Raw genomic sequence first — 288358 nt, forward strand, 5'->3', positions numbered from 1 at the left:
TTAGCTGAATAGTTTGTTCCTCTTAAAGGGTAATCATGAAGCGTCCAGTAAGAATCTTTAGTGATTTCACTGTGTTAGGAACACTATCATCAAGATGAATTAGGAAGAATCATTTCTAAAGCTGAGAATCAGACTTTCTTTTTTTATTCTGGGAGAGCTATCTGCTCAGAGTTTCATATCCTTACAAATATATTTCAAACTCTATTCTAAAAATGTTTATTAATCACAAAGGGAAATTAAATATTGCAACTCATGTCATCTAAATATCTTCAAAGAGTATTTGTGAATGGGTAGGAGGAATTCCTGGTAGCAGTTAGCCTCGCAACAAGACTAAACAGGCCTCTGACTGAAGAATGCTTCTGTACGAGCTGTTAGCATGATTGGAATGACATGCTAACAGCTCAATAACCAGGAAGCCAAGCAAAAGACGGCTAATCCACCTCATTTGCTTTTGCCTCTTCTCTCTATCTTTGTCCATCTCTGTCTGGCTGTATGATTGGAAAGTCGAGAGTCGTTGGAGTCTGTGACATCGTCCTTCACAATGACGTTCGATGGAAGGGATAGTTTTAACTTCTTCCTCTCTCTCTGCACTTTGCATGTGTGAAGCATGAATCCTCCTTTTCAACTCCTCTGGGATTTGAGGTCGTAGTTCAGGTATTATGTGAGCTTTTGAGATGCTAATAAGCTGCTCTCAGTTGTAAAAAAAAAAAATCCAAATACCTTGTTACCATAGTTACATGTCCAAAAGCACTAAAAGTAACAGCAAAAATCCTCCCGGCTGCACAGCGTGCAGAACCAGAGGGATTGATTTTCCCAAACATGTAACAACCGAAAAAAAGGATGAACAGACGTCTGTAAAAACACCAAATCAGAACTTGCATAACAGAGCGACTCCAACATGAGCCATGTTATTGGATTTTTAATACAATGAGACGAGGACAGTTTCAGACACAAAGCAATTTGTTTTATGTGTATGAGCCGCGGTTGTTTTTAGCTTAATGGCTACAGTGACGTGATATATTTAGAACCAACAACACATTCCCAAACTGACTCATTTGTTATTCTAATGTTGTTCTGAACTCTTGGATTTGGGAACATTTTTGCTTGCTATTTTTTTTGTTTTTTGTTTTGTTTTGGAGAAATTTGAAGATGGATTTTCCTTTCTTGACATTATGAGCACATACTCATTCAGTAGCAGTCTGCTGCATTATAAAGGCACAGCGGTCACTTAGAAAACAGTACACACTGGAACTAGAACACCTGAATGTACTGTAGTGATTTCTAATGTTATCAGTCACATCACTTGGCATTAAGTGTCCGCCATGAAAAACGTCTCTCTCTCTTTGCCCTGGTTCGGCTTAATGAGCTCATTTTTTTGTTTGTTTTTTGCTGTCTTCTATTTTTGTGCTTTTCAGCTTCAGTGAAATCACAAATTAAATTCCAGAGAGAGAGAGATGATTTTTTAATCCCCCCCCCACACTCAAAGCTGTTTCCCTTGTTTTTCAGCTGTAAGGAGCTCTCTAGTTTCATTTCTGCATTATGTAGGTCACATACTTAAAACCTAAAACGTATGTTTTTTTTTTGTTTAAAAAAAAACAAAACAAAAAAGCTAATGTGCAGTGGAAACATGTTGAGAGCACAACACTGACATCATCTAATGAGGTGAAGTTGTTGAACACCATGTGCTTCAAAACACATCCTGGCCCTCTGCTAAAAGTTTATGAGGGAAAGAGCTGCTAAGTTCTGAACCGGTCTGCAGCCATGCTTTTTCCGACAATCAGACGCATGGCACGGCTCGTATTGCTGTAGCCTCTTTAGTAAATATCAAGCTACAGTAAACACGAAATTAGGAACGTTCACATTTAAAGTTCGGTTCATAACTCGGTTTTAAAGTCAGTTTGGTGTGTTTCCATTACGGTTCAATCAGGGATAAAAAATATTGACATATTTTGATTTTATTCAGGGGTGAACATATATACATACATACATACATACATACATACATACATACATACATACATACATACATACATACATACATACATACATACATACATACATACATACATACATACATACATACATACATACATACACTTTTTTAATTTCTGAAAAGAATGTATTTTATCAAGCTTTAGAACTATAAATAATGGCTATTAAAGAACTGACTGGAGGTTTGGGTTGATTATTTTTAATGAATTAAGGATAATCCGGTATCAGCAATACCTTGGTAACTTGTGCAACATTAAAGCCACCTAAAATTAGCCAGAACTGAAATTCAGGAATGCTTGGATTTACATTGATACTTAAAAAAAATAATAAAAAAACAAAACAATGTTTACATAATTTTGAGGTTGTATCTGGGTCAGGATTTGTCAATGAATTCATTTAACATCAACTCTCAGCAGCTCCCCTGTTGAAGAAAAGCATCCCCACAGCATGATGCTGCCATGGCCATTTTTACTCTAAATAACCTCAGTGGCCTTTAAAGAACAGCTTGATTTATGCTACAACTGAATTACACACAGGTGGGTACAATTTACTAAATGGCTGTCTCTTGGAGGCAAGTACTAGCAGTGAAATTTATTTAGGGGTCTTACAGTAAAGGGGACCTTCTGATTTTTTTTCTTTGAAAAAGTTTGGAAATCAGGAGTTAGTTGTATATTCAGATAAAACAAGTTTGAAATTGTGATGTAACAAAGAATAATAATAAAAACATCAAAAACATGTATGATTATATTTGCAAGTCATTATAGAATAATAATAAATATAATATATAATGTAATACTAATAAAAAAAACATTTGTGATACTTGCAATTGATTTAAAATTCAAAATATCAGCAATTTTAAAAACTTACACTTACTTACTTTTGCTAAGAGAAAGTATTTCTGACGCCGGCTTTGTCAGAAATACTTACTTTCTGACAAAGAAAGTAAGTATTTCTTTCGTTGTGACCCCTCAGTGTCGGTGGTGATTGAGCTCCTTTTCTTTCAAGGTGATGGAGGCGTTTTGTGCTTACAGATGGTGCCTGAGGCCCACAACCAGCTCACATTATCCCCCACCAGTCATCCCCCTGTTTCACTGTCCTCAGACAGGCCTCATGCTGTCGGCATGAATTTATGTGACCCTTTTTCCGCTTGCAGTTTATTTGCTCTTCCGTCGTCTAGCAACAGAAACAACACTCTTAACTTTTCCTCCTGCCACCTCCCCTCCCCCCCACGGCCCCCTTCCTCATCGTGTTAGCGGTAGCCGAACCCCTCCGGAACAAAGCCGCAGCTGCTGTAAATACAGTGACTTGCAGAAGTATTTATACCCTTGAACCTTTTCACATCCTGTCATGTTATAATACAAAAAAAAAAAAAATTTTTTTTTTTTTTTTTGCTGGCCAACTCAAACTAAGGCATGTCCGTGAACATGAAGCCCTCAGTCAACGTCAATTCAACCAGTTGCCTTCAGAAGTCCGTAATTAATAAATAAGTCCATCTACGAGAAATCCAGATGTTCTGTGAAGGCCTCTGAGGTTTTGTTAGAGGACACGAGCGAACACACAGCATCATGGAGACCAAGGAAAACAGCAGACAGGCCAGAGAGAAAAAAATGGGATTTACAAGCTTAGAAGCAGGATTAGATCATAAAACAATATCTAAGGCTTTGAATTTGCCCCTCTTCATGTATGGAGCAAGTGAAAATGTGCAGAACATGATTGCCTCAGTCAGACGGGAACAAAATGGAACTTTCTGGCCTACATGCAAAATACTGTGTGTGGTACGTCTATGGGCAACACAAAACACAAAATCATTTTTACATGTCTTAGTTCTGCCTATTTTTGGGGACTCTTGCAACTTTAAGTTCAAATTAGCTGCTCCTGGCCACGCCCCTCTAGCCCCAACTCAATGTTTACACTCGCATATGAAAATGGCTGCAAACAGATGCGCAATTATGCAACCATACATCTTTGAAAAGCAGAAGCAGAGCCTTCTGCACAACCAACAAGATTGCAGCAAGTGGTTCCTGGATGGTAAGTCACCAGCAAAACACTCTTCTTTTCCAGCAGCCGTTGTACAGCGCATACAAAACCAGCTGACCAACCGTGCTGGAGCTCAGCTTGATGGGTCGGTCTTCACTAGGGTTGCTAGGGAACCATGGTGAAGGGTTAGCTAGGTAACAGGCTACCTGGGTAAAGCTGCCCATTACCTAGCTAGTATGCCTTCTAGGTAAAGCTAGGTATTTTCCAAAAGTTGAACATTTTTGTCTTTCTGAGCTCATAACATTTTCAACTTTTTTCCTAGAAAATATGTTAAGTTCTTTTGGAGCTTTTGTTGCTGTTTTTTTTCTAGAAAACTTTTGAAATCAATCTCAAAATTCAGAGTTTTTTTTGGTGGAAATGGGTTCCTCCTTTTGTATTTTTCAATCTACAGTGACCCTAATCATGATATATATTGTTGTAGGTTTATTTCCCAACCATCACCTGAACACACCATCCCAAAGTGAGACATATTAGTGTTAGCACATTAGCTTTAGAAGGTAGGGAGAGGCTCGTCAGAGTATGTGCTACGGTAGAGGAAACAAACGTTCAGGGCAGTACGCCGTGTAGAAGCTGGAATGGTCCAGTCAAATAAACCAAGAACATGTGGTATCACTAGAAAGCTGATGTTCACAGGTGCTCTCCATCCAATCTGATTGGCTTGCTGCTCAGGATGCTCATGTACCACTGGTAGTTCAGCGGTGGAAAATGACCGTGTAACCGCTGTATTCCAGGGGTTGTGCATTCTTCCAGACGGTGACCCCGTTTGGAGGCCAGTGACTCAGACAGACCACTCCACTAATCAGAGGGCAGCTTGTCTTGATTCAAAGCATTGCTCATCCACCCTGTTGTCTGGGAACTTATCAGCGCTCAGCTCTTCCGCCCCTTGTGCTCCCTCATCTCAGCTGAATGTTTTCTGGAGAGGAACAGTGGGATAAAAAGCCCAGTGCCTCCGGTCTGCCATTACATCATCCCAGCACACATCTGGAAACGCTGGAACCAAAGTGTGAGTGAGTGAGAGAAAAAGTGAGAGAAAGAGAGAGAGCTTGTGTGTGTGGGTGGGTGTGTGCATGTGTGTGTGTGAGAGAAAGAGAGAGAGGATGGGGAAACTGCAAGGGGCGAGTAGGGGGGCTGTGACACATCAGCAACATAGAGAAAAGGAGAGGGGGGACAAAAGCGAGCAAAATATATTATAAACATAAATCACTCTTGAGATATGAAACTAGTAATACAGACTGTAATTTAACAGTAAATATTGTGTATTTACATAAGCACAAGGCCAAAATGAGGATTAGAGTGCTAATAAAAGGACATTTCACAACAATCCAGCATATTTAACTAGTACTCAAATTTATTTATTTGAAAAGTTTCTTCTTTTTTTAAAATCTCTTTTGAAAAAAAAGTTTGAAAACATAAAAAAAAGCAAATCAGTGAAACAAGTCATGAAGCAAGACGTAGTTTCTCAGTCTCGCCACTAGAGGGAAACGGTTCACCTACAGTCTGCTCCTGTTCCACTCAGTCATTAGAGATGAGATGAGTGACAGCTTAGCAAAGCACTTCATCAAAAGCCTCTAATTGCTGTTTTTAATATGTTTTGAAGAATGAACAGCACTAATCATAAGCTGCTGCCATATTATGTTTACGGTACAATGCATACGTCAAACGAGGAGTAATCTGTTGCACATGGAGCGAGATTACATTTGCATTCGTTTCGATTTGAGAAGTCACACAGAAAAAACAAAACAAAACAAAAACTAAAATAAAGGCAAATAAAAAGAGAAACAAGCACATTGGTCAGGGCGAAGGCGTTTGCCAGATGTTTGCTCCAACATGCCTCTCGCAAACCAAAATTTGAGCCTAAACTCCAGTTTACAATTTTATGATCCACTTCCACATTTACTTGAAGAAAATTACACACCATGTGCTAAAACTTCATTCATTTATTTAAAAGAAAAAAAACAAACAAACAAATCATCTCTATTCAGCTTTTTCATCTGCCGCTCTGAGCCAGGCTCATGGCTGACTGTGGTGCCGGAAGGTTACCAGGTTGGACTTAGTGGATAGAGGAGTTATGGATTATTCATGTGGAGTGAAACTTAAGGAAACCTTTATATATATTTTTTTACTTTATTGTGCCACGACACGCTCTCTCTTCCAGCCGTGGCAGTGCAGTGTTCTCCAGCGGGTCCTGCAGAGCACAGCGGACCACAGCAAAGCAATGCTTTCCAGAGCTCTGATCCTGAACTCTGCTGCGTTAGGATACATTACCACCAAAGCCACAGTCACTGCTCCCTCAAGATCCATGTCTGTCCCCACTCTAGACCCCTCCTCCTCATCTTCTTCTTCTTCTCATGTCCCCTCCTCTTTCTTCTTCCTTTTCTTTTTTTTTGAGGGGGTATCACCGCAGCAGATCACCGCCTGACCTATGACATCAACAACAGCGGTATTTTACCCTTTGATACTCCCATTCTTTTTCGTGACCATCACCCACCTCACATGGTCACGATGCTCTCCTCAGGGAGAGAAGATGCTGGAGTAGATGTGTGTGTATGTGTGAAGGGGTTGTGGGGTATTGTGGTAAAACCAGCCAATTTCCAACCCTGAATCTGTCAAAACTAGGCCTCCACCCCCAAGGGCTTATGTTTTTTTTCTGTCTGGAAAAGTGGAAAAATTATCTGACTCACTGTGTGATAAATTCCTTTCCTATGTTGGAGGTTTCCCCAAGGAAACCATTACAGCTATGAGTTAGTGTGAGTTGCCAGCTAAATAATCGGCGAGTACGCTCTAGTAATATCAGAATATTTTTGCGATCTGCTCGACGGGGAAGAAGTTTTGTTCTGTAGCTGCTGATAGAGATTTTATTTTCTGCGCTGTTATTTAAAAAAAAAAAAAAAAAAAGAATCCATCTGAAGTTTTAGTGCAGCGGGCTTTGACACATCCCAGGTCATGCTTGGCTCCTGCTGAAGCGCTTCACCATTGTGTCATGCTGAGTTATTTTATGTTTCTTGGCTGAAAATGCATTTCATTGAATGGCACACATTGAATCACTAATGCAAAGCAAATAAGATTGGGCTATTTTTTATGTCACTTTTTTAAGCCCCACAAAAGGAATATTTTCAAGATGACACGACAAAGTCTATCGTATAGGAATCACAACAACAAGCGCGTTCTAGACACTGTTTATAACCAGCTGCGAGTTTATAAATCAACTCTGAATATCCGTAAAGACGGAGGAACAAAATAACTCCCAGCTGCAGGCTTGAGTCAGACTTGCCTTCATCTATCCTCGAAACGTCATGGTAATAAGGACCAGCAAGCTGCTTTTAATCAAACAACACAGTCTGTACCTTTGCCTTTCTACCATTCCTTGCCGTTTTTTCCACTCCTACACTCACATGGATCAAACGCAAGAAAAGAGAGAGAGAGAAAAAAATGTTTTCAAAAGATGAGGGAGACATACCCAGAGCCTTTGTGGAGTTATGTTTGATAAATGCCAAGAGCTGAACAGGACAGAGTGGTCTCCTAACACTTGTGAGCTTATGCAATCAGGTTTGGCACAAAGGCAACCATAAACCACAGTGGCGGATTTCCTGAATATTAAATAATTAGACATGCAGTTGTTATGCTTCTCCGTCAAAAACAGAAAACAAATTTTAGTCTATGAAAAAAATGGCACCAAGAGGAGCTAAATCATTTGATTTCCATTGCACGATGCTAAATTAGCAGCTAAGGCTAGCTGCTAACCCCAGCTGCTAAATAGATTTAGACACAAAAACTACTCAGTTGGTTTTGGGAAATTGTTGGCACTCTTACTGCTCAGTTGCAGCGTAATGAAAGAAGAATCTGTGACCCCTTCTGTTTGGGTCATCTCTCCATGTCTTCCAGTCGCCTCATGCATTCTCTGGCTCACATCGCAGGTTTTCTTTTGGACGTAGCTGTGTGCATTGTGATGGACATGGATGAATGTTGGATTGGCCATATGTTGGAGATCCCTTTCTCGTTGAATGAGCAACCGATCACCCACGTACAGGTTTCCGGCAAAGACAGACAGAATTTTATTCAGTGTTCCAGTGCTTCAAATGGTTCGTCATAAAAATGTGCTCTAATGATGCCTTGCCGGTATTTTCAACAAATGCGCTAAAGGCAGAATATTTTCAGATTATAAAGCCAAAAGTAAAATCGTCCAATCAGCAATGCCTCAGGTTTCTCATTGCGACCTACCTCTTTCGTTTTGTTAATATTGTTGAATGTTTGTTGTAGCTGTGCCTAGTTAATGTTGGTTGCTGTGTTTTTCAATTTGTCGTGATTTGTGGATGTGGTTTGCACTTCTGGGCCACCGTAAGGAAGATAATGAAAAAATATAATCTTGGCCTTTTTGATATATCGTTTTTTCAACAACAGCAGTACGTCAGACATTTTAGACAAGTTAGACAGTGTTTAAGTCTATGGTCTTCAACAGTGTCAACGCAAATCATATGAAATACAGAATTCAAACATTCTCACTGCGGCTCAAGAAGCTGTTGTGCAAGAAAACCTCCTCTGGTTACACGTCATATTCTGGGAAGAAGAAGAAATGAATCGATACTGCGACTCTTATGTTGCTACAGGAGAAAGCCACTGCTGCAGCTGGGTCCACTTTATAAAAATTTAGGATCTTTATTAAATAACAGTTTCAACATTGTTTGCTTTGTCTCAGCAGATATGGCTTTGCTTACAGAAAGGTAAAAGGGTCACTGGAACATCTGTTCCAGTGAACCGTTTATAGTTTAGATGTTCTCACCGCACACGCCGATCACCTTTCTTAAACGCTGCGTAGAAAATCAGGAGGCAGTCGTTATCCATCAGCACACATTCGAAGGGAACAGAATCCGTAGATTTTTATAAAATTCCGCCCCCTCTTTCAGGGACTTTTGTTTTTCCTTCACCGAACTTCTGTACTGCGCCTCCACAGATCAGTGGGACCTCTCACATCTGACCCACTCTGAGCGGCACTTTGACCGGGCCCCTCATGTGCATCACCTGCGCTGCTGGAAATTGTTGAGCGGGGAGGTGGGGGCGCATTTGGGCCGCATTTCTCGTTTCATTGGCAAAACCATGTGCTGGAAGCACATTGGTTAAACCATGAGTCAAACAGTCACTGGGACTGCCTACTATATATTCCATTGAGGGACATTAACTTTAACATTACATACACCTTTCTGAACAGGCGAGGGCGCACTTTCTCCGTCTGTAATCAGACAATAAAGCGACTTGAAACCATTCCTCCCTCCAGACCCAGGCCCCCATGGGCACGCATCTGGGCCCGGGCCCCCCATAGCTCCATGCCTGAGTCAGACGTGAGATGTGCTTCAATCGCCAGATATGCGTTGTTACGGCGAATGAAGTACGTGTACGTGTTTGCTTGACTGGGTTTACGTCTCAGAAAGACATAAAAATGGTTTGGTTCTAACAAGATACAAGGCAGTGAAAGGATTCTCTCATAACCTGCTGGTTTGGGTAAATGCCTTTCACCTCTCACACCCTCATAACCACAATGACTACTTTACTCTCAACAACCCCTTTTTCACTTGACAGCACAGACCCCATGACCCATCACTGTCCAGGATCTCACGTAAAAATACCCAAAACAAAACAAATGAGCTCTTCTCTCTTCTCTTTTTTTGATGCTCTTAGGTTTAAGTCACGGGATATCTTACTCCAGATGGCAATCTTTACAGTACTACACCTCAAATCTCTGATTCCAAGAAAACCCACTAACTCTACACACCCCTGGAGTGTGATCACCAACACATGTTCTTCTCTTGTCCTTGACAAACCCAATCAATTCTTAGCCCTATCACTGTGTAAATATATCCCCTTGTCACTGCTGTTAGCTTTTTGGTGTTTGTTTCCATTTTGTATCAGTATTCTTAACCGTTGCATTCTTGATTCCCTTTGTATTATTTTTAATGGAGATCAGTTTCTTGTTCAGATACAGTTTCCAAAGATTGTATACTCCGGTTTATGTTTCTCATCTCCCAATTAGTTCAGTTTTTAATGAGCTGAGAGAACCAAACCAAATTAACTCTGATCACCCTCCTGCAGGTTCGTAATACTTCGTGGGGTTACATCACCTCTTCTCTCTTCAGTGGCCTGTGGATAGATTATAGAACACTAATCAGTTGTCAAAGCAGGTATAATTTGGTTGACATCTTTGCACTTTTTTTTGCAAAGGGTCGCATCCAAACTCCGTGGAAAAGAACCCGAGGAAGGAACTCAGGATCTTCTTGCTGTGACGCAACAACAGGACCGACATGCAGCCGGAGCAAAACACCCAGAAGTAAATGTCTCCTTTTTGTGCCTGAAAATGTTATGAAACAAACCAAACATCAAAGCTGAGAAATGACAATAGGAGCAAAAGGGCAAGCACACTCTTTGTTATTGCCTGTATTGCCTGGGATGTTAATAATAGATCGTTTTATTCTGTAGTGAAATAAAGGTTCAGGAGAAAAGGACAAACCATTAAAACACAACAGCAACAAGCCAGTGAGACATTTCAGAAACACCATTAAAAAAATTATGCAAAACATAAAAAAAAAGTTACATCAGAAAAACAAAAACTATAACTACTTTCGGTTTAAATTATTATTTTTAGTTTTGTTATTGTGATGATTGTCTGCTTTTATTCTACACTTACATAGTCATTTAATATTGTAATTTTTTATGCTTGTGTCAGACAGCTGTTGCCTTTGTTTCTGTGAAAATATTGTGCTACTTTTTGTGTAAAATATTAAGCAGCATTGGTCCACAACATAAGTCAAAAATCACATCATGACGCTGAAAGTTAGATGGCTAAAAAAGTCTCAATATAATTTTCATTTTTCTTGTTGGTCATTTGAATGCTGGGAGTTTTTTGCAGCCATTTTCTGATTCATGAAGATGCTATTCTAAAACAGTTTGTTCTCCTGCCTTTTCTATTTAGAATAGTGGCTTAGAAGAGTGATGTCATGCTAACAGGATAAATAACAGAAAATCATAGCTTGAAGTTTCTGAAGTCTTTGAAAGATAAAGGTAAATTTTATTTTATTGGGATTTTTGGGGGTGCCAGTATACACTATATTAGTATTCACACATCCATCTGAACTCCATTCTCATTTTTTGACCACATGTTGTGAAAAGCTGCACCTTGGCGTGCGGACTGCTTCTGCAAACATCTGCAAAAGAATAGGGTTGTAGAATCGACAAATTTTATTAAATTTGTCGATTCTAAATATTCCAAAGTCAGCTGTAAGTGCAATTATAACAAAGTGGAGGTGATTGGAAATGACTACTGGGGTCAGCAGCTGCTGATGTGCAAAATGCGCCGAGGTCCCCGACTTTCAAACCCTCTAAACTTTAATTTTCCTTTCCAGATTAGCTGAAGACCAGTGTGTAGAGAGCTTGACAGAATCATCCAAGGCTTACATCACCGAGTGCAACGCAAAGAATGGGATGCAGTGGGGCAAAGTACAGTGCCAGTGGACTCTAGAGCAGAGGAGACATGTTCTCTGGGGTGACGGATCATGCCTCTCTCTATTTGGCAATCCAGCAGGGACTAGTCTCGGATTGGAATTTGCCCGGAGAGCAAGACTTGAGTGTCTGCATTGTGTTAAGTGTAGAGTTTGTTGCGAAGGTGGGATGTGGGATTGTTTTTTCAAGTCATCCATACTGCCTTAAATTCTGCCAAACGTCCCCCTTTTGACTCATTGCGTTGCTCTTCTTGCCTGTATCACGATCAGTTTCTCCAAGGTTGATCCTTCAGGTTCTGCACACTGTGTTCATCATGATTCCTTGCTACGCCTCGTCTTTTGAGAGGTACGGTCAACCGCTTTCTGAAAATGAAACGAGACGGACCCGTGGGACGCAGGGGAGAAAACGTCCTTTCCAGTAGGATTAGAGGCGCAACGGCGATCAGACTTCATCTGCATTACAGCTGTTAGTTCACCTTTAGTCAGGATTACTCAGTGTCTGTGCTTGGTGATTACTCGTGGGGTGGTGGTGGTGGTGGGGGGGGTTGGTAGACTGTTAAAACCCACAATGAGGGAAATTACTCAGTAAGCACTCTGTGACTCAGTCCTGTAGGAATTGACTTCGGTCTTGTCGTACAGTGTGCTCTCTGTTCGCTGCCCGTCTCATGACGATTCTGCAGAATCTCCAGTCTAGTGCGGAGGCGCAGAGATGTCCTACCACTAGTAAAACAAACAAGCCAGCTGCACAGACTCTGCAGATGTTTAAAGACGACAACAACAGGAGACAGCGTCCAAACCGGCCGGGCGTCTTGGTAACTGCTCAGCTGGGAGAGGAACTGCGAGCGTTCTTCAGTTTTTGGTTGGTGGGTTGGTGGGGGTGGGGGGAAGCTGGCATTTCACAAGAGCCCCTCCGTCTTCTCCTCAGCCTTTCCAGACTGACCACATCCATCTCTTTATCCTGTGTCATGTGTTTTAGTTGGCAGACATAGCTCAACTGTCTGGAATGGAAATGCTCACGTTACCGGAGTGCCACATATGTTGATATTTAAAGTCATTTCCTCGATTTTTTTGTGTGTATTTAACTATTTTTAAAGAGAAATAACCTAAAAACACACACACGCACACACACACACACACACACACGCACACACACACACACACACACACACACACACACACACACACACACACACACACACACACACACACACACACACACACGAGCTGGAAACTGTGATTCAACTGAAAATGGTCAACCCCCTCTCTTCCCAGTGCACCTCTGGAGCTCCCACTCCAAACAGCTTAGCAGAGTCAGATCAGCGTAATAAGCAGGAGAAGAAAGGGGTTAAAGGGGGGGATGAGGAACAGAAGAGGAGGTATGGTTTTTCTTGACCCGTGAGGCCGACAGAGGTGGAAAGAATGTGCTGTCCAGCCGGTGAACACGTTAACGCGAAGAGGGGAAAAAACTTCCTACAAGCAGCTTTCCCACCATCCCAAACCCCCTCACCCACAGCATACACACGGAGGGAGGGAGGGAGGGGGAGAAGAGACGGATGGAAGGAGGGCTAGAGAAAATGCAAACTGCAGAGGAACGGGAAAGCCACAGAATACGCTTGTGGTCAACCATACAAAAGAGAGAAAACATCTTCAGGATGCAATTTAAACTGAACAGACACAGGAACAGATGGAAAACAATGGCGGGTAAACAACGAAGAAATGTGGCGGAGTCAGTGGGACCTGCAGCCAGGTATATGTGCACAGCAAGCATCCTGGATGCAGCCCTTTGCCAGGATTCAAGGAGTTGTCACAATTAACAAAAAAAAAAAACAGTCCTACTTGTGACAAAGCATCTAGTCATATTTTTATGTGCAAATAAAAAAAAAATTGCTCTTCAATAAAGTTTATCATCATTCTGTAAGAAGTTTTATTCTCTTCAGCAACTAACAGATATTTTTAGAAAAAAATTGCTCGACGTAGCTGTTTGTGAAGGATGAGCAACGTTTTTGTGTAACTGTGCGCCACTTTGTATTCTCTCTCTTAAGCCGTTTTTGCACTGCAAGGAACGGAACGGAACGGTTCCACCCGTACTGCAGCCCTGTTGTGTTTGCATATACACTGAGGGCGCCATCGTAGCTGTACCTGACGCCATTATTTTTGAAACAACAATGGTTTGGATGTAGCGGCCGAAGCCTTTTCCTCAGAGATGCGGCAGAAAACTTTCTCTTTCTTCATTGACCGATCTAGCTCATTCTGTACTCGTTCATCAGCGACTAAGCGGAGGAAAAAATTTACCTCATCATTAGACCAGGTGATTGCACTATATTGAGACGAATCCATTGCTAATTAAAACTAATAATAAAAATATTGAAAAGAGCAGTCTTTACAAAATACAGTTTAGTGAGAGCCAGCTGTCAACGGAAAATCAATGTCCGACTCCATAACAACCAGCGGCCAATCAGCTACTGATTCTAAGCAGAACCGCTTGGCTGGCCCGATTGGAACCACAGCTCTTATGGTTCCAAGCATAGACATAATATAAGAGTAGACCCCGCATTGGCTGCTCCGGCGCAGGAAATACGGCGGCCATCTTGGAGCGGTACTCCCTCCTACTTTGCTCAACCAAAACAGCAGAAGATGCCTCAGCACTGAGGGATATTGTTGTTTGGATCGATGGACTATTGATGTGAGGGCTCCACAGACAACATTTCACAAGTAAGATGGACATAATATCGTGTATATTTTGTGATTAGAATATTACTTTACTGTATTTATGTCCACCTGCGAGATACCAGCTAATAATAGCTACAGTGCTTTGTGTAATACCCCCGCTATGAAGGCTAACTGAGATTCCGTAAATCTAAAAAAATTAATTATTCTCTAACATTGACTTAGATTATCTGACACAAGAGCCTACATTAGAAATGAAACAATGTAACATATATTATAGAACTTAAATTATGTGTTATAACATTCACTAGCAAAGTTTACACAGGTGGTAAAGACTATACGTAATTCTTTCACTGTCAAAAGTAAAATACCTCCCAAATCTTCTGTTATTGTTTTGAAGGTTTCCCAAAGACACGATGTGAGGAAGAAGAGGGAGATATCTTAAAAGAGAGACGGATTCACTGCAACACGGATGAATCTCACATAGGATTTTGGACTCAATCTCAGCTGCTGAATCTCTCTGAAGCTAGAACTCGTCGGCTGGAAAACATATACATATATCTATATGTATGTATGTATATACAACATGTATCCAATATATATTATTCAGTATTAATCATTTATTTGTGTCATTATTAATCATTATTTGTTTGTGTTTGTATAGTTATATAAATATGTATTGATATTACTAATTAATTTATTAAATAAATTATGAACGGCTGTGGGCTTCTTAATATGCTCATCATACATCAATATCAGAATATTCCATTCCTATTCTATTGTTATAGCCACTAAGCATATTTAAATATGCTGAACTATGTATTAAAAACATACTTAAATAATACAATTGTTTATAAATGTAGCTTTGATAGATGTTTGAATATGGTTTCCAGTAACAAAAAAGCGTGTTATGATCGATTAAATGCGCTGATACGTCATTGTGCCTGCTAAACACATAACGCTGAGTGGAGTGGTGAACGGCTCCAAGATGGCCGCCCTAAATCTTGTCAGCGACAATTGGCGAGAGCGGTCCATGAGGCGTCTATGCTTATATTATGTCTATGGTTCCAAGGGGCCGGGTGGAACCGGTCGGAAGTTCTAATGCAAACACGGTCGGCCCTACTTTGAAACCGTTCCGTTCCTTGCAGTGCGAAAACGGCTTAAAATTACAAAAAAGACATTAAAAAAATAATAATCAGAGAAAGTTTTAATCTGTAGTATTGTTCTAAACAGCAACAGAAAGTAAATTTTTTCTAGTGTCCTCTAGTAATCAGCCTAATATAAGATCCAACAGAGGAATTTTGCAATTTTTCCTAATTTAACTGCCTGCTTCTGCTTCAACACGTCTGTTGGATATTATCAGAACTTTGATTCAGCAACTTCGGGATTTTACTCTTTTTTTTAAATCACTTTTTAATAATGTTTTCAAAGTCTGATTACGCATAACTGGCATGCAAAGGCCCCCATTCTCCCTTTAGCCTAGCTTGTGTTAAACCTGATCACATGAGGCTTCCTGTAGCTTCTTCAGCCCATTGAGCTAAATCTTGACCGCCAGGTGCCTGCCATAAGCTCCTCTCATATTTGGTTTCTCTTAATCCATTGACATATCGGTCAATCGTTGTTTCTTCTGTGTGGAAAACCCTGTTTACTAAAAAGCAACCTTTACTTGCATCCTACTTGCACCAAGTCCCTTGACAAATCTTTGGGTCCCTAACAAGTAGTGATGGGTCCAGCAACACCGATGCGTCGGAGCATTTGTCAAGCCCATAGACCAAAACCTGTGTCGGTGCGCATATTGGTTTCAGCAAGTCACGTGACCAATACAGGAACTGTTTCGAAATGACATCAACACGCCAAACTGTGTTTATAAGGAAGCGAATCTGTCAATCTGTTAAATGCATTTGCGAAACGAATTCTTGGTCTTTTACAGCGTCAACTATGGAGCAGCCTCAAAGGAAAGGTTTCCGCAGTGTGGGACCATTTTGATCTTAGATTAGAAAATAAATTTTTCATTTTTGTTGTTTCATCCGGTTCTTGTCAGTTTCTACTTGATCTATCTGAATCCAAATTCAGCTGAAATTGACTCTTAGTTTACCGCATGATTGGTAAAAACAGTCTCCGCCTTTCTTCTCTACCCGAGTGCCAATAAAGTTACGGTTAATACGGCCAATAAAGTTACAATGAAGTTATTTAATACAGATTGGCCATTCAGGAGATGGAAACTGAAATTTTGAAAGCCAGCTGGAAAAAAACTGTGGCCAGAGGCTCGCTTGACGAGATCCATCGCTCTGCCATAGATACGTGAATCTCGCGGGGCAGGTTGGAGGAGACGCTTTAATGACATAACTCTGGATCACATTAATGCCCGATTGATGCACACGCACATGTGCTGATCTGAAAACAGGCTTTCTTCTTTGGTTTCAATGTAGAGTATTTAATTATGCTGTTTAATAATTGTTAAAACTAAAGGTAACTACTTCACAGATTTTGCTTATCGCGGGTTATTTTCGGAACGCAACCCCTAAGAAAAACAAGGGTTCGCTGTAAACGTGTTTACTTATTTTTTTCTACAGCAGGAGAAGTTTTGTCAAAAAAGTGTAACAGCCTAAATTTCAAAATGTTGTAAAACCTTTTTTTTTAAATAAAAATTTGTGGGAAAAAAAACAGTCCATGCATCCTCATTCCAAAGACATTCACTTAAATTTTCACTTTATGGTACATGTTCACATTATTTATTGACTGTACATAAAATATATTTTAAATTTAACTGAAGATATGACATAACACAATATATAGTATTTAATAAAATACAAAGACTTAAATCTTATTGTATAGACTTGGTCATCAAATCACTACGTTGCCTGAAGGAATTTTTAATGTCCAGCAGGTGTCAGTATTGAGTGACACAGTATCGACACAGTTTTGCTATGTGTTGAAATGATACATGACACCTCATCTACCCATCACTGCTAACAAGGATCCATTTGTTCCACAATTTTTAATAACACATCTTGATATGTGCTGATGCAATCCAAACTCTCAAGTAAATGATTTATATCCCCTTTTAAACTTGAAACAGTGGGTCATATTTACTACAAAATAAAACTTAACTGACTTTAATGGCCAAAAAGTTTTGTTGTATTGTTGTATTGCTTGGACAGACAGAAGTTAAGGTTGGTTTGTTGGCTAGTTGGTTGGTTTGTTGGCTAGTTGGTTGGTTGGTTGGAGGCAGTTTACATGGAACAAGCCCACACATGTTTCCCTCCTTCCTGGTTCTGGCCTTGTCCAGTACCTTTCATCACCTCCATTTGGAACTTTGGGTTCCTAATGGAGCCAACATTCTCCCTTCTTTCCATAATTTGGGACGACTTCCCAGTAGAGCTCGGATCCAACATGTCTGCCAGGAGTTCTGTTGGAAGCATGGTGTTCAACAGAGGCCGAAGGGAGGAAGCCCAGGGAGGCTCTGGGGAGGGGTCAGAAGGGTCCAGCCTGCCCATGATACGGCTTCTTTTGCCTGGGATGACTCAATTCCAAAGTATCTCTTCTTAGGAAAACATTCATATCAGTGCTCTCCCTGAGACTTCCTTGATTTGAACGCATTCGCTCCTAACCATGTTTCTACTGGTCGTTATGTTTCTGAATCCCGTTAACATGTTCCCCCCATTAGTGTGTGAGAGCATTAACTTGAGTTGACGTGTTTTAATGTTCTTAGGTGTGTTGATAGCAGAGGGGAGAGTGTTGTAATATCTTTAGCAGATTGTGGACTCTGTAAACAGAGCCTCTCAGCCCTCTGTGTTGCCAACACCAGAACCTCACACCACACAGCTCCCCATCCCCCCCGGTGACTCCCACCACAACCATCCCCACCTCCTCATTTACAATCCATCTTTTTTCTTATTTCCAGTCTGCTGGCGGAAAATCTGAACTTCAGAACTGCGGAGGTCTTCCACAGTAATTTACACTGAACGTTATTGTACAAATAAGGTTCTGTGTACCTTGCAAAACCACTCATTCCTATTGAACTCAGATTTTGGTCTAGTTATTTTTATGTCATGTACGAACACAAATTAGTGCAGATTTTTAACAGCAAAGGAAAAGTACATAAAGGTTTTTAAAATTTTGTCCAATAAGAAAGTCCTGCTCTTTTAATCTGATACCAATAAATAAAAAGTGGTGTCCCCAAATGGACTTCAGAAGTCACCTAGAAAAACGACACGGGGAACACCTGTGTGTAACGTAATCAATATAAATACAGCTGTTTCCTGTATTTATATTGATTACGTACAGTTCATTAGGGAACATAAGTGAACAGCAGATGAAGTCGGACAACCAAACCCAACATTTCATTTGACACTGTTGTTCAGTTCATCTTCTAAGATTTGAAAGTGTGGAATACTTGTAAACTTACCAAGACGTGAATCTCCGTCTACAGTAAAAGCAACAAGCATCAGTCAGAAAATATGCAAAGAAACTCACACTCTGGAGGAACTGCCCAGGTAGGAGCATCTACTCCAGTTCCACTTTACGACAAGCCAAGAGACAGAAAACATGTGAACACACCGACCCTTTTCTTAAACTGGACAAAAATCCCATTAGGGGTTGAAAACAACTTAACACTTGGGTAGACCCTCAGCTTCTAGCTAGATGATAACAGTAAACTTAAAGCTATAGCTGCAAAGGCTCCATCAAAGTTCAGATCTAAATCGAGTCGGTAATCTCTGGTAAGACTCGCTGTTGATGATTGCAGATGTTCATAATGTAATTCGTACCGAACTTGACCTTCTTTGCCAAATAATATCGGGCAACGATTTCAGTCTCTACACGACCAAAGCTGGTAGAGATATGCACCTAAAGACTTGCAGATAAGACTTCCATATAAAGTCACTTGCAGACGGCGACGCAAAAGTGCCCCTACAAAATATTGACTCCAGGGCTTGCAATGCATGTTGGAACATCATAAAAAGCACAACGCATAAAACAGCGGTTTCGTTCCGATGCCTAGACAGCTACCGCATCCAAAACCTTGTTCCGAAACCCAAAGTTTATTTTGATTTTCTATGGAAGAAAGCAGAATATTTTCTTACGTTGACCCATAATGCGGATCTGTTTTCTTTCCATTCCTTTTAGCGGAGCACAAGAAATATTGACATTGGCTTGCTTGCCCTTTCTGTCTTTGAGGTAATTAGCTGTTCTCCCTTTTAATAATATCCCGACATGAAGTGTGGCCTCCACTGTGAACAGCTTACTAAGCTTTTATGGGAGGCTCTTTGCACACTCTGTTAATTTATGACAAGTGCTCAGTGGAATAACAGAGTCCAAGACGAGCTGACATTTCTCCCGCTACAGAGTCCGGCATCGAGCCCAAACATTGAGATAAATACTGGCTCAGTTGCACCGATAGGAGTCCAGCCGTACAGGGATTGTCAGAAGAGTTCTTCCCTTCAAGCTTGCAAATAGTTATGGCCATTTTCTGCCGTGCGCTAAACCGGTGCTGACATAAATAAGCAATAAAAATCCTGTTCTCACTGTGATTGGTTGAAGAGAGGAGACCCGACCCAGGAAGCTGTGATAGACAGGCATAGATGTGGACGTATTTTTACACGCTTTTGCAACTCTGAAAGGTCGTTTTCTTCATCACAGTGATAGATGTGATCGGGGAAGCCGAAACAGTACATCCGAGTTCTAAAATAATCCCTGCTCTCAATCACTTGGTTTGGCCTCTGCCAAGTGGTTTTTTTGATAATGTAGCCCCGAATCAGCGTCAGTGGAATTTTGATGTAATAACATTTATTAAATCAGTTCCTGCTTTTGTGTGTGGGAGGACAAAGTGGATATTAACTTAACTCTGCCTTAAGGCTACTTCAGAAATAGAGGATTTAATATTTTTTTAAATGTCTGCTCACTGATCTGATGGAACAGATATGTTTTTTTTGTGTTTTGTTTTAGCTGCTGTGCAGCTGTCTAAAGTTAACTACAACATGAAATAAGTTACGTGTGGGTTCTGCTTTACTTTTATTTTACCTGTGCAACAGCAATAACTCTGTTCATGAATGGATCTGAGGCATCCACTATAATCACATATAGTGTTTTGTAAAATTATTTTCTTTGCAAAATTATGTTCTCTGATTTTATTGATATTTAGTTAATGCACAACCACAAACCTGATAACTAAAAATGCTTGGTGTGTCATAGTGAACCTCTCATTTCCCTCTTTCCATATAAAGTCATAACAATATACTCAGGTTTGGCTAAATATAACCAAGTTTTGATACAAAATAGCATTTTTATGATGTGGAATATGTGTATTTGCATGTTTAATACATGCTAGATAGATCAATTTTACACAGCAAATTTCTATTCATATCAGCCACTATGTTAGATTGACATTCATCCATTCACACTCAGTAATCTACACACATCTTTGGAGTTGTGTAAAGCTGGCAAAGACTTCCCCAGACAAAGGGCATGCGGTGGCTGAAGAGAAAATTTGAGTTTATTACACAAGATTGACTTTTTACTGTTCTTCAAACAGCCTGGCGTAGTTTCTCCAACCTATACTTTTCCCAGTCTTTGTAACTTTTATATCATAAATGCAATGCACACAGTCTTGGCACTGCCACGGAAGCTCACATCTATGGTCTTCTTTATATCTGCCGCTTGAGGGAAAAGCTGGGAAAATTAATGGCGTTCCTGATTTGACTGCTTTGGAAAGTCCATCCAGTAGCCGGTTCAGTAGCATTCGGTCCAGGTGTTTCAGCCTACCGAGCTGCATTTATTTTCTTTCAAATATTTTAAATCGACGTTAAAAATTCTGAAAATAGGTGAATTTACAAGTGCTGTATTTTATTGTAGCTCTCTTCCCCAACGTCAAATTGTTTGCATTTTCTAGCTGGTATTCTTGTCTTTTTTTAATTTATTTTTTTATTTTGCAAGGCTTCATCTATTTTTTCACCAACTTTGCTCAACAACTGCCCTCAACATGATGCTGTTCCCACCGTGTTTCACACAGAGATAAGCATGTTCAATAGGTCCTAATTAAATCATTAAATTGCAGTGGCCTCTTACTGCAATTAAATGTCACTACAAATCAAGGTTTGTAGTGAACTGCATGCAGACCTTCTTTCAAAAACGTTTTTCTCGTCAAAGGTTCTGGTCCTGGCCTGTTGACCTTTGTTGTGTGTCTTCCTCTGTCTCTCACAACACACTTTTGTGTTCACGAAAGCCACTTGTGTAAAAAAAATAAAAAAAATAAAAAAATCTTCAACTTAGCTTCCAGTTAACATTAACATATTTGTACCTGAGGGTTGCTCCTCCTCTGAAGTAAGTCCAGGAATCTTGTCATCTCTGATTAATGATTTCCTTAATTTTCCAACTGTATTCCTACTGAGATTAGATTACACAAAGAAATGCAAACCTTTCTACTTCTGTATATTACAATGATTTGGTTTCACCAGGTTTTAACAAGGCTTGTCAGAGTTAAGTTGGTGGGATACAGATGCATATTTCCAATGATAATTTAAACTACTTTGCCTTTTGTTGATCATAAAAGTTCTGGAAATGTCATGAAGGTTTGCATTTATTCTAGAAATACACAATATATCGGCAACGACATTGGTATCGGATGGCATGTTAACATGTTAATATTGGTCTGATAAATAAAACTGAAGTGATAACTACCGATTTATTCCCATTTTGTTGCCATTTGCTCAATATCGTATATCGGCACAAATTTATTCAGCAACAAAATCTGTAAACATTCTAGGGGTGCAAATACTTTTGCAAGGCCCTGGAGCTCCATCTCTACAACAAGAGCCTAACTAATCAGAGCTAAAGATCATTTCCTGGAGCTGGGAAAAGTTGAGGGTGAGGGCACAACATGCCCGGAACTACCCACATCACACAAATATGAAACCACAATATACACCACACGTCGTTAGATGGGCAAATTAGATCTAAAGGGAATTTCAGATTTTTGCCAGCTTCAGTAAACAGGAATGAACTTTGGGATTCCACCCAAACATCCACGTCAGCGCAGCGTGAATCCTCCGCCACATTAAAATTACACTCATTCCAAGACATCTTTTAATAGCACTCGTGAAGAGCCGCTCACATCATTTTCTCAACGCTCGGTCGGACCCACCTTGAGAGAAAACCGGGGTTTCCATAAATCAAGCTTAATTTGATATCACCTGACACCTAAATTGAGCGTGAGCCATCTCGAGACGCTGTTCCAAGCGAAAACAGGCAGCGTCCTGGCCGCATTCATTCTGCAAGGACCACAGCTCCAAGACGGTGTTAAAGGAGAGCAAACACCAGAGCGATGATTGAGAGTCTTGCTTGATTCTAGGTGCTAAAAGTAGTTCAGTCAACCTCACACAATGACAGCGGTTGGTCATCATTTGCACAAAAAAAAAAAAAAAAACTCTCACGGCAGGGTTATGTCAGGCTCAAACTGTGGTGTCTGGCAAAAGTAATTGTGAAGCAGTTTTCAAGTTTTTTATTTCATGTTTCTCAAGCTTTTCTTTTGTGAAAGAATTAAATATCTGAAGCCCCACAAGTACAATTCTTCTGCAGTTTGTCTCTTCCAGCTTCATGTAGTAATGTGTATTTTGATGGCGGATCCAAATGAAGAGAGGCAGCAGCAGTTGAAAAAAAGAAAGAAAAAAGATGAACAAAAACTATCACAGGGAATAACAGGGATCCAGAGCAGATCAAAAACAGGAATACAGGTGCAAAATGTAAGAGGACTCTCAACGGGACAGTAAACAGGATATAATGGGATTTGAGAGGAACCAGCAAAGAGTGTGAGTAGGTGAAGGGTTTAAATACTTTTAGATGAATGCTGGAACAAAAGACCTATACTGATTAGTTGAAAGTGTGAGGAGACAGAAAGTATCACAGGGGGTGAGGGAGTAACAAGGATAAACTACACACAAGGAACAAATCAACATAATAAACTAGAATCACTAAAAAGAACTAAGAAGCACCTTTTTCCCGAATATGTGATCAAAATGTACGTCTTTGCTCAACAACAGAGTAAAATTATCACTTAAAGTATCACTATAAACATTTCTCAATCACTGTTTAATCAAGTACAATTATTAGCCCCCAATAATCTTAGCATTTCCCATGATTCAGGATGTTCAGTGTGTTATTAGATGTGAAAAATTCTATTATTTTCAGCCGTAGTAGTACTTTTTTTATTGGAGGAATTCTTGAGAAAATCACGACAAACCCTGTGAAATACAGATGTTTACATTTCTCCCTGGGACGGATGCGTCTGTTTTCTATCCCACAGACAAGAGTCGTCCTCCTTTTTTGGCAAAAACCCACCCAGTCAGACTGTATATTTAGGAGACCAACCTTAAACCTCAGTCAGACTTTATCAGACATTTTGATTGAATATATCAACCTTTATATATCATATCCCCTCACGTTCCCCTAATCACCCCTTTGCTGTGATTGGTTTAAACGATGCTGACTGTAAGGTTTTGCATCATGGTCAGCTTAAATGACAATGCTGACATCCAAGATGGAAGGGAAACCAGCCTCCTCGATGGGAGGGGAGAGAAGGCAGGAGCAGAGCTATTACAAAACAGAGGTGAGAAAAAGGAGGAAGGGGAATATGTTTTAGTGGTGGTGGTGGTGGGGGACCGGGGTACATGGAGGAGCATGAGGGAGTGAGGGAGCGGAGGACGAAGAAAAAAAAAGAGAGACAGAAGGTTAAGATTTGGGAACTGTGAGAAAGTGAGCAGGCGGAGCAGAGTGATGCAAAAGGGTGGGATGGAATTTGCTCAAAAGTAGGAGCCAAGGCAAATGTGCAGCTGTCAAGGACTTTTGTTCTCTTTAAAAAACATATTCCTGTCTGCGCCGAGCTTGTTTCAGTACACAAGAATAAGAGCTGTAGGTGTAAACATGCGAGAAAAACCGTTTCTTCTTTAGAATGCTGCGAGACCAGAGCTAAACCAGACGCAGGGAACATAAGGGAAGATCAGCGCGTTTTTGGTCACACATGGAACAAACTAGTGGTGGAGAGAAACAGAGAAGGGTGGGGGGGAACGAAGGGGGTTTGCGGGGAGATTTATGCACTCAGTCAAAAGTGAAGAGATCCACACAACAGAGGAGAAAACGACAGGAAAAAACAGGAAGAATTGATCGTTTTTTCCTCAGTGCACCATGTATCCCTCAGCCTCCCTGTGGACCCGCAGCTGAGCGCATGTCAGCGCACCAGAGCGCATATGTTTCTACTATTACATGATAGGCTGTGGGGAAATATAGGAAAACCGTATGTGTGTGTGCATTGGGAGGGGAAAAAGGGGAGGAGTAATATTGCCTTTTCCAACAATCAGCTCCACCTTCCTTTGCCTGGAGATTTGCAGCCGGAGCTCAGGGATCTCGCCTCGAACTCACCTTACCTTCCCCGCTCTCTGCTACCTCTTTTCGCCTAAAGCAACGACAAGACCCCGGAATTAGCCAGACCCGAACGGGAGCAACTCCCCCCTCTTCATGCTTAGGATAACAACGGCTTTCTTTTCTCAAATTAACTTTCTTTTTTTTTTGTAAGATTCAAAATAGGCTTGAACACTTACTAAACCGTGTTTCTTTTTTTTCCTTCTTCTTCTTCTTTTTTAGCCAAAAGCTGTTTAACTAAGAATACTTTGAACACAAGAAAGTACTGTTGGTAACCAATTAAAAGAGAATTTGTTAAAGTTAACCTATCCATCCCATGTCTTTCACATATCCCATAACGGGTTGTAAAGTTGAAAGTTTTTGAAGGGAAATCCCTGAGTCCCCGTGCTCAGTGACACTCTCCAGCTGCTCATGAGGAAATTCAAGTTGTTCCCAGGCCAGAAGCAATATACGAGTGGGGGGAACTTCTTTTTGAGCAGGGAAACATGCAAGTTCCACACAAACAAAGGACGCTGCCTCTTATTCAAACTAGTTGAATAAGAGGCAGCGTACGATTCTTGAATTTCTGCAATCGACTCTCTTGTCGATGCAGGAAAAGCGTTTCTACAAACAGGTCCCACAGGAGCTAAAGTCCTAAAAGCAGTCTTATGTTGTGACTCATAACTTGAGCTTTGGTTTTATAATTTGATCTATTAGTTGCCATGAAACCATTCAATGTTTGACAACATTCGACTTTGTTACGAGAAAACTAGACAGAATACTAGAGCGAAGACACCGATGTAAGAAAAGCATTGTCTGCAGGTGAAAAAATAAAGTCAACATAATCTCACTCACTTTAAAATAACATTACATCAATTTCTAGGTTGCCCGGACGATGGTCACCCTTCTCCATTTGCGCACAGCATGTTTGTGGAGAACGTGGTGCTAAATGATCTGCAGATGACTTGATTATCAGGTTGGTAGGTAGACAGGTGAGTCAAACTTTATTAACAAACCAGCGTTCTGACAACTATCCTAGCATGCACCGCGCGCTTCTTCTTCTACTGGCGAAAATGAAGTTGGCGGCTGCTTACTGTAGTTGCTAGACCTGTTGTGGCCGCACTGTTGGCTTTTGAGGAAATACTGTACTTTGTGGTAACACGACACCAAAATTTGAATAATTTGACTTTTTTTTTTTTGTCGCCCAAGCACATCTCAGCTGTTGTTATACTTAAAGCTTGAAATGAACAAAAAGTTAACATAATTAACCTTGGGGGATGAAGCTCGTATTTTACCTGTTGACTGATTGAGTCAAGCGCCAGGACGCCATGATACGGTAGATTACCTTTTGCGACTCTATCGCTAATTCTTAAAAAAAAGACATCCTCAGCATTCTCAGCTGTTTACCTTTCTCATGGTTTCTGTGGGCAAAATCATTAGCAGCAGCTGATTTTGTTCCCGAGCTTCATCTTAACATGCTTTCATGCTTCAGTGGCTCAGAGGCATGGAAGAGGGAAACATGTTGTTACATCAGCTAAAAGGCTTGTCAAGAAAACTCTGTGTGGGAATGAATGGAGATAAGAAAAAGGATAAAGTTGAAAATTGTGAGAGAGGGTGGTGGAAATCTGTAGGTTTAGTAATTATTTGGGAACTGGAGTTTATTAGTGCATCCATGAGTATAAAATTTTGGTATTAGAAATGTCGTTAGATCAAAACATAAGGAAACTCCTCAGGTATTTATTTGTGGCGACAAGGCTTTTAGTAAATCTCGAACATTTATATCCCTTCATATGGTGCCGTGTCTATAAGAAAACTGCATTTGTGGTTTGAGCTGCGGAGTTGAGTATGTGGGTTGTACCCATTTAAAAAAAAAAAAAAACCTTGCATAATCTTCTCTGCCAATGTCAAATAGCTTTACTTGGCTTTGACTCTTGTTTTGTGTCTTCAAAGGATTGGATGTTTGAGGTTAAAGGGTTTTATTTAAGGAACCGGGGGAATGAGTGGGAAAATCGTACACAAACACAACAGCCTGGTACTTCTTCCTCGTGCCGGCTACGAGCTTGGTCAGACTCTGCTCAGGGACGCTTCGCATCCGTCAACCAGCGTTTTATTAGAAGTCAGTCAATGAGGTTATTTTGGACACTCCGGCACAAACAGTACAGCAAAGCTAATACTATAAGTGTTCAGTGTGGTTGAGGTCAGAACTCCAGGCGGGTTTTTCCGTTTTATAGAGGTCATCTCTCCCTCTGTGGGTCGGACATCGATGTCCTGGACGACGGAGTTGGGTTTTTAGGAGTGGAGATGTGGGATTACTTCTGGCTGACGATGGTGATGAGCCTTGTTTTTCCAGTGAAGGAGATTTCACATGACATCAACACACTGCCTCCACCAAAAGCTATTTGGCATTAACACCGAGGATTAGTGACAGAATAACATCTAAAAGCCAAGAAGCAGCGCAGCGAAGCTGGATAAAAATGCAGAAATGTTCTTTGTGTTGTGTTTCTGAGGGTAGTATTGGCAGATACTAGGAAGACAAAGTAAGAGGACACTTTGAGGCACTTAGTTGACTCATTGCGGCGTGATATCATGAGTTCCAGCTCCTCGCCTCCATCTCCATTTGGTTTGCAAAAGAGCTGCGTTGCTTTATCAAAGTCTGCAACTCATTGAAAGTCTATGGAATGAAATTAAGGACAAAACTAGGCTGGTAGAAAGTTATCCAGTGTGGATACATCAGTGACTAGCAAAGTTGTGGGTGTCTTCAGATTATGGTTGCATGCGCCCCCCCCTTTTTTTTCTTTTACCATAAACTACCCCCTGATAAGAGCAAACGAAGATGATTGGTGTTTGTTATTTGGTAAAACAAGGTATAAGATTGACACTTAACTCATCTTCAAACAAGCTAGTTGTCAATGAAACAGTCGCAGTTGCAGTCATTCCCTGGTTTCTGCCAGCTTGCAATTGTGCATGGAAGTAGGGAAAGTAGAATGGCCCAGTCAAAGTCCTGCATTTAGTTGAGAATGCATGGGAAATTACTTAAACGTGTGGAGCAGACGTACAGATGTAAATCGATTCAAGCGGTGATGAATTAGCCTCATTGCTATGCTAAAAGCCAGCCAGAGAGCTAGCACTAAAGATGCACATCTGTTTCCCTAATGTCTATCGAAACAAGTTTGCTGCTCTTCTTTATACCAGCATTGGTAAGAGCATTCCTGATCATTTGCCACATTTTTATGGCATTGAGCTGTAAATCCAGCAGAGGCTGTGACTATCACATATGCTGTTCCGACTACACTCGCACTGATCACTTACTCTGTGTCAGAGAGATAAATTTGGAATCAATTTTTTAGAGTTGGGTTACGTCCGATTGAGACAGGTCATCTGGCAGAGGCAAAAGGTCTGCCCAAAGTTACCTCATGAGATTTACAAGCTAATAATAACGGGGGAGGGAGGTAAAAAAAATCCTTCTCTTGAGGATTCTCTCTCTCTCAGTTTCTCTTTCTGTATGGTTAGGGAAGCACGGGGCAGAAAACGGGGAGGATATGATCCATGACCATTATGATGGATGTAGGAAATGATTCAAACTCCCCTCTTCTCTCTGTGCTCTTTAGTTCTGTTCTGCATCCAGGAAGCCTCCTTTAAAATTCCTCTGGAATTTGGGGTCATGGTTCAGGTATTATTTGAGCTTCTCAGATGCTAATTGGCTTCTCCCGGTTGCAAAAAACGACACCCTGTTGCCTTGGTTGCGCATCACCTTTAATACTGTAGAATACATAATTTGATGTCCAGCTCAGACAAATAGTTTGAACACAGTGAAAGATTATTTTTGATTTGATTTTGTTGACAAGTTATAAAAACGCATTAACTGTGGGAAGTGAAAGTTATGTTTTGGTAAGTGTTTGAGTCTAGATCTTTGGTTGTAGATCTAGGAAGACAAAAAAAAAGTAGGAATGAAGGTGATTATGATGAACATTTATAATCTTTCAAAGTTTCAGTCAGGGGATGCTGCGTAAATAAACAGCTTTTATTAAACCAATCGAAATTAAAATGCTTTAAAAGTGAGGGCAAATGAAAACGTCCTTCAACTGGGATCCATTAACCATCGCAGTTTTCAATTAGATTTTGCTTTCCTTTGTGGCACTAAGGCAGGAAGAGAGTTATTGAGAGCAGCTTTTAGTGGGATATCGAGAATAGGAAAGAAGTCGCTGTTGTTCTTAAGCTGCGAGAAAGAAAGAACATCAACTTTCTTTCTGCACGCATCTTAAATTTGTTTGATTTAAGATGTATGCATGCACAAAGGTTTTGGGTTCAACTTCAACATTTACTGGTCATTTTCTTAAAAAGACAACTCATTTAGCTTGGTTGTTTATACATGTTTTACAAAATGCTCTGTATTTGTGAAATAGATGTTAATAATAGATAGAAGGAGCACTCAATAATTTACACCACGCTGTTATTGAATTCAATATTTACTGAGTTTGAAATTAAGTATGAAAAAAGGAAGTAATCTTTATTGTACTAAGACAGTAGTTTGGTTGGGTTATGACTGTGAAAAAGCTGTTTTTGGATTTAAAAACAAAACTAAGCTTTTATTCTTAAAACCTTGAACGGGAATACCAAATGTTGGAATATCTGTGATGCTTAATAGGAATTTTGTTTTACTCCTCATTAACACAACAAAACTTTCTTTCCATTTTGTGAAAATGACAGATTCACAGCCTCAGAGGAGGGTGTGAAACTTACCAAAGTTTAAGTTGTTCTTAAACTTCATGACAGGTAGCAACACAGTAAATACAATGGTTTCTACATTCAACCATCTAGACTTGAATTTTAAACCATTCATATCTCAATAGAACTCGAATTCCAGTTTTCTGTCATGTAAAGAAAATACAAAAAAGCATCCATAAGAAGTCTTGGATATGTTTTTTGTTGTTGTTTTACTCAGTGGTTGAAATTCCCAAATTTGAATTTGGAACAATTATAAGAAACCTCCCAAGAAATCAGCAATCAGAGATTTCCGACCAGCTCTGGCCTCAAAATTCAGATTTGTGCTTAAACAATATTGTGATCATAATGATATGCATTTGTATCCGATTAATTGTTTCAATTAAAGTCTTGTCACTTAGTTTTTTAATTTTGTTTTTGGTGTATAATTCTGTTTTGTTCATGTGACTTTATTACTGAATTCAAATGGAAACAAAAAGTGACTGTTGAGGAAAAAATTAGAAATTTGTTTCAATCGTGTTTTACAAATAATTATACTTAACCTAACATGACATGAATATGAACTTAAAAGCAGGACAGCAACCTTTATAACAGCTTTAGAACATATTAAAGACCTGAAAATACCTTTAAATAACAAAAAATGTGATAAAAGGAGTTTGTTAACATACTGTAGATGATTTATCCAGTAAAAGACAGATCTAGTTTTTGGCTTTCAATCTGCCAGTGTGTTTAACATCCAGTAACCCCACTGCCAAGTTTTCTTGCCTCACTAATCTGAGGTTTGACATGCTGATGAAAAGTTGGACAGGAAGGTTCCTCAGCTGGGTTTAGCCTGGGACTCCTAGAGGTAGTGGTGGAAAAGAAGAATTCAAGAGAACCGAGTGCCACAATAGACTCGGTGACCTCGTTCTTTCTTCTGTCGGTGTAATGAAGATCATCAGGTTCCAGGTTGATTCCACTGAGCATCGCCATGTGTTGCTTGACGGACAGCACATTTGCCGCAAAGCATAACTAGTTTTGTGTCTATTTATAACAAGTCAGGGCCTTGCGGTATTGCAATTAAATGTGCTCTTCTTCCTTTTACCAAGCATGAAGTATCTTTGTTGCTATATTTGAAATAAGGGTATAATGTCTTTGCTTGTAAAATAAAGCAGAAAACCCACTAACATAAAAAGTCGTGGCTTTTTGAATTTATGGATTAAAAAAAAAGCTTTAGATAGAAATGTTGATCCGCACAATCAGTCAAAAGAAAGATCATTTTAGGCACCAACAAATTTGACTTTAACAGGAAACTTTCTTCCAGACATTTCTCATGTCGACATGAGAACTGCCGCCGGTCGCCTTTAAAACTCCTTACAAGTTAAATACTGCTACTGAGATCCCAACTTCGGACCACATTGAGCAAAAGTCTGTTCAGAAACCAAGTCAACACCGACTGCTACACACATTTTGTTCTCGTCTTGGACTCAGTGACTGAAAAGCCATCTTCACATGTAGAGGCAAATAATTTAATTAAGAGCTGATGCACCTTCAAAGCCTAAATCCCAACCCAGCCCAGCATCAGATTAAGTCTGCCCTAAGGTCTCAGTGGACCGTTCCAACACTGCTGGATGCGAAACATCAGCGAAATGTGAACGCAATCAAGACTTTACTGCTCTCTTCTCTGGCCAACGTCTTTGTTGATTCCACGTTTTCTCAAACACACATAAGGGAGGTTTCTTCTTCTTTAGTATCAGTTTTCAGTGTTACTGGCTTTAGCGTTGGGTTGTCAGAACTTGGCCGGAAGAGTAAGAAGGAATCAAGGACAAAGCATCCTCAGGGTCTAAAGCCTTTTTTTTTTTTTCTTTAATTTTTGTTTGTTTTTTAAGGGTTCTGTTCCAAGCATTGAATGCCACTGCTTTTGCTACAGTATCACCCTTTCCTCCTCCTGCTGTCCATCGTCTTCTATTGTCAAGGTTTGTTAATTAAGTCATGCAGCAGACACTTTGGTAGTGAATCAACAATGTTCATCCATTCTGGATGCTACATCATTCTTTTTGCGCCCTGGAAGACCCTCCAGGCCCTGGAGAGACCATCCACATTCCAGTGCAGCTTTACACTGGTGTAAAGGGGATCTAAGTGAATATCAAGATGGCTTCCACAGCTTGATAATGGACGACTTGGCTATTTTCCGTTTAGATTTCCAGTGCCAGAGTGTCTGCTGTTCTTAATCCTTTATAGAATTTTCCAGTTCAATTTGTGACGGTGACTAGGTTCTTTTGCAAAAATCCATCCATTCAGAAGTTTGACATCATGTTAAATCCCCTCAGTCATGTGCCAAACTTACTGCAAGACTGTCCACAGACTAGTCTGCTTGGTTTTTTTTCAATTACTATTATTTTTTAAATTCACTTAGGTTATTATTTCTACTCCTTTTTTCCATAAAACTCACACGCAGCTTGGCTCTGTAGGCTTTAACAAGTTCCTGGGTGTGCATTTTGCTCAGTGGGTTGTGTAGCCTAATAGCTGCCAGCAGCTACTTTTGGTGAAGACTAACTTCCAACCTTCCTGCCTCTGTCCTTCCCTCTGGTCTCCCCACTGTTCTTGTAATTTTTCTCAAGAACGTGGAAAGCATTACCTCACCCTTTCTATAAACACCCCTATCCCTATCCAACCCCCACAAAAAATCTTGAAATGTTTCCAGTGTTTAATTTTTTTAAACAGCAGTGCTGGCAGCAAATGTTGAAAATGCTCACTTTCTTTGTGTGTGTTCATTTACTTGCTTTATTTTAGGTGGAATTGGCTGATTTCAAACTCAGGGCCTTAGGGGAAGGCAGTGTCAGCGCAAGCAATCGACTGCACACACGAGAGACGCAAGCGCACAGAATGTACATACACACAGCCAACATCTGCTTGGAACGTGACGAGGTCCAACCTTGCAACGAGGACGGAAAATGGCATGTGAGAGAGAAGAAAGGGAGGGGGACGATGGGACGGAGGAATATGAATGGAAGGAGGGAGGGAGACTAAGCAGGAGTGCAATGTGACAGGAATGGAGAGCAGAAGCCCGGAGATGATGGTCTGAGAGCATTAGATCCAGAGTAAGGCTCGTCGGAGCGCAGCACACATGCCCTGCGAGTGTAGCACGCATCGCTGATGCTCACTTCAAAGGCCAGAGCTCAAGCAGGCCAGGAACAGTCCAGACACGCTCTTCCCATCGCAAAATTCGGTCCTTCTGTTCGTCCTGACTGCTCTGCATGTCTTTAAAGTTTATTTTTATCTATCAGGTTTATCTCTTTGAACTGCAAAGAGATAAGCAGACTGCATCGTTCCCTCTGGCAGCAATATTCTTTCTTAAGTACATCTGTAGGACCTCTTGATGTTAATGTTGACGCGTTATCTATTTGCAAACACATCTATGCCCTCATATTGGGACTATTTAACTGAAGACTTTTGTTGTCTTATGAGATGTTGAGCTTCAGTTTAAAATTGGTGTTTCTAAGCTATATATCGTGTTATAATGTTATTCTATCATCAAAAACACACTTGGAGTGTTGCCTTGATTCTTTCATGCAGGCATTTAATCTCCCATGGCAACCATTTAGCGGTCTTCCGAGCTTCTGCCTCACAGAGCAGTGCTCCTCTGCGACTTCCCCACTCAGCTCCTTCAGACTAGCCAGCAGCAATTAGCAAACACCTGGTGGAACTGAGCATCTGCTGATCTCATTATATAAACTACTTCTCAATGCAACGCTGGTAAAAAAAAAGCAAACAAACAAAAAAACACTGTTGAAGGATTAATAGATGACTTCCTGAAGGCAGAGTGTCAACAAGAGCAAGTTTCTTAAAGAGACAGAAGCCCAATTTTAAGATGCTAAATTTCAAAGTCAAATTTGTTTTGATACATATTTGATGCACGCAGCTTTTTTTATAACAACTAAAGGTAACATAGTGCTGCAAAAATGGCTTAAAAAATGCATATTGCCCTTTTAATGGCTTTAAACAGAGGTATGTATGAATTGGATGAAGTTTAAAAATACCACTTTAGCATCAAGAACTGCAGGGAGAAACTGCTTTCATCCTCATCCTCACTCGATTAACTCTGTCAGATGGCTGCCTCTTCAACAATCGATCATCTATCTCTGCCTCCATTTAAAGTCGTCTGGTATCTTTATTATACAATCAAAAACAAAACAAAATTATTCCCTTACATCGCAGTGGACGGAGGCCAGCAGGTCTTCACGAGTAAGCTTACACTGGTAATACGTAAACGAGAAATACAAGCACCAAAACTCTTCATATTCCAGCTCATATCACAATAACCATTGTGTTCTGCATAACATTTTCAGATTTACCGTTATTAGCGCTGGAATTTTCCCACAAGCAACACGCTGCCTCCAGTTTGTCATAGTGGCTAAATGAGATCCTACTTTCCATAAAGCATTTTCCCCATAAAACGTTTTTAACTAACTCAACAGTCATAAAAACGTTTTAACGAGACACAACCTCCTACTTCAAAAAACTCTTGTAACATGCTTTTATATTGAATCGGCAAGACGTGGGTTTTTAGAGATGTACAACAGAACTTCAGAAGCATCCAGACACAAACAGCTAAGCTTGAAACGTGCAGTTGACTTTTTGGATTTTCAGAGATCTGCATTTAGATTCTACACACATGTAATAAAAGTAACGTATGTGCCTTATTCAGTGGATTTTAGCTCTACCGAGTTATTGTTTGGAGTAAACATGGCCGCCTTGTAATGACATAGATATAAAAAAAAGATATCGTACACCTTTGGTAGCTTATAACAGAGACAATTTTTCATGTCTTGTATTTTGAGCAATTTGAAATATCTATAAGAAGATTTGACAACCAGTCAAATCAATCTAGTGCCATACTTGAGTTGAGTAGGTTGAATCGTGTTTTCTAACGCAATAGAGCTCAATGTATTAATCTGAGATAATATGAAGCAAGCAGGTATAAATGTATTCAACAAATGCTGAAATGAAATGAAATAAAATAAAACACACATTGCGCCGTTTTCAACAAGGGCTGGATCTGAACTCGGCTGCTAGACGCCAGACAGTAGCCCAATCTTCCACTAAAAACCACAAACACAAACCTGACTCAGGACTGTTCCCATCAAAAAAAAAAAAAAAAAAAACTACATCGAGACTCTTGTGTCTTGTTTATGGAGTAAGTCACCTACTTCTGAGCCAGTCTGTTTAAGTCTGGAGCTGTAATAGGGGAAAATCTTATAGACTCTTCTTCTCAGTGTTGCCTTTTGTGGCGCAGTCGAGGGGGAGTGCGTCATAAGCCACATGAGAAAACGAGGATTTCACATACAAAGCTCTCTTGTGCCACTCAGATTATCACCATCTGCGGCTGTCTGCATGTTCACACCCTTGTTTCTGCTCATCTGTGTTTTTGTAGAGCAAAGATACCCCCCCAAGCTCAGAGCTCCCCCGATTTCTGAGCTCATTCTCTTCCCTTGTCCCCTCCCTCGACTTTCCACTGAGAAGGACCCTCCTCTTTTTTTTCCAAGTCACCAGCAGACATCTGGATTTCAACTGCAGACCATTACATGGTAACAAGCCTGGCTTTTATGGGCTTTGCAAGAGAAGTGGCAAGTAACAGCCATAAAATGACAGACATCCAAAAGGTTGCCATAGTATGACAGACGCATCATGAATGAGACGGTTGTGCCCACGTGTTCCCTTTGAGGAAGCTTTTATTAAAATAATAATAAAAAAAAAAAAAGATGGAGGCTGAAATATGATGTAAAAGAAGATGTGACTGCCATTTCCAGACATCGTGTTATCAAAACCAAGATGCGTTCTGGCACAGCTCGCAGAGTTCGGGTTTTCCATAAGAGCGCCGCCAAACCATACCGAGATGTTTGTGATAAATGTGTCGCATGGAAATCATATCAAACAGGACTCTTCAAGGGGACCATTAAAAAGGATTTAACTGTTGGTATTGTATATGTTTGTGTGCTTGGTTGTGTATTTGAGTGTGGATGTGCAGATAAACAACCATTTTCCCAAGAAGTCTTTTAGCTGGAAACTTGTAGAGCGGAGTCGAGTTTTCTGGGAGTTTGGGCCTGTCTGTGGTCCTCCACCTGGCTGCTTGTGCTTCTTCTTAATGCTTATTCATGCATATTATCGATGTGAAATTCTCTTATGCAACTGAAAAGGGAACTAAGGTGAGCAGGATTGCTCCCTGGGGTTTAAACACTGCAGGCGAATAGTTGGAATGTCTGAGACGGTATGCCTGTGGAATTCAGAAACACATGATTTATGCACAAGACACACATATTTCTTGGACATAAAATAATCTGTACGGAGGTCTTTGATAGACAAGCATGTCCGATTTGACAGCGTTTCTCCAGGTCTCTTCAAGATGCGCTTGCTGAACCATGGGTCTAGCCAAAACAACCTATTTCATATAGGTGGAGTCCCAACATCTCCAAAATGCAAGCATATGGCCTCAACATGTGTCGTACCCCAAAGAATTGTTGTCTGAATGCCTGTCGATGTATGTCAGTTTCTACTCCAGAAGGATTTTATTTTGCTGAATTAGTTGTTGAGCTTTAGTCATGACTTTAAGATAGTGAGTAATGTGTTGAATGTAAACTTGTTCTTTTATTTAGTGCAGTTATTACATGTTTTTATAAAAATGTTAATCAGAAAATTGGATAGTCATACTTACATTTTTGGCATTATGTAGTGTAGAATAAACTGGGTTCATTTTATTCTTCAACTGTCCAAAGATATATAGCGGCCGTCACCCTAACTCCACTCTGATTGGCTGACCAGCCCCTTGTGATCACTCTTGTCCCAAAAGTACATGCAACTAAGACAACACTTGAACCCAGAGAGATCCAGTAAGAAAGAACCTGAAAATCATCATAGCAACGTGGCTAATGGAGGCAGACCTGGGTCTGATTGGTTTGGATCTTTGTGTTTTACGTTGTAAAGCTGTGCAAAATTTAGATTTTTGCTCCAAACACCTGAAACATGTGCTTGACATAACTTGGTAACTTCCTCTTCGAGTGCCTACTTTAGTATCAACAGCCCTGTTCTAAATCCAAAGTGAGAAACCAAGAAGCCGTCCAATCGTCTAAGCCTGAACCCACAAGCTTGCCAGTCTTAGTGACCGTCTGGTCGAAGTAGCAGCTGCTTGTGCAAAGAAGTCAAGAGAAATTTAACTCAGTTTGGAGCAGTGGGTTTGGGAAGCACATGTACAGAAGCCAGGTCCGTTTTGACAGAAGTCTGGACCAAAGTACGGTACTCAATGTGTTCAGTGCCAGTTTTGGCACATAAAACTAAAATGTGATGGTACACCATCTCTTTTTCTTTCCCTTTTTTCAAATTAGGATATATATTAAAACCAAGTTTAAGCTTCAAACTCCAACTCTTCAGTTCCTGAAGAGCCTACAGATTTCTGTTAAATGTTAAATTTTTAATCAGTTCATACAATATTTTAGAAAATTTGTATAACTTTTCCCTTTTAGCTGTAGGTTGTAGAGTACTGTAAAACCGCAAGATTATATATATATATATATATATATATATATATATATATATATATATATATATATATATATATATAGGAAAATATTGTGGTGAATGTAGCAATACCAAGTGATTACATCAGGAAAAAGGAGCACGAGAAACTGGAGAAATACCAGGGCCTCAGGGAAGAACTGGAAAAGACCTGGAAGGTGAAGACTACAGTGGTGCCTGTGGTCATCGGGGCCCTCGGGGCAGTCACCCCCAAACTGGAGCAGTGGCTAAAACAGATCCCAGGAACAACATCAGACATCTCAGTCCAGAAATGTGCAGTTCTAGGTACAGCCAAGATACTGGAGGAGAACCCTCAAGCTCCCAGGTAGAGGACCAGAGCTCAGAGGATGAGCGAGAGAAAGAGAGAGAGAGAGTGAGAGAGAGAGAGAGAGAGAGAGAAAGAGACCACCCTCGGAGGGTGTAAATAGACACAAACCTCTGTTTGTGTCTATTTACTCAATTAAATCAGTTTGCTTGCTCCCTTTGGCTTTCTTAGGATCTTTAACTCAAAATTGTCTTCTTGTGCCAATGGATAAATATATATATGTGTGGATAAGATAAGAATGAATCCTCCAGACTGTTCTGAGAATGATTTCTATCTAATTTTAAAGTATTTTAAAATAGCTTAATCACGCTAGTCCAATAGTCCAAATGGGTATATTTTTAAGCTTAAATATCCACAAATTATACACACTTGTGGTTTTAAATCTGTTACTCCTATTACTAAGTGAGACCGACATAAAATCCATAGTCTCACTATCAGCAAGTGTTTCCTTTAGTGGAGAGTTTGAATCAGTCCAACTCCAGAGCTTCGGTTTCAGTGCTTTACTCAGAGAAGTAACTGAGCTCAGGGCAGCGTGACCAGGCAAAGGGAAAAATCATGACTGCATGCAGATCATCTCACAGTTTCAGCATTTCCTGAACATCCAGCAGCTCTCATCTGACTGACCATTTCAGATTAAAAAGCCCTTGACTGCGGACTTTTCTGGCAATCGAACAGCTGACATTTCAACAAAGGACGAATCTCCTAAAACTCCAAAATCAGTCTGTGGCTGGTTAGTAATTCTCATAAGTGATGACATTTCCTGGCTTAAATCAGACATATTCAAACATTTAGTAATGATTTATTTATTTTTTTTACAGCACGACTTCTGCTATACAAACAGAAAAACTAACTAATAGAAATGCCGTCGAGTATTACTCAGCTGCCATGTGTGCCTTTGATTAAGAACATTCAGGGGTAGAGAAGAGACACAGCAGCAAACAGCGAAACGAAGCAGAAACACGCAAGAACAACACAAATTCTCTTCCACATCGTTTTTCATGTTTTTAGCTCCGTATTAATCAGATTGGTCTGACATGCCACGGATGTAATTTTTCCTCCTGATTTTCAGTTCATTTGTCACATTGTGAATTTCGACCTCAGAAACACGACAAAAACACCGAAAGTCCATCAATCACCCTGGCGCAGCGAAGCAGAGAGAATGAATAATTAACTAAATGAAAAATAGAAAAAGTGGGATATTTTTGTGTACAGGAGCAAAATGGGCCTTTTCTGAATAAGAATATCAATATTAGAATATGACCTGGAAGTTTTATGGGAAATTGGGACAAAAGACAACAGTTTTATACAATCCCAGACTTTTAAAAAAAAAGTTTCAAGTCTTAAATTTTATACCTATTTTGATCCCCAAAAACAGTTTCCACCAAGTCCAAGTATTTTTTAGGATCTATTCTAAACAAAACAATATATTGAGATTAAGCTGGATTTTGCCACTTTCGTAAAATTTTTGTCAAAAGATGATTTAGGCATTACGACATTATTTTAGGAAGGTCACCATCGTTTTTTTAGTCATATGGTACAAAAACAAACAAACAAAAAATAACTATATTATTAGTGCTCAGCTCTACATTCTTCAACAAGATGCAGTTGATGAAATTCCACGTTTGTCATTTAGTGACCAATAAAAGGTCCTACTTGCCACAAAGCTTAAATCATCCTAACGTGGCTTTTAAGACATGACAGACTTCATTATGTTCAAATTGTCTCCACAGTCACCAGATTTCAATCCAGTGAAACGACTGGATCTCATCTGACACACAGACTTTATGTGTGTCCACACGACAAATCTGCAGCAAGTGTAATAGTTTGTAATGTCAACATGGACCAAGTTCTCAAAACAGAGAGTGAAGCAGATGGACGTTTTGGCTTCATTTTTGCGCCCCATGAAAAAACTGGAGTTGTTTCAACATGACAGAAATCCACTTTCATATTTGCTCCTATCTAAATCAAAACCAATAATAAAAACAATCTCATTTCATGTTTTTTCATAAAGTTGCAAAGATTATCATTTCCTTCAGAAATATTTTTTTTTTCCTACTGGTCATCACTTATTAATAGAAACCAATTATATCTTTACTTCTGAAGGAAGACCCTCAACAACCAGAGATGTAGAACTTTAAGCACTCAAAAATGTCACGAGTCGTGATTGTGCCTGGGCGAGTATAGCAAAATCAAAGAGAGTTCTTCAAATTGGTTTCCTTCAGACTTTCACACATCTTGAACTTCTTTTGCATCATTACATTCACATGTGTTGTCTGTGATTATCTTAAGAAAAACAGCCGTCTTTATCCTGAGCTGGAAAACAAATAAACCAGGCCACTTTGCCACAAGTTTATGTCTGTAAATTGAAAGCTTTTCCTTCCGAAATATATTGTTACTTAAGTTAACCTTTTGTTCGTCTTTCTGTTTGTTTTGTTTTTATGATTTTTAATTTGCAACCAAAAAAAAGGGGTCAATATTCCAACGCGAATTAGGGGAGCAATTAACCTCTGCCTGTTATTTCAGATTTTGCTTTGGAAACATTTGATGTGAGTTTCCACGTGGACAGAATCAACTCTGGCAGTTTACCCTCTTGTTTTACGGTTTATTTGAACCATGATGATACAGGCGCATGGCTCTCTAGTTTTCTGCTGCTTTTAGCTGAAAATGAGCCACTGCAAATATCGGGAGGGCGGCGAAACCCGCACACAAGCACGGAGCCGCACGTGAGATCCGAACATAAAAGCACGGAACGTGTGTGCAAACTCTGTCTCACACCGTCTTGAAAATCGACAAACCTGCCCTTCTGCCCTTTGTACAGATTCGCACTTGACACGTTGTCATGAACTCACCAACTGCCAGTTTTCAGTTGAGCGCAAAATCCTCGATTGGCAGCGACCCTTGGCTTTTCTTTAGTTCCCAAACACATGAAGCGACCTCATCAATTAAATCCCTTTCGGTATTTTTTTTTCTCTAAATAAAGGCTTCAAAACACATCGGTGCCAATAAATGCTGCATGCTTGGCTTTTCTCTTCATGACTCATGTGTAAGCATTATTCGGGAACTTCATTTTTAAGTAAAAGTTACTTCGCTACTTAAGAAAATCTGTCAAACCCACCAATGATAAAATCTCAACAGTTTATTACTTTTTGACAGTATGGGGATGCACTCGGTTTTACATTCAACTCCGAGATCACAACAAATGGCCTCCTAAATGACGCATGATGCTTGTTAATCTCTCAAGAAATGACTAATTTATGAATTATTAAGTATGTTGTACAGCCTTTGCAGACCAATAATGATGTAGCCCTCACTTAAGCAATGTCAGTAAATAAGTGAGTTTGGGTTCTCTATTTCAGTATACTCTCTTGACTATTTAATTTGAATCTCTCTCTAATACTTTTGGATCGATCAGCATTGGACGTTACAAAAGTAAGTTACACTTCACACCATGTAAAGTAAACCATACAAACCCTCCTTTAATTAGGCAAAAATAATAATAAAATAAAGAAATGGCAGGTTTTGGGTTTCAGGCAAAACAGAAAAAACTGAGTATTACAATGAATCTGCATATACCCCACTGTTGTAAAACCTAAATCTAATGCCTGCAGAAAATGCACCTTACGTTGCAGGCCTGTGTAGATGCTTGAATGTAGGAGTCCCACCGACTCAACAGTCCAGAGCCTCTTCACTCAAAGAGCAAAATATTAAAGTGCAACTCAGTACCTTGGTAATCGTGATTTCCCACAGATGAATTCTTCGTCCTGTGGTCCAAGAAGACCTCTCAGCAGCCTGAAGAAACAGCAGTTCACGAACGATGCAGTTGTGTGGTTTCCATGTGCTCTCCACGTGCTCCACCAGGCCCTCAGTTCCCACGTTGCCAGAGGTACTCTGAGCGACGCGGGCGCTCAGAGTGACTATCTGGAGTCCGAGTCCTCGTTTCCCATGTAGCCAGAGGTACTCTGAGCGACGCGGGCACTCAGAGTGACTATCTGGAGTCGTCTCTCGTTATCCTGTCCGGTAACGATCTTCTGTAGCCCTTTAAGTTTCACTGTAACAGCGAAACAGCAGCTTACAGCAGTCCATATTAGCGAACAGCTAGGTTAGCTTCGCTCTAGCTCTCGAGTACATACAGCGACAAAGAAAACACATTGAAACTCTACTGTGTCCTGCTAACTTGCATACTGTATATTTTAACTTCTCCAGACGACAAGTTTGTGCTTACTCACGTCGAAACCAGCTAACTGCTCCTTCTCTGCTATCTCCTCTCACACCGAACCAAACTCTCACGCTCAACCCAACTCTTCTTCTCCTGTTCTTTCTTTTCTTTTTTTCTCCCTACCTTCACAGACCGTACTCCCGTAGGAAAATACAATTTTCACTGGCAATTCCCCACAAACTAAAGATAACTTATTTTAAATAATGTAAACACATTTTTAATAACTTTATATGAACTTTAAAATGTTAATGGAAATATAAGGACAGAATAAATTAACTTACCCTTACCATTTATTATCTTAGACTTCTCATTTTTTTACTATACGGGTTACAATGAATTGATAAATGTTTTAGTTAAAAGGCAAAAATGGAGATAAAAGCTACAGAGTTCTTGTCAAATATTCACCCACCATCAATAAATAAGAGCCTAATAGCTGCTGTTTAATGGCTTATTAGTTATTAATGAAGTGTTCTCAGCTGTATTACTACCTATTAATAAATATTTAATGATTGGATTTTAGGAGTATAGACAATAGAAAGATGGGACTTTTAGTGTAAAGTGGTACATATTTATCATTTTGTGGATTCCTAGCATTGAGGTTAGACCAAGATAGTTTTAGAACCCGATAAAGATAATTTATCAGGTTCTAAAACAGTGGTCCCAAAACTACGGCCCGCGGGCCGGATCCGGCCTGCCTCCACATTTGGTCCGGCCCCCTGAACAATACCAGACAGCATTTAGATTTTTTTTCATATACCGTATTTTCTGGACTATAAGCCGCTACTTTTTTCCTAAGCTTTGAACCTTGCGGCTTTTATGTGGATTTTTCTTCAACCACCAGGGGGCTCTTTAGCAGGAAGTGAATCTTTGAAAGTCAAAATTGGAAATACAAGAAGAAAGCGCCCATTAAAATGGAATTAGGTTTTAATAGGGAATTGAAATTTAAGAATGTTATTAATCAGTTAAATGGACCTTACCAAGCTCCGCCCAGAAATGCCCCTCGACAGTCCCACGTGACTGCATTGCTCACAAACAAAGCCTCGCGGGACTTAGTTTCTATGTCTAAACATGGCATATTTCATTTCAACTGACTCTCTACGGGGTATTTCTGAATCGATTAGTGTTGGATTTCTGCCGGATTTTCAAAAAATATCAGCCACGGCCCACGACAATGGACAGAGGAACCAACAAGTTCATATCATCTTTTTTGGACGACATCAAGGTGTTTGAGCCACAGAATGCCTCCAACATTGTGCGAGTCACAGCTAAATGCTACAGATCGATGAGGAAAACAGCAGATCCTCACACCCTCAGCATAAATATAGCTGTGGACAAGATCACTGATGCCTACTGTTCTTGTAAGGTAAGTCGAGCATTCATGGTTTAGAGGGTTACTTTTGAAATTACTGATTTCTGTTGTTTGCAAATGTTTCAGTGTGCCTAGACCTGATACTCGGTACTCGGTGCTAGCGTAGCTAACACGATTACAGTTTAGTAAAAAGCCTTTTCAGGTGAAATAAAATCTTTAATGTAGCTAACACGATTACAGTTTAGTAAAAAGCCTTTTCAGGTGAAATAAAATCTTTAATGTATGTCAGATACGGTACATGTTGCAAATTGATCTGTTCAGCTAACGTAAAGCTGTAACAGACAGGCTTCAGGGTGTAGAAGTTGTATCGGTACTGCCATTATGCTGTACTTGGCTAAAAGGTTTTCATAATGGATGTGTTTATTATTGACTTTATTTTTTTCATTCACTAAACACAAAGAAAGCAAAGCAATAATACTTACGCCAGCAGACACTTTGTTCTTATTGACGGTTGAGCTGCAAATGCAGTCGTGCACAAGCGTTAATCCAAGCAAGGCTTTCCGTTTCAGATTTTGGAAATCTGTGAATTTTAGTTCCACAAACACGATCAGGATACCTGACATCGCCTGTACAGATACCCCACTGAGAATCTTTTTTTTTCAAGTCCTGACGCAAAAACGTTTTGTCGGTCTGGTAGTCCACAATGTACATTAGCATGAGTTTGTGAGACGGTAACCCACGTGATAGCTGCGCTGTGACGTCAAATGGGCATTAGCCAATGAAACGCAGACCCTGTGGTAAGGTCCATAGCCCTGAGGGGAAAAGAAGATGTATTTTTTTTTTAATAAAACTGGGATCATTACGAGAATTTGAGGTATAGATGTTAAGATCCAATAGATGGCAGTAGTGCAACAATAATGGATGCAAGCTGCCGTTAAAATCTAAAGAAGAAGAAGAACAGGAAGAAGAAAATGAAAAAGAACGCTTATTTTCATTTAGCACATGCTAGAAGCAGACACGAAGCATCAGCACTTTTACTGTTACAGTTACCGTTCGGAAACTACCATAATCAGTTCAGTTAAATCTAAACTTGGCAACTTTTTATTTTTCTACCGTAATAAATGTGATATTCAATTGACCTGTTATGACTCAAATTTTGGGTGTCCGCCCCCCTCTGCTGCTGCTGCTGCTGCACGGAAAACCTGGAGCGGCAGAGATAACTGCAGCTTATAGCCCGGTGCGGCTTATAGTCCGGAAAATACTGTATTTATTTCATAAATAGTGTTATTTCTTGGATTTTTTCTGTGAATAACCCAGAGAGAGTTATTTGATTGTGCTTTCTGGAAAACAATAAATTTTTACATTTAGGCAGTCCTGCAATTGTCTCACTTTTTCTGTTACAAACTGACTCCGGCCCCCCAGCAGAGAAGGGAAAAGTTATGTGGCCCTCACAGGAAAAAGTTTGGGGACCCCTGTTCTAAAACCTCCTCGATTCTGCCAAGGAGGTGGACAGAGTCCGCCCATCCTTCCCCTGTCTGTACCTACTTACACAGTGTAGGTATATGCAGGAAGACTGGTCATCCTGCATAATGACCACGATAATAGAGAAAAAAACCTGGTCATTAGGCAAGTGTCTTGGTACAACCAGAAGAGTGTACCCCATTCCATCCCAGGACAACAAACCTTAAACCCATGGTGCATCACCTTGCAGTCTGTGTTTGATAGTTGCTGCCGCTGTTGTTTTTAAGGTATTTAAGTTGGGCTCTAAACACTTTTTCTAATGTACGTTTGCATGTCCCACCGTGGGGGATCCTGGTTTCCTAGTGTTTTTGCAAAATGTGAGAACTCTTAAAGAAAATGTGTCATGCGCGCGGCTTCAGAACTGTGTGGCTTTTCAGTTCAGTCTTTTCATCACCTGTCTTTTCGCCTGACATCCAGAGACAGACAAGCGAGGGGGAAGTGAAGGTGTGTCAGGCTCTGTTGACGCGATTCAAAAACAATGACAGAGCAGCACAGAAATCTGTTACAGAGTTGGGAGATGAAAAAGCTAAGGGCCGTTGGTGGGTGGGGGATGGAGATCTGCTTTGGTTGGACCAGGATGCTGAGTTTGTCTCTGAACTAAACTTCTTTCACATAAGCACAAATTCTCAAAGAGTATCATAGGCCCAAGGAGTTGAAAATATGGAGAAGATACATAACCAACCGACACAATTGATTTGGCACCTTTTCCTACAGTCTGTCTACATCCGTTTGCCATCCAAGATGGAGCTGAGAGGAGAGAAAAGGAGGGTGTGTTAGTCACGTGACTGGCAAAGAGCGATACCCCCTTGGAGATATCCAAAATGACTAAAACTATTTAATGTGGCAGTGTTTAAAAGAAAACAAAAACACATTATTCACAAAACATTGAGAATGTTCTCCTTCATTCTCGATGAAATCAAAGAAGAAGCATGTCAAGACACAACGGGAAAGTTTCAAAACCTTTTGTCTGCCAATTTGTTTAAAATATAATGTTCATTAATAGCAATAAGAAGAAAACAGAATATCAAAGCCAATTGTTCTGTGGCCACCCATGAGTTGTCACTTTGCTTCATGTAACTGACCCCATTGACTCTGTTAGCAGCTGGGGAACACCTTGGATCCCTCTCACCCGTGTGCTGACTGTACATTAAGCTCCGCTGCGCTCACATGTGGCACCCAGGCCCTGATTTTGGCCCATGCTGTTTCTGCTGGTTCTCAGACCCACTCTGTTATTTCTATTTTTTCTTTCTTTTTGTACTCGTAGGAGAGCTGATGTCATAAATTAAACATCGCTTGCACGTTGTAATAATTAGAAACCAGCAGGACGTGCTAATCAGAGGCTCAGGATGAGAAGTGAAGTTCAAGGGATGGAGCACATGCCAGCTTATGCATGGGTGGTGTCACCATGTATGAGACAAATCTGTCCATATTGTGGGCCCGAATGAAAATTAAGTGATTTTATTGAGGGAAGAAAGGAGGCGTCACAAAGTTACACTGCAACATCTTACTGTTTACGGTCTCATTTCTAGTGCAAATGCCTTATACTTAGTATACGTAATTTTTACTTTGTTATAAGTGAAAAAAATCTGTCAGTAGAACTAATACTTTTTCCTCAACATTAAATTATTTACTTAAAACAAGTTCCTATATCTTGCCAAGAAGTCACTTGTAAGTCAGCTTTGTGTTAATTCAAGTGTGCTAAGATATTTGCTTTGCAGTCAGTAGCGTGTCAAGTAGCGTCGACCCCAGGTATTTCAGCTTCCTAAGACGCATTTTTAGACATTAATATTTTAGACATCATCTACAGAAAGACATATTGGCTAATTTTCCACAAATTATTAGGCGATACACAGCACAGAAAAATATTGCTTCAATATCCTGAGGTATTTTCATAGTCCACAAATTTTTTAACAAATTTGAGGCCAGATCTTAAGGAAAGCAATTTATTTCTCTTCCTTACTGTCACCATGAGAAGAAAGACATTTAGATACAATTTTCAGCAGCGACTCAGAAATCGAGACTTGAGCATTATGCTGGCCTAGAAACTGCAGGAACACCATTATCACCGTCTACAGCAGTGGTCCCCAAACTACGGCCCGCGGGCCGGATCCTGCCCGCCTTCACATTTGGTCCGACCCCCTGACCAATACCAGAGAATGTTTAGATTTTTTTTCATATACCGTATTTTACGGACTATAAGGTGCTTATATGTGGATTTTTCTTCAACCACCAGGTGGCTCTTTAGCAGGAAGTGAATCTTTGGAAGTCAAAATTGGAAATAAAAGAAGAAAGCGCCCATTAAAACGGAATTAGGTTTTAATAGGGAATTGAAATTTGAGAATGTTGTTGATCAGTTAAATAGCATTGAGGGAAAAAGAAGATTTTTCGTTTTTTTAAAATAATACTGGGATCATTATGAGAATTTGTAGTATAGACATTAGGATCCAGTAGATGGCAGTAGTGCAACAATAATGGGTGCAAGCTGCTGTTGAAATCTAAAGAAGAAGGCGCCTATTTTCATTTAGCACATGCTAGTATCAGACACGAAGGATCAGCACTTTTACTGTTACAGTTACCGTTCGGAAACTACCGTAATCAGTTCAGTTAAATCTAAACTTGGCAACTTTTTATTTTTCAACCCTAATAAATGTGATATTCAATTGACCTGTTATGACTCAAATTTTGGGTGTCCACCCCCCTCTGCTGCATCGTTGTGGAAAACCTGGAGCGGCAGAGATATCTGCGGCTTATATGTGTATGTTTAAAGGTTGTTTTTTTTTAACTTTGGGGATGCGGCTTATAGTCCAGAAAATACAGTATTTATTTTATAAATAGTGTTATTTCCTGGATTTTTTCTGTGAATAACCCAGAGAGGGTTATTTGATTGTGCTTTCTGGAAAACAATAAATTTTTACAGTTAGGCGCTCCTGCAATCGTCACACTTTTTCTGTTACAAACTGACTCCGGCCCATGGATGAGACAAATTAATCCTCCTCAAATAAAAAAATAATGTGTTTGACTTCAAATGCATGTAGAATGTCTGGAGGAGTCTCTGTAAACCTTAAAAACAACAACAACAACAACAACAACAAAAAACACTATATAAACCGTCTAGCATGTGGTGTTACCATTATGCTGCTCCATTGCCAGTAATGCCAGTAGTGTTGGGTTGTAAAAATTAGATGCACTACGGACTGGAGACCTCTTAATCCTTCAACTTCACCTTAAATCTGCAGATATATGATGAAACGTTGGGCTCAGTGTGGTGTTCCAGCTACACAGGACTCCCAAAACACGTCAAAACGCATGTACAACTTCATTATGATATTAACTTACTTTTCTCAGTGGCAGCAAGTCATTCACCTTTTCTCTTTCTTTTTCGTTTTTTTAAAGAATTTTTGGCTCTAGTGGCGCAAAATTTGAAAGTACGAAGACAGAAAGAGAGAGAGGACATGCGACAAAGATCACCAGGCCGGTAAATCCAACCTGCGACAAGGACTAGGGCCTCCTTGCGTGGGGTGTTGCTGAACCCCTGCGGCACCCCAGAACCCCCAGTGAGTCATTCATAACATCCATACCGGATCACAGTGACTACTCTATTAACTATTCCCGTCCTTGATCGCTTCACTCCTCGCTCCTTTATTCTTTCATAGTGAGCGAGCTTCGGCTGTCAGAGAACATTACATTATTATAAGTCTCCTTATACATGGGTAAATAGTGCCTTTGGCAATTAAAGTCGCCACTACAAGCAGCCGACAGGGCGGAGCTGGGCTCGCTGGGGTGGGGAAGGAGACATGGTTAGTTAATATCTTAGATGACAAACACCAGCTTTGGCACCTACTACATATTCTTTCTTCTTTTGCTGAGCGTTTTTATTTCAGGGAGGTTTTTTTTCTTTTTTTCACGAGACTATAAATCCAAATCCGAGGGCTCAGGCTGTGATGCAGTAAATTACACAAAGGGAAAACTCTTGCTTTTAAAGTTTTCTCCCTTAGATTATAATTTTATGGTTACATGTTAAGGTGTAAATTTAGCACCTGAAACGACACTGCTGCTGCTACCGTAGAAACTTTGTCGAGCAATAAATAGCGCGCTTCCCACTAAACGCAGATTGCTCGGCAGCTTCGAGTAATTCACAGCGACATCAAAAGCAAGAGAAACGTCTAGTTCTTTCAAGTGTCTCTTTAATACAAACATGTAAAGGCATGCTTTCTTTTTAATCTCTTTGAAAGTTTAAGAGTTCGCTTTTTACCGTTTCTTTGCAGTTAACCTTTCGCACGTGACGTCTTCGGAGGTCAAAACATTTCAACAACTCTTCACGTTCGAAATCCTCACAAAGCCTAATTTCCTCACAGGTTGTTGTGCTATATGTCTTGTCGAGCCAATTGAGCACACACACACACACGCACGCACGCACCCCCCCCCCCACACACACACACACACACACACAAGCAAACAGAGACTCTACAAAAAAAAATTGCCTGGAGGATTACCGAAGCACTTCTTCTCAATGGTTTCTCCTTGAGCTGTTGTGGTTTCAACTAATCCCGTGTCAGTCAAGTGTCTTCGAGAGCTCTTTCCACAAGTGACCTGGGCCAATTAAAGCCTCATTTAAAAAGGGGCGGGGGGAGAAAAGAAAATCCAATAAGATTTAAGAGGCGAGTTAACTCTTATAAGAAAAAAATATTTTTTTAATTAGTTCAATGTTATTTTGTGGGAGAAATTTTGATATGCACATACAGATTATTTCCTGCAGTACAGTGTCATAACATACAATTTAGCAAAGGTGAGCTGCAGATATTGTGAGTTTATGAACTAAGGTTAAAAAAAATAATAATTGTCTCACAGTAAGCCTGAGGATCAAGCTAATGCCATAGGACGTCCTGTACTTTTGGATAATAAGCATGTATCTAAATTCAAAAGAATAAAAAAATATATATACTTTGTCAAAAACATAATTATTAACTGAATAGTACAATTTGGTTCTAAAATGTGTGCCGTCGTTATCTTTCTATCGCTATTTTATCCAGTGGGGACTCGTACCCACCTGGAGTGGCCATCACATTGCAGGGTCATAATTTGTGAAACTTGATACCAAACTGCCAAAACCGAGAGACACATATTGCCAACAAACAAACCACGATCCAATAACAAAGCCCTGAAGAACTCTGGGGAGGGGGGAAACAAAACTTGTTGAAATCAGCCATTTAGTGGTGTAGAAATTTGTTAACAAGTGGAGGAAATTCAAACAACTGCAAGTATTTACATCTTGTCAACCAAAATAAAAGTCAACCCTGAAAGCAGACAGCAAGATGCTAATAAAGGTCTACGAAAACCCTCTAATGTCGTTATGAGACACACAGCAGGCCTTTGCTGTTATTAATGCGAAAGTAGCAATAGTGGCAGCATATTCAGAATACGACTGCAAAAACATATTTTTTCATAGATCTTCAAGGAGGAAAGTTTGGAGAAAGTGAATGTCACACCAGCTACGAAGCATGGAGCTGGAGGTGTAGTGGTTTGGGAGGTTTTCAGGGATGTTTGAGAAAGTAAATGTAAAAAAAACAACAACAACAACAACAAAACATTAACCCCCAAACCAAGCAGCCCAGATCTTCACCTCATTGAGACGCTGAGGTTTGATTCAAAACTTGGGGCAAACATTCTTGAGATGAACGTGAGAGACAAGTAGATGGCTACCTGAAGTGCATTCAAGCAAATGAGGTCAGTCTAGCTATCAGGTGGCAGGGTGTCCTAACTTTTTTATCACCTAGAAAACACACTGGTATTTATATATCTGTTTCCGGAGTAAAGCAACCTTTATTTTAGTTGCCGAAGTGCAATGAAATCATTTTCTCCAAGGCTGACAGATGAGCTGATGACGCACGAACATTTCTTAGTAAAGCATTTAATGATTTCGCATAAATAAACGCCTTAAAAAACACTTTAACAAACAGCTGTGTGTTATATTAAGTGGTTGTACAAGTCTGTAGAAAATATTTAACATCTTATATTGATAGATATCTCAAACAGCTCTGACATTATTCAGCAGCGGCAACAACATTTCTATAAAAGAGTTACCGTAAATAAAAAATAAAAATAAAAGTAAAACATAAAATGCAATAGCCACAAGCCAAACAGTGACAACTAAACGAATAACACTTGGGAAGTGTGTAAGCAGATGTTCTGCTTTTCTGGAAGAGCACAAGTTGGATCAAGCTCCCAATTGTTTAGAGAGGAAGGCTGCAGCCCCGCTGAGCTCCACGATCATGTCGAACACAAGAGTCTGCCACATGGCGGATTAACTTAACTCCTTCTGCTCTCTGACAAAGTCATGCGGTTTTTTGAAGAATCACAACCAAAGCCCGAGCCTAACCTTTAACCCCCCTCTCCACTCGCTGGCACATACATCGAAGGCGCACAAGGCTGAACATGCACGCATCAGCGTCTTTTTTGGGGGGGGGGTTTAATTTAGCTCATACCCTCTGATTTGCTCATTCTTGGCACCGGCGTTTAGTTGGCCTCTTTTACAAGAGGAAATCTGCGCCTGCAATTTTTTCCAGCGCAGCATGTTCAAGGAGATGAGCAGTAGCTGGAAGCATGTGCGGATAGGTGAGAGTGACTCACCGAGCGTCCTCTCATTGACGGAGGATGCCTTTTGTCAAACCTTTACAGTTAGAAGTAGGTTTGAGGTGTTCACTATTTTTGCTTCGACTTGCAGAAGTTCGCCCCCTTCCCAAAAAAACCCCCAAAAAACAAAAAACACTGGCCAGATATTTGCCGTGATAAAAATCTGGCAGCAGAAAGAGTCACACATTGTGGAATGGAAAAAAATATATATCTGGTCTTGCCACGGTGCGTCATGCCAAACAGGCTTTAACAACGCATAACAACAACAGTCTGCAGATGACGGACAGAGACAGAGTAAAAGAAAAAAAAAATTAATCTCAAGTTGCTTTCAAATAAACAGAATGATATTAAATGCTGTCAAACAACATAAATGTGTTTCTTAATTGTCAAAAATTACATCCATAAACTTTTTTATTGGCATTTTATGTGATGAACAAGAATAAAAGTGTGCACAATAGAGAACTGCAATGACGAGCAAAAACAATGCATCTCATGCATTTGTATTCACTTTGTAGAACCGGACTGGAACTTTTTTGGCTTGTTTTTCCTTACAAAACAGATCAGACTCGACAGTTTTGCTTCTAAACCAAATTGCTACAAACGGAAAAATATCTGGAGTCAGACTTTGATTCGTTCATTAGGTTTCAGAAGCTTGTCTGCTGTATTTAGAAAAAAGAAATCTAACATCTGAGTTCAAACTGTTTTTTTCCCCGTTTGGCTTCCTGCATTCAAATTTCTCTGATCTAGCACCTTGAGCAAAAAACTAAAGTAAAAAAAAAAACATGATTAAAGTGAAGTCCTCCTGCTTTTAACTCTGTTCTATAATTTGTCTCCATCAGAACGTAGAAGAGCAATGTTTTGACAGGAGATCTGTGAAAAATATCGGTTGGATCTGAAAGGAATGAAAACATATAAAGTGGAACTTTGAATACGTGTAATTTGGCTTGTGTAAACTTTAAAAGTTTCTTAACAAACGGAGCAACAGGTTTACATACGGCCACAGATAGAAGATTTTCAGGGAGCTTCATTTATTGTTTTTGCTTGTTCAGACAGTCTGGTTGTCTTTTTCGTTGCCATGACTTTAAACCGCCGTGTTTAAATATAGTTTTATAGTCAGCAAAATGAGCAAATAGAGAATATTTTCAGAAACCTTTATTTATTTGGCAACGCGATGCAGGGAACTTAATGATATGCTCAGCGCTGTGAAATTGCTAACCCTTTAAATTGTTTTGTAATCGTCAAAAATTACAGCCATAAACTTCTTTATTTTCATTTTATGTGATGAACAGAAATAAAAGTGTGCATAATAGAGAACTGCAATGACAAACCTTTTTTTAAATTTTTTTTAATTAATGAAAATCCAAAAATAATGCATCCCATGCATATGTATCCAACCGACACCTTGTAGAACCAGACTGAAACTTTTTTGGCTTGTTTTTCCTTCCAAAACAGATCAGACTTGATCAGATTGAATAGAGATCATATTATGTGAACATTTTTCTAAAAATCTCAATTGGATGTAGGGCTTGACTTTGACTGTGCCACTCTAACGTGAACATGCTATCATTTGTACCATTTGATTGCAGTTCTGCTGTATGTTTAGAGCGACTGCAAGGCAAATTTCCCCCTTAGTCAAGTGTTTTGCTGCCTCTAAAATTGCCTATCATCCAGAATTGATGAGTAGTGTTAGCATTATTCATCATAGCATTGTGTAGCCTGGTCAAAACCAAGTTTATTACTCAATCTCTAATGTTTTTGCCCGTGATGTATGCAATGTGCCAGTTCTACCTTATAAACAACCGTCCTCCACTGCGAAGAGAGACGTGTCGATCCGAACGGGGGCGGCTGATCGTGTCACCTTAGTATTTGGAAGTGTGGCCGACACTCACTGAACAGCTACGTTCACCTTCTGCGTTGCCATTGCTAAAACTATTTGCGGGCAGACTACAATTCTAAAACAGTACAAAAATACAACAAAAATAAATAAAATCACAACATTGTCGTTCACAACTTCTCCTTCTCTTCATCAATTGACCCAGAAGAAATTCTACCAGAGGAATCAAAGTCAATGGGTGAAACCCCAGTGAAGCGAGATTTGACACGAGTGGAATAGCATTGGAAGGCAATGGCTGGGTTAAACGGTTTACACAAGACCAAAAGGTTCAGTTTTAGTCTCATGTAAAACTAGAAATAAAAAATAAAAAAAACATCTTCTGAATGTTTGCTGTCTTTCCAAGAGTGGCTTTCCTCTTGCCAGTCTTACTTAAAGCGTGGCTCACACTGTACGATATAATCAATGCTGCGTCTTTTATTTCTTGATGTGTTTGTTGGACCTTTCAGCGAGTGTGTTCAGCAGTCTAGAACCTTCTATTGTGCAGTTTGTCTGGATTTACTAAATTGAGCTCGGATACTGAGATATGTTCAACTCCTGCACACACACACAAAAAATCTGTCCAAGCTATTAGGGAATCTTGTCAATTCCCTCCCGTTCAGTTCCTCCATTGTTTGCTCATAAAACCTCCATAATGACTACGTAGCATTACACTTTGGCAGCTATCATTTCCATTACAAATACCTTACAAGCTGCTGGCAAACACCAAGGGCTTCAGAGATATTTTATTTGACATCCTGAGAATCACAATGAGTTACTTGAGCATTGGATGACAATATGGGTCATGTTCTGTATTAGATCCTCATATGGCTTTAAATCCAGCACTAACACCTTGTCAGAGTAGATGTGGAGTTACTACATCAGGATCGCTGATCAACAATTTCCTGTTTCAGACACTGGATCCTTTCTTTTTTTCCCTCGTAGGGGCTTTTATTTTATTTTATTTTATTTTTTGATTCATGATTAAAGTCAAAGAGACATGAATTATAGTCATTGTTATTCCAGCATCAGTTTAGTCAGGATGTTTTTGATTAAGTTCAAACAATAGGGAGGGGCTTACAAGTATATTTTTTTCAAACTTTGAAAACAGAACTGTCTAATGTCATTATTATCAATAAGAATGGCAAGTTAGATTTTTTAAGAACTATTGCGTGGATTGATATGTCACAGTCAACGTTTCTCTCAGCTTAAACATAAAATAGCACAAAGTCAATGAGATGAAAATTAGGAGTCAGAAATAAATATGAGTAATTCTAAAAAGTGGGGTCTGTTCTGGGTTTCGGAAAACAACTGCAGACATGTCCAGATCTGGCAATCCATCCTAAAAGCAGACAAGATACTAAATAAAGTCTACAAGAAAACAACAAAAAAAACCCCATAAAATGTAATTTTACCTACAGAAGGCTATTTGCCTATACATAAAGAAAGAGACTGAATACGTAAAACTTCTGAAGGAGAAATATTTCCTGAACAGAACAGTCAGAACTGTGGCAGCGTTTTAGGCAGTGAAGCGGGAAACATGTTGGTGTATTTTCCAATAGATAGAGGAACCTCAAACCAACCGCGAAGCTTAAAAGAATCATGGTTCGAGGATGCTTTGTTGCAGCAGGTCATGGCCACCTCACAATCGTAGAGCCTGTCATGAATTCCACCGATTATCACAAAATTCCTGAAGAAGATGTGAGGACCTCTGTGATTAAGTTAGCCCTGGAGCGGAACATGTTTTCTAAAAAAAAGAAAAAAAAATGTAATCCAAAAATCCAATCTTTTCCATCAGTATTAGAAAAAACTGCAAAAATATCCTTTTGATTGACATTTTTAATCGCTACGCATTGATTAATTGAACATGTTGTGAGATCTTGTTGTGAGGTCATGATCTTTTACTGTTAATGTATGTCCACCTCATTACTGGAGGAGCCATAACAGTTTATGACACACCTGCCCTGCTGGAGCTGGAATGAGATTAAGTCTGTTATGTTTGCAGAAAATCTGCTGAATTTTTTTTTAGATCTCAATTGAAGAAGACATAAGAAAGTAGGCCTGCAGGATCAATTTGTTCTCTCCATATTTCACACTTTATTGTTCACGCTTTCAAATAAAAACACCCACAATATCATTTTTTCCAGCAACTATGCAAAGGTCGCCTTTATAGTGACAACTTTTATCCAGTCAACAAAGGTGTGTTTGTGTGGATCCCACACATCTCCATCTGCAGAGTTTAGGAAAGAGATGAAAACCTTCCGGTAACTCTAACTCCAAACAGAAATGCTAAACCTGCTGTGTAGAAAGTTCAGCTCAAACCATTTGAGAAGACTCTCTGCCTCGAGTCATTTAAGTTTAATAATTTCAGCAAGGATAGAAACCACAGGTTATTTTAAATTGTTTACTGATACTCTCTCATTTGGGTTTTACCGATTTCCTTTTATTCACATGATCTCTAGTTTTAACTTGAGCTAAAAGAAAGTGTACACGTTTCATCTCAGTTCTTTTAATGACATTTGTTCCCCTAACTAGGTCACTATGCCACCACTGAGGACAATGTTTTTAACTATCTAGACCATTTATCCTGACAGTTGGAATTACATGGCATTTCCTTTCATTGTAAAGACACTGAAAACACAACTACTAGCTCTTTCACGCAAGGCGGCCGCTACAGTTGGCAGCTATTCAAAAGCTATTTTCTTCTGTATGTGGGTGTTGGTGGTGTTGTCTCATTTAAGCTATTTCTTTGGACTTTGATGTGCCCCACACAGTGCCACCTACTGGTCAGTCAATGTAAGTGCAAAAAAAAAGGAAATATTTCCAAACCCACAGTCAGCAGATAGCCAGAAAATAACTGGGCTATAAATTTGTTGTCAGTATAAAAAACCCCCAACAATAACAATGTTGGGAACAGTAATGAACAATTAAGGCTGAAGTCCAAGACATGACAACAAAAAGGTAAAATGAGGATTGTGCCATTGATTAGATCTATGGATGTCAATTTTTAGTTATGTTCTAATTTTTTTAGGACTTTTGTTAAATAACTTTTCCCATTTTCTGATTGTAAAATTTTATCAGGGTTCTTAAAAAAACAGCTCCTGAGACAAATTACTCTAAATTAATATTTTATAATGACTGATTATTTTTTGCGACTGCGAGTAAACATGGTCTCAATTTTTTTCTTCGTCTTTAAATCAATCAGTCAATTCAAAGCAAATCAGACAGAATACCAAATGTTACAGAATTAATCAAAGTGTAGGAAATATACATAAAAAAATAAAAAGTTTGTGCCATGAGTTGTGAGTTTGTGCATGAAATAAAATGCAGATAGGAACAGCACGGATCATGCTGAATGTTGAAGAAAAATAAAAAAAACTTACAAAAACCACAGGGAACACAATGAGCCAGAGCCGAACAAAAGCAGGAATCCAAAACAAAAAAAAGCCAGCAGGGTAAACCAGGGGAGTAGAGGAATTAAAAAGGAAATAACAAAATATGATGGGAGAAGCCAGCAAGGAGGAACTGAGAATGAGTTGTGTTGGTGAGGTTGATTACTGAACAAGGAACAGATGGCTGATTAGAAACGGGTTCCAGGTGTGAGGGGAGAGAAAGAAATAGAGAGTGAGAGAGAGAGAGAGAGAGAGTGAGTGAGTGAGTGAGTGAGTGAGAGAGAGAGAGAGAGAGAGAGTGAGTGAGTGAGTGAGTGAGTGAGAGAGAGAGTGAGTGAGTGAGTGAGAGACGGAGAATTGGCATGGTGTGGGAGAGTACAAAAGGAGGAAATTAATCTAATTCTGAAGAATGTCTAGACATAAGGAACATAATAAAACTAGAGTAATAGAATAACTAGACACAAGAAATAAACACAATAAACTAGAATCACTAAGGAGGACTGAGCTAAAGTGAAACAGAAATAAGGCTGATCTAATCAAAGAGACTGAGGAACAAAGAAGAATCTCAAAGAATCTCAAACTGTGGTTCAGAGAGTCTTTGTTCATTGCAGCAAAGGCAAAATTAAAAGTACAGAATTTATATTTTGTATTTTGAACAAGAGGTGATCAAACAGAGTTAACGCTGGTTAGGAAAACAGTAAACTATAGTCCTGGGGTGTAGTGCTAAACCTGATTCTTAAATTAGAAATCATATTCAACATCATTAGCCAGTTGTTTTAAACAGTCCTGTGTGCTTGCAGTTAATCCCCAATTGTTGGGCATCACACTTTACAACAGAAAAAGAGAAAAAGGTAAATGTATGTCCACCCCCTCTGGGCTCATAGAATGGCGCCCTGGGCTGTGAGCCATATGCTCAACTTCAAGCTCACCTGTCACCGAGTCCCCGATATTCACACCGAACATTCAGACTGACAGCAAAATTAAGATTAAATTCCATCCCATTTAGGCTTTCGTCAGTCTCAAATGCAGTTTGGATTTCGCGCTTTAATCTTTCCCTCAGGCAATGAAAAAAGGGAAAAAGAAGAAGAAGAAGGAAAAAAAGAATCCAGTATGTCGGGAGTTGGAGGCGTGAAAGTTTTCCCTTCAACTTTTCCTCCCTCCCCCGGCCAATAACAGGGGCCGGCTGTAATGAGCGGACTCCTCTGATTTGTCCGGGTCTGCTGTCCGGGACGTGAGTGACAGGCCGGGCGGAGGGGCTGGTAGTTTCCCCACCCCACAACCCCATCAGCATTGCCCCCCTCTGACTTTGACGGGACTCTGCGTGACGCGGCTGAAACAAGGGGGCAACACTTGAGCTCCCAGGCGCAGCGGTGCGGGACAGTTCAGAAGAGCAGAGAGGAGAGGAGCAGTGCGGGGAGAGAGAGAGACGGAGCTCACCCGTCAACCAGCTGGAGGAACCCACACTTACAAAACCCCCTTATGGCTGCTTGAGACGTACCGATACGCCCCCCCTCCCCCTTTTTTCTCTCTTTCTCTGGGACTTCTTTGGACTTCTACTTTTTTTTTTTTGTTTTGCTTTTTTTTTTTTTTTTTCTTCTCTCGTCCTGACCAGAAGTTATAGCAAGTCTAATTAAGTTGCTCTTAGTTGAGAAGTGAATCCACTTGCCGTGGACGGCGCAAGGCGGTCATGGATACCCATATAAGATGGAAAGATAAACGGAGAATAAGGGACGCCCAGATCACTTTAGCGGTGATTCTGCTTTTTGTCACGTCGCGTGCAAGTTCAGGTAAGATGCAGCAGATGCGTTTGGGATCCACTTTGGAAAAAAGTTTTCCCCTCAGTGGGTCACTGATGAGCGCCCCTCCTCCTCTATTAGTGCCTTAACTTATTCAGCTTGCAGGGTCAGGAACTTTAGGGGGACTTTTAAAAGTGTGGAACGTTTTTGCAATTTTTGGAAAAGTTTTTTTTTTTTTCTATTAGGAAGGCGCTAATGATGATTTTGTTGTTGCTCATTGCAGTGGCGCCACCAAGGGTGGACCAAAGGGGGCAATGGTTGCCATTACATATTTGCCAGTCCCTTGCATACCCATAATGTTTTTTTTATTTTTTTTTTTACAAACACTAATTAAAGACACGATAGAACAAGCTTTTACTAGTTGTAAAATGTACTTATTGCAAGTGAATAAATTTGTGCATATATAACTTTTTGTTTTACAGTGTACCACTTTCGACTAACCCCCACTCACTACTGTAAATACATAAGCATGCTAAAACACCTTATGTCCTGCCATGACTTAATTTTTGTGTGCCATTCCATCATCCTTATCAGTGGTCACCCTCTTGCCATCCCTTTTAAAACTTTCTGCAGGTTTTCAGTTATTTACAATCCTAATCATTTCTTGGGGGCGGGGGGCACTTTTCGAATGCTTCGTATTTTTGCGAGCCTTTTTGCAAAACTAAGTTCTGCGGTGTACTTCAAGAAACTTCAGTGAGGCGTTTGCTGCTCCAGTTTTTTCTTCTTCTCCCTAAATCGATGGGAAGGATGGGTACAGTTTTCAGAAGATGGGAGGGGCTGAAGCTCCTCTGAAGTGGTAGGGTGGAGTGGTTTGCAGGGCTCCGACGCCAGGGGACACGGCTCTTAAAATGCTGGGGTCCCCTCTTTTCTGTCAGTGATGGTTGTGTAACCGAGTCCACAAATGCATAATGTCAGCATTTCATTCAGATATGACTTAGAGCTCAAATCCTTGATGCACCGTTATATGGAAGGTGACATTTAAGAGGTTTTCTTGTCTCTTGGAGGTCAAGAAGTCAGGCTTGGGTCTGGCCTTTAAGTATTATTAGCAACCTTAAGACAGCCTGACATTGCTGGTGGTCTGCTGCGATGTTCCGACACCAGTCTTTGAGCTGAACAGGTGGCTTCTTCTGTATGTCGTACACAGGAAGTGTCCGAGATTGTGCTGAGCTTGTGAATTTGTAGTCATAATCACCACTTTGGTGTCCGTTTACAGCAGAGAAAAAGATTGTTTGTCCTTTTTAGCTCATAAACATGTGAAGTAGCTATGATTGTCTCTTCAGTTCCTTGTTGCTTGTCCAAACCATATATCTGTGTAATTTTTGGATCTGTCATTGGCTATTTCAGAATATTTGAATTGCTATTGCTTTTAGAGGATCAAAGAGGAGATGGAGCTTAATGCTGATGCTGCAGGCTGAATAAAAAAAAAAAGTCTATCAAAACTTACATCACTCATGTAAAGGATCCTCAGGGCACTGATTTGCTTCTTGAAACTTGAAGCTGACATGTGCCAGTAAAGACTCGATGATTGAGTGGTAGTAACATAGCAGGTACATGAAAAGCCTGTGTAAACTAATTATCTCCTCCGTCAACGTTTTTCAGTTTTACTATCGTGCTCTTTGTCATCGCAAAGTACAGCATTGGTAATCTTAAAACACTGTGACACGTAACGTTTCACCCCCAAGTCAAGAAAGGTTTAACTTTCCTATTATTCAGCTGTAGTAGTCTTTTTTTGCTCATAATTAACAGCCTCCTACCTCCCAAGGCTTAGTTTTAGTGCAGTTCCTTTGAAAGGCTTGCACAGATATACAATAAAAGCATTGCAAGAGGCACAGCTATTGCTATGACTGCTTGAGTATGTTGACATTTGCAATAAACATGTTGAAACACAACATGTTTTTATTATATCCATTCCATAATGATCACAATTCCATGCCTGAATGAGAAGTTACTTGCATTATTACAGCACTTTAATTAAAAACAACAAAGTGGCGATCGATGTTGGTTAACAGTGTTTCGCACACAGCTATGGGAGTTAGCATGTCCTCTCTGCCCATGTAATTAACTTAGATTTTAAAGTTAAATGCTTGGTTTTATGGAAGGAATGAGAGTATGGGACCTCTGCTGGACTGGTGACCTCTTGCTTTAGTCTGCTTTGACCTGAAACAGAACGAAATACATAGAAGGCGAATCGATTCACTTAATAAGAGAGATGTTTTCTTAACAAGAACACACTGTCATTAGAGCACTGAGGTTTGATTTTCAATTTGATTTTTACACAGAATTCAAAACAGGACTTGCTAAGCTAACGATAGCCTCTTGATCTTGATCTAACATCACTGTATAGAACTTTATCTTTTTATATTATTGTGTAATATAGCTTAGCATACATTTTCATATGGGCTGCCATTTAGCTATATCACTTAAAATAAGAAATAGGTGTTGTCAAAATCATCTTTTTACACAGGATAAAGCTCACTAGGTTGTAATTTATCATTACTTAAAACATCTTACTGAATTGCAATGTAAATAGATCACCTTTATCCGACAGCAACTAAACTGAGTTTAATAAGGAAAGTTCAGTTTTCACAGTCTTCTTGCGTTTTTGATACTGGCCAAACATTTACTCATTGCAGCCCAGCAGCCTAAATGACTTTTCAACCACATTTAGACTTCAATAAACATATGCACGTTCACGTCTTTTCACCTGTTTCATTCTACAATTCTATGTTGTGTAGACAGAAAGTTTTCGTTTTCAAGGAAATATTTATTGTTGAGAAAAAAATTATTTCTGAGGTTAGCCCACTGTGCTAACAGACTTAAGCATTTTTTTTTTTTTTACATAAAACCAGATATTTGTAAAAGTAAAGAAAGTAAAAACAAAATGGTATTTGTTGTGGTCCTTCTGGTCTTTATCATTAGCTAGTTTCTGCTGGTGTTCTGACAACAAAATAAGCTATTAAATCAAGCTATAGAGAGATTTGCTAGCAATGTGCAGACTGTTTACATACAGTGTGTCAACATAATGTATGTTGAGTTTTTCATACTCCTGTTGATGGGAACAAAATACCCAGATAATCATCCCACTGAAAGCTAATCAGGCTATGCTAGTGAAAGTTCACGGCTCATTTGGAACGCCATTTTGTTTTACTGTTAGAAAGGAAACTTTAAGACTTAGTAAAAGGTATAACACCAGGCCTGCAAGTCACTGAGACAAAGAAGGAGAAGAAAGGTCAGAGTTCAAAAGTGATTGCTAGATCTTTCATGTTTGTCAAGTTTAGCATTTTATCATCAAAAGAAGGGGGATTCTTTCTCTATGGAGTAGTTTTTTTTGTGCTTGTTTCAATAGATTCCCTTTTGGCTGTGCTGGAGGAAGTGAGACTAAGACGAAAAGTGAGGTTTCATTTAATGAAAAGAAGCTGCACAGTGGGATGTTGAGGAACTTTGAAGTCTATTTTCCAACTTCAATCTAAGGCAAACTATTATTTGCCTTAGATTCAGAATTCAATGAGCGTGTCCAGGTTGTAGCAAGATCATGTTTTTAGATTGCATGCAAGCAGCAATGTTTTCTTTGGATATTAATTCATTTATTTCCATCTACCACAGGTTTTATTTATAAGAAAACCTCATGGAAATGGTTTGTTTCTGACTTTCTCTAAATTTGATTCAATTGATTAATCAAATTTCACTTTCAACGGTTTTTTTTTTTTCCACAGCTGGAAATTCACACAGGAACAGAACCCAGTCATTAGAAATACTGAAAAAACATTCTTTGAATACCTTGCGCAAATGAAAACAAAGCCATATGTTAGCAAAACCCGTAGGTGACATATGGCAGCAGTCGAAGAGCAGTTGTGTTTGGGCAACGTCAACAATATATTTTCAGGAAGTGGGAATTAATGTGATGAACTTATATGTGTTTAAGCCTAATGCAAGTTTAAAAGGGATAAACAGAAGACCTTGCTGTTTCTCTGAGCGCCTCCCCATCTGGATTCGATAAGTTCCATTGTGCTGTCTGCTAAGCCCTCCAAAAAGCCAAAGTAATGTCTTCCAGATGTTTTCCTCCCATTCTTGGTGGAACAGAGGAACCATGAAAAAACAAAAAAAAGAAAAACTCAGTTGCGTTTTCTTTCAAGAGAAAATACGCCATTGTGTGTTGGTTTTAGAAATAATTTCTAATCAAATAACAGTGACACAGTTATAGAGGGGTTTAGGAGTATAATAGCAGCATATGCCTTTTATTTACCTAGTTTTGTACTCGTTACAACCAGGGTCATTAAAAGGTTCTTTTTGTTGATGTGGGCTGACTTTATGGCAGGGTTAAAGGTCTACTGCAGCTGGTTTTCATCTAGAGTTGCCCTGTGTCTGGACAACTCTTCTTCAAAAGGATATTTTATGTATTGGTCATTTCTGCCCTTTGGCTTTGGCTTTTTGATGAAGCTAGTAAATAGCGAAGTTCAGAGAAGTGACCCAATGCCGGCAAGATGAGCTCATAGGGCTTCTTGGCGTTTTATGTGCAATGATAGCAGGTGGTTTTCCTGGAGCGTGTTGCCAAACTGGGCTCATCTGGATTTATGAAATGATGCTGATTAATGTCTCTTACCTTATTAGAGTACAACTTATTGAAAGCTGGATTAAGGATCAGGTTTAGAGAGTCATCTTTCATCCAGTTTAACCACCTTCTCTTATCCAACTCAGACTCATTTGGTGGAATTTGGGTCTGCTGGTTCTTACACGGTGTCTTTTAGCTCTCCTGAGGTCATGTCCGACAATATCAAATATGCGGCCATGAGAGAAAGTGGCTTCTTCTGTGTGCCTATTGCCTTGGTGCAGAGGAAGGAATCTGGGGCTGCATGGAGAGGCAGTGACCCTGTAAGTGCATGTGCCACTTCAAGTCTGTAAATGCAGACTTTGTGGATAAGAGACACTGTAAATCAGCTTTAATGCATGATAACATGGCAAATACAACAAAATATGCAGGACAGATTTTTGACCCGGTGAAGATCCTTTGTTCGACACAATCAGCGTATTATTTGCCATGCATGTTCTGTCGCTGATTATCTTCAAGTCTAATTTAGACTAAGCATTTATCTGTTGTTTTAAAATTGTCATGGTGCAGAGCGCTTGGTTTTCAGAAATTTTTCTGATTTGTTTTTCTCCCTATGTGCGTCTCTTCTCCAAATTAAGGTTTTGGGGATGTGATGCAACCCCAAACACTTGCGTTTGGGATTTATCAGTATGCTTTGTTGCTGTACGTTGTGCACGGCAGCGTGAAACTCTGCATCTGGTCCAGACTTACAAGCTCTGCATTCACTTTAGCTGTAAAACAGTGCTTTTCTCTGTAATGGGTATTATAATCATTGAGCATGGAAAGCAATGTATGACTCATCCTTTCCAACCCTATTCCCCCTTCTCCAGCCAGAGCCTAGCCACAACTTTGGTTGCAGAAAACTGAGTGTAAGCACTTTTTTTCAAAGTGGGAAGAAACAATGGTTTCTGGTCAGTCATGAAACTTTACTGTAGTCATATGCACTCTATTTTAAATTTATTAGGTGATGAAATTAGTTGAAGTTGTAATGAGAGGACATATATAGTAGGACATGGTTTGCCTAGTCAGCGGGATTTTGTTTTTCTCCGGGAAGCTTCATTTTGTCTTGTTGCAACGAGGGACTGAACTGGAGTTTTACTGCACACCGGTTATGTGTTTAAGCAGGATTTAAGGGATCTTTCTGACGGAACAAACCATTGACTATGGACAGAAGTCAATCTTTTGTTTAGTTTAGGATGAAAACAAAAAATCTTTGAGCACATCCTACAAGATGTGACTTAAATGCTGAAGGCTAAGTAATTAAATTGCTAAAGTCCAAAATCATGGTGAAAAGCAGGAAATCAAGGGATAAAACACATGCAAACTTTAAGGAAACAGTGAGTAATGGAAGACCATGAAGGCATAAAAGTTTCATACTACATGTAAATATGGTGTATAATATACAACTTTTCTGTACCCAATTATATAAAAACACGTGATGACACAAAGCAGTTTTCCTTAGATACAATGGCTTTGTGTTTTTATAAGGATGTTCTTGTTTTGACCAATTAGGTTTGTGCATGACACACACACCTCTTCTTGTTGCTATTGTCGGTATGCTTAGTGAGGTCCTCAGTAATCAAGCCCTGGTCACAGCTAGAGTTTAAGCCGTGGGACATCGATTAAGCTGTTCAGAGATAGCAAGTCTCTAGAAATTTTGTGTTTGGGGAAGTTGAAGAACGAGAACAAACTTTTTGACAGTTGAGCTAATCAGACCTGGCCTGGCCTTTCTTGGGAGGTTTGCCTAGGTTCCCAACTCTTGTTCACTCTGTGGGTCTTTCCACTGCAGCTGAGGAAGGTCGTCAGTGCTGTCCACTGGCCACTCATATTTTGTACTCCTTCCCTGCGGCCAACCTTAGCTACTGTGCCAATAAAGGTTGGCCTTTATTCTGCCCAGGTTCTCATCAACAGACAGAGAATCTCTCTTGTCAGGTGGGACACACTTGGGCATGTCCCTTAACCACTTCAACCCAAGTATGCTGTCCAGGAGGGCTGCTTTGAGGGCTTAGTGGGTGCTTGATGCCAGGCAGTGTCTGTGGGTTGGGTATGAGAATGCTGTGGGTGTTTTCCGTGCAATAAAGAGCAGTTTTCAGTGTGGTCCCCTTGCTACCCAGCTGCTATCCCTCTCACTAGTGGTTTCTGTGGTGGAGTGGGCTCTCATGCTGCCTTGTTTCCCGTCATCAGTTGATGGATATCCTTAGTTCACAGTTGATGGAGGTCTTCAGCAGGGTTGGTGGGACACCTTTTGTGACCAGGGAATTTTCTGTTGGGGTGGCTGCTGGGACAATCCTTACAAAGTAGTTTTATTTATTGACTTTATTTCAAGAGATTTGCTGTTGGGCTGCACATGTAGGTTGCATAAAAGCACTATAATTGCTAACTGTATTAAACAAACTACCTAAATGGATAGTGAGTTAGCGGTATGTATTTGGGCAACTGAATTCTTGCAATTACTTCTCAGTAGCAGTCTAGTCAACAGTAATAATGTGATTCTAAAGTATCACAGTAAGAAATGATTGTAACACAGTCCACCACACGGTTACACTGATGTGCTGATTTCGATTATTACAGCACAAACATCTTTTCAACATGTTAGGATGTCATGAATATATCTTCTATATGTTCTCAGACAGATGTTGAGCTAACAAGGTACAGAAATATTCACTGCTAAGGAAAAACATTTTAGGAGATGAAACATGACAAACAGAGAAATCAACACAATTGCTTAATCTTGGTGAGCTACTCATATTGACTCCTATATTAAAATATATGGCAGAAATGAACATTTTGACCACCTCCTGGTAGTTTACTGATCTCTAAAACTATCCATCCATCCATTTTCTTTACACCCTTAGCCTCCTGACTACCAGGAAAAAAAATATTGTCCAATCACCATTTGTTTTAAATCCCACAGTATTTGTAAGGTTTTATGCACTTACTTTGTCTCTTCCCAAAAAATGTGTTATTACTGATAAATGCCATTTTTATGAATTAGAAAAAGGTATGTACAAAAGTCCCACCCCTTCACATGTGGTATCATTGAAAAGCCCTAAATGTCCTCTCCAGATACCAAAAGGTATTAATTCAGTAGAATGCAGGGGGTGGGAGATATTCAAGTTTAGAAATATCCTCTACAGAGGACAAAAATGAACTACTGGTAGTCAGGAGGTTGGTGGGGCCGGGAGGGTTGCTGGTGCCCGTCTCCAGCTAACGTTCTGGGCGAGAGGCGGGGTCACCCTGGACAGGTCACCAGTCTGTCGCAGGGCAACACAGAGACACACAGGACAAACAACCATGCACACACACACGCCTAGGGACAACTTGGAAAGGCCAATTAACCTTACAGTCATGTTTTTGGACTATGGGAGGAAACCGGAGAACCCAGAGAAAACCCACGCATGCACAGGGAGAACATGCAAACTCCATGCAGAAAGACCGGGGCCGGGAATCGAACCCAAAACCTTCTTGCTGCAAGGCAACAGCTCGACCAACTGTGCCACTGAGCAGCCCCATCTCTAAAACTAAAATATCCTTTTACACAAAAGTTGGTGGACTTTGGAGGGAATCATCCTTTTATATTCTTCTATAACTTAAGAATTTGTGAAAACCTAAGATTTGCTCAGCTTTGTTACTGATATACCTATGTGGGCAATTTTTTTTCAACATTTGATTTAATTCTTTTTTTTATGAGCTTAGTAAAACATCACAAATGACCACACACACACTTGCACTAAAGCAATTCTTATGTTATTTACAGTTTTGTTGAGTTACACAGGATATTATCGAGAGGTCAATCTAGGGCAGTAACTCCATTTACTAAATAATACACATTACATAGATTATTTACATATAGACTGACGTTTTCAAGCCTTTAATTCTGTTACATGGGATGATTTTCCCCTTGCAGCTAATAAAAACAACAGTTAATTTTAAATTATCTCACAGAAAAAACAACTTTTTTATATATAAAGATGTGAAGAGCCAGCTATAATATCTGCTTTTGAAAAAGAACTTTTAATTTGACAAATGAGCCTTATGAGAATGCATACTCAAATTGATTGGATATGACTTTGCATAAGTATTCAAAGTGCATAGTCAGCTGTGTTTACACCTTGGGTGGCTTAATTAATATCACTTGAACTCAAGGCTAAAGGTTCAACGCACATCCTGTGTCGTTTATTTCAGCTTTTGCTAGTTTCTTTCTCTACAGTTGTTGTTTGTTCTGTGTGAGCTTCAGCTAACTTGTACTGCCAAGACGTAAAGCACTTGAACTGCTAAAAGAGGAATGCTTTTAAGTAATAGAAATGTGAAAGTAGCATTGAATAACTTCCACTTTTTTCTTTATTTGTGGACTTTCCCTGAAAGTATTTGAGTGGTGTTGGAACAGAAAGTAGGTATCTGGTTTTGGCTGATTTATTGTACGATTCAGGGATAGTAGCAGGATCTTATTTGCACATTGACTTCTGTTCCCCCACAGGGTTGATGTTGCTCAAGTGAGTCACCCGTTAAAATGTCAGTAGCAGATAAATTTATGCTCGACTTGGCTGTCACTTCAACTACTGCGTGTTATTTGGCAAATCCTGACATCGCAAGTTATTTCGCTCCGTTTTGAATTCAAGTGTGTGAAGCGACTCAGTGAAGAATTATTAACAGGCAGTAAATATTCCTTTTTGTTTTTTTGTTTACGTTTCTTAGATTTCAAAAATTATTGATAATACTGTAGTTTAATCTTGAAAAGTATTCTGTCAAATAACTTTGACGTCCAATTAGAAGCATGTAGTCAGCAATCTAATGTTTATCAAATAAATTATTATAATTGATTCAGCTGACTACCCAGTTCTGTGATGTATTTTTAATGCAATTTAATAGTGTCACCAATAGCTGAAGGGAAATTACTCCTATACTAATAAACATAAAATATAATAAACACTGACTTTGTTTTTTGACTTCATCACTCCTTAATGTGAGCTTAACAATCTTTGTCTCTTAATAGACAGAAGCAAAGCAAAATTTTCCCCCAAAACGGAGTAAATGTTTGTTTTTCTTTATCACAATGTTGTCATATAAATTTAAGAATGTATCTGCAAGTCAAAAAAAACAGCAACTGGGAAAATCATGGTAAATCAGTTTTTGAATTTATCTTTCACATGCTAATGTTGAAATGGATTTAGATTTACAGTATTTTATTGTCTTACAGTGATAAACTTAAAGAAGTGATCTGTTTTTTACCAACTTACCACAGAAGCAAATTGATTTGTATGATGTGAAACATGGAAAAAAAAAAAAAAAAAAAAAAAAAAAAAAAAAAAAATATATATATATATATATATATATATATATATATATATATATATATATATATATATATATATATATATATATATGCAACTGCTTCTTTAGAAGCAACTGCTTCTAAAGAAGCAGTTGCATGTTTTACAGTCATCTGAAGTCATCTCGGTGGTTTCCAGGCAGCCATCAATTGCCTCCAAGAATAAGCTAAAGTACCTCTCTTATGGAAGTTGGTCCACATGGGAGGGCGAGCTCACAAAGGTGTAGTGTTTTTATTTTTATATATATATATATATATATATATATATATATATATATATATGTGTGAAATTTGGGGGAATTACTGAGAATTCACAGTGAACCCCACAAAATAGTACAGTGGGCTAGATCTAAGTTTATTTTTTTTGGCCTTTTAGTACTCATTCATAAAGCACAGTTCTAGTTTTTGAATGAGAAATGATGAAAATGAGTGTAGGAGTCCTTGAGAGCACTAATGATGATGAAACTCTTGTTATGTGGGAACACATTCTCTATTTAGATTGATTCCCATCATCCTAACGTCATCAGGAAAAACAAATCACTGGCTTCGCTCATGCAAGTGATAATCAAAAAACAGAAACGTCTCGGTAGAGTGCAGGATTTGTTATAAGTAGATTTCTCCTTATTGTTTCTTTTCAGCGCATTTCTTCTGGAATAATAATCATGTGCTGTGGGCTCTCTTTCGCCATAAATTTCGAAAGTGTCAGCCAGTGGAGCCGTAACTGCAGCTGGAGACGGAAAGCTTCGCAAGTCGCAGATAAAACTGGCAGGCATTAAAATGCATTTGAGGGTGGTTATTGGGGGGGGGGGGAAACAAAAGTTAATGAAACTGAAAGAAGAAACGGCGGAAATAGGATGGGAGAAACACAGATACCATGGCAGAGATAACGGTAATCACATATGTGCCTGAAAATGACTATGTCTGTACTTCTTTTTCTTCCTTTTTTTTTTTGCTGTAAAATTAGCATTCTGAGGTGCACCGTGGAATCTTGAGTCAGTTTTTCCATCTCAGTCTGTGGAGGGAGGCAGACAGTGATTTATCTGCGCTGCTGTGTGCTGCAGCACGGAGACAGTGAAGTAAACCATCTGGTATTCCCACTGTTAAAGAAATAAAAAGGCTGTTCAGTGCACCGAGGCTCGGAGTACACAACAGACACTCTGGGTAGAAAATTGTTTTGTCACATCTGTGTGCATAAAATGCATCAGATACTGTATGCAGGACTCATGGTGATTGTTTTAGTGTCATGTCATCAGAATGTGTCGTCCATAACTAGAAAAGTTGTTGAATTTTGCCACGCACAATGAAAGATGACTAAATACTACCACTGCAGTTTTTTTTGAGTGTTCAGCTCTAAATTAAAGTCACCTAGTCAGCATTTTCATTCAATGATTTGTATTGCATATTTTCAGAAAATATTTGTTAAATTGACCTAGATTACTGTTAGGTGTTGCATATTGATGTTTGCAAGTCTACATTAGCTATAAGCTAAACAAAAGTTTCATCAAAACCAGAATTTTGTTGCGTTTAGCTGAACGTACGCACAAAACTCAAAATTTGTTGGCCATTTGTTTGCATTTATCTAACGAAGACTTTATCAACAGAATCGTAAAGCTGCATTTTAATAAAAACATATTTGCGTCATCTAATGTCACTTAGCCTTATTAATGAAATACAAAGTTTCGATGAGCCCTTCTTCATAATGTAACACAGTTGCTTTGTATTCTCCACGAGAGTTTGAACTTTCAGTCTGTAGCAGATTTGGAAACTGAAGCAATTACAACAAAGATGCAGAATTTAAACAGACGAGGTGTTTGTGCCTCCACCATCGTTTTCAGCCTTAGAGAAGAGAAAACATCATTAGTGTTTTCATAAGTTTATCGCCATCATGAGAGGAATGCAGAGGATGGGATCTACTGAGGGATTCCTCATAACAGTGCAGAACTCAGTGTGAATATCTCAGAAGGTCAGAAGGAATCATTTGCACAAAATCTGTACGTTTTTTTTCGCAGATCTTTCCGAACCAGCCTTGTCAAAATTTGTTTAGTTTTATGTGCCATGTTCTGATTCTTCTGTTTTGACAAATTGTGCTACAAAACCCATAGTTTATGATTTTCCACCTCCACTTTCTCAACACTGGTAATTTTTTTGGGGCTTTTCTCAGACAGTCTGGTAGCTGGCTGTGTTTTCTATTCAAACTGCAGCATGGAAAAAAAAAAAACGTATAACTTTCAAAGGTCACACATAGCTAAGTCTTGGAGGGAGCAATTTGGAGGCGTGTGCGCATACCCCTTTCCGTTTGGTGAAAGCAATGCCTGAGCACAATATGCTGTTCTTGAGCATGGTGAGAGTGGCAGTTACACAGTAATACCCCTCGATTCAAGCTGACTGTGGTCGAAGCCAGACCGGTGGCTAAACACAAGCGAAGGCGCAGTTCAGGAGTGGTACTATAACTTAACTATCGAGCTGCCAGCCTGGTGTGTGGTCATAATGAGGCTGTACCCTTAAAATCAAGCCTGTGTTTTTAGTTAGACTTCAGAAAGGACACAGTGTCACTGGTGCAACCGTCCTCCCCGATGCCCCAACCAGAACGCCATGGTGCCACCAGGATAATAAACCTCCCTGCGGTGGTTTTCACGCCTGCACAAAAGAGTTGGGTAATTTTCAAAAGCTATCACACACAATGGGCACTCTTAATAGACACTAAATGTCCCAGAAGTTTTGCTCGGGCAGCTTTTTAACGTTGTTTTTCTAGTGTAAAGGAGTGCAAGTTGAGGAGGAGTTTTTTTGTGTGTGTGTGTGTTTTATTGGGCGTAATGTGATTGGCTTGAAAAGTTATGCAAGGCGAGACAAGCAGATAGGATTAAATTTGTTTTACTGTGGCTAATTTAGTGTCAGCTAGTTGAGAGAGAATGATCTGAAATAAAGTTGTTTGATTGTTCTGCTTAGACATGCTGACTAAAGATAATTCTAATTCATTTATTTTTTTAATTACATAGCCAGTGTAGAACATTGGTTGGGGCTTTGGGATTCCATCAGAGCCCTCAAATTAGCACATTAGCGCTTCCTTGTAATTTTCATCTGGTCTATTGAACATATCCCGAAATGGTCTGAATATGACTGTAAGTGTTTTGATGTTAAGATTTCACTTGTTCTGTTATGTAATGGATTTAATTTTCTCGTGCGCGCTACCTAGCATAATCATAATTCCTGCTTTATGACTCCCCTGTCTGGTCACACAGTGGGAACAGAAAGGTCGCAGGTGTGTCTGATGTCATTGTTTTTGCTGTCAAATTTTTGACCCAACACCTCAGAGCTCTGGAATGTTGCTCTACATCAGTGGTTCCCTAACGCTTTCTCTTGTGCCCCCCCCCCAGTGGTTTCCAAACATTTTCTGGCCCCCCCCTGTCCCTGTCTTTGTCCCTGTAGCTGAACATAGACAACAACATCGGTAGCCTACAGGCTACTTGTTAAGCTTAAGCTGCTGTATTGATATTAGCTAGCTAGTCATCTTTTAGCTAACATTGCCTGCATCCAGCAGCTTTACTCGACTCAGTCAGTTAGTTTGGGGGGAAAACTGTGAAAAGTTCTTTGCGTTTTGCTGGTTTACTGCCATGATTCTAACACACCTGCGCAGCTCTGCACAGCAGCAGCAGCAGGTCTCCTTTGCTGCTGCACAGGTGTAAACCAAGCATGAGCGTCGTAGCGCTCATGTTTAAAGGCGGCTCGGAAAAACAGGTTACCACATGTTAACAACGGATTAAACAGTTTTAACTGCTGATAAAAGTGAGAGAGGACACAGATATGGGAGGTGTGGAAGCCCCTACTGTATCAAATTGACATAGGAATAATAGAGAGTTGGCCATTCTAAGGTAAAAACTCAGCGCATACAGTGTTCATGTGTTTTTTTTGTTTTTTTCATCAAGACGGCTTCCCGCGCCCTCCTTGCAATGGCACGGCGCCTCCCCTATGGGGCGCGCCCCACAGTTTGGGAACCTCTGCTCTACATGATATGTAAAAAAAAAATGAACATAATTATATGCTTCCTCTTTTTAAGGTCACATAGACCTGCTTTAAACAATTAAAGTAAAGACTGTAATTGTAACCTGGTGTACTCGCAGCAAGGTTCCAACTTTACGACAGTTGGCTTTGGGTTTTATAACAAAATCAGGTGAAAAAAAAACCAAACAAAAAAACCCCCAAGTTTTTCACCCTCCCTGCCGGTGATGCACTCTAGGAGGGGGAAGTCTCTCATCAGGCATTCTTGCTTTCGGCTGTGCTGGCTTCCAGGAGAGGCAGGGTCCTCTTTATGGCTGCTAATTACTCCATGTCCTCAGCCCTAGGTCAAGCATGTGCCTGAGAGTCAGGCCTCACCTCGAGAAGGGCCGACGAAGGAAGAGGACGGCTGGGGAGGCGGTCAGAAAATAAAAAATGTTAATCCCCTCCCACTCCCTCAAAGAAAAAGGTCATCACGCACTGGTTCTGCACAGCTCCTGCTGTCAAATAAAATGGTGCCGTTTGGAGTCACTGAGGGTTGTTAGAGACTGCGAGTGGGTGGGTTTATATGCGTGTCCACGTGCGTGTGTGTGCGCGTGTGGGGGTGTGTGTGTGTGGGGGGTGTGCGTGCGTGTGTGTGTGTGTGTGAAAATTGAGGGGAGATGAATACTTAGGGAGAATGGGATCCACTACAGTCGTGGCACTGAGCCATAACCAGGATTAGGAACCTGGCTTTTTAGCTGCTGTTCACTTACAGACTGAATGAAAGAGGTACACTAAGGTCAGACTGGGAGAGGAAGATATTTATTATTGCAAAATGTAAGCTAGTCTTTCGTCAGCAGGTAGTTTTAATGTGAGATTTGCAGTATTTTTTGATTCATGAATTGATTGACATTTGGTGGTGTCTTTCTCGTGCGCAGACATTTTCTATTTTGCAAAGATACAAAGGATCGATCACTTTTTAACTAAGGCTCTGATCTGTTGATGCAATCAAAATGCAATCATTGGGAACAAATTTCTGATTTGCCTGTAGGCCTGATCCACCCATTCAGATTTTAACCAATTCTTAGATTAGTTTTTTGTTTTAAACACGGCAAAACAGACAAAAATATGTTGCATCTCTTAATATAGTCATTGTTTTGAATCCACCAGAAGATGAAGAATTTGCAATGTTATTGATGCTTTGAACTATGCTTGAACTTTATTAAGTCCACAAAAGCTGCCTCAACCTGCACGGTGTTGACTGATGCATTTTCAAACCTGATCCAGAGGGAGTTTTTAGCTTTAGTGCATTCGATGAATAGGATTACCCCCTCCAACGCCTCCCAGATTTTTCAATATTTGACCTGCCATGCACTGATCAGAGCCAATCAATGACAATCTGGCAAATTGTGGTACACAGTTCGCCATTTTTTTTTTCTGTATTTTTGTGTGAAAGTTGTGTCAAATATGTGGCAGACGGGCAAAGAGCGAATGTACACAAGGCAACGTCGTATAAACACTCTCTGTGTACTTGAGGTGAACCTGCCTCTCGGATATGAGGGTCTGTGTGGTTGAGGTGAAAAAGTATTTTTAGCATCCACTTTCAGTGGTGTTGGTTCCTCAAGGGACCTGGCGCATTAAGTTGGTAAACATCTCAGTTTAACAAGGTGGGATTGAGCGCCATACCTGCGGCTTGGAACGCGGTCAGGAATGCTTCCGCTGCCAGGTCGACCGCCGGGTGACCGAAATCTGTGAATGAAGGAGTCTCTGATAAAGTGTAAATCAGTGAACGGAGTTGAAGTGATAATGTTTGCTTTTGCACATTTCTGAAGTCCCCCACTGGTTTTAGATGTTTTTTTTTTCTTTGAACCATTTCTTGGTGGAAAAAAAGTAGACATCTTCTGTCTCTCGCCGCAGTTTTTGGGAAGTTTTATTTGCACTTGGCCTGCGGACAAGAGCAGCTCTGTCTTTTCTTAGCCTTTCATTGTAGACTAACTAAAGTTGCACAATTAAGGGTTTTGCTGACGAGCAAAACCCATTTACCCTAGAAAGACTGTTAATGTGGCCAGGCACTCCACTAAATGGCTGATACTTCAGTATCTGACCAGTTCACTCCTGACTATTGAGTTTCCTATGTGTCACCTTCAAATATTGTCACATTCAGATCCATAAAAATATAAAACACAACTGACCAAGTTAGGGGTTTTAAAAGGAACTTAAACCATTTGGTGTGGTTAGCTATCTGCATATGGCTGATCAACATACATATCTGAATGTTAAAAGGAGACCTGCTGCTGCTGCTGTGCAGAAAACTGATTTATGTGGTCAGCTTTCTTTCTGTCTTCAAAGATTACGATTGAATATATAAGAACAGCATTCAGAAATATTTTTCTAGCCTTCCTGCCCTCTGGAGCATAGGGACTCCCAACCTGCCATCATGACAAATAATTACATTTCAAAATGTCTGCAGTATGTTATAAAATAACATTTATCACTGTTGACGCTGCATGCCCTTGATAATCTTTACCTTTACTCTGCGTAGGTCCAAAACTGTCAATTTTGAACGAGTAAATAAAGCAACTTAACTGACATACTGAGATTTTAAGACTTGCTCTCATTCGCTGTCTTGCAGCCTGAGTGAACCACAGGCATATGTCAACACTGAAGAGTGTTGTCAGCACAACCCGGTTTCGCTTATGTATAGAATACTCACGGATTGGAAAAAGATTGGATTTCTGAGTTTTCAACCAAAAACAGTGAGACCTAATTCAGCAAAAAAGATTTCAGCTAACAGCTAATTTAGCTATGCATTGCTTGTTTAAAAGCTCCTTCTACTGCTGTTTTGCAGTCCAAATAAACTGTATTCACTTATCAAGTGAGTTATCAGTATTGGTGTTCTGTTACGACCTACAACCCAACAAAAATGGCTTTGAACGTTCTTGGCTGCCGCTGGTTTATGTTTGATCGGTTTCGTTCAAATGCAGACAACTGTAACATTAGAAGAGCATTTTTCAGATATATGACAGTGTAGTTTATTTACATGGAAGGCCATGAAACTCTTGTAAATTAGCGATGAAGAGGAGGCTTTCAACCTCTCAGTGGAGAGGCCTGAAAAAGCCAAACTCAAGTCTGCATCCAAATAAGGAGATGGGGACAGTGTTGGTAACAGAGACGACATGTGAGTATAGGACGAAAACGGAGCCTTTGACCGAATGGTTATATGGACTTTACTTTCAGAGTGGAGTTCTGTAGTTTTGTCTTTAATCTGACCACCCTTAAGCTCCATTACTTAGAGCGATGGTGGTCACTGTGTTAAGTGTAGGCCAGCTCTGTGCAGGCCTTGTAGGGGCCTCGGTACAACTGTAAACCATTGGTTTATCTGTTTGAAGCGAGACACGGTTCTGCTGGATGTTGGCCGGTTACCGAGAGATACTGTTGGATCGAAGCGGACTGCTCTGACATTTATGGAGAGTTTGAAGTGTCTTATTGAGAAGGTTTTAGTTGCTTCTTATAGTGTTCCTATTTTTGAGCTGCAGGCATTTGGTTCCTATAAACTGTGCGCAGCTAATAAAAATCAAACTTAAATCACAATCCAGCGTTGACAACAATAATCTCATAATATTATATAAAGTTATTCTGTTGGCTATGAACCAACTGGAATGTAATTCATTTAGCTCACAAAATGAATGCAAGAAATTGTGATTCTGCATCAGATGCTAGTTAAATATTTGGCCAGCTAGATTGAGTATCAGTCTCTCCTGAAGCCCACAAATGATAGAGATCTTAGTACAATATCACAGTTGCATGTTTTACTAATATTATTATGCCCTATAAGATCGGGTTCCCGAGAAAGCTATTAATATTTCTCCATCTGTTTTAGCAAGTAAACAATCCCTGTGTTTTGTTTTTCACCTATTTTTCATGCTTACCTTGTTCTAAGGTGGCCAAAAAAATGTGTTAAAATGTTTTTGTTTCAAAAATGGACTAAATGGTCCATAAGTGCAGCCTATTTTGAAATAGTTATTCATTGCAACGCTGATAGGAAGCTAGAATGCAGGCGCTACCTTTACGTCATTAACGGCTAACATTTAACCAGTCAGTATTCTCAATATTTACAGATTGTTCGGCTCTTGTGTGTTCCTCTTTTACTTTTTATAATTCTCCCAAATACTGCCAAATATAAGTTCAAAATGGAGGCTGATTAGCCGAGTGTTTTCAGCTGACCTATAGCGTCCTTCTTGGTGACTCCATTAGCACAACAGAGCAACTCCAGAACCACTTCCTTTCTCACTTCAAAATAAGAGTCTCCAACATGGAGAGAGCAAGGTCTAATTTGACTAATCATTAACTATGTATAGTCACATTACAGACAAAGTTCAATTGGGGTGGGCATGCATCAAATCCTTTTTCATGAATATTTTTTATTATAAGAAATTTGATTTATCGTTGGCACAATAAATTCCAATTTATTATGTTTATAAACCCCGGAAATTTTTTTTTTTTTTTTTACCACAGCTTGTTCCATGAGAACATTTATAAATATCAGTAAATTGAGAATATGATTAATAGAGCTACTCTGCTCAGTTTGGTGATAGAAATCACATGTCTTTACATAAGAGGTGTCCTGATGAAGGCTATCTCAGTTTTTCAGGAGCAGTATTTGACATTCAGTCAAAACATACAGTTACCTAAAATTTTTAAAAATCTTTTTCTCTTTTTCATGATCACTTTTATCACAATAGTACCACAAAATATTGTGATAAAATTTTAATTCCATATCGTCCACCCCTGTTTATTTTGGCAGGATTTTGTGTGATGACTACCTATCATGTCTATATTGTGTGTCTGTGTCATTCTTGCGGAGCCTTTATTAAAATGTAGCATCTTTATGCAAGTGATGTTTGGTGATGTTTTTCTGCATTTGTCCCTGCTGGATTGTGGAACCTCAAATGCTCAGAACTTCACAGAAATGCTACATGATGCGTCTGGAACCCAGTCACGCGAATAAGCTTCTAAACAGAAATATTGCACGTGTGCACAAACCGAATAATGATGGATGGATGAGGGAATGTTTCCCATCAGATAACAGTGTAACATGCGCCTTTATTACTGCGCTGCGGAGGTCTGAGAGTTAGTCTCGCTTAATCAGACACCCCTTTCATGGTGGATGATGGACATTTTGTGGCTGCTGGGTGGTTTTCTATCCCTCTGTTCATTGAGAGCTGATGACAGATAAATTGGTCTCTCTGTTTAGACCCTTCTTCTGCTCAAAAGCGGTGTCACTGTGTCGGATTCCCAGACAGGAGTGCGACACCACCTGTCTGTCGCACTCCTTGTGCCTCTAGCAGAGAGGTAGGTGAGCTTTTAAATTGGAGGGTGGGGTGCTTCATTTGGTTAGGTAAGTTGCCATCACAAATGCCTGTTCTTGTGCCTATCATTACCTCCAAAGCATTGTTGGGATCTGATTTAGAAAAATACTTATTAAGTTCAGATCAAATTTTTTTCATTCTGCATTTCTGTTCCCAGCAAAAACGACTTCCCTGATTTTTCAGTTTTGCTGTGTTTTTTGTTTTTGAAGATGTGCATAAAACTCTTCATTTGGTTTGACAGAGTGGAAAACGTGAAAAGGCTTCGGGAGGTGCGTAAAGAAGTTTATTTACGCCACTGCACAGCTGTAGGAAAACATGTGCAGCTTAACTGTTTTTCAATGGAAACCTCTGTTTGAGGATGTTTTTTTAATTGATTTCTGCTGCATGTTAGTCACTCATAACCGCATCCAGCTGGAGGTTGTTACAGGTCTCCCCGGGCGGCTTTGAAGCTCAGCTGAAATGTGCTCGTTCATCATTTGACGTTTTTAGTGGCCTATTTAATTTTAAGTGGTTGTTTCTGTTACAAGTTGACTTTTTGAACAGTTTGTGCCTTTTGCAGTTTCACCTTGTCGGCTAAGATGTCACATTTGAGAAAGTGAAAATAAAACGCTGCGATAACATGGCTGCATACGTTTGCAAACCCGTTTCCAAACTAATACTTTTGTGCGAACTTTACGGCATAATTCCAGCATTCTTGATTTCATATCTAACATCATAGATTTTTTTTTAACCAAAAATGGACATAAACACAGGATGGGAACTAGTCATGGAGGTTTTTAAGAGGACTGGAGTAACACTGAGTTTCCAAAAAGTCCTGGATGTGTTCCTGTTCTATCTGAAGTAAGAAGTAGCAGGACAGAAATATTTAATTCCAAAGGGAAGAAGAACACCATGTCCACTGTGAAACATGGTAGTGGCAACATCATGCAATGGGTTTATTTTTCTTCTGATGGAACTGGGGTATTTGTCAACTTTTGCAAAAATGTTGAGCTGAAGTCCTCTGACAGAAGATGTATTTGATTTGAAGAGGGCAGAGGACAGAAGATGTTCTTAGGGTGTGTTCACACCAGCCCCGTTTAGTCTGCTTTAATCCAACCTTAGCTTGTTTGCCTAGAAAGTTTGATTGATGTGCAATCAAACTCCAAATTGCCAAACTATAAAAGCAGGAAGCAGGGAATTCTGGGTAAATACAACCAAAACAAGAGAGAGGAGTCTAGAGCTGGTAGGAGAAATAAAAGTGAAACCCACACTTGTTCTAGTCTGTTGCCTTTTTTGTTAGCATTTCCTGTAGAAGGAAGTTAAGCTTGTGTCTTCTTTGTCTGGTAATGTGACTATACATAGCTAATGTTTTTGTGCTGTTTCCTTCAGTAGTTCTTGGTGCAGCGCCACCACAGGCGAGATGGGAAAGTTTTATTTTAAGGGGTCGGTTTGTTTGATGCAGGTCAGTGTGAAAGTGAATTACACCTACTGAAAATGTAACAAATGTTGCAACTTTTGCTTCCAATCGAACCAATGCATTACGGTGTGAAGGCATTAAATTGATAGATTTGGAGACCTTTTGCAGGTTAGAATTGGCAAATACTATCAGTTCATGATGTGGAATGGTGATGTGACGCTTTAACAACATTTTCAGTGAAAATTTGCAGGATGAATGTAACGTTAAAGGTGGAAAAACATCCATCTTGGTCTCAAAACAGGTTGCGTGCGCTTTCGAAAGTTAATGTGAATGCTACATTCTTTCGCTTTTGTTTCTGTTTAAGTTTGAATTTGTGGCACAAGTTATCAGAAATCTCTACTTGTCTTCTTTTAAAGATGTTTCTTAACTGTGAGGTTTGTCCTGATGACCTGCACATATCTCTGCTTAGGAAGAAGAAAAACTTGCTATTGGTGTATGTCATCGTGTTGCTTCTGGCTGCACGAACAGCTGTTTGTCCTGGGCGGTTTTGGCACATGACGGTTGCGGTGCAGGGTCAATCTCCATGTCACATTGTTCTGACCCAGCGAACTCCTGCGGTGGCCCGGTCACAGCCAAGGCGACCGGCTCGAGAGTGTGCTAATTGCACGGTTGTGGTCGGATAGAGGCAAGCGGTGGACTTTGCAAGTGAGATGGTTGGAAGCGTGGGTTTTTCTGTGCGGCTTCAACCCATGATCATAGGAATCTATAAATGGGCACATCTCTGCTTTGTGCCTAAATGGGAAAACATAAATTTTCCCAAATGTGAATTGTTCTGCTGAGCAACCAACTCTTGTCTGAGTCAGCGGGACACTGGAAATAAAGAATGGTGAAAGAAATGCATATAATTTAACTTCAGTTTAGATGCAGGTATTTTTGGAACGCATTGACTCTGGTGTCAGTCCAAAGTGTACGCAAACCAAGCAGCTAGCTAGCTTCTTTGCCCCCCTGTATTTGCTTCCAACTCATTTGAAATACTTTGTGGAAAATAAGAAACAGTTTTTTGTGTCGTAAGCTATGCTTGTAATACAAGTGTGAACACATTTAATCGAAAGGAGGTATTAGTTTGCTCAAATTCTGTTTAAGGCCCCATAAAACTACTGCAAGCAATGTGATAAATACTGCATGATAAACCCTTAACATCTTTTTTGTGTGTCTGTTTTCTTCTCCGCAGCGGAACCAGCAGACCTCTTGAAGATTTTAGATTTTCACAATTTACCTGAGGGTGTTACAAAAACAACGGGTTTCTGCTCACATCGGAGGTCGACACAAGGACCCGATGTGGCGTACAAAGTATCCAAAGATGCCCAGCTCAGTGCCCCCACCAAACAGCTTTACCCAGGTGAGTGTCTCAGTCAAAGCACAGCGCACACAGGCAATAATAATAATAATAATAATAATAATAATAATAATAATAATAATAATAGTAATAATAATAATAGTTGCAGCACCTGTATTTCTTTACAAAAACAGACTATAGCTCACTTAACTTTGTTTTTTTGTTGTTGATTTTGGTTCTGTCGATTTTTAAGCAATTCTTTCATTTATTTTGACTGTACAAGAGTCATAAGGCATCTTTCTGTTGAGAAGAATAATTATTTATATTGAGCAAAAATGAGGGCGGAGTCACCTCATTTCATTCAAAAAGAGAGCAGTCGGTGTTACACAGCACTGCAGTTAAACTGGATTTTATAAAATAAAAACAAGACAATTACAGAGCTGACATATTAAACTGACAGTAACATCTTATATTAGTTTGATTACTGCCATAGAGTAGGTGTGGTTAGCAGTACTAGCTGTAAACATCAGTTTTTGTGTGAACTCCTTATAGACTCAGTAGATCCTTACCTCACTGATCAAATGTCTGAAACACAGCCAACATGTCCTGGTCAGTCAGTATGAATCCTGTCACTGATCAGGGCCAGTTAAGCTAGAAATGTTTGCAAGCCACTTCAGTCTACTTTAGGCCAAAACCTTTCTAAAACCTCTCCACCATTGATATAACAATCTGTTATTAGTTTAATTCACTTAAATTTGTCCAGTTAACTTAAATCCTGCATTTGATTGCAAATCCTGCTGCCTTTTTTTATTGGAAAGTAATGATTTCTTTTCCCTAGAAATCTGACAGCACATGAATCGGATCCCGCTCCTTTAATATTCCATGTTGTAGGAGGAGTCCGGACAGTGGGAAAGCAGTGAAAGCAGGGGAGGGCGAGAGGAGAGAGGGAAATGGGTGGGCGGCTGAGGGGAGTGGGGGTTCCACTTTTGCCTTGTTCTGCCGTGCTGACGTGGCTTAGCGCTGGCTGCTGTGGGGCGCTCTGCAGACTTGCTTTCCTTTCTCTCCTCCCTTTTCCCCTTCGCCTGCCTTTTACCCCCTCAAGCATCATAATTTCTCCTCCCTACTTGCGGTGTTTTTTTTTTTTTTTTTCCCCCCTTCTTCTGTTTTTATCTCATTTCCATCTAGTCAGACTTTGCCGAACTCTGAGGAGCCGCTGCGGTTAGGCTGAGCCCAGCTCCGATAAAAGCTTGGACCGCTGGAAGACATCCCCGGTCACGGCTCTGTCAGGGGATAAGCTGGCCCTTTGATTCACAACCGACTCTTTCTCCGGGCTTAACGTTGAGCCACGAGGCTTCTGCGGCATGCGTGCCTTTACATGCTCTCCAATCAAACAAATGCCTTTTTCACTTTGATGCTCTATGACAGTGGAGCCCCTTATGGGTCTTTGTTTAGACACACATTGCTATAATTACACATGTGCTGCTTTGGAAGATCCGAAATAACAGTCCACATAAAACAAACCAAGTGGAGAGGGGTTTTAACCAGGCACCTCATAGTCTTTAGGTGCAAACAGACTAACTAGCTGTCTGTAGCTTGCAGGATTTAAAATCTAGTGTCTGTGTTTGTGATGTGGCCCCTGTCTCGCCTCTTTCTTACGAGAATGTTCGCTAATATATTCCAGAAGGCAGCTAAACTTCTGACATCATTTTATCCATTATTCCCCCCACACCCTCCTTCCTTTGCTAGTTATTACTCTGGCTCGGAGTACTGTTTGCTTTAATAATCTGCATAATATCCTCTCACTCTGAAAGGTTACAAATAAAATTCTGGCAGAAAAAAAAACTAAGAAAATGAAGACATACAAACATCCTGCTTTTGTTCGGATGATAAAATAAAAACCAGCTTTGATTGGGAACACACCAAGCCGTGACCCAGTAACCACAGACAGACTGCAATGATGTGTTGGAAAAGAGCAAGTGCAGACATGCAATCATTAGGCAAACATGTGGAAGAGATGAATCATCTAAAACCACCGAGGCTCTTAAAACACTGGAGACCTTTCTTACCTTTATTACTTCAATCATAAGTGGCAAAAAAAAAAGGAACCGCCTGGAGAGAATGGATGACAGCCAACGAACAGCTGCCTTTGCCTTTTCTTTGAATCAAATGAAGGTTAATTTAGCATGTTCAGATTTGGTCTGAACTATTTTTGAAAGATAGTCCCATAAATCATAAATTAGGACCGAAAACAGTAGGATTGAGTCATCGAATTGTTAGGAATCATAACATGATGCTGCTGGTATCCATTAAATTGATATTTTGGGACAAAATAGTAAATTATAAAGATAAGCTTTGTAACCAGATCAATTCAAAACTTCTTTTTTATAGTTTATCTTGAGTAAGACTGCACAGTATTTGATTTAAATCATTAGGGAAGCACAATGTATTTTATGGAGGGTAGTGGAAGGTTTTGAACAGTGATAGTGGTGCTACACCGGATTTTGAGTGTAGGATGACGTTGGTCATCATTTGAAAAATATATACACTATCAAGAAATATAATTTACTGATCATTATAGGAGTAATTGCATGGATATTCCTCAATTTCCGCAACCTCAGTACTGCAAGGATCTGTTGCAGCTGCACTAAATGTTAGCTAATTATTATACAATTACTATTCTGGCTCTATGGCAGACATATAATTGATTATCCTTTATGTATAATGCAGGAAAATTTCTTAGGAGGACATTAAGATGTGATGCTAAAGGGATTATTAAGAAAATGCAAGTCTTTCATTGCCAAAAGAGAAGATGTCGACAGATGCTGCATTTTCAATAAAACTATGTTGTTGAAATGGAAATAATGACTTTCATTTTTGCCTATTAGGCAAGTTGCTCTCTATTTTGCGCTTAGTTTAGGCCACATTGTCATGGGAAGCATCCTTTAAAACACAGTTCAGTTTTTTTGTGAGCTTCAGGTTCATTTTCATGCAGTCCAAAACTAATTATAATACAAAACCTCAGTCAGTTGACTTCTAGCTCAAACAGGATATTTGGACGATTTGATAATGTGGGATTTTTTACACTACAGTTAGCCAAAGTAGTGTAAAATAAAACGTGTGCCAATCTCAGGTATTGGTACACGTTGAGAACGATCCCCAGGAGCCTCTCATTGTTGTTCTCTAACAGTGTGATTTCAGTTTTGTTTACCTTACTCATCCTCCTCCTCACTATGCATGCTGTCAAGATAAACTTTGGCTCAGGTTGTTTTAACTGATTAAATGATCAATTTGCGTAAAATTAGGTGAGTAGATATTTCCTTTAAGAGTGCTTACAATTCGAGGTCTCTGCTCCAGAACCGGGGGTTGCTGCAAAGCTGATGTGTCTTACATAAAAACAGATTTGTTCACAAGTGAAACTGAATAAACCATTTACAGGACGCAGATCTACCTCATTTACCTGCCTTTATACACACGGGTTTATGGTACGACTCTTAAGGAGACACACCAGGAGATATTCTAGCTGCATTAAGTCCGAGATATTGCTCTTAGTTTTAGCAAGAAAATTAATTTGGTTGTTCCATCGCAGAGAAAATATCAAATTGCTCCTGTGTGAGCGGCTCTTCCTGGGTTTCTGGCCTGGAACAGGCAGCGGTGGTGCCAGTGTAAACTCTGTGGACGTCTGGCACTGTACTACTGCATGTCAGCATACACTGAGCACACATAAAACACACACATGAAATGAGAAGGGAGCAATCTCCAATGCAGTAACTGAAGTAGTCAAATTCCAGAAAGATAAAATAATAATAATAATAAAAAAACCCAGCTTTTAAAAATATTTTTCCATCTGTATCTGGTAACAAGTTTTGTATAGGGACAGTGGCTCTTTTATTCTGCAGTTTTAGTTTTCTGTGCTTCTGGGCTGTCTTGATCCCGTTGGAGGTTGTTTCAGGACATGGGGTACTTAAAAAAATGACAGGATGAGGCATTAGTACAAAACACTCTCAATTTTCACATGAGTCCAAATTAGACCGTTTGGTTTTTGTTACAATTTACTTTTTGTCTCTTTTTTTAAACTCTGGGCTTGAAACAGCGTCATCTTAAAAAAAAAAGGTTCCCATACCATAATCTTAAATCTAAACAACCAAACAGGTGTTCTCTGTAACTTTGAGAAAAACCATCTCCAAGCCAGCTGACAGGCAGTGCGCAGCAGCAATTGTATGACAAGCACACCGGCTTTGATCTAAACTCTAACCTGCTGAGCAAAGCCTTTCTTTTCACATCCTAGGGCTGAGCTGTGACATGCATCCCCTTCACTCTGTTTGAGATCTTTTATCTCATCCTCATCTTCCTCTTTTAAAGCTCCGTCTTTCTCATCCCGGTTCAACGTCTGTCAATTACAGCAGCGGTTCTCATATGATTCCAAGCAGAATTCCTGAGCGAGGACGCCGCCAAGGCATGTGCTGTCCTCATGATGCGATCTGATGCTTAGCATTAATACAGAGACGACGGGAAAAAGGCAGGAAGGCAGACAGACATCCAGCTGCTGACAAAAAGAGGGAGATAATAGAGATAAGGAACAAAGCACGAAGGGTGACCGGTACAAATTTGGCTCTCTGAGCTTTTCTTCTCTTTCTCAGCCTAAGCTGGGCTTTCCACACCCTGCTCTTCCTGTGGCACCTTTTCTTCCACCGTACATAACTATCACTTTAACATTCTTCAAGCCTGTCCTCAGCCTGTAACTGATGGCTTTATAAGAGTCTTTGATGGTGCTACAATAACATCTTTTCCCTTAACCCAGCCTCTCTGTTCTGCTTGCCTGGGAAACCGCAAGAGAGATTGCTAGTGGAGATTGCGTGCCCTCTTTACTTATGTTAAACATACCAGTTATCACTTTAAGCTTTTTTTTTTTTTTTTTTAAGAATAAGCATCTGGAATTTGTAGCAATATAGTACAGTCAATGCACAATACTAGATTGTCGCTAAAAATCCAGAATTTTTTGTTTTTCAAAATTACAGCACTCAAAACTGTCATTAGTGAACAATCCAGTCATGGTTTAATTGGTCAATTTAACTGGTGTTTTTTTTTATGCTTGAGTAATTCCAAAGCTATTCGAACGCCAAAAAAAACTAACAAAAAAAACCTCCTCACGTTTTTACAATTATAATAAAGGTTAAAATGTGTTTTACAGATTCAGTTCAGGCTTAATCAGTCTAAGTGCAGAGGATCAAAAATGTTTATACTTGTTAAAAAGCAAGTAAATATCGTGTTAACTTAATTGGTTACACTATTAGTTGCTTAGTTGTGTTTCTTCTGAACCCAACCAGCTGCTTAAAAACTGTGCAACGTGCATCCAATTCTTTTATGGTGAATTATTCTTTCTTTCTACTATGTCAACACACACAACTCATGAACTGCTTCCTTTTTTACTTCTAAACAAGAGTCTCAAACAGCAGCAAGGTATAAAACATAAGACTTAAACTTTTATGAGATAAACTCATATGACGAGATTGCAACTGGGCATCTGCCACTTCACTCTAATCTTTTTCAAGCTAAAAGATCAGAAGTCTTTCAGCACGAAGCCACATAGTTGAGGCAGTTCTCTCTTCTGAAGGGTTTTTTCATGCGGTCCTGAGTGCACCCTACTAGGAGAGAATTTGTCTGGCAGATGTGGGCCCCATACTTTGGCAGAATTGCGGAAATAGTTGAGCCTCCACAGTGGAACTATGCAGATGGAGGCTAACAGATCGCTTTCATATCTTTCGTGCGATCGCATACCAATAGGCTGTTAGTATTTCCATTTCCAAATAAATGTGTCATTAAGAATCTCTCCTGTAATAATTTGGGGTCTCCGTGTCTGCTGGATGCATCGGCTTGGGGACGGGAGGGAAAAAGTGGGGAGGAGGGAGGAGTTTAAGGGATGGCTTCACAAAGTCTCTCAGGACCAGATGTTTTTGTCATTAGCGCTCTTCGCCCTGCGCTGTACTGGAAGTGATCCACTTTGTATTTCTCTTTCTAACCTTGCACTTTTCCCCCAACCCTCTCTGAATAGACTCTGTTCTGCCAGCCACCACTCTCAGATTAATCCTATCCGGCTGCACTCTTGGCACTCTTGACATCACACTTGTTTCCTTTTGCTGCGCAAAGCCCACCTTAATAGTTTCTCAGTTTCAACCAATCCCTGTTTGTTTAAGTGACAATAACAATATTATTTGTCCTCATAACAATAAATCTGTCTACTGACATAATACTACAATGACTTTTCAACCCAGACGGTGTATCGCATTCCCCTCACGATGATGAATCGTTCCTGCTGCTCGGAACTCTCTGACTCGTCTCTGTTTGTGTCCACCTCACCGCCCGTTCTGTCAGGTGATGCCTTCCCTGAGGATTTCTCCATCTTGGCCACAGTAAAACCCAAGAAGGGCAGCCAGTCCTTCCTGCTGTCCGTGTACAATGAGCAGGGCATCCAGCAGCTCGGACTGGAAGTGGGCCGATCCCCCGTATTCCTCTACGAGGACCAAACAGGCAAACCGAGCCCAGAGGACTACCCGCTCTTCAGAGGAGTCAACCTGGCTGACGGAAAGTAGGTGCATCAGTCAACAAATGTGGGATTTTCTTTTATTATTAGAGATTATTTCTTGCTGCTTTTACTTAAATCATTTGCTTTTATATTCACAAAATTGGTAATAACATACCAAAGCATCAGAATGATACTTTCATATGTACATTTTTGTTGTTGTTAAAACTGAGCAACAGGTTGAACTTTGTGGAATGTGAAATGTTGGTAAAATGATATGGAAAGTTCCTACATTAATCAACATAATGACCATGTTTCTGTGTAACTTAGAAAATATTTCAGACAGTAATTATTCACAAGTTGAGGTTAAATAACTTCTGTGTTTGTTGAAAAGCTTTTTTAGAGCGGTTTCAACAACGTTTTAGCATTGTTAGAACCCTGTTAGCTTCACTAACTGCAGTTTAATAAGCCTATCTGCTGTGACCGGTCACAAATGTTTCATCTTATCAAGCCTTTCGGACATTAATTATTCATGAGCTGAAGGGAAATAACTTTTGTGTTTGTTGAAAAACTTGTTTAAAACCTCTTTCAACAAGTTATATTAGCGGTTAGCATCATTAGCCTAGTTAGACTCACCAACTGCAGCTTATTAATTCTGTGAATGGTCACAAATTATTCCTGAATGGAAGCAAAGAACAGCAGCATAAGGTTGAAGGGTAAGATTTTGTGTACAGCAGTGAAAATATAGGATGGTTACATCAGGTAATCTGATAGATAAAATTTAGTCAATTTCTGTTGTGATACTAGTATTGGAGTCGATCTGCTCCCATTTTTTTGGCTGAATTTGTATGTAATCTGTAGATATGGTAGTCTTTTATTTTTAATTTTCTGCATTTGTTGGATTTTTTTGTAATGACTTGTATCCATCTGAGCCAACATAACAGCATACCTTTGAATTTCAAAGCAGTACAGGCATCTCAGGGCCTCACCATTGGGTTATCCTGCAAGTGTGTGAACTAACACCACCTCTTGTTGCCAGGTGGCATCGAGTGGCAATCAGCGTGCACCAACAGACCATCACCCTCATTCTGGACTGTAAAAAGAAGATCAACCAGAAGCTGCTTCGAAGCCCCGACCCCATCATTGATACCAAAGGAATTATAGTGTTTGGAACTAGAATACTTGATGAAGAAGTCTTCGAGGTAGGCCATACTTTGTCTCTCGTTTCCCACTCTATATGGTGAATGTATTTATAAATTTGTGAGACCAGAAAACAAAAAATGTGCAAGGAGAAGAATGGCTGTATTGTTTGGTGAAGCATGGCTATAAGTGGAGTGTTCTTTATGTAGGTCACTGAAACTTTAGTTGTGCTTTGATTTGACGTCTTTTAGTAAATCAGATAAAAGCGAAGAATGATATCCATTTTAACGTCCATATAGACATTTACAGCTGTGGTCTGAGCAGTGGTCAACCCCAGTGCCCATCCCTCTTTACATGCAGCATAAAATAAGGGATTGTGGTGTCGGCCGCATCCTCTTGAAGATGTGCAGATTTGGCCCACAGAACCCCACCGACCTCTGCCACCCACTCATACTCAGGCGCCCAAAATTACAAATCACACTTAATTTTAGGTTGCCTGATGTTCCACACTGTCCACAAATGAGCTCTGATTCCCGTAATTCTGCTCCGTTCCCAAAACGTGCTGTGTATGTTTGCTGGTTGGATGTCCCTGTCGCTGCTCACACTCTCTTAGCTATCTGCTGGAGTTTTTCCATCTAGACAAGCTGCAGCATTTCTGTCAGAGTTTTTTAACATGCTGAAACACGCTTCTGATTCTTTAACGCTCCTTTTGCTCATATAGAGTCAATAAACAGAATATTGTCGGATTTATTGTATTCTGACTGGTGGACAGAAAGTCTTCTGGCGATTATGTTGACACTGGTGTAACATTATGTGAGTTGAATACTACGGATACTTTCTATAACCAGCTTTTGTGCTGGGTACTTTAGCGTGACCTCTGTGAGAGACGGACTCGCGCAGCGAAAATACAGCGAGTACAAGTGTTGTCTTTGTCCCTTCAGAATTGCGTTTGTCTAAAGGGGGATTAGTCCATGAAGTTCAGGCCCTCGATAATAATTACCAACAGAAACAGATTGATGTGACTGATGCTGAGCCAGCTGACCTTTAACCTCACTGCTGCTCAGCTACTGCAGATAGAACCAAAGAACTATGACATCACCTCCCTCTGCAGTCCCTGGAGTTCATCCGCCAGTCTGCGGCACTGATGTATAGTGGGATGTAAAACCAAAGTCAATATTTCTTTTCTGTTATTCAAAGCTCTGCCATGAAATTTCAGTCTGACGTAGAGCCGGCGGAGATTGTCCGTTAGCGTCCAACTTTAGGTTTTCTCAGACGGACTTTCACTAGATCATTCGAACACTCTGTGCTTTGACCAAAGCCATTCCATTGTTTCTCTGGTTGTATATTTTGGGCCATTATCCTGCCAGAAGGTGAAACCTCGCCTCAGTGTCGAGCTTTCCCCTCATTGTCTTTCTCCATTGTAAAAGCAGCCCACACAGCTGACCTGTACCACACCATTTCTGGGCCTTCTGCTGTTGTAGGTCCACTGGAGCTACTAGAGTCACACAACACTGTCCATTGATTTGAGGGACAGGAAGAAAACATCACCGCGGCTCACAACAAGCACAAAACACGTTTATCATCACATTAGCATGACGTTACCAGTGGAAACGCTTTGCTGAATACACCAGACCTTAAAATAGAGTATGGAACATCAGTAGTGAGGCAAAACATGTTTTCCTGCAGGATTGTGTTTTATTTAGCTCCATCCATATTTCTTTTAACTCCATTAACACCGTCCCTACAAGCGCTCACACCCTGCCAAAATTATAATTTCTCTACTTTGTCACTAGCTTCCCTGCTTCTGCTAGAGAAAAGCATTCTGCTTGCATGAGGCTGTCACAAGCATGTCTCTCTGTGGGGATGGTGCAGTTTCCTGATACCAGTAGTGTTTCTCATTTCAGTCGAGTGACAGTGACACTTTTGGAAAATGTTTTTTACTTTTCAATGGCTGTTAGTTGTTGCCTATCTTCCACATGGGACAGAACTGTAGAATACACAGTTCTCCACATGAGGTGGAGCTCTTCCGGAGTCACCATGTTCATTTTGATTAATGGTTTCCTTGTCCATACTTTGTACATTTTTTAAATATTGGATTAACTTGTGAGATGATTAATGTATGGGAGATATTTTTACTATATAATCATGCTTTAAACTTCTCCACAACTTTCTCTCTAACCTTGTTTCGTCTTCTTGATGTTTGATAAACATAGTTTTGCTAATTGTTTTCATGGAACAATATGGACTTTGGGTGAAAAAGGAAGCATAATCTTTACATTACACAAATACTTTAGGTACTTTTAGGACTATTGAGGCATCAGTTCAGATACAATTGCTGTGTACTTGAGTTGGCTACCGTTTTTCAGTAGCAATTTTCCTCCAGTTTTTTTTGTGTGTGTGTGTGTTTTATTAACTTTTGCTTTGTTGTAGTCTTTGCCAATGATGGCAGTTTTGACTCAAAATCGAAGTTGCACAGAAACAGAGTGTAATCTCAGCCAGCCATCAGCCAGCGCTGCAGTAACAGCTCAGCAGCGACTGTGGGAGCCGGCAGATAGTTTGGGAGAGATGTTTAAAGGACTCCTGCTGTGCGTCTGCCAGTCGGGAGACAGGACAGGCTCCAGTGCGTTCAGAAACTGGAAAATATGCCACATAGTTTCCAAATTGTCCTCAGGCCGCTCTGCCATTTTTTCCCATTACTCCAATTCCCTCTTTGTAGTTTAGTCTGATACCATGTTGATTATTGGCAGAGTACAAAGTCGCTGACATGCAACTGTTTTTGATTTTATGGTATAAATCAAATTAAACGTTAGTTTCCTCAGATAAAAAAAATGAATATTTTTTGCTTTCTTTTAAATATTGTGTCAACCATAAAAATCAAAAAGGGGAGAGGAGATAAAGTCTTCTCTGTCACACCGTTGAGTAACAGTGAGCGGCATGATTTAACTGCTTGTCAAGGTTTTAACTGCAGCCTGTGCTTTTTTCTGATATACAGCAGTCAGGGGATAAGTAGCACTTTTACGCTGAGGTGGTTTGTGGTTTGGTCTCTAACAAGGTTATTATGGCAACAGAAAGACCGTCTATCTGCTGCAAGCACTGTATATTCTCTCCTTTTTTTTCATTTTTTTTTCAGCATCTTACATAAGAATGCTGCGCTTGTGACAGTGCCAGTGGAAGATGATTAAATCGGTGCTAACATGTTTACGGGAGCAGACTGTTATTTCACACTGCAACCGAAAACCTGAATGTGTTTTGCCGGGATTTTATGGGAGAGATAGGCCGACATGATGGCAGCTCGGGAGGAGCAGCAGAGCTCTACAGCTCAGGTGGGAGAATCTTATCGATGCAAATTTGAACCTATAAGAAAGTGAGATTTGCTGTTTTTTGCAAGTCATGTTGGGTGGACACAACATATAAGGATAGCTTTTTCATTTCTGTATAAAAGGCTGCATGTAAAATTTATGAATGAAAACACAATCCGTATTGTGATACAAGGTAGCGGCAGGATTATGGTGTGGTGATGCATTTCCTCAGCATGGATATGCTGGTCAGGATTGATGGACTTAAAACTAGGATAGAAGTTGACCTTCCAACAAGACCGTAACCCGAAACACACAGTCATATCTATCTGGAACAGAATTGGCACAATCATACCCCAAAATACTTTGAGACAAAGTATTGACTCAGATAGCTGAACAAAGAGCACGCTTCCCATCAACGCCATGTCATAACTCTGCTTTAGACTTCTTCACTATTTTACCCCTGACCTGTCTGGTGTGCTATTTTTCTTCATGATGATGTTTGTTCTCTGTAATGTTCTCTAACAAACCTCTGAGGCCTTCATAGAACAGCTATTGGTTTTGTAATTTATTTGTCACTTAAAATGGCACTAAAATGTATTGGTAGTAGCCTGGCAAATTGTGAAAAGGTTTAATGCTGCTGGAGGGCATTGCAAATAAAGTATTTAGGCTCTATAAAAACTGCCAATTGGTGCTTTTGCCTTTATGAAGGTGCAGCATTGAGTATTTAGAAGTATTTTGTAGCCGCGGGGTGAAGATTCAGGCCTAAAAGTGTGTTGTTCTTGTTTGAAAGTGGTCTGTTAGACAGAGTCCATTTAGAAAATGCGTCCACTGATTGCTCTGCTCACTTGTTTCTGAGCGCGTGTGCCTAAGAAAACCTGGGATAATTTCAACGCCCATTACCAGGTCCTCAGTAGAATTCTGAGGAGTAACCGCGTTTACTCCAAGGGGAACGCAAGCGGACCGCTTGACCTCACGTGGAGGTAATCGTCGGGGTAACCCGAACCTGACCGATGTGGAGCTGTGCAGACGCTGCAATTCTCGTTTGGCCTCCGTCCTGAATCTTTGCGAAGCCGTGGGCTATAAGACTGATGCTTGATCAGTAATCGACCTTTGGACTCGTTTAGGAAATTTGAGGTTTCGGATGTCAAGAAAACTGAAGAGAGTGCTCAGGAATGGAAGCAAGGCTGGAACTGTAGATTCAGTTAGAGGAGCCAAAAACCTTGGGTCATACTCTGGAAAGAATGAGGAGGTCTCTCCCCACTGATTTCAGTCTTGAAACGGCGAGCGTACCACATGACATCATCCAGAGGTTTCCTTTGTCTTTTCCGATTGACTGTTTCATGATCTATAAGTGATGTGTTTTAGAAACGTGCTGGAAAAGTGTGTAAGGAATGAGAAGATGAGGTTAAGATGATGGCAGGTTAAAGACTTTGTGTGTGTGAGTCAGATAAAAGCAATATTAAAAGAGCGGGGGAGCAGTCAGTCCAATGTGTAAGCTTCGGGTTGAGGCAACTTGTGGGGTTTTGCAGTGTGACGCGAGCCAGGAAAAAGTAGTAAAAAATGTGCAACACATGAGCTTGATGCTCGTAATAAGTTTTTATATCGCTTCAGCCAGATGAGCCACGCATCCTGTTTCCTCATCTTTACCTCTGGACTTTTCTTCCTTCTTCTGCTAATAACCCCAGTTTTTGCACTTCATATGCTTCAGGTATTCCTATTCAACACCTCTTTGTATCAGGCTTTCTAAGATGAGAGAATAATTTAAGCTTTCTTCGTGTTCTCCTGGCTTATAGTTCTCTTTTTCTTTTTCTTTTCTCTTTTTCTTTTTCTTTTTTAATTTTCAGTTTCGCTTTTTCTGAAGTAAGGCTCCAGATTTATATGGAACTGAGCCTGCTGGGGGTCATTTAGCCTCAGTAACTGTTAGCTCACTGAGTAATGCATGCATAATGGCTTTTCTCCTGGAGCTTCCTGTAGAGACCTGGGAATTTCATTCCCTGACTGAGAGTTCATTTCTAGGTTTGGTGCAAAAATGTGGGCGTTATTTTAGTCCCTGCTTTCATTAAAAGAAAAGGGGGAGGGGGAGAAAGCTGTTTATTTGCAATGCAGATCTACTTTAATGTTTGCATTGCACGTATGCAAGGCATAACATTATGACCATCTGGGTTCCTTTCAGCAAGTTCCCATTTTAAACCAAGACAGTTCTTTCTGCCAGACCCTGACTATTGGTGCTTGCCTCCCACAGAGCATGCCAGAGCTCATTAGATGGATATCTTCACAGTTTGATGGCTTAGTGAAAACCTCTTTTTCTTCTTTGTTGCATACTTTCAGTTATTTCTAAGCATTTTTTGCGTCAGTTAATGTTGGTTTCCTTTGCTATTGGGTTGTTGTTCTTCTGAAATATTGTTGTTATTTGGAGGACAAGGGTGGAGTTGCTGTTATCGTTTGTCTTTCCAGATGTCGTCATGTCTGAAAATGTGCTTTATGTTGGTCCACACACAGATAAATGTAATGTTGTTTCTGAAAGGTTAAGTCCTATCATTCAACATGTGTGTGTCTCTTATGATCCACTTGAGCTTTCTATAGGGTTAGTGTATTTACTTGTAGATTATAAAATTTGCCATGTTACAACAGAGAACATTTTTGTTGTTGTGGTATTATCTTTGTCCCTAGGCCTGTCGCCATAAACGATAAATCAATTAATCGGACGATAAATTAAACCAATCGACCTCATTTTAATTATCGGCTTTATCATTTCTTCCTGCCTTTTTTCTTTCTGCTGATAACACTGAATGAAAAAAGGTTCAACTCCGGTGCTCTCCACTGACCCTCCCTATTTCCTTAGTGTACTGTCCAGTGCACATTACACGAGTTGTCTGCCTATTTCCAAAACCTGAGACACACACTAGCCTACAGAAACCCTAGGTATAACGGTTCGATCGGGTTCAATCGTGCCGTGTGGTGTCCAGTCACATGGGCACAAAATAATGGCTACAAGTCCAGTTAATTCATTTTAAAACCAGGCATTAATCAGTGCTTTACTAGAATCTACCTGTGATGCATGTGGCTAGAGTCAGCGTAAAGTCCTGACTGAATGAAAATCATTGTAACCTATTTATGTCACGTTAACGAAGAACAGCTGAAAACTTAGGGGTTTATCAACTGCGGTAGCAATTTGGCTCCAACTCCTCCCCTTGTCATTTCTATATTTGCACGAAATGTTGAATAAACGTTAATGATACCACATATCATCTCCAATGTCTGCTGGACTTTGTGTTGCGCCGTGTCAGCTGTTTGGGATTCCCCTCCGTAATTTCCCCTCAGAAAGCATGGAGAAGAATCCGCGCTTTCTGATTGGCTACCTGTCACATTCAGCGCTAAGCTCCCAGTCGGGGAAACCCCCTGATTTAGATCGGGGCGGCCACGACTATCTACCGTAACACACAACACACTGCAGGATGATCGGTTAGATCGGCCAAGGATCTAAGATTGGCATAAGGGAAAAATAGGGGCAAATAAATCGTGTAGTATGAACTACTGCATTAGGTAGTCAGATGTGCTCATCTTCTCTATTTAAATCTAGTGATTAGTGAAGGGCAATATAGTGTACAGACTTCATGATCTGCACTCTTTTGGCTGAATGCAGTATTTATTTCCACTTTGGCTTTATGTTGCCTAGTTTTTATTCAAGTACGTTTTTTGTTAATGGAGACTGAGAATCCATTTTATTTTTGTTTTTGGTTGTTTTATTTAGTTTATTTTCCAGTGTTAAGTGCTCTTTGAAAATAAGGTGTATCTATCAGGAAATTGCATGCATTATTAGTCATTTCCATTGAATCAGTGTCAAAAGGTCTTGAAACAATATCGCAATAGCAATAGTTTATCACAATAATTTTTTTGACAATTAATCGTCCAGCAAAATTTGTTATCGTGACAGGGGTATTTGTCACTCTCATTTTTATTTATTTTTTCCTTTTTTAAATACTTAGTTCTCACCTGACCATCCTACAGTTCAGTGCGCTGTACTGTTTTCCTGATACCTCCAAGCAGACAAAAAAATAAATCTGAATCAATCTGAAAATAAAAACTAAAGTATTTGCCAAGCCTAAGTAAGTCCTTCTTCATCAGTGCAGACCGAACGTCTGCATAGCATGGCATGAGGTTAAGTGCTGCTGGTGTCGGGTGATTTCTGCGAAATCTAAATAAAGCCTCTATAAGTCTTTGCAGATGGAGTTCATCCGTACAGCAAACATCTTTAAGTTCTTACACCTTAGTAACAGAATTTTTATGATAAACACCAAAAGTCATTCAGATAATTACCAGGATTCAGGCTTAAAATATAACTAATTGGTTGAACATTTAAAAATATTAAAACAGCAAACATTTGTGTAAGACTGTTGAATAAAACAGCACTTCAGGCACATCTGCTCAGTTCAGGTGTGGTGAATCACAGGACTGAAATGTAAACAGAAAATAAAAGAACACATGTCTGTTGTCAGCTTGTCTTTTTCATCTATGCTGGTTCATTTTTGTCAGAAAATCTTGGCTTGATGAGCAACTTGATATTTTTTTCAGAGGTTTTTGATTCTGATGATCTGTTTGAAGATTTGGGTTCAGTTATGACAGCGTTTTATCTCTGTACTCAGACAGTACAGATATTACTCATATTATCACATCGCATCAATGTTTTGCGAGCCATAGGATGCTCCCAGTGTGTAGTTTTCTCACTGGTAAAGTTCAAACTGTGGTGTAGTGACGTTTTGGGGATAAATTGAAGAAGAGCTCTGCCTCCATGTGAGAACTGCAGCTCGTCCCAGCTGGATGCAGATTTACTGTAATGTTTCTGCTTACAGTCAGACACCAGCCTGGCTAATGACAGATCATGACAAAACTAATTAAAGACTCAAGCTGAGTTAATGCTACACTCGTATGATGTACTGTGTGAGATACTGTGGAGCACATGTGAAGCTATAGATGTCGGTATCCTTTAAAGGTTTTTCACATTCAGTCACATTATTACAACCGCAAACCTTGATGTATTTCAATGGGATTGCATGTGATGGGCCGGCGAAGATTTGTGCATAAGTGGAAGCAAAATCATAAATGATTTTCACTTTTTTTTTTTAAGAATCTGAAAAGTGTGACATGTAAATACATACATCTCCTTTGCTCTCATACCCGTTTCTTAAAATCCCAGTGCCTTCAGGAGTTTCCAAATTACTAAATAAATAGAGTCAGTGGGATTGTTGATAAAGTTGTATCGTTTTTTCTGATGCGCTTAAATAAAATCTAAAAGTAATCTAATTAGTGAATAGTGCAAGCCGCTGTTATTGAACATACCCCGAATGTAACGATTTGTTAGACAGCATCGGTGAACAAACAGCATCTTAATGTTAAAAGAACGCAACAGGCAACTAAATAGTTTAGGCTACATGGAAAACAGTTAATAACTAGCATACCACATCACCAAAGAGCAACATGGTGGTGGCATCATGCATAATGCTGTAATAAAGCTTTCATTAAACTTTATGTAATGCAGAATCAAGGTTTTTACTCTAAGTGTATGTTTGTTTAAATCACACCTGTGCTCTGTGTCTATATTCGCTGTGACTTGCTAGCAGAACACACTGCTTTTCTACGATTGTGCTTCAGCAGTTCCATAAAAAATGGAATTTCCAGCATGGCTAATTAGCAGAATTTCTTTAACCCATGTCAGATGTTTGTCTTTTCAACCCCCCTCCTTTCCTCTCCTTCTTGGATACTCCTTTAAACTGTGTCAGCAAAGGCTAAAGTGTCCCTTCAGCACTTCTCGAGTGGATTTCCATGAATGTCCAAACCAAACAATTAGAACCCACGTCTAACGGGTGGAAGAGGGCCACTCCGATTTCTACAAACCATCCTCGCGACAAAAAAAAAAAAAAAAAAAAAAAAGTATTAGAAGATTCGAAGCGCGGTTGCCCACAGCTCAAAATCTGACGCAGCACAGACTTTTATGGGGGCCGGGACTCGACGTAGAGCGGAGCAGTCTGAGTAGAGAAGATGGTGGCGGCGAGGTGAAGGAACGGTTAAAGAGCTGGGTGGTGGACACGCAGGGTGGCAGGCAGACAGCCCTGTTGCTCTTGGCCCCGTCTCCGGCGCTTACATTTCGCTGCAGTCTGGACGGGTGGAATAGAAAATCTGGTGGAGATTTCAGTCTGAAAGTCCTTTGAACACAAACTTGTGTCAATACGTTTGAATGCTGTTTGAGTTGGTTTGTTTCTTGGGTGACACGTCCAGGTGGCGCATGATTCCAGGCTCAGACGTGACAGGTGTGTGTGTGTGTGTGTGTGTGTGTGTGTGTGTGTGTGTGTGTGTGTGTGTGTGGGTGGAAATACGCTGCTAAAGTAGCTCAAAGCTCCTCTCTCCAAGACTTTTATCCTTCTCCCACTCACCAATTCTCCTCGGAGAACACACAGGCAGAGAATACTGAAAAATAGATGTCAGTTTTTCCACTTTTAGCTTCTTCTTTTTTTTCCCCAGTTCTATATTAGATTTAAAAACTTAAAAGAGACATTATCAGCCATTCTGGGAGCGGAGATAAATAATGAGCACCAATGTGATGCGAGTTGTTTTTGCTAAGGTATGCTGGTCTAAGATTAAGAACGTACAAATATCTTCAAGGTGTGAATCAAGTCGGCAGACATTCCTCAAATAAAAATAAGCTTTTTTTCAAGTCTCACTTCTGATCAGCACGTTCCCCTCGCATTTATGATTAAGAAGTTTTTAAAACTAGTACTCCTCATGGCGCATGAATAAATGTCTTCGTTTTCAGAATTGGGAACACCGTGAACTCAGTCCACTCTGCACATTGTGCCTCAGGTCCAGATGAAAGAAACATATTTGGCTTTGTGTTCTCTCCTGCCCCCATCTGGATACAACCTGAAAGTCCAGCATGAGTTAAAAAGTGCCTGTTGCCAAATGTAAGTTTTTTTCACATGTGAAAAAAAAAAAAAAGTTTCCGATCTTCTTCTTCTTCTTGTTGTTGTTGTTCTTTTTTTTTTTTTTACAAAAAAGTATGTCAGGTAAGGTCATCTTTTTCCAGAGGCAATAATCTTTTGCACCACAGCCCAACAATAGGAGAGCGCCGTGCAGAAGCGGAATCATGTGTCACTAGTGCTCAGGAAGAAGCTTAAGACCTGTTATTGTCTAAAAATTATGTCTTAAGCACCACTCTGATGTGCCACAGAGTAAATAATATCCCTCTGTGTTTTCCCAACTGGATATCTGCTTCCTGCTTCTTTCTGATTTGAGCACTCTTTTAGACATTTAATCGAAACATTAGATTTTTTCTTTTCTGTCAACTGTTTTTTCATGACGGTGCATGTAGAGAAGTTGCATCAGACGTCGTAAAGTCCAGTGTTATCTAAAAGCAGGACATTTCACTCACCCGCCAAGTGGCTGATGAACTAAGTTGACTAATCAACCAAATAGCAATAAAAACACAGCAAAAGATTGGTTTTTAGCTCTGAGTCGGAGTACAGTATGAGAATATCTGTCTTTTTTCACTGCATCTGCAAAACGGCAGCTTATATAAGGCTTTGGCACCGGAGCTGTTTGACTGATGTGTGATGAAAGGTGGAATTTTGACATGAAGACAGGAATTCGGTGGTTGACATGGCGCATCAAGACTTTAACAATAGTTTTCACTGTCAAGTTGTTTGCAAAAGTGCAGCGTCTGAGATTTAGTGGTTTCGAATAATTGTTGTTCAGTGATCGGAAACAGAACGAGAAAAAGAAAAGATTAATTATCTGCACGTGGAGAATTAAAACAAAAATTTCATTTCATGAAAAGCTTCATCCAAGGCTTTGATGATGCTATTAATTGTATTTTAATTTAAATTTTATTTAAAACAGCTTAATTCTGCAAACTCACTTTTTTTTTGCTACAAAACTAAATAATGCTCAGTTTCAATAATCCATATTTCATCTTTTTCTTCCTTTCTTTAAATTACCTTCCCATCACACTCTTTGTGCTCTGGGATCTCCAAATCATCTCCAGCTCTCTTCATAATTAACGCCCCCTCTGGCAAAGATGTGTACTAAATGGTTGCTGTGGAAACATGTTGCTGTTTTGTGAACAGCTACATTTTCAAACTTCTTTTTTCTCCCCTATCATTCTGCTCTCCCTGTGTTGTGGCAAAATAAACTTCTTCATCCAGCGTTGTTTGTCACAGTCCCAGCTGTATTCATTAAACCTTTTTTTTTATTATCCCTCTACCATACCATAGCATATTCATACGCAGGGAAACAGAATGTCATAAAACTGTCTAAACACTGCTTGCTCTTGGAAACATGACTTTAGCTACATTTGTTTTATAGGAATCGCTATGGCTGTCAGAGGACTGGTAATTACAAAAAAAACAAAAGAAAGCCAAAAAAAAAAAATACTTATTATGCTATTTATTTCCAAATGAATAAATGTGATCTAATTAAAACTTTTATTTTTATAAATTTTTTTTGTTTAATGTACTGTATTGCTGATTTTTAGAATTTTATGGTGCCCCTGGTTTTCCTTCAGGCCTGGATACACTGACAAGCTAAAACAAAAGCACTGAAGATATTTTTTATCTTTGCCTTCAAATCAGTTCATTCATTATTTATATTAGGAGCAGAAATCACATCACGAAGCTGTAGAAGAGAAAGCAGTCACTCTAAAACTGGAATTTCCTATTTTTAAACAAATAACTTGTCAATGTAGTTGATATTTTCAACTGCACTCAGCATCTTACATTAGCATTTAGCATAGCTGAAACGGCTGACATTCTAAAACAACGGCTTCCTTTTTGGAAAATCTGGACCGTGTTCTTTGAAATGTTCCTAATCCTTCATGTTTGTCAACAGAACCTTTCCTCCATCAGCCACAACTTCCACTCTGAAGATTGTTGTTTGCTACAGTGCAACCTTGAAGCTCCAAGCTAAAAATTCAGATTTTTTTTTTTTTGCGTTTCCAACCCACCACTCGCTGATTTACACCAAACCAAGATAAAAATGATCGCCAGCCAATTTCTTGGTGGATCTCCTATCCGAAGCAGAGATAACAATATAATATGTGTGGAGGATGCTGTAAACATAAAGGCCAGTGAGGTTATTAAGATGGTTGTGCTCATTACTGAGATGCACAAACATCTCATTTGCCAAATCTTGAATTGTAAAGCAAGCATTGCACATATATATATTGTGAACAGCAATTTGCAATGCCAAATTCATTTTGATTAATGCAGTTATCTTTTTCTCACAGGCTAACTCTGTGCTAACCCTTGGTTTGTCAGCAGAGTCCCTAATTCCCTCAACTTACTTATGCCAAAATACTCTCATATCTGTACTCTTTTCTCCTGCTAATATGCATTTTGGGAGTAGTCGTACTTTTTACCAGACCTTAGTAATACTCCTTTAACAGCACTTTTCTTTCTACTGTAAACTCCCTCTCCCTGTGTCTGTGTACATGCTGCACATCATTAGCCGCTCTCTCCCATGATGCTTTCAGAGCGTTCTTATTAAACCTTTGCTATATGATGAATCATCTCATCTAGCCAAATTTAGGTTCCCACCATTCGGGAGAATCTTACCCTGACATTCCTCTGGCAGTTCTGGGGGATGCAAAAGAAAAAAGAGAAAAAGGAAGAAAGCAGAACAAAGAAAAAGAAGAAGAAGAAGAAGAAAACCACAAGAATGGAATTTGAAGGAAGAAGCGGCGCATCAGACTGCAGGGCTTATTCCTTATTGAATGTGACCTCGTTTTTTTTTTTTTTTTTTGCAAACAGCGAACACCCCCATCAGCTTCTTCAGCGCATCTGCGGCGTTGCAGCTTTAGCAGGATAATAGAGACAGATTGTTGTAGCGATGCATAGCTGAGTCTGAATGGGAGATGTGCTGAAACTGGGCAAACTGGGTTTTAGCTCCAAACCGGATGGGAGAGTCCAGCTGTGTGGGCGATGTCTTACAAGCAGGGCGGATTTAAGAACACGGCAAAATCCAGCTCATTTCTAGAAAATTAGGAGATTTGCAAGCAAAGCAAGGCCGTTAATATTCATGAGGCTGCAGCTTACCAAGACACACAGCTCGTTTTCTGCAGGAGCAAATCATGCTGTTGAAGTATACATTATTTAACAAGAGCTCTTTGGCACCGGGCCTAAAAGTGGTTGTTCATTGACTTTAGTTTGATGAAAACTGCAACATTTGTTGCTTAGAAAGTTAGGTTGAAGAATACTGCAGGCATTACAGAACAAACAGTGAGAAACGAACATCTTTGCAGATTTTCTCAGCAGCCCACTGTCACCACGGCCTGCGAGTTAGCAGTAGACAACATGTAGCACGCAAAATCAAACAATGAAAATATAAGCAAATCTATTTGTCTTTCCGTAATGTTATGCTGCTCTGCTATGACAGAACCTGTGTAAAGTAAACAAAAAAATACAAATAAAATGGGAAGCAAAAATGTAGGTAAACTTGGGATTCAAAATACCCAAGTCAAAAATATCGTATTCGTTCTGCAGTCCTGCAGTAATGCATAGTCCAATATTTACACTTGCTTTACTTTTGATGGATGTTAGCGAAGAACGACACCGTTAATTAAGAAAGATCAATGTTCAAGCTCCTCAGGCGCTAACTGACCACCACACGTCTCATGTGAATGGCGACACATTCTGCTTTACAAAGGGAGGTTCTGTGTTGGATTGATCGTAGGTAGCAGAGAAACAAAATGCTTTTTGTCACCATCAACAAGCTTCATGCAAATTCTCACTGGATATTTGACTACATTTTCATTAGGGTATCATTCACTAGGAAGAGCTCTCTAAAAGCTTAATATTGGCATCAGCACAAGCTTTGATGCATACTTTGAATCATTGCTCCATTCAAACAACCAATTTTGCGCCACTTTCAGCCATCTGACCCACATATTTGCACTCGGATGGAAGTATGTTCAAGAACAACCCAGGAACAACCTGGGTCAGGTGTTTGGGATCGCCATGACAACGGTGTCAAAATAAAAATAAACACCGTGGAGTCGCCACATCATGCTGTGGGTCTGTTTTGTTGTCAGTTGTAATAGTTTGCACTTTACACAACCTGACTGGAATTAATAACTTCTGTAGCCTGAACTCGACCTCAAGTCAAGGGTCAGATGCTTGAAAATTGGTAAAATTTGTTGATCTTACAGGACAACGAACTCAAATGGATATTAAAACTCGTTGGACAGAACAGAATAACGTGCGGCTTGTAGGATGATCCAACTCTGAACCGTATTGAAAATATCTGGTTTATGCTTAAAAGTAGAAAGAAATTAAATAAACTCTACCAATATATCCAACAAGATATATTTGTATCACTTAGTACATTGCTAAATAGATATTCAACGTTTAAAACACACAGGTCTAGAGACTATGTATGAATTATAAAGTCTGATAGCCTCTTTACTTGCTGTGGGGTAAATTAGTTCACTGATGGCTGTAAAAAGTCACAAGCAAGTTCTGCGATTGTGGAAATTTACGCAAAATCAACCGATCCCTGCCTTTTTTTTGGTCCTGCTAATGCATATGTGTATTGCAAATTTTCCACAGAAATGGACTAAAACATTGGGTTTAAGTTACTGCTGACTCCCACCTGCAGATGGCAGTATTTCTTACTTTTTACTATTCCGCTGCCTCAGCCTTACTTGATGTCAAGTTATAGTCCTTCTTGATCGACATGGCGGGTAACAAAAAGTCACTTTGACCGTCATCAGTGTAAATAAAACAATCGCAAAATCCTGGAGGGACAGGTACATGTATTTCTGATTGTTTGTGTAAATTTGACCCAGTTTGGGTGAATGAAAAAACAACAACAAAAAGTCCAAATTTCTGCGCTAGATTCTTTACCGTCGAGTTCTTTAATGTGCAGCTCAAATGAGCTAAAAGCAAAACCTTTTGACGTTTACGCTGCTTCGCGGCTTCTTCTGCCCAGCCTGGACTCATCTGCTCGCATGAACTCGGGGAGAGCAGGAAACCGCTTCTTGTGGGGGTTTGGTGAAGGTTTTGTTAAGGATCTGAGGCAGGCTCTTAAGTGTGGCATGTTTTAGTGAAACACTGGGAGTGGTGCTCCCGAGTGAATTGTCACTGGTTACACCGCAAATACATGCGATTTTTGTTGGCCAGAGGAGAAATCTGTGCACAGTAAATTTCTAGCTGCGAGGACATGGCGAGGGATTCCAAACTCTTGCCTGCGTCTTAATCAAAAACAGTCAGCATCTGTTTTGGTTCATGACTCTTCTGTCCTGTAAGAAAGAAGTAGAAGAAGAAGAATCCTTGTTTCGGCCATGTTGACTCCACATTTGATTGATGTGGAATGACATCACTGGGTTTGGAAGTGTGATTAGGACATGTTTGGATAGATGCAGAACAGAGTTTTAGTGCCATGTGCATTCTTGTGAGAAACATGTGGCTAACACACCCAGCTCCCCATGTAGCCTAGGGATCCTTCCGAGCCTCTGTTTTTCTCTCTTGTTCCCTCTCCCTTGCTCTGTTTTTTTCTATCAATCTTGCCTGCTCTGTCACTGTCTGACTTTTTTCTTTTCAAAATTCCCCTGCCTTCTGCTGCCCTGGATCAGCTGTTTGAGTCTCCAGATTTCCTGTTGTGCACATGCAAAAGCCGAACCGGCCGTCTTCGCGACGGGATCGGAGGCAGAATCCCTCACGTCTCACGCAGATCAGGGCAGAGCTCACATAGTTAGACTCTGTCAAGGCGCCCTCCATGTGTAGCACGTCGCTGTACATTGTCTTGTAACTCCGCACTGCTTGTTTTAAAGCTTTTCCTATCACGACCCGATGCACAACTTGGAGCCGGCGCCACGTTCCTCACGGTTTAGTCACCCTCAGCTTGACCTAGTTTCAGTTCTGCCTGTACTGGAGCAGCACTGTGTCACATGTTCATATACAGATGATTTCATCCCCCTCTCCTCTCTGCCTAAAAAGAAGAGAGAAAAAACAACAAAAGTAACCAATGTTTCTGTATCACGTTTGTTGGTTAAAGCACATGTGTGACCCTCCTGACTTTCTGTTTCTTGTGGTTTCCAGGGAGACATCCAGCAGCTAATGATTGTAGCAGACCACCGGGCTGCCTATGACTACTGTGAGCACTACAGCCCCGATTGTGAAGTGCCAGTGCCCGACCGGCCGCAGAACCAGGACCCCAACACGGAGGATGATGTGAGTTCGGTCTCCCCTCTTCACCTATTCAGTGTTTATTGTGTTTTTTTTCTCCCCCAAACCTTGTTTTGTCTCTAATCCTCTGCTTAAAATGATGATTGGTTCTTGCAAAAGAGCCCCTTGGCCCGCTCTCGAGAACTTATAACGCTGCCAGAGCAAAATGCTGAGGGAGAGGAACAGAGTTATCAGGCTGCACAGTTAGTCAATAAAGCTCAGAAATGATGATGTGCTGCTTGCTTTCCTGAACTGTAGGCTGAGTGGCATTACACTGTGTGCATGCTAATTGCAGAATAGCCAAAGAAACGTTCCAGCGAGAACTCGAGGCTTTTGGCTCCTGATCCTCGAAGCTGCACCAAATTTAATCAGAGCACAGACAGCAGCAGGAAACTTGCCATAACTTCATAAAGTGAGAAAGACCCTGTCCACACTAACGGGAGGATATTCAGCTGTGCTTGTTTATACAGCAACAGTTAACAACAAAGCAGTTTACAATACAAATAGATGCAATTTATATTTAGGTATAAAAAATATGGTATTTAATCAAACCAAGCAGATCCATAAAAGTATGACAGTACAGTCATAGCAATCAGTAATCATTGTGTTCACTGTTTTAAGTGAACAGTGAACACAATGTGAACACAAATTACTGTCAAATTTATTCCCCGTACACACGGGAAGGTCTTTTTCTAAAATGAGTTGTTGGGTTCCAAAACATGTTTTCAGAAATATTTTCCGTTCACATGGAAACACAGGAAACAGCCCAAAACTTTATTTTTTTTTACCCCCCTAGGCCTGTAAGTAACACGGAGTATAGGACTTGCACATAAAGCTTCCCACACACAGTTAGTCATAAACAAATCAAGAAAATGTGAATGATGCTAGGAGAGTCTTTGTATAACTTTTTTGCAGCTGAAGTAAAATCAACAACATCTAAGCTGTGTTCGCTGTTGCTATGTATGAAACATTTGGGTTATAGGTCAGGTTAGAGGTACTAACACATAGGTGTTTTCCCAAAAGATTGTTTCAAGTCTGGAAAACAAAACACAATGCTTAGGGTCCCCTGAAACACACTTTGTGTGTGAACTCAGGGCACAAACAGATAAGTACTTTCTGGTTTTAGAAGAGAAACTTTCCCCTGTGGACGTTGACTTATAGTTCTGGTTAGATAAAGGTTATCTACAAACAGCTGCTCTGCTGATTGCATTCTTTAGGGAAAAAAATGAGACTACTACAAATTGAAAAAAAAAAATTAATTACTCCCAAATTCCTAATAAAAATGTTGCCATTTGATGTATTTTTTTGCACAGGAAATGAAAAATAGCTTTGAAAAAAATGATTGTTTTTCAGGCCATAAATAAATTATTAAAACATGTTTGAACATAAGGACAGAATAGGAATCATTATGTGTGCACTGTGGGTTAACCATAGTTTGCCATGGAATGCTCTCCACCAGTCATGTGTGTTAGGTTCAAGCGATTACCTGACCAGCCCGTCATTAAATAGAAGGATGTCTAGCATCTTGATTGGAATGGCTGTTATATGTGTAGGCATGTTCATTTTAGAAAAAATTAAATAAATAAATAGTGGCCACTTTACTTTTTTCCATGTCTGTAGAGTCAATTCAACTCAAATCAGCCAAATTATTAAGGCAGATTCAGATTCAGTTGCATATTATTCCAATTAGATCATGGTTACGATGTGGTGCGGCCTCATTTGGTTTGGTAAAGCCTGATCAGCTGCACCAACTCACGTATTTTTCAGTATATAAAAAGCATTTCACGATGAGAGCAAGACGTTTTCTAAATTATTGAATATGATGTGCTTTCCGTGCTAGAAATAAAACCATTAACAAAGCTGTTCCCATAAAACTTCAAATCTGAGAGGATATCTGAGAGTAAAAACATAAACTAATTCAAAGAAACAGCAGCTACAACTGTTTTGGCTTCATTTTTGTAATTTCTATCTTAGAAATTACAAAATTTTGTAATTTTGTTATTACAAAATTACATAGCCTTACAAATTACAGGATCTATTTTCAAGTTTGGATGTTATTGTCAGATTGTCACCTTCATACTAAAATCGACAATATTTTCCACAGGAATCCCAAAAAGTAGGGGTGTTGTTTTGTTTTTTTCCCCCCATCAACAGAGAGAAAAGTGTTAATTTAAAAAACATCCTGCGTAGTGAAACTGCAAAATAAATCATTTTCAGTTTATAGCAGGAATGTTTAGTCTGTGTCTGGAGAACTACTTTTTCCATTATTGATTGATGCCGTTATATATATTTGAATGGAAAAGAATCCATCTTATTTCACAATGGCCACGCCGATGTTAGGCAAATTAATGACAGTCCTTCTTTCGTATGATTAACACTTCCTTCAGCTTGTCCAAATGGGTGGAAAACCCCAGGATTTCTTTTGGACATACATTAACTTCTTTCATTTCCTCAGAATAACTGGAAGCACATGTGACAGAAAAACAGGAACGTATGCTGAGTTAGTAAAGAAAAGGGACCTTGAAAGGCAGGTCTGTCAGGGCATGCTTTCTCTCTTTTTTTTTTTAGCTGATGCTGTGGATTTTTTTCACTGTGCAGTGACATTTTTATGCTTTAGAAAAGAGGCTATTAGATTCTTGTACTGACTCTCAGAATATGCTCAATTTAATTTAGTTTATTCCATAAAGTGCCAAGTCCCAACAAATGTCACATCCCTGCACTTTATAGAAGCAACGTGTCCAATTCATATCAAGCTAAAAAGAATCCAAGTTGATCCAAATTCAGGTCTCAGTCAAATTTATTCAATCCAGTCACACAGTTAGACTTGAATCCAACTTTCCGTAGCTTTATCGTCTCTGGTTTTTTGTGACTTTTAAATATTTTTAAAAGTTAAGTGTGAAAATGAGTTGGAGACTTCTTTCAGTCAGCTGACTGGGAGGGCAAAGCAACAAGAGTGGGAGGGGAACGTTGTTCAAAGAGTGATTGACAGCGCTAAAACCCTCCTTTCGGCTGATTGGTTGTTTCTGACTGAGTGGCGTATTTCTGCAGTTGGTACTGGGAACACTGGGAGAAGGCAGAGGAGCTCAATTTTTTTTCACAGATTATCTGTCTTGTCATTATGCCACTGTCATGGCATAATGATTTAACAAATATTTAAAATGTCTAAAACACTCCAGTTTTAAACAGCGTGGATAGTTTATACAACCTTCATATACCTTTAAATTTATTATCGACAACAGGCCCTTATAATAATCCTGCCACTTATATGTACGTATTATCTCTTTCATCCTGCTGATTTCAATATAAAATTGGAAATCTGGCAACTCCGAAGGAACATTTTGAAGATTCTATTTGTTAAGTCGACATTTGCTCCCACCAGCGTGCATCCCAAGTGCAGCTCTGTGAACATATGGCTGCTTCATACACTTCTCGGAGGTAGTTCACATTGATTTTTACATTTAACTGTAAATAATGTTGGACATCTCAGAACCCCAACACCCGGTTAATGTTCTTCTTCTTCTTCCATTTGTTCTCCTAAACCTATAATTGTCTCCTGTGCTCAGTTCAAATCATGATTGGTTCCTGTACTGTGAGGAGGCCCTTGGCCCGTGCTAGAGCACTGCAGTCTGCCAGGGGAAAACGCTGAGTGAGAACAACAGGGTTATCAGACTGTGCGGCTCGTCGATAAAGTTCAGAAATGATGCGGTGCCTGCCTGCCTCAGCCTGCTCTCCCTGCGCTACAGGCTGAAAGGCATCGCTCCGAGTGCATGCTAAACAAAGGAGTCAAAGAAGTGTCAAAACACAAATTGGAAGTTCTGCTCTTGACCCGTTACATACCCTCAGGGTGTGGAAAATTTAATCGTTTTTTACCTCTGCAAAAAACGACAGACTCATTAGGCAAACCGAAGACGTAATTAGTCACCGAGCAAGTTGCAAGTTTCGACAGAGTGATGCAGCAGGACATGTCTGCGAGTGGAAAGCATTTTTGCTGGGTTGCCGATCGATGGCCAGTCAGCCAGGAGGCAACGGAGTTGTAGATCATGTTTGAAAATCAGATTGTTAATCATTGATTGTTATCCTCTCCCTCCCAGTCATTCTTTCACTCATCACCGGTGGAATGTATTTCTCATTCAGGTCGCAGAGGAGGACAACTACTACTATGAATATCCCTATTATGATGACCTTGAAGGCAAGCCATTCGATTCAACTTCCGAAACAGAGACGACCATTAAAGAAGTCAAGGTAATCCACTTAGGAATTTCCTTGGACCGCATCTAGAAGCTTGTATACACGCCTCAAATGGCAACCCTTAACGACCGTGTAACGACACCGAATTGCAGGGGACGGACGGAGGCAGTGTGGTGTCCACAGCTGAGAAAGTCGTCAGGGGCGGTTCGGGCTCCACGTCCGTTTCCACCAGCTCGACTTCCTCAAGCTCATCATCCAGCAGCTCGTCGGCCGGTGCCAGAGGGGAAGACGCCTACGGGGACGTGAACAACTCTTACGACTACGACGGCTACGACGGCACCAATTACTACTACGGCGAGTCCACCGCCACGCCTGACGGCGACACCTCTCGACGCGTCACCGTCACCAGCGTTGGCACCGGGGGCGAATTGGACCTCGGAGCAGTGGGAAGGATCGATCTGGAAGGTGGGGCCGGAGTGGACAGGAAGGTGATCACCAGTGGAGGTGGAACTACAATAACAGTCACACGCAACGTGTCGGTAAGTTGACCGCAAAGCAAAATCAAATCGGATGTTTTTAAATAAGATCGTTGTCATGTGTACACATTGTGCCTTGATAACATATTCGTACTGCTTGATGGGTTTTTTTTTGTTTGGTTTTTCTTTTGCATTTTTCCAGTTAAAACCACAGAACTCAATGTATTTTCCTAGAATTTTAGGTGACAGACCAACACAAAATACTTATTAATCGGAAGTGGTTCAGCTATAGCATATTAATACAGTAAAACTAATGTGTTTTAATTGTGATACAGAAATTATGCAGTCATATTTGCTCTGATAACTGGGAGCTCTCTTGGGTATCGTCCGATTGCAGTTCTTACCTTAAATAATGACTGGAAAGTTGGGTAAAAGTCAGGTAATGGCTAATTGGGTACCTTTGTCTAAATCTAGCTTTAATGTGAAGGCCTCAGAGGTTTATTAAAGAATATGACTGAACAAGTATCACCAGGAAAACCAAGGACCACAGCAAATAGGTTGAGGGATAAAGCTAAGGAGAACTTTGAGGCAGAATAAGCCGAATAAGTATCCCTACTGTTGAATTCACCATCTGAAATGAAAAAGAATATGGATTAAAGGCCAAAATGGCATTAATCAAGGAATCAGCTGAGAACAACAGGCAGCAATTTCATTCTATAAGCTTGCAAAACGATTAAAGACCTTTCATTGCAGTATTTGCATTCTAATTGGATATTACACTCGTTTTTTTTCCCTATGAAATCTCCGTTTGAGGTTGCATAGTGATAAAATTAAGAGGTATGCAAATACCTTTGCATGGCGCTTTCTTTTCTTACCACATCCTGATGCTTGCAACTGTGTTTTAACAGGCCGGAACATCCTACAGTGACTACGGCAATGGCTACGACTACGGCGTCGACAGCTACTACACAGAGGGAGACGTCGGAGGCAGCAGCAGTACAGTTGTCATCGGTGGTGGAGGAGGAAGCAGCAGCAGTAGCACAGTTCTGGGTGGAGGCGACCATGGCAGCAGCAGTACAGTTGTCATTGGTGGTGGAGGAGGAAGCAGCAGCAGTAGCACAGTTCTGGGTGGAGGCAGCCATGGCAGCAGCAGTACAGTTGTAGTCGGTGGTGGTGGAGGCAGCAGCAGCAGTACAGTTGTAGTCGGTGGAGGAGGCAGCAGCAGCAGCTCTACAATCACCATTGGGAGCGGGTCAGCCGGAGGAGGATCCGTATCTGTCAGCGGCGGTTCTGTATCCGTGGGAGGATCTTCGACCTCAGGCGGAGGATCGGCGTCTGCCGGCGCAGCAGCCGGCGGGGCCGCTGGGACCGACCTGACCATCGACGGAGTCGATGACTACACGGATCTTGACAAGTTCAAGGAGGAGGACATCGTCGACTACGGAGATTTAGATAACTACGACGTCTATGGAGACTACACTGACAAAACACTGCCTGCTGAGACCAACGAGTACTTCGGCCAGGTGAAGAACAGTCCAAAGATATGACTCCGCAACTATGATTTCAGACGATGAGGAGGACGTCTCGATAAAACTTCCGTGTGTGTGTGTGCAGGTTGACGGAGCTCGTGGTGAGAAAGGACAGAAGGGAGAACCTGCTGTTATTGAGCCTGTGAGTATCTGTGTTTTAGCAACATACTAGAGCAGCAGATGTAAGGTGCATGTGCACACAGTTGGAAGACGCACTCACATATGTGTGATCCACATGTAAACACGATCCGGCCCTCGCTTCGGAAAGCAAATGCTCAAGCCAAACGTATTTACCATGGACAACTAAATCCTCCTTGCCGAATCCTCATAGCAAGGCCTCACTCATAGGTTCTCAGCATAAACATTTGGAAAAGGGCCATGCAGGGATTGTCAATAATCTCTAAACACAGGGTGAGTGGAGGGGAAACCAAGAGAAGGGAAGGGGAAAAAAAGGAACGCAAGAGAGAACTACTAAACGTGATCCTCTGGGGTCTCTCTGACTCTAAATCAGACTCTGACACACAAGTATCTGTAACGATGACTCATTTTGTAAGTTTGGAAATGTATACACAGACAGAATTAATATGTCTAATGGACCTACAGCTGTTTCGCTTCAAACAAATGCCACAGAGCTGCCCTTAGCAAACACATGACCAAGTGTTTATAAGTGGAAGTAAAAAAAAAAAAGTGTGGGAGCTCTTTGCTTTGGAGTACCGCTTCAGGACCTGTGAAGCGCGACAAAAAATGTAAAACGATGTTTGCTCTCCAAAGATTTTTGCAAACAAATGCGCAACCACCCTGAAGACGCCATCTGCAGAGTGAATGATGGTGGCTTGGCTGCATGGTGCTGTGGGAATGCTTAGAATTGATGGGGAAGTGAATGGAGCTAAGTGCGGGACAAGCCAAGAGATTCCTAAGCCTTCCTCTCCAGAGCATCAGGCCTCGCTTATGGCTGCTTGACACAAACATTTGAAGAAGGGCCATGCAGGAATTACCAGTATTTCCTAAACACACAAATCTCAAGGTTTGAGTATTGTTCATAGAAATGCTGCAAGAACAGTCAGTGTGCTTTCTCTGTTTTACTCATGCAGTTATAAGCACAAGGTAATGATTATGTACAAGTGTAACATAAAAGGATATCAATTCATTCAAACTACAAGACTATTTATACATATGTTTTGTAGAATATTACATGTTAAAGGAGAATTTAGCTTGTGTTTTTCCCCATCAGATTCACATATTAAAGGATCCTCTAAGCTGACTAATTTTAAACAAGCTGTTCAAATGGCTTTACTCTATTGTCATGATCTTATTCATTTCTTTGTGTTTGATGCAACAGCATGCTTTTGCTTCTTCCCATTCGTAAAAACATTTTGTACCCATGTAGCAAAGTTGTTACTTACTGTTTTATTTCTTTTGGTAGTTGAGTATTTTCAATATGTACCTTTGCGCCAAAAACTACCAACCATGAGTCAATTTGCATTTTGCCCATTGTCTTCATAATTAATGAAAATACTTAAATACAGACAGATATAAACATATGTGCCATGGCTGAAATACATGGCTACAAAATATTAGTAGGAAGGGACAATTTAGACCTCCAACATTACAAATTGGGGGTCTAAATTGGCAAAGGGGCATTATGATCCCTTAATCAGACCCCCAAAAAATCTAAACTGACTCTGTTTTATATAACCACATTTACTTGCAGCACTTTCTATCATTTCCAAAGACCAAAACAGTTAGTTAAACAACCAAAACATGTAAATAAAAGGTGAAGAGGTGGAAACACCCACACCCTTAGCAGTGCCCTGTTATTTTCATTGGCCCACTAATCCTGTTCTGAATGATGAAGGATCTCATCAGAAAAATTACAAGACGGCAAAAGCTTGACATCAGACAATGTTTAATAGCCCCTTCTGGTGATGTGTTAAGAGATGAAGTGAGGAAAAATGTCTGAAGGTTTTAATTTCCACAAAGGGTGCTTCAGTAGTCCACCCCGTTTTCACATCAAAACGTGGACAGCGCATAACAAAACGTTAATTACTACTAAATTGTTTTCAGTTTTCGGTGAGAAAGTTCTGGAGGAATATCTCTCCTTACGTCAGCGATACCGTTCCATTTGTTTCCAAGCTGAGACACAGGGACCTGAGGAGCGATTCAAATCTGTGGTCATTTTCCGGTTGAAACAAATGAATTCCTCCCTGACACTCAACACCTTACGTTAGCTTCCGTTTATAGAGGAAAACATCTGGACGTCTTTGCTTTTGATTGCATTAATTCACCCGTTTATTTCGCACCTACTTAATTGGAAGCACATTTGATGGATGGACAGGAGCCAAACGTTGATAGGCAGGTTTGCCGGAGGCATGTTTTTGTTGATGCCAAACTGTTATTACTAAAGCAGTCCACGCTCGTGGCTGCACAGTGGGATGTTGTCGTGCACAGACATATGCTTCATAAACGAGGTCATTAGATTGTTCTATTGACCTTTGCAGTATCTAATAATTTCTCTGTTTGCATGTTTCAGGGTATGCTAATGGAGGGTCCGCCTGGGCCTGAGGGGCCAACAGTAAGTCAGTTTTTTTGTTGTTGTTTTTTTGGTCAAATTCTGTATTTTCTTCCTCATTGTGTTCTGGTCTTTTTCTTTTATCGATACTGATTTATACTGGTTTATGTCACTTGTTGATTGTAGGATAAATGAAAATGAAAGCTAAAATTGGTCAGTAAGACCAGCGTTCGAATGGAAAAGCATTTTTTTTCTCAAAGGATTTACACTTTGGCAAATGTTTAAGAACATTTGGAGAGGCCAGATGCTGCTGACACCCAGCAGATGGTGTCCTCCACAGGCCAGCGAGCCTCACTGACATGATGAGGTATAGTGTAAGCAAATAAAGATGACCAGACAAAAGGATCAACAGCGTGTCCCACCTGCTGTGTGTGGCCACTTTGGGATCTTGTGGCGTAGGACGTGAATATGGAAATCGATTGACATTTCTTTTTCGGTTCATAATAGGGTCTCCCTGGACCCACAGGATCTTCTGGCCCACCAGGCAGTTCTGGAGATCCTGGAGAGAGGGTGAGAAAAAAAATCCCTCGAGATATTTCTTAAAACAACAACAGGAACTCAGCCTGTTTTGGGAGCTCATCACGCAAACTATTCTCTTTAAGGGTCCTCCGGGTCGCCCTGGCCTTCCTGGTGCTGATGGTCTGCCAGGACCCCCTGGAACTGTCCTGATGCTGCCTGTAAGTAAACTCTGGTTGTGTGGGGTTTTTCTTTTTATTATTATCATTTCAAGGGTTGAAACATTTCCTGTGGTTTTGTATCACTCTCTGGTCACATTTACAGCAGTTTTACTAATAACTCTGACACATGTTTCACAATGTGTTCTTGGAGGAAGGGGGTTTCCAATGAATCCAATCGCAAATATGTTAATAGGGATGTGAGGCTTTAGCAGCCTCTTGTGGTGTTAAAGTGGAAGGACTTCCTTGGACTCTTTACAGCATAGATCTACATATTAAACCCAAATTTTTTGACTCAAAACTTAATCTACCAGGCGTCTCTCCAGAAAGTCATATGGTTTTTGATGGGACAGAAAGCAATAAGGCTGACTGACGCTTTTGTAGCCGTTGATCCGACTGCAAGAGTTACGCAACCTTTCCAAATAGCCTCTCTGTTGTCTACCTTCAAGCCTCTCGTTTTCTTGTACTTGGAAGATGCTGTCCAGCCTGATTGCTTGTACAGATGTGAAGCCTTGCGGCTTCGTTGATTCGCGGATCTCTTCTGGCTGAGCCGTGTGGCAAACTTGGTCTGGACAGTGACTCAAGCAGTTCTGGCGTGTCCTGGCTGGCAAACACTGCCGTTTTGAAATCCAGTCCCACAAGCCTAATGAGAAACATGCATATTTGTTTTGCCGTTCTTTCGAGCTGAGAGGACTCTTTTCGGTTCCTTTGTTTGACGCCGAGGAACAAGAGAAAATGGTTAACAACCCTAATCTGTAGCCACGCATTGAATTTTCAAGCTACATTCTCGGTCATGCTAATCAATTCTTGGACTGAGCTGAGTTTTCATGAATTGTTGATGGTCTGCATTAGTCACTAAAGAAATCAATGCAGGGCAAATCTTATAAATAATCAAACCAGGAGACAGTTTTGCTACAAGTAAAGACGTCGATACAAGCAGCTGTGAAGGAAATTTGACAGATTTCCAGATGTGGGGAGTTACGTTGACATTCTGTGCCGTGAGCTACAGCAGGTTTTACTCAAACCTCCAACTGAATCTGATGTTTGTATTATTCCTTCCTGGTTACCAGGATTCTGGAACAACCTTTTACTGCTGTACTTTTGTACATCTGTAAGCCGACAATCAGCCTCTTCAGGACTGCATGTGGTCCAATTCAAAGCATCTCATCCAAAAGAAAAGAAAACAACATCACGAGCCGAGCTGCACATCCAGCTTTTAATTTTCACTCATGCTGTAATGCTGGCGTATGACCACCAGATGGCAGTAGAATTTGATCCTTCTTGGCCAAACGTGGTGACGGTTGAGACGCTCTGTTCAGCATCCGTTTGCTCTGTTAATGTGAAGAACAGTGGAATAAACAAGTGCTGAAAACGCTTTGAAAACAAAAAAAACATTTTTTGTTTTCAAAGTAGTGGATTTTTTTTATTTTTTATTTTTTTTTATTCTTTTGTGAGCTGTTTGTTTTTTTTTTTTTAAAATAATTTAGCGGTTTGTTCTATTCTGCAGTAAAAATATGTACGAAACATTCTTTCCACAGTTCAGATTAAGCGCTGGAGGGGACTCTGGGCAGAAGGGACCAGCTGTTTCAGCACAGGAGGCCCAGATGCAAGCCATCATGCAGCAGGCCAGGGTAACAGATCACAGCTAAACATAATCACGAGCGATAGAGACACTTGTCAGTTTGTATTTATGACACAATGCATGCATTTGCTCTATAAGCGAGTGCGGAGTGCATGTGTATATATAAAGTCAAATGTGCTGTCTGAAGCCAACTCTCTTATGTTGATCTGTTTCATTTTATTTTCCGTCTTTGTCCAGCTGGCGATGCGCGGCCCGACAGGTCCAATGGGTTTGACTGGCCGACCTGGCCCTCTGGTGTGTACTTTGCATCCACCAATCAGGAAACACAGAGAAAATCTATTGGAGTGTTGCCTGTGCCTTTTAATTGACTGAGTCCTTACATAATGTCTCCTTATTTTATCCTTTCTCAGGGTCCACCCGGTGTACCAGGCCTGAAGGGAGAGTCTGGAGAGGCAGGACCTCAGGTACTAAATGTCACACTTTATCCTCAATCATTTTGAGATGAGCTGTGATTGAGATTACTCTCCCTTCTTTTTTTTTTTGGTAAGGAAAAGAAAAAAAGAACAAAAACAAACCAGTATCTGTAATTGACAAATGTTTTGTTTCAGGGGCCGCGTGGACCGTTGGGATCAGCTGGACCCTCTGGAAAGCCTGGCAGACGGGTACACGTTTGAGCAAACTTTCCACAAACTCGAACAAGTTCATTTATATGCCTGCGTTCACATCTCTGAATTAAAAGTGGCTTATATTCCACGCTGCAGCTGTTCAACGATCCTCTGCTCCATCGTCAACCCAGCTAAATACCAATTGTTTATTACAGGGCCGTTCTGGAGCAGATGGCGCCAGAGGAATGCCAGGACAGACTGGGCCAAAGGTATTTTCACTTCCACAATCGACAAACGTTGATTTAAGCGAATTGCACTTTATGAAGAGCAGATTAAAACCAAGAACTTTGGTGTTTGTACAAGATTTCCCATTTTCCGCGTGTTTCACAGGGAGACAGAGGCTTTGACGGCCTAGCTGGACTTCCTGGTGAAAAGGGACACAGAGTAAGAGTTTTTAAGGGTTTATGAAAGTAATTTCAGCTTTGTTTAGATGTGAGGGGAAGGCAAAATGTAATAATGTTTGTTTTTATAGGGAGAATCAGGCCCCTCAGGACCTCCCGGTGCTCCTGGCGAAGATGGAGAGAGGGTATCTTGGAAAATATGATTTCACAGCTTCGGTCTCATTTTACTGTGCTGACGAGTCGTAGAGCTGTTGCGATTGCATCCTCTTTCTGCATGCTGAGATCAATCCATAAGTACTTTCTACAGACACCTCTGGATTCGACATCCCTCCCTGCTCTCACTTTCTGCACATCTTCTACCTCATTACTGACGGTTTACATCACCTGATCTCACACAATTTCCAATATTTCCCAGCCTCAACAACTCCCATACCCTCACCTTATTCTCCATCATGGTTCCCATGTCTGCGCCGCAGCCTGACACTGACTTTATCTTTTTTGCAGGGGGATGATGGAGAGATTGGACCCAGAGGACTTCCTGGTGAACCAGTGAGTAATTGCGTGTTTTTTTTTTTTTCCCCCTCCTTTCATTCATGCTCCTAGATGTTGTGCAATGTGTAGGCGGAGGTGGGGTTGGGTTAGCGCCCGAGGCCTGCTGTCATCGTGTAATTGCGTTAGAGGTGTGTGATGATATCATACATCAACCGCGGGGCCGGCTCGCCTCGCTCACGTCGTTAGACGCTGGGATTTTTTTCCTGCCTCGCACTGAAGCGTTTATTAGGCTTCGCTCGTTCCTCACTCCTGTCTGGAGGTGAGAAAAGCTGGCAGTGCACATCAGGGTTGTTAAAGCCTCCCACTCCCACTCAGGAAGGATGTTCACTACAGAGAGTGGGGTGGGGGGGAGGAAGGCAGGAGGGCACAAGAAAGATGAAAAAAAATCAGCAGAAAGCTCTTGACATATTGTGTTATGATTCATTCTGGCCACCAGGGTGTGCAGATCTTTTCTGCCAGGACAATCAGTCTGGTTAGGTAACTGTGAGACCTTTGAGGCACAGAAGAGAGAGAAATAACAATAATATTCAGTCTGTATTATAATAATAATAATGGCAATGATAATTCTATTATTGTACGACAAGAGCACCTTACATGCGTTAACAAATCAGCAAATTACGGCATTCAGAAAATAACAACACCAAATATATTAAAGTGAAGAGAAAATCAAAGCAACGTTAAAAAGAGAACCGGTTTGACAAATCCGGCGCATTTTTAAAGACGAGGGTTAAGTTGACTGAAAGCTGTGAAGCCTGTGGTAGTCAGGCAAGCAGGTGGTAGACACTGTGTAATAAATAGAGCAGGTGGAGCCCAGAGTTAAGTGATGGAGTGATGCTGCGCAGTAGATCAGAGAGATACGGAGGCTCCTGGTTCTGGAGATGCTTGAAAGAAGAAAAAAAAAACCCTGATAGCAGCACTGCAATTTACAGGATGCCAATTAAGTTGTTAGAGGACTGAAGTAATATGCTCAGAGGAAGGAGTTTTTTTTTTCTTTCTTTTTTTTACCTGTTAAAGTCGGTGCGGCAAACTAGAGAGGACAAAATGACAGCAGTCAGCTTGAAATGTAAGAATAGCATGCCCATGAATAGTAGCGTTGTTTACTAGGAAAATTGAAGTATGTGCATTAACTGTTGTATTCTCTAAAGTAGTGTAAAATAAAAATTTCACCTAAAACTTTTAGCGTGGTTGAAGGGACATTTTCAAGAATTGTCAACGCATAGAATTTACCAGACTTATCGAAAACAACAGAAACACCAGAAGAAATCCTGTTTTCAGTCTGGAAGACTGTAGTCGCACCTGCCTCATCAATCAGCGCCTCCCTCTCTGCAACCTGGACCTATCGGCGCCGGTCCTTGCTCCAGCCAATCATTGTTTGGGCTCCAGGTCAAACGGACCTTCACCCATGGCCTCCTCTGCTCACCAGCTGCGATCAATCCGTTCAGCCGCTCACCACAGCTTCTCAGCCAGCAATCTCAACAGATCCTTTTCTTCGTGATTCCCCGTTTTTCCACCCGTGATCCTGCTGTCATAAGGGCCGCCTAACCGCATGCTCGGCTCTTTCCCCTCAATCGCAAGAGAATTTATCCTGGCCCCGCCTCAATCACTTCAAGCAGCTCCCGGCGCTCTCGCCTGACTGGGATTCACCATTTCCTGCTCCTTCGCCACCTTCACCAGGATCCATCTAAGCAAGCGGACACTTAATCCCACCATCAACATCTCCAGGCCGTCTCTCTTCACCTCAGGCCCTGGCACGAGCCGACCATGTCATCATTTCCTCCCAGCTCATCGTCCATCTTGTCTCCATTTCACCATCGTCTTCCCACCGGTTCCCCGCTCTGAACCAGCCACATCAACAGCTTCTCTCCTACCGCATGGCTTCTGTCAGCCCGCTCTTCAACGCCTCCCCTCGGATCTCTCACGCTACGCCTGCCTCGGGCTATCGAGGTAAGACGTAACCTTGTCATGTCTCATTCATGTTTCTCAATGCTGTAAAGCGCAGGCATTTTAGTCAATCCCCCCCCGAACACGCATGCCCTATTCGCATGCGCCACTCAGGCTATGTTTCTATAGCTCCATGGCTTTTTTCCAAATGAACGAATAAATAGTAGCACCCCCCCAACACACACACACCGGCGAGCGCAGGTAGCTCTCCGGGCTCTTTTACAGCGTCTCGTACACAGTAGCAAATCTCCGTTATTTACCGTTATCAAGCTCTCGATAGCTACTTCTTGAGCTCAATTACGCCCTGCACTGGACTTCCTGCTCCTTTTCCCAGTCCCTTTCAAGTCTAGCGACCGTGCTTATTCACGTCTATCTGTGCAGAGGGATTATTCATAAACGGCAGTCTTTTGTGCTCTGAGCTGTAGAGAGCAGAGCAGCCAGATCATCAAGATTACCGCATTTATCTTTCTGCTTCCATATTCGTTAACTTCGCGACTAATCAACGCTAGTGAATGAAAGCAGGCCAGCAAAAAAAAGCCCTACGCCGGCTCAAGAGAGGTCATCTGCACAGTCTGCGAGTCATAAATTATAAGGCGACATGCGCAGTAAACTGACTGCCGACGGATCGTGTAGTTGGTCAATACTCCCTCCATGGTTCATCTCGGTCGGATCAGTCCAAGTGCTTTCTCTAATCGTTGAACAAGCCAAATTCTTGCTTGTTTTGGCCATTACCCAATTATCGCTTATCATTACATTTTGTTCCATGTCCTATTCACTACTTGCCAAAAGCAACCTTAAATAGTAGCTGGTCAGCCTCAATATAATAAGTACTGACTTCGACTTAGGAATTTTTCCCCGCATCGTGGCTGATCGCTGTTTCATGTCGCTTCCCCACTTCCCATATCGTGTCCTCTGTCAATTTTCACGGTTAACCTGTCTAATTAGTTGTCTTCCGAGCCGCCTTCAATTGCCTTGAGCCCTGAGTCGCTAGCGCTGGGCTTTCCCTGTGCAGCAGCACCAGAGTCCTGCTGCTGCTGTTCTGAGCTCGCAGGAGCTTCATGAATCACGGCAGCAAATCCCAAAGAACTTTGAACAGTTTTTCCCCAAACTAACCGTCTGAGTGGAGTAACGTTGTTGGAAGCAGGCATGTTGTCTAGTGTTGACTAGCAAATATCAATTCAGGACCTAAGCTCGTTAACAATTAGCCTGTCTAAATATGTATGTTTATGTTAAGCTTCATCAATTCATTTTGCCCCCTAAATATAAGTCGATGCCCCCCCTCCACACCTCATGCATTAAACTCATCTGTAGCCGGGGTTGTTTAAGTTGTGTCTCTCGTCTAAGATCGTCCAAAATCTGCATGTTATTATTTCCCAAGCCATCCTGTCACATCCAGGTCGATGCAGCCTACTTTCTAGCTCACCCAGGTTCCACGCTCGAATGCGTTCGTTCCAGTCTCACCTCAGAGCCAATTGCCATTAGCAGTCATTCTCGTGGGCCCATTAGCAACAGTCAATCAGCATTTGCAGCGTCCTGAAGCACACGGCCCATCCGGAGGAACCGAACCTCCAATTTCATTGCCGGGTCCAATGAAGTTCATTTGCAGGGCCCGTTTCAACAAGTTCAAGTCTTAAAAAAAAACAAAAAAAAACTTATCTGTTCCACCTTCAACTTTCATTTCAGCAGCTCAAGTCCCTAGCGTTTTACTAATCCGTTTCATTGCCATAACCTGTTCCCTGAAGGGGAATTTCTGCAAGCGATCCCATGTCGTCGCTTTCCTCATAAGCAGTCGTGTCCCAACTACAGAGCCGAACCTCCACCCATCTGTTTCATGACATCAACCGGCACCAGTCATGTTGGCATCTCTGCTCGTTTTCAACCCTGGTCATTCTAACATCCTTGCTGATAAGCAGCATCTCGCCAATAGCTTCGTCATTTCATCCTAAGCATCCTTTCCTTATAATTATTCATAACTCTTCTCTGTGCTTGCAACTTCCTTCAGTGTCAGTAGCACTGCGCAATTACTGGTGGTGGTTGGTCAACTCATCCAAAGCCCACGCTCTTTTCCAGAAAATGTTATACAAACCATCCCCTTTTTGTCCTTCACCCCTTATAAATTCTTGTCCTGATGTGCAGAGCATTACATGGTCAGGCTCCTGCTTATCTTTGTCAGCTTTTAACTAAATGTTCTGCTGCCCGTGGTATCCGCTCCCAAGTCGGAATCTTTTGGTCGTTCCACGAACACGGTTAAAACTAAGGGGACGGGGCCTTTCAGTCGGTGGCCTTCAGGCTGTGGATCAGTTTGCTTTTACAGCTCCGTTGCTGAGGCTTTTAAAGACGACTACAAACGTTTTTATTTTCCCAGGCTTTAATGCTCCATTTTGTTGTTTCTTCCGTTGGTTTTGTGTATTTTTGTGTAATTCCATTGTACAGTGCCGTGATTATGTCAGGGAAAAGCGCTTAATAAATAAACTTTACTTACTTGCTTATTTTCAGGTTTCATCCAGATTGACCTCATCTCACCCACATTATCTGTCACCCTGTGAGGCTAACATAACTCTAGCACCTCGTCTCCAGAAGCAAGAAGTCGTCTCCTACCTTTCTAACCCATTCCCTCTTTTCATTTTCTCATCATACTAGTAATGCACAGCTGTCCTTTTCCACCTGCTAAATATAATTTCATAGCACCACCCCAGCTGGCCTTCATCTACCAGCACCTCACCTTTTAACGCCCCAGTCACCAGCAGCTGGCCTACATCTACCAGCCTCTCACCAACATACGTTTCGGCGTCCCCCGCTGGCCTTCATCTACCAGCATCCCACCATTTCCCGACTCACGGTGTCCCCTCCTGGCTTTCATCCACCAGCTACCTCTCATTCAACGCCTTGCGGGGTCCCTTTTTGGCCCCCCATCTATCCCACTCATTGTTCCTAGGTAACCTCTTCCTCACATCTCCTGTCACCTTCTCTGTTTCGTCCCCACCTCTATTAAAAAATAAATAAATTCTTCCTGCATTCTCTGTACATGTATCTACTTTCCTTCTCCTCTAGCCCATCACTTCTCTCCCTTCTGCTCCAGCGCAGCACAGTTCAGGCAAAAAACCAGCTGGCCTTTATCTACCAGTGAGTATCCCCTCTTTCGGTGCCTCGCGGCAACCCTGCTGGCCTACATCTCCCAGCAGCCAATCACCATCGCTTTGGGGCGTCCTCTTTGGCCCCTATTCATCTCACTCCTTATCGAGTCCCTAGTCACCTCCTCTTCTATTTCCTCGGTCACCTCCTCCCATCCCTGAGTTCCATCTCGAAACCCCGTATTAGTACCTCTCCTACCTGGGCTTCGGCCCCGGCCTCAGCCCTGCTTTAGGGGTCTACATTCCTCATGTTCATTTTGTCATTGAACTCTTTTAATCGCTTTCTTTCTCCGTTTGAGTCTCTCCAGATTGAAATGGAGTCTTGACAAAAGTTCACTCTGGAAGACTCTAGTCACACCTGCCTCATCAATCAGCACCTCCCTCTCTGCAACCTGGACCTATCAGCGCCGGTCCAAGCCTGGCTGCAGCCAATCATCGTTTGGGCTCCAGTTCAAAAGGACCTTCATCCATGGCCTCCTCTGCTCACCAGCTGCGATCGACCCATCTCCACCTTTTGCTCCTGGCTCTCAGGCCTCATCTTCCTCCGACCGCCGCCACCAGTACAGGCCCCGGGGGGTCTACATTCCTATGCTGCATCAGGAATGTTCATCGAGCTTATCGAAGTTCCAGCTTGACATCCCCGGCCGGGGCCTGAACGCCAAAGGACTTTGTTTATTTTTATGTTCATTTTGTCATTAAACTCTTTTAATTGCTTTCTTTCTCCGTTTGAGTCTCTCCAGATTGAAATAATGATTCAATAACCATAAACAGTCAGAAAGAGAAGAGATTGGAGGAGTAGAATCAAGATTGTAGGTGGATAGATCAGGCTGTCATCAGCGTAATGTATAAATAAAAAATGGGACCAAGAATTATCTTAAACTTTACTGCCAATTCTTTATTTAAAAATAGTTTTAAAACCATTTATGTGAAGCTGATTGTGCTAAGTTTGGTTTCTCTAACATCTGGCTCTTGTTTGGTTTGGCTTCTCTACGGTGGTTTCTTGTAAACTTTTCCAGGACAAACTGTCTTAACTTTCAGTAGTGAAACTCTTCACCGGTATAAATGAAGCTAAATTCTAGACAGCATCATGTTGGATTCAAACCGAAACAGTTTTCTTAAAAGAACTAGCTAACCTTAAATAGTGTTATGTATTTACTCAGTTTTGTATAAATTTTTCTAATTCTCTAACTCTTTAAGTTGCTGAACACCAAGCTAGCATTTAGCAACATTAGTTTAATATAAGATATAAAATATATTGTGTTTGTGACCTACATACTTCTCCCTATACAATAAATAAATAATTAAATACATAGATTAAAATAAACTGAGCTGCACCTGAGAATTTATAATTTTTTTTATTTTGCGGGAAACTCAAATTTTGATTTACAGAAGCAGACAGTGAAACAAGGCTGTGTAGACTTGTGTTTATAGAGAGAGGCGTGTCACTGGCATTTAACAGAAATGTTTTTTTGGCTTTCCTAAAAATATTACCGAGAATTGAAATATTATTCAGAAGTAGGCTGCAGACACAGCCCTGATGAAAACTACACACAACTGGGCAAAACTGGACAAAACACTAAGCACTAAGTGTCTGAAAGTGAAACCATCTGAACGGGCCAGAGTGAGCTGTCACTTGTAGCTATTGTCTTATGGCTAATAAACAGACCAAATTGAACCAACCGTAATTATTTAGATGTCAGCCATCTTGGAACGGGAATATTACAGCTGTTTGGAAAATAGGGAAGAAAGACTGACTCTAGTTAAATAAGTAGGATTTAACCACCTGAGTCGAAAGCAGGCGCAACATTCACAAGGGCGTTTTGTGAACGGCGGGTTATTTTTAGACGTATCATTTTGAAACTGGTTTTAATTATTCATCAGACCTCTCGAAGGTGTAATATCACCCTCAATCTCATTTCTCCCCCCGCCCCTCTAGGGACCTCGTGGTTTGCTGGGACCAAAGGGACCTCAGGGACCTCCTGGACCACCTGTATGTATCACCTCTTCTTCTATTATCTTTTCATATCCTCTGTGTCAGAGCAGATTTGGTATTTACACAACAGAATACATTTCTACCATCTCCTGGGCAGCTACTAAGAGAGCAGACAACACCCACAGGGACCCACCAAGCTCAATATATCTCACAGACTGCACAATAAGCAGCACACTATTGAGTTTAACTTTAATATTATTTGAAATATTTCTATAGCGGAGACAAGACTTGACTATAATATTTATAGATTTAATTTTGCATGAACAATGGGCAATAGATTTTTTTTCTTCTATTATTTTTTTAAAACAGAGACATTTTTCCGAATTTGCCTTCAGCAGTTTAAAAAAATTAAATGCCGTTAAATGGGTTTTCATTTCAGTGGGTTACGGATTTTCTTCTTTCAAGCCTGATTTTCTCTCCCTCATTTCCGTGACAGGGAGTTGCTGGAATGGATGGCCACCCTGGACCCAAAGGAAATATAGTAAGTAAAGATTGAACTGATTAAATTCCTAAATCAGATTAAAAAGATACCACTATCGGAGTGTTAAGAGGCACCAGCTTAATCACTCCGAGTGTATTTAGGCCTCAAAAAGGAGCCCTTTCGCACACATCTATGAGTACGAACACACACTAGCAGCATCAGAGAATACACTCTTGGCTAGTTGTACATTTCTAGCTCAATCTCTGCCAGCGCCCGGCACCCGTAATGAGAGAATATTTTACCGGAGCGGCCTGCTTGGTCTTTTGGGAGTCTTCCAACAAGGTAGAGATGGAAGATCAACAACTGGCCCAGACTCCCGGAATTGATTGCTGGTTATCCTACAGGGGGGAGGGATGGTGTTTTGTGTTTGTGGTTCAGCAGTTTGCGTCATTAGGAAAGTAGGTCTGAGGATGTGCCCCACATACACCTGCACACTTGTCCTTTTGCCTTAAATGCGACTAAATTTCTGAAATCCAGCAACAATATGTACATGTATAGTGTGTTTGAGTTAGAATTGGGTAATACATTACCATTCAGTTGAAACTGATTTAATTTAGATCTATTTTGTGCAACATTTTTACCCTGTTTTCCTCTTGGAAAAATAGCCTCATCGGTGTGTAAGGAGCTCTCTAAATGTTTATTCCAGGGACCTCAGGGAGAGCCAGGCCCCCCCGGACAGCAAGGCAATCCCGGTGCTCAGGTAGGTAATTTGCATTAGATTTCTGTCTCGGCTATCAGAGAAAAGGTTCCAAACAGTTTCTTATCCTCTCTGCAGGGACTCCCAGGGCCGCAAGGAGCAATTGGACCTCCAGGAGAGAAGGTAGCATTTCAGGCCTGCCGAATATGGAATTCCTGCTGGAGAATGAAAAAAAAATAAATAAAAAAAATAACTGCTAGCAAGATAAAATGTTAATACATGCAGACCCAGAATCTGTAAAATTATTGGAATTTGCCTCATTCATTTGCATGAGCAAGAAAGCCAAGCTGCTTTCTTATTCAGGCCCAGATGCTTATCACACAATTATGCAAACACATCCCCGTCCTCGGCACGGAATCCTGCCCCATATACAGCAGAGACCCATTCAAATCCTGATACGTTTTAAGCCAATTACAGCCATATCACATTCGCCGGCTGACATCGTAGATTATTGAACACAGAAAGTTTAAAAATTAATTACATGGGTGGTATGTTTCCCTCTTTTCTTTTTTTTTTCTAAAAGAAAGCTTTGAACAAAACGAGATAAAGACTAAAAACTCGACATTTTCTTTCAGTGTGTTAGCTCAACAAAGTAGTCATCAGCTCAGGATGTTAATCCTATATAGTCTTGAGTTTTACAATAACACATAAACTGACAAAAAAATTATAACTTGAGATTTTTAACTTAGCTGTTACAATCTGCTTAAAAAAAAACGTGACGTATCCTTTTTAGTCTAAGCTATCTTGTTTTCATATCATTAGCATTTATATACCTAGAATTGGCGATGTCAGCTTTATGGTCAGGTTAAATGGACTGATTATGTACATTTTGTTTTAAAGTTGCAGCTTCCCACAGCAAGTGAGAAACTGCTGGGTTTTACAGCATCATACGCATAAATCACCGTTTGGTACTTAAGTTTTGAAGTCATGGTTTGGCATTATTTGGTACAAACACATCAAGAAACGTGAAGCAAAGTGCATTTTTGTCCCCCTAACACAGCCTTAAACCGAATAAAATTGAAGCATGAATTACACCAGATTAGCATATCCAGTTGCTTCTACTTCCTCTTGCTAATGTAAGACTGGTAAAATATTCTGGCTGTAATGCTTATAAGCAAGAATTTTCTCTGAACTCAGCTTCTGTTTAAATCCAGTGTTTTCGGCTACGTCACTACTACAAAGACTCTTTTGGGGTTTGTTGTGGTCTAAATGTCAGCAAACGTCTGTTTTTAATGGTACAGTAACCTGACTTAGCACTTTAGCTTTTCCATTGTTTGACTTAGGGTGATGCCATTTCAAATGAGTAGTTAAGCTCCACATAGAGCGAGTTACTTAAATTTTTTCTGTTAATAAAGACGACCAAAAGATTCATTAAGTGCATCTTACTTTCTGAGTTGTCACCAGAGTATGACGTTTGAAGTTATGAAACAGCAGACTTTAATGATAGTTCGAGGCCCTCAAACTTTTGTCCTTTTCATGTTTTTTTTTTCAATCTGCTGCCTTTTACAAAAGTTGCTTGAGGGAAAGTAGATGTTCTTCATGTGTAAAGGCTTAAAAAGCGACATAAGTGCAGGTCACAAGTGAACTGAACCAAAATGGCACATTTTGAAAATTATCGAATGTGTCTCGTTACACCAATTATTGACCTTTTGTTTTTACTGTAGAGATAACACCCAGTTATGCACAGTTGTTGTCTTTGCTTCATCTTCATTTTAAAAAATGCCTGAGTGTCTCATTTTATGTAACCGGCATCAAATTTGATTGACTTCAACTTCTGAAGTCTGCCATTGTAAGGACTTCATATTGCATTTCTGCAGACTTTTATGAGCTTTTAAAACATATTGACTAACTGTGTGATGTTTGTCAAGGGTCCAACTGGAAAGCCCGGATTGCCGGGAATGCCGGGAGCTGACGGCCCTCCGGTAAGTTTGTATCAAGATATCCAAATTATATCAAATTAGAACTGCAGCAAAGCCTACGAATGATGGATGGATGGATGAGAAACAAACTTCTGTAATTTCATATCGCTTTGCCACATTAGCGCTTCTAAGATATACAGTGCAAACCACCTTGATGGTTATTAGTGTGAAGCATATGGATGATAGAACATCTTCATTTGGCTCTGTAACAGAAGATCATCACACCCACACACAGTACTTTATATGCAAACACCCTCCTTCACATCCCAGGCAGCAGTGACACCTGCACTAATGACAGATGTTTCTGAGAAATCACCAGGTGGCTCCTACCGTAGGAGAGAGGGGGGCCAAGAAAGGCTTTTTGAGGTTTAAGTAACTTCAGGGGCAGGAAAAATAAATAAATAAAATTTGAATTAGAAAGTGAGTGTCTGTTGAAAGATGAGACAAAATGGAGGAGAGCTCACATAATGCGATACTTTGCTTCACAATCCTTCAAAGGTTCCTGTTTCGGATTTGAAATAGCTCACATCCATCCACAGACTTTTTTCTTTTAATTCATTTGTTGTCTGTAACTTCAATTACAACATCCGCAGCCGTAGAGCTTCCTCTCTGCCCCTAATTTCTTTCCTCTTTTGTATCCATTTCGGTCTCTGTGCTAAAAACGCATCAGTGGCTTTGTGAAGCTCCTTTGTCTCACGAGAATCCAATCAATTTTCCTCCAGATGTCTTTTTACTGGACACCCTCGTGCGTGTTCTGTGTGGCGTCGCCGCAAACTCGTCGTTGTGTATTAGTTCACACGGCGTACGCGCGTTCGCATTGTGAGGTCTCAGAGCAGCTTTGGTCTCGGCTTTTAGAGCCCTGTAATAGCTGTGAGTGCATCTGCAACACTGCGCATTAAGGATGGAAAATGAATTCCCAAATGAGATTGGACCCTTGAAAGGTCCACTTTCCCAGTTTCCCAGTCAGATTTGCCCTTCAAGCAGTTTTACAGCCCAATCTTTCAGTTATAGGCATGTTGCACTGTTTATGGTGGTAATTATGCTGAAATGCTATGCTATAATATTCCTCTCAATAATTCACAGGGTCACCCTGGCAAAGAGGGCCCGACTGGGGAGAAAGGACACATGGTGAGTTGTTTTTTTCTTCTTCTTCTTCTCCTCTTCCATCTTAATTTATTGAGATTTCTAATTGGATTTTCTTTTGGATGTTTAGGGTCCTGCCGGACCTCAAGGCCCCATTGGTTATCCTGGACCTCGAGGTGTAAAGGTAAGTTCATCGCTATTAATGTCACTAAAAATGTACATTTTTGGAGTAGCACAATATAGAGCTAATGGCTGTTAGAGGACAAATAATATGTGTTAGAATATTGTTTAGTATTAGCAGTTTATTATTATTTTGCACAACTAATGACGGTACAGATCATGAACTGCTTGTCATGAAAGCACTAACGGCAGTGCACTGCTTTCACTGAGAAAAGGGGATCACTCAACAAGCTTGGTTCAAGAGTTCCTGTCTTAGTTGGCTGAAATCTAGGAGGACGGTCAAGGATTTTATTTATTTATTTATTTTTTGCTCTCGAAACTTTCTATTCTCTGCGGGGAAGATTTTTAGAAGAACGGTGAGTCAGCTACTTCAGAAGTTCTTGCCAGCCTTATTTTAGAAAAACTGTCATCACATTGTGGGTGAATATTTTCACCTGCCAGAGCGAATGTGCCGCCGTTTCTTTCCCCCTCGTTTGCTTCCTGATTGTCGTGTAACGTCCGTCTGATCTCGTGCCGCAGGGAGCTGATGGCGTCCGCGGCCTCAAGGGAACCAAGGGTGAAAAGGTAAGCAGAGGCAGGTGGAAGGTCGACCAAAAATAAATCAGTTATTCAAGTCAAATTTGACATCACCAAAGAGATGATGGTGATTGTGATTAAACTGATGATTGGGGTTGATGGCCTTTGCTTGCTAATGATAATCTCAGAAAACATAATTTTGGTGCTACACAAAAAAAGGGGGGGGGGCTATCAAGTGTTTCTATGGCAACAATGGCTCTTGTCTCATTGCTGCTCTGTCAGACTTGATGTCTGTGTTTGTGTGCGGACCTAATCTGGAGGGAGTAGAGGATATTTGACTAATAAATTTTTTTTTCTCATTAAAGTCTTGTCTGTTGCCTCTCTAACAGTAAGTTTTTATTTATCTCATGTTAGGGGGAGGACGGCTTCCCTGGCTTCAAGGGAGACATGGGCGTAAAGGGAGACAGGGTAAGGGCAGGTTTGACTTGGAAATGTCACATTATTGTGTTTTATTTGTACTTTAGTGTCTGAATGAAATAAATCATTGAATAATTCTGAAGTGGAAGGAAAATTATACATCATTTTTAACATTTGAATCTGTGTTTAGCTCTGTTTATCTCGCTGTCCCCTAAATAAAATAATCTGAGAAGTAGTAAGTGGTAAGTGGCAACTTTGGAGGAGCTGAATGTACCTAGAGCTCAGGTGGGAGAATATGTTGACAGGACGATTCCACTTCCGGTCGACAGGATCACAGCTGTATTCATGCCAGTCTTTAGCCCAGTTGAAAGGTAGTGTTTTACTCAGAGATGTACAGATTTCAATACAACTTCTTAGGCCGCAATAGACACCCAACTCTGTCTACCCAGATAAGGAAAAGTAGAAAAGAACTGGCAAGAAAGCGTAACGTGTATTTTCTCCAGGACAGAGATGCTGATTTTTTGTTTTTGCCTTTGCAGTTCCTGAGAGATGAATTATCCAAATAGGAAAACAGCAAGTCTCCTGGCTCTTGTATTTCTACAACAACAAGCACCAATGTTGTTTTTTTTCTTATTTCTTCAGCTCGTGATTCAACCCCATCATTTTCTTTAAAAGCTGTGTTTGGTGTTAGTGGGACTGTCAAAGTAAAAATCTAACCGGAGAGCATTAGGTGACTCTAGTGGGCAAGTGCAGATGACAAACATTTATATCACACAGGATTTGTAGTCAGGTGAACATCAGACTGGACTATTTGGCCCTTAGGTTTGCTCTGCACAAACAGGGGCTTTCTATCGTGGAAGGAAACCCATACAAAGTTCTGTTTTCAGTTTGCCATAATGTAGAACAAATGAAACATGCAGAAGAAGGTCCTCTGGTCTGACTAGGCCAAAACTAAACCTTTCAGAAACCTACATGTTAAATGCTTTGTGTGACAGTGCTTCTGTACGGTAGACGTGGTTCGATTGGGGACAAAAATTGAAACATTTTCAGTTCTCTTTCTCACTGCACTGTCAAAAGATCCAACCTCTTTGAAAAACCCGTTTACTTCTTTGCCTGTGGTGGAGCTGCACCAAGACCCACTGAAGGAAACGGCATGAAAACCTCAGAAGAAGACACTAAGCACAGCTTCCTTCTTTGCAAAATGTGCACAAAAACAGAGTAGTAGGTTTAAGCAGATAAAGGATTTCTCCTTTGTGTTTGGGGAAAAACAAACAAAAAAAAAGTCAGCTTTCTTTGGTCTGCATAAGGGTTCGTTTAAGCATTCACACCTCTCCAAAGGAATCAGGCTTTCTAGGCAAGCAAACTAGATTTTAATTAAAATGGACAAAACTGGGTTGATGGGAATGAACCCTATGTGTTGCTGAGGGCTGGAAAGCTTGTCAGGTTTAAAGGAAACGTTTTATGGGTCTAAGTACTAAAATATCTTGGATGAAAATTAACATGTTACATGTGGCAAAATTCATATATTAGAGTGGACAAATTAAAATACAGACAACTGAGAATCTGGGAAAACCTTAATTGTAAAAACATTATCTGTCACCTGATTGAGCTTGAGCAGGTTGAACTGGGCACAAATGCCACACATCTGGTAAAGACGTCACAGTGGCAGAGGGTGTGGATATTTTTGCAGGGCAATGTGTTTTTCACTCAAAGCAAATGTAACTTTTCAAATAGTTTGAAGTTTAGCATCGTCCAAGATAACCTACAGTGACCCCTTCTGCGGCAGCCTCCTTCCCTAAAGCCTTTCTGACTGCTGCGGAAGAGAGCGTAATGAGAAAACATGAGGTGTTGTTCATGTTGACAGCTATAATCGTGTAGCAGTTTTCAATTCCTCCTCTGCCTCTTCCAAGTTGATCCTAAACCCACTGCCCGCCCGCTCGCCCCGATGTAGGAGAAAAAGAAGTTTGACACGCTCACTCCGGAGCAGCTCCTCTGAAGTGCATTAGGGATTTACGCTGTCAAGCCGCAGGAAAATATGACTTCCACAGTGAGAAACATAACTCACAGCAGCCCCGTACTTGAAACCTTAAATCCCCCCTATCCCTGAACCGGGGCTGTCTCCAGCTGAAAAAGGAGGGAGAAATCAATGGCACTTTAAACACCACTCCAAGCCCACGAGAGACACGGGCCTTCCACCATGTTTTCCTCTGGAGACGCCGCCGATCCAGATGAAAGCAAAGATTTGAGGGGGCCCACTCTGCTCTGGCGATGCCCGCTGCAAATGACTTGGTTTGAAGCAGGCGTGTGAAAGGTGTGGGAGGGGGAAAGGGGGTTCGCACGCGTGGGTGTGTTTGCATGCGCGCGAGAGCGCTCAATTTAAAGTGTTTTCTTTGATGAGCCTGCGAGCGTAAGTCAAGTACAGTTTGCCTGATGCTGTTTCATGTGTACTTGAGGGGCGTGTGTGCATGTGTGCGTCTGCTTGCTTTGCAACTCTGCACGGACCTTTAACTAGATACCTTTCACACACCAATGGGCCTCGGCAAGCAGCGCCGGGCTGTCAGTGCCAGTTTGTACTCTGTCATTTAGTGTGTGTCCTTTTAAAATGGGAGCGCACTTACAGCGAGAAGCAGTAATAGGATTGCTAACCACTTTTCAACGGGAACAGTATCTAACTGGATCCTTTAAGCAAGTGTTCAGTCCTGTTGAAAGGGCTAACCTGAACTACTCAGAGGACAACAACTGGCTCAAAAGTATAATGGGTGTTCATCTCATCATAGTTATGATTTTCTTTTGTGTGTGCGTGTGTGCACGCGTGTGTGTGTATGTGTGTGTGTGTGTGCTTGTGCGCGTGTGTGTGTGTGACAAAATGTTCTCTACTTGGCTTACATCCTCATTCTTTCTTATGCTATGTGTGGCTAATTTTAATCATTTTACTCACTAGTAAAATGATTAAAATTAGCCACACATAGCAAAACGACCCCGTCAATGTCTATTAATGTTATCCCATTAATAGACAGAAGGTGGCAGTAATGCTGTGCCTGGGAAAAGTATTCACACCCTGTGAACTTTTTCCATATCACAAACTTTAGTGATTGAATCAATATTTGCATTTTAAATACCAACACAAAGTAGTAAACAACTGCAATCAAGATCAGAACTGATGTGTGCAGTAGGTGGTTTGGTTATAGAGCAACTTCAGTTATTTTCAATCCGTCTAGTTTGTGCTAGCTCTACACCATGTAGTGAAGGAAACGTTCACGTTTTGTGGTTCCTCCTGTGCTGTCCAGGGAGAACTTGGACCGGCGGGACCCAGAGGAGAGGACGGCCCAGAAGGGCCAAAGGGTCGCTCAGGGCTCCCTGGAGATCCTGGTCCGCTCGGCCCCTCTGGTGAGAAGGTGAGACGCTTTTTTTTTTCTTTCTTTTTTCCAATGTATATTTCTTCACTATGAGTCATACTTATTCCTCACTGCCTGCCTAAAAGAAAGTAAAAAAAAGATTCATCTTTATTTTCCCATCCTCAGTCATGTTTGCTCTAAGATTAAGGCACAGCCAGGCTTTAAAAGAAAACCATTTTTTTCCCCAATTATCTGATCTGAACAGGGATCAGTTTGCCCACTGCTGCTGCTCTTCAACCAGCATTAAAGGCTTCAATTAAACACTGAGTAGGCTGCTGTGTATATTTCACACAGCCAATGGCAATTCTCAGATGAGTTCATCTTTTTTCTTAACAGAACTGAGGAGTTGATTTATTGTCTTCTGACGCTCGCTGGAAGAAGATTCTTAATTATCTCAATGTTTAACAATCCCTTGAACACATGTATTTGATTTTTATGCCTTAGACACCGATTCACACACTATTGACACTGCTTCTTGTAGTTTTTTTTTTTCAGAATCTGATTTGACCAAATTATTGAGTTGTGGTCAATTTTTCAGTTTACTTATTAAGTCTGCGTTAAATAATGCCGATGCCGTTTCCGTGTATAATTAGAATCGACACTTCGGCTGTAAAATGCGCGGGTATTTATTGAGCTGTGGCGCTTGCACATGTTTAATTTTTGTGTTCATTAACATTAAAAATAATGGGAGGTTTGCTCAGTCTTGTTTTTGTAATGAGATAAGATATTTTTGCACTGAATTCAGTGGAGAACAACAACAAAAAAAGCCTAGATATTTATTGGGATGTAATAGAATAATATAATGATGCGGTCATTTGGTGAAGGCTGCGTTTTCAGTTGCACTGCATCACCAGGTTTTATTGCCCTTCACCCATGGCAATCACAGAGAAGCTCAACAACAATATAGCTCAACAAAGAAAAAATGGGTTCATCCTTTTTTTTTTCTGTTTGCTGCAGTTTATATACTCGGGATGGAAATAAATGTTACCAACTGTTATGATTCCATCAATCAGACGTTTTTATTCTGCAGTGTCTGACACTAGAAATGGTCAAACCGTAATGTAGCTGTGGTGTTATGCTGTCTGTAGAACCTGCAAAAATAAAAATAAAACATTAAGCTGGAGAAAACAGATTTACTTGCAATTCGCCATGGTGGTGCGTGTAACTACTTGAGTATAATTTTTACATTTTACTTCTAACATGAGAAGAATAATATAGAAAAAAAATTCAAAAGTTTTCATTTGTATTGCATTTTTTGCAGATACAAAAAAAGAATGTAACGTGTCAATTTAGCTTTAATTGATCTGAGTCATGCAAACAAAATTAAGCATTTTTCAACATCAAGACCTATGGCAAAAGAAAAAAAACCCGTTAAACCTTTGATGGGCTTTACAAAAGTATAGTAAATTATTTAGTCCCTATACTGGACAACTGTAATATACTACAGTTCAAAGTCTGACTCAATATGTACTGCAGGAGTCTGCAATAGACTTATAGACACTCTTGCTAAAGATATTTTTTACAAGAAGCAGTTTGCTAAACTGCTAGGCTAATGCTAGCGCATTAGCAAACAGGGAATAGATTCCCTTTTTCACTGTGAAGAATAATAAAAGCAGTTTGAAGGAAATATGGCAGTTTGTTTGATCCACAAAATAATAGGTGTTTACCATAATACAGATTTGCATGCCTTGCACAATAAAAAGGTAGAAATATATGTAGAGCATCACAAACAGTACAACACCAATACGTATCGGGTGTTTAGTCCAACCTCTCTGCTGCTGAAATCTGACAACTGATTATCTTTGTTTATTTATGTTGAATGTTAAATTTCGTCGTCATATTGCAACTTTGAGTTTAGCAAAGGTTCTCTTTTAGGCTAATCACAAGCGTTTTATCGAAATGTGTTTTTGTCAACAGGGTAAACTCGGAGTTCCCGGATTGCCAGGCTACCCAGGAAGACAAGGACCAAAGGCAAGTGCTCGGCATATTGCTACCCGAAAGCATTACTCAGTGATAGTCTCTGGCAAATTAAGGTTTAAGATAATATTTTTACCAACATGTTTGATCAAACTGAAAGAGGTAGTGGTGAAGATTTAGCTAGGAGGTCCAGTATTTTCAAGGACTTGGCGATCACCTGTCCAGAAAGCTGGTTAGCAAATAAAAAAAGGATAATGCCAATACAAATGTTTTCATTGGTTAGTAAGAAGGGCATAATTAATGTTTTACATAGTATTGTTTTTTTAACGTAAATGTAAGTTTTACTATTTTTTCAAAACCTTTTACTTTGGTTGCTGTCTTTTGAGAGATCTTTGTCAAATTCCCTTTCTTGGTTAAATAAAAGTTGTTCAAAATCTAAAGTTACCATGAATAAAATTGGACTTAACTGGAGCTCTGAGACATTACACACTTTGCCTGTCTGTATTGTCATAATGCTGCGTTTCTATTTTCATGTCTTCGAATGCTTTCGCAGCTGTTTTTTTTTTTTTTCTCTACCATCAGCACTTCAAGCATTAAGCTCGTTGTAGCAAAGCCTGAGTCGGAAAAGTGGACGTGCTTGAAGCTTCCTGATCAAAGAGATGGAGATGTGAATAAGCAATCCCTGTCAGCCCTCTGCTGCTTATGCGATAACAATAAAACACCGCAGCGCCCTCTCCCACTAGCTACAACGGGCTGGGAGTATTCAAGGGAGTGAAATAAATAAGAAAGAAGTGTTTATCTTTTCTCTCTCAGGTGACTAATTGCTCTCTTTTCTGCCACACAGGGATCTCAGGGCTTCCAAGGCTTCCCGGGCGCCAACGGAGAGAAGGGCTCCCGGGTACGTCGCACAGAGCATTTCCTATTTACATTAGCCCGACAGAGTGTTGGAACACGGACCCTGATCGAGATTGATCAACCCCAGCGGAGGCTGCATGGCTCTGAAACAGATTTGACCAAGCAGAGGAAGAAAGCACCTTTTACACAACTCATTTCAAACCAGCAAAAACATTGTTTATCACCCGGCGGCGCTTTGAGCAATGTTTCACGCGCTCTGTGTGTGTTAGCGACGGGCCATTAGCTCGCCTGGAAGAGTAACAGTTTGTCACCGCGACTGGCTGGAGCGGGGCACATAAAGCTTCTCATCTTTGCAGGACAGTCGGGGAAAGTTTATGGGACTGAGCTGAAAAGGAAGGGAAAAAAATATAGAAAAATAATAAGATTCGCTTCTCTCTCTCGCTTGAAGGCTTAATACCACTCAAAAGATGCGCTTGTTTTCTCATTAAAGTTAAACGAGCCCGTTTTAATTTGGGCCCTGTGATATGACTGTTAAATTGTAATAAAAAAAGTTATTTTCTGTAGCGCTAACTGCTCAAATGTTGGTGATTAGAAGAATTAACGATGACAAAAAAAGCACACACAGGCCGGGACGAGACGTAAAAGCTGATCTCAGAGCAGAGCGACGGCCTGATTCTGTTGAACTCTGTCTGCAGATATGATCCTCTCCTGGCCTTTAGATTAATTCATGTTGAGCATGCAGCCCAATCTCCCTTTAATGATGCGAGTTGCCACTCCTTTGATCACTGCGTGTTCTTAACATCCACAGGGCACAGGAGGAAAGCCAGGCCCACGCGGACAGAGAGGACCAACGGTTAGTCTTACTCAGCACACTTCAGCTTATCTACAGATGGCAAACTTGGCACCTCGGTAAAAGAAGGAAGGGGGGTTGGGGACCCTCGACGTGGCTATACTTGATGGGGAGCCAAGTTGAAACATTAATTAATCTCAGCATTTCCAGGTCATCTGTATCTCTGGCGGAGCCCTCTCTGTGATTCTGATCAAGTCTTTGTTTCCGTCAGGGGCCGAGAGGAGAGAGAGGGCCGAGGGGACCGACGGGGAAAGCTGGACCAAAAGTCTGTGAAATATTTCGCTCTCATCTTATGGGTTCTTTTGGCGAGTGTGTGTGTGTGTGTCGTTTTTTTTTCTTTCTCACAGCTGACCCCTATGCTTTGTTTCCTCAGGGTAACTCAGGAAACGACGGCCCTCCAGGACCTCCCGGAGAGAGGGTATGTAGCATTATTCTCTTATCAAAAGTTGGGTTGTTTGAAAGGAATCTGCTGTTCTGTGAGAGATCAATGATTTCTGACTGGCAGTTATGTATTTTTCTTTTCCTTTTTTTTTCAGGGTTTGCCAGGTCCTCAGGGACCAACAGGTTTTCCAGGACCAAAGGGCCCTCCTGTGAGTCAGATGATCATTAGAAAGCCATCTTGTTTTCTTTTTTGTTTTTTTTTTTGGAGTACGTTTACTTTGAATTTGTGGATTTGTGTGAATTTGTCAGGGACCCCCAGGGAAAGACGGACTGCCTGGACATCCTGGACAGAGAGGAGAGACTGTAAGTAAAGCAGTTTGATCGCTGAGCTCATTTGTAGCCGCCAGACTCTTTGGTGATGGACTGAGTTTTGGTTTCTTCTGTCACATCCAGGGATTCCAAGGCAAGACGGGCCCTCCTGGTCCTCCAGGTGTGGTTGGACCTCAGGTACTCTCCTTGCTTTATTTTTCTTTTCTATTCACCCAGAAACCAGTGTCCCGTGCCAACAACGTACCAGTCACATGTTTAGAAGTTGCACTCTTGTTAGTGTACTTTCTAAAACACGCTGGCATCAAAGCGACGGGAACAGCTAGGAACGCTTTCAGCCGGTCCGGCAACAGCTGATTTATTGTTGCGAGAGCCGAACCTCGGGTGCTGTTTTTCTTTCTATATTAGCTTTGGGCTCTTCATCCATTATGCATGACTCCTTAGCAGACTTACCCTCCAAGCAGTTCTGCTAATGTCAGCTGAGAACATCAACGATAATGGAGGAACACCGAGGCTTTAAGGAGGAGTTGCCCTCCTACTCAGCAAATGCTCAACCTCTCCTTTAGGATTTAAGAAGCGAAAGCGTCTTTTTCCGTCAACATTCCTCACCGAGTACACACATTAGGCCTAACATTATGACTTTATACCTACACTGCTCTGCAGCTATGAAGCCCCATTACTACAAACAGCAATGTCTTGTATGCTGTGATCGTTTTATTGGAACCACCGCTAGCTTATTTAGCAATCTGAGCTTCAGTAGCTTCTCTGTTACAATCAGATTAGACAAGCCATTTTATTATTTTTCCTGCAGGGACCAACAGGTGAGACTGGACCAATGGGAGATCGAGGTCATCCGGGACCCCCAGGTCCACCTGGTGAGCACGGTTTGCCCGGAGCTGCAGGGAAAGAAGGAGCTAAGGTGAAAGTTTGGTCTCTGGACCACTAGTCGCACTTCCCGCATCTGTTCATTATTTGATTCAGGACGTTATTTATTCAAACTAACCACAGGGTGACCCCGGTCCTGCGGGCCCAACTGGTAAAGACGGCCCTCCCGGACAAAGAGGTTTCCCTGGAGAGAGAGGTCTGCCGGGCCCTGTGGTAAGTCGTCTCTCTCTGCTCAGCATTCAAATATACCTTCCAACAAAATCAATATCTCTCGCTCCGTGTCTTATTTCATAATAGTCCAAGGCTATAAGCTATTAAACTGCTGTAGCATTGTGTTAAAGTCAAACAGCTCTGAGTGGGCTCCAAAACAGGAACAGGTTGTTGATTTAACTTTAGGTTGTACTTTTTGCGTCCCTCCCCATTCCACGAGAAAGTTTATTACACTTTCGAAATCACTCGTAATATCAATTCAGTTCCCAACGTTGTGACACGCTGAATTATGCGGTACACACACTGCCTCTCTCTGCGACTACGAAGCAGATTTGCTGCTGTATTGGTAAAGAACTGTTTTCTCCATCTGCTGAACTGCTGCTTTGGGGACTGCAGGAGGTTTTCTACCTCATGGCTGTGCCAGTTTAAAGATAGGAAGTTTATGAGGCAGGATGCTTCCTCGACAAATGTGTGTGTGTGTTTTTGTTTCCTCAAGCCTTTGTTTAATTTTGCTCTGCAGGGGGCTCATGGTCTGAAAGGGAATGAGGGTCCTCAAGGCCCACCTGGACCTGCTGTGAGTATATTTCACTGCATCTGCATGCTAACCTTTAATTAGCTCAGATGTATCTCTGAGGAGAGCCTTCATGCTAATGTTGCCATCCTGAAATTTTCAATTTATAGAATATAAATGTATGTAAAATATGTTACTTACATAAGAGTGATGATAGTTTTGATCCCGCTTTATTATTTTGGTGACTAACTTCGGTGTGTTTTGTTTGCCGAAGGGTTCTCCTGGCGAGCGGGGTCCGGCCGGCCCAGCCGGACCTACAGGCCCACCTGGACGTTCTGGCCCACAGGGACCACCAGGCCCTGCTGGAGAGAAAGGTGGACCGGTAAGGGGCTCGTGTTACAGAAATAGTCGTGGTGTGCTAGATGTACTGCTGTGCCTTTCTGACTGTGCCTTTATGAAACAACTCCAGGGAGAAAAAGGTCCTCAGGGCCCAGCCGGAAGAGACGGTATTCAGGGACCTGTGGGTCTACCAGGACCTGGAGGGCCACCGGGGCCACCCGGAGAGGACGGAGACAAGGTCAGTTGCTTTATATGGCTCGATTTCCGTTCTGTCTAGTTCAGTGTTTCTCAACCATTTTTGCCCCAGCGCCCCCCCAGCCCATATCCAGGTCCCTCACCGCCCCCCACCAAAGAATGTGTAGGCTACTTTGCCCTGACTATTATTTTATTATTAATATTACTATCACTATTGTAGACGTTTTGATTTTTATGCTTGTTTCTATATTTATCATCAAAAATAATTTCCCAGACAACAAAAAAGTCATAGGAATAGAAATTATTTTCACAGGCGTTTAAGAAAAATGCAATGAACATTCAAGTTAAATTCAAGTAGGCCTAACAGCAGCCAATCAGAGTGGAAAAAATATTCTTGTTCTTTGCCATTTTCTAGTTGTTAAATATTCCACAAAATGACCAGATAAAAGATGTTCATCATGCCAGTTTAAACTTTGAACTATTTGCAAAATGACTGAGCTCTGCAACATTAAAACATGGATAGAACTGCAACTACATTAATCATAGCTCTTCTTCTCTTCAGTGTTTCTGTTGGTTTCTGGTGATGCAGCTCTGTGCTGCCTTCAGGAGAATGGGACATCAGAGTATCATCCATAAAATTTCACCTACATGGCATTTATTGTGTAAACCAGAGCTTTCAGTGGAAAAACAAAAGTTCCAGATCCTTTTAATGCCATACAAATATGAGACAGAAACATGGATTATATCTTTATATAGACCTGTCTATTGATTTATAGATTAATAGTTTTTCTGGACAGAAATTACAAAGAACAAATCTGGTTCTTAATCAAATCCTAATGAGTCAAATTGAAAGTGTCATGGAGTCATCAGCCTCATGACATTAACACTGACATGAACAAATATATTGAAGAATTAAAAATATCAAATCTAATTAAAAACAAATAAGTAATAAGTTCTTTACTGTTATGGTCTGTAAGATATATTTATTCTCAGTACTAGATATGGTCTCAACAAACCCAGGACATTTGAACAATATTATTTTACCTTTTATCTGGAAATAGTGTGTTTATTCTTGAAATACAGTCCTCTGTATTAATTATTGCTCGAAAGGTTTCTTAATTTATTCTTGCATTTTGTTCTTCATTCATTTCCATTTAGTTTCCTTTGATTAGTATTATCCTCTCTTGGTTTATTGCTATGTCCACTTTAGTTTCTTTCCTGTTACTAGATTTATAATTTATTGACCATCCAGTAATCTTCACTCATCATCACATAATCGTCATGATGTCATGTGTTGATTTTTCACTGTTCAGTGTCGGATTCTCTGTTTTTATGCCATAATTCACATCTAGTTCGTTGCTCCGTTTTATGTCCCGCTTCTCCTGTTTCAGAGTTTTGGGCAATGTGAACGTCTTTTTTTTTTTTAACCCCCTAAGGTGCAGGGCGGTCAGGAAACGTATCGATGTGGAAAAGGCAGACTGACTTAAACCTTTTAAAACAACGGAAACAATTTCTGCATTCTGATTATTGAAATTTAAAAGTGCTGTGTTGTTCTATTACCCCCGTTTCATACCGGACCACTTACAGCACCGGTGTTAACGCTATAAAATGAACGCTCTCTATCGTGGTATCACCCATGGAGGGATTTCTTTATTTAAATGGGTTCATTTTTCAGAGGGATACAAAGTGAGGGTATCGTGAGTTTAGCTACCAGTAGCAGGAGAACGGAGCTGCGCCAAGAAGCTAATAGAAGCTAACAAACACTGAATAGAAGAAGAGCTGCCATCGATACAGTTGCAGCCAAGCATGATTTAATGTTACACAAACAGTTTTACCAAGTTGCTCAAAGTTTAAACTGGCATTGTTGTGCATTTAAGGTGTAAAGTTTACCTTCGACCAAACGCCCCCCAAAGGCATCCCAGCGCCCCCCTTTTGTAAAAATGTCCGACAGCTCCCCCTGCCGCCCTCTGTCCTCCATGTTCATTACAGTACCAACTTCATAGACTGGATCTGTGAATGAGACCTTGAAAACATTGACTCCTACAAAAGTTGTTCTTTTCATCACTATGAGGGGTTTTCTTCTTGGCCAAAAACGTTCCTGAAGACTTTGGTTTTGTCCTGGTAAACAGTTAGAAATTTCATCCGAGCCTGAAAGTGTCCTTTTATAGTCATTTTTGGTCCAGTGTGTTGACACTAGTTTGAGTCTTGCTTGTTTCTGAGTGGTTCATGAACAAAGAACAGTTTGAGCCAGATGGTTGAAAAGATTACTCAGACACACTCATTCAAAAGCTGAAGATTCACATAACTTACATTGCCAACAATGTAAACACGTACCGTGCTATAAACAGAAATATATGTAGCCCTACCCATTACACCAGACACCAAAGCTGGGATATAAATCATATTTCTCTTCATTCCTCTCCCTCTGACCCAAACGCTCCGAGGGAAATTTGTTTTACAGAGTTTGCATTGATTTGCAGATCTTTAATCGTCTAGCCAGCCTTGTTGCTGCGGCGCACAAACAAAGCGGCGATAGGCGCTGAATTTAGAGGCAGTGACACAACGTGTCACGGTGACTCTTTAGCATTCAGAGGTGAGAGCAACTTCTTATGCGTAAAGATCAGCAGCGGCAGAAAGTCAAAGGATAATCTCGCATCCTGTCGGTGAGCTCCTCGGTTCTTACGGGGCCCTTCAGCGGTCCCTGCAGAGAGTGGATGGACAGAGAGAACGCCGGGAGCATTTGCTGTGTGGGATTTACGGGATATTACCAGCTAACATTTTACACGCGTTCAGACACTTTCCTGCTGTGGAGAATTGACTGATTTAAGAGCTTTTTCACGAGACAACAAAAAAATGCATTGTCTGGTTAACCCCATAATTGCCTTCAACACCAATAGCTATTAGGAATACACGTCCAAAACACCAACAGCATAGAAAAGGTTTTGAAAGGGTGCAAAGGTACAAACGGCTTTATTTTGTATATTTCAGTGGGCTTTCTAATGGAAGCAATTATCTTGTTTTCCTTTCCTCGGTAGTTTGCGAGTGACTCATGATAAGCCCCGCAGCACCCTGTCCTTTAGGTGTAAATTGTCAGAAAAAAGAGGGCTGGATCTGTTGGTTTGGTCAGTTTCCCATATCTGTTTTTCTGTTAAGGGAAATGTCCGATCAGGTGATGCATAAGCATAATGTGCATGATGTATCCTTAGCTGAGGTTTGTGTTCTGCTTCTGTTTCACAGGGAGAGATTGGAGAACCAGGACAGAAAGGAAGTAAGGGTGACAAAGGAGAACATGTAAGTTTTTTTATTTTTTATCAACCATTTTACATCTTCAAATTTTGATGCGTATTTAGTTTTCTAGTGAATACATGCACCTCATATTAAGAAAAATAACACAAGACTTCTATTGATGTGCTCTTCTTCAGGGTCCTCCAGGTCCTACGGGCCCTCAAGGCCCTGTCGGAGCACCAGGTCCTGCTGTAAGTGCCTGCTTTGTGTATCTTTACTTCTTGATTTAGCAGCTCTACAACATGGCTCACTTCATAACCTCTTGTTTTTTGCAGGGTGCAGATGGAGAGCCAGGTCCCAGAGGTCAGCAGGGTATGTTCGGCCAGAAGGGAGATGAAGGGTCGAGAGGTTTCCCAGGACCTCCAGGCCCAGTTGGGCTGCAGGTGTGCACCGCAATATAATCTCAAGTATTTTGAACAATCAAATCAAGATCAGACAAATTTCAACCTTCTTCTAATTCTCCAGGGCTTGCCTGGTCCACCTGGTGAGAAAGGTGAAACCGGAGATGTCGGTCAAATGGTGAGATGGGCACTGAGACTGTGATTGCATGGAAAGAAGCATCCAGCCCAAACTCATTCACAAATCAAAATGACTTTTATTGTCTACTACAGGGTCCACCCGGTCCTCCTGGTCCCAGGGGTCCTTCAGGTGCCCCTGGAGCCGACGGTCCTCAGGGACCCCCTGGTGGTGTTGGAAACCCTGGTGCTGTTGGAGAAAAGGTAAAACTTCTCACCTGGTTTTATTCACAAAAATCTCAAAATATTTTCCGGATAAATTAATGACGCGCAACTGAAAGTAAAAAGAAATCCACATATTCACTGTAATTGCTATCTTTAATGCTAAAATGGGCTAGTTAAGCAAGGTGCTACACTGCCTCACTACATGGTTAGCAAGATTGTTAAAATCTATAAAAGAAGAAACAATAAGCCCAGATTTAAAAACGTAATAGCTGCTTCTAGAACTATTGGTGTGTAAATTGCAGCCCTTGCAAGCAGATTACATGGTAGCAGCTAATAGTAATTCACTATTTATTAGTAGAAGCAACATTTTATGTAAGAAATTGAGAAAATTTGCATAAAACCACTCAATAAAGAAGGCGTTTATAGTTTAAATGTCAAAAATATATGAAGGTGATATTTTTAAGCTGTTTTTGCCAGCATTTATTAGGAATTAGAACAGCTAGCCTAGCTCACTCTAATAGCTAGCTTCCCAGGCTTCTTTTACATATTGACTACGTGGCAGAACAGTCCAACATAATTTAAACCATAAAACATAACAAACAAGAATACTAGCATAAAACTATGCTACCCTTAAAAAACGCCTCTAAGCTAACAGCTCACCTTTCGCAGACACTGCGCCTTGGTAACTTATGGGAGGATGTTCCTATTTAATGGATCAGATTCTGAGTTCGGTCGAGTTAGTTTTTTTGCTTTTTCTGCTAAATGCTGACTCAGTACGCCTATTAAAAGAGTTCACAGCGAGGTTTAAGTTTTAATATAGTTTCTGGGATGCCATCTCAACAAATGGAGGGGAGCTTTATTGCAAATGCAAATTGTATAATGACTTTGTGTGTCTGCACGTTGCTGCTGCTGACCGATCCGCCCACTTGAAGCGTACAACACTGTAGTTTTTTCTACTCTGTTTTATCCACCTTACAGTGATTGATACAGCACTGTCATAAGACTTAAATGTGGATTCACATTTAGTTCTTTGAACCCTATGGATGTAAACTGTCTGAAGAGATAGGTTGAGATGGATCGAATGGATCTGAACTATGATTGTGATTGGTCGAATTATTTCTAATGGTTTTATTTGCCAGTAGAATAAAAAAGTCAGAGTGGGAGCAATCTGAAAGCATTAACGTTGAAACATTTGCACTTACTTTAAAACCGCATCTGCCAATTTTCGCTACCAAATCCAGTAAAGGAGAATTCTACGTATGCAGGCCAATACTTCATTAAAAGCCACTCTCGGATAGACTTCTTATTTGTTGCTGCTATTTCATTACAAGGAGGCCCATGTTGGCAGCTGCGTGGCTGCTGAGCTCATCGTTCTGCGTCCATAGTGATGATGTGATTTGTTTTATCTCCTTCAGTCAATAGAATCACCTTTTGCTACTTCATAATCCCCGTCTGAATAGCTTCTCCTCCTTCTGCACAAACCCACACACTGCTCTTCTTGGCTAATCGCCCTTCAGCTGAAATGGCATTTTATTGGCCAGCGCACAAAGTTGGCAGGCAACAAAAAGTCAGGCCTTTTTTTTTTTTTCCCTTTTTTTTTCCTCCTGTAAACATAATCCCTCGTGTATCTGTGATGAGCAGCTGTCTTGATTTTCTTTTTTTTCCCCCTCTTGTCAGCAGATTTAGCCAAAAACACCACTGGTGGACGCAAGCAGGGTTGCATGTATAAAAAACAAAAAACAAACAAAAAAAAAAACCCAGCATGTTTTGCTAAAACTTTAAGGTTCAAATCATGCTTAGTTTGGATTTTTTGACAACAGCATGAGAGGTTTTGAAAGACAGCTCGACGCTTATTTTACAAAATCCCTGCCAACACCCCCCCCAAAAAAACACTGAGCCGTTTACGCCTGAGGAAATCCGGATGTGCTGATGGCAACACATCGTCCCTGCCGCTGCGGAACCGCGCGGCTCGATTTGCTCCTTGCCTTCCGAACATGACATGGGATAATATTTTCTCCACAAAACAAGTGCAGCAGACTTTATCCGTTAAGCCCCAGCTTGGGAGGGCAGTAGCTCTACGCGACAGTGAATAACGACACTGTCACGCGCGTAGGTGAGTCAACGGGGTAACTATTCAGTAGGGGGGGTAGGAGGAGGAAGGACAAGATATATGGACAGGCTTTGGGGAGAACAGTGAGGTCAGCAGGCACTATCCTCCAACCATCTCCTCACACTTGATGGATTGTAATCTCCCGAGTCTCGTCTTTCTGTTCTCATACTGGTGACAAGGGCACAGGGACAGTCAGGGCTGCTGCAAACAATGGCGATGTTGATCCGCAGTGGATCCCTTGGCTGATAATGTATGTGTTTGTTTGTCCTCCTCTCTCAGGGAGATGCCGGCGAGACAGGAGAGCCGGGACTTCAGGGGGAAGTTGGTCCGCCAGTGAGTAAATCCATCTCTTCTTATTTGAGCCAAATGATCTAGGGTGTACTCTTTGTTTGGGAAAGGTGGAAATTTTACACCAACGAGCTTAATGAAATATATATGTATATGTCTTTTTACCCTAGGGTCCAAGAGGAGAGCGTGGAGAGAAGGGAGAGGCCGGTCCAGCTGGTGCTGCAGGACCTCCTGGCCCTAAAGGTCCACCTGGAGATGATGGCCCTAAGGGCAGCCCTGTGAGTTCTCATCTGCCTTGAGCTACACAAAAACACTTTTGACACTGTAACAATGGTTGCCCAGATGATCTTTACTGTGCCAAATTTAAATGTACAAGTCCAAAAAGACAAGTGGTGTTTATTTTCTATCTAATTCTTAGGGTCCGAGTGGCTTCCCTGGAGACCCTGGCCCCCCTGGAGAGCCCGGTCCAGCTGTAAATATACACATGACTGAATGCGTCTAAGCTCCGGTGTTTACATCGCTTAAAAATAAAACATGCTTGTTAACTGAGGTTCTGTTTGGATGTAATTCAGGGATTAGATGGCCCAGCTGGTGATAAGGGAGACGACGGAGAAGCTGGTCAACCTGTGAGTGCTTTGGTTACTTGTAGAGGGGGTATTACTGCTTTGTCGTTGCTGAAAAGTGTTAATAGTTGACGGCTGGATTTTCATTTCAAACCAGGGTTCACCTGGACCCACCGGAGAGTCTGGTCCTTCTGGACCACCCGGAAAGAGAGTAAGTACAACTTGGAGGTCTTTCCGTCTTGTTTTGATACAAAAAAAAAAATGTTATCAGATTCTAGACCAGGGGTGGGCAACTCCAGGCCTCGAGGGCCGGTGTCCTGCAACTTTCAGATGCGTCTCAACTTCAACACACCTGAGTCAAATAATGAGGTTGTTAGCAGGACTCTGGAGAACTTGACTGCACTTTGGAGGTGATTCAGCTGTTGGATTCAAGTGAGTTGGACCAAGGAAACGTCTAAGAGTTGCAGGTCATCGGCCCTCCAGGACCAGGATTGCCCACCCCTGTTCTAGACTCTTATGTTCTGTGTTTGCATTACGCTTCAATAATCTCTGTCAATAATTTATTGACACAGGGGCCTCCTGGAGCACTGGGGCCTGAGGGACGACAAGGAGAGAAAGGAGCCAAGGTAACTCATGGAATACGTAAAAGTTCTCTATATTTCATGTCTTCCACTTTGTGAATATATTCCATACAAATAAAAATGCAAACTATTACCTTAAAAGGGAGAACCAGGCATTGAAGGTCCCCAAGGAAAAACAGGCCCTGTGGGCCCTCAAGGATCACCTGGAAAGCCCGGTTCGGAAGGACTCAGGGGCATCCCCGGCGCAGTTGTAAGTACAGCCTGACTTCTCTTCTTCTGGTATTTGTTTTGTAAAAAAAAAAGCAACATTTATGCAAAGAAAGTTATGGCTAAGAGCAAGATGTAAAAGATTCACACTGTTTGGAGGTAGGCTCTGAAAATCTTGAATAACTGATGTTTGTTTGAAGGGCGAGCAAGGACTGCCTGGCTCTCCAGGCCCAGACGGACCTCCTGGACCTATGGTGGGTACATGCATCGGCCCCGGCTTTACTATTTGCTTACAAACATGCGGTGTTGGTCTGATCCGAGTGACTCTTGTTCTCTTCACAGGGCCCTCCTGGTTTGCCTGGTTTGAAAGGAGACACTGGTGTTAAAGGAGAGAAAGTAAATGCCTCCACCACCCATTAAAACAACCTAAATAATTCAGAGCACCAGCGTAACATTAAAACTAATGACCAAACTCAATAACCCATGAGATTTCTTTGCCTTTGGTCGTCAATTTGGCAACCTTATGTTGAGAGGTTCTGTCAGATAGATGTATTTACGCTCAGGCTGGTGTATTATTGACTTTTTTTTTGTCCGCAGGGCCATCCGGGTCTCATTGGTCTAATTGGACCCCCAGGTGAACAGGGCGAAAAGGGTGACAGAGGTCTTCCCGGCCCTTCAGGATCGTCTGGTCCCAAAGGAGACAACGTAAGCGACACGGCCCAGAGGGGAGCAACGCTACGTTAGCAATCGCCATCTCTCTGAGCGCTCTCGACAGTCTTTCCCATACTTCGTTTTATCTTGAACTTGTTTGTTCTGTATAATTCAGAGAATTGCCTGGGGAATTACATGTCATCTTCTCTCCGTTAGGGTATCGCTGGTCCTACAGGTCCCCTCGGTCCAGTTGGACCTCCCGGCTTACCTGTAAGTCCATATTCTTCACGTTAGCCTGATAGCAGCCGCTGTCCTTTCTTGGCCGGTATTGATTGCTTGATGTCATTGGTGTCTTTAGGGTCCCCCTGGTCCCAAAGGAGCCAAAGGGTCGTCTGTAAGTGATTTACAGAAACCTGAATATTGTGGAGGCGATAACAAGCGTGTGTAACGAATAATCGGTTTGTTTTTCTTCCTTTCAGGGTCAAACAGGTCCAAAAGGAGAAACTGGAACCCCTGGTCCTCCTGGCCCACCTGTGAGTAATCCAACAGGATCGTTATTCTGTCCCAGTGCTTACCGATACCTTCTTTGCATCTCAAAAGTTTGTGTTTGTCTCTGCCCATCCGTCCCCAACAGGGCCCTCCCGGTGACGTCATCCACCCGCTCCCCATCGTCAATCCCATTAAGGGCAGAACACGTAGGAACATAGATGCCAGCCAGATGGTGGACGACGCCGCCATGGACGCCAACTACAAGGACTACGACGACGGCATGGAGGAGATCTTCGGGTCGCTCAACTCGCTGAAGCTGGAGATCGAGCAGATGAAGCATCCGCTGGGCACGCAGAACAACCCGGCTCGCACCTGCAAGGACCTGCAGCTGTGCCACCCTGATTTCCCCGATGGTTCGTGTGATGTTCCGTTTCATACGCAGGGCCCTTCTGCTCCGCTCTGTTCATATCTCGCTCTCGAATCATCAGTGATGCAGTGGCGAAAGAGAAATGTTTAAGACAGCAGAGCGCAGGCGAACGGGACGTCGAGTTCCGTTACGGATACCGATGTCTCATGTTTCCGTACGCTCTAAATGCCGCGATGATTTTCTTTTGAGAAAAGAAAAAATATAAAAGAAGTTGGAGAAGAAAAAGGAGTTTTTACTCTTGAGTTGATTTTGGAGAAAACGTAACGGCCAGAAGCCCTGAACTGAATTACATGATTACCCAGCTCAATATTTACATCTGATTAAATTCTTAATTACCATTGCTATGTTTACATAAATTTCACTTAAGGCTGATGTGGATAAAAGCTATTATGCAACTAAACTGAATTTAGTTCTTTCTTGCTACTTTTTGTCCAAATCTGTAAAATTCAAACCACTGGATTTCTTAGAAAAAGAAAAATAGCTTTACATTTTTTAGTTACTTTTTTAATTGTATTTTTACCACCTTTTCAATTTTGGCCTTGATGAAGATAAGTTCTAGATAGTATATTAACGATTTATCCAATTCTCCAACTTGTTTAGAGCAACTTCTGCTTAGAACAAGTGAATTGTGTCCAAAAGCCGTCCTGTCCTTGAGGGAGCTAGTCTGGTTCAGCACAACAGATTTTTAATGAATGAATCACTGCCAGGCTTCTGCACAACCTGATGATAAACTGAGAAGGACAATTCTGCCACTTAAATCAGGTGTAGCAGGGAGACGTCTAAAACATGCAGGACATCTTTTCTCGAAGACCCGGTGGACGCCGCTAGCTAAGGCGCTCCTTTATTTATTTGCTTAATTAATCTCCAGACAAGACAGTTGCAGCCCAGGATGTTAAGAGAAAATATGTATGCACAATATTTAAGTCCCTTAATCTCCTCTGTTGACAGGAAGGTAAAACACAAACACAGTGTCCTCTGTAATTATCGGATCCCCTGGTATACATGTTCAAAAACAACTGAAAATAAGTTTTCTTTTGCTCAAACATACATAGTATTATGCTGATTTTTTTTAAAGGAAAAATCTAATCATTAATTTCTGTTGATTTAGTCAATAGGGAAAATACACCTAGTGCAATCAGCTGCACTTCTTGCAGTTTATATAATACATATAGAATCACTTTCTAATTAATGCTGGCTTTTTTATTATTCAAGTGTCTCATAGTCATGAGAAATCATTGTGTTCATCATAATGATAGATAAAAAAACATGCATACTTTTGTTCATATAATTTTTCCACAGTTTTTGTCGTATCACTAAATTTCATATCTGAAATGAGAAATAAATGTAACTGAGGACTCCTTGAATGCAATATTTGGTCGGAATATATATTTGCCATAATATGTTTTAGCCTGTTGGATGGACTTTTCCTGTCCTCATTGCTCACAACAGATGTGTATTTGTAGTGGTGGTGGCATTGTGATGAAGGAAAAGTATTCAGTATTCAGTAACAGCTCAACAACTCCATGTTTTCCTGGTATTTTGTAGCCTTAAGTACAATTACTGTGAGCTCTTTAGCAGCAGGATATCACTACTCTGTTACTGGGGTGCCAGGTAGCCTTTTTTGATGATGGAAGATTTTATATTTGGAGCAGTGTACGTGTCCGCTACCGACTTTATGCAGCGACAGATCCACTGCCAAACTAGCGTTTTGCTTTTTTAAATACTTTTTTAATAAATGCCATAAAATTTTAAGTTCATATTATCCAAGTGTCATAAACTTTTAACTTACAGTCCATTACTTCCCACTGCCCCGGTTTGTAATTGGAACATAACACAAGACCAGTTTTTCGCTCTTCAAAATATTGCCTAATTTTGCTCACGAAGGTGAATGTTAATAATTTAGCTAAATTCCTGACATTTTGTAAAGCCATATGTATGCGTCTTTACCATGAACGTCAACAACAGAGGAGGATTCTGGAAGACCTTTCAGTCTGGGTCTGATTCCAACAATGACTTTGTTACAAGAATACAAAATGACCCTTTTGCTTCATCTTAGCCAAACAGATTAGAAACACAAAGCTCTCCGATTGCAGTTTTTACACTGTCCCCTCTAAATAAGGATTAATTGTGTAACAGATTTGACATTTACAGCTCTGGAAAAAAATCAAGAGCCCACTGCACTGAACCCATCAAAAACCTCCTGGTTATTCCACCAAATATTGATTTCTGAACTCTTCCTCAGTTTAAACATTAGTATTGTTTTACTCAATCACATACCTATACAAAGTAAAATCAGAGAAACTGATCATTTTAAGTGGTCTCTTCATTCTTTCCAGAGCTGCATATGTAATTCTAAGATGTCAGGTTAATCTGAATGAGAAAAGGACAGGCATCGACTGCTTTACACCGTTCACCAAATGTCCTATTTTCTCCTCTGAACATCTTCCGCAATGCCTCCTGTCTGCAGGTGAATACTGGATTGATCCAAACCAGGGCTGCTCGCGGGACTCCTTCAAGGTCTACTGCAACTTCACAGCAAGTGGAGAGAGTTGTATCTTCCCGGATAAGAAGTCTGAAGGGGTACGTCTGGCCGCTGCACGCGCAACGTACATCTACACAAAAGAAAACACGGCAAACCCAGAGGTCGGGAAGAAAATTTCCATGTTAGAATCGACAGAGGAGGAAATGTTTGCAGAACTCGGCAGATGAGGAAAATATCGTGTATTTTTTTATTCCCTCCTCTCTCACACGTGGGACTAACTGCTGTATTCGTAACGCGAACACCTCGAGAGTTGCGACTCGTATAGTTACGTAATTAGCCTTCGCCGGGTCCCCTGCCGCGGCGGGACAAGAAGATGTGAGGGATGACTCATCAGTTATATTTTACAAACAGCAGACAACATCCACCTCACCCAAAAGCTTTTTTTTCCTTTCTTTTTTTTAATGTATCCGAGTGCTGCTTTGACAGGGAGCAGAAAGAACTCTGTGGCATACGAAAGCACAGGCAGGTTACAAACACAGCCAGAACACTCTCTGGTTCATTATGCATGAGCGTGCGGAAGAGAAAGGAGCATGGCGGAGTGGAGGAACACCGTCTCTGACAACTTGAGGGTTCTGTAATGGCACAAGTGCTACAGCCGTTTTAATGATCCCACTCATCAAGCCTTAGAGGGTGGTGGGAGGGGAAAGGGGTGTTTGCTTAAACTCGGAATAATGAAGCGGACTTTTTATAGCCTCGCCCGGCGATGGGGCTGCTCTCTTGTTTGTGTCTGAGGCGGGGAGAATAGCCCCCACTGTCAGTCTTGGCATTGATGCCAAAAAAAACTCTCCCACGTATTATCATCAGAGAACCCACACCGTCCAGATGGAGGACAAGAAAAAAAACCCACAACATTGGAGATGCTGAGAGGGAGGAATTTGAAACTTTGCTCTGAAAACGAGCGAAGGTTGCCCTTCAAGGCAGCGGGGGTTTAATGTACGTCGTCTTCCAGTGACAGGTGATTCTTCATCGGCGCGTTAGGCGACCGCTGACAGTTTCATATCAAACCTTGCTCGCTAATTATAGAGGAATCCATCACTGTCACAGCTGAGGCCGTTATGAGTCGCGCTGTGGATTTCACTGGCAGAACGATGTTAGTGCCCATCTGTAAAGCTTGAGTTGGAGAGATCAGCGTCTGGCTAAAAGTGTTTGCCCGTCTGTCAAACTTTTCCACGTTTTATCTCTTTCCGACCACAAGCGTCAGCGTATTTCATCAAGATTTTGTGTGACAGAACAACCAAGTTGCACATAGTTGAGACATTTTGACCAGAAACGTTTAAGTGTTTCCCCCTCAGTGTGAATCCAGCTGTTCTGCCAAGGTTTGTTTGAGAATATTAGTGGATAAACCAAGGAGCGCACAAGGTAGGTCAGAGATAAAGTTGTGGTTGCTAAGGAGATCACCCTTAAATGTAAAGTAAAGGTAGGCGATATGGACGTTAAGCTTTATCACGCTATTTTGTTGTATTATGGCGATAACTAAGTGTCAATAAGAACTACTTAATACATATTTTTAGGCAAGTGTATGGCTGTGACTGCAAACATTGCTCTGGAACAACATGACATTTGTAATACACTACTTTAGTACATCAGTCACATGACGGTGTGTGATTTGTGTCACTAAAATGCATACAGGAACTGCATAATTATGTTTTCATATTTATTGACACTCACTGAGCAAACAGCGGAGAAACCATTACAACTAACAAACACTGACAATGTTGGAGAATTTATCGTGGCATTGATAAATGAAAATTCTTATAAGGATCAGAGGCGCATCGCGATAATTGATGAACGATAAACGACCTGATAAATTCCAAAACCCATGGTAAAGTTGAAAATGAAGCGGTAAATATTTTTTGCTGTATTTCACTGTTGACGCACTGAACACATACACAGTGAAACATGGTAGTGGCAGCACATGCTGTGGGGATTTTCTTTTTTCAGCAGGGTAGAGAAAACTGGTCAGAGAAGATGGAAAAATGAATGGAGCTAAAGAAAACGCAATGCTGACAGGAAGACTGTAGACCAGATTGTAGGTTTGCCTTCCAGGACGGGCCCTAAAATTACAGCCAGAATAACAGTAGAATGGTTTAGACCAAAATATATTAGAATGGCCCAGTCAAAGTCCTGACCTAAATTCAGTTGAGAACCTGTGGCTTCCTGTTCATTTTGCATTTGAGCTTGAGCCGTTTCCAAAAAAGGGAATAGTTTGCTGTAAGGCTGTAATCCACAGTTCTTGCAGCAGCGGACTAAAACTTACTTGATCTTTTTAGAAAACATTCAAGTGGTTTGAACACTTTAACAAATCACTGCTGTAGCATCAGAGAACCACACAGACTGCCTAGCAGAAACATAAACATTAATGTAAAAAAAAAAAAAGAAAAGAAAAACTCCATGCAGGCAGGCGATCATTTAATATCACTGTGTACTTATGAATATTTCAGCGGCAATTAGCCGCCAGCTGCAGTTCGTACCATAGTGGTGGGTAGAAACTCTCATTCCGTAGTCCAGCAAGGCTACTTGATCTCACTGAGCCATGTTTCAGATCTGTAGGATTCATCACTGGAGAAGAAAAGGAGAAAGAAGAAAAGCTGAAAACCAGGAGAGGGGAGGGAGCTGAGATTTCTGTCAAATCTGTTTCCTCTCTTTAACACCTTTCTTCTCCACCCCTCCTCTGCCTTCTTTTGTTGATCCGTGCCCCCAGGCAAGGCTCACATCCTGGGTAAAGGAGACTGCCGGTTCCTGGTTCAGTGAATTCAAACGTGGTAAACTGGTAAGCCTGACTCTTAAGTACCTTTCCCTCCCCTGAACACTTCTTATATTTTACAGAGCAAAATGGCAAAATGGCCCAAAGACTCGCCAGGCACTTGGTATAGTCACTACAAGAGAGGTTCGCTGGTAAGTGGCTCTGCCTGCGGTTCCCGGAGTCCCCGACCGAGGCCCGGGCTCTGCATGGTTCTGGTTCTGGTTCTGCACTATGAAGTATGTATTAAGCCTGGCGCTATGCTTGTAGGTTGTTCATTTATGATGCATGACTTTGGCATGAGCTGCATTCTTCTTCAGTCCAGGAACAATGTAGAAGGGATGCTGTCAGAAAGAAATGGAGGAGAGGTTGGTGGAAGGATGATGCGGATCACTTTAGATCAGTGGTGCTCTGGGGTCCAAAACGACCCATGAAGAAGTATTGGTTCCACTGGCAGATTATTTTCATTTTTCATCAATATTAATGAATTATTGACTTAAACAAGGTCCTATATCTTGCTGAAAAGTAACATGTAAGTTAGTTTTGTCTTAATTCAAGTATGCTAAGGTAATTGCACGAGAAAGTGAGCAACAATACTTGTTAAGACTGTGTTTATGAAGTTTCCATTAAGTTAAAAATGCAAAAATGAGATTACTGGGATTATCTTCGTTTCTGTCTTTTTTTAAATTTATTTACCTGCTCAACAAAAAATACATTTTTATCAAATCTGTATAGATCCAAAACATAAACAGGGCTTCAGACACTTAACTTATTAAAAGAGATTTTTCACAATTTTTCACTTGTGATCAGGGACCAAACCAAATCATTCCAAGTTCCTCAAATTTCTCTCGGACCACACTTTGGACACCACTGCAAAATTAGATGAAAAATTATATTTGACAAAAAAAACAACTTCCTGCTTTATCCACTCCATGATACCTCTTCTCCATATAAGCAGCATCTCTTAAGTGACTCAGTGCCTTGAAGCTAAGACCATGAAACACAAGTTCATCACTTTAGGTTTCTTTCTTAAAAGAAAAAAAAATAAAACAAAAAAAAAAGTAGAGCATATATATTCCCATCCTGCGATTCCCTTTGTGCTGCTGCTGCTGCTGCTATGCAGCTGATCACATACTCCTAGTATATGTTAGCGTGGATCCGGGTCAATGCGGTCAGGGCACTCAGTCACCACTCAGAAGCTTCTGGCTCCTCAGTCTGTTGACTTGTGATGATCGAGAGGTAACGTTTCTCCTGAGATGTGTGGCTGCATGCACAGTGTACGGGACAGAGAGTGAGGAGGGATATAAATGAAAAGAAGAGCTGACTGGTAAGCCACTCCTGAACATGAGCCTCAGAGCCTGTGCTGTTATGGAACGACGTCTCCTGAATGATTAGACAGTTAATCTATGACTCTGCGTCGAGTCGCAGCACAAATACATAAAAACGACAAACATCTTCCCCTGGTTCCTACTCTGAAAAAGATATGGAAAATATGGATGTCCAGACTCTTTTCCCTTATCGTAATCTTTAATAACCCAGCTATCTTTTTTTAAATTTTTTTTTTAATCTGCCTTAAAAAATACTTAATGGGACAGTATTATGTATTTTCCAGCCTCATAGTATCATTTTATAGCTCATTCAAGTAACCATGTTGCCTTTAGTTGTTGTATATATCAAATAAGACATGAAAGAAATTTGACATTGTAATTTAACAATTTGAAAATTGGGCCCATTTCTCTGAGAAAGTCAGGAAGTCGTCACAACATGGCTCCTCCATTAACACTTTAACACAGTTTTCACCAGCGTCGCTCTGAGACGTAGCTCGTACAACGAGCTCAGAGGGTGTATAGTTTCACCTGATATTTGCCAATTGCTTCTGGCTAGTCTGAAGGAACTGAGTGGAGGAGCTGAGTGGAGGAGTGGTTGCTCTGTCAGGTGGAAGCTCAGAATCTTGGAAGCTTGGAAAATCCAAGGAGGAGCTTTGTCCTTGAAGGTGGCGCTAGCCCCACCCAGGCGTTTTGCTCAGCTGAGCGGTTGCCACGGGAGATTAAAAGATTTCTCAAACATGCAAGAAAGAATCAACACTTCAGCTACGTTTTTGAGGTATGGAACAAAGTCAAAGTGTGATGTAAGACTCAACAAAGTTGATTTTACATGTAATACTGCCCCTTTAAGGAAAAACACACAAAAAAAACCACTGCAAACTCCTGAAATAAATCTGGAAAAGTACAAGAAAGGCATCAGGCGCCCCTCACTCTTTGTTACCGTTCACTGTGAATGTCAGCCCTGCGGGGTATCTCATGTGCATGTGCATGCAAGCTTCGACTCGCCACGTGCCAAAGCCAGTCGAGGAGGGGAAAACACCGAGGCACCAGATGGTTTGCTGCTCCGGCTGCATGGCACACGTTCAGCATGCGCTCTACGCTCAATAAGTCCTGTTTGTCTGCAAGGCGAAGTGGATCTAATGGATTCCTGATGGTTGGTATGCAGATTGTCGTTTAAGAGCATTAAAATAAACTGGATCAACTAGGATTGGTTCCAGATGTATCTAATCAGTTTGGATTATGAAGCCCTATAATCATCTTAATGGGATGTAGCTCAGTTTTGTGCAATGTGAGCATGAAAGTGGGGAGGTGGGGGGCAGGAGGAGGGGGATTCTGGGGTAATTATGAGGCAATTAGCATGTCATTACTACCTTATATCTCCTATTTTGAGAATTACACTTGTGTGGGTTTGAGATTCTGCACACACATGCATCTAGCATCTGAACAAGCTGTTCTGCCTTTCATTCCAAGGATTTTCCATATTCATTTTTTAACATTTTTGTAGCCTGGAGGCATCAGTGCTCCTTTTGTAAACACATAGATTACATAAAATACATTTATGCCATTAAGGAATAAGACAGTTATTTTACAATATTCTCCACTTTCATAAATGATTCATTAACATAAAAAAACTGGCTTTGAGTTTACACACTAGTTTTAGAAATCTCAGACGATTGTGTGTCTTACAGTGTTTATGTGTAGCACATTGATATTAGGATGAAGGGTGTGTCTGATTTACAGATTGCAGCTGTGTCAGGAGAATCTAGTTTGTTCTTCATCTTTCTGTGCCTTTGGTTAAAAGTCTCAAAATCTCTGTTTTTGTCAGTTACACTTTAATTTGGAGATGCTTCTATTCGAAGACCAAAAGACCAATTTTTTTGTTGTCAGTGTTCATCAGCTCGACATTGCAGTTTATTTGATCTTACCCTGTGGACAATTGATACCAAAATTCCCACTGAAGGCAGCCGGAGTTCCCTTATTGATACTTAGAAGACAACAGATCTAATCCAAAGTAGTGTTGGTTTAAGGATTTATAAAATATATTTAGCTTTTACCTTTTGTAAGATGGAAAAAAAATAAAAAAATAAAACCCCTTTTGGTGAATTGTTGTTAGTGGGACCATCCGGCTAAAATTTCTGCTTCTCCAAATTGAGGTCTCACAGGTAATATGGTAACTACTGATAAAGACACCGCAGAAGGCCACTTCCAAAGATCCAAACTGATACTAAAGATGGCTGACATAAATGTTATATTTCTATGTAGTTATGTAATGACATCAATCCACAATTCAACTACTGACACAATAATATTATGCTGATAATAATAGTAACTCATTTGAATATTGACAGTAAAAGAAAAATATGCTCATGTCGGTCTGGTTTGATGAGTTATACAGATTTATGTAGTTTTTATGTAACTGCTTTAGATCAGTGGTCCCCAACCCCCGGTCTGTGGACCGGTACCGATCCATGGACCAAATGGTACCGGGCCACGCAAGAAATTATTAAATATTTCCGTTTTATGTATTATTTGAGTCTGGAGGATCTTTTATTTTGAAAATCCTTTAACCGGATTTTCTTGGTTACTTGCGTGCCAACACTGAGGCCACAAGCAGCAAAATGAGTAAGAAACAGTAAGAAACAAACACATAATAATGACCTTTAGATTTAATAATAAACATTTCCACATATCATCTCCAATATCCACCGGACTCACAGTTGCGCGATATGTCAGCTGTTTAGGATTCCCCTCTGTTCTTACGTCATCGCGCTTTCTGATTGGCTACCCGTCACATTCATCAGGTTGTATTCTTGGTCCCAGTCAGGGAAAAACCCACAGGCTGCGATAAAAGGGTCAAGACAACCCACATTGGGTATATTCAGGATTTAGCGGGATCACCAACATGCAGAAGCCTTATCTGACTGTTCATCCCCCCCTGCTCCCCGGGCTGCAGCAAAATGTCCAAGTCTTGACCGGTCCGCGATAATAAAAAGATTGGGGACCTCTGCTTTAGATTATTGTACATTCTGGTAATTCAGAGGAGCTGTACAGCATGGTGGTAGTACTGCATCTTAAATCTGAGTCTATAAATTGATTATTTTCCAGAAATCCCCCCACACACTCGCCTCAAAAACCCCCAACTTAAATCTTGAAATAATTTCATTGAAATGTGTTCACAAAATTAAATGCAGTTTGGCTTTGTAACACTGCGTTATGCAATAACTGCAATTCGGAATAATGTAGTAAAATCAGGCTTTAAAATGTAATAAAACATTAATAAACCAGCATTATGTAATAGTTGAGTAAAATTCTTGAACTCATTTTGAATGAACAACATGCAGGTTAATACCGAGGACATGAGGCCGGAAAGGCAACTAAATGACCAAAAGTTAATTATTTGTTGTCTAAAGTGTCAGTTTCAGTGTGCACATAATGAACAGTTTGTGATCGTTTTACAACATTATGTGCCACATTATTAGATTATTTAAAAAAAAAAAAGTTACCTCTGCATAATGTAAAAATATGCTACGTTTTTACATAATGCGAGAAAAAGTATTGCAAGATGCTGAATTTTATTACGTAATGCGGCTGTAGTGAGGTTTTATAACATTTTGAAGCCCGATTTCAGTACATTGTTACTTATTGCGGTGTTGCAGGGTTGGATAACATTTGTATGTGTCTGCTGGAAAACAGTCCCTGCATCCCTCATTTACCTTCTTCCCGGTGTAAAAGCTGGAATGCTAGATTTCAGTTTTAAAATATGTTGTTTTTTTTTTTTGTCTCCGTAGCTTTCCTACGTTGATGCCGAGGGCAACCCCATCGGCGTCGTCCAGATGACCTTCCTGCGCCTCCTGAGCGCGGCGGCCCGGCAGAACATGACGTACAACTGTTACCACTCGGTGGCGTGGCACGACCAGGAGCAGGACAACTACGACAAGGCCATCCGCTTCCTGGGATCCAACGATGAGGAGATGTCGTACGACAACAACCCCTACATCCGCGCCGTGGTCGATGGCTGCGCGGTAGGTTAACGAAAGCCACCTGGTCCTCGTCGTCGTTGGAAGCGACGCGGTCTGTTGGATTTCTGAAATTAATGCCGTCTCCCGCTGCCTCGCTCTCTCTCTCTCTCCTCTCTCGACAGCTGAAAAAGAGCTACGAAAAGACAGTACTCGAGATCAACACTCCGAAGGTGGAGCAGGTGCCTTTTGTGGACATCATGTTCAACGATTTCGGCGGCTCCACGCAGAAGTTCGGATTCGAAGTGGGGCCCGTGTGCTTCATCGGCTGAGACCTTTTACCGAGCAAATGGAGGAAGAAGAAAGAAAAAAAAGAAAAGAAAAACCTACTTTTGTTTTCTCAGAAAGAAAAAAAAAGACAATTGAAAAATAATAGGACGATGCTATTTGTATAAAAAAAAGAAAAACTGTTTCCACAAAGCGACACGAGTCAAACATAATTACGTCAGGAATACAGCGAAAATCTAAAGGAATAGAGAAAAATAACCTTGAAACCTCAGTGTGCCTTCTTTTATCACATGCAAGTTTTGAAACTGGAGTTTGCGTCCTTCCTCCCACACACAAACACACACACACAGCCTCCTCTGCCCGAGTCCCCCCTCCATGTCATATCGCATTTGATTTCGATTCTTTTGGTCTGAAACAACGAAGGCGACCCTGAGACCTGCAGCCGTTCCAGACGGTCGCAGCGTTGCTCACGGACACCATCCCATTCGGCTCTGTTTTGATCTCATGTCCCAAACTCCCCGCCCCCACAGCCCCTCCACCCTTTATCCTCTCTGCCTTTTGCCACCTTCTGTGTTCTTGGTTTAGTTTTCTTGTTTGTGCATAATTGTCTCCCCATTCTCTTTGGAATGGACCTTATATATTTATATACATATAAATATATATAAGTGATTTTTTTTTTTTTTTTTTTTAAATGTTTGTAAGTACTTTCTGTATATTTTTTTTTCTCCTGGTAATGTTTATTGCTTCTGGCTTCAAAACATGCATGTGACTGTACTAATTGTGAGGTAGACGAACGAGAAAACATCTAAAATCGTACAAACGCATCCAAAACGAGGATAGAAGAGAAAAAAGAAAAAACAAACGCAATTGGAAGTTCTGTCTTTGTAGAGCACACTTTTATTTTTTATTTTATTTTATTACTTTTTTTTTGTAATTTAAGAACAGATTGGAAATAAAAGACTAAAAAACATGCTCTGTGATATAAAGTACAAGACATTCCCTCATTTTGTACCCTCTGAACAAAAGCCCCACTCTCGTGGAAATGTAATTAAGTTAATAAACTGCTTCTGTACTTTTTTGCTGAAATATTGATCTTACTGTGCAGTGGAAGGTAACGAACGGGAAAAAAAAAAGAAATCAAAACCTAGGTGCTATTTTCTCTCCTCTGTGGTGCTATGTATGTTTTTCACGTTTGTGTTGTTTGAAAAAAAAAATATCTAAGAGAAAAAAAACTTGTGGCAATAACAGCCCACATTGCTCGACAGCGCCCCCTCCCTGTACGACGAATCAATTCACGACACGGATCTCTGCTGCAGCCGCTTCCCTCTGTCGAGGTTCCCGCGTGCCGTTCCTCTGTGTCGCCGCCTCTTCAGTGGACCGCACAGAGCAGAAATGGCCTGTGCCAAATGTTTGGAAAGACGAGAGGAAAAGAACCCCCTCCCCCAACCCCGAAACACACGCACACCCCCTTTCTCATTTTGGTTTTACGTACGAATCACCTGCTCCGAATCGGGCTGGTAAAGTTGGCGAAATGGACATGTTGTAACGGGTCAAAAAAGGGATTTATTGCACCCTATCCAAAGGATTTTCACTTAAATATTTAGCTTTATGTGACTTGGAGTCATGTTCGTACAAGAAACAACTTGAAAAGTCACCAAATTAGCCTTTTTAGTTTGTTTTTGTTTTTTTAGAAAATATTGCTCATGCAGTGTTGGTTTTCTTCATGTCTTAATGCTTTTTTTTGGTTCAAACTATGCACTCTCTATGCTTATGACCACTATTATCTACCACATAATTTTTACAGCTCTTTATACATAGGCTTGTTTTGTTTCCTTTTTTTTTTTTTCAAAAAAAAAAAAAGAAAAAAAAATCTTTATGTGACTTGAACCCTTGCTGTTTAGGATAACTCCATGCCCTTGTAGGTCTTCAGCTCTATTCTTCACGGTGTTGCAGCACACCCAACATTTATCGCTTTTTTTGCTCTCTCAAAAGAACTGGACGAAAAGATAGGGGGAAGAAAAATAATTAATCAATAATACAAATTTTATTTTGTAAATTTCCAGAACCAGCATCGATGCTGTCGTTGCTATGTTTTATTTTGTAGATTTCCATTTGTAATGTCTGTTATGGTCTCTTTTTTTTTTTTTTGTGGTTGTTTTCACAGTCTTGTCAAAAAAAAAAAAAGATAAAAAAAACAAAAACCTGTGTTTTTAAGGGTGAAGAGGATAGCGGATCATATTGGTTTTTTTTGTGTCAATAAATTCAAGTTTACTGTGGCCATCCCACTCCTGTATCTCTTTTGAAGCATTAAAACCTATCTGCATGCATGAAACTGTAAAGTTTTTTTCCTCGTGTTATAAGTTTGTTTGAGCCACATAATCTCCACACAGCGACCTTCCCCTCTCCCCATGACCCTTCATCCCGTGTCGTCAGAATACATCCGTTTTGCCGGTGCCACCGACGGGACGAGCGACAAAGGTCACGTCCGAGTGTGTGAAGTGGAGAAACAAACAATGATGAACTTGTAACTCTTACCAAAGCCAATGTCCATATGTAGTATATTTATTGTGATATTTAAAAATAAAAAATAAATGATAAATGATACCAATAGTGAAAGTGTAAAACTCCCGCACTTTACATGCACACTGGAAAGCACAAATTAAATTGTGTACACGCCATCTGACACAATAATCCTCCTTAGCGGCAATTTTTGTGATAGTCACACATGCAGTCGGCCAAAACGTTTTTCTTTTTTCTTTTGCTTTTCTTGTAATCTGGTGGCCGTGTGTGTAACTTTTTTTTTAGGTGGGATTGCGTAAATGAACGACTGGGCGCCTTTTCAGTCGGTTTTAAAGTTCATTACATGTGTCTTTCGATGTGTTATAACACAGTTCTAGCTCCACAGATGTACCACAAGAAGGAAGAACTCCGGCCTCCTCTTCATCAGATTCCTGCCTTTATTTTTTATTTGTTGTGTTGAAACCCTCAGTGGCGGTCCTCACTTTAATGTAGTCCTTGGCAAGCCTCTTCCTCTGAGGCTCCTCAACCCCCCACTCACCACCTCAACAAGGCCCATTTTGCAAACTGAGTTTTAATTATGTACATTATAAGAACCACTGAAAAGGAAACAGACACACACACAAATATCCAATTATTGTGCTTTTTAAAAAAAAATTTCATAGATCTCGACGAACTCGAGAGACTGAAACAGACAGGCGCAAACACAGACTACATGAAGTACTAAGTAGAGATTGCTGCAGGTTTTTGTAAATATTTCTAATCTGTTTATGAAACATAATAAATAAAAGTTTCACACATCTCAAACAGCATCGGTAAAAGAATAATTCAGCCTAAGCGTCCTGCTTTGTGGACTTGTTTTAATCCAATGTGGTCTTACTACCGAAACAAAAAGAATGTTTCTTTATGTTTTCATGAAGAGGCTAAAGAATAACGTACTTGAAAAACCCCAAACTGTCTTTTAAAGAATCTTGACTCGGTGCAAAAAGTTTCGGTTCAGATGTGATGAGAATAAATACATTTGATTTTAAAATAGAGACAGATATACATACCAGAGTCTTCAAAGAAACACTGAAGCACTGCTTTAATCGTTGCCAATCTGATGTTGCAAATTAAATTAATTAAAAATAATAGGCCAAATGTACCTGAGGGGGATATTTATAAAAAAAGTACATGCTACCCCCATGTTTTTGCTGCCCTGGGCAGTGAACCATGTCCATAGGAAAACAACTGCAGCAACGATTGATGCACAGTTAATGCACAATTAACGCACTTCCATCCCCGTCCAAGTGCATGCATTTTGCTATCTTGAGTCGTAAATTATTTACGAAGCGATTGGATGTGGGCATTTGCTGCAGGGTTTTTTTCTCTACCAGTGAACTTGCTAATATAAGTTACCTTGTCGTGCGCCACTAATTTCAATAATCTGCTTTGATCAGATGTGTGCAGCACTTCAAGCATCTCATTAAGAGAAAACCTCGCCCACAGAGCATAAAGCCCAGCGCAGGAAACCTAATATATAAATATATATTTCTATATATAAAAGGTTGGTACCATCATCAATATTTGATGCAGTGTTTACAGGATGAATTTACAATGATCAAAGTGCCGGAGGTAGTGAGTGAAACCAAAGTCAGATCTCCGTCTAAGCACACAGCGACATCGAAAAGGCAGTTATGATAAGTGGGACATGTACAGTAAATAGGTTGGGAAATGGGGATAAAATAGGAAGAGCTCTGGTCCCTTTAGTTTCACAGTCACATGGTAAATCACACAGAAAGTAGAACGGTGGAGCGTATGAGCTGGAGAGAGGACAGTAGATTCAGAGTATGATAATAATAATTTAGAATGTAAAGATGCTACATTAAAAAAAGAACAACTAGTAAAAACTAGTGTGTAATTTGGCAATTTACGGTTGAAACCAGAAGTTCCCATTAACAGAATATTGTCTTAAATTAAATCAGACCAAACTTCTCTTATTTTAGTTAGTTAGAATCACCAAAAATGATTCCTGTTTGCTAAATGCAACAATAATGAGAGGAAGATTATGTCACAGATTTAAAATGGCACTATGTGTCTGGATAAAACACAACACACCTGGAAGAAGGTGCTTCCTGGTTGATTTGACAGGAAAGTCAAAGGAAAGCAGAGAAGATATCAGGAAGAGAATTTTGCAGATGCACCAGCCTGGTTTATCCTGGGGAACAATTATCAAGTCCCGATAAGAGAGTGATATTATCCACAGTGAAATGTGTTCTGTAATGACATGCCGCTGAGCGAGGAGGAAGCCATCCCTCCAAAAGAAACAAAACATTTTAATTTTTGAGTCCTGTGGTTTGATGAGGTATTTCTTTTTATCCAGACTGTGGAGGTACCCCAATCCAACCGGCTATAAAATGTCATCTTGACATCTGTCATGATGAAAACCTTTTTGTTTCTCCACATCATCGCACTGCCTCCACCGAAACGTGTTCGACATCTGAGACTGTTCCAGAACATTGTCTGAACTCTGCTGCTCAACCTGAAACACATAATATTTATAAATATGAAACCATTTCAAGAGAACAGCCTTTGATTTATCGCCAAAAAGCATTATCACAAAAAGGATTCATCAGTCACAATCAAGCACAAAACTTCCTGTCTATTAGTCCCAAGTTTACATTCGTATTTTTGAGTAACTCAGTCACCAACAGTGGCGCCAACAAGAAATGACCAGTGGGAACAATAATCAACCTGGTTTTAGTAATGGATCACATTAACTAATTTTGCTAGCTGATAAATCGTCCCAGATGGTATTGCGCTAATGGCATAACAATGCAAGCACGCCCTCGAAAAGATCAGTTAACTTTCATTTCTATTTGAACATTTAACACTGGCTTCCAAGTGACAGCAAAACGAAAAGAGCTAGAGTGGCAGAATGACCCAACATGTGGGTCAGTAGTCGCTGTAAACAGTCCTGACTCAACCCATGTGACCCCCCGCAGCGCCAGCGGCTGGTTCCCAGCAGTGAGTCTCTGGATTCTCCTGGCAGAACGACCTGACACAACATCTGAGACGCTCAAGTCTCAAAACAGGAGTTCCACTCAGTGGTCATACCGCACTGGTCAGAGGAACACTGCTGGTCCTACGAGGGCAGCTACCTCAGGGGTCGCAGTGTTGATTCAGAGATAAAAATAACCAGCCAGCTGGGGGTTATATATTTTTTTTTCCCTCTCTTCTAGCTTATGACAGTTTTTTTTTTCTTTTGGCAGAAAGAAGCAGGTAATGATGGCGCTGCCGGGCAGCTGTTCTGCTGTCGTCTACTCCATCAGCGTTTCATGTGAAGCCTGTCTACCGGCTGCGTGCGCTCAGAGTCTGTGCTGTGGAGACGAAGAGGGTTCGAGATGATTCTTTTCTTTCTTAGAAGTCAGAAAATCATGCACTCTGAGACGGCTGTGCAAATGATGAGGCTGTTGTGGTGTTGCGAATGTCAGATGGGTTAACGCAGGTTTGTTGATGAATTTTGAGGTCATGAAAGGTCAACCAGCCCCTCCCCACCTTCTTCAAATCAGACAAAATTGGTGTCAATCAACTCAACTAAGTTTGTGCTGGTTTTGTGCAGCAAAAGTTTTTGTTTGTGCTGCTTTGGCTTTGAACATATTAATGAAAGTTTAAAGGTCAAAAGGTCAACCAGCCCCCTCCCACACTTTTGAAAAATGACCTTTAAATTTTCATTAATATCGTCAAAACCAAAGCAGCACAAAAAACATAAACCTTGCTGCACAAACCAGCTCAAATGTAGTCCAGTTGATTGACACTTTCATGACACTTTCAAAGGCCTTTTATGACCTCTGGAAATGTTTCTTAATTTCTTTAAAATGACAGCGGCACAAATGAAAATTTTTGCTGCACAAACGTTTGACACCATTTTTGTTTGAGTTGAAGAAGAGAGGGGTGGGGGGTCTTCACTCAGATCTCCCAGACAATAAAACAACATTTTATCGAAATCATTTCGTTCCAGATTCAAAGTTAATCTCTGTCCCAGCGGTCAGGCTAACAGGTTCAACACGATTTCTCCCAGACTCATGCATGATGCTTCCTCCGCCGTGCTTCACCACAGGGCTTGTATGTATGTGCAACTCTTTGCAACACTGGTGGCAAATGTTAGCAGGGACTTTTCTTAAGACCTTCATTCCACAATGGCTTTTTTCTCACGCCTAATTATTTCTTGTCTTGTTGACAGATTTTCTTCTTCTTCGATCGTTGCTCCCCTGGCTTGATGTTTCTCTTTAGTCAAAGGCTTTGATCACTGTTTTATAACCTGACCCTGCTTTAAAAAGCTTCCTAACTTTGTACCATGGTTTTCAAGATGCTGTTCCTTCCCTCTTGCTCTGCAACGAACCTCACAGAACATTTTATTTGTACTAAGAATAAATTACACACATATGGATTCAACAAGGCCTCTCCTGATTTTATTTAATGGTGTTGGAGTAAATGGGAGCCAAGAAAACATATGTTAATTTCAGATTTTTGAAAAAAAAAAATCATATATATATATATATATATATATATATATATATATATATATATATATATATAATCATGCACATGTTTGTGTTTGTCACATAAAATCCCAACAAATCATTGCAGGCTTGTGAATGTTAGTTTTGTGAAATCAGACGCATGAATGGTCTTCATTTGAGGTGTATCGCCATCGGTCAAGCCAACCTAGTCAGTGAAATAGATTTAATTTGAATTAAAAGAGGTTAAATGCCGTGGAATCAAACAAAACATTTTGCTCTTAAAAAAAATTTGAAAATCTGGTGATTTGCGCAGGAGGGGAAATTAAAGATGGGCTCTGATTTCCTCCAGGTTCCCATTTGTATCACAATTCTTTAGTTTTTCCAAAACTCCCTTTTTGTTCTTCTCCACATTACTGGCAAATTATCTACTGCATTTAAGCAGCAGCCCATAAAACGATAAACAGATGTATATTTAATTTTCTATTTGACGATAAGGGGAACTTTTACTCTCCATCTATAAAGTTGCATACAGAATAATTCAAATATACTTTCACCAGGCTACAGATGGTCTAAAAAAGGGAGAGAAAAAAGTCAAGCACTTAAGCTTTACAGCGATCTCCCACCCCGAAACACAGACTTACTGTAAATATTGCAAAGCAAAGTTATCACAAAGAATCTTGGAAACTTTTTTTTCCCTATATTTTTGAGACAAGATATCCTACTGCAAACCTTTCTTTTTGTCTTTTTTTTTTTTTTTTTTTTTTAATAATTAAAGACACCTCACTTGGCATGAACTAGAGGTTCACATAAAAAACAAAAGCGTAAGGTTGAAACAGTTGGGTCACAAAAAAAAAAAAAGTTTGTGTGCGCTGCAATTTATTCTGCCTGTCTCGTCATTCCATGACAAAGTACGGCTCTGTTTGGGGAAAAAAAAAACCTGCAGACCTTTTCACAGGAAACCCAGGAATACAAAGGAATCAGTCAGAACCCAGACACGTTTTTTTGGGGGGTTTTTCTGGATGTTATTACTGTGGCAGAAAAGCTGCTGCCTGCTGTGTTTTATCATAACACTTCACCGCTACGCATAAGGGATGTCTTTATGGACTCCCTCGTTGTAAGAGATGTTAATATATCACGCGTTGACATTTATTCTTTTATTGCTCTTCTTTAAAGATTGCTTAAGCAAACCAATTACCTAAATAATCATCTTTTATTGCCAACTGTTAATGTGTGGTCTGCACTTGTTAGGGAGGAGCTTATAAAGGTCGAGTGTCAGATGTTTAAGTAGAGATTTTGGACGCAGCCCCCTGTGTTAATGCGTAATTGCTTTGAGCCTGTGGAACTTTGGCTAACAGAGCCCATTCATCGCCAGGCCCCTGCACCGCTGACCTACTTACATATGAATCAGACAGCAGAAGATAGTGTTGCAACACAGCCTGGTGACATATTGGGGAAAATTAATACAGGGGCCTTTTCTTCTCTAATAGCCTTTGAGATTGAAGACTGGCTGCGGTTCAAATTGCTGCCTTTTCTAATGTGATTAGAGCGACGAGCCGCCCGAGCGCGGCACGCCGCCGCATCTTTCAAATATCACTCCACGCCGGCGCCGATCAGGCCTCGTAATCGCCAGTTTACTTTTACTGGGATGGCATTTTGCAGAGAGAGAGACAGGCAACCTTTTGCTTCCATTCTTGACTGAAAACAATAGAGACTGAAATGAAGACATACCTAATTGAACGTCTAAAAAAGAAAAAAAAAACTGTATTCTGCCAGTTTATGAAATGTGTTTGGAAAAAAAATATACCTTTGACACTACGCCGATCATGATGCTGCAGCAGACATAAAAAGTCTTTCTATTTCCTTATCCATGTATACGAATACAAAATTTTAAAGTAGTGAAGACATCCCTGTTGCCTGGGCAACGCTTTTTTTGTGTTGGATGCCCTCTAGCCACCATCCCAAAACCAATCACAGTGACCAAAAGGCAGTTTAAATACTCTGTAAACTCGATTTAAGTCGCCATGCAGAGCAGAATGAAATGCTCATTTCTTACTCTAATAATAATTTAGATAGATAGATAGATAGATAGATAGATAGATAGATAGATAGATAGATAGATAGATAGATAGATAGATAGATAGATAGATAGATAGATAGATAGATAGATAGATAGATAGATAGATAGATAGATAGATAGATAGATAGATAGACGCGCAGTTCCACCAGGTGTTTGCCGATTGCTGCTGCCACTAGTCTAGAGGAGCTCGGTGAGAGAGGGACGCTCCAAGGAGGAGCCTTCTCGAAATAGGCGACGCTTTGTCACCTATGGTTCCTAAACCATTCAAAGGTTTAGGCACCTCTGAATGGTTGCCATGGGAGATTCAAGGATTCACTGAAAAACAATGTGAATTACTCCTCATCAACGGGAACAGTTTCCATGATTCTTCTTGTATCTTTAGACTGTCAGAATTTATATGCTGAGAATGATATTGGGATTTTCCATGACTGGATCGCGACAAAGCAGAATTTCACTTGAAAACAACTTTAATTTCCCTCAGGAGTTGCCTTTCTGCCGCGGCTCTGGTTTAATTAAAACTTTCGAGGACATTAAAACACAGTTGAATATTACAACCTAATTTCAATATGATTATTAGGAGATTAGCACGATCATCATCCGTCCTCCACCTTCCAAGAGGGAAGTTTTAAGAGGAGCAAAAATAAAGAAGCGCAAGAACGCGATGAAATATTGTGCTGATAAAAGAGCCGATGGGAGAGGACTGCAGGGAAAGAAAAGAAAGTAAAGCAGCGATGTAGAAGCGATCAGGACGGGATGTTTGATGTGTAAATACGCCACAGTCGACGATGTTTTCCCTGCAGACGTTCAGGTAAATACCAAATGAAACGGGGTTCAGATTTAGAAAAAAAAAGAAATTATGCAAAGTGTTTGCAGAGATTATTAACATGCCGAGACTCATCAAGCTTTGTTCCTCTCCGCCTTTGTCATCGGGGACGGCAGCATATGGGACGCAGCTGAATTCGGTTTCTCAGATGATGGGAGTCTCTGAGGTGAAAGACCTCAAATGTCTCAGAAACCCTAAAGCAGAGCAAAGTTTCAGATTAGAAAAAGTCAAATCTTCCACGTTCGCATGAGGAACCCCGACTCTGTACTTTTGTTCAAGTGGATCAGCACCTAAACTCTGCGAAGGTTGTAAGGAAGACATTTTGACGCTGAAGTGAAGCGACGACAAACAGCCAATGGCCTCGCTCCGAAAACGAGTTTCTGCAGGAGAGGCCTCGTCCCGCCGATGTCAGAACACCGGCACTCGATTTAATTAGATCGTCTTGTTTCACGTCCAGAAGGAAGAGCATATGGTCCTGCACTATTCTCCTTCCCTTTCACTCGCCCGCGGTCTCTCTGTTCTATTTTCAGGATTGCGTCGAGTATCGGCTTTGAAGCGGCCGGGCTTCAACGAAACGCTTTGTTGCCCCCCCGCAGAGAGACGGGGTCACGGAGAACCACGTGGCGCAGGACCCAAACAAACAACATCCAAGGACAGGCCCCGAGTACCAGCGTTAATTATTTCTCCATGACTCAGCAAGCATGTTTTTGTTTTTTTTCCCCCTCTTGACAGCGTTCAATGGAGACAAACAGGGCCGGGGTAAATTATTCACCAACGTGATGCATTTCTGCTGTTCGGTTTAGGAGTCGTGGGCACTTTTGGCTTCTGAAAACCCGGCACGGCAACAAGAACATGCCGTCCTCCAACTCTGATTTGAGTCGGATTTTCCACAAGAGGATGCAGCAAAATTATGTATAAATATTGTATTATGAAGCACAAGACAAGACGTCTCGTGGTGAGAAAAGTAGAATACAGTTGGGTGCTGTGGTAATGGAGAATGTTTCGTTTCATTAACACAACTCGTCATGCTTTCACTTCCAGAGCCAAACGGTAACCCTGCCATCCACTCCACAGGTGGCTAACCTAAACTTTATGAAAGCGAGTAAAATGTGATTCTCCTATGTGACGCAGTGTTGAAATTTCTGACACGCAATTGTTTGAGATTTTGTTTCCAAGTTGTACACCTATACCCCCAGTTGAGGAAGGAAGGAATCAATGTTTGTGCCACTAGGTGTGCGGTATTTCCTGTAACTAAACAGGACATTTTGCATTTTGCATGCACTCTGATAGGTGGAATTTCTCCTTCTGTAAAGATATTTTATAAACAGTCCAGGACTGCAAGGCAGCGATTGAATATCTGGTTTTTGGAACTAGAGATTATCAGACAATCGACTTTATCTGGTCTATATGACAAGCTTTTTTAAAATGATTTTTTAATATTGCAGGTGGGTTACAAAAGAAAGCGCATTGATCCTAATGGTAACACTTTATTTTTAAGGGTGTGCAGAAGTCTGACATGAGACTGTCATAAACATGACACAACACCTGTCATGAACATGAATGACTCTACATGACATGACACTTTTAATGCAAAGGTGCACTAAAAGTTGCATTAAAAGTGCATTATTACATGGATTAAAAGTCAATCAAATTGGTCAATTTTGCATTAAAAGTAATTATTTACTGAATGACACTTCATGACAACTGTCATAAACATTCATAAAGACTCCTTCATGTTCATGACAGGTGTTATGTCACATTTATGACAGTCTCATGGCAGCCTTATGCACACCGCTTCAAATAAAGTGTTACCATACAAATACTATATTTTTAGGTTTCCTCAATCATATATATTTTCTATTAGTCCAATATTATATTAAGCCTATATAAATTATTGCCGTGTGCAAAAAAATAAGTTTACATACACTGAATAAAAAGACACACGACTCATTCTTCCACTAACGTTACCTTAGAATAAACCTCAACAAGCTCTTGTGTTGTTGCTGTTTAAGATGTCATATGGAGTAGCTGACATGCTAGGCAAATGTTAACATTCTATCTCTCTCTCTCTCTTTTGATATGACTTGTTGATAATTGAGTTTCAGTTACATGTGTGCTGACAAGTATTTTAGTACATTTCCGTTAATTCTACGATGTGATAGTCTTGTACAGCATCAGAAGATTTCCCATTGAAAGCTACTTTAAGACATGGGGTTTGGTAGTGTTGCCCTGTGATGGTCTGGCTATCTTTCCAGGATGAAAGCTGCATGACTGATGCTGTGACCCTGCAAGAAAAAGTGGAGTTTAGATGGATCACCGCATTAGTTGAATCGATAGACTTATTATTAATAAGCAATTTGATGATTTACATACATTTAGAAAATAACTGTTCCATAAGACACCGTTCTGTTACTGCTAATGTGAAACAGCATAGCTATTCATTAGCCTGTGGCCAGAAGTATTATTTCTAGTCATTTCAGTGCCTGTCCACTCATCTGAATATTTCATGATGCTGTCAAAGGCAAATGATATTCATTCGCATTCCTGTGCAGTGCTTTAGTTTCCTGTTAAATCATGTGGAGAATGACAAATGGAGGACCTGTTTGTTGATTGACAGGTTCATGTGTGCTCAGGGAGTCATTTGCTTCCAGTAGCATATTGGTTTCTGCACAAGCTTGCTTTGTTTTGAATAGAAAAATAATGTAAAAAAATAACTGAACCCTACTGCAGTGAGAGTCTCAAACTTTCAGAATCCCTAAAAAAAGGGAACCATATGTACTTTTATCACAGTTAGCTATTTCAGACTCAAATTTTCCCGAAACGTTTTTGGAACACTGTGAGACATGTACAGTGCTGTGAAAATGCACTTGCATCTTTACAGAGTTCTGGTTTCTTTTCTGTTTTGGCTAGAAAAATGATTTTATTAGGGACATGAAGTTATCCAAACCAACCTGGCTCCTTGTTAAATCATGAGTCATCTTTGATTAACCAGATTTTTGCTAAAGACGAGTAGGACTTCACGAGCCACTGGCCAATCAATGACAAGCAATCTTCTGATGTTGTGGTTTCAGCCCGACTCGGCATTTTTGGTGGAATGAGGTCATAGTTTGTCACTTGCTGGTCAAGTGGCCAGTGAAACAAGTTAATAAATTTGTGAAAAAAAACTGCAAAAAAAAAGAAGAAGAAAAAATTACTGCCATCCAAAAAGAACACAAAACATGACAATGGTCCCTGAAACCGTTTGAAGAACTGTTCTGTGGTCCGTCCAGGTTAAAGTGGACCCTCTTGGGAGGCATATATCTTCGTTATACCTGGTGTTAAACCAACCACACCGACAGCCAAACACGGCTGCGATAATATGTTATTCTGTGGCTGTTTGCTGCTTATGGACCTAAGTGACTTGTTACAATTGATGAAAACATCAATTCTGCTCTCTACCATAGAGTCTTGAAGGGTAAGTCCAGACAGTAATTTACAGATTTCAGCTCAAGCGAACGTGGGTTATGTAGCAGAACAAGAACCATTAAGTACATTGGTAAAATCACCACAAAGTGGCTTAAAAAATAAAAAAACAATATGAACATTTTGGAATGCCTTCTTCTGGAAAATCTTAAATCTTGATTTCACATGATTTTAAATAGAAAGTTTGTGAACAGCAACCCTCAAATGTGGCTGAATGAAAAGAATTTGTCAAAAGAGAGAGAGCCGACGTTCCTCTGGAATGATGTTACATCCACAAGGATAACAGATATCAGGGTTTTCAAGGAAACTACTTTGTTCACACATGTTGGTTTGCCCCGATTTTTCCCTTATAAATGCAACAACGGAAATTTTGTATTAACTCTGTTTATCTTTTATTAGCATGTTTTTGATGATGTGGAACAATGAACTTTGAAAAACACGGAAAAAAATAATCACTACTATTTAAATAAACATACAGATATTTACAACAGACAGCACCAAAATTATGTGAAGTAGAAAATGAATAAACAAAAATCCTGTTTCCTCAAAGTTGATTTTACACCTATTACACATATACACTTTTTTTTTACTGTGTAAGACCATACACTAAAAAAAGATTGAATTATGACAAATCCACGAACTGAGGTCACAGCACAGTGAAGTAATCCTTCCCTGTCATTTTGGCATCAACACCTCTGCAGCAGCTCTTAAAGCTGCTTCTGATAAATCATCAAAAGGAAACAGCGGTGCCACGACAAACCGATCTATGTTTTCGCATCCACCTGAATAATGTGTAGAGAGTTAGCTGTTTGCTAACTCTCTGCCGTGCTGTCTGTTCTGGACTGTGAGCTTTATCATTAAATTCATAATTTAATGAATTTAAATTAGGATTTAAATCATGAATTTAAATTATGAAATTCATAATTAAATCATTATTTAATGATTTAAATCATTAATGATTATTTAAATTATCATTAATTATAATTTTATAATTCATAATGATTATAAATTATAATTATAATTTATAATGATAATTAATTATCATTATAATGATAAATTGGGAACATGCCAAAATTGGGAACATGATAAAAATATGTCGATCAATCACATTTATCTATTCACTCTGGCTTTTGTTTGATATTAATATAAAGTTTGTAGATTTAAAACGTTTGAGAGCGGACACAGAACGATCTGCAAAGGGGAAAACGCTTTTTACATGTGGCACGTGACGAGTAACACTTTAAAAAATAAGAGCTCGGCGTGAAATGAGATCAAACTGACTGAAATAAACCAACAGACTAAATGAGTACAGCAAGAATCTATATGAAACAATAATAATGTCCATTTTAATCCTTTAAGATTTGATGTACCTTGGTCACCTTTATGTTTTATTGTGGAATATCTAAGAGACACATGCAGGCTGACCGGAGCTCTCTGCTGCACCGACGGCCATACAATCACACAAGATGGGTGGAACGAGACGTTTCAGAGCCTTCAAAGCAAACGGCTTTCAAAATCAATCCAGAAATGTACAAATACATGTCAGGACTGATTTTGTGCTCGTGCTTTTTATCACTCACCTCAGCTCAGACTAGGTCTAAACAATCTGAAACAGCCAAAAGGAGACTAATTCAGACACCATTTAGAGGATTAGAATAATTCAGTCAGAAGGCCTTTGACAGGAAGATAAGTTGTCCATTTATGCTGTTACTTTCATTTGGATAAGCTCGGCTTCCCGGATGAAATGCGTTTTGAATTTGAGAACTGTCTGAAATCAAGCAAGTTTATTCAACTCTGGGTGCCTTTACAGAACCATAAGAGGGGAAGAGAAGATGGGTGAGAAATACAATACAATACAATAAAAAAAACAAACAAAAGTATTCACACCCTTGAACTTTTTCACATTTTGACACAGAAACGTTCCTTTTGGTTGATTTTTACCAGGAATTTGAGTGGCAGGAAAAAAAGACAGTAAAGTGTAACAGAGGTAGGAGGAAAATTAGACATGGATTTCATTTGTTTTATTATAGCCTGAAAGTGTGGCACTTTAGTTGTACTCGGTCTGTTTTTCTCGTTCAATGCTAAACCAAGCACTGGCAGCATGAATACAGCTTGTCTGTAAATGATGTCAAGACCAAGAATCAGGGATAAAGTTGCACAGTTATTTAGGGTTACAAACTTTGAACTTTATGCAAAACTTGTAAAGTTAATCCAGAATGTAAACCTACCAGGAAGTGGCAAAAGGATGGATATTGGAGAATCTTTGGAGGGGACAACCATCAGTTCTAGACTACACAAGTCTGAGCTCCATGGGATGCAGGGTAGGACGATTGCTAACTTTTATGTGTAAGAGAGTGATATAAAGCCGTTTAGGTTTGCGAAAGGCCATGTATAAAAAAGCGGCTTTGGTCACTAAACTCAAACTTTGTGGCTTATATGTAGCAAAAACACCATGAGTGGACAAATAATCTATCTAAATCTATTCAACTGTACAGCCAAAGATACAATGGATCCACTCAGATTAAAGTACATCCACATGTTAAACAGTCTAAAGGCAAAACCTTCAATGTCAGTACGTATAAAGCGGGTACTGACATACTCCACGTCTTTCAGTGCCGTAACTGCAAGTCAAAGCTGGTCCTATGAAATACTCTGGGCTGAAGTGCAGCACACTTTTTCTTTTTGAACAATAATAATAATAAAAAAAAAACATTCATTATTTTCTTTCCACTTCATAAATATGCAATACCTGCTCGAAAAAAAAAAACTAAAGTATATTACAGTTTGTGGTCATTACACAACAAATTGCAGTACTTAAGCATACCCCAATTATCTTTTATTACATGCAGTTTATACTTTTACATGAAAGTCCTGTTATTTAAAATGTCTTCTTCTGGGCAAGATGTTTTTTGTTTTTTTAATTAATGGTTCTTCGGTCTGAAGTGAAATGCTGATGTTGTGGCACTTTAATATCCCAGCCTTTCCCATAGAGCTGCAATAGCATTACGGAAATGCATTACGCATGTTCGTAAGAACGTCAGGCCTTGGAAAAAAAAAAATATACATATTCATTGCTCCAAAGTGAAATGGTTATGCAGTTATTGCTCTCTTGCTTTGTGCACTGGAATGATATCAGCGAGGTGCACTGAGGAGTCTGGTGAGGCTCAACCGTCCGGACCGCAGCCTGTCAGGCCAGCACTTCTTAATGTCCAGAGCCAGACTGACGGATGGGCCGAATAATTCATCTAATGGCATTAAGGTGACACGGCTCACTGCTGTCATCACTCGCCTCCCCTGGTACCAGCAGCGGCCTGCACTGCAGACTTTCCCCTCTGTTCACACACACGCACGCCCGCACACACGCATACACACACGCACTTCATCTATTTTCAACCCAGACATCAGTTTTGTTCTGTCAGTCAGCTCCACTCTGAAATACTCAACACCCTCCGACCTACATTTCAGGGTTTGAAATTATGACTCCAAATATTTAGCAAAGTGCTCAAGAATGAAAGCTGTTAGTGAAAATGGAATATCATTGGCTTGTTCGAATACACACACACACACACACACACACACATAAAATAAAATAAATAAAAATGCCTCCACCTGTTGGGACTGTCGACTCGATTGAGTCAAAAGGATCGACTTCGAGTTGATTTTGCTCCTGCAAGCGCGCCGTTAACGGCTAGTGATAACGACAACAGGGTCGGAAAAATGCAAAGCACACGTCGTCAGAAGGTACAACAAAGACGTTTCATCATCAAAAAGCGAGCTGGATCAAATAAGCCAGGGTGATGCATCTTTAATGCCGTCAAGGCAGGCATCAGGAAGCATTAGCTTTTTAAGGAATAATCCATCCCCAGGTATCCTACCACCGCTAGTTATCATCAATCCGGGGGACTGCTGCGATAAAGATTTTGCAAGGTGTTTCTGCAGTGCACTTTTCCACTTTAGTTATACGACTTTGACTCTTTTTTTTTTTTTTTTTGCTTGCAAATTGCAATTTTCTGACAATTTTTCTTTCAAGAATCACAAGAGGAAGAGGTTTCCTGACAGACAGCGGTATGTATCTGCATAAATATAGAGTCAGCTCTGCATTTCATACCCACACAAGTAGCGCTGTCATGTCTTTATTACTGACACGATGCAAGAATCCTTCCCTGAAGAAAGTCCGTCATGTCTCTGCATAGACAGGGAGTATTTAAAAACACTAGTTAGTCCTGTGGCCTTAATAAACACGATCTGAGTTTTTGCTGGCTTCCCCAAAAAGGTGTGGATTGTTTCAGGGTACTCTGATTTCTTTCCCACAGTCCAAACCTCAACATATTTTAAATCAAGTGAGAAGAGGGTTAGGGGTTAACTTTTACATTTTAAATGGCACAATAAGTTACTCCTTCATTTTTATGTGTTATGGCGATTCCTTTGTAACAGATCAAGAAGCTACGAGCAACCAGAACCGTGCAAACACGTTTATCTTGTGTTTTCTCAACGGTGTTGTCAATCCATTTCATAAAATGACTGATGTCACCTCGTGATCAATCGCAGTCTGATTACAAAAGGAGCCAAAATACAGAGTTTTCAGCGGCTGCTTCGGGTTTAGATTCCAAAAATCGTCTTTATTTTTTTGGTTTTTGGAAACCGTTGGATCCCGAAATGATCATTTCAGGAACGATCCCGATTCACTCTGGGCGCATGTTCAACACGCATCTGTTTGAAGTACTAGCACATCTCATACAAGAATCTGACTGTGCTATTGCTGGTCAAATTATTCATATACACCAAATGTTTTATCAAACCTCCACCACTTAATTTATCCAGATTAAGGATTAAATGATTCAAATCCAAGCATACGTTTCAGCAATTCTGTCATGGAGTGACACGAGTTTGTTAATCTTCATTACATCTAGCTGGCTAATGGAAGAGTGCTGCTTGGTTTATGTTGCACTCTTCCACGAACGTGATCACTTTTGGATCTAAAGGGGTTCAAGAATCACTACACAGCGTTAGTTATTACAGCCATAAACTCTTGATCATGTCTAAAGTTGTGGCGGTGGACTCAGACCTGAACCTTCAACGACACAGACATTTACAAAATCGGCCTTCTGTCACCTGAAGAATATTTCTAAGATTGAAGGGCAAATGTCCCAGCAAGAACTTAGAAAATACTTTAAAATACTTTTGTTAGTTGGTTAAATCAGTTAGCTAGCGTTAGGGTTGCTGGCTGAGAACCAACAAACATTGAAAACATGTTGCATTGACCTTCTAGACCACGCAGGTCTGGTTCAAGTCTGTTCTTCATCCCAGGATCGGAGCCAAACCTGGAGAAGCAGCATTCAGTTTTATGCCCCAATAATCTGGAACAGACTCCCGGGAAACTCCAAAACAGCACAGAGCTGCTTTAAATCAAAGAATCCATCTGTGTAGATTTGTCTTTGATTAGTGATATTGATAAATATATTTAATGTACATTTCATTTCTCATTTGATGATGACAAAATGGGCTGCACAGTGGTGCAGTTCGTAGAGCTGTTGCCTTGCAGCAAGAAGGTTCTGGGTTCAATTCCCGGCCCTGGTCTTTCTGCATGGAGTTTGCATGTTCCCCTGTGCATGCGTGGGTTTTCTCCGGGTACTCCGGTTTCCTCCCACAGTCCAAAAACATGACTGTCAGGTTAATTGGTTGGTCTAAATTGCCCCTAGGTGTGAGTGTGTGTGTGCATGGTTGTGTGTCCTGTGTGTCTCTGTGTTGCCCTGTGACAGACTGGCGACCTGTTCAGGGTGACCCCGCCCTCGCCCGGCACGCTAGCTGGAGATAGGCACCAGCAACCCTCCCGACCCACTGAGGGACAAGGGTGAAAGAAAATGGATGGATGGATGGATGACAAAATGTAATCTCTATTGCTTGCTGCATTGTTTTCACTGCGTAAAGCACTTTGATCTGCCCTGTTGCTGAAATGAGCTTGACTAATGATTTTGATGAGCTTTGCACATTTAATCTTACTAGGAACGATAAGCAGCAAATGTGTGATGTTTCCCTCCCACCTCAATGGGTTTCCAAGCTGCTCAAACTAGAGCAGGAGTGTTCAGAGCCTTACAAGCAGAGGCTGATTGTGGGACGTTCCATTTTAAATGCAATGTTTGTGTTTTCACACCATTTTTTAGAAAGAGAACCAAAACAGGTGTAAGCAACTACACAATGTGATTGTGTCATGGTTGTGTCGATAGATTTAGCTACTGGCAAATAACATGCACATTTCTGATTATGTGTATCTTGGTGTTGTGATTGAATACCAATTAACTGGAACAAATGAAATGTTGGATTTCGTAGATATAAAGTAACATGTTGATAGAGCTGCATTTCTACTGCTGTAATATGGTTTGTTCAGTGATTTGTTGCTTCTCTCTCTTTTCAGTAAGTCTCATGGACCTAACAAATCTGCTATATTCTGAATTAATATCTTTCTTTTTAATTATCATTTTACCTTCTTGGTCTCTTGCTTCCAAAACTGAGAAATTTTTTTAATCCTTTAAATGATGACCCACGTTTAAGTACAAAGCTTCGTCTTTTCAGTATTACCTGTGTTTACTTGATTTTTGTCATTTAACCGCAGCTCCTATATCCCATCACGCACATGTTTTAGTGCATATGCCTTACTTTAACTACCCACATGAAACTGGAAGAGAAGACGCTTTGCAAATTTGTGTCTCCGAAAACCAACTTTCTGTCAACAAAATCCAGATGCTTCTCCATGGCTCTGCACATCCCGGTGCCATTTGTTGTTGTCACTAACGGTTCAAATCAAGCGCTTTTCAAAGAGCGGCGCAATCGGGCCTGTCTGACGTTCGAATGCTGCCGAGCGCCGGCGCAGGTGTGGAGTTGGCAACCCGGAGCCCAAGAAGGAGCTCTGACAGCTCAGAAATTCAGCGTGATGTCTCACTGAAACGTGTCAAAGTACACACCTGTTTCTGCGCTTTTTCCTCTAAAGAGGAACAGAAGGGAGGCTTTAGTCGAATGGCATGTTTTTAAACGGCAATTTAAAGTTATTTATACAACACATTCAAAGGAAAGTATAAACAAAATGTAAAAAAAAAAAAAAGGGAATATGAAACGCATTGAAAAGTGTTTTGAATTTGGAAACATCACTTTAGTTACCGGGAGTTTTGCGGTTCAGTAAAGCTTAAAACTACTTAGCTTTGATCAGAGAAACACTCGCGTAAACAAAAATGTAGATTTTCTTCTTTTGCAAATATATGATAAATGCTTTTTTTCTTCTTTTTTAGTAAAACACAAGGTCAAGTTTCCCACACAATTCAAATGCAACATATGCAAAAACAAACAAACAAAAAAACTTGGCGCTGCATCCTAATTATGACTTGACCCAGCTAGGAGGAAAAAAAAGAGCCTACCTTTTTTTGCACATACATGAAAGCAAAAAATAAAATAAAAAAAAAAGACAACTCACATTCTGACTAGATCCAATTTGCAGAAGTCTACAGATGCACCTGCTTGACACGGTGCACATCCAGGGCTTTCTCTGCACCTTGCATCCAATTCAGCAGGGAGATTCTTAACTTTGATGAGAGCGAAAAACCCTGCAGCTTTCAGGAGGATCATTATGGGAGCCATGTCTGCAGCAGCTACCACCGGCGTTCATTGGTGTGCAGCTCGCATCAAGCTTGGTTTGGAGAGTGAAGGCCGTGACTATGACAGTTTTTTTTTTTCTTCCCAGTTCTCTCAAACATAACTAATATATGATAGAGTCAACTGGGTTTATTGCGGCCCATTACTTTCAAAGGAGATAAGATATTCGGAGGACCTTACCGATATTATTGGCTCGTTTTGTGCACAAGGTCAGAATTAGCTGAAATGCCCCGCTTGATAACCTTGGTTGGAAGGTCTAATGAAAATATTCATTATGACTAATAAATCTTACATATTCACTTTCCGTCTTACACTCAGACTTGGAGATAATTCTGTGGTGCCATAACAAGGGTTACTGAGGTGGCAAGTGCTTTTTGGAAGTATTCACATCCCGAGGGGCTTTTCCAAATGTTATAATCTGTTTTTTATGACTATTGACAGCACATCAACATATTAATTTCAATTATTCAATGGCGTAGATTTGATTGTGTGAATTTGTTTTAGTGCAATTACTCGCTTTGTTTTTGTTTTTTGTTGTTTTTCTACATACAAAAGTCCCAAACTGGAACCTTTGTATTGTGTTTCTGGTATGGTTGTAAATCTGACGCACATACAAACTGGAGGGATGAACAACAAAACGGGTTTCTCTTTACTCACTGGTGTTTTACTTGTGAACAACATAATTCGTTAGGTTTGAATCTGATTACATTTTATATGTTTTATTTATTTTTTTGAGGTATAATACTTTCATTTTTTCAAACTATTAGATTATAATTAACGATCCTTCATGCTTTCATGTTGATTTTAAAACATCATAATCTGCTGAACTGGAATCAAATTGGTAAGTAGCTCGTAAATAGCAATAAATATAGCTATTTTATTGCAATATAAAATGGCAATATAAAATATGTGCAAATATATTGGACATATATTTTTGTGCAATATAAAATTGCACATAAATATATGAAATTTTTGTGTGCATATATCTTAATATATGCATCTTATGTGCATATGCACATAAGATAACAGCTTAAGATATATGCACACAAAAATTTTAGTTTTTAACCTAAAAAACTATATTTATATGTATAATGCTTTGGGGATATTAAGGAAAGGAAGAATCCAATAAAAGATGACATCAAGCACAAGAAGCAAGTGTTTAAGTGTCTTAGGTTTGGAATTGCTTAGTTTCAGGTTCTCTTATACGGAAGCCCAGGTGGATCCTCGAAAGGCAAAAGCCACAATGCTACAAAAATGCACAAGGAGACTGCAAAACACATTAACAAAAGTCACAACACAACAAAAAATCTGTTGATCAACTGATTAGCAAAAACCAATACACAAATCCAACATAAAATACAGGAATGAGGGCAAAAAAAAAAGAAAACAACAGTTGTAGAAAATGAGTTACAGAGGGGCTGTACTGTCACCATTGTCCACTTTGCATCAGCATGAGAGACTGCCACATTCTGTGCATGGGAACTTCAAACCCCGAGGGTGTGCAGTTAAACAGCTTGAGTGCAATCTGTCGCCTGAAAACAAACTTGAATACAAGGGAGGGGCGGGTCACAGGTGATTCATTCACTCCCATATTTACACGGTGATAATAGCAGACCAAATCTGCTCTGCGATTCACATAAAGGTGGCGCGCATGTCTTTCTGCCATCTGCCTTTGTTTACTCATTTCATTTCTCCTATGCAACCACTTTTCTCTCTTCCTAATCAGCGTATTCCTCGTCAATGACGGCCTCTGCGCCTGATGCAACGCCACTGGCGTTCCCCACCAAATAAAAAATAAAAAAACTCCAGCCTCATTGAGATGAAGAAGCGGGCGAAGAGATTTACACCAGGGTTCGGGGAATTGGCCGCATGGCAGTGTTACCGCGGTGTGGAGGGGGTAGTTGGGGTTGAGGAGGAAAGGAAATTGGATCTTGAGGGAACAGCGGTCAGTCACATGTCGTCGTTTCCTACAGTAGGTCATTGGGGAGAGGCGGGATCACTCATTCCAGAGAGAGGGGTGGCACAGCTGAGCTGCTGAGCAAGATGAAGACGGGCTATAAAAGCCCAACTTATATGTAGGAGGAGGCAGCTTATTGAAGAGCACACAGTGTGGGAGTGAGGCACAGCCAGAAACTATAAATCTCTGGTTAAAATAAACTTGTGGAAGCCGGTATCGTCTTCATATAGATGTCAGAAAACCTTAAGCATTTCCCCACACAGTGCTGGAAATTTTTTTTGAAAGCTGCATTGTCTTACGATCCCACTATAAATAAGACAAATGTCCGTGTTTACTCCGTCGCCAAAATAGCTTAGGCGAGGTGCCATGCATTAATGATGAGGCTGAGAACACACCCTGCAAGTGACGGACGTGTGTGTGTGTTGCAACTTCACATCGGTACCATGGGGGGGGGGGGATTTGGGTCACCTAATTGGTTCTTCAATTGAAGATCAGGACTAGTAGAAGAAAGCAGAGTATTTGTGTCAGTGTGGCTCTGGGTCAGCATGCAAATTGGACATCTGCAGCTCGACGGCGGCATCCTTATCGGTTTAGTCGGGTTCGTTTAGGCGTAAACTGGCCTCGGAGAGACGTGGAGGCTTGTGGGAAGAGGAGATAGCTGGAAGCCAAGTCACAAAGCATAGGGCACCTGGTTCTCAGTGAGGACAGATGGCAGGATTGCAGCATGATGGCACCGACATGCACAAAGACAGAGGAAGAGGCTGAGCACAACACTCTCTCTCTTGCTCTCTCTCTCTGTCATACACACACGCAGACTGAAAGTGCTCTCTCAGGCGAGTGGCCAAAAACATTTCGATGTTTCATAAGGATTAAAGCCCCCTACATGAAACCTCTGAACGTGAGACTCTGTATCATGAGGCGACGCCAAAACAGCTGCTGGGCAGCTAGCTCTGGCGCTGGCCGTGAGTCAGTTTTCACATCCAGCCGCGGCCGTTAATTCTGTCGTTCCAAGGATGAGAGAGATTTCATGGATGCGAGATTTGAAATTCCGCGACCTTCACACTTTGCCCACCATGTTCCGTATCTTTCACCACACACACGTCATGGACCATTGTGAGAGGTGCTTGACTTCCTGTGCTGCTGTTCGGTGCAGCTGGCGTTCCGGTGCTAGTCACGGTTATGACAGCCATGATGTAATTCCTGTGGAGCATAAATTTGTCTGTCGGCATTAGCTGTACCCTGCATAAAGCCCCCTGCCACCACGGAGTCTCCAGGCGTCGCTTTGATCCGTCTATACTGAAATGTGTCTCCCCGTTCTTCCAAGATCCAGGATGATGAGCTGAGCTAATAAAAGCATGTGCAGACAGAAGCTGAGATGGCGCGCCATCCTCCTCATCTAATCCCCCTCTAATTAGAGAGACCATCGTGGGGCCGAAGAAAAACGACAAAACAAATAAAAATAAAGAGTGCCAAACGCACACAATGGTCTTGCAAAAATGATCGTCATAACATTTAACATGGATTTTGACAGCAAATCAGATCCCTTCCACCACACTGTGTAGTAAGTTCATTATTAACTCACCTGAAATTTTGGATGGATGAGTGCATGTGGCACAGTGGCATTTTTTTTTTTTGTGCACCATTTGCACAAGAGACCCCAAGTGTCAGGTGGACAGGACAGCTATTTATTTTGGATACTAAACTGAGCAGCTGACATTTGACTTTGTCCTTTGAACTACTTAGACGTGGCAAGGTTTTTCAATGTCGATACTTTAAGCTCTTTGTTCTGCCTTGTATATAATTACACTTTTCCCACTCAAAATAAGGAAGGAAGGTTGTGGACAATGCAAATAAACTAACCTGGACAAAGGTCTTGAAAAAGGACGACACGTTCAAGAAGTCTGCCAAAACTTCTTGAACGTTTCACTTTAGGTGAAATTGTAATTCTATAGTATGTTCTTTTATGATGCAGTCGTACTCCCAGTGGATCCGTGAGCGTGCACTTAATCGTAACCTTGGTGACCCAAACGGATACAGATCAGAACAATGAACAAGCAGATACAAATTTATCTTTAGCCGCATTGATTACTGCAACAGCGTCTTCACAGGTCTGACTAATAAATCAATCAAACAGCTGCAGCTGATCCAGAATGCTGCTGCTCGGGTTCTCACTAAAACCAGGAAGATAGAGCACATAACACCAGTTTTAAGGTCCCTACACTGGCTCCCTGTAGCTCAGAGAATAGACTTTAAAATACTGATGTTAGTTTATAAATCTCTGAACGGTTTAGCACCACAATACCTTAAAGATCTGTTATTACTGTACCAACCATCTAGACCCCTCAGATCTTCTGGTTCTGGTCTGCTCTGCATCCCCAGAACCAGAACCAGACGAGGAGAAGCAGCATTCAGTTTCTACGCACCACAGATTTGGAACAAACTTCCAGAAAACTGTAAAACAGCTGAAACACTGGGTGCCTTTAAATCTCAACTTAAAACCCACCTGTTTAGAGTTGCTTATGGCTAAATTAGGGTTAGAGTGCAGGTTTTGATGTCTTCCATGTTTTTATGTCTTTAATGTTTTTAATTTTTTTCTTCTTTCTTTTATGTATGGGGAAGAAAATAAAAAATAAAAATAAAAAACGATAAAAATTAAAAATAAAATAAAAATAAAATAAAACCAGTTAAAGTCCGCGGGAGGGCAGACTCCTCTAATTATAAGTTAGTTAAATTCTGTGTGGGACGGCGGCGTCCTCTGGTAAGAAGTTAAACCCTGAGAATCCTAGGCACTGTCAGGTACAATAAAAGCAGTTAAAGTCCGCGGGAGGGCAGACTCCCCTAACTCTAAGTTAGTTAAATTCTGTGTGGGACGGCGGCGTCCCCTGCTAAAGGACGGCGGAGTCCTCTATGAAATAGTTAAATTCCGCAAAGGACGGCGGAGTCCTCTATAGTTAGTTAAATTCCGCAAAGGACAACGGGAGTTTGTTTTTTTATTTTTACTTTTTAAATTTCTCTCTTTCTCACTGTTTATTTCTGTTTTTATTTTAATTATGTAAAGCACTTTGAAATGCCTTGCTGCTGAAATGTGCTATACAAATAAAATTTGATTGATTGATTGATTAAGAGACGGCAAGAAAAATGTCTGAGTTTAAAACAATAAAGAAGGTATATCTGTCTACGACATGTTAACACTTGAAATGCATTTGTTCTCATGACTCTTCAGGTGGAATACTCTTACAGTGTAATTATAGGTTGTTGTTTTCCGCCTGAGTAAGCAAACTCTGCTGCATTGTTTTTTTTTTTTCCTGGAGCACAAAACAACTGCATCATAACAGGCTTACAGTAGATGGCTGTCATCTTTTCTTATCAATGCTGTTTTTGGGTTTTTTTAGCAGCAAAAAAGAGAAAAACTGCTTACAGTGTGAAAACAGTCTGCAAGGAATTATCAGCCAAGTCGTTATGTAAATTACAAGCTTTTGGGCCTCTTCTCTCCCAGAACAGCAGAGCACTCCTGGGCGTTGGCCTCAAATCTTTCAAAAAAATATTCACATCCCTCACTTCATATATTTTATAATTTAGGAGTGGCTAAAGGAAATGTGCTTCACTGTGTTGTTCGAATTTACACCTTTTAATTAAAAGTTAATAGACGCTGATCAACTTGAAAAGTCTCTAGTTCAAAATGACCACAGAAATAGACCGACGAGATCTGAACTGATTTACCTCGATTCTTTAAAATGCACTTTGAGATTCACTTGATTATTTACATTTTTTTCTATATGTGAAAACTCACCAAAGAGTATTTGCGAAGCTTTTAATTTTTGCTATCTTAGTTTGGAAAGCACAATACATTGACTGGCCAAGACTAAATTAATAATTTTTAGTTACGAAAGCTCATTTGTACTGAACTACATCTTAAATCATCAGATGATAAAGAATCATTATTTCTGAATATCTGTGATAAAATAGTTCTTCATGGGCCACCATTCATACGAGAGCCACCATTGGTGCCAATAATACTGAAGTGTTTATGCTAGTTCAATAGGTTTATAAGAACATCTACAACTTATCAGAGAGATCACTCCTTTTCTATCTGTCTGAGTCTTTCTACAACACTTGGCACTGTGGGTTGTCCGTACGTCGAGAGGGCTTTATCCCATTGTAAATGTGCTTTGCTTTGTACCACAGAGAGTGAGATAATTAAACAAACACCTCAAAAAGCCTCCAATTGACCTTCTCCTGTTCCCACTTAATTCTCTAAGCTCAGCATTGCATCTTCACGATGTCAGCAGCTTCCAAGTTAAACTAACAGAGATGCTTCTTTTTTCTGAATTGTGGCTGCCACACTTTTCCAGGTCAGTAAGCTGTAATGTGCTTCTGTGGCTTTGCAGTATATATTTTTTTTAGTTTCTCCACAGTGTAGACACTGGTTGCTCAGTTAATATTGCAAGCAATGTTTTTCTCTCCGTTTCTCGTGTTTATATGGCTGAAAGAAAAATGTCCAAACACAACCGACGATTGGACAATGATGGTGTTCAATCGCACTTAAAAAAAGTCAACATGAACAAAAAAAATAAAAAAATTGGGTGGTTGTAAAAAGCGCAGTAGAAGTAAGCAAAAAGGAGAATAGAAGGGATGAGTTAAATTCAGCAGAGCAATAAATGTTTATTGGAAGACAAAAACGGTATTGATGTGTGTGTGTGGGGGTGTGTGTGCGTGTGTGTGTGCACACGTGTGACACAGACAGAGAGATGAGGTGACTGAGCAAAAATAATAGGAAAGAGATGAGTGACAGGAGTAAATTGTGTTACTGGGAGCGTCGTACCACATTTTCCCCCGCCGGCACGGAGTGTGATAGATACACATACAAAAAGACATGATGCCACAATCATGACAATATGAAGCCCATGATGAAATCATGACGGGGGGGGGAAGGGATGGCAGTGGCATTAGTGATAAAGGGAGGGGAAAACAAAAACAAGCCCCCGCCTCGCAGATTCGTCTTCGAGAAAATGAAATCATTAGTCTGCTGAGTCGAGCAGCTGACGACTGTTTCTCTTGTTCTGGACGTGGACATGATGTGAATGTTAGCAGGGACCGTGATCCATGCAGTGTGTGATTAATGAGCTTTAATTTACAGTTTGAGTGTGACGCGTTGCGTTCAGTTGCCATCGCAACGTCCATCCATCAGCACTCCATTCTAATTATATTTGTTTTTTTGGGTGGGGGGTTTTACAGTGCCGACTGGCGTAACTTTTAATCGTCAAATTGCTCAGTGGGACCACTGGTTATGGATCGCCCATTTTTTGCTCTAAATAATTCCACCAACTTTTTTTCCAACACTGATGCATCATAGTCAGTATGTTGAGTCGACATCAAATACTGGCAATGAATGTAGCACCAACTGTGAGTTGCGCAGTCATCCAGTTTCCTCTGGACTGCCAATTGTTTTAATGTCATTCTCCATTATTCATGACTGTTTCAGTTTTTCCAGCTTTATTGCTAAATTGTCACAATTATATATATATACACATTCGTATATTCTTGATGGGATATTTCATTTCTGGGACTAGTAGATTAACTCAAATCTAATAATTCCCAATCTTGGTGAAAACTATTTCCTTACTCTTAATACAGTCCAGAGATTTTGCAAAAGTGAAAGGTCAAAGGTCACCCTCTCTCCTCCGACCTGGTGAAAATGATATAGAAAAGAAAAACTAAATCCTTATCTTGCTAGAACGACAAATTATACAAATTGACAGCAGGGATAACAAAGGTTTTCAAAGTCTCTTCAGTCTATTTCAAGGCTTTGTGGAGGCTGTTTCATTGCTGCGTTTCCAAGTTATCATATTCCCGGTTTAAAATCTTTTGACTGCTGATGGCATTGGCGAGAAGGCCAGAAAGACCCGGAGGGGTTTTGATCTCTGAGATTTTCCTCGTCCGTTGACACACGCAGCACTTGAGTTGAGCCAACCACAGGTACAGCTGTTCAATAATGTACACCAACTGGACAGGAAGGAGAGAAAAAAAACCCTGAGCCTCTGGCTTTTCATACTAGGTGTATCCTCAAGATAACAATTATGCCTCTTCCAGGCAGCCTTGGAGGCAAACTGCTCATTTACTGAAATGGCATGTGCCTAAATTAGCTCAGGGGGAGAAGCACATGTAGACAATTGAGCTTAATGAAGGCAGCTTCCTCCTGCGGGAGGAGGAATAACACAGAACACAACATGCTTAAAAGGTGCATCATCCTCAGCAGGGTAAAACAGTCTCAGGTTACCCTATGGCGGCAAAGAGTCTGTCCACTCTCACCTGGGGCAAATCCTCATCTTACCACCCGTCTTCCCCCATCACGATGCCAGCCATTACTGGGTTAGAGCAAAGCACTTACATCTTATTCATACATGTCGGTGTGTGTGTGGACATATCTCCTTGGCTGTAAGGTGGAAAAAGTTTTCAGTTTGGAAAATGACTGATGACCAAGTGGAACTTTTTTTCTCCCCCCCCTACAATGATACAGTTAAATAACTCACTATATTTCTGTGATTACAGTACAAGAACTTTCTGCATAACTTGGTGAGTTTTTAAATCCCCCTATATTGTCCAATTACAGCTTAGCTCCAGCATGTAGGCACAGCAGGCCTGTCAACATTTGAGTCTCTTGACATGTTGAGTGGGTGCAAAAAAAAAAAAGAAAAGCTAAAGGGCTTGGAGACATGTCAGATGTACGTTTTTTTCTTTCTTTCAAGATTTTTTTTGAATCTAAAGCAGGATTGCAGCTATTGCCAGGAGAATGAAACATGATTTATATAAAAAAGCAGTTAAGAGCAGGAAAAAGCTAAGTACCCAAGTTAACATACAATTTCACAAAATTGAGTCAAATTAATGTGGGGAAATTCTTGACATAAACATGTTTCTTTTGTGACTACAAGAGGAATTTATTTTCTTCGTTCGTCAAGTTAATTTTAAATCGCTACAGAACAACTTTAACGCATTACATGTGGCCTACCAACAGAAAAACTTCCTTGTAAAACGATCAGGCATGGCACTGCTGCTCCTTTTCAGTAGAAATGTCAGTGCTGGATTTGCAGCGATGCACATGCAAATCCTGCATTAATAAAAGCCAAGCTGCCTTATTTGAATACATCCGTTTCTTCCTCAAACTGCAACCTTTTCTGTGTCATTTTAAAGATTCATGCTGACAATTGAATACTAAGAAAGTACGCTCCCTTAAAATACAAGAAATTGCCATTAAAAGAGTTCATACAAGAGATTCTCGTCAGTGTTTGTGACGCAAATTTTTTCAGTGTATTATGTACGGAGTCTATTCTATCCTGAGGTTCATCTATTCGTTGACTTTTATATTTATTTATTTATTTTTCCCTACAATGGAACTCCAAACTATTCACAGAAATCCTTATATTTGTGGATTATTATTTTTGGAGAGCACAGTTTAAATATAAATACCCAGGCACATTTCAAACTGACACACCGTTACATCGGATTTACAAACCAGCCAATCCAGGAGTGTTAAAGCCGCCGTCCATTCATGGAGAAAACATGGAACACGTGTTTTATTGCTTTTCTTTTTCGACTGAAATTTTTAGCTGCTCTATCCAGCTCTAGGCGAGTATTTTTTACACTCTGGCTTGATATTGATTTAATAATAAAAGAAGCCAACAGTGGAATTTGAAGGTGTTCGTTTCTTATCCATGGGCTCAGATTTAAATAAGTTTACAACCTTGCAATCACTAGAACATTACATATTGTTGCTTTCTGATTTTTAGCATTTTGCTATTTCTCTCTGTTTTTGCCCTAAATGTAACCAGACTTTCTTTAAGGAAGAGCTCTAAGCATTTTTCAGTTTCTTTCATTTTGTTGGTCGAGCACCTCAGGCATTTTTCAAGCAAATGTTTCCCCCTTCTGTTTGTTTGTTCAGCCAAAATGGAAAAGGCTCATGTGGAAAAACAAAATTCAACCCTTTATTTAACAAGTAGATTTTGGAACTTCTGCTGCCGCTCATAAATCTCCGTACTTATTTTTCTGCACTTTCGTTCTCCCAGTTGGGGAGGTTGAATGATCTGTCAGTTGAATGAGGTTTGCAAAAATGGGTCACATCTGGTAAGAGCCATAGTAATACCTTGATTCTTTTTGTTCAGTTCTTCTGGAATTCACATTCTTCTCTCTTTCTTTTTAACTTTTTTTTGTAGGATGTGATTGTACCGTCGTAGCTTCGTTTGTAATTTAACAAATCGAAAAGCTGCAGATCTGGAACCTTCTTTATCAATACAAACATGAGCTCTGGTCACACATCCAAAAACAAAATTCAAGTGGTAGATTTTTGCTCTTATTCCTTACGAAAACATCCCAAAGGGTTTTAAGTCCGTGGTTATTTATGAGCACCGTTTAGAAAAACAGTCCACCCACATAAAGGTAACATTTAAATTGTTGACCAAAGACGGGTATGTCAGTACAGAGTGCTACTGCTCCACCATTTAAAGTCAAAAATAATAAAATAAAATAAAAAAACGGTATGGCTTTCCAACATGGCTTGGACTGGTAGAGACTCAGAAAGAGCTGCTGCCAACGCTGCTGCTGCTGAATCCAGTCCAGGTGGACATTGGCAGGAGTTTTGTGAATACATCAACACAGGTTTCAAGTGTAAAATCTCATTTTAAAGCAAATTCTGCCTGCCTAGTTATCCACCATGGAAACCAGTTCAAAGTGACTAATTTGGTTCAACTTGACCAGAACTACTGAGCAGTGATGGGTTGTGTGGCGGCGGGGGGAGTCTTTTCAAAAGAGAAGACCTAATAAGCACCTCTCGAGAGAAATGACATTTAGAAAGTAGCATGCTTTAACTGTCCACACCAGGGCCGTGCAGAGCCCACTAAAGGGGCAGGTGCTAAAAAAAAAGGGCACATCTAACTGCATTCTAGGACAGAATATGAACAAAGCCACACAGCTTTCAGTTTAATAAACAATGATAAATTACAAAATTGTGAGATATACAATCAAAGCTAAGGAGAATCTCTACATAGAGCATACAACTAATCATATGTAAGATATTTTATTAGTAATTTTTTCTGCAGGTCTATTTTGTTATAGGAAAGTATTGCAATATTCAAACCCACAATTTAGCAAGATATGTAAATCAGAGCTGGACCACCAGACATATTTTGTCTTTACAGAATTACACTATTAAAAATATAAACAACAATGCAACCTTTTAGTGACTGTAATCTATAAAACAGAGCTGCCTGTTTGCTGCAGTGGAGATAAAGATGCTCCATTCAGGAACGCAGAGCTGCATCAAGCTTTAAGATGGAACTGCAGAAAAAAAACAACAAAAGCAAAAATGTAATTGTTAATGCATGTCACCATGAGAAAAGCCTGCTGATTGCTTAAAAACTTTTTTTGAAATTAAAATCACACATTTTTGTCTCATGAAGTAAAAAAAAGTTATTTGCAAAACAAACTTATTTGTGCATGTCAAATCTTTTCTTGCTATAAGGTTTTGTTTGTGACTCAAAGTTTTGCTTGTGATTCTCAAATGACGTTGTGGGCAGCGCCCAAAATCGCAAAAGATTTCTGATGTGTGAAAATAAAAGTTTGGCAAACAACTTTTCAAGTTAACGAGAAAAAAATTAGTTATTTAATTTAAAGTTTTTTTAAACTAAACTTTTTGCTTGAAAAAAAAAAAAAGAAATCATTACAATTCCAAAAGTTTTGATTACGATATTACTTAACTGAGGTTAGTTTTTTTTTCATTGAATAATTGGGGGAAAAAAAATTTACTTAATACTCTGCGAACCAAACCCTAAACTTTCTTAAAGTCTGGATTGAGTTTTTCCCCCCTTCATTAATGATAAACTTTTATTACAATCATTATATCTATCATGGTAATTCAGGCTGAGTTATTTTTAATTCTAAATGAATATCCTTGTTGGACTTTTATTTAAGTGTTATTCTCCTTCAAGATACATTTACCTTACGCTAGAATAAATGAAATGTACATTATGCAGCAAAGGAAATTAGAAGATCGGACATATATCCATTATGGAGATGATAAGTTTAGACGGGCGATGTGCCCCTATTGCATAAGCGATACTAAAGAATGACTGATATCATTAACGATACAGGGAAGAGGCTTTTCAGTTGTCTAGTTTTGCTAGCAAAGTCGTTAGCTATGAGCTAGCTAATAGCACATCAACAACAGCCTAATGTCTGTATAATAGAAATACTGAATGATAGATAAGAACAGTTTTCCTCACCTGGCTTCTCCTCCCACTCAGTAGTTCTTCAGAGAAAGGCAGACGCAGAGGCCTGTCAGTGTCTGTTGTATTTCATTACCTCTCTGCTTAAACCGCGACTCCGAGCTGAAGCAGAAACGATATTTGTTTTCAGTCATCTGACAAGTAGCAAGTCTACTCCACTTTATTCACCAAAAACGATAGTTTTTTTAATTAACCAGAAACTGTTCTGTAATCTGGAACGTTTGCTACGTTGATCTCCAGTTAGTCGCCTTATCTTACTGCAACTGCGTCATGCATCACGGACAAAAGGTCAAAGGTAACAAGGTGACTGGAGGGCTTGTTAGGTTGCACAAAAAAAACCCCAACAAAAAATAAATACATTTTAGTACATGTTATTATGTGTCAGAAGAGGGCTTAGGGAATAATAATACAAAAATAAAAACATTGACCAAAAGGGCACTTGGGGGCAAGGAGCAAAAGGGGCAGGTACTCAAGCACCCCCCACCCCCTCCTTCAGGGTAATCTGAAGGGAAAGAACACAAATAAATGATCTGAACATGGTGAACTTTTCAAAATGAGTTAATATTAACTTATTAACTAACTGTTAGTTAATACTAACTAATATTAGTTAGATAATACTAATTAATATTAACTAATATTAGTATTAGTTGACATTTAACTAATATTAACTAAGAATATTAGTTAAAACCTCTCCGTCGCTAGAGGACCCACATTTGGGTCCTCGGCGCTTGCTGCAACAAGATCAATTAAAAACACATGCTATACATTTATCAATATAGGCATATTGCATATCCACGTAAAGGGAAAAAGCTTTTCTAAATGACAGGATCGATATTTTCTTCCTCAACAACACCCAGAATGAACACTAAGCAGATTGATAAAAAGAAACGCAATTAGACGCTAACGAGGCTAACGAGGCACACCCGGTAAAAAACGCAATAGTAAAAGAGCAAGGAGGCCCGATGTACAAAAACTATTAATCAGAGTAAAGCCGAAGCTCTGCGGTTTTTAACAATACTAGAGTCACCACGCTACGTGCAAAACTCAATGAACCAGCAGCTAAAGAAGAAATGGCTCATTTCACGAAGCTAAAATCAAAAATCCAGTCCTACCTTTGCCGTTTCGTGGTCATAATCCATATTAGAGTAAATATTTCCACCTGGTCCGATAATCCCTTTTCCCTGAGTACATCTCAAATGGTTTTTGGTTCGGCACAGAGGCATTTCCGTGTTTTACGTGGATTCACATTATGCCGGGTAAAAATTGGTCAATTTACGTCACATGCCTTTTTTTTCGCTGTAATTGGTGAATGACTTTAGTTTCCGTATTAATGTCAACGCCCTCAGATTCTATTGGCTCTGACGGTTCGAACGACATGTCAATCGTCAAAATTGACCAATGGGTTCCCGAGAAACTGCCCCGCGTAGTTTTGAAAAAATGAATGGGGAATTGGGAGGTTTTACGCACAGAGTGCAGAGCGCAGCTATTGTAATGTAATTATGAGATATATTAGTTTTTCCTTTGATCAGATCATTTTGACAACTTAGTTTTCATTGCTATTTGCATTTTCATTGTTGTATAATTCTATTTGAAGTGTTATTGTGAGTTAATCTGGTCCATTTTCAGTCTATTACAAATTGTCTATTTTTTTCTCTTTTTATGAATGAATGCAATGTGGATTTTTCAAAAGAACCCCCAAAACAATTATTAGATGTAATTACTTATTTATGATAAATAATAATTTATTATATGAAAAGAATAAATGATTAAAACAGGCCCTACAGAAATAAAAACTAAGAAAGTTCAAATGGCACAAATTGTGCCAAAATGGCTCATTTGGAAGGTCCGCCTAGATTTTTATCTAGAAGCACCTCTCTAAAACTCATATGATTGACTTTTTTTTCATGAAACTTGGCACAGTAAAAGGTCAGATTGTGTACTGTAGTTGCTACTTTTTTTGGCTTTCACTGCATGTTTTGAAAGGAGCATTCATAGATTGAAGTGGTTTTTTTTAGGCGGAAATTGATTTTTTTCTTAATTTCTGCTGTTTATCATATTAATACACTTTCCTCAGTAACAGGCAGGGTGGTTTTTAGAGTTGTAACATGTTCTCTAGGGTCTTGCCTTTGTTTTGATACCAAAACAATTAAAATAAACTCCGTAGTTCTTGAGATACATTCAATTCATTTTGGGCATGTTATTTTCAGCCATATTGCTCAAAAGGAGGCCTGGAATTCAATTTAAAAAGACATTAACTTATTTGAACTTGCATGGCAATTTCCAAATATATCCATTATAGTCAAGAAATCCATAGCTTTTTTTTTTTTGGTAATCTAAGTCCATCATTGATGTGGCCAACAATCCCGCAGATCAAAAGGGGAAAGAAATGTGGAAAGCAACAGGATGTTCCATCCTCTAATCCACACTGAGGAAACTCATCTTTTTGCAGTCTATATTTAAAGGCCTTGAGTGTGAGATCCTCTGCAGCTCAGGTCCTGGACTCCCCGGTCTATCTGCTGCAGCAGCTGAACTTTATCATCATTAAAGCACCTGGTGGTACCGAAAGATGCTGATCCCTTAGTCACTTCCCGGCAAAACCCAGAATAATTCGCCGAAACGCTGAAATTACAGGAGTCATGTTGTGAGAATAGAAATGGGCAATTCTTTGCTGAAACCATTCAGCTGATTTAAAAAATGAGGCTACACAACTTCTGTGAATGAAAAATTAAGTTATTAAGCCAAGCATGTTTAGTTAAGAGTAGGCGAATGAAATATTACAATATTACAATCAAAGTTACTGACATTCACCAGTTAAATAGATTTCATTGGTATCTAAAGCAGGGCGAGAATTTTAGCAATAGCACAAAAAGTAAATCTTCATAAACACGATGTACTGTGAGATGAAATAATGCTATATTAAGTAACTGTTTTGACCCAATAACAAGTTGCAGCTGTGTTGCTGTTGTTACAGTAATTCATTCTGAGAAATTTGTCAACAATGTGATGATAAAAATAAAAATGTCTGCGTTAGCCTGCGTTATCTGGTGATGACACTGTATATGCTACAATGTTGAAGTGTAGTAACGCGACGCCTGAGCGATGTTGTTTTTCTTCTTGAAACAAAAACCAAATGGTGTGACAGGTGTTAAGGAAGAATTTTTTAAACTATTAAATTTAGCAAAAAATCTGGCTCTGATTCTTCCTGTTGATCCCGGGTTCTCTTGCGTGGCCACGTGTGGGGACAAAAACACAACAATGCGTGTTGACGTCACAGAATTACAGAATTTAATCCAATCAGAAGAAAGTATAAGATAGAACAGGAAACTGGAGAAAACACAGATACAAACATTGTTACCTGAGACAAGAAGACAAAGAAATATCTAGGACGTCCTTGGAGAAAGAGCTGGTGCAGAAGTAAAATAAATCAGCTTTTTCTGAATTGTTTCCCTTGTGCACAAACTTTTATACCTGTAGTTGTGTTTTCCTCTTAATGTATTCAAATAAGGCGTATCTCTAGTTGACCAACTGGAAGGCATCTCTGGCTCTTTAGAAAAGTCCCTGCAATTTGTTCACAAGATCAAACATCTTTTGTTAAATAAAGTAGAAGCAGACTCTCCGAATTATGGTTATCACAGATCAGTGTGAAAAGCTAGAACTTCCTACTGATTGTTTCCAGACAGACAAAGGACAGAACAGAGATCTTGGCGAAAAATCTGCTTTAACTACAAGTAAAATAAAGATCAATAGGCTAAAATAAGTTATAATTTTAAAACTGTAATTAGGCTATTTCAATCAAGTCATGTTAAATTTTAAAACTAGCTTATTTTAAATATATTTTCTTAACACAGGGCTTTAAAGCTTCACATCCAACAGCTGCTAAAACAAAGCAAGTTTTTTAAGAATTCAGCTTTGTAATTTTTCTTGTGTGTATAAGAAACGTTTGTCTGCGCTGCGTGGCAACGGTACACAGATCTGTTTGCCTTCCCATTCACCTCGGTTCACCACGCCAGATTGTACTCCCCGTTTAGATGGTGTTCTTTGTGCCTCCTGAGCCTGACACGTTATCATTTCTAAAGCTATTTTTGGTGTTCCTCCTTCAGCCTGCATTTTATTGTAAAATCCAGGAGTTTGTTGTGCCCTCTCTTCTGAATTGTTTCTGTTGACTGCACTGATGGCTCTCTGTGAGCTGGGGGAAAAGGCATTTGAATATTTTGCTCCACCACCACCTGCATCTAAAGCAGCTTATTTTACTGTGATTTTAAATAAATGTTAAAGTGTCATGCAGATATTTGGATGTAAATACTTTGACTAATTAGTGCTGTGATTGTTTGGGATGACTGTTTATGTTAATAGTAATGAAGTAATTGTTTGATTCTCTTGTAGTTTACTTTTTCAAACTGGAATGGCGGGCAACTTGGTTTTATTTCTGATGCCAAAAAAAGCCATGACATGAAACCGTACTCTCTTTCAAACAGAGCGATATATTTCAATCGGTTATTTGTGTTGATTTTGATTAGCCTGGCTTACGCTATGCTAATGCGACGCTCCTGTTCTGGTCGACACCCTCATGGAGAAGACTGACTTCCCCAGCAGACAGTCATTGATGCCCTTTCATGAAGACGGGGTGAATTTTACGTCATTGCTGACGTAAAAACCAGGTGAAGGCTCGTCGTTACGAAAACTTGAAAAGTTGAGTGGAAAGAGGAAGTGTGGAAATGGAAATGTTAGACTTGCTGCGTTGGCAGGATTGTGAAAAAAGGCCTGCTTAGTAATTCGGTAGATTCATTCACTGTGTTAAGCCTCTCTTGAACTAGAGATTTCACAAATGGATCATCGAATGTAAGGGAAAAGGATCTGTTACGTAGTACAGTTCACATCTGTCATGATCCGTGTTTCTGTGTGGTTGTTTTTGAGTCTTTTCTGTATGATCCTGTTCCCTGTGAGTCCTGTCTCTGCGTCTTCCCCGTTGATCTTAACTGCTAAGATCAATGAGCATATCTCAAATGATCTACCGTACATCTTTTGGTCTCAATTCTCCTGCTATAAAGTATTCGTTCTCTAGAAGCTCGGCATGTGTGAGTAAATGACAGCTGCAAGCTCAGCGGGAAAGGTTTATTATCTGAAATATCTGTGTTGGCGTGGACACGACTGCAGCCTTAGTCTGTCTTCTATCTAAAGTGGATTGCTGTTGTTGGAGGAGGGATAAAAATCTGCTCTAATGATGTTTGGATAGATTCTCACTTTTTTTTTACATTGCGCCATAAAATTTGGAAGCAAGCATTGTTTTTATATACCATCGGCAAAGACAAACACAAACACAGAAAAAGATTTCTATTGACATTTCTTAAGTGGTGATTTATTGCATTCGAAATCCTCCTCCCAGAAGGGGGGGCAGTTTTTACAGTTACCGGGCTGTTCGTCTTCACACTGACAGCTTAACCAGCCCTGCCAAGCTGGAAAGGAGCTGGGGACACGGATGGTGCTGTACTCTGGGGGGGAGGAAAGTGTCAATGCTGTTTAATATTACATGCATTGGATTGGAAGCTGGAAGTCTGGTATGTGCGCACATCAAAATCAGATCTTCAAATGTACGTTAAACCGACTCTCCTGTTTTTTTTTATTCATTTTTTTGGTGGGACCAAGGCTGCATCATTACTCAACGTCCAGTTGGTGCAAATATCATCTACCTGTTCCCGTTCCAGCAGCACAACAGGGCACTCGAGCACTGCGTGAATCTGTCAGCACGAATCCACCGGCACTCTGTTCGCAGACAACCCTGATATACGAAGACGTCGCGAGGAGGCCCGCGACTTCCTGATGTAAAATGAATAAAATCTATTTGTCTTGTCAGGAGCTCAGCTCCGCCGGGTCGGTTTGATTTACTCAGCTCGCCGTTCAGGCTGCTGAAATAATAAAGAGGCGACGACTTTATGATTCGCCTCAACGTTACGCTGTCAACGTCCGAAGCCGGATGCCGTATCAACGTCGACGCGAGATTCTGACTTAAACGTTTGCCAATCCGTAAGGTTGCCAAGCAAAGAGGCACAAAGTGGCGAAATGTGAGAACATTTAGTTGGGAGTCGATATTCCTCAGACGACTTTACCGGAAATAGTGCCATTGTGCCACAAATTACCGCAATACGTTCTCATCACCGTAGTGACGAATGCAGTTCATATCTTCGGAGTCTAAATGAAATTATCAATGAGTGAAAAATTACACGGCTCGGGCGCATAATGCAGAAAAGCAAATAATGTCTCTACATGCTCCATTTAACAACTGCTTTATTGTGCTGTTGAGTAAACAGAATTGCAGATCAAACACCCATTTGCTACCTTGTGTTCTTAACGTGCGAGGGAAACACAGAAGTGTGCTGCAGTGCGTTTTTAGAAGCTCCGTACACGTCGACAGAGATCTGAAAATAAATTTAGAAAGAAAGAGGGGGGAAAAAAACACACACACCCACCAGAAATCCCCGTTTCGAAAAAAGCGTGAGCACAGATTTGTTGCTTGACATGAATCTATAGGGGAGCAACGATGCTGCACTGTTTTAAGACGCGTTTCATTTTGTTGACAGAAAACCTATACTTCAGCACTTTTTTTTTTCCTCTCAAAGGTTTCTGCACCATATATTTTTTATTTATTTTTTGTTTCTTTTCTTTGGGGCGGGGGTGCAGGGAGTGGAGAGGAGAGGAGGCTGCGAAGGGTTCAGAACAGGTGAATCTGGAAAGCTGCTGCTCATTAATAAAGTGTTTTCTGGCAGGCTAACACTGCTGCTGTGATACTGAGGCTGTGAGTTGTAGCACGTAGCTCTCTGTACATCCGCTTTAAAAAAATAAAAACCTTATGGCTTTAATCTTGTTGTATCACTAAAAAAACCCATCGTGCGATGGATGAAAATTAAGCAAATTCAGCTGTTTTTTAAAAAAAAACAAAAAAAACTTCTGATTCCTTCCTCACATTGATCAAAATTTATGAATTTAAATGCAATGATCTTTGCAATTGCTAGTACACTACACAGTAGTTAAAATGTCACAGATGAATAAATTATGTAAAACACTTAGGATTGAAGTGCTGTACAAAGATGATGTATAAAAATTATACAAAACTATGAGGCGCCGTTTAGGACAACAACTATGTTTCCCCTCTTCCCCTCACACACAGCACTACAGACTCACACACACACATTACAGTCTAGTATTAGTTCACACACATACATTTCTGACTTCTCATTCAGTCTGGTATATCTGTATGCTTTAAACGGTATGTATGTGTGTGTGTGTGTATGTATCTTTTGTGTGAGTGTGTGAGCCTGTAGTACTATGTGTGAGAAAAAACGGCTAAACAGCACCTCAGACAAAATTATTCTTAGACATCAGCACATGAAGCGTTATATGACATTTGAGACATACATCTCAAGAAAACACACAAGAACAGGCATAGAGAAATAAAAATACAAAACAAGAATTACCTTTCGTACAATCTAAAACATGTACTAAGTATGCATTAGCTTGGATATTTGGCTTTAAAACAAAAACAGGATTACAATATGCATGCACCACGCTGTCAAAGTCTATAAAAAGTTTCCACTTTTCACTCACACTTGACACACGCAACCAAGTTGACACAATGCACTCAAATGTCAGTACTGACAATTTTTTGCTCTATGAAGTGACTTAGGTTCCCCCAGACAGCTCAGACGTCTCGTAAAGTTGTCATAAAGTTTCCTCAGATTTTCTACACTCAACACGCTTATGGTTACATAAAGTATCGAGCAACTAGGATTGACGTTGGATGGGAAAAAAGAAAAATATACATTCTTCCTAATGGCAAGGAAGGCCATTAGGATCGCTACCTTCAAAAATATGAATTCTGGGAGCTGTTCGATTCGGAGTGTGTGTAGCACCCTTTGGCTATTTGACATTTACTGGGGCTTTAATGGCTCTCGCGGAGAGCTGCGACGGCTCTCGCCTAGCCACGATGACTTGTTTAATTTTTAATGCATTTTTCTTTGAATGGTATAAAAGGTCGAAGATGATTTACTGTAGGTTTGCCTCATTTGCGTGCCCATTGTCCTTTGTTGGATGCACTGGTTACACGTGAGCATCGCAAGGAGATGAGATTACGCAAATCTAGGACACAGAAATGCAAGAGACAGGAAGTGAAGAGCCCCGGGGTTAAATAAAATAAGTTTAACCCTTTAAACTGTCATTAGGACGCTGGTGTCCTCATGAACCCATTGACTAAAATGTAATAATTCACAGGGTGACAGTAAAGGGGTAAGAAAGCTGCTACTGTGAGAAAACTCATTACTTGGTTTGCTGGGACATAAACTTTAATGACTAAACTTGAGATGATGCAGCTGGACTTGAGCTGATTGGACACACACTTGGCTTTGCATGGATTGACTTGATTTGCATGTGACTCAGCATGAATTGATTTGACACAAGTTGACTGAACATGATTTAAGCTTGACTTGAGAATACTGAACTTTACTTGACACGACTTGGCATGATACTTTCTCGACTTGAATTGGCGTCACTCAACTTCAGACTTGACATGACTTGTCTTGCAGTGACCTGATTGATGACTATGAGAGTACTTTGTATGACCTGACATTACCTGACTTGAATTGACAACATCATTGCCTGAACCTGATTGGATTCAATTGACTTACCGTGACTTGACGACCTGACACGATGTGACTTGTCTTTACAACTTGGCACAACTTTATCTGGCAGGGCATGACATGGCACGGTGCTTGATGTGACTTGACACAACTTTGCTCAACTTGATGCAACTTAGGACTTTAACATGACGAATTGGAACGGTGTAAGATGACTGCAGAGCTTTAGTTCGCTTGAATTTACATGACTTACCGCAACTTGACGCTGTTCAACAAACCATTTCACAGTCTCACAAGACTTGATTTGATACTTCTGAACTTGGCACAGTTTTGATATTTCACATTAATCGTCTTGACAACGTGACATGAGAGCCACATCTGACTTTACAAGCAGATGTGGACTTAAGCTTGGGTAACATTTTCAAACTCAATGATTTGCGCAAAAAATAAAATGATCAACGATCATTGGCGACTAGTGATCGGAAGAAGAGACGATAGTGATGCATCAAACCAAGCGGCAAACGTTGGAACTCATTACAATCATAAAGCAGGCATGGCATTTAGTGAGGCAGGTATAATTTTATCAATAAGGGGAAAGCTGAGTCAGAAAGGACTCTACCAAGAAAACTCAATATAACAGAGGTTAACTCCTGTGGGGGGAAACTCTCTTGGAACCCACAGGCTGTGTGGCTGTGAATGGAAGTGTGCTAGCATTTCCTGAACAGCCACCCATTCCATATCTAGAAACGCCATCAGCAACTGTTTGACTCACACCGCTAAATTATCCTCGATCGCCGGCTATCGAAGTTGCCCGAGGCACCCAAATAAGAAATATTACAACCATAATGAATATTAAAAAAATGCACTGTGGAGGATTTTTTAGCAGATGCTTATATGTGGTACATTAGGATGATGAATTCCCCAGCCAGGCCAAACCATCAGATACACCACAGAAAGATGAAGAGCTGCGAATACATTTAAAATAAAAGAACAACCACAACAACAAAAAAAAACCTTTCTGCAGTGTCTTAGCTTGATTAATGACACGCTTTCTGGGGTGGAGCCAGCATATTAGCAGAACCCACAGCAATCTGTTTTCCTACAAACAATGCAGAACAATAGAGATGTCTACAGCTTGTTGCAATAAACCACACTGCACGAGAGAGATGGAGGTGCGTTCGCTGCCGACGTTCATGAGGTTGTTAAAAACCCCCTGTTGATGAACTGCCGTTTGTTAAAGCGGCAACAGAAACGAACAGCCGCGCTCGGAATAAAGCGACCGTTTTATTTAGGATGCTCTGAAGGATTAACTGCGTTCGGCACACGGAGAGGACGTTCATTGCTGTCTGATTAATGGTGTTTTCTGTCTCTATGCACAATGGGGAAGTTTCTGCTTTTGCTGTCTATGGCACCCTAGTGTGGGACTTGCAGTCACCACTTTGATGCTGTAACACTCCCACTGAGCTATCCGCGAGCCGCCGGTACATCGCCATAATCAAAATGCTCACTTTGATGGCCTCTGAAATTTTTTTTGCTTAACCCATAGCACAGGGCTGCGCTGCTCTCGCGTATCCTGAGATGCATCTAAATCACTGTGAAATAGAGAGGGGAAGGTTTCTGCTCTTAAGAACAAATCACACATATTCAAGCGAATAAATCACTCCGAGCAGCGTTACCACTGCTTCCCTGCACCGACGTGGAATACTAAGTAATTCTTCTTGTCTTCTGATCTTGCCTCTCATTTTCTTTTGTGCGTGCGCTGTTCGCCAAATGATGTGTGAAACTGTTACAGTCTGTCAAAACTGCAAACCCAGTTCCCGGAAAATAATTGCTGAAACACCCAGTAAGTCGGCGAGAAACATCAACTGAATCTCTCCTCTTCTTTTAATGCCAAAAATTCTGCCAAGGCTCAAACATCTCATTATTTAAGCTAATGCAGGGATATAATTGCATAGATCGTGCATGGAAACCTTGAATTAGTGTTCAAATTTACAGAATTGTTTTATATATGTTGTCATATTGCAATCACAAATGTTGATCTAGCTTTTTGAGGCCAACCCTAACCACTAGCCCTGATCCTGGACCCAAACAAATGAAGGTTATATGTGATTTTTTTTTGTTGTTTTTCTTTTATGAATATCAGAAAACTGCATCAGCCCTGTTTACTCTGATGCCAATAAGTAAAATCCAGTGCAACCAGTTACCATCAAATTGGGCTTTAAAACAATATCAATAAATTCCAGTATCAGGTTCAGTATTATCTGAAAACGGAAATAATAACCTTCCAAGACGTGGCTGTTTGCGTAGAGCGGCAAAACCAGCATTAATAAGAAAAGTGTGAGCCCGATTGACTCTAACGCTGTTGGAGTTGCGTGTAGAAGTTTTCAACAACCATAGGTTGGATTCTCCCAAATCTGTCCTCGAAAGGGACTCTGTTTGGATTTGACACATATTGTGCCACAGTAGGAGAGTGAATAAATGAGAATGTGACTGAAGTGTGTTAGAAAAATAAGAATTGAAAAAAAGCTGAGACATTGTTCTTCAGATAAACACTTTATCATATGTTAAGATGGCCCAGTCAAATCCAATACAGTGTGACTGTACTAAAGGTGCTATAGTTTCTGTCTCCAGACTCCACATATCTGAGGTTGTACTGTAGTTACTGCAAATATTCTGCAAAGTATTGACCAATGAGAGTCACTACAAATCCACCACATACTTTTCAGAAACGTTGTTTGAATAGCATTTTGAAAACCATGTGTTGTTTTCTTTCCATTTCAAAATAATATGTTTGTTTCTGCTGATCTATTACATAAAATCCCAGAAATACACATTTAGGATGTTGATGGAGAATATAACTTCATGTGCAAGACGCTGCTATCAGCAGTCAATGAATGAGTGTACAAAACAAATAGTTTAACGTCAATACGAGAAGTGAAAGATGGCAAAATGATGTTTGGAGAGTTGTGTGAAAATACAGAAAAAAATATCCAGTCAAATTGTTCATTAAAAAGATCAGTAGGTGGGGGGATGTGCTGCATTCTACATCCGGTTTGTTTCCTTTCTGCACAACTGTACATTTTTGATAAATACCAATTAAGGCGGACCTAACTTTGTAACAATAACAGCACGTTTAGTAGAAATGGGTACCAAAAACAACAACAACAAACAAAACTGCACCTCCTCTTTGCTGCATTTTCCCCAGCTGAGCAGCGTGCGTCCAGATGAATACTAAAACACGCCATGTTGACCTTCAAGGCGAGCGCGGGGAGGAAAATCTGAAACCTAACGACTGAGTCGGCTGGGGAACGCGCCGGAGGTGAGGCGTCGCTGTGAGCTCGAGCCGAGTAATTAAGACGTTCCCATTTCTGTCGAACCCGGTGGGGGGAAGAGCGGCGCGTCGGCGGGCTGCAGCGCTGTCCTCCCAGCGACTCATCCGGCAGCGTCGTGCCGTAATAAGCTCTGACATGAATGCGAGAATCACATGGAGATGCTGTGTTAACGCGTGATTAGCAAACAAAAGGATTCCACTGGATGACAAAATCTCTGACATCAAGGATGACTGAGCTTCCGCTCCGCGTCCTTCTCTTGTCTTCCTGACTGTTTAGTGTTTCTCCACGAACAGCTTCCAGCCTGCTCAGCCATAAAACCCTGAATCCCATTGTCCGTTTACGTCCACTGCATCATTCTGGCTTGACCCGCCTGGCCTCAGCTGCTCTATTTTCCATGCAGCTAATGCATTATGATGCAGGCGTCTCTGTGGCAGCGAGGACAAGTTCCCTCTTCTTTCTCCTCATTCATGTAGGCCCACACACACACACGCACACACACAAAATGTAACACACAAGCATAAATCAAGTAGCTTGCTGACATAACCCCTCCTTTAGTCCCCCAAGCAAAAACACACAAACAGCACTGTAGTCTATTCAGATTCAGAAAGAGACATGGGCTGACTCAGGATTCACAAAGACCCTGGATGCAGCAAATAAAGTAATAAATGGAACGGATAATTAACAGATGAAGCGAGCAATGTGCACGTCTCATATTTAATAAAAGGTTGAGAATGAATGGAAAACAAATTGGCTAATGTAGACGCTCTGAAACCTTCAAATGCTTGTTCAGCTGCAAGGAGAGAGAGAGAGAGAGAGAGAGAGAGAGAGAGAGAGAGAGAGAGAGAGGAAAAAAAGAAAGTGTCTGAGTGGAGCGGTCATCTTTCGTCATTCAGCATCGAGAAGGAGAACCCGCGCGCATGACGCTGTCGTAATGACATCGAACTCGTAGTCGGCATCCTAACACGATAAAATAATCTTATGAGATGTAGAACGTCCGACAAATTCTAGCACGTTTTTTTTTTTTACATTTCTGTATTAGTTGGATCAGAGAGCGAATCAAAGGCAGGGCCCGAGGGTTGGCCTGTGGGTTTCTCCACCCAAGGCGGAGCGCCTGCCTGTGTGTTGAACACGGCGAACGAAGAGTGTGGGCTTCAGCGACACCCGTGTCTTTAATCTCACTCACATCGGCCCACGCCGCCCACAGAAGCAATCATCATCTTGCATTTCAAATCTTCATTATGTGGCCGTGTGTGTGCGTGCATGTGTGTGCGCGAGCCAGAGAAAATGTTCCAATAATCAGCATTCAACGAAAAGCATAACGTTTATTTCTAATTTGTAGGCCATCGCACACATGTAGGGCACGTTGAGTAAACGATGAACACGGCCTGTTACGAAACAACGTGCTGACGCTAAAGATTTGTTTGACTTGAATGTGTTTTCTTAGAATGTTCTGCGGAAAAACAACCCAAACACAGAATGGTAAAACTAAGCTGCGAAAGGGAAAAACATGCTCCCTTTAGATACGAATTTTTAAAAACGCTGCTTGCGTTTGTACCCGCTTCCGATTGCATCCGGAAGTCACCGAGCAGATTAATAAACAGAATCCAACCGTGTGCAATTTAATCTGAGGTTTGCTGGAGAAGATTAGTAAACTAACTGCGTAATGATGACGACCAAGGAACGGAGCATAAAGTGCAGGAGAATTATAAAGCAGGAGGTTATAAAAACGATAGACCTACTACAGTGTGACCCCACAAGAGCCGCTTCATTTTCTTCTTAAAAGAAGACGAAAGTAAACAACTTTGGAGAAAGCTCATTAGCACAGAGGGTGCAATATCATTGAAAAGAAAAAACAAATTGCCATCTGCTTTTTCTGCTGGCATATTTTTATGATCTGTTAAATTTGAATGCTAACTTTATGAGGATGCCCTGCACTTTATCAGGAGCACCTGTTATGTAATGCACGTATGCTCCCATCCATCCACCCACCTCAGCTGCTCCGAAATGCAGCCACCCTCTGGTCAGGACAAGTGGAATTTATTAAATACATAAAAAAAAGCTATTTTGCTCAACAGTTAAAGAGAATATAAATGACCTGGTTGGTTTATCTTTACCTTGAGCAGTTTTTAAATTTGCAGCTCATGTCGAGAGCAAAGAGGTCAAACCTATCAACACGTAGCTGTCCACCTCAACCTACCAGTCAGGCACGAAGAACATTTTCCAGGAGAAAGCAGCAGAGATTCAAAACTCTGATGGGGAAACATCTGGTGACAGTGGGGCATCTGGCTGTGACTTCTAGGACGCATCAAACATATAAAAGAAGGCGCTTTTGAAATTAAACTCTTTGGCCAACATGTTAATTACAATTAGCAGACGTACAATGTTAAACAGTTCTGGCAGTTATTGTAGGGATGTTTTTCAGATGACTATTGAGTCAAACGAGGATTGCAAATAGATATGTATGTTGCAGACACTATAGGTCCTAAAGCACCTGTCTTATTTCCTCTGGGGAAAAAAAGTGCCCTTCTGAAACATTCAGTCTTTTTTACAGTGTGTTATAGAGTACACTATATGTATGTGTGCGTGGGTGTGTGGGTGTTTGTGTGTGTGTGCTTGTGTGTGTGTGTGCGACATAAGGATCCCTTTGTTGTCACTAGAGCACCTGCCCCCCAAATGCTTGTGCACACCACTGTATGTGTTGTTAATTTTAGACATTTTTTCTTGTAAACACATTTTTTAAATCATATGTTTTTTATTTCTACTTAACAGTTTTGAGCTAGTTTTTTTTAAGTAGGTCTTTCAAATAAAACTCCATTGACATCCTTTGAGGTTTCTGTCAATTACCTAAAAAATATAAAAATAATTAGGACAAGTGAAAGTGGTGTTTCACTTCACAGAGGTAGACTGATGCTTCATTCTAACTTATGTATGGATGGATGGATGGATGGATGGATGGATGGATGGATGGATGGATGGATGGATGGATGGATGGATGGATGGATGGATGGATGGATGGATGGATGGATGGATGGATGGATGGATGGATGGATGGATGGATGGATGGATGCCACCAGAGCTTTGAATGTATCTTACTTGACAGGATAAAAATAGTTCAGGGTAGATGAGTGTCACAACTCATTAAATTGTAAAATAATGTCATCAAATAAACATATTTCGACCTGAGCAATTTCCAGCGATACAAAAGGAATCGTGGAAGAGGCCTAGTCAGAATAAAAGCACAGCTGTTTGTCACAATGAGTCACATTTGTCTTTAAGTACATTAAACTCAACGTACGCGAAGCTGATCCACACAGAAACACGTCCAGGTTTTAATCAGCTGGATAACAACCTTGCCTCTGACTCCGTCTTTACTAACAAGATTTCTGTGCAAACGTCTTGAATGAAAGAATAAAAATAAACTCTCTGAAGGAGGCTTTGCATCTTCACATGCTGATCAGCAATATCGCATTACAGCGCATAGAACCCAATATTGAGAATCAGAGAAGATGAATGCTGATTGACTTTCTTTTTTTCTGGGGAAAAATCCATTTCTCTTAACCTAGTAATAGCTGCTACGCAAAAAAAATATAAATAATATGGTATTATTTCTTACAGGCCTCAGATGTGATTGACATGTGGGGATGATGTAATTCTGTGCAAGCAGTACAATGAGTTGCAGAAATTCTAGGGTTGTGTTAAGATGGCAGTTGAACTTCAAACTTCATTTTCTGTTCATTAAAATGTACCAAATGTTTAAAAACCACCAGCTATGTAAAGGTTGAAAAGTCTCAATGGGATTTGATTTCTACAGGGGCTATTAAGTCAAAATATCTTTTTAATGTCTTTGTGTTTCTGCACGGTGCTAGGTATTGATAAGATAATTTAATTGATGTTAAAATGTACTTCATGTGATGCAGCTTCCCAGATTTTATTGTATGACCTACGTTATTAAACTTCAAATAATAAAATAAACTAAAGGTATGATGCTACATGCAATACCATAATAGTTAATACTGAAAATATTGGAAAATATTCCCATTTATTCCCCTTCTTTTCAGTTTTTTTTTCCCCAAATGTATCAGTTATTATTTTTCAAATATAATCAGAGTGATGCAGGGATTTCCAGGGAATTAACATTTCAAAATGGAAAACGCAAGATAACACACTGCTGAAGGCCAGACTTTCTTCATCTTCACAAGTAAGAAAACAGCTCCTAGAAAATACCTACTACTTGCTTAAATTTGCTCAAATCTACAGTCGGAGCAACAATAACAAACTGGAGCTGTGACAAACAGAGTTGGATGGGGACACGAGTAAGTCTTGCCACCACGCCGAGTGAGGAAGATAGAAATGGAGGTGAAAAATCTCCAGGGCTCGCTACTAGAAAACTGCAGCATGATTGTGTGTGTGGGAATCTATTCTTATTTATGCTGTTAGGCAGAGAGGTGCTAAAAAAAACATGGAGGTTGCTGTATGCATGTTTAAAATTAGTCTAAGTGACAATGTGGAATAGAAGTTTATCTATTCTCCATGCAAAAACATTCTGCACATGACTGCATTGAGTCACTACTACTGCTAGTAGTAGCTACAACTGCTGCTACTATAAGTAAATGATTAAAGCAATGACTCTTAAATCATTACTTTTCTTTAACCATTAATTAAAGAAAAGTACCATCTTGCTTTTCTTTTAAATTAATGATTTATTACATAAGATCAAAATCGAGGAGTGCTTTGTGTATTTAAGGAAAATGCTCAAAGCAGCAGTGGCGTGGAGTTCAATTATGTGTTTTGTGAAAAAAAAGAAAAAGAAAAGAAACAGATGTCCGTTATTTAAAAATGAAGGCATCAGATGGTGTACGTGTTTGGCTGTTGGGGATTCCCTCCATTAACATCCAAGTAAAATGGATTATTTCACGCTTCCTTCAGTTATTTGGAGAGGTAAACGTATAAACATGTGAAGAAAAGGATAGGCTGCTCAGTCAAAATGACTTAAAATGCTTCGAAGTTGAAACTATGTACAGAAAAAGAAAAGTACCTTTGAATGGATCAAAGAAGAGCCAGCAGTTCAAAGACAGTGAGGATCAGCTCCAGGCTGATCCAAGAAGATCTAGCAACCTGAAAACGTCAATGTCAAGTTAAGCTATCGGCAAGAAGCCTGTATAGTTCAATTGTTCAAAAAAAAAAAAAAAAAAAATCTCACATGGCCTGGGCCTGAAGACAACGTGCAATAGCACCCACTGACTAAAGACAATTGGAACAACTCCTTTAAATTGAGTAAGACGGTTGCTTATTTTATTTTATTCTTTTGCAGATAGTTACTTAGATATCCTCCAAACTCTGAATTCAAGTCGTAGTATCAAGAAAACATGGCATTACCTTTGGCACACGACAGGGATCATGGATTAGCTTGAAAGTATTGACATTTTTGAAGCATTTATGTTCTCTTATTGTGAAGAGAAAATTTACTCAAGCACACAAACTGGTACGCAGTATCTCAGCTCCAAACAAAAGTAGCATTATCGAGTGGCCAGCCCAATCTGTGGACCTTTATCCAATGGAAAACTGATGCTTTTACATCACATTTGTTGTTTCTGAGGTAAAACAAAGAAAAAAAGAGAAAGAGGAAGTGTGGAAGGTACACGTCAAATTTGGGAGCGTTAAATCAACACTTTGTTTGCTCCTTCCTTCTCAGATCTTGTGTTAATTTAACTCTTTCAGAGACTTTTCCAACAAGAGACTGAGTAGTTTTAACACTTGAAAGAGTGTTGATTTAACTCCACCAAATTTGCTGAGTGCAGTCCAAAACTACTGGGTGGTAAAATGTGATGACAGGTGTCAGAATTTGGTCCTACAACATTAGTTCAGGGATTCACCGGAGCGTTTTTCAGTTAATGAAGTAAATGTTTGAATTATGAAGGAAAGCCTAGACTTTGATCCACAAAGATCATCATGTGGACCAATTTCAATTCTTGATTTTTATTGGCTTAACTTCACATTTGGATCAGCATCGATGGACCGTATCGATTGTTGACAGAAGTTAATGAAGCAGGACGGATAATAAAAACTTAACTCGTGGCCTGTAAATCCCAAACATCCTGTTAACCGTCAACATGCATGCGGTTGAGTTTGATATCACATTGTGTTGTTACTTCCCCCCAAATACAAATGAATCTGCCCACAGAGTGGCACCAAAAGCAAAGGGCTTGTTTATGGGGCATTTTCCCACTGCAGCCTGAGAGCACCATGAGGGAGACGCATTCCCCAGCCCCTGCGCCCCCCCCCCCCACCCCACCCGCTGCGCGAGGCCGTAAACAGAGTCTAATGCAGTTCAGCTTTCGATACAATCATGCTGAGCAATCATCAGATGAAATGTTTCCGCGGCGCATGGCTCCGGGTATCATTGGAAAGGAAGCGAGAGCTGCGTTTAACATCACACGACTGCCTCTAGGAGTTTAATGCTGGTGCTTTCTTCCTGTAAAGACTGACGCAAAAAAAGATTTATCAGTCTGTCGAAAGGACCTTAATGCAGGGCTTGGTGTGTTCGTGCAAAGGCGGAGTGCGTTCAGCCTCGCCAAATGCAGCAGTTGCATGAAACATAAAACGTTCCAGTAAATGCTTTTAAAAAACCCTGTTATGGTCATATTCAAATGTAACCTTTGATAGCTGTGACTTCTCATAAAACTAGAAGAAATAAAAACAGTCGGACTGAATTGTATTTCATTTTTACAGCATGAGAAATACATAAGACCACACTTTTAAGAAACAAGCACTTCTGTATTGGACGAAGATGTGGGAAAAGCACCTCTTCATCACTGTTACCAAAGATGGATGACCTGTGATGCTGTAGTGATGTTCCCTACCCAGTTGCCCTGGGAACCGTGTTAAATGATGTTTTAAATCAAAATTAAGCGGCTTCCACTCCAAATGGGGGACCATTTGGACATTGCAGTGTAACACCGGCGTGTTGAATTTGTGGAAAACAACTTCCCACGTTACGCTGACATTATGCTTGTCAATGAAAAATCGACCCTATTTGAAGACTTTTACACATCTTGCACTGGTGGGGAAGGAAGAAACAACGGGAGTCGGGATGGACGTCTGTCTTCCAGTTTCATAGCTACTCCTTTCGATCCACTTCAACATCTGATTCATTAATAAAGATAAAATCATAACGTGCAAAAAATTTATCTGCGAGACAGAAATCCACTAATTAAATTTTGAACTTGATTCAATAGAAAGATAAATCCTGCCATCTTTGTTTTGCACTCCTCTCTCGCTCGCTCTCTCTCTCTCCTCCATTCTCTACTTTCTCATTCTCCGTACACCATTCAGGCACATTCTCCTTTATTCTCCCAAGGTCTGAAGGCTGAATGCTGATAGAGTGATTATCCAAAGCATTAATGCTAACTCAAGATCAACACACAAGGGGCTGTTAAATCATGCTTTTATGGAGCTCTCCCCTGTTAGCACAGCAGCCTATCAAGGTCACAGAATTATGGAGGTTCGGGTCCCGAGCTCACTAAATGAGTAGGGAATCGCAGAAACATAATAAAATAGAATATGTCTTTAATAGTCGTCTTTGGCTGTGGAGAGCAAAGAGAGACGAAGTGATGGAAGGGGAAAGAGACAGCAAGTCGCCGTAGTGGGAACAAAATGTTTATAACCAAAACCAGAAGCTGTTTTGCTTTCTGCGCGTTGCATCCACTGACTTTCAGACAAGACCGCAAAACAGTAGATGAGAAGACGATAAAGCCTTTTTTTCCCCCTCCCCCAATCAACTAAAAATAATTACTAGTTTACTCAAAAGGTTAACCAGGGTCACTTCTAGAATGATTTCAAAGGAATGGCCAGATGGAGGCTGACGATAACTTTGGGGCTGCACAACAAAACCAAGAGCCAAAGTTACATTTTAGGGGTGTTATTACGTCGAGGTTATATCAAGTATACTGGAGTGCAGGGTGAGTATCTAAAACTGATCAGTACTAAAGTGGTGGTCTCCAACCACTGAGGCAAGGAATAGTAGCAGTTTATGGATATTTGGAGAATTTTGCTTGCTATAATTACTAATGTATTGAAAGACAACCTGAATGTTTTTGTTTTGTTGTGGGTCTTAAAAGTCTGATCCTCTGAACGACGTCCATCTGTTCCTGTTTTGCATGATTTGAACACAGACCCAGAGTCATGAGCCGTTGAAGCAACAAAATAAGGTTGCTGGATTTTTTTTCCGATCTTTCTTCAAATGGCTTCACTTCACCTTAATGTTAGTCGAAAACATCTCTCATTCGTTCACACCGCTAGAGGAACCATTTCTGCATGGCTTTGCTCATCGTCCTGTTTATGTGAAAGTTGCCGAAAAGGTTTCTTCTGAGAAGAAGTCAAAGTTTTCAAAAGTTAATATTGTGACTTTGAATGGTTTAGGAAATTGGAAATATTTTAAATAATTCTGAATTATAATAACATTTCAGTTTTAATCATGTATCAAACTTTTAATGTGAAGCCGGCTTTTATTCAACAGACTAAATAAATGTTTTAAATGGTTCAATCTTTATTCTATTTTTTTAACTGAGAGGATTTTGTTTTGTGGGAATAAGTTGGTAGAAACTGATTATTATACATATTTTAGATAGAACAATAGTCCAAAGTAAAGTCTTAGCATCTTTAAATAAATAATTGGTTTATTTATTATTTGAACTCATTTTACAAGGACCCAAAAATGAGGACTCAAGATCCAAGACAAATACTTGACTTAATTTCTGACGCACTCAAGCTTTTCCTTACACTATATGTTGAAACGGATGATCAAATGAGGCACAGACGCCTTCAAGTCAGCATCAGCACTTGGAAAAACAAATCTGGAGAAGAATGGAAAGAAATCATTTTTGAAGGTCACTCCATCAACAGGTTTGAAAAGCCTAACAGGATCATGGTTAGAGGCTAACAATAATGCTAAGGTACGGAAACCTTTTTTGATTGAAGACTCATTTCTCAGGTTCCTCTTTTGATGATCGCCCTTTATTCAACAAGCTGGAGGAACAGTCACAGACTGAGACACTTCTGCTGCAGTGAAGTGGGTCTCTGTGGTTTGCACTTTAAGTGGAGAAATACTGGGCAAACAAAAGATTTATTAAGAGTATCACTGACTTTTGCCTGTTTGAGAGGCTCTAAGGAGATGGGCACACAGCACAAAGACCCTGCAGCATTAACAAGGCTCTCCTAAGGGGAAAGTCTGGAGAAAGTGTTTGAATTACATCAAGAGCCACAGCAGAGATTTCGAGCATGAAAACTCATTTGGCTGCACATTTCGGTGACAAGTAGTGGGTCACAAAACTGTGCCGCGCGTGTGTCATATTCAGCCTTTTCAATGAACTCAATCTGTCACTTCCAGGAAGAATGGCAGCTGTCTTTGTGCTGGCAGATAAAGCGACTCCATTCAAAGCTAAGTGGAAGCAGAGGAGAGGTTCTGTGCACAGATTGGTAGGAATGTTGGAAGAGACCAAGTCCGGATGTGGACGTTCTCACCACAAATGAAGCGACCGCCATGGCACCCCGCTACAACCAACGTGCAGCAGTTAGCTCTTTTATAAAGCATGGGTCTTAATGTCTGTAATAAATATGATGGACTTCACATTAGATACATTTCTGATTTATAGGCAACAGCTAGCTAGAGTTAACGTGCTTATTAGATTTTAAATGGCAATCAATCAAGGGCCTTAAATGAGCTGAGTATTACCAGTATTACTAGTCTTACAGCATTTCACCTCCTTAACTTAGCTTAGTGTGCCAAGAACAGATGATAGGTAGTTTGAGTGGGACTTTAAGCAGAATTTAATTTGCATTGACATGCTGAAATGGGGTTGCACAGCGCAGTTGGTAGAGCTGTTGCCTTGCAGCAAGAAGGTTCTGGGTTCGATTCCCGGCCCCGGGTCTTTCTGCATGGAGTTTGCATGTTCTCCCTGTGCATGGTGGGTTTTCTCCGGGTACTCCGGTTTCCTCCCACAGTCCAAAAACATGACTGTCAAGTTAATTGGCCTCTCCAAATTGTCCCTAGGTGTGAGTGTGTGTGTGCATGGTTGTTTGTCCTGTCAGTCTCTGTGTTGCCCTGCGACAGACTGGCGACCTGTCCAGGGTGACCCTGTCTCTCGCCCGGAACGTTAGCTGGAGATAGGCACCAGCAACCCTCCTGACCCCACTGAGGGACAAGGGTGTAAGAAAATGGATGGATGGATGGATGGATGCTGAAATGGCTAATAAAATTGAATAGAATATTTGTTCTCAACCAAAAAATACATAAACAAAAATTTGACATATGGTTTGTGTTAACATTCCAGAATTTAATGGAGGCCCCTGAGGATATGGAGACCCAAAGCAGTGGCTCAGTTATCGTGTCTTGGCTGGCTCCTTTCCAGGGGTATATATTTGTATTTTTTTCTCCATTAAAGATGAATGAAATTATATATTTATGAAATTATGACAAGAAAACACAAGGGAATGTGTTCAGAATAAAAAAGGGTCTAAAGATGGCTCCTTGAGGAACTCCAGAACTAACAGATTGTTGAGGAAGAGAAATTTCAAACAGCTCCGATAAGGACAACAGCCTTCATCCCAAGTTGAAAAAACTTTCATACAGTTAACAAATATAGGAAAAAAAAACAAACAACATATTGTCAAAGCTGGGAATAAGGGCCGCTAAAACTTTTTGGGGAAACTTCTCAATAAACTTCCCTATTACTTTAGTTAAGAAATTGCAGATTCAAACAAGTGGTCATTAACTGATTACAACCCTCCCAACCCTGACGGCTCACATAACAATGACTCCCCGTCTCCCATCTGCACCCACCGCAGTGATGACACGTTAAACACATCTGCATGCAAACAAGACAATTGGATATTTTGTATTCTCGCCCCAATGAGCAGAAAATAAATACCACCTCAAGCAGCTGCATTAAATCAGCTTCTCTGCTAAGCTGCTATGTGCAGCTCTTTCGTCAAATTTACGCAGACTCACTGTTGCGCTCTATAGTCCTTCTCTCCATTTTCCCAGTTGGCGTTCAGTATCTTTGATTGTGTTTTCATTCATCACTCGCTCACCACTGCTCTTCTAATGATCTGCTATCAGGAAGTAACATCTTACCTCAAACAGACTAATGAAACCAGTGGCTGTGATTGGATTTTGATGTTTTTTTTTAAACAAAACATTTAGAGAGTGTATTAATTAAACAGCATAACTGAAGCAGTGTTTTTTTTTGTTCCCCCCTCCTCACCCCTGCACTCGCAAGAACTGTAGCCTGATAGGCAATCAAACAAATCAATTGTTCCACAGAGATTATTCTTCACAGCTTGCAAAACGAGAACATTTCATCAGGCAGAATTTAAGGGTCTGCTTGGCTCAGTGGTTCCTGCTGCGGCTTTGTTCTTTAAAAACAAAGTTAAATGTTGGCCGGCGTGCTGGTGAGATGTCACCTGCTGTCCTGTGTGTGTGTGTGGGCTATGCACCGACATGCAGGGAAGGACTCCTGCCAACAAACAAATGCTCTTGTTTACGTCCAGAATATTCCACCCTCATCACTCAGACAATAGCCTGCCCAGCAGTCAGGTCTTCTCTGAGTGAGTTAAAATTTCCCATGCATGTTTATTCCTTTAGTATGTTTTCCTTAAAAAAAAATGAAAAAAATTAAATGATCATGGAAGCTGAGAAAGGTAATTTGTTTTATTTTGACTCAATATGTGAAATATGTAGCGACATGCAAAACTACCAAAAGTTGTTGGTTTTTTTGTTTTTTTTATGTTCCAACCACGTGAGTGGATTTTTATTCATAGACCAAAAATAATGCAGAACTGTACAGTGAAAAGAGAAATATGCAGAATATTCAGAAAGTTCTGTAACCATTTGCTCTTTAATTTAATACCAATAAATGTGCTTTTACAGAATATCATTTTTTTTTTCACTAAAACAGACAGCAGTTAAAAAAAATAAACCTGCAGTAGGTGGTGGAGGAGGAGTTGCATCGTTTCCAGCATCATTTGTGTATAGATAACAGCTCTCTAGTAGAAGAACTTCTTTAACCTCTCGTACAATGCAAATAAAGAAAGTTTTACCTGCAACAAACTAAGCCATACATTTATAAGTTAAGCCTTAATATTGGTTCCATTGATATTTCTTCTTTTGTGTGAGAGGTCTGATAATTATTTATATAATTTACGTTAGCACAGATCCCACCTGGACCCCTAAACAATCCTTTTATAAACACAGAGCTCATTGACTGTGTATGAACTCATGATATGCTGAGAAAATAATGAAACCAAAATGGTGTGGTTATGTAACAGATTTTTCTTAGATTGTAAGAAAGAGCCAGCTGAAGGCAAGCTGCTGCTTGGAGACCCAATAGCAAGAACAGACCCTGGAGACACTTTGGCTTTTAATATGAAATAGATTCCAAAGTGTGAAATTTGTATTCCTTGTTAGGATCTTGAGTTGTTTTCAGGTTTGTTTATTCTGTATTCTTCAGTTTATTTTTTTATTATATCAGTTTTGTTTCTGTTTGACTTTAATTCAGTCCTTCCTCAGTGAACAGTTTATTATGTTTATTTCTAGTGTTTGGTTATTATCGGTTAATCTAGTTGAATTATGTTTCTTAGGTCTAGTTCTTCTTTAGTGTAAAATGTATTTCCCAGTACCCTGTGTCCCCTGTGCCACTCTCTCTCTCTCTCTCTCTCTGTCTCTGTCTCTCTCTCTGTCTGTCTCTCTCTCTCCTCACACCTGCAAACCGTTTCTAATCAGCCATCTGTTTTTTGCTCAGTAATCAGCCTCCCCAGTACATACACAACTCATCCTCAGTTCCTCCTTGTTGGCTCCTCCAGTTAAATACTGTTACTTCCCTGTTGTCCTCAGTTCCTGTTATTTTTTTGTGTTCTGCTCTGGCTCCCTGTGTTCCCTGTTTTGTTTGTAAGGTTTTTGTCAATTTTTTTATTTTAAATATTTAATATGATCCATGCTCATAGCTCCAATATGAATTTTATTCCATCCATAGACTCACAACTCATGACATTCATGGCAAAGATAAAATAAGAATTTTTTTTTTTTAAATAGTTATGGTAAACAATACAGTTTCATTTAGAAATCAAATAGTCACGTCACAATCTGATAGTCAAATTTATCCTGGGTTTTTAATTATTGTTGAGAGCGAGATTTAAACAGGCTCCTGCCTGTTTAAATCTCGCTCTCCCTGCGATGCAACTTCCGTTTTCAGCACCGCGGACAGCTCCGTCTCTCTCATTTTTTTTTTCTCCCCCCACCTCGCCGAGACCTTATACGGCAGCTTGAGGCGGAGAGGTAAACTTTTGCCAATATCCTGACTGAAGATTTGTACCCGGTTGTATGCGGAGCAGTGTGCGCGTCCTTCTGCTCCCATGTCCATCACAGCCGCACGTCGCAGCTAGAAGCCAGAGCGTCCTCCACCCGACAAGGGGAGAGGCTCCGGAGACAGATAAAGGCTCTCGATATGAAATGAATATGCCCGGATACGATTCCGTGAGACAGATTCGCCGTTATATGCTGCGGGGGATTAAACTGTAATCGTGGTCGTTATTTAAAGGGAAAAAGAGAGAGAGAGAGAGAGAACATTGAGAAGAAAAAAAAAGAGTCGAGTGACCCACAGCACAGAAACAGAGCCGAGAGAGGTGGTTGAAGAGAAAAAGACCGCTGAGCCAAAAGGGGGGGGGGGGACGCGAAAGGAGGGAACCGATCTGCATGTGAGACCGCTGGTCCAGGCGCGCGCACACCGGAGGCAAGAGATGCAGCCCGCGAGCAAGCTCCTGACTCTGATTCTCCTGGTCTTCATGGGCACAGAACTCACCCAAGTAGGTTTGCTTTTCTTCACGCCATTTTCCCACCTGTTTGTTTATTCTTTATGCATATGTATACACGTCTCTAAAGGTTAAGTGGCTCTCCCTCATACAAGGAGACCCCGAGAATTAGCCCCTTCCCCCCCCCCCAACCCCTCCTTCTTAAACAGATTAACATCCCGGGATTACATGATTGTGAATGCGTTGTGCCTTCACTTATTCTCCACCGCTGACACATCGGTCCTCGTTAGCGAAAGGTCTGATTTAACATTTCCACCGTTCTGCTACCAGATGTTGCCCGCAGCTTCCTGTAAAAAAAAAAGAAATAAAGAAAGAAAGAAAAAAGAAAGAAAGAAAAACAAAGGCCATCAATTAACAATAGTGATGGACTGCTGCTCCTTAAAAAAATCGGAGCTAAACAATCAAATGCAGTGTCTCAAATCAGAGGGGTGGGTGGTGGAGGGGGGTGGGGGGCATGGGAGGATTTGAGCATGCCCACTGACCACACTGTGACTTTGCTGGCGCCTGTGAGTGAAGGGAACAATTATTCCAACAATGGGCTCAAAAAAGTGTGCGCACAAAAACCAGTCAGACATTGGGGTTGTTTATTAGAGACACCTGACAGGCAGTAAACATCATAAACATGAGACTGCCAGGCTGGTGAGAGCGTGAGGGCGTGAGGGGAGTGGGTTTATTTATCACCAAGGCCCCTGCCTACGCTGGAGTGAAGGATTTGTATGTATTTTTTTCTCTTTTTTTATTATCTAATTATGCTTGCTTCAGCCCAAAGTCATATGTTTCTGTGTTGCGAATCCAACTGCAACTGGTAATTGGAGAGAAAATAATATCAAATGTGGAGCGAGGCACTATCAATAAATTCTGTCCCCCCCATTGGCATGCCACAAGGCACAAACTCAATAATGTGGGTGTAAAGTAGTTTGCTGCAAAAAACCCTGCCGGCCCTGACAACCAGCGTGTCGGAACAATATTGACAGAATGTGGCTTTGAGAGGATTGGGGAGGCGGGGTGGGGGCTGTGGGGTGTGTGTGTAGGGGGTAGGGTGGATTCCAACAGGTTTCATGGGAAATGTCATGAACAAGGAGGGAAGTTTTTAGTCAGTGAAGCAACTTCTTGGTTTTGACATTCATGCAAGGATGTTTTTTTTTCTTTTTTGGTAGAAGTTTGGATGTTAACGTTTTTTGTTGGTCTGGCAGGAAGTTCTTACAAGCAAGTCAGCAAAATGCAGCTGCAGATGATGCTGATGGAAGCAAGAGGGGAGGAGGGGTAGAGGGACCACATGGACTTTTTGAAGTCTCCTGATAATCCTGGGTTGCCACAACAAAATCAAAGAAAGAGCATGGACGGGATTGTTGACCGAAAGATAACTTTACTGATTTCCAAAAATGAACAAAAATCTGCAAAGATTCAATTTAACAGTTCGTGGCCCAACTTCTTAAATATGGCCGGCTTTTCATCCTAACCCATTCCCAAGTTGTTCTTGCAAACAATCTATTTTGTACTGATGCACTAAACAACAATAAATGAAATGAGTTGTACTTGTATTCTTAAGAAACTTACATATTTCCCATTTGTGGCATTTTGGGGAGGGGGGTAGATTTAACAAATTATTATCTTAACACAGTACTTAGAGTTCCATGCAGGTTTTGACCAAAATATACAAAGCAATTTCTATGTGTGTCTTAATCTTCCATTTTCCGCACTCCAAAACAACCAAAAACAAAGTAAATGCCATTTTTCTCAAGTCATGTTTTAAAGTAACTCTGAAGGTTACAGTGCTTAAAACGTCAACTGAATTTTAAAAGTAAAAAATGAAAATAAAACCTCTAGTCTAGGTACAATTTTATACTTTTAAACTTTGTGTTGCCACCCAAAGATAGGAGGGCACCCTGGGTTACTCACCAGATATCCCATATTCCTCTGTGTATCACATCATTCCTCTGTTCATTGTGGTTCTTATTCTCAACTGAGCTCCACTCTAATAGCTTTTATGAAAAATTGTGACGCCATATAAACCAAAATAACCCTCAGCTGCTTCCTGGTTTTATACATCACTTACTGGAGTCTTATTGGTACATTTCCTTACAGCGGGCTGCAAACCGACTAATATCAATTGAATTAATCAGTTGTGAAATGTCCCACTGGCAAGTACGAAAGCAGCAGGCATCTGTTGCCACCCATTAAAGCTCGACAGTGAGTTACCTCGCACGCACCATCTTGAATTCATATTTGAAGAAAACATGATGAACATAGGGGTTGTCTTAGCAGGAAGTGGCCAATTCATAGAGGTAGATAGAAAAGCGTTTTGCCTTCCTTTCTGGCATTGCGATCAGAAGCCTGGTTCCTGTGCAGGTCAGGGCCCGCGACACACTGACAGTGTCTTTTCTTTGATGGCCTGTGAGAAAGTCGATATTCTCGCACAAGAAAAACCAAAAGACAAGGTACCCTGACAAAGCCGCTGCTTTTATTGCCTCCGTTTTATGGAAACCTTTCGGCGTAGGAGGGGAAACCAAACATCTTCCCACCCTCAGCTCCGACTGAATCCAGGTAGGGAAAAAATAATACAATTCTTTCTGTAAATATTAGGGACTTGCAGGTCTTACTGTTGAGCTACGTGAGGATAAAAAAAAAAAAGAAAAGCCCCCAAAGCAGTACTATACTGCGTTGACCCCTGATCATGAACGATGATGCCCTCCTAAGGACTGCATTAAGTGCCTCGCTTCAAAACTCTCCCACGGTTTTTCAGAGGCAAAGTTTGAAGGAGAACGTCTTTTCTCGAGACATTTGGCTGTAGGAGCCAGAGACACCCTCTCTGCGTTCATCCCGCCCTCTGCTCCCTGGATTTTTTTATTTATTTTTTGGCTTTGCAGACCCCACGCTCCCTCCGCGAGGAATAGTAAGCATTCAGAGCAGCATCTGCTCCTCACCTGCACTGCCTCTTCCACCAATGGGCTTCAGGCTCACATCCTAAAGTACCTCAGCAACACATGATGGAGCAGGTGGTGACGTTGAAAGCCATCTTTTTGATGCCGGGCAACGTGCTAATTCAAGAATTAGCCCAGCTTGTAAAGCTTTCCTTTTGCTTGTGTAGGTACAAACTGACTTTAAATGCTTTCTTTGGAAGAAACTAAAAAAAAAAAAACAACAACAATTATACTCTGTCTGGCGTTACATGGTTTCAGAGTGGATTTCATTATGCGTGGTGTGATTGGCAGCTGATGATTATGATTCAGTACGGCCGACTGAGGCAAAGGGTGGAGAGGAGGAAGGAAGCAGAAGAGGAGTAGGTGGAGGTACGATGTATTTCACAGCGCATTTGTAGGCTGAAATATGTGGGGGGTTTTTTCTTTTTTTTTCCTCTCTTTTTGCAAAGAGCTAAAACTCTAGATTCTGAATGTGACATTGTGGTTGTCCTACAAGGTAAAAACAGCTTCAGCAGCACAAAGAGGCCAGACAGAAGTACTACTCTCATCAAGCTTTAATGCTCAATCTCAGAGCAGTACGAGGTGGTTGTGGAGGTGTGCCGTAAAATATGCCAGCCTGTTTTTTTTTTCCCCAACAGTTCTGTTGCTTTTACCTACAGATTTGTTCATACCGAATGCATTGTAGAAATGACTTCTCAGTATTATTCTCAGGCAAATGCAGCACATAACAGTTCACTGGCTGCTCTTGTTTGTTTGTATGAACCCCATGAGGATAAATGTTCAATCAATGCTGCTGCATATCCACCAATCTGTCTTGATAAACAGTCTGATTGACCCATCTACAAGAAGGTCAATGATTATTAATCACTCTCTGCCACCGTAACTGTTGTCCTCCATGATTGAATCCTAAGGGCTTTAGCTTTATGGACTTAACGAGAAAAAGGTACATCCGTTCCTTTTGAGGTTAATTTAGGACACAGTCCTTCCTTCCTTCCCTTTTTCTGTTGCAGTCTGCGCTCCACAAAGAAGCCTGTGTACAAAGGACTCCTCAAGTCCAGCCCTGAGAACATCATTATAAGCTCATGCTGTCTCCTGCTAACATTCCTCTCATTATATAATCTGAAAGTGGACTACTGAGCTTCAGTGGGGGAAGTCGATAGCTGCCAGTGAAACTACTGTTACTGTGCGATCCCACCTTAAAGGTCATCTACAGTAAAAGGGAAAAGCCACAGGTTTGGGGGTAGTGGTGGGAAAGTAATGGAAACACAGTTTGCACATGGATTAATCACATCTTTCTTTCAGAGAGGTTTTCTAGAGATTGGACAGTCATGTTATCTGAGCTCTTTAACCTACATCATGTTGATCCGGAACATTTAAATTCTCATTCCAAGCTCTTAACCCTCCATTTGTAAATGCTGGGACAGCCAAAATGTTTCTGTGGCCACGGTGAAGGTGTAGGGGAATGAATGGGTTCCTGGTTTTTATATTTGTCTCATTTAATATATATATTAGTATATATATTTTTTATTTTTAAAAAAAAAAATAAATATAATTTTTTTTAATATATTATATATATATATATATATATATATATATATAACATGAATGGCTAATTAGCATAAAATGCAGAAAAGAAATCGCTGTTTTGAAACCTGCCATCCTCAAAACACCCAGTAGTATCTAAAGGTTTTTCCTAGGAAACAAAGCAAAGAGGATAAAACAGTATAGCATTTCTCCTTTTAAAATATACTGTCATAGGTGCAAATCGATGTAATTTTATGCAATGTGTTGCGTTACTGCAGTGAAAAATGAATGCACTGAGCAGCCCAAAGGCAGTATGAGGCCATATGTAGAATTTAGTTAAAACCACTTTCCACTAAAGCATCACTCTTTGTATTGTCCATGCCTTCTTTTTCCTTTTTTTTTTTGGATGGGGGTCTGCATTTTTTTTCTACGTTCCACAAAAAGGAACAAATGTGGTGTTGATTTGAATCAGCTATAAAAATTTTTTACTTTTACTTGCTGATCTATTTACAAACAACTAAAGCATACAATGTTAAATGCAAGATTAAATGCAACAGACTAACATAACTTTTAAATCATGTTTGCCTAACTATGAAACTTCAGGTTTTGGTTACAACTGGTGCATTTTTCAACAAGTAATGAGAGAAATGAGTGGATAGGTGATCATGTATTAATACTTAATCGTAGTACATAAGACTTATAGACTAGCATTAAAGTTTGAAAAAAAAAAACTACACAGCAAATAGTACACTTTCTGTCACTAAATTTAGCAAAACATTGTTAGAAATCTACACACGTTAGATAACATTTATTTCGCATTTATAGTTAAGTTGTTTTTAACACACATAAGAGCAACATCTGTTGCTGGATTTAAAAAAAAGTTTAACACATACAGATTGAAGTCACTGCTAAAAACTCAAGACAACATTAACTGATGATCTTGAAGGAAAGTTTGATTTCAAAGTGGGACATATATATATTAATTAACTTACATCCTGTTGATGCAGAACATTTCAATTCTCATTCCAAGTTCTTAACCATCCGTTTGTAAATGCTGGAACAGCCAAGATGTTTTGTGGCAAGGGGAATGAATGGCTTCCTGTTTTTTTTTTTTTGTTTGAAAAAAAAAAGAAATATATATATATATATATAGCATTTCTCTTTTAAAAATATACTGTCATAGGTACATGACATGACAGTATTTTTCACTGTCATATACACAAAAATATACTGAAAAAAAAAAATAAAAAAAAAAATAAATATATATATGGGACTAATTGAGGTATACTGCTACCTCAATTAGTCCCAGGGAATGGGATTTAGACATTTTTTCTCAATGGTAATATTTCCCTAAATTTTCAGCTTTTGACCCACATAACACTGGATGGGACTTGTGACTATCAGTCAGTTCTACTGATTCATATGAACGCCATGGCCGCATTTCCATCGATATAATGATTTTGCAAATTGTTTTTAATCTCTTCTGACATTCACAACGCAAATTTGTATACTATATAGATGCAAAGGTCGATGCAAGTCAAACCCGAAATACCCGCCAGATTTTATTTGAAATGCGCCTTTAATAAGTAGTCTATTTAAATTTGTAACGCCAAAATCAGCTACAAGATGGCGCCAGAGTCACACGAATGAAAAGCAGATTCTCTGCGATAACCGATCGCTTTCATTTCCATCAGACAACCAACGCGCTCATTCCGTTGCTTTTGCAAACCGTACTCCCTTTTGTGATGCACTTTTTTGGGTGTTGGCTGTGCAGCTATACTTTTTTCTTTTTTTTTTTTCAAGTTGAAAGCGAATGCTCGGGATTTATTGTGCGGACATAAAGGCCACTGAGAGAGAAATATGACCGCCAGGATCCCAGAGTCCTCTCAGACATCACTTGTCTGACTGACCTCATTGTCCAGAAAGCTTGTGTCGGTCGGCTTATTGACGACTCGGCTGCGGTCCGAGATTGGCTATTACAATAAGCGGAGCCCGTACTGTGTGACATCATTGCGTCTGGCGCTGTGGAGATCTACAGCACCTCCTCTTTCCCTCCCTTCTCACATCCATTTGGAGCCGCCCGTACGAGCAGTTCATCACAGAGCGCACCCAAATCAGGAGGCGGATCCAGATAGTAAAAGGCGAACCGGAGCTCGGGAGCAGCATTGTGCGGGACGGCCAGCAAAGAGGATCTATCCATCCGCTGTGTGCTTTTCGGGGGGTTATTTTAAACACCCGTCGTGCACTTTTTTGGAGGATCGAGCGTTGCGGCTCTCTCTCTTGCCTCTGTCCCAGATACCCATTTGCGCGTCTGCGTCCGAGCACTCCCCGCATCCCCCTTTTCCTTTTGAAGATGTCCACGAAGAGCCGAGCCGAGCCGGAGACCCGGTCGGACCGCCGAGATGCTCTGGGCACCGCGACTCGCCTCCCCGGTTTCTCCACGGAGTCCGTAGAATGAAGGAGGATTAACGTCAAGTCCGAGACGTCCGGAGCGCGAAGAAGATGACGGTGCCGTTGTTGAAGATCGGGGTCGTGCTGAGCACCATGGCGATGATCACCAACTGGATGTCGCAGACCCTCCCCTCTCTGGTGGGGCTCAATACTACCAAGCTGACGGCGGCGCAGGGAGGGTACCCAGACCGGAGCACGGGAGTAAGTTCCATTCACCCCCGGGGCCGATCGGGCCGATTTTATTGTATTTTTTTCCCATCACTAAAGGGAATGTTAATTATGGGAAAGCGCTGTTGGTTCATTCATAATTTAAAGCTGAGCTCGTGCCGTGCGCCCCGGACTAGTAAAGGATTTTGGAGAGGCATCATAGATTCCTCCTCTGGTGTTTGATGTTGCGCTGCTGCTGCACCGAAATGGAAAGTTGGTCTTTTCTTTTTTTTTTTTTTACCTCTCAGATTTGATTCTAAAAATATATGGAAATTTAAATGCTTCAACAAAAATAAATAAATAAATTAAATAAAAAAAACAAAGAGCGTGCTGTCCTAGATCCCCTCTGGAACAGCAGGAGTCTTCATCTTTCCTCTCCACAGTGGGTGAATGGAAGGAGGAGGCGCTCAATGCCACTGCTGGATGAATCAAAATTAAGTATTTGGCATGCTGGTCTTGTCAAATATTTAGATTTTAAGCAGTGGATACAATAAGTGGCCTAATGGAATCAATCCCATTAACAGGGGCGCCTGCAGGAAATGTTTTAAAAAAGGTGGTGGCCAAATGGGTGCCGTAATCCAGGGGGTAGTGTGCAAATGTTTTTGTTAGGAGAGTTACGTTATGTGCGTGTTAGTGCAGAAAAGGATGACAATTCAAAGGGGTGTGCAACAAAACAGTTAATGAAATGATTGCATTATTTAATTTGGCTTCTCTGTGTCTCAAGACTGCCTTGACCAGGACAGGCAGCAGGTTTCTAGAAGTGGTCACTGCTTTTCTCCACCACCATACTCCTTCACATGGTGCCTCTGCATGGAATGAGTTTCAGATAGACTCTGAAAATAGATCAAAAGTAAGAATTCCCATTATTTTCCATTCGGAAGCATCAATCAGCAGCACGACAGCCTTTTGAGTTTAATACAAATTAGGCTCTGATGCTATTATTAACTCCACCAAGGAAGCAGAAAACCTTTTCTTTTCTTATGGGGTTATAGTCCTAAGGGGAAAAAGTTATAAAAAACCTTATGCGTGAATCTTTAGTATTTTTCTTATGCAATTAGTGAGTACTCAGTTGTAGCCTCATTCCCCTTTTGTTTTATCACCGCCTCCCTGGCTGGATTAAAAGGCAACTGACACAGTAGTGAATGTGTTTTAAAAAAGCCACTCCTTTTCTCTGATCCCAGCAGCAGGACGGTAAATGGATTAGTCGTGTGATGGATTATAAAAAGAAAAAAGTGACGTCATAGTTCTGGCATCGTAGAGCTGTGACCCATATATAGACTGAATGCAGAGCAAAAAAAAAGTACTGCACATTCTTTGGTGAGACGTAGTAGTTTAGATTCGAAACTACAAAATCGCAAGATCAACATTTTTGTCGTTTTAAGGAACTAAACTCAACAAAGGTGCATCACATCAGATGCTGTTGGTTGATGGGTTTATACACTAAAGTTCTTTGGTTTTGAAGGATGTGCTAAACAGGACGATAGTGTTTGAACTGCTGATCATCGATTGGAGCTGGTTGTGAAATAATAGCTGCATTCTGATTTCTGGTTATTGATTGGTACCTCCATTAAAAAAAATAGAAATAAAAAACGCCCACAATAAAAACATTTCTGATCATCGTACCTACAATCACAGTGTGGATGAAATGTAAACTTGACACAAGGAGCAAATACAAATAAATTAGCATTGATCTTCCTTTATATGGATACAGCTCGTGCTCTTGGGGCCCCAGGACCTCAGGGTGCCCTTAGTTGTCACGGAGTTGCTTCCTTTCTCAGGTCGACTCGTAAGTAATGAGTGTAACCGTGGCATTCGGTGTATAAAGTACATTACATAACAGGGGAGAAATCATTTATTTTCATATTGCACACGGCAAAATGATACGATCAAAGTGAAACCAAACAGCATTTCTCCTGTTTAGAGGAGGTTCTTCCCCTCTTTAAAGACCAAACAGCCCAGTGGGGAGTAGGAGAGGGACGCAGCACCTGAAAACATTTCTTGAACCCCAGCAGCAGGAGGATTTGCCTGAGCAACCTTTCATAACTTCTAGGTCAGCGATGCCTTTGGACAAGCCTGCGTTTAGTTTCCACGGTAACCAAGCTGACTTACCGGCTGATGGGTTTTAATGGTATGGTATCCTGATGCAGCTTCAGGACGTGATGGCGAACAGGCGGTGCTTAATCATGGGCACGGACACAGTTACCCATGATATGCAAGTTGATGCATATTTCACAAAGCAACAGAGCTTACTGTTGTTTATTATGTTTTTTAAAAAGCTATGTTATTCAAGCCATTTGACAACACTTTTTGATTGTTTTTTTTCTTTTTTTGCATGAAGGTGTTGCCAGCAAACCCAGAGGAGTCGTGGCAGGTGTACAGTTCTGCCCAGGATAGCGAAGGGAGGTGTGTCTGCACCGTGGTGGCGCCCCAGCAGTCCATGTGCTCGCGGGATGCTCGCACCAAACAACTGAGGCAGCTGCTGGAGAAGGTAATTGCTTGGCTAAATACCCAGCAACGGCAATCTGCGTCTCACAATGCCCAGGGTAGCCATTTTTACCTTGTTTCACGCTCACAAAGATATGGTCCCCCAGTCACCTCCCTGAATGTGGGACAAGAATAGAAATCAAGTGTCTAATGAGCTCCCTGGAAACCCAAGTCGTCATGGGAGGCGGATGAACGCTGCGCTTATGTTGCGCTGCATGCACCCAGAGCAACATGTCTAATGATGCAACGCAGCTCAATGCCCAGCCTGGGAGCTACAATGCAAACATTGGTAAACAAGCTAATCCAAAATAATGCAGATTATTCGAATTACGGGAGCCGACATCAACAGGCTCATCTTAGTTTGGGGAGTGCATCAAGTGGAACATTTCTGGAGACGACAAATGTCTGAACAGTATGCATTCTTCGCTTGTGAGGCCCCTGACTAGCTGCCTGATGTCAGAGTTTGTGAATCATCAAGAAATGCGTGCCAAGCCAAAACAACATGTTGGAAACCTGTTGCTGTTTCTTTACACCAGACTACTAAAAAAAAAAACCTTTGAGGTAGAAGGGGAAAAAAAGAGATATTTTAGATATTCAACCTGGATTTATGTTTGCCGGATCCCCAGGTCCAGAACATGACCCAGTCCATCCAGGTGCTGGACCAGCGCACCCAGAGGGACCTTCAGTACGTGGAGAAGATGGAGGTCCAGCTCCGTGGCCTGGAGACGAAGTTCAAGGAGGTGGAGGAGAACCACAAGCAGAACATTGCTAAGCAATACAAGGTAAGAGGCCCCTTCTGCAGCCATCCATCCCACCGCCATACCCTCAGAGACTGCTGTGTCACTCAGTGTTAGCAGCCTAACCCATTCTGTGTCGTCTGTCAGTAGAAAGAGTATAGAATCATTGCAATCATTATAGTATATGTAATGTAAATGCTCATCTCTTTTACATAGATAAATAGAAATGCTAAAAACAAGTGTCACCATCAAGATTTTTGATAAATCACTGTAACCATCCACCTTAAACTACTATTGTTTCAGCACATACAAACACACATACTGTATGCACAATTATACTAGATACATGAACTATAAGTATCTAAAAAAAGTTGTTCTCTTTTAAAGCCAGAATTTGTACTTTTGACTCCTCCTAAACCTGGTGCTCCAGATCACATCTGAGATGCCGTGACATTCTGGCAGCATTTGCATTAGTGCCCTTTACATCGCTGCCTTTTTGCTGCAGTTCAATGCAGCTCAAGTCGACACCTTTAAGTTATTGAGCTCTCCCCGTCAACGGGTTTGAAACCAAACGACGCTGCAGCCGTGTTTGGCTTCGTGGCTCAATTCATGACATTAAAATCAATAGATGCTCATCGAAATGCATTTGGTCAAACACACCAATATAAGCTGTTGGAGATAAACACCTCTCAAGTCAGCTGCCTCCAAAGAAATGCTGCAAAAGGAAAGCTGTGGAAGAAATCCCATTTGACACAGCTAATTTGACAGAGCAAAATTTAACTTCATTTTAATTGCAATGGGTTGAAAACACTTTTATTGAACGTGCTTCAATAAAATTTGTTATATCATACTAACAAAATGAGCTGCTGCTTAGTCTTGTTAAAAATGTAAGTTTTTACAAATGGAATAATGTATTGTTTAATTTGAATGTATGATATTAATTAGTGCTGATATTAAACCGTAATGTATAAGTACATTAATAGTTAGTGCGTAACAATACATTGAGCTCAAATGACAATTCAATATGATACACATTAGTGGTTTCACAGGAATGGACAAGATTAGAGGTGTCCATTCCTGGGTAAGTTTAATATTTACTATTCGAGGAAAGTAAATTTACCCTTTTTGTTGCTTTTCCCACTCTGTGTTGTAAAGAGTGCAATTGTTACAGAATAACCCAGTATAGATTTGACTAGTAGTCTATGTGTTGCATTTCATGCACAATTTAAGTGCTCTTAATTTCTTGTAGGCTGTAGTCATGAATGCACCTCAAATGGCCACATATCCAAGCTTGCATATGTGTACGACTAATGCCTATTGATGCATACTTAACACATACCAACGATCATACTGAAAACACTTGTAAATTATGTCTAATTTAGCTAAAGTGTATCTTAAATTTTTATATTGATATCTATTTTTTAATTTATTGATGTTAATAATGAGGGCTTAATGCCACAAAAGTATCGAAAATGATTATTTTCTTGTCCCGTATAAGTTTTTAGCTCTAGTATCCCTTGCGGCTAACAGTTAATCAGTTTTACAGCGTTTCATACATTAGCGTCTTCAAAAGCCACTATACTATAACATTAGCTTCTTCAAGGCTAATGTAGCAGATTTTTGTAAGCCAACCATATGAGCGATATTGTATTGGAAAAGACTCCTTTAACACAACAAAATAACTAAAAAAAATCTACTTAATTTCCCTTTTTCAAAATAAGAACCTCAAACATGCATACTGGGTTTCAAGCTGAAGCAGTTCTATTTTATTTTAGCACCGACTAGCATTAAGTCTCTTGCTAGTTTTGCTTTAGCAGACAAACTCTGTCCAGGCAGAACCAAACATTCAGTTGTCAGTTTGAGATTTTGTTTCACCCCTTACTGGTTTGCTAATACGAATAGACAAGGGATTTAGCTATGTGCACATCTATACCACATAAATACAGTTTTTCAGCATCTTTAGCTTCAGCATTGAATCTAAAGTAGCTCCTGTTTTCATGCCATCTGTCTTGCACTTCTCCAAGTGTCTCATCCCCGCTATTTATGCATGCGTAGCACACAGCCTCACGCAGCCATGTTCGGTGCATGCGCGCAATTTACTGTGACATTGTTTAAGTGCATTTTACTAAATATGTGTGTGCCTTTGTGTGTCTCTTGAGTCAGGTTAGAAAGCTCTAGCCCCTGTCAACAGTCTGTCATTTTCTTGCTTGCAGGGCTAACTTTAAGACATGTAAAGAGAGCCACAGGGAAGAAGAGGCAGGTCAATTCCAGATTCCCCCCCTGAACTGCGCCACAGTACTGAGTGTTTGGGCATCAAACAGTTAATTTACCCTTAGCATCATTAAGATTAAGAGACCCCCCCACCCCCCTCACCCTTCTCCCAAACCAACCCACTACTGATCTATTCCTGCATGTTACTGCTGTCAACGTTTTCCATCTTAAAAGCTTTTTGCTGGCGTAAATAAATTTATTATTATTATTATGATTATTATTATTATTAAATATTATTATTACTAATTGGTGTTAGTCACTTTTCTTTTGGCTTTTGTCTATGCATATTTGGTTAATCAGCAACTCTTTACGTAAAACTCTAGACGTAAAAATTCGAGACACTTTGTTGTGTGTGACATGTAAAGCATGTAACCCTTAATACGATGTTGCATTTTGAACGTTGATGACCAATAAAGAGCTTTCCCAATTGTTGTCCGTGTACCGAGGGCTTGCTTTTAAAAAAATAAATAAATAAAAAAAATGGCCCCTCGCCGTCCGGAGAAAGGGGCCCCGACCCCGCCTGCTCTGCTCCGTCCAAGCGGGTGGAGAGTATTCTTTGGGTTTGTTCACTCAGAGACACACCTGCACAAACAAACTAAAAGTAAAACAAACAAAAAAAAAACAAACACAATTACACTTGACGCACAAACACGAACACAATAAGTGAAGAAGCAGGGCAGAGTTAGAGTAGTGAGGCTCAGTCAGGTGTTTTTTTTCTTCCCTTCTTCTTTTCTTTCTTTTCTGGAAAACCAGTCTCTCTTTTTTTTATTTCTTTGGTCGCGCTTGACACTCAACCGAGCTTATTCTAATCCTTTCAGGCCATAAAGGCGAAAATGGAGGCGCTTAGGCCGTTGATACCAGTGTTGGAGGAGTACAAAGCCGATGCCAAATTGGTATTGCAGTTTAAGGAGGAGGTCCGAAATCTGACGTCAGTTCTAAGCGAGCTACAAGAAGAGATGGGGGCCTATGACTACGAGGAGCTCCACAACAGAGTGTCAAATCTTGAGGAGAGACTGCGAGCATGCATGCAAAAATTAGGTAGGCACAGAAAGTTGTTGACACACACTTTGCTTCAAGCACATGCATGCACACACACACTGACTAAAGATGTCATAATTAGCCCAGAAATTTATTTTCAGGCATACATACACGATGACGTGGAAAGCAAGGGAAGATTCCTTGCAACCGCCCAGCCCTCAAAATACTCTTGCTTAATGTGTGAAATTGCTCAAAACGGCTAAACCACCGCTTTAAAGCGGCCACACTTAGTATTTTGAAAGTATTTCAAGATGAATAATTCTCCAAGATTTTTTTTAAAGTCCTCCAAAAGGTTTTTTTTTTTTCCTGGATTTTGGCTGCTTTTCTTTCCCCTTTCGCTGATTTTTGTGTTGAGTCATTGTTCCTGACCAAAGCAACAGAATGCGACACATGTTCTGCATAAATGTGAAACTGGAGAAGTGCAGGGCGGAAGTAGCAGCCCAGCACACCACCGGTACCTAAAAGACCCAAAACAGAAAGAATTCAATGTCAAAGTCTGAATGCTTTGGGAATCACCTGGTTGATGCTACAAATCCTCATTGCTAACTTTATTACCTTTGGTATTTCATAAATTTGAAGTGAAAAATGGTCTCTTAAGTAACAAAGTACAACAAATACAAAGTACCAAAGACCAAAACAATAGTTTTGACGGTTTTGTAGCTCACACCTGAAGTGTCTTTGACTGCCAAGCACAATGGAGGATTTGTGGGCGTGTCAGAGTGCACGCTCTCAGAAACTTGTTGAACTCTTCGAATATTTTTCATACAAATTTGGTGAAAGTAGGTCATCATTAGCGATCTCTCTAGGATAACGACAGAAAAACATTGGCAAATCAACACAGAAATGATTAAGCTGTCACAAAATCAACCTTTTATGGCCGTCTTAGACCCAAGACTTAAATTCTTCAGAAAAAAGTCTGGAGTGAGGTAAAGACTAGAGAGCATATGAGAGGACCTTGAACTCTGCAGGGTCTAGAGACAGACTGTGCAAAAAGGAATAGTCAAATATTTCTCTCCCTCTTTAGCCCTAGCTTGTTACATGTTATACTAGACTATACTGGATGCTGCCATATTTACAAATCAGGGTTAAGGTATGGCTGCATACAATTTTGTCATGGTAATTTTATTAAAATCAAATGAATTTTTCCAAACTGTTAAATTGTATTTTGGTTAAAGGCTGTATTTTTCTAAACCTTACATTGGGCGCTTATGCTGCAGAAATGAAAATAATTGATTTTAAGGGGTTTTCACAAAAAAACTTTCCAGCAAATGCTTATCACATTCCCAATTTACATTATTAGAAATATTATGTGGCATCCTGCAACTAGGAGAAGCCCTCATTTCAGCCTACCTAATGTGTGTTCCTCAATATGTGAAACCTGATTAGCTTCATTGCAGGAACCCCATCAGAACGGTATGATGGAAGCGCTTGCTGCCTCAAAGTGGCATGCGAAAATATGTCCACAAAATCAGCTGCGCTGCTCATGTGGATCCAGTCCTCTCTTTGCTTTTTACCCCTTTCCTCAGTGTCTTCACACCTCTTGTGACAGAGCACGGTGCTAATAGATGCACACCCACATGGTGACTAAGATATTTTACAAGAGCAGAGGCACTTAGCACATCGCGGGTATATTGCGTCCCTGTTTTGAATAATTCACAGTGCAAGATGACAGAGGGGAATTTAGAAAGTGCTTGAGCCACAATGCTGAAATGATCAGTTAGCTCATTTCAGAAACTGAATCTTTAACGTTTCATGTCATCAGACAGATTTTAATATCAGGCGAGAACGACACAAGCAGATGCGAAACGTAGTTTTCAAATGATGATTTCACCGTCCCTCGTGGTTTATTTGTGATTAAACTAAGATTAGTCACACATTTAGTTCAAATTCATTAGCAACACTTTGGCCTGATTTATTTCAGACTTGAGGAATCAATAAATTTATTAAATAGAATATTAATGATACAAACAAAGTTCAAAAACAGACTTTGGCACCAAGTAGCCCAGTAAGGGTTACAAAGTCATTTTTCATGCTTTGGAACCACAGTGAGAATCATTTTCCACAAATGGAAAGAAAAAAAAAACTTTGGAGAGCGGGTAATCTTAACAGGACTGTCTGACCTGCCGATGTTAGTCCAAGACGACTCATCCAGAAGGTCACGAAAGGATCCAGAACAAAATCGAAACACTGTAGACCTCAGTTACCTCAGTCAAAGTCTGTGTTGTTTATTCAACTATAAGAAAGGAGAAAAAATTATAGCCTTTCTGAATGCTTCAAAGGCTGTCTAATGCTGACTAAACACAAAGAGTATCTCAATAAGACCTTTGGCAAAATACTATTTTTTTGTATTGACTTTTTATTAGATCTGATTTAAAAGTAACAACATTTTTGAAAAAGAACATCGTACCTTCAGTCAAATCTGGTGTTGACTCTGATGCTTTTCAGCAAAAATCCCTAAAGGAGAATAGCTCACCATCAGCTTGATTTAAAAAAAAATGTTTTGGTAAAACTTCACAGATATTACAAATCAGGTCAATGAGCCAAAAGAAAGTCCACCTCTGAGAGGCTCAAAAAATGGCCTAGTCAAAGTCTGAACTTAATTATAAGTGAGATGCTGAGGCACTGCCTTAAAAAAAAAAAAGCTCCAATGTGGCTGAATTAAAGCAATTCTGGGAAGCAGAGTGGTCCAAAGTTCATAAGCAGTGAAGTAAAAGATTGTCAGTTTTTCCAAAAGACTGATGCCAGCTGTTGCCCTCCAACACAGTCGGATATTAAATCTAGTGTTCATTTACTTTTTCACATAGGACACTGGGTAGCTTTTTATCTCTACAATCTCACTGCATTTTGTTTGTCAACTGATGATGAAATTAGTTTGACTTGAAACAGTTAAGTGTGAAAGCAAAAGAAAAAAAAACACTCCACAAGAAAGTGAATGCTTACAGCGTTGCTGTATATTTCACACCTATTTATATCAGAAACCTCCTCCAACTCCAGGGGGCCGGTACCCCTCCAGTGTTTCAGCTCCCAGTTCGCTGAACACGCCATTCCCCATGTCTTCGTCCAAGCAGCTGGAAATGGGGAGGAAGCCGTGACCTCTGGGACGGAACGGTGGCGTGTGCGAGATCGGAGGAGATAAAGGCGAGGTCACCCAGCGAGACGCTGGCTTAGGCAGAGCAGAGGGTGGCTCTCCTTTTCATCTTCGCATGCTTGCTAAAGCTCTCATGCATCGTGCACACAGATGCACTCCGACTCCGTGCAGAGATTAAACCGACCAAGGTGACTGGCCACATTTGCATACGACCAATAACAAGGAGGAAAGGAAAAAAATACAGAGGCGGCAGAATGTTTTTTACCTCTGAGTGATAGACAGGGAGGGCTGCAGGAAGGGTGGTAATGGAATGGAGAAAGTGAAAAAGTGCAGGAAAAGTGAATGAGAGTAAATAGAGTCTCCGCTGAGCTGTCCTTCAAGCTGCTGTGTGCCAGAGAGACTAACGGGCCCGCGGCTGTCGGGACACAATGGCCATCGATCAAGTGGACATGCCAGCTTGCTGGGCAATAATCAAATAAATAAATCTCCCGTTGCCGTGCCACCGCAATGTGGATGCACACAGAGCCGCAGGCGAACGGAGGCCGTGGAAACGCAGACACACTGATGGATGGAGGAGCAAGGAGAAATACCTCTGCTGGCTGCTCCATGGCAGCTGGTTCCCCTTCTCTGTTTGGAACCGTAAATAATAACAAATAACCAAAATAAAACCCCAAAATTCAAAAATCTCAATGTATTTCATACTGAAGATCAACACGAGGTAGGAGAAATTTTTAAAGTGGAGAACAACGGATGTGTGGTTTTCAATTCCTTCTGAGAAGTGTGGTGAGGATTTGTGTTCATCTCCCCACCCCCTGTATTTTGATGCCCGTAAAGTAAATCAGGTGCAACAAATTGTCTTCAGAAGTCACCTTGATAAAAATAAGTATGTGGTTCCTTCCTAGTTCTCTGTTTGTAGAGAAGCACGGGAAAGTAGCAAAAGAAAAGTTAAGAATTAGTTTACATGTCAGTGAGTGAAATAAGTATTTGATTCTCCAGCTTTTCATGCATATAAGGAAGGATTTTGACACCACTCTCTTTACGGAGGCTTTCAAAATCCTCTAAGTTTCGTGGCTGTTGCTTGGTAACGCAAATCTTCGGGTCACTCTTCGGACGTTCTATTGGGCAGAGATCTAGTGACTGACTAGGCCTCGACGTGACCTTTAACTGCTCGTTCTTTAGCCACTCCATTATTGTCTGTGTAGACTTTTGAGAAATGAGATCAGTCTTATACAATTTGAATCAAGGCTGTAAAACAACAACGTGTTAAAAGTGAAGCGTTGTGAGTACTTTGTAGATGCGCTCTATTTCCCAAGGGGCTTCCAAGATTTCAATCTGTTACAGCGCCTGGTGGTAATAGATTGCCAGGCAAATCAGGCTGAATTGTGTTGAATGCACTGGAGAAATCAAAGAACATGATCCTCACAATGCTGCCTGCCTGCTTCGTCCAGATGACAGTGGGTTTGTAAGAAGGAATCCTAAACTCCAAATCCACAGCAATGAAAAAACTGTGTTTTATTGCTTACTCAAGCAAGAATGATAAAATAAAAGAAAAAAACAAAACAAAACCAATGTTTGATCGTTGGAAAAAGTCCCATTTGCAGTTTGACACAAGTCACAGCAAACATTTGGAATTAGATAACTTGGTCAGATGAACATTATGCACATTATATATGTCAGAAAACTGATAAAGCACATGGTCCAGAAATGATTATTTTCTATTGAAACATGTTGGTAGCAACATCATGCAGGTCCAGGGAAACTCCTTGGAGTTGATAAGAAGAGTCTGAAAAACTTTTTTCTGAGTTTTTTCCGATTTTCCGGAGCTGAACATACAGCTCTGGAAAAAATTAAGAGATCACCTAATATGATCAGTTTCTCTAATTTAATTTTTTATAGGTATATGTTTGAGTAAAATGAACATTGCTCTTTCATTCTACGAACTACTGACAACGTGTCTCCAAAATTCGAAGCAAAGATTTTGGATTTATTGGCAGAAAATGAGAAATGGTCAAAGAAACAAAAAAGATAGTGCTTTATGATCTCAAATAATGCAAGGAAAACAAGTTTATATTCATTTAGAAACAATAACACCAATGTTTAACTTGGTTTAGTTCAGAAATCAATATTTGGTGGAATAACCAGGAGGTTTTCAATGGGGTTCAGTGCAGTGGGCTCCATTTTGTCCAGAGCTGCAGGTCAATAAGGTGTTCTAGTCTGTAAAAGGCAAGGATGAAGGTTCACCTTTCTGCAAGACTACGACTGGTTGGCATATTCATGTTACATATTTATGGCAAGTAAAATGGGCAAACAATCAGTCAATGTCAGCTTATAGAGACATCACCCACAAAACTTGCATTTGTTGATGGAGCAAAAAGGCCATTTTATAAGGACTGACTCTGAGGGTCAGTGCATTTTTTTCCATAAAATTTTTGAAAACCATGTATTATTTTTTCCATATTCATGCACTGTTTTGTGTTGGACTGTCTGTCACATAAAATCCCAATGAAACACATTTGTATGCGTACCATCCTAAAAATGTGAATAAGTTCTGACTGATGGGCTGGTTGTGCTTTTGTGGCATTGGCCGCAGCTCCCATTAGTTTTTATTTTTTCCCCCACTTGGATTTGGCCTCTGATTCAGGCTAAACAAATTCAGGCCAAAAGGGGATTAGAACCTGCGCCGTATCTCCAGAAAGCAGATCCATCAGTGTTGCCCACTGCAGCAGCAGTTTACTTCTAATGATAGACGCACGATTATAGAAAAGAAATAAATAAATCAATGGCCAATGTCGGAGTGCCGTCTCTAATCCCCCCCACCCTTAGGGTTATGTAAGGGACTCCAACCCCCCTAGTAGAAACGGTAGATCCACGCTCGTGCGAGTATGCGTTTGTCTCTCAGCTGCAGCCGAGGTACAATTCCCACACATTCTCTCGGGCATGACATATGCCGTACACGGAGAGACACGCCGACGCTCCAGCACAAAGCCACGAGTCCCATTACATAAGAGGCTGGAATGTGACAGCGAGAGGGGTTGCAATGTGTGTGAAGATTAAGCAGAAGGGAAGCACAAATAAATCCCGGGTTGTATGTCCACAAAAGGATGGCGACATTCCACTTCAGTGAAGAACAAAAAGGGGATGATGGACTAATGGATGAAACGCTTCGCAGAGAGAGGCGAGAGAGGAAGAGAGAGGCTAATGAAACCCATAAAAGAGCAGTCGTCTCAGAGTTGCACTTTAAATTAGATATTTACTGTGGCCAACTCCCATCTTGTGATTTTTGAGAGGCCCTTCGCTGTGATCTCAATTATTATTATTTTTTCTCTCTCTCTGCTACGAAATGGCTAGAAAGACTAACGAAACCCTCTAATCTCTGCCTGCGCTTATTAGATGGAGAGGATTACTCTGAACTCAGTCAGGAGGGACGCAAAACCCGCGTTATTTTTGTCAAATTTAGATTAACACCTCAATCAACGCTAATTAGCGCCTTGACGCCTGGTGGTTCACACAAGAGGAAAAGTACAGAGAGCCTCTCCCTTTTCTGATTATTTTTGTTTTTTTAATTTCCCTCACTTCTTCACACATTCCCATTCTGAGGGTAAAACAGGCATTAGCATATGTGAGCAGAATAATAAGCACTTCTTGCAGAGTACATCATGCATGGGGAGAGGCTGTAAGATACCATCGAGCTGTACTGGAGCTCCCAACTTCATCCTTATGACAAAATAATATTTTCCCATAAAGCTCGACCTAGCTGAAGTACCTCAATGGGTGGGAGGGGAGTGGCATTGCTGCAGATGTTCCCATTTTACTTCTTTACTTGCAGCCTGCGGCAAACTGACAGGCATCAGTGATCCGATCACCATCAAGACGTCTGGATCCAGGTTTGGCTCCTGGATGACGGATCCTCTGGCGCCTGAAGGAGATACCCGGGTAGGTACAGCACACGGTAACATGGCTGGGTTTTAAACGCGACTTTATGACAATATCTAATCTGGTTGTTGAAAAAGAATTGGACATTTAAAGCTTTTGGTGTCAAACAGTGGAGCTGGAAACGGTTTGGGTAATCAGTTGTGTGAGATATATCTGCCAAAAACAGTCGATGGAAAACTTCCTATTTTACCACTTCTGTTATTTTATTTTTTTTTAATCATTTCTATTTGATAATTGGCAGAAGCCTAGGAGACATAATATTGTAGAGGTTTTTTTTAATCTTAGTTTCATAAGTTCAGACATGCTAAGATTGCTAAGCCTTGTATCAGTTTGGAAAAACCTAGAAGAGGATGGCTTTGTGGAAAAACTTATTTCTACAAATTTGAGTCAGTTGTTGTTAGTGTCAGTAGTAACAGCTCAATTAGGTCACTGTTTCTTAATGAAACTAGTTTGTTGAAAATATTGAAATTAGAAATCAGAAATGACCCTCTTAAGGAAACATTTTTGATTTACTCACTCTGAAAAACCGAACGTGGAGAAAATACTAAAAAATGACCAAAACATTTTCGGCCCAGTTTAATTATTCCCAAATTTATCTGGTCATGGAAATAGCTAAAAATCTAATTTTAAACTTTGGAAATAATCTTATTTATTTCCGGAATATCAAGAAATCACATGAACATAGCTTTTGACTTAAGTCATGCACAGTATTTTTGCAATTTTTGCCAGTTGGCAAAGATTCCAATTTGGATTTTAATAGCGATTAAAATGACATTAATTATGATAGACGTAAAAATGTTGACCATCTGTCTTTTGTGACCAGATCTACAGCTGATATTTTCTTTGTAGAGGGAAAAACGAAGTCCGCTTCTTTTGCCCAGCAGGTGTGCAGTACACAGGTCCAGCTGCTCCAAAAGCTGTTCAACACCTGGTCACTCTAGCATTTCTTTGGCATCTTAATAAAAGGACCTTAAGGCATAGGAACAGTTTGATTACAGATTTTAGAACTTTGCTTATTATAATCTAGTAACCTTATTATTAATGGTCCATGCAAAACTGATTCTTTTTGGCTTTTTGTTTTAAATTCAAAGTGTTATAAAAGTAGGCCTTTGTGATGTTGCTGCCGGTGTTGTAAGTTACAAATGTGCTAATATACAAACTTACTCAGATGTCAGATTGCCTGTTAAACATACTCTCAGATGAAAATTGCCTTCTACAACCAACAGAACTTGTCAATTCTGTTCTCCAACATCTTCAGTTTCCATCAGATAAGTTGTAACTACATATGTCAGCTTTGGCATTTGCTAATTAGCAGCAGCTCTAAAATCTTTGACAAGCAGATGACAACATTAAACTTCAAAGCTTGTTCTCTACCTGACTACTTCACAAACAATTGTGACTCCAAAGCTGCAGCTATTCTTTACAATAAGAAAAAGTCTACCACTCTGAGAGCGAGTGGCGTTAGCTGTCAGGTTAGCTTGACCAGCACTGCTTTTGTAGCCAATTGCATCAGCTTCCCTTTTGCATAGCAGGACTTGTTTTGGCTCAGAAGATACATTTCCCATCAGTACACATACACTTATTATCGGCATAAATCCATGAATGCCATATTCATTTTTGGTGTATAATGATGATGCCTGCTTGGCAGAGCTGGGAAAGTTTAAAAATTTCCTGGCATAAATTCAGCTTTTAAGGATAAGTTCAAAAACGTTGAATTTGTCATTTTCAAATGATGTCAGGAATACTGGGAAGCATGCAAGTGCTTTGTCTATCCCTCTCAGACAACGGTGTTATTTATAAATCCAGATCAAAGATACATGTAGCTTGTCCTATTAGCATTGGAAGGTGAGGGATTCTCAGTAAGACACAGGTCACTGAACTGCAGCTCTGAGAAAGACGATGCCATTATCAAGAATGTAAACAATGTTGCCAGAGCAGAAGGGGCATCAGAAGTCCCAACATGTAGTGTTCTTGGCTCGATCAGCTGGAAAAATCACACTGCTTAATCAACTGTTTGCTGGCTGCTAAAATAAAGCAGTTGTTTTGCTCACTGGGGAGTGAAGCCGGTTATGAACAGGATATGGGTTATGGCTGATCTGGAAGGTTCATGTTACCTGCTTTTCCCATATTAAACCAGTCTTTACGTTTACTGTGGATCATGGCCTCCCAGAAATTATTTGCAGCTAGTTCTGACCCAGACCGTCACCGTCAGATGAAAGGAAATTGTTTGGGCTGTTCAAGTACAATTCTAGACACATCAAGGCTCAAGTCTGCCACGGACTTGAACCTCTTGAAAGACCAGTGTCGCTGTCCAAAATGAAACTTTGCATCACCATCATGTCTCCTCTAGCAAATGTTATACGACTACCTCGTTGATGGCTGCAAACCTGTGCAACAATTTTTTATTTTAGAAGTCATTAAACCTGTATGTTGGAATAACGAATGGTTAAAGGCCCACAGTGAATATGGCATTGATGATTAAGATGAGTGTACACAAAATTACAGGAACAGCCATTACTCATATAATTATGATGCACTACAAAGAAAACCTTTGTAAGATTTTAATAGGGACGTCGGGCCTTGAAGAGGATGGAGCTCGATAACAGATAGTCAATTATTTAATTATAACACCTTCCTTTAGAAAGCTTGTTTCAAAAATAGCACATTCCATACAGCCTACGAGGTAATGTAATATTAGAGAGAAAGAAAAATGCTAAGAATTTAGCTCAAGTGTAAGAAGGGAGTTTTGTAAAGACTAAAATCGTCAATTTTGATCAAAACACACGAAAAGGAGAAATGCCACAACGGTGTTTACTTGGCTGAAGTGGACAGTCTCACTCGACCTCTTTTTCTACTCCAGTGTGTTTCATCCTGTTCCAAGGGGACCTGCTCCCTGCATGTGACTGGCATTCACCAATCAGTCGCAGCAGCAGGGGGTACCAGGTGGTGAAAGAGCCTTAGCCGTATCAGTTCCGCAGAGACTGTGAAGGTATTAGGGGCTCTGGAATGGCGGCAGCAAAAGGAGCCAACAGGAAGCAGGGTTAAAAAGCAGCTGCAGCAGGATGGCATTATCCTGGCAGGCTCTGTCAGCTGCCATCCTGAGGGTGACATCAGGAGTTTTAATTATTATTATTAAAAGCTTTGTTGGCTCAAATAAAAAAATAAATCCTATTGTTAACTTGATTAGGATGCTTGTTCGTTATGACACTTAGTTTGGTCTTAGAGGCAAATTTAACATTATGGAGTTATAAGATGCAGAGATCTGAGGCATTCCTTTTCTTTTTATTTTGCTTAGGTTTGGTACATGGACGGCTACCACAACAACCGCTTTGTTCGGGAGTACAAGTCCATGCATGACTTCATGACGTCGGACAACTTCACATCCCACCGGCTGCCGCACCCGTGGTCGGGGACGGGCCAGGTGGTCTACAACGGCTCCATCTACTTCAACAAGTTCCAGAGCCACGTCATCATCAAGTTCGACTTCCGCACCTCCTCCATCAGCAAGTCCCGGCAGCTGGACTACGCCGGCTTCAACAACGCGTACCACTACGCCTGGGGGGGCCACTCGGACATCGACCTGATGGTCGACGAGGGGGGCCTGTGGGCCGTCTACGCCACCAATCAGAACGCCGGCAACATCGTCATCAGCAAGCTGAACCCCAACACGCTGCAGATCATCAAGAGCTGGACCACCAACCACCCCAAGCGGAGCGCCGGCGAGTCGTTCATGATCTGCGGCACACTCTACGTCACAAACGGATACTCGGGAGGGACCAAGGTTTACTACGCGTACTCCACCAACTCCTCGACTTACGAGTACATTGACATTCCCTTGCAGAACAAGTACTCGCACATCTCCATGCTGGACTACAATCCTCATGACCGTGCCCTCTATGCTTGGAACAATGGCCACCAGGTGCTCTACAATGTGACACTGTTTCACGTCATCCGCTCAGAGGAACTGTAACGGAGGAGGATTCAGTTAGGATAGATAGACGTTGTCCTTGCGAAGAAATGGGGAAAAAAACCAAAAACAAGCTCATTCTATTCAATCTCTAAAAGAAGAGACCATATCGAGAACATCTTGTTAAAACAAAGAACTTGTGAAAGACTGCATTATCTGTGAATGCAAAATGCATTGAATGTGTACATGAACGCAAAACTATCATTGAAGTGTTTCATTCCAAAATTAGATGTTACTACTGGAAAAATACTGCAATATTATTTATCTAAAAAAAACAAGATCATTGAAAGGAATATTAAGGTTTTGTAAATAAATGTCTCAAGATGACTTTTTGATTTTAATGGTGTGTTTTATTTTGATAGCTGCCTTTAGTAGTGGTATAATAGAGGCATTTTTATTTTGGAATGAAACTCTTTAATCGTTTGTTGTCTAGAAAAAGATGATTGTAAACATAGAAAATATATTAGACTCAAAATACTAAGAACAGATGCCAATAAAAGAAAATACCACGCCTTTTTTTTATATAAGCAAATATCAACCTAAGGTCATTCCGGCGGCTCCTCCCAGATGGACTTTTCCGTGGCCGACAGGGGAAGGTCAAAGGTCATGGGGTGGGAGGTCCTGGAACAACGACTGTTGGCTACAAACTGTAAGATCCTCACCCCACCCAAGATCCTACGGATAAAAGTGGAATGTCGGTCCAGTCAGAGGACTGGACAGCCAAGAGGAAGCGGGTCTGTCATATCATTTTTATCAAAGTACAGTAGCAAATCTAAAGTCTGTAGAGAAAGAACAATAACATCTACTAAAAGACGTGAAGGCACTGACTGTTGATCGCGCTGTTTTTTTGATCTGATTTTCCGTATCAGTGGTTATGTGTTGAAACGGATTTCTTTGCATGATTGTTTTCTATAACTCCAGTCTGCTTTGCTGAATGTCCTTCGCTGTACGATACTACAAATTCAAGCGCGAAAAGGAGTTGGAAGAAGGCAAAACACAAAAGATTTTGCTAATAATTTATTTGTATTTTTTTTAGTTTTCCCTCGGCTTCTCCCTGTGTAACATCTGCTTCTTTTGCTTCTGTTTCTTTGCCTCCATTTTAAATGTTCTCGTACTATTCAGCCGATGGTCTCCTTGTATTTATTTTTTATTAAACTGTCGAAGGAATCTAGTTGGCTCACTGATCTATGAAGTTAAAAAAAAAAAAAAAACCGAATTTCTGACGTAATGCATTGCTGGTAAGGGAACCTGGTTCGCTTATCTTCATCTCACATGAGTCTGAAGTGGTCAGGGGTTTACATAAAAAGAATAATCCCATCTCATATCCTGTATCCACCCCCAGCCCCCACTGCGAGTGGGGGATGTTTGTTAAATGTATGTATACCCTTGCTAAAAACAAAGGCTTTTCACTCTTTTTGCGCTTTGCTGGACATGTATTGTATCTGAAATGAGATGGTCTATGAATCGTGTCAATAAAACAGAGAAATCTGACTCTCGGATTATTTTTAAAAGTTGCAGGCATCCGTTAGACAGCATGTTTAGTTTAAATTGAGGTTCAAGCTCACATCACATAGTGAGAACATCTTTTATTGCAATATTCTTTGAGGAGCATTCTAATGAGTCATAAATAGTGCAAAATACTGTGTGTGTACAGAAGAAAACGCTAAATTCACTGTTTGAAGCGAGTGTGAAGAAAATGAAAGTCTCAACAATTACACGTTGTTTCTGCTGGGTGTGGTAAAGCAAGATATTGTCATATACAGAGTATTTCACCTTCACATGCTGAAACAGAGCAATCATCTGTCTCAAGATCATTAAGTTATTCATTGTTACACCTTTTTGTTTAAAAACGTTCCAACTTTAATCTGATGAGTTACATTTTTTTTACAAGCCAGAACTTCCTGTTGCAGATGACTGGAAACGATGCAGTAAAACATGTTTTGTGATAAAAAATTGTAAATAATATGCAAATTAAAAAAGTATTACTAGAAACGTATCTACAAGTGTCATTTGAGCCAAAACTATGTTGTCTTATGACCAAAAAAAAAAAAAAAAACTCACCAAAATAGCAAAAGTTGTAGGGAAAATTGTAGTCATATTGCCTAAAAGTTTGTCCCTAAAAATGTGACAGATTGTTACCTCCAGATGTTTTGTTAGTATCAAGAAATCACAATATAATAATATGATAATAATTAGCTATTAAAAATTTTTTTCACTTATTTATAACCAAACTTTCAACCAGTTGCTACAATCTTATTATTAAATCGTAAGTAGATATGCTACCCAGCAAGAACTGATGGCTTGACTTAGGGAAGACATCTGTGTGAAAATAAAGATGTCATCTGCATATAGAAATACCTTCCCTGAGCAAATGGTGCATTCTTTGTACTCAGAAGTTGCAGTTCATAAGTTGGCAACCCAGCCAATGGGCCAACTAATAATAGTTAGCACCCAAAGTATCTTATTTCAGCATCTTATTTCAACATCTTAATTTGGATGTGATGTCGTTTCACATGCAGAACCGATGTTTACAGCTGATAAAATTGGATTGCTGAACGAGAAGTTTTTCAATCCTTGATATTTTTACAAATGGTTTCAATTAGTTATTAGTGAAAATTCAAATGCCTTAAGCAGCTTTGGCAATATAAACACTGAGGGTTAGTTATCAGCAACTAACTTGATATCAAGGAACTAGAAATGATAGATGGTTGGAGGCAGAAGACACTAGCTCATCCTTAATATGGATGAGAGGGTCTGTAGGGTTCAGTCAATGAGATGAGTTCTACAAGCTTAACAAGAAAAGGAAAACTGCCAAACATTTCAGCCAATTATTATCTAAGAAGCACTGAATTTAGAAAATGTTTGTTCGATTAGTCATCAGATTAGTCACAATTTGAATTTCTTATTAAGTTCTTAATTTAGTCTGCAGTTCATTCTGAACCTGAAGTATCGTCTCCCTGCCTCTGTCCGTGGTCCTTCTATTTTACTTAAGAAATAATATCCCCGACTCAGGGAGGGTGGTAGTCTTTAACCACAACCCTCATGAAAGGAACATGTTTTCTGTCTCTTTAAATGTGATGGTAAACACTTCTTTTTTACGTATGTTTTCTACTGATCTACCACAAGCAAGCCACAAGGGCTTTCTCGCTCTACCTCGCTTCATCTGCTTCTACTTTTTGAAGCCAGACCGTCTTCTTTTTGCTCACTCACCAGTTTTACCATCTTTGATTCGCTCTCGAGCACTTCAGCTGACATCTTTCTTTTTCTTCTTCATCATTCAGCCAGTTAATTGTTCCCACTCTTTGTTGCTCCCATACTATCCCCCCACTGCCTCTCAGTCCTCTGATGTTGCAATCGATGAATAAATGATTGCTTCTATTTTCACCTGACAAAAACTGATCCACTCACCAGGACAAGGGGGAGGGGATAAGATTTTAATTCTTATTTGGAGACGGAGAGAGAAGTAAAGTAGCGTGTTCCTCGGAGGATCTCGCTGCACATGACACAGCGAGCTGTCACTCAGCAGGGGAATATTTTTGCATCTTCAAGCAGCGAGGGGCGCATTAGGAAACACATCAGCGCCGCCCGTAGCCTCCGTTTCTCAGTAGCCACATCACAACCTCATACACCCTTGGATCTGACAGTTACACTTTATTTCATCATAGTGCGTGTTGGCCCTCTCTGGCAATTATTTCACACTCGCTCAGGATTTCTTGAAAGCGAAGTCGGGTAATTAGCTTGTGCATACCTTGTCCTTTTGCTGCTACCGCTGTAGCATTAATTCTGAGACAAAAGGAGGAAGGCGGTGAGGGGTTTGACCTGACCATGCAGGGCACCGTGCGCCTTAAAAGTTCAAGATTATGTCAGGAATAAAAAGTCAGAGTGCTACTACCAATTACAGATTCTTAACATTTTATGAACACTGTGCTACATTTTGACAGATTGTTCTAAAAACATGATTCAGCACTGTGATAATCTAAATAAATATTTATGACCTTTACCTCTTTTTAAGTCATCAAACGTTTATTAAACCTGACAAACTTGCTACTCAAGTTGATCATCCAAGAAAGAGTTTGTAACTTCTTTGCATAATAGTGCAAACTCTGGAAAACTGGAGACTGAAGAGACACATCAATCTTCAAGTTTTTCCAGAGATTATCCATTGGAAACAAGTTGAAAGCCACTGCAGCACAAAGGTATTCTTTGACCTAAACCAGGTATTTCACTACGGTCTTCAGGACTGTACTCTCTTGCTCTCGATGACGCTTTTTTCCTCTGCTCCCTCCCTGCCCTGCCCTTCCCTGCCCTGCTTGCTGTGTTTTTGTTCTGTCTTTTTCTATATTTTTGGAGCCTTTCTTTGCACATCATCCAAATCTACAAATTATGGATCCAGTCAACCGACCTCTCAATGAAATTGATCAAATTTTCGACAAGAAGTCTGGACACAGTGGAGCCCTCTTGTCCTGCGGAGACACACCCAGTGGGATTCACCCTGGATTTATTCATGATAACAGGATTTCTGATGTTTGGAGCTTGTGGATTCCTGGTTTATTGACAAATTTGTGACAGCCTTGGCCGAACTAACAAACACTCAGACTGTTGGTGTGGAAAGAGACGAGGACTCTAAAAACTCACTAACTAGTTGGACTCGATCTTGCAGAAGTTGCTAGTTTCAGTTCAGTGGAACGACCAAACTAATTTGGATGATTGGGAATTGAGATGTATCAGAGAGACTTCAGGGAAGATTGAAATTTATAATCTTCCCAACCTAAGACATTATGCTTCTGAATTGGCTTCCCCCGTGTGGCCTTGGAAGGGCTGCATATTTCTAATCTCCTTGAAGACGCTCTTCCTTCTTCACCCCCTCCTGTATCCATGGAGCTGTGGAACTGAACATTCCTGAATTCCAAGGACATTCCTGGAAAAACAACACCTTTATCGAACTTTGCAAGGAGGTTCAGTAACGTGGTTTCATGGCCCTTTGACATCACCGCCTTCACTCGGGTCTTTGTTTTGCCCATTGTTTTGTCTGAAAGTTGCATTTTGCTCTAATGTGTCCTTTCCTCTTTATTGTTTTAGGTGGAGTACTCCCTATTTAACCCAAAAAAGGATTATTTTAGTTTATTAGTATTATCAGAAATTGTGGAGTAAGCACTATTTAGATCCATATTAATAAATAGCCCAGAAATGGAATCAGAATTAGAATTAGACTAACTACAAACTTGGAATCCAGAAATACTTAACAGGAACAGTCACTGCTTAGTTTATATTACTTTTAACCCAGAAAAGGATTTAGAACAAACTTAGAATTGTGGAGTACTCGCTTTAACCCAGAAAAGGAATTAGATCAGTCACTCGTTAGCTTATTTTATCAGAAACTGTAGAGTACTCACTATTTAGAAATGGAATTAGATACTTAGCAAACCTGAACAGGAGCACTGAGTTGACATACTTTAGAACATTAGATTAGTTTTCTTTCCTCTTTTTTCTTTCCTTTGGTTTGTTATTTTGTTTGTATTTCCTTTTAACTCATGAAAGCACTTTTAATTGCCTTGTTGCTGAAAATGTCCTACATAAATAAAATTACCTTATCTTACCTTCATCTGTGTGGTCGGGTTTATTGTACCACTGCAAGATAAAGCTTCCCTCCACTCTCAGGCCTTTTACAGCAGATATTTCTTCTGGGTATTCTTTCAGGATTGGCCTACATTTGGTTTCATCCGTCTTCCTATCCATTCTTTCCAGCTTCCCTTCTCTTAACCCCACAGCGTTACAGTGATGGGTTCGCTTTCTGTCACAGGTTGTGTTTCGCAGGCAGGCCAAAAAGTTGCTTTTTGATTTCACTGGACCAGAGCACTTTCCTCCAAGTGTGTTTTATATGTTTCCTACATTCATAGAGGGAAATAAAACTCATAAGCACTTTCAGTTTCAATATTGCCACTCTCTAATGACATAAAATGATTCTGTTTCTGATTACCATTGGCCCATGAGCTGCTGTTTTGCTTGAAGCTCTCATTAAATTGTCCCTCTCAATTTAATATAGACAAGTTTTGGTTGGTTTTGTAGTTCTGTCATTCTTGTAACTACTCTGGAAAGTTCCTCTCTTCAAGACTAAAGAAATAATTACTTCAAAACACACCAACAACACCTGCATACTTCAAATCGCAGGGTTTTATTTAAACAAATATCTATGTTTTTTGCACATGATAAAATAACCTGTAATTAGTTCTACTTAACCTAATAACCCAGTTTTTTCTTTTTATTAAGATGTAACTTGAATAATTCTTAACCATCCAGGGAGCAAAAGCAGTCATAATATATATCTGGCCCCGAGACTGCGGCAATCACTGAGTACCTTCAAATTAAATGCACTATAACACATCCAGAGATTTTATTTTTTTATTTTTTTTTCCAATACACTTTTCTATTTGTTTTTGTTTCAAATATTTTCTCTCCAGATTGATCTCACTGGCCCCAGAAAGAAAGCAGAAACGATACCCAAATTTCTTTACTGAGGCTCAGGGCGACATCGGAGCAAAACCTATTACAAGGCAAGCATGGACTGAAATAACAGCTGATAATAAATCAATGGGACCATAAAGACGGGGTCTGAGAGAGAAAAAAACAACAGCGATAAAGACAATTCATTTTAATTACAGCGCAATAAAAAGACAAAGCAAAATATAGTCAGGTGTCCCCTTTTGGCAGTAATATTTACAATTGTGTCCTTGTCAGCAGTTCAGCCACCTGCTCACTCACAAAATATCCCCTAATTAGCATTTTTGTCAATGTGCAGCTCTTATATGGGCGTATACATACACACTATACCTAGCTAAGATTACTATACATACTCAGAACACATCCCAAACTACACTGTTTTTCTAATCATTTTGAATGTAAGGCCGAGACTCTTGCTTTGATTTGTGAATGAAAGCTGCTGGCTTCAAGGTAATTGTAAACATGTAGACTGTTATTTAGTTTTCAATGTGAGAAGTAAGGCATTGGTAGACTGGCAAAGTGAGATCACGTAGCTGAATTGTGAGCTTTGCAAGGTCTAAAGGTCAACATTTGCCAATAAGTTCATATTTTCAGCATAACACTTGGGAATCGGCATTCCGTTGTTAATGGGAAAATTATTTTTGGCGGCATTATTGCGCTGTAAACAGAGGTGACTGAAGCTAGATCTCACAAAGAGCTTAACACGCCATTTCAAATCATTATTTTTCTTAATGCTTCAGAGAGAAGAAAAGGTTTTCCATTATGACTCTCGTTATTTTGAGTGTACTCATATTAGTTTAATAAATGAAAATAGTGATTTACAATTTGTCCTCCATTTGGCTCAGACGCAGGAGAAAAAAAATCATAGCTGCAGACAACTAAAAAAAAAAGCAGAGAGGACTTAATCCTATGACTAAGATCTGCAATTTGGGAATATTTAGGTCTACAAGAACGACAGAGAAGGAACAGTGCAGCCAACCAAAGTTAATGCTAAAAAAGAAAAGCTAAAACGACAGAATTAGACCGAGCCCGAAATAAAACGAGGGTAAACATCGGAGACTCGCTTTATAATTTGGAGGAAGCTACCAAGCTCTCAAACAATTCAAAACCACTCCACAGTTAGCTACAGCTTGACAAGTATCTCTGCTTGATTTGGTATATTTTTGAATAAAAATAACCACTTATATAAGGTTACGGTATTACTGTGGCTCAACATCTCTTTCCACAATATTGTCGGATGTTTCCTTTTCAACGATAAGCTGGTTTGACTGCATCCTTTGTTCAGATTTGGAGATAAATCACTTTAATAGTAAATCAGTAAAGATTTTGCGCTGCCTCAACGTGAGTCTTCAACAGAGTTGTGTATCAAACAAAGTTGAGAAACGTATGTTGAACTGCGAGATGAATTCTCGGGTGAAATGTGTCACGAACGTCTGCTGAACGGCTGTGATAAAATTTGATCAATACGACAAGCCTAAATATACTCCTGATTTCACAAAATGTTCTCAAGGACAAAGGATGAAGGTCACCAATCTGTTGCAGGACAACACAGTTAAACAGAGGACAAACAACCATACACTCAAACACACAGCCAAGGGCAATTAAGAGAAGCCAATTAGCCTATCATACACATTCCTTAAAAGCCAAGTCTGTGCCAAACAATTTAAATCTACGAACCTCAGTGATTATTTTATATCTATAAAAAATATAGATATCAATACAGAATGTATGCACACGAGTGTAAACCTCTGACCGCAGATGCAGCTGTGCTCCAAGAAGCAACAAGGGCAGTTCTCTTCACACTTAAGTGCCCACATGTAGGGATGACACATGTGCTGCATGCTGTAAAGATGAATATTATGGACGGTCCTCTGCCAAGGTTCAAATCTTCTGTGTGTGCACATTCATGTGTGCCTTGTGTGGAGATTTATCTGTGGGTATGTAATGCTAAAGAGCTGTGCTGCCAAAATGTGTGCCATCTGTGTACACAAGAGACTTCACACGCTCGTTCTAGTTTGAAGGCTGTGCCAGGGTTCTTCTCAGGGACATCGGCCAATCATCGCAGGGAAGCTAAAAGCAACATGCTCCAGCCCATTAGCCAGTCGCATCTTCACCACAGCCATTTTCAATGGTTTCCACACTGGAAGTGATGGCATTTTTTTGTGGGAAAGTCGAGAATTGTGTTTGGTAGAATACTGTTCTTGCTTTAGGTGGCTTGAGAATCTGTACTTTTACTTTGTGAAAAGTGATGAAAAAAATATGGACAAATTCTAATCAATTTTAAATCATATTTGGTAAGGTATGATTCAGCGTCGTCATTTCTGATGATTATTTTAACTGTAAACAATGAACTATTCAGTATCAGTTGCTTTGTGGGAATCAAACCAAATTATGGAATTTTTATATATATATATATATATATATATATATATATATATATATATATATATATATATATATATATATATATATGAAGGTTTTGTTGTAAAAGGCGTAAAGAAATTTAAACCCCTTCAACGTCAAACTCTTGTTTTGGGGGACTTTATGTGATAGTCACAAACAAAATAGTGAATAGTTATAAAGCGGAAAACTATGTTTTTCCAAATTTTATTTCCCCCACAAAATCTGGAAAATGTATCATGATCAAGTTAAGTTCTTATTTAATATCTTTAAATAAAATGCAACACGATCAATTACCTTCAGAAGGTACTTTTTAGTAAACACATTCTGACTGTAATTCAATCTCAATGTTGTTCTGTTGAAAGAAGGCCATAAAAACCTTTGTTTGTAGTTAGAGAAGAGCTAAATGGGTGACACAGTAAAAATGTGGAAGATGATCTCAGATTCAACAAAACTGAATTTACTAGCTTCAGTGCAAATTTGTGACAAAAACCCCTGTACATTACAGCGGACGCCCACCAATTCACGGTTCAGTATTTACGGATTTACTTATTGAGTTTTTTCTGTTGAGTGTAACTCCAAACTACCTGTAGAAAATCTGTCTATGTTGATTTTCATACAACACATCTAAGATATTTTGAAGGAAATGCATCTTGGGAAGCTGAAATATCAAGTGACCTGCTGTTGGTTGGTTATTGCAAAGCAGGCTCTACCCACAGGAAGAGAAATAAGATGGTAGTGCTAATCCAGTTTCCAGTGTGCAAATTGTGGGTGAGCTATTAAAATGGGCAGTTCTGAGCATCCAAGTTCTTGACCACATTTGGAGAGTTAAAGTATCTCACGGTCTTGTTCACAAATGAGGGAAAAATGGAGTGCGCAGTCAATAGGAGGATTAGTGCAATGTCTGTACCAGTCCATTTTGAGCTCTGGACTTCCTTTGCAGAGTGTCTGTGCTCTCCCCAAGAGATGGGGTGAGAATCATCTGAGGAGAGGGAAGTCTGCATCTCTCTGTTTAGGTTGCTGCCTTTGGTGGATGGATGGATTCACTGTAAAATGATGTCACTATTGCATTCATGTGTCTGACTGTCTGCCACCTCCACCAGAATATGTCAAGACCAGAATGACCTAATTGTGGTAAAGGCCTTCTCACTTACCAGGTAATGTGGAATACCTTCAATCTGGAAACCAAAACAGCAATGTGGTGGTCCTTTCTACTCAGAACCGACTGTGCAGGAATCCTGCCAAGCTCATTCTGATTACTTTGTTTCACCTGACAACCCCAGTCTCCAACAATAGAAGCAAAAACAGAATTAGATGGACCTGGATCAATACCTCCAGGCAGTTTGCCCCTATGCACCAGCAATGTATAATTATGTTCTCAACCCTCCCTACTGAATGCCACGTACAGCCCTGGACTCACAATGCGAGTGCTACACTGAAAGCATCTCTCCACACCTCTCATGACCATTTCTCATCTTACTGACAATCGTAATTGCGTTACTTGTCTCTGTCATGGACTTCTCGCCACAGTTTTTCCCCTTACCGTCTCTTCTTCAGGCATTACGAATGCAAATTAGGAGTGACAGAGTAATCCTGAATTATATCCATGAATGACAGAGTGAAGCAGTTTGGTCAAATGGAAGTGGAGCAGGAGTTAGTTACTGAAGTCTGGAAGTAGCTACGGCCGTACGTCATTTTGAGTGTGTATCCAGTGATGGAGGTGTCTGGGTTCTGTTTAGTCAAATCCTTATGCTAAGTGACCGAATGCATGAAATTTGGCACAGCATCCAGAACAATGCAAACAGACCAATCAGGCATGCAGACCAATCAGCATTGACAATCAGCTAATTTAAAACCAATATCTTACTGCCGTCTAACTCCATCTGATCCGCTTGCATTCCGTGGGGGAAAGTACATTTACACAGAGTTTAAACATCTGCATGATCTCATTTTCTTACACACACTAAAAACCGCTGCTTTAGAAAGAAAAGAGTTTGGGTTACTTTGCTTATCCAGTTCAGAATCAATGATGGATCAGTGCAGCCCCAGGCTGATTTAACACAACAGTTAGATTTCAGCCCAAAATAGGAGTATGTGAAAAATTGAGTTGAAAAGAAAAAACCCATAAATTGGACTCACAAAACTTTTAGTTTAGCTTTGCATTAAAACATCAGACATAAAGAAAAAATAATCAAAATAAAATTAAAATTTAATATTGCAATGTAAATATGTAGGTGTATATATTTTGGATTAATTTTCAAAATGAAATTAGACAAGATTTGTTCAGACAAATGCCGTCTAATCAAAACTGCACAGCGACTTAAAGTAGTAATAAATTTATTTTTACTTGGCCACCATTACTCTTTCAATCTTGTGCTGATGTAAATATATTTTTACATGAATCTTGATACAGTCTGTAATGTTGATCATTTGTTGTTAATTTTTAATAAACTTTTTTTCCCCCCAAACATTTTGAATATTAGGAAATTATTGTTTCCCTTCTAAAATGATTTTTTTTGTCATAATAGGAAGAGACCGTGTAATCTTCTACTGCTTGGTTGTTCGCAGAAACATGTATGTAATTTGTATTTTGCGTATTAATTTGAATGAATGGACTCATTGAGAAAACGTCTGTAACCACATATTTCTCAGCACCTCTATATCTAGGGTGTGGCATAAAAATATGTTGCTTATTTTAGCTGTTTCTGTAGCACAGCAAATAGGTCACAAGTGTTCACCCAATGTTTTTTTTGGGGGGGGGGGCCAGGGGGATAAAACTATCCAACCTCTGTACCAACATTGCAAATCCAACATTTGGAATAAAGAAATAACCCAGCATACTTGTTTGTACGTTTTCCATGCAGACGATCTATAAATCAATTTCATACCAAACCCTGCAACATTCACATATTTTATAGTGCGTCTCCCTACAGCAATACCTCCCCAACCCCCCATTTCCACTCCCCATCTATAGCTGCCCCCAGGTGCACAGAAGCAGAGAGCAGAATGCAGAACAGAGCTGTGTGTGGTGACAGTGACATCCATCGCACGCAATGAATAATCAATGAACACCATCTGGCGCATACAACAGGGGAGCACCTCTCCAATCGTTTACTCCAGGATAGCTATTTCGATTCGTTCCCGCACACTGTGCTTCAGTATCCATCACCTGTTCTCTCATCCTCTCCCCTCGTTTTCTCACACAAATTTATACAGCAGCTGTACTACTCCCTTTCATTGTCTCTTCCTCCTTTTATATCTGCGGCCTGTTCCGCTGCTGTCTTTATGTCCTACTCCTCCTACTCGACATGTTCTGCAGAGCCCTCTCCGACTGGCGAGTCATGGTATTCCTCATTTGAATTCACCCCTACGATTCCCACGAAGCTAATAAAGTAACCCATTGCCCTTTAACGGACATTTGCCTTTATGATTTACAATGGTTCAGTAGCTTGTTAGAATGGTCTAAAAGTATAATAAAACTACTACAATAATATGTTCTAAAGGACACCTGGTTCAGGAAAATAGTTCTTCACTTCAAGGGTGCAAAGTTGTGACTCAAATTTAATTTTTTTTTTTTTTTTATGGTCCGATACCCACTTTCTTCACTTTAAAACTTTCAAATAGGTTTAAATATAAAGCCGTGACATCTTCCCTACAAGCCCTCGGTGAAGAGGTAAATTTATATTTCACATTTGCATTTGACCCAGTCTGACAGCAGACTTAATATGCACCCACAGTATCTGGAAAAGCTTTCTTTGCATGTCTGTAACTCCACTCGGGCTTGGCACGCCTGCTTCGCCTCCTGCATTTCATCGGGCGCCTGCGTCTTAGCTTGACATCGCCCTGCTTAAACCCTTCCGCATCACCCATCCCTTTCATTTCTTGCAAACAGTAGCCTCTATTAAATTTGAAAAGTTGTAGCCGAGCCGCATTCTCTGATCTGCCAAATAGCGTTTTGTCATGTAGTGTATTGTCAGGCTTATGGACGTCTGAACAGTTCCGACTACAAAGGGCTCTTTGAAGAAGCGAAGGACTTTTGTTGCTGATAAAACAAAAAGTACAACAGGGCAAAATTATTAAGACTTTCTTTATACTATACAAAGATACAGTATGATATTATTTTTCTGTAAGAAGTCTGAAAGTTGTCTTGCCTCAGAGTACGACCCTAAAAATGATCTTAATGTCCAACATTTCTTCCATCTTCATTGACGACAAGAAGAAACTGAGCAAATGCTATAAAAGTAAATCGGCCAATGGTAAGGCACTGGGTGAACCAGCTGTATTTTTACATGCAGACTTCATAAAGAAGTAAAACTCACCTTTCACTTACTTTTATACTTTTCTAAATACAGTCACAAAGTGCTGTATATAGAAACATTACAATAAATGTTATATATTGGTACATTTAATAATTAGTTAAAAATAATTTTAATGGAGAGGAGTTTGAAACAAAGTATTTTTGGTGTCACTCATGACGCTGCATGGAAGTTTTTTGTTTTTTTATGAACCTGCAACATAACACAGCATCAATTAAGCAAAACCATTTAGATTTTGTATAATTGATGGTACAGCAGCTTGCAAAATTGTTCTAACTACTTATTGTTCTTGTTACAAAATTCATATTTAAAGGGAAAGACCAACACTACATCTTGCATAATTGTGGCGTGTATGGAGACTTACACATGGATTATATGTTTTATTTTGTTTTACAAATTAAATCTAAAAGAAGCATGGTGTACTTTTGTATTTAATCTCCATTCTCTAGCAATCCTATATAAAATACAGCTTAGAATTCACCTAATAGGCATTTCCCACCTTCATGTAGTTTATTTTGTATTCAAATGCGGCTGTTTTGGAAAGGTTTCATAGATTTGTTAGAGGATATTATTATATCAACATCAACCAAGAAACACAACAGCCAGCTCATGGATAAAGTGGATAAAGTGGGCCAAAGTCAAAATAGGTTTGACTTTGGTCCACGTTTTCCATAAAAATGAATCAATGGCTCAGATGACTGATCACTGTCAAAATCCACATCCACAAAGAAAACGACAAAAGAAGATTCTGACAGCCACTTTATCTTTACTGCAAAAATAAAAAGAAACCCTTTTTAAAAAACAAAAAAAAAAAAACCCCTTTGATACCCATTGACACGTCGCTTGGGAAGACGTGTCAATGTTTTGATCTTTACAACGTGTTGAGCTGAGAGATCTGTAGAGTTTCCTACAGGAGCTTCAAGTTATTTACAAGTAAAATGGATAGAAGACGAGTTGCTCGAGTCATTTGCATAAATAGGCTTAGTTTGCACAATTGCATTTCAGTCAAGACAGGAGTGGCACAACACAGTCTTGACAGTAAGCTGATTTGTTTAGTGTAATATTTTTTTTTTTCCTTTATCTCCTTCTTATCTTCCCGACTAACCCCTCCTGTGCGGGTTGTTTTTTCAAGTGTGACAAACTCTGTGTCAACTGTGTGCGTTACCGGATCTTATGCAGCCCCGTTTCTTTGTAACACTCACTCCTTCATCTTATTTCAACAATGTTTCAGGAAGCACTAAGACTAAGTGCATAACTGCCCCCCTCTCCCCCATCTCATCCTGCAGCAGAGCTTCTGCTGCAGCAGCATCAGGGGACATTAAAGCACCTGCTCACCTAAGAACACAAAAACGTTTCAATGTGTGCGAGTGAAAACAGCGGCAATTGATGAATGCAGTTATAAAAGCATTTTGTTTGCAATCTGAATCTGTCTGTCTCTTTTTTTGAGACACAAAAATAAACAGTTTTTGTCTCTTTAAAAAGTTCTCACACTCAGTTACAGTCATAAGTGGAAACTGCCACTCCTAACTACGTTTCATATTGAAATTTTATCTTGCTTACAAAACTATTCGGAGAGCTCCCACGACTCGATTCCCTTCAAATTGCACTTTTTGACTTAAATGAGGTGGCTTTTGCAGTAAATATGGAGGCCTTTTTCTAGCTAAAGCAAAAATATTTCTAACGAGTTCTTGTCATCCGGGAAAATATTGCATCGCATTGCATCTAATATTTAAATGAGTGTGATTGCTTGAAATGCTGCACCGTATCCGGATGGAATTTTGTATCTCCCATTAAAAAAAAAAAAAAGAAAAGAAAAAAGGACTATAATTCATTTTGCTTGGTGTTCCACAAGGAGTCATTTGCTTTTTACGGAACACAATCCTATTAGAGAAACGGAAATGCACAGCCTCTCAAAGCGAATGTGCAAAAACTGGAGAGGGAAGAAAAGGCATCATTAGTCCTAAGGCTAAAGGGAGCACTCTGCTAGCCACAGGCAAGTGCGCAGGAAATTGTGTGGCAGTTCATCAAGTCGACATGCAAAGAACAAAACAACAAAAAAAGCTTCCATTTCAGTCTCTTACAGAACCAGATGTATGTATGAGTGGCATTTTTCTAAATGAAAAAGGGTTTTAGCTTGCAAATGATGACCTAGACTTAACGTTATGAGCTGCAGCAATGCAATATTTTTTTCTGACAGAATATTTGATTAATAGAGAATGAATTTTTAAAAAATGCAACAGTATGAACTGGCATGTATCTGCATGCATTTATCATTGCACGGCCTGTTTAAGCTGCATAGAGTTCCATCTGATTAGGCTGCATGGACTTCTAGATTAATAGGACAGCATTTATTAGGGAATGGCTTTAAACATATTTTTATCCAGGCTGTAGCATTTTGTTGAGTAATTACAAACAGATTTAATTACATTTACATTCTGGCATTTATTTATTTTTGTCTTGTAGATTTTCTTCTAAATGGAAAAACATTTGTTTTTTAATGGCCTCAATGCTTTACTTGTGCTAATAAGATTCCCTTAATGATATATTGGTTTATATGAAATTACACCCATTAAATGATCAAACTGAATCCACCAGCTATGAATGTAGCTAATTTATTCCCCTACATTTGCTAAAATAATTTTGCTATAATATATCTTTGTCGTTTCTTTGGAATGAAAATCTATAAAATGTTATTTGAAAACTAAAAGGCTGTGTGGTTGTTTAAAAAAAAAGAAGAAAAAACAACAATAGAGCAGCAGGACTGCTTGCTTAAAGAATGACTGCAGTGCTAAAATTACACCATGATTATCCTTTTTTTATTGTATGCAATTTTAATAAATAGTAAAAGATCATTAAGGCACTTAAAAATTCATACATATTCATTCATATTTTGTTCACTTAAAGTATACTCTTATTTAATATATTAAAAGTGTATTTTGGTACAATTGTGTTTAAGTGTATTTAAAGTACTAATTTCAAAATTGTTACAAGTGTATTTTTAGTATACTTCAGATATACTTATATGTAGTACACTTAATAATTAGTATGTTATAGTGTACTTTCACAAATTTAAGTATGTTTGAAGTATACTAAAGTATACTTTTTTTTCACCTGGGAAGCTCTTACAAAGGGCTCAGTCTGTTCAATAACACAGATTCACAATGCTGGTTTATGAAAACTCCTATTTCCTATTAATAGAAAAACTCCTATTAGCTAATCTGACACGGATTCAGAAAACTAGATCTTTTTTTAGCTAGTTTTCTGAAGGTAAACTAGCTAACAGCATTAACTAGTTTACTAGCTAATAGTAAACTAGTTTTCTAATACCAGAAAACTAGCTAGTTTTCTACCTAATAGTATTAGGTATTTAGTATTGGTATTGGTAAACTAGCTAATAGTATTGGGTTGTTTAGGTAAACCAGCTAGTTTAGGTAAACTAGCTAAAAGCATTTTACCTCCAGAAAAAAAAGATTTGTATGCTGCCTGGTTTTGGTCTTAAGTTGTAAAATAAATAAATTTAATAAATCATTCAGTTTAATTGTACCTGAAATAATTTTTAAACATATAATGTATAAAAATATTAATCTGCTCAAGTGCAAAGCATTTTGTGTGTTAGCATTTTCGGCTAACATTGCATTAAGTTTCTATACCCTTGATATAAACATGTTTTGATGCAAAACATATCAAACACAGCGCTAAAACAAAATATCTTGTAAAGATTTTGGCTGAATGTGAATAAATCCTGTACTAAATTAAAAATAGCAAAAAATCTAATCGTAATCAACTATTCTGTTTAGTAAAAGGAATATATGCTTCTGTTGCTGTACCAATGTGCAATGATCAGCACCTTTTTCCTCCCAAGATAGTTATGTACTGACACATATTTCTAAGCATACCGCATATTGAGTTAATTCTTCTTGTATAGCAAAAGAAAAAGTGCAGACATATTAATATTTCTTTTTTAAGTATGTTTAAATTATTTTCCATTATTTCTTTATATGTTATACGTCACTATTAATTGAAGAAAGTATCCAAACAACGCTTTGGACATGATAAGTTACACAGCCTTTTATGAAACAGATAAAAAGAGACACTAACGTTGGAAGGTAAAGCCAATGCCATACCTATTAACAGGTACTATAGGACTTATTGCAGTGAACAGTTGCCGTTTGACAGCAAAGGGTAACATTTATTAGATTGATAACTGGAAAATTCAATCATCTTCAATCCTGCGATGACAAAGTCACCTTGTTAAGAAGCCTGTGCCAGCTCAGAATAATAACGATAAAAGCTGTAAGTACTCTTTCTAAAAAAAAAAAATAATGTTTTGGCATAAATCTACAGCACTGCTAAATTTGGCAAACATGATTAATCTCCTGCTTACTTGGACAATCATGAAGGAAGATTAACTTAAAGGTTAATAAAACAGCATAACATTAATTAAAAATATAGCTTTTTTTTGTCTTGGTGAATGATGAAACGATCTGAAATGACACAACTGATCACAGACCTTCAAACAGTTCCCAGTCAAATTACATCCAGATTAATGGACGCTTTTTTATCGCTTATGAAATAGCAGTTTGCTGCTAATTAGAGGCCGACCTTTTCATGCAGAAGTTTAGGTCATCTTGATATTGTGTTAACATGTTAAATCAAGCAAAAATTACTTATTCTAGCTACTAAATTCCAGAGTTGATACTATTAGTGGTGTTGTTCAAGGCTATGATTCAACTTTAGCCATTAGTTTAGTAAACGATTTCAACAACTGAATCGACTTCAGTGATATTTCTAAACAAGAAATGGATTCATATTAAATAATTTCCAGGAGAATTTTCCCAAAGGGCCAGCATTATACATACAGGCCCAGATATACATGTAGTGTATCTAAACACACTAATATTTGGAGAAATGTTTTGTCGCCTTCGATACACTTCTAACATTCCTGGCTGGATATTTGTGCCTTCTTCTTGACAGAACTGGTAAATTTCCTGGCAAGGACCAGACCTTTATCCACAGTTTTGACTCCAGTTAACTTAAATGTTGCAAATTATTTTCCTAATCCTGACTGATCTAAAACATAAACTGCTTTCTCCAACTCAAAATTGGTCAATGAGAGAGATAGGTTCTCTTCCCACAAAATGCCTGGTTTCCACAAACTACTGTACATCTGCTGGTGTTTTACTGCAAACACAACTAGCCCCGCCGCAGAGGGAGAGAGAGAGTATATCTTTATTGCTGCAGAGGAACTACAAACACCACCCTCTGTGACCCTCTGGGACTTCTCTTTAGTGTGGCAGAACTCCTTGAAAACATCAGGGAGGACTTGCTGAATTCACAGGGGTAAACTGCTGAGCTGTGCGTCCGTTGGCCTCTGAATACTGATCTGGCACACAGTGCTTCAGCGCCTGGCACACAAAAAGCAAATATGGCTGAAGGACAGGGGAAGAAAAACAGTCCTTTGTGCTTAGTTAATCCCAAATGTCCCATCGGTCTGAATTGATTTCAGCTTTGGTTCTTGGCTTGAGATTACGAGGGGAGGATTTTGCAGCTCCCTCGCCATCTGATTGCTCATGTTCTCTTGCTCTCTACGGGATGAAGCAATGCAGATGGTACCGGCTATGCAAGCACTACATAGTTAAGGGCCATCAGTTACATCGGCACAGCACGTTAAGTAGGGACAGAGCGAAATCTGAGTCTAGGAAGGGCTAATACGTTTAATACAACATGGAAGTTATTTGTAGTGATCGTGAATGGCTGCTCCGCCTCCTCCGTGAACAGCGTGTTAGCACAGGACGTCCTGGAGGTGGAGAGAAAGTGGAAACAAAAAAAGCATCGTCACAGACTGCTGAACATGCGAGGGGGGAGAATAGAATCTTATTGGTTGGCCATGAGACTAACACCTTTCTCACACCCCTTGTAGACAAAAGGTGTAGAGATAAAGCAAGGACAAATAATCCCAGCCAAGATTAAGACATTGGGTAGAAGCTACGATATGACCTGTTCATTAAACTTAGAAAAATGTCCTACACTTAGCGTCTCAGTGGCATAAAAGGTGAGACACGAATGCAACATGAGGCACATGGAGGACACAGATCCGTCACTGTAATGAAAGCCAGAACCGTACTCCACCTAGACAAGGTGAGATTCATGGTGATGGTGGCGACAGGATTTGTTTTGGATTGTAGTGTTTTTGGAAATATTGGTTATGGTAACAAGAAGCGACATGAGGAATTTTATTAAAAAGATCGGTGGTTAGGATAGACGGTTCTTATAGACACATAGGTCAATGTCAAAGCGTCAAATACAGCTATGATGCAAAGTCAAATTTAGTTGTTATTTATGATGTATACAATATTTTCATAACTGAGGGTAACACAATTACTTGATTGTGCTATAAAATGGCACTAGGTGCCTGTAAAATACACAATACCCCCATTTAAGAAATCAACCAGGAAGTATGAATGCATATGGGTCTTCCAAATAGACAGTGACTCTTGAGTATGCAGTTCAAACTTTATTGTAATTATGCCACTCTCTTGTTAATTAGTTTTTTTTATTGAAGATTTTTACATAATGAGAAAGAGAGAGAGCGAGAGAGTGAATTGTCAATCTTAACTGATTGATTTGTTTGAGTCTGTTGGTGTCCACCCAACTCAGTCTGCTGGGCGCCACTGGCTACGACAAACTCGCACACCGTGCCACGGTAAGCTGGTTCCGCAGAGTCATCAGAAAATGTCTGAAGGTGGCAGATATGTGGTTTAGAAGGTGAGGAGAAGGGAGCTGGGATCATCCCCTGCAGAGCTCCGGTATTGCTGACTACACTGGGTGTCAGACCACAGTGCTGCAGTCGCACACACTGTCAGCAGGTAGGTCATCAGGGGGGCATCCACTGTCAGCCCAGTAGGGCTGGCTTTGTGATACTAAATGCACTGCAGAATGGAGGGTAAAAAATGACCTGGGCTGAAGCCAGTGGGAGATGAAATGTCTAAAATAAGAGGTGAAAAAATTGACTGATAGGCTGATTTGACAATTTAGGATGTATTCACACCAGGTCATTAGTCTAGACTAGATTATTCTAAACTAGAGAAATATATATAAACAAATATGTTATTTGTGAAACCTTTCTTTGATTTATGAAACTTCATGGAAGGCTCATATTAGTACTTTTTATGCATTTAGAACACATTAGAAACACTCCAGCTCCAAAACTACAACAACACAACAAACATGGATTTGATTCTTAAGTACTAATAGCTGAATGATTAAAACCATATTTTTGATTTATGAAACTTCAATAACTGGCTACATTAGTTCTTTTTTTGTTTTTGTTTCTTCCGGACTCTGGATGACATATATGTCTTCTAGAGTTGTCCCAGTGTCACCCTGAAGTGAGAGAAGTCACTGGTACCGCATTGTTTATGGAATCAGAAAGATATTTTGCCTGTCAAATGTCACCAGTTTTGATTGAGGTTGCACATATATGGTTTATGTTTTTTTCCCACACAATGTATTTTCATTTATTTTCAGATACATAACTTCCTTTTGCAAATGAATCAACACAAAGCTTTAAACTTTTACAGCCGCTGGAAAGAAACGTAAAGTGCGAATCAAACATAAAACAGAAGGGTGCTTTTATTTTGAAAGGAGCTTGTAAAGGAGCTGTGTCGTAACGTGTGCTGTCACGCATGTCAAACTCGATGTTATGTTAAATATTAATTGCCTCAGTGAGTCGCTCAGCTATTTTTCTGTCCGTGAAAACCTGCCTTTTCCTGCCTGGGGTCCAATCAGAAACTGATATTTTAAGTTAACTTCCATTGCAATCAAACTCTGCAAGAGAGTTTGACAGTACTTGTGAGAGAGTTTGTAAGTTTTGTCCCATGGGGCCTCTCACACACCAGAGTTTATTTGGAAGCATGAGTGTATGCACACGTGCACAAAAGGTCCGGATCAACGGGGGAAACGAACTCAACCCCGTTTAAAATGGACCATATGTATCGGGTGTGAATACTTGGTGTTGACGTTACATCTCCAAACTGTCACCGCGGATTTGAAACCAATTGAATCAATTCAACATAAAACGAAAACATATGCTGCTTTTTGCTTCCCAGGTGAAAAAAAAGTATACTTTAGTATACAAAATTTTAACATACTTTAGTATACTTTTATCGATGTACTTAAACTGTACTATTTTGGAACAACTAATTTTGTGCTTAGCATACGTATTTAAATAGTATTACAACTAATATTATATTTTAGTATACTATACATACTTTTTTGGAACAACTTCAAATGTACTTAAAGTATACTTTTTAAATATCATATTTCAGAGCTTTATTATTATATTTTGAATGTAATAATTCTCTCTCAAAATTATAATAAAAATATATATTTTATATACTTCAAATATATTTTAAATATACTATTAATATATTAGTAATGTATTTAAATTACACTTAATTTTTATTTCTGACTTCCTGCTATTGATAATAAACTACAAGTTTAATTATATGGAATTAAATTCCATGTAATTTTTACCATGTAATTTAGGCTAAAATTACATGGAAAGATTAATTACACAAGATCCCCAAGGTAAATCAAATATTTTGTTTTATTAGCGACATTTTAAAATTGTCCAATTTTACTCACAACTTTATGAACTTTACATAAATGATCAGTTTGCACATCAAAAGTGAACACATGAACATGAACATTTAAGTGTGACAATAAAACATGTAAGTGAGGATCAATGACAGAACATTCTCATTCACTGCACCTTACAGGAATCTACAAAAAAGAACAATAGAGCAATTAAACAGAGAAAACATTTGTATTTAAAGAGAACAGAAAAATGGCTAATTAAAAAATAATACTTACAATTTTAAGACGTTTTGTACTCGCCATGTATGTGACATCATCAGAACTGATGATGATTGGGACCGAATGCCTGGGGTAGAAAAACATTTCTAGGTGTCGTCTTTGCCTCTTGATGTTAGAAGTAGAAAAAAAATAGTCCGCAATGTCAGAGTCAGTTGATGTTGGCATCAACTATGAAGCTGTTTTAAGTGTGGACTTAAGGAGACAAACTACCTTAAAATCTTTCCATCCATAATCTGAACACACTGATGCTTGCAGAGTGGTGAGGGGGGCTGGTGGTGCCCATCTCCAGCAGTCATCAGATGAGAGGCAGGGTTCACCCTGGACAGGTCACCAGTACATCACAGGGCCCTGAAAGCCAACAACAAATAAAATGTATGAAAGAGAAATGTTACATTAACAAGGAGAATAAAATTAGTTCTAGTTACCTTTAAATCAAATCATGTTTATTAAGCACTTAGTGTTGGTAACACAGCAGTTTTTGTTGTTGAAAATGTAGCTAGCTCCTTATTGAAAAAAACTAAAGTAAACTTACATCATGAAGACGATGTGAAGGTTCATCTTCAGAGCTGGTTGGTGATCTGGTGGAGTCGGAGCTTCTTCTGAGACTGAAAAGTCTTTAGTTTCCTAACACCTGATTTCTCTGGCTTCCTCTTTCATCTTCATTTGCTTAGTTAGACTGCAAACACATGTTGAAGATAAAAACATTGATGAACGAGTTAGAACAACCACCTCACAATATCAAAGTTTCTTTGTCTTATGGAGCTTAATTAAAACCAGGTTAGTTTATGAATTAAAGTATAAGTCGCAACAAATACCTCCATGCAGTTATAACATGAAGCTGAATGATTGCTATAGTAATAATCATACAAGTCACAATAAAATTGCTAAAATAATTATTTAAGAAACCAACGTAAGTTATATATCTTTACTGCACTGTTTATAATTAAATGAAGATAATTAATAAGCAAACTTACCACCAGCTAGCAACACTTAGCAGCCTTCGTCCCCCGGGCTCCTTTTGTGACACACATTTCATTTCCTTGTTGTCCTCTTGTGTTGTCGTCTAACCCGGACTAGGACGTCACCAGCTTGAATTTATCAATATTAGTAACAATGGACCTTACCACAGGGTCCGCCTTTCATTGGCTAATGGACTACCAGACCGACAGAAAGTTTTTGCGTCAGGACTCGGAAAAAAATGGTTTTCCGTCAGTTGAGTATCTGTACAGGCGATGTCAGGTATCCTGATCGTGTTTGTGGAACTAAAATTCACAGATTTCCAAAATCTGAAACGGAAAGCCTTGCTTGGATTAACGCTTGTGCACGACCGCATTTGCAGCTCAACCGTCATAGGATCAATAAGAACAAAGTGTCTGCTGGCGTAAGTATTATTGCTTTGCTTTCTTTGTGTTTAGTGAGGGGCGTTTCTGGGCGGAGCTTGGTAAGGTCCATTGTCAAGGCCCTCTCTACTTTTAAGGCATTATGCGACTAAACATGGCGAATTTGAACAACGTCTGTTATCTTCCCTACGTTCAAGTTTTTTCTTCTCTTTGTGGCGTTTTTTAAATAAATGAAAGTGTGCAATACCGCCACCATCTGGTCTGGAGTATGAACTGGAGCTAATGCCGTTGATTATAAGGTTTTACATCACACATCTGAAAATTGATTGGGTACTTTCTTAAAAATTACATCATGATTATCCTTTTTTTATTGTATGCAATCTTAATAAATAGTAAAAGATTATTAATGCACTTAAAAATTCATATATATTCATTCATATTTTCTTCACTTAAAGTATACTTTTATTTAATATATTAAAAGTGTATTTTGGTACAATTAGGTTTAAGTGTGTTTAAAGTACTAATTTCGAAATTGGTACAAGGGTATCTTTAGTATACTTCAGATATACTTATAGGTAGTACACTTAATAATTAGTATAGCCTACTTAAAGTGTACTTTCACAAATTTAAGTATGTTTGAAGTATACTAAAGTATACTTTTTTTCACCTGGGTTCTCTCCTTCTCATATCCTCCAAGCTGTCGGACATTCATTTTTATTTAATTAAGACAAGTTAAGGAACACCTCTAACGCTGCCAAGGCTGAAAGCTGTCGCTACTGCTGACCTTGCTTCGTACAAGAAGGGAAAAGATGGCAACGCTGGTGACAGGTTGCTTTTAATTAGCAGGGTAGCAACAAGGAGGAATCCCTCTGCTTCTACAAAAAGCCTTAATAAGCAAACTCGTCACAGATCCAAGATTCTCCCATTAAAACTGAATTAAGTGAAGCCCAGGAATCGAATGTCTTGCAAGCAGCTGCCATACTTTGGCCTACATACAGTGACTCTCAAAGGTTTTCACACCTCTGTTATAATACCAGCTTTTTGTGAAAGAAAATATTAAATGTCATTTTAAATGCGATGCATATATCTTGCAGTGTTGCAACAGAGGAACAAACCTTGTTCGGGGATTAAATAAATAAGTAAATCCCTGTATTTACTTAACTGCATAAGTGTGCAGAACACAAAATACTTGCAGCGTTTTGTTGTATCACCTTCTGATTCAATTCCATCGCTCAATATTCCATCCACATGTTCCGTCTTCTCTAATATTTATCAAATCTGTCTTGGTGAAAAGTTATTGGGATCTCTCCAGTCCAAAATGTCTGCTGAAGTTACGTGGCAGAGTACTATGTGTATAAAGTGAGACTAACATATATCTTCCTCTTCATCCTTCTATAAGCGTTGCTAGATCATAAGGCAGCCACCACCACCATGGTTTCCTGTGAATATATGGGATGTTTTTGTGGTGCTCAGTGCTGCTGCTTTGTCATTTGTAGCAAACTATTGTCTTAGCTGTAAAGGAGCAAATATGCAGTCATTTGACACCTAAACTTCACTGTATTTTAATCATGTTCACTGTAGCTGATGTTAAAGTTTGAATGTTGGCATTTGGCCAAAAGTTGAATTTTTTTTTTTACCACAGTCACATTTGCCTGTCTCTGATTTAAATTGTTCAGGTTTTCTTTTGCAACATTACCTAAACTTGACAAGTTTTGAGGTCTACAGTATCATTTGTGGCTAAAAGTGAACGGGACTGCACCAATTAGTGCATATCAGTGTTTTAACATATATGCTTTGCTTTTAGTCAACACTGGTCAAAAATTGCTGGTATAGATGATGGTGGTTGTTTCATCCAGTCAGCTGGTGTTTTTTTTTTTTTTTTTTAAGAGCCTGCCCTTTTCCAACAGGTTTCTATGGAGGACTTGCAGATGGTCATATGTAACAAGCCATCTGGAGCACAAAGTAAGAGAAGGGGAAGGACTGACTCATCAAGGGGGTCAGGGCTCGACTTCTTCTCTTCACAGAGAGCATGGCTACACTCTCAGGGTGTTTTAAGATAAAATGGACCTTATATACACCAAAACAAGCAAATCACACAGGGTCTTGTTAACAGCAGAATGTCCTGCACTGACACTGTTGATTAAGTGCTTCTGCATTAACAGAGAGGACTGTAGGGATACATAAAACATCTGACTGTAAAGTCTGCTCTCTTAATCTGTCTCTGCATTTGCCTGAATATATATATATATATATATATATATATATATATATATATATATATATATATATATATATATCCCTTTACTTTTAGAGACGGTGCAACCATAAGTCTCAGTGGGTTTTATTTTTAAAAGTTCAACTGGCTTTTGTCTTCAGCCTCATGGAATTTAATACCTTAAAATAATAATAATACCCCCCCGCAATATTTAGTTAGTTATTTAAATATGAAATTATTTAATTAAGTTTAAGGTAATTTTCCATACACATTGAAGTGAATCATTTGATGTCAAATTCAAATTCAAAAATACTTTATTGGTCCCAAAGGGAAATTAAATAGATGCGTTCTGCTAAAGACAAAATATGGGTTTATGTAAACATTGTGTTTAGTACAAGTGGGGGGAAAAATAGGTCTTTATATTGTAACCCAGATTTACTGCATGGGAAACCAAAGGGTATCCCACACCCTCTTGATTTGAAACTAGCAGAGTGCTTTTTCAATCAGTCCTGTTATCCATTTGACCCCGAACTTGAAGTTACTGCAAAATAATCACGATGCTTTTCTGACAGGACCATTACATTTACTTCCCACCTCTCCATCGGGGACCCTAGCAAAAGTGTGAAATGTTAGCTCCGGTCCCAATTTATTAATGGACACTTTTCGTCCATAAGTCAATCGGGCAGCGGACTGAAATTATTGCACTGAAAAATGGCATGTCACACTCTGCCTGTGGTTAACTTTTTAATCACTCCTTTCACTACAATAACGGGGCTGTACATTTTTTATGTCTGTGTCATTAAGCTACAGTATTGGTTCAGTTTTTAAATACCCTCATAAATATGGAACACTAAAATTTTCCGTGGATATTTCTCTGCATCTGCCAGTCGTATATTTAGTAATACATTTTTAAAAAAGCACCACAATCCTACTCTTGTGCTCTACAGGGAACCATGACCAAAAACGTGTCTTATTAGCAAAAAAATCACATTTATTAGCAGCACAGCTTGAAGCCAAGATATCCACTAAGAAGAAAAACCAAAGAGGCCAGACAGAAAATTGACAGCACATTTTAATGGCCTCACGAAGATGGAAGTTTCACGCCACAGGCACCAGCTACGGGACTGTCAAAGTGATACAAAGCAGACACATTTAATTGGAGAAGGTTCTCCCATAATATCTAGGGTTTTTCCCCCTCCTTTTTATAATCTGCAACAGGGGGATCAAAAGCTAACAAGGCAATAGGCCCGTATTTATTTTCCAGTTATAATTAACAAACTTAGTTCATCACTCCTGCCGTAAAGCAACACATTTCTGACATTTTCTCTTGTGATTTTTATTTATCGTCACCTTCCTCTATCAGAGAAAATGAAAAAGAGTACCAAAAGTGGATACCAAGTTCAAGTAGGTATTTTTACTTTAACTTTCAGGAGAAACATAAGTTTCCAGTAATCAATACGTTGGTGGACTTTTGAATTTAAGTTTTGACAATGTCCTAACAGCGTCTCAGTGGCACTGAATCATTTGTCAGCAGGATCAGGTGAATAGATCCACTGCTCCTACTTGGATCAGATCGATTCAACTGTGTGACATTGACGATCAAATGGGTGACAACTTTGACCCTTAAATTCACCTTTGTACATTACAATAGACTGAGGTGCAATGAATGATGAACCGTTTGAACGAGCACTATGAAAATGTTTGATTCCACGAACACACAGCAAGCAAGCCACCAAAAACCTCCAGAGTTCAATGCAAGCAGTACCTTATGAAACTACATCGTCAACTTTTTCAGTTTATTGATAAAATCAAAAGAGAAGCAAATAACTGAAGTGAAAGGAGAATGATACCCTATTGCAAAACGTATTCAATCCGCCTGCCTTAATCCCTGGATTCAGGCTTTTCAATCACTTCGACAGCCAAAGATGTGGAAAGTCCTATACGAAGCCACACAGACTGTTTCTACAAACGGTTTGTGAAAGACCCAGCCACTCTAAAGTGATTATTGAATTTCAGTGGGGTACTGTTATAGGATTTCATCTGTGAAATAACTCCCGCAGTGACATTTTCTTGCACCCTGGTATTTTACATTCAACTGCTAGAGGTGTTATGTCAAAGTGAAATGGACTAAACGGGACAGCAACTCAGCCACAAAAGTGGTCGGCCAAGAAGAATCACAGAGTGAGGTCTGTGCAGAGGGTGACAACTTTCTGCAAAGTCGAGAGGTGCAAGACTTCCAAACATAATATGGATTTTAGACCAAACATAATATGTATGTTTTATGACTGAGGTGTTGAACAAAGTGGTGTAAAGCACATCACCATTTGACTTTTAAACAGAGGCCTGTTTTTTTTAGAATGACAAATCCGTCTCTGTCTAGCAATCCCGTAGAGCAATCTGGGTTTGACATTTATCAGATGATGATTTCCTTACTCCATTATGTCAGGTTTAAAGTTAGGATTATGGTGGGAAGCAGAGATTAAAGACTTGGGGCCACCTTCTAGGTTCTGGCGTAAGGAACTCTTTTTGCTTTAGCACACAAAAACGAAAAGAAAAAACAGAACTTTATGGGAAAAGTGTGGGTTGGCAAGGTAGAAAGCAAGGTCCACGCAAGCATGCGTGACCGACATGCTCAGAGCCTTGAGCTCAATTCAACAAAACGCATTTAGAGCAGAGACTGTAAACGATGGCTCCTCACCCATCATCAGTCTCTGATCTCACAAATATCTTTCTGTGGAAGTATGGTTAAAAAAAAAATTAAATCTCAACACATTCCTACTTTATGTAAAGAGTAGTTGGAACTGTTATTTCTGCAAAGAGTAGACCAACATCTCAAACCCATATGCATTAGAGTATGACATACATTTCTCTTCAACCCCTGTAAATCAAAATACCCTGGATAAAATCCCACGCAACCAACTGCCTTCAAAGATTATTAGACAAAAATATAGTTAAATAAAGGAAGAAAATTTGTTGGAGATGCAGACGACTTGACTCTGGGGTGAAGACCAACCTTCCTGCAATATAATGACTCTAAACGTACAACTAGAGCGGCAATGGGATAGCTTAGATTAATGTTCATTTGCCCAATTATAAGTCAAGATGTAAATCCAGTTAAAGAAAAAAAAACTTCCCAGATTCTCCACGTCCTATTTATTCTCATTCCTTTACTTTGCAATTCAAAACTTCCATCCAGCTGCATGCTTGCTGCCTGCATTCAGAGTTTATTTCTTTGGTAGGTTTTTGGTGTCACTTTTTTTTTGTGAGCTTATATGAAAAGGAATGTTACATTCTTTGTCTACATATCCAACCTATCACTATGTGCGATTGCTTGATTTTGCATGCGCTGCAGTGCGTATCTAAGTCAGGAACCTGGAAAAGAACAATGACGAATACACAGAGCAGCTAATACACCAAAGTTGACAAGGTCATATTTTAATTTTTCCAAATGAGGCATCTGTTTGGCTTTAGATAAAACGGGATCCTGATAGCTGATTTGTTTGTCTCATCTGTCACAGTTTGCTGGAGCAAAACAAAAGCTATGGATGGACTGCGGCATTAATCAGGGCGACAAAGTCATGAACGTCAGAATTGTTATAGGGGAGACGAGTAGAGCTGATTAAAGAGGGTTGTTAAGAGAAAACAATAAAGCGGTGGAATAATTTGTGAACACACCCTACTGTATGTTCAACTACATTTTAAAAGAGCCCAATTAGTTACTTTCATGTCCTACTGTTTCTTTCTGTTCTTATTTTAACCAATAAGAGCCAAACTAAACATGGGATGAGGGGGGAAAAAAGTCTAGAAAAAGATGTTGTAAAACAACCTTAAGAGAAAAATTGCAGATGATCTGTGTAAAGATGCCAACCAAGAGTTGACAATCGAAAAAGAAAAGAAAAAAGAACAGAAACTGTTCTGTCAAGTCAGACACAGTTTCATAGAGCTAGACCTAGTTGGCAGCTATGTCAGCGCATTAATATGGGTCAAGCAAGTGCAGCAGAAACATGTTGGTTAGTTTGCTGTACTCCAAAAATAAAAACCCTAAAAAAAAAACATCAGCCAGAAGGAAATGAGCTACGGGTATTTGAAGAAGATATTTCAGTTAAAAAGCCGATGTGAGAAGGCAATTAAAGCAACATTTTCTGAAACTCAAAATTGTTTCACTTTACAATTTGACACATCTATATTGCTTTACAATGTTAGTCAACTGTAGAGATGCCACAGTTTCAGGGCTACATAGTAACCCACCCTGACATGTTTGATGGTAATGTCCTAATGGAAATAGAAATATATGTTGATGGCACACAGTAAGTAGATTATAAAAGTTATCTAAGCACATCAATTGCTGTAATGCACTTACTAGGTTCTTGACCTACAACTGAAATGACGACTCCGAAAAGGCTAGGCATTTTCTTTTGACAATTATTATATGAATGTGCAAACAGGAAAAGGCTGCTTTCCCCCAGCTTCTGTCTGTTTTGCAGGTCAGACTCTGCTAAAAACAGTGATGTTCAAGCAGGAAGTAATGGCTTACCTGACAGAGGTCGCTCCCTACAGGGAAGTTTCAGGTACATATGGGTTTTTCTTCGGAGACTATAGAGACTTGCTTGACTTCGAATACTTGAAGCGTAGGCAGGTAGAGAGAGGAAAGCATCTGTGTACCGGGGATTGTTTCGCCCGCAGGACCACACAAAGAGAGAACGGCACTCTATAGAAGATAAGCTTTAATAAACTCACCGCTAGCTACAATGATCAGGATTCACCAAGGGAAATTGACATGAAGCAGGGATTAAATTCACAAGCAGAGATTCATGAACACTTGAAGGCTGTGACAGAGGTTGACGGCAGACGATCCCGCACTGAGTAAGTGCAGGACAGAAGTTAATGTAAGCAGAATAAAATCAAAGGTGGCATCAAACAGTAATCAGCAGACAGCGAGGTGGGAGGGGCAGAGCAGTGGAGCATCGTAAAACCTGACAGGAGGAGTGAAGATCGTGACAGTTGGTCCGAAATGTCCCGAAGATATTTACGATCTGACTTACAGTCAGACTAGGCTCCCCAATACCAACTTTACTAAAATATGCAATGCGGACATATAATCCAGGTTGATCTGGATAGCTTTTATTTACCTTAATAAAATAAATCTTCTTCGAAAACTGCTTTATGTATGTATGCACGTTATGTTTTCTTGGTAATAAAATGTATTTATGTTGTGCAACATCTAAACATGATGAAAAGGTGAAAAAAAAATCATGGATGGATAAATACTTTTTACCCATCTTTACTCACCGTACTCCATGCATTTGAACAGTACACTCTGGAAATAATATTCTATTATCTTCTAGACATCGACCAACCTTTCACTGGCATAAACAGATATACCAAGCCCTGATGGATTTATGGGAGAAAGCCTGATTTGACATTCTTTTTCAGAACCCCTATATGACAAAGCTCCTGTCTTTCCAGAAACCATGTGATTATCACCGTAACACAAGGATTATCCCGATGAGTCAGGGCAGATCATGCAATACTGATTCTGTGAAAATGACTGGATTCGATTGCCTCTTAATCTGCGTACTGGTACCTCAGTGACTGTACATCACAAAAGTGTCAATTAAAACCGGACAATGTGAAAAATAATATTACATTTTTTCCCTCCCTTTTCTGCACACATTACTGACTCATTCATCTCATGCGCCGTCTCATCCCTTCCTCTGAGTTCCCTCCATTCCCACGTAATTAATCCGCTCCTACATTTTATTCCAAAAACGATGAATAATATACGTCTTCTCCGTTCCTGAAACATTTCGCGCAATACACGAACTGGGAGACGGATTATCGGGAGCGTGAGAGTGTCTAGTTTAGCGCGCGCATCAGAAAGCATATTTCATGGGGATACAAGTGAGTCAGCACACCCGATCAACTGTTATCTGTTCATTCAGGGAGCACATTTTCTCCCTACGTCAGCTGAGAAAACGCGAGAAGCCGCAGGACAGAACGAAGTGGCGGAGGTTAGAGGGAGGTTTTTGGGGATTTCATCAAAGCTCACCATCTCACGCAGCACACAAAAGCCGTTTTATCGTTTCCCGCTCCTTTTCTGACGCCTCGCTTGATGAAGTGTTTGGTTTCAGGGGAACGTGTGCCTCTGAACAATAACCGGTGAGTGGCTGAGGTGATAATAACCAGAGGTCCCACAAATGTCAGCTCCCCAGGCGATCTTAGCCTCATTTCTGGGTAAGAATTTATTTCCATGGGATGGTGAATTCGTCTCGAACCGGTTGAGAAAAATTATTATTTTGAGTGTTTAACACAGTTTAAACCTTTTAGAACGAATTTCTTAAGTTTGAACAGGTTTGTGTTAGTGATTTAAAACCCAAAGAACTATTGCTGGGTTAAGTATTTAAAGTACAAAGGAGAATAGAGGATCTGCAAGAGAATTTCGGCTCAGACCCCTGGAGTCTTATCATTAAAGACAGGAGGTCATAAATTAACAAATGTAGGAAGGTGGAGGACATTATCACTTGAATTACTCTGAGAAAGGGAACTTTGGTCGGTTCACGTAACCAGGATGAGAAGTCTTCCAAAACTAACATCTGACATGGTGCAAACACTGAATATAACATAAAATGTTTTAAATCACTAACATTTAATTTGTAAGACATTTTTCTTAGTTATTAATAACATGTTTTGACTAAAAATTATATTATCTTGTTTTAGAATTAATTTAGTTAATGATGAATGTATTCGAAATTGTATTATTTCTGACTATATTAGAATCACATGAAAATGTTTTGTTTAGTATTAGAAAATACTTAGGTTTATGGTGAATGAATGTCTTAATTCTTATTTGTTTCTAATTCCTGCTTTTGGTTTGATATCAGGACTAAACTTTGGAGATGCTGAGTGCAGAAGAACAAATTGGGGTTCTGGAGAACTTTTCATTGAATTAAAATACAGTATTAAAGGTTTGTTCCTGGCAGAGCAGAAGAGAAACCAGAATTTCACAGCTACCTGTGAGGTTTCTGCATTTGTTTCTCTTGGCCCAGATGGCTGTAGAGCCACAGGAGGCCGGATAGTGTTAAGAAAATAAATTTAAAATAAGTTAGTTTTAGAATTTATCATGACTTGATTGAAATACCATAATTTAGTTTTAAAATGTATAACATATTCTGACCTATTGATATATTTTACTGTAGTTAAAGCAGATTGTTTGCCAAGATCTTCTGATCTGCTCTTTGTCTGTCGGGGAAACAATCAGTAGGAAGTTCTAGCTTTTCACACTGATCTGTGAAAGCCATAAACCACCATGAATTCAGAGAGTCTGCTTCCACCTTATTTAACAAAAGGTGTTTGATCTTGTGAACAAACTGCGGGACTTTTTCTAAATTTAAAAGGGCCAGAGATGTCTTCCAATTGGTCAAGTAGAGATACGCCTTATTTGAATACATTAAAGAGGAAAACACACCTACAGGTATAAAAGTTTGTGCACAAGGGAAACAATTTAGAAAAAAGCTGATTTATTTTACTTCTGCACCAGCTCTTTCTCCAAGGACGTCCTTGATATTTCTTTGTCTTGTCTCAGGTAACAATGTTTGTATCTGTGTTTCTTCGGTTTCCTGTACTATCTTATATTTTCTTGTGATTGGATTAAATTCTGTAATTCTGTGACGTCAACACGCATTGTTGTGTTTTTGTCCCCGCATGTGGCCACGCGAGAGAACCCGGGATCAAAAGGAAGTATCAGAGCCAGAGTTTTGCTAAATTTACCAGTAATATAAAAATTCTTCCTTAACAAAGGTTTTCACACCTCGGTTATAATACCAGCTTTTTGTTCCGTCTTCTCTAATATTTATCAAATCTGTCTTGGTGAAAAGTTATTGGGATCTCTCCAGTCCAAAATGTCTGCTGAAGTTACGTGGCAGAGTACTATGTGTATAAAGTGAGACTAACATATATCTTCCTCTTCATCCTTCTATAAGCGTTGCTAGATCATAAGGCAGCCACCACCACCATGGTTTCCTGTGAATATATGGGATGTTTTTGTGGTGCTCAGTGCTGCTGCTTCGTCATTTGTAGCAAACTATTGTCTTAGCTGTAAAGGAGCAAATATGCAGTCATTTGACACCTAAACTTCACTGTATTTTAATCATGTTCACTGTAGCTGATGTTAAAGTTTGAATGTTGGCATTTGGCCAAAAGTTGAATTTTTTTTTTACCACAGTCACATTTGCCTGTCTCTGATTTAAATTGTTCAGGTTTTCTTTTGCAACATTACCTAAACTTGACAAGTTTTGAGGTCTACGGTATCATTTGTGGCTAAAAGTGAACGGGACTGCACCAATTAGTGCATATCAGTGTTTTAACATATATGGTTTGCTTTTAGTCAACACTGGTCAAAAATTGCTGGTATAGATGATGGTGGTTGTTTCATCCAGTCAGCTGGTGTTTTTTTTTTTTTTTTTTTTCTAAGAGCCTGCCCTTTTCCAACAGGTTTCTATGGAGGACTTGCAGATGGTCATATGTAACAAGCCATCTGGAGCACAAAGTAAGAGAAGGGGAAGGACTGACTCATCAAGGTGGTCAGGGCTCGACTTCTTCTCTTCACAGAGAGCATGGCTACACTCTCAGGGTGTTTTAAGATAAAATGAACCTTATATACACCAAAAGAAGCAAATCACACAGGGTCTTGTTAACAGCAGAATGTCAATGTCCTGCACTGACACTGTTGATTAAGTGCTTCTGCATTAACAGAGAGGACTGTAGGGATACATGAAACATCTGACTGTAAAGTCTGCTCTCTTAATCTGTCTCTGCATTTGCCTGAATATATATATATATATATATATATATATATATATCCCTTTACTTTTAGAGACGGTGCAACCATAAGTCTCAGTGGGTTTTATTTTTAAAAGTTCAACTGGCTTTTGTCTTCAGCCTCATGGAATTTAATACCTTAAAATAATAATAATACCCCCCCTCAATATTTAGTTAGTTATTTAAATATGAAATTATTTAATTAAGTTTAAGGTAATTTTCCATACACATTGAAGTGAATCATTTGATGTCAAATTCAAATTCAAAAATACTTTATTGGTCCCAAAGGGAAATTAAATAGATGTGTTCTGCTAAAGACAAAATATGGGTTTATGTAAACTTGAGAACTTTTCATCTTTTTCAATGGTTGTGTTGATTGTGCAGGTCTAAATACATTGTGTTTAGTACAAGTGGGGGGAAAAATAGGTCTTTATATTGTAACCCAGATTTACTGCATGGGAAACCAAAGGGTATCCCACACCCTCTTGATTTGAAACTAGCAGAGTGCTTTTTCAATCAGTCCTGTTATCCATTTGACCCCGAACTTGAAGTTACTGCAAAATAATCACGATGCTTTTCTGACAGGACCATTACATTTACTTCCCACCTCTCCATCGGGGACCCTAGCAAAAGTGTGAAATGTTAGCTCCGGTCCCAATTTATTAATGGACACTTTTCGTCCATAAGTCAATCGGGCAGCGGACTGAAATTATTGCACTGAAAAATGGCATGTCACACTCTGCCTGTGGTTAACTTTTTAATCACTCCTTTCACTACAATAACGGGGCTGTACATTTTTTATGTCTGTGTCATTAAGCTACAGTATTGGTTCAGTTTTTAAATACCCTCATAAATATGGAACACTAAAATTTTCCGTGGATATTTTCTCTGCATCTGCCAGTCGTATATTTAGTAATACATTTTTAAAAAAGCACCACAATCCTACTCTTGTGCTCTACAGGGAACCATGACCAAAAACGTGTCTTATTAGCAAAAAAATCACATTTATTAGCAGCACAGCTTGAAGCCAAGATATCCACTAAGAAGAAAAACCAAAGAGGCCAGACAGAAAATTGACAGCACATTTTAATGGCCTCACGAAGATGGAAGTTTCACGCCACAGGCACCAGCTACGGGACTGTCAAAGTGATACAAAGCAGACACATTTAATTGGAGAAGGTTCTCCCATAATATCTAGGGTTTTTCCCCCTCCTTTTTATAATCTGCAACAGGGGGATCAAAAGCTAACAAGGCAATAGGCCCGTATTTATTTTCCAGTTATAATTAACAAACCTAGTGCATCACTCCTGCCGTAAAGCAACACATTTCAACATTTTCTCTTGTGATTTTCATTTATCGTCACCTTCCTCTATCAGAGAAAATGAAAAAGCGTACCAAAAGTGGATACCAAGTTCAAGTAGGTATTTTTACTTTAACTTTCAGGAGAAACACAAGTTTCCAGTAATCAATACGTTGGTGGACTTTTGAATTTAAGTTTTGACAATGTCCTAACAGCGTCTCAGTGGCACTGAATCATTTGTCAGCAGGATCAGGTGAATAGATCCACTGCTCCTACTTGGATCAGATCGATTCAACTGTGTGACATTGACGATCAAATGGGTGACAACTTTGACCTTAAATCCACCTTTGTACATTACAATAGACTGAGGTGCAATGAATGATGAACCGTTTGAACGAGCACTATGAAAATGTTTGATTCCACGAACACACAGCAAGCAAGCCACCAAAAACCTCCAGAGTTCAATGCAAGCAGTACCTTATGAAACTACATCGTCAACTTTTTCAGTTTATCAAAAAAATAAAAAAAGAAGCAAATAACTGAAGTGAAAGGAGAATGATACCTTATTGCAAAACGTATTCAATCCGCCTGCCTTAATCCCTGGATTCAGGCTTTTCAATCACTTCAACAGGCAAAGATGTGGAAAGTCCTATACCAAGCCACACAGACTGTTTCTACAAACGGTTTGTGAAAGACCCCGCCACTCTAAAGTGATTATTGAATTTCAGTGGGGTACTGTTATAGGATTTCATCTGTGAAATAACTCCCGGGGTGATATTTTCTTGCACCCTGGTATTTTACATTCAACTGCTAGAGGTGTTATGTCAAAGTGAAATGGACTAAACGGGACAGCAACTCAGCCACAAAAGCGGTCGGCCAAGACGAATCACAGAGTGAGGTCTGTGCAGAGGGTGACAACTTTCTGCAAAGTCGAGAGGTGCAAAACTTCCAAACAGCATATGGATTTTAGACCAAGCATAATATGTATGTTTTATGACTGAAGTGTTGAACAAAGTGGTGTAAAGCACATCACCATTTGACTTTTAAACAGAGGCCTGTTTTTTTTAGAATGACAAATCCGTCTCTGTCTAGCAATCCCGTAGAGCAATCTGGGTTTGACATTTATCAGATGATGATTTCCTTACTCCATTATGTCAGGTTTAAAGTTAGGATTATGGTGGGAAGCAGAGATTAAAAACTTGGGGCCTTATTACGTTTTGCAATAAGGTATCATTCTCCTTTCGCCTTCCAGGTTCTGGCGTAAGGAACTCTTTTTGCTTTAGCACACAAAAACGAAAAGAAAAAACAGAACTTTGTGGGAAAAGTGTGGGTTGGCAAGGTAGAAAGCAAGGTCCACGCAAGCATGCGTGACCGACATGCTCAGAGCCTTGAGCTCAACTCAACAAAACGCATTTAGAGCAGAGACTGTAAACAATGTCTTCTCAGCCATCATCAGTCTCTGATCTTAAAAATATCTTTCTGTGGAAGTTTAAAAAATTTTTTTTATCTCAACACATTCCTACTTTATGTAAAGAGTAGTTGGAACTGTTATTTCTGCAAAGAGTAGACCAACATCTCAAACCCATATGCATTAGAGTATGACATACATTTCTCTTCAACCCCTGTAAATCAAAATACCCTGGATAAAATCCCACGCAACCAACTGCCTTCAAAGATTATTAGACAAAAATATAGTTAAATAAAGGAAGAAAATTTGTTGGAGATGCAGACGACTTGACTCTGGGGTGAAGACCAACCTTCCTGCAATATAATGACTCTAAACGTACAACTAGAGCGGCAATGGGATAGCTTAGATTAATGTTCATTTGCCCAATTATAAGTCAAGATGTAAATCCAGTTAAAGAAAAAAAAACTTCCCAGATTCTCCACGTCCTATTTATTCTCATTCCTTTACTTTGCAATTCAAAACTTCCATCCAGCTGCATGCTTGCTGCCTGCATTCAGAGTTTATTTCTTTGGTAGGTTTTTCGTATCACTTTTTTTTTGTGAGCTTATATGAAAAGGAATGTTACATTCTTTGTCTACATATCCAACCTATCACTATGTGCGATTGCTTGATTTTGCATGCGCTGCAGTGCGTATCTAAGTCAGGAACCTGGAAAAGAACAATGACGAATACACAGAGCAGCTAATACACCAAAAGTTTGACAAGGTCATATTTTAATTTTTCCAAATGAGGCATCTGTTTGGCTTTAGATAAAACGGGATCCTGATAGCTGATTTGTTTGTCTCATCTGTCACAGTTTGCTGGAGCAAAACAAAAGCTATGGATGGACTGCGGCATTAATCAGGGCGACAAAGTCATGAACGTCAGAATTGTTATAGGGGAGACGAGTAGAGCTGATTAAAGAGGGTTGTTAAGAGAAAACAATAAAGCGGTGGAATAATTTGTGAACACACCCTACTGTATGTTCAACTACATTTTAAAAGAGCCCAATTAGTTACTTTCATGTCCTACTGTTTCTTTCTGTTCTTATTTTTAACCAATAAGAGCCAAACTAAACATGGGATGAGGGGGGAAAAAAAGTCTAGAAAAAGATGTTGTAAAACAACCTTAAGAGAAAAATTGCAGATGATCTGTGTAAAGATGCCAACCAAGAGTTGACAATCGAAAAAAGAAAAGAAAAAAGAACAGAAACTGTTCTGTCAAGTCAGACACAGTTTCATAGAGCTAGACCTAGTTGGCAGCTATGTCAGCGCATTAATATGGGTCAAGCAAGTGCAGCAGAAACATGTTGGTTAGTTTGCTGTACTCCAAAAATAAAAACCCTAAAAAAAAAACATCAGCCAGAAGGAAATGAGCTACGGGTATTTGAAGAAGATATTTCAGTTAAAAAGCCGATGTGAGAAGGCAATTAAAGCAACATTTTCTGAAACTCAAAATTGTTTCACTTTACAATTTGACACATCTATATTGCTTTACAATGTTAGTCAACTGTAGAGATGCCACAGTTTCAGGGCTACATAGTAACCCACCCTGACATGTTTGATGGTAATGTCCTAATGGAAATAGAAATATATGTTGATGGCACACAGTAAGTAGATCATAAAAGTTATCTAAGACCATCAATTACTGTAATGCACTTACTAGGTTGTTGACCTACAACTGAAATGACGACTCCTAAAAGGCTAGGCATTTTCTTTTGACAATTATTATATGAATGTGCAAACAGGAAAAGGCTGCTTTCCCCCAGCTTCTGTCTGTTTTGCAGGTCAGACTCTGCAAAAAACAGTGATGTTCAAGCAGGAAGTAATGGCTTACCTGACAGAGGTCGCTCCCTACAGGGAAGTTTCAGGTACATATGGGTTTTTCTTCGGAGACTATAGAGACTTGCTTGACTTCGAATACTTGGAAGCATAGGCAGGTAGAGAGAGGAAAGCATCTGTGTACCGGGGATTGTTTCGCCCGCAGGACCACACAAAGAGAGAACGGCACTCTATAGAAGATAAGCTTTAATAAACTCACCGCTAGCTACAATGATCAGGATTCACCAAGGGAAATTGACATGAAGCAGGGATTAAATTCACAAGCAGAGATTCATGAACACTTGAAGGCTGTGACAGAGGTTGACGGCAGACGATCCCGCACTGAGTAAGTGCAGGACAGAAGTTAATGTAAGCAGAATAAAATCAAAGGTAGCATCAAACGGTAATCAGCAGACAGCGGAGGTGGGAGGGGCAGAGCAGTGGAGCATCGTAAAACCTGACAGGAGGAGTGAAGATCGTGACAGTTGCTCCGAAATGTCCCGAAGATATTTACGATCTGACTTACAGTCAGACTAGGCTCCCCAATACCAAATCTACTAAGATATGCAATGCGGACATATAATCCAGGTTGATCTGGATAGCTTTTACTTACCTTAATAAAATAAATCTTCTTCGAAAACTGCTTTATGTATGTATGCACGTTATATTCTCTTGGTAATAAAATGTATTTATGTTGTGAAACATTTAAACATGATGAAAAGGTGAAAAAAAAATCATGGATGGATAAATACTTTTTACCCATCTTTACTCACCGTACTCCATGCATTTGAACAGTACACTCTGGAAATAATATTCTATTATCTTCTAGACATCGACCAACCTTTCACTGGCATAAACAGATATACCAAGCCCTGATGGATTTATGGGAGAAAGCCTGATTTGACATTCTTTTTCAGAACCCCTATATGACAAAGCTCCTGGTCTTTTCCAGAAACCATTGTGATTATTCACCGTAACACAAGGATTATCCCGATGAGTCAGGGCAGATTCATGCAAATACTGATTCTGTGAAAATGACGTGGATTCGATTGCCTCTTAATCTCTGCGTACGTGGGTACCTCAGTGACTGTACATCACAAAAGTGTCAATTTAAAACCGGACAATGTGAAAAATAATTATTACGATTTTTTTCCCCTCCCCTTTTCTGCACACATTACTGACTCATTCATCTCATGCGCCGTCTCATCCCTTCCCTCTGAGTTCCCTCCATTCCCACGTAATTAATCCGCTCCTACATTTTATTCCAAAAACGATGAATAATATACGTCTCTTCTTCCGTTCCTGAAACATTTCGCGCAATACACGAACTGGGAGACGGATTATTCGGGGAGCGTGGAGAGTGTCTAGTTTAGCGCGCGCATCAGAAAGCATATTTCATGGGGGATTACAAAGTGAGGTCAGCACACCCGATCTAATCTGTTTATTCTGTTTCATTTTCAGGGAGGCACATTTTCCTCCCTACGTCAGCTGAGAAAACGGCGGAGAAGCCGCAGGACAGAACGAAGTGGCGGAGGTTAGAGGGGGAGGTTTTTGGGGATTTCATCAAAGCTCACCATCTCACGCAGCACACAAAAGCCGTTTTATCGTTTCCCGCTCCTTTTCTGACGCCTCGCTTGATGAAGTGTTTGGTTTCAGGGGAACGTGTGCCTCTGAACAATAACCGGTGAGTGGCTGAGGTGATAATAACACCGAGGTCCCACAAATGTCAGCTCCCCAGGCGATCTTTAGCCTCATTTCTGGGTAAGAATTTATTTTCCATGGGATGGTGATAATTCGTCTCGAACCGCGCTGTTAGCCGGATTTGCTCCCAAACACTAAACTGTGCAACAATAAAAGTCGTATTTTTAATTAACAGTTCTTTCAAAGACTTCAGTCATGTCACACGCTTCTCTCCTGTTGATAATACAGTTATGATCTATAGCTTGTGTACGCAAATTAATCTCGGAACGCAGACAGATAGACAGACAGTTGAATTAAGAGCTTTTCTCTAGCTCAGCTCTTTCTTCGTCATAAATAAACAAAATGGTATATGCGGCCGTAAGGACCAATCCCCCAATCTGTCGGTTCGTCTCTCCCCTCCATCCTGCCTGCACGCACTTAGAAATGTAACGTGAGACGGATCCCCGACACCGAGAGTGGAGAGCCACGGCCTCAGACGGAGGAGAGCTGCGTCTCATCTTGGCTGCTTCGTAATTGGCCGTGGATCGCTTCAGTGCACGCTGAAGACGCCAGCAGACACCAGGAGAATCGCCAACATCTGCAAAATGCAAAGACGAAACCCAGAACGAAATTCCCAAACCAGACACGTACGACTCCTTACGCCTGGAGATTCTGGCAATGGTTTTGTGACGTTCAATGCGTGGTTTAATTTTCAGCTTGCACTTACCACTGAAATGAAAAAAAGAATGGCTTTTTGCCTTTTTCCTGACTTGTGTGTATCTGCATTTACCTTCAAGAAAGCAGTCGCTGATTTAGTTCATTTTGAAATGAAAACAACCAATTTTTTTGGTAGGTTTGCTCTATTATCAGTCAATTACAGTCAGATGATATTGTCTTCAGCTCAGTGAATCTGAATGAATTCAAATTGATGTGTTTTGAGTTCTGTGTATTTTGATTAAAAAAAAAACCCCAAAAACATCGGGATGAAAAAGAATAACATGTAATGAGTAACACTTTAATTGAAGGGGTGTGCATAAGACTGACATGACTGTTATGAACATGAAGTCCTTAGTCATTCAGTAAAATAATGACACTTTTACTGCACAGTTGCTTTAAAAGTTACATTAAAAGTCTATTCAAGGTTCAAACTTCACATTATTTAATGAATAACAACACTTTAATGCAAAACTGCACATCTAATGTCATTTGGATAACAATGATATCATTTGAATATCATTGTTTATCATAAAAACAATGATATCATTTGGATATCATTGTTATCCAAATGAGACTTCATGACAAAAACATAAACATTCATAAAGACTACTTCATGTTCAAAACAGGTGTTATATCATATTTATCACAGTGTCATATCAGTATTAAGCACACCCCTTCAAATAAAGTTATCAAGCAAGGTTTGTCTTGATATGAATACATAGTAAGTCAGGAATGTGCTGCTAACTTTTTTTCTTTTGAGTATTTTGGGAAAAATTAAATTTGTTCAAATTTGACTTGTTAACACTTCAAGGGGTAATAATTTGAAAAGAAACAAGTAAAACATTAAACAGTAAAATGCAAACGTCCATATCTTACCATTTGCCAGCATGCAATCGATAAAATTTTGTTTGTAGTCGATCCTACTGAAAATCCTTTTAGTAGGACCAGAAAGCTTAAAATTGCAGCGATCTAATGTGTAAGTCATCCAAACACGCATTACGTGTAAGCACTGAACCAAGAAGACAATAAAAGCGAATAATCTCTGTGCTTTGGGGAGTAAATGAATTCTCTGTAACACTTTTAATTTCTTGAGGAACAACCTAAAGTAGCAAGATATAGTGCCAACATTTCTGATTGGATCCGAAGCGTTCATTCTCAGAATCTGTAGATCAAAAGTCAGGAAGACTCTGGTTTGAGTGCAGTAATTTCCCACAACTTATTTAGTGTTTAGTATTATGCAGACTCCTATCTTCTAGCATGCAGTTTTATCATAAAAATTCATTTGCAAGCATTGGGAGTCATTGTGACTATGTCAGTAGGATATTGTGAACCAATCGGCCTTTTTTTGACCTCCCAACCACATTAAAATGAGCCAAGTGGATCAGAGTAATGTCAGATTAACAGATTTGCAAACTGGCCATTTTCAGGATTCCAGCCTCATAATAATAAGCCTAGCTTTATGGCTTAAGGTGCTGTTGATAAAGATAAACACAGAGCAAAATGCGCTTAAGCTCCATCGGTTTTCGAGAGTTCACTCGCAAGAGAGAAGGAATGCAAAATTGGTAAATGTAGAAACAAATTATCTCAACAGCCCCCTACGTAGTCAGAGAGGATGTGCAGCTTAAGTGCTTTGGTAAGTGCACACTCGTTTTAGTTCAGGCGAATGTCATCTTGTCCCTTGTTGCAATTTTGCAAAACTGGGAAATTAGGGCAGGAAATATGTCTGGTATCAGTCAGTTTTGCAATCTGGCTGAAGACTGCTGCTGTATGACAGACATGATCAGTCGGCAAGCGCTGCTAATCCAATTCATTTGCTTTTGCTGCTCCTTTTTAAATTTCTGCCTGACTGTTGGGCAGAGGCGGAGAAACGTTGAGTTGAGGGTATGAACCTTACCCATTATGACTGATGGAAGAGACTGTTTGAATTTCCTCCTTCCTCTTCTGCTCTTCATCCATGAAATCTCCTTTCTTTTCAACTCCTCTGGGATTCGGGGTTGTAGTTCAGGTATTATTGAACATTTTGATGCTAATGAACTGTTTCCAGAAGTAACAACCAGTTGCCACAGTTACGCATCGCAACAACTGCAAAAAATAGAAATAAAAAAGAGAGCAAAAATCCTTTTAGTTGCGCAGCATCCAAAAACAGAAGGAATAATTGTCTAAACATGCAATGACAAAACAAGACATTTAGCATCAATTTGCTGTTTTTGCCTTCTGCTATCAAGCCCCTCCTTGTTTCAATTGCCATTAATTGATGAGTCATTCGCTTATTATTTAGGTTTTTGAATTCAGAGTGTTGTAGAAACTCCTTGAACCCTATGCTGATGTGTTGTACCTTGGGCTGTTTAAAGTAAATTAACCTTCATGTCGATACATTTTGTAGAATTTAATTAGATCCTGACATTGCAATGTTCTATTATTTTTAAGCCTCAAAAAAATGCAACGCTATCAGTTTATGGCATAATTCAGTTTTCCAGCCCCTGAAGTATGGCATATTACTGCTACATATTGTCATCTTATTTTGCAATAATTAGAATTGTGGTTTGGGAATGTTTTTTTTTTTAATATATATATATACCCAAACTGCTTTACCAACTGTTGTCAACAAATAGAAAAGTAATATCAGTCTAATTGTCTCAATACAAGACAATATTCTGTTAAATTTGATGCTCGAGTCAGAGATAGTAGAGCAACTGGAGTCACTTTTTTTTTTTCAATTACTGTACATGATTTATTCTCCAAAGAATAAAGTCTATTTTTGGAATAACAAGAGATGGTGGGGCATGTGGAGGGATTGGAGATTCTTCTCCCACTTATTAAATAATTCACAGACCAGAGCCGTGTAGTCGTTGGATTGGAGTAGGCAGACAACAGGAGGAATAACGATGGTCCGAGAAAGAAAAAGGGGTCAGCTTTGGCGAGATGTCCACGAGGAACAGAGGGAAAACAAGAGCACCGAGATGTTAAATAAAAGACAAGAAAACGGAGAGAGAAGAAGTTTTCTGGCATATCAGGAGAGGAAGAAAGAAAGAAGGCAAAAGCTGTTTCTGTCAATGCCATGATTAAAAGATTTATGGGACTTGAAGTGGAGGGGGACTGATTCTTCCCACAGCCCTTCTTTCCTTTGTCTCCTTTGAACTTGGGAGTGTGTTGACAGGCTGGGGGAATTTTGGTTAAACCCGACTGATCGCAGATATGAGGTGCGGCTCCGTCTTTGAATTAGCTGGTTGCAAAGCTGACTCCGAGGGGAGAAGGGAGGAGGCAGAACGGAGGAGGTGAAGACGGAGCGCTGGGGGGGCCACAGAAGAACGAGGTGTGGCGGGGGGGGGCGTGTGGAATACAAAGGAGGGGTGAAAAAAGAAAGGAAGTTAAGCTGTCTATTAATATTAGCAGTGTGCAGAGATAGGGAGAAGGTGCTCAGGAAGTGAAGAGAAAATCTAACCGTGTAGCTTCAAAATCACTTCCTGTGTTTACACTAAACGCCGCCCTGTTGGAGCTCTGAATTTACAGTTTTTTTTTTCTTTTTCAATTTGAGAATTCTTGCTCCCCGACTCCACGGATCTCCTTCCTCGCCGTTCATTGCTCCGTTCCGCGGCTCGTGTGCTGAGTCTGCATGGTGATTTGCAGACCATGACAAATCACCATGCATCTCCCACGTCTCCGCGTGTCTCCCTGAATATTTCATAGACGGCACGCAGCAGACGTCGTCGTGAGGCGCATGAATTCTTGATGCTCCCTGTCTCCCCTTGCGTTCCGGTGGCCTATAGCGGCTTCTGCCGCTTTTTTTTCTTTTTGTTTTGTTTTTTACGAGGCGCTACGTTTGAGCCGCTGCTCAGCTCGTCGCTTAATGGGGGGAAACAAGTCACAGCGCTGTGCAAACGACAGCCGGAAGATCAGCGTGTCTGTTTGAAGGTAGCTAATTAACGAGGTTTTTTACTTTTTTTCCTCCTCCTTCCCCTAATCTCTCGGTTCAGCGTCTCATAACTCTCGACAAGCTCCTTTTAACTACATCCTGGCGCTGTTAATCAATTTCACCCGAAATTACAGAGAAGCGAAGAAGGAAAGAATTTGCGCCGCTTTGCAACCATATTTATGTCTCGTGAACCTTTTCAGACTTTGTTACATGACAACCGTAAAGTTCACTGTATTGTAATGAGATTTTATGTAATAGAGCAACACCAGCCAGGTATTGTGTATTTCTTTCAAACTAAAAACTAAAGGGTACCGGTAAGTTTCTGCTTAGCTCCTGCAG

At 40.1% G+C, this 288358-nt stretch overlaps 2 protein-coding genes and 1 long non-coding RNA gene across 5 annotated transcripts; all 3 read left to right on the top strand.

Annotated features, from left to right (window-relative positions):
- Nucleotides 1–57336: 57336 nt before the first annotated feature.
- On the top strand, nt 57337–161590 carry col5a1 (procollagen, type V, alpha 1). 2 transcript variants are annotated; one of them, XM_008423597.3, is made up of 66 exons: nt 57337–57889; nt 79784–79951; nt 86258–86471; nt 87445–87607; nt 103930–104061; nt 108190–108297; nt 108396–108782; nt 109628–110242; nt 110334–110390; nt 112779–112820; nt 113265–113327; nt 113420–113494; nt 115030–115122; nt 115311–115367; nt 115484–115537; nt 115682–115735; nt 115894–115947; nt 116069–116122; nt 116211–116264; nt 116584–116628; nt 123640–123693; nt 124133–124177; nt 124824–124877; nt 124953–124997; nt 126743–126796; nt 127877–127921; nt 128007–128060; nt 128576–128620; nt 128987–129040; nt 132277–132384; nt 134302–134355; nt 135146–135199; nt 135965–136009; nt 136218–136271; nt 136380–136424; nt 136543–136596; nt 136697–136750; nt 136841–136894; nt 137526–137633; nt 137723–137812; nt 138330–138383; nt 138595–138702; nt 138790–138897; nt 142092–142145; nt 142277–142330; nt 142415–142522; nt 142605–142658; nt 142751–142858; nt 145209–145262; nt 145388–145495; nt 145636–145689; nt 145790–145843; nt 145938–145991; nt 146353–146406; nt 146504–146611; nt 146769–146822; nt 146911–146964; nt 147166–147273; nt 147436–147489; nt 147578–147613; nt 147699–147752; nt 147854–148121; nt 150603–150715; nt 153504–153572; nt 158531–158764; nt 158884–161590. In XM_008423597.3, the coding sequence occupies exons 1-66, from the start codon at nt 57790–57792 to the stop codon at nt 159028–159030; spliced, it is 6084 nt and encodes a 2027-aa protein (XP_008421819.2). In that variant the 5' UTR covers nt 57337–57789; the 3' UTR covers nt 159031–161590. The 2 variants fall into 2 exon arrangements, with proteins under 2 accessions (XP_008421819.2, XP_008421818.2); XM_008423596.3 differs by lacking the exon at nt 153504–153572 and adding an exon at nt 153379–153447 and having other exon boundaries at nt 57339–57889.
- Nucleotides 116635–122416, top strand: LOC145553953 (uncharacterized). The gene is made up of 2 exons (XR_014090017.1): nt 116635–118575; nt 121624–122416. It is a non-coding gene; the product is annotated as an uncharacterized LOC145553953 (long non-coding RNA).
- Nucleotides 161591–217423: 55833 nt separating the features above from the next.
- On the top strand, nt 217424–244170 carry olfm1b (olfactomedin 1b). Of its 2 annotated transcripts, none has more exons than XM_008423600.3 (6): nt 217424–218052; nt 227500–227649; nt 228272–228427; nt 231472–231691; nt 238606–238712; nt 242008–244170. In XM_008423600.3, exons 1-6 carry the CDS (start codon nt 217987–217989, stop codon nt 242680–242682), a joined length of 1374 nt encoding a protein of 457 aa, XP_008421822.1. In that variant the 5' UTR covers nt 217424–217986; the 3' UTR covers nt 242683–244170. The 2 variants fall into 2 exon arrangements, with proteins under 2 accessions (XP_008421822.1, XP_008421821.1); XM_008423599.3 differs by lacking the exon at nt 217424–218052 and adding an exon at nt 224548–225155.
- The last annotated feature ends 44188 nt before the right edge of the window (nt 244171–288358 follow it).

This window comes from Poecilia reticulata, chromosome 12 (genome assembly GCF_904066995.2).
Source record: "Poecilia reticulata chromosome 12, P_reticulata-male-v2, whole genome shotgun sequence".
Classification (NCBI taxonomy): Eukaryota; Metazoa; Chordata; class Actinopteri; order Cyprinodontiformes; family Poeciliidae; genus Poecilia; species Poecilia reticulata.

What these genes read in the sequence shown, in the direction of transcription:
- col5a1 (XM_008423597.3), top strand. Translation starts at nt 57,790, where the DNA reads ATGGATACCCATATAAGATGGAAAGATAAACGGAGAATAAGGGACGCC. An exon ending in CAGGACCTCCCGGAGAGAGG is followed by an intron (nt 136,425 to 136,542) that starts GTATGTAGCATT and finishes TTTTTTTTTCAG; the next exon opens with GGTTTGCCAGGTCCTCAGGG. An exon ending in ACTACAAGAGAGGTTCGCTG is followed by an intron (nt 153,573 to 158,530) that starts GTAAGTGGCTCT and finishes TTGTCTCCGTAG; the next exon opens with CTTTCCTACGTTGATGCCGA.
- olfm1b (XM_008423599.3), top strand. Translation starts at nt 225,006, where the DNA reads ATGACGGTGCCGTTGTTGAAGATCGGGGTCGTGCTGAGCACCATGGCG. An exon ending in ACATTGCTAAGCAATACAAG is followed by an intron (nt 228,428 to 231,471) that starts GTAAGAGGCCCC and finishes TAATCCTTTCAG; the next exon opens with GCCATAAAGGCGAAAATGGA. An exon ending in AGCATGCATGCAAAAATTAG is followed by an intron (nt 231,692 to 238,605) that starts GTAGGCACAGAA and finishes CTTTACTTGCAG; the next exon opens with CCTGCGGCAAACTGACAGGC.